At 50.6% G+C, this 220,108-nt stretch overlaps 1 protein-coding gene, 3 long non-coding RNA genes, 1 other non-coding gene and 1 pseudogene across 14 annotated transcripts; 2 read left to right on the plus strand and 4 right to left on the minus strand.

The window, feature by feature from the left end:
- Positions 1 to 10,115: 10,115 nt before the first annotated feature.
- Positions 10,116 to 20,125, minus strand: LOC122239318. Its single transcript, XR_006218286.1, has 5 exons — positions 19,992 to 20,125; positions 18,389 to 18,432; positions 17,761 to 17,816; positions 11,999 to 12,048; positions 10,116 to 10,329 (listed from the first exon to the last, which is right to left on the minus strand). It is a non-coding gene; the product is annotated as an uncharacterized LOC122239318 (long non-coding RNA).
- Positions 20,126 to 59,820: 39,695 nt separating this feature from the next.
- LOC122239711 lies at positions 59,821 to 62,754 on the minus strand. Of its 2 annotated transcripts, none has more exons than XR_006219096.1 (2): positions 61,698 to 62,754; positions 59,821 to 60,736 (listed from the first exon to the last, which is right to left on the minus strand). It is a non-coding gene; the product is annotated as an uncharacterized LOC122239711 (long non-coding RNA). The 2 variants fall into 2 exon arrangements; XR_006219095.1 differs by having other exon boundaries at positions 59,821 to 60,774.
- Positions 62,755 to 62,983: 229 nt separating this feature from the next.
- Positions 62,984 to 190,216, plus strand: PPP2R5C (protein phosphatase 2 regulatory subunit B'gamma). Of its 8 annotated transcripts, none has more exons than XM_042990563.1 (15): positions 62,984 to 63,215; positions 64,099 to 64,164; positions 77,542 to 77,704; positions 142,215 to 142,414; positions 158,065 to 158,175; positions 159,236 to 159,328; positions 159,414 to 159,544; positions 164,009 to 164,068; positions 166,046 to 166,154; positions 167,603 to 167,656; positions 172,111 to 172,281; positions 173,433 to 173,560; positions 176,011 to 176,112; positions 177,554 to 177,626; positions 187,637 to 190,216. In XM_042990563.1, the coding sequence occupies exons 1-15, from the start codon at positions 63,189 to 63,191 to the stop codon at positions 187,766 to 187,768; spliced, it is 1,620 nt and encodes a 539-aa protein (XP_042846497.1). In that variant the 5' UTR covers positions 62,984 to 63,188; the 3' UTR covers positions 187,769 to 190,216. The 8 variants fall into 8 exon arrangements, with proteins under 8 accessions (XP_042846497.1, XP_042846501.1, XP_042846503.1 ...); XM_042990569.1 differs by lacking the exon at positions 62,984 to 63,215 and adding an exon at positions 63,519 to 63,605; XM_042990564.1 differs by lacking the exon at positions 62,984 to 63,215 and adding an exon at positions 63,574 to 63,661.
- LOC122239712 lies at positions 87,556 to 89,395 on the plus strand (annotated as a pseudogene).
- LOC122239713 lies at positions 158,695 to 160,641 on the minus strand. Of its 2 annotated transcripts, none has more exons than XR_006219097.1 (3): positions 160,127 to 160,641; positions 159,761 to 159,842; positions 158,695 to 159,284 (listed from the first exon to the last, which is right to left on the minus strand). It is a non-coding gene; the product is annotated as an uncharacterized LOC122239713 (long non-coding RNA). The 2 variants fall into 2 exon arrangements; XR_006219098.1 differs by having other exon boundaries at positions 159,761 to 160,030.
- Positions 190,217 to 199,956: 9,740 nt separating the features above from the next.
- On the minus strand, positions 199,957 to 200,016 carry LOC122239846. The gene has a single exon (XR_006219224.1). It is a non-coding gene; the product is annotated as a U7 small nuclear RNA (small nuclear RNA).
- Between the last annotated feature and the right edge of the window lie 20,092 nt (positions 200,017 to 220,108).

Here is a 220,108-nt window from a genome sequence, read left to right on the forward strand (position 1 = left end):
TCTTCAGGTCTCCTAATATTTTCTTCCACAGTGTCCGGAAGTCTGCTGACTCTGTTCATCTCGCAGATTGCTGTTTCATCTATGGAAGTTTGACTTGGGCCATCGACATCTTCCATGACTCTGCTTGACTTTTTGGACATATGAAATAACAGCTGTAATAATTGCTTTAATGTCCCTGTCTGCCAATCCTAAAATTGGTGTCAGATCTGGGCTGGTTTCAAGGGATTGACGGCTCCCATCACTATGGGCTACATTTTTCGGGCTTTCTGCATGCCCGGTAACTTTTGCTCTGGTGAAAGATGTTGTAAATTTTACCTTATTGGGCGTTGGCTAATTTTGTCTTCCTGTGAATATTCTTGAGTTTTGTTCTGAGGTGCTGTTAATGTCCTCAGAAATAGTGTGATCCTTTGGAATCTTCCTGTGGAGATGTGTTAGGTTGACCAGAGCAGTGCTTGGTCTAGGTAGGAGTAATTATTTCCCACTACTGAAGGCAAACCCTTCTGTGCAGTCTACCTAATGTCCCATGCATCAGTGGAGTTTTCCAGCATGGGTGGTTGGAGGAGGCTCTATTCACAGTCTTGTGTGAGCCCTGAGGACTATTGTCTCTAACCTTTGGGTGGTCCTTTCCCCAGCCCAAGTCACTGCTTCACAGGCATGCACTGATCACTACTAGGCTGGATCCTCCGTGCTGGGGATGGGGGCTACCCACGTAGATCTCCAGGGTTCTGTCCCTGTGCAGCTCCCTCCCGTCAGACCCTCTGTCCTGTCGTGTGCCCTGTCCTCCTCAGGCTCTTAGCTCCGTCGTCTTAACCTCAGGAGCCCACCCAGCTCCATCCCAGAAGCTGTCAAGGCAGGACCCTGGGGCAATGACAGGGCGTGCCCCACATACTTCTCATCTCTCAGGAATCACCACTTTTTGTTGCCTGGTGCCCTGGGTCTTGAAAGCCACTGCTTCATATATTTTATTCATTCTGTCACTGATGCAGGCGGTAGGACGTATCTGATCCCTGTTATTCCATGTTGGCGAGCAGCAGAACGGTGACCAGCCATTCGTATGTAATATAACTATCAACATATTTAGGCTCAAATATACTAGTAATTACTGGCATGTTTATTAAAAGTAATAAGCGCCTTACGCTCTCCCATTCGATCTGCATTCCTTTCGCTCTCTTGACAATCGGCTTTTGAATGAATTACTTTTTATTATTCCATTTTTTTTCTCTATGAGCTGAGAAGTTATACAGGCTTTTATTATTCTTTTAGTAGTTACTCCTGAGATTACAACACGCTTCCTGAACTCATCAACGTCTAATATCAAATGATGCCTTTATGAAGGATGCAAAAATCTCGGAACGTTTCGACTCTACCCACCCCCCAAATTACAGACTGATGCCACCGCACATTTCCATCCTATCGTGCATTTAACCCAACATGATGCCATTGCTGCCACCCACTATCAGCATCCGTTAAGATGCACTGATATATCTACTGTTTGGCTGTTCTTTATGCCTTCCTGCATCTCTCTTCTTCCCGAGACCATCCCTTTGCCTGAAGAACACCTCTTAGTATTTTCTTTCGTGTTGTTCTTCTTACGCCAAAGTCTCTCTGCTTTTCTGTCTGAAAATGTCTTTATGTACCCTTCGGTCTTGAAGGGTATTTTCTTTGCATACAAAATCTGACTTCAACAGCTATCTGACTTGTGGCCCTTTAAAGATACCATTCGGATGCCCCGGGTTCCTTTATTTTTTTTTTTTGAAAATCAGATTCTCGGGGTGCCTGGGTGGCTCAGTGGGTTGCACATCCAGCTTCGACTCAGGTCACGATCTCACGGCTTGTGAGTTCGAGCCCGGCGTCGGGCCCTGTGCTGACAGCTCGGAGCCTGGAGCCTGCTTCCGATTCTGTCTCCCTCTCTCTGGCCCTCCCCGCTCATGCTCTGTCTCACTCTCCCTCTCAAAAATAAAAAAATAAGTTGAAAATCAGCTGTCGGCCTAAGGGAAAGAGATGAGACCACCCCCCTTTGCTTTGGATGGAGACCACCGGCTTGGTGGGAGGTGAGGGGTGGGCAGAAGCATTCCAGCCTTTGGGGGGTGGGGAAGTAGAATTCACCCTTGAATCATCTCTCGGCTCTAAAACTGGATGAAGGCAACCGTAGGGTTTTGGTGCCCCCTGGTGCCTGGCGGAAGCAAGCCTCAACCACAGGCAGGAAGACCCTCCAGCGTCTCGAAGTGTTTCTCTAATGTGACAAATACACGTTCCGTCCCACAGCGACCCTACAAGGGGACAAGACAAGGTGGAGAAGTACAAGGGAAAACGGTAACAAGCCCACGGGCATCCAGATATTGACATTCTCATCGACTGTCAGACACATCTCAAAATAAGTACGTGTTGATTGTTTAAGTAGATAAAAGGCAAGGCTGAGAATTTTGGCAGATGGACTCGTATCACGTGCCTCTTAAGGTCCGTGCAGGCTCTCTCGGCCGCACCTGTCCCAGAGCACTTGGCCGTTTGTTCTGCGTCAGCTGTCACGGTGGTAACTGGTTCTAGGTGGGCCCCCCCCCCACCCCGACTCCAGGCAGGTGCACCTCAGCAGCCTTGCACGTCAGGCCCGCCCTGGGTGCCACTGGGGACCAACGCAGGTTGTCCTGGTTTCCACGGCAGCATGAAAAGCTCCAGGGGCGCCTGGGTGGCGCAGTCGGTTAAGCGTCCGACTTCAGCCAGGTCACGATCTCGCGGTCCGTGAGTTCGAGCCCCGCGTCAGGCTCTGGGCTGATGGCTCGGAGCCTGGAGCCTGTTTCCGATTCTGTGTCTCCCTCTCTCTCTGCCCCTCCCCCGTTCATGCTCTGTCTCTCTCTGTCCCAAAAATAAATAAAAAAAAAAAAAAAAAAAAAAGAAAAGCTCCAGGACTCGCCCAGCACTCACGTCTGTGCGAAAGTAGGGGAGTCAATACTCCGTGGCATGAACCATTGACGAACGGGGCTTGGGCACTGGCTTGTAAGTAAACTATTCCCCACTCCTCCTCCTGGACGGAACGTGCTGATACTCAGCCTCTTGGAAGATGAGGCTGAGATAGAATAAGCAGCCGACTCTTCTCCGAGCCTGTACCCACCATGCCCTGTGTCACTCCTGACTGCCTGATCTCTCTCTCTCTCTCTCTCTCTCTCTCTCTCTCTCTCTCTCTCTAAGACGATGGTAGCCCAGAACCTTTGCCTCACCTCTCTTCCTTCCCAGGTGCGTGAGTGTCCCGTGGCTGCCATAACAACGTACTACAAACTGGGTGACTGAAAATGACAGCACTGTCTTGTCTCAGGCTTCCGGAGCCGGGAGTCCAAAGTCAAGGAGTCAGCCGGGCTGTGCTGTCTTCAAAGGCTCCAGGGGAGAAACTTTCCTTGCCTCTTCCAGCTTCTGGTGACCCCAGGCATTCCAGGCTTGTGACAGCCATCCTCCGACCTCTGACCCCTCCCCACATGGTGGTATCTGCTGGGCCTCCTCTCGTTGTGTCCCTGTAGCTGTCAGTCTCTGGGTCCAAATTCCCTTTTTATAAGGGCCCAGTCATACTGGATTAGAACTCACCATAATGACCTCATTTCAACTTCATTACACCTGTAAAGACCCTATTTCGAAATAGGGTCTCATTCTGAGGTACCGGGAGGTAGGACTTCAACATGGCACTTGGGGAGACATGATTCAATTCATATAAACAGGGAACCCAGGCTATGACCCAAATAAATAGATAAAAATTTCATTAACTGAATAATAATAAAATAACTGAAATTGTAAACATATTTGGTGGGTGCACTAGCAAATTTTATGATCTGGAAGAGACAATCCAGAATAAAGCGCTAAGGGGGCACTTGGGTGGCTCAGTCGGTTAAGCATGCGACTCTTGACTTCAGCTCAGGTCATGATCTCACGGCTCATGAGATCAAGCCCCACGTCTGGATCTGAGCTGACAGCACGGAGCCTTCTTGGGATCCTCTCTCTCCCCCCTCTCTCTGCCTCTCCCCTGCTTGAGCTCCCTGTCTCAAAATAAATAAATAAACATTCTAAAAAAAAAAAAACAGAATAAAGCACAAGGAAAGAAAAGAGTGGAGGGAAAAAACAAACAGAAGAGGTTCTAAGATCTCACCAGTCCTATTGAACACAGTACTGGAAGTCCTCGCCAGAGCAACTGGGCAAGAAAAAGACATAAAAGCATGCAAATCAGAAAGGAAAAATTCAGATTATCTGTTTGCAGTTGACATGATGTTATGTGTAAAAAAACACTAATGACCCACCACACACACACAGAGTGTTGGGAGAACTAATCTACAAATTCAGTAAAGTTGAAGAATAAAAAAATTCACACACAAAAATCAGATGTGTTTCTATAGACTAACAATGAACCATCCAAAAAGTAAATTAAGGAAATAATCCCATTTAAAATAACATCAAAAAGAATAAAGGATTTAGGAAAAGATTTAGTCAAGGAGGTGAGGGACTATAGAAAACTTATAAGAAACCTTATAGAAAACCATAAGATACTGACAAAAGAAATTAAAGGAAGCAGAAATAATGTTCATGGATTGGACGAATTGCTATGGCTAGAATGTTCATATTACCCAAAGCAGATTCGATGCAGTCTTTATCAAAATCCCAAAGGCCATTTTTCCTGAAATAAAAAAAAAAATCCTAAAATTCATGTGAAACCACAAAGAAGCCTGAATGGCCAAAGTGACCTCCAGAGAGACCAAAGGTGAAGGCGACACATTTCCTGATTTCAAAAGATGCGACCACCAGACAGTAATGAAAACAGTAGTGGCATGAAAACAGACGTACAGGCCAAAGGATCAGAACAGAGAGGCCAGAAGTAACCCCACATGTGTGCTGGTCAACTGACCTTCAGCGGAGTGCCAACAACACACAATGGGGAGAGGACAGTCTCTTCCACAAATGGTGCTGGGAAAAGTGATATCCGCATGCAAAAGAATGACATTGGGCCTCATCGGGCACCACGCACGAAAATCAACTCAAAATGAATTAAAGATTTAAATTTAAGACCTGAAACTGTAAACCTCCTGGAAGAAAATATAAGGAAAAGCTTAACGACCCGGGTCTTGGCAATGGTTTCTTGGATATGACACCAAGAGCACAGACAACAAAAGCAAAAATCAACAAGTGGGACTGCATCAGACTAAAAAGCTTGTGACCATACAAGGGAACGATCAACAGAGTGAAAAGGTAACCCATGGGATGGGAGAAGATATTTGCAAACTGTATCTCTGAAAAGGAGCTAATATTCAAAATGTATAGAGAACTCCTACAACTCAGTAGCAAAAAAATCAAACAACCTGATTAAAAAGTGGGCAAAGGACTTGAATAGATATTTTTCCAAAGAAAATATACAGATGGCCAACAGGTACATGAAAAGATGCTCCACATCAATAATCATCAGGGAAACACAAATCAAAACTATAATATCACTTCACACCTTTTAGGATGGTTATTATGAAGAAGGAGGAGGAGGAGGAGGAGGGAAGAGGAGGGAGAGGAGGGGAAGGGAAGAAGGAAAAGTGTTGGCAAGGATGTGGAAAAACTGGAACCCTTGTACACTGTTGAGAATGTAAAATGGTGTAGCTACTATGGGAAATGGCAGAGCGTGGCCTCAAAAAATTGAAAATCGACCTGCCATATGATCCAGCAATCCCATTTCCAGGCATCTATCTAGAAGAATGGAAATCAGAGGTATCTACACTCCCACGTTCATCGCAACATGATCCACAACAGCCAAGAAATGGCAAAACCTGAAATGTTCATGGACAAATGAATGGATAAAGAAAACGTGTGATATACCTACTTTGGAATATTATGTAGCCTTAAAAAAGAAAATCTTCTCATTTGTGACAACATGGGTGAGCCTGGAAGACATTAGGCTCGGTGAAATAAGCCAGACACGGTACAAACACTCATGACTCCACTTAGATGAGGATCTAAAGTAGTCGAACTCAAGGAAACAGCTTAGAACGGTGGTTGCCAGGGACTGGGGGGAGGGAGACAGAAATAGGGAGGTGCTGTTCAACAGGTGAAGTTTTAGTTATACAAGAAGGAGAAGTCCTAGAGATCTGCTGTCCCACGTTGTTCCTGCAGCTGACAATATTGTACTGTGCGTTTACAATTTTGTTGTAAGGGGCGCTTAGGTGACTCAGTCAGTTGAGCATCCGACTTTTAATTTCAACTCAGGTCATGATTCCAGGTTTGAGTTGGGCTCCTCGCTGAGCGCTGACCGTGGAATGTGCTTAAGATTCCCTCCCTCCCCCGTCTCCTCAAATAAAAAATAAGTAGGGACACTTGGGTGGCTCAGTCGGTTAAGTGCCTGACTTTGGCTCGGGTCATGAGCTCTCGGTTCATGAGTTTGAGCCCCGACTCAGGCTCTGCACGGACAGCACGGAGCCTGCTTCAGACCCTCTGTCTCCCTCTCTCTCTGCCCGTCCCCAGTTTGCTCTCTCTCTCTCTTGCTCTCTCTGAAAAATAAACATATAGAAAATATTTTTAAAAATAAATTAAAAACTTAAAAAGTAAATTTGTGGCAAGGGTAGATAGAACTCATGTTAAGTGCTCTTACCACGTATTTCTCTTATTTTTAAAAACAGAGCTCTTCCCACCCCGCTGTTGATGAGCCACGGACCCAGAAGCCGGGAAGGATGGATGGAGCCCACACGTGGAGGCGGTGAGGGCAATCACAGGGAAGATCTGGGGGCCGTGACCAGGGAAATGGGGGCCCCAGGAGCCCCACCTAGGGTCGCCCCGTCCACCTTTGCCGCTCCCCCGGCACAGCTCCAGCCCTGCTCCCCTGGGAACAGCCTCTCCCCCCAGCCCTCCTTCCCCCATGCAGACCCACCGTGTACATCCACACCAGCCTCCAGAGTTGGCTCCTGGCTTGAAATCTCGTGGACCTCGCTCTCTTGCTAACGAGTCTCCCCTGTGGCCTGGGAAATAAAGCCTCAGCTCCTCCAGAGGGTGGACCCCACCCTCTGGAGGAGCGTTGTCAGTCCTGGTTGCCCCGCAACCCCGGCACCTACGTGGGAGGAGCATAGAGGAGGCGGAGGTGAGAGAGGCCCGCGGCCAGGAACAGGTGAGGGACAGCTGAGGGACAGGCCGGGGGGAGGCAGCCCGAGCCACGAGCTGCCAGGCGTGGCCCCGCCTGGGCCGCCAGGCAGCCCTGATGTACCCCGAGACCTGGCCCATCTCCAGCCCCCCAGACACACCTCCCGGTTCCCGGGCACCGGCCTGATAACGGGGCCTTCCAGACACTTCGCCACAGTGGAGCTCAAGTCGGAATCCGCATTTGATGGCGATGCCTCGGGACATCTGCCTGAGCGGTCCGAGACGTTCCGCCACGATTTTACCACGCGCGGCGTTCTTTGCCCGAACGGGCAGCTGGGGGAGCAGCCGAGCCTCCCTCCCGCCCCCGCTCAGCTCCTCGGCCTCTGCTGGGGTGTCGGGCACCACACTCATCTGGCCCGGGGCTCCGCCACTGGCCCAGGTCGGGCAGCTCCCGTCCCTGACCTACTGCGCTGAGCTGAGGGGGCCCCAACACTTCAGGCTGAGACAGCCGGAGGCCTGTCCCGACCTGCCTGGGGATGCGGGGCCGGGGACCCACTGGGGTGGAGGACTGTGCCTGGCCCGGCCCTGCTCGCTCCCTTCTCCCCTAGGCTGCCCCTGCCCAATTCGGGCCCCAAGAGTCCTGCCTCCTGGTGGGTCCTTAGCCCCTGCCCTCTTCCCATTCCCGGTTGTTGTGCTCCGGGCTGCTGGGGGAAGCGCCCTCCTGACCCCCCCCCCCCTGCTCTGAAACCTTCAGTGGCTCCCACTGCCCCCGGGATAGGGGCACCGGCTTGTCAGCCTGCAATCTGCAGCCCACAGCCCTGCCCTGGGCCACAGTCCATCCCACCTCCTGTCCGGTCCCTCTGGGGAACCAGCATGACCCCTTGGGGCGGTGGTGAGCTCACAGCTTCCTGGGCAGCGCAGAGACTGTGGGGCCCTCTGAGGGCCACAAGCTCACAGTGTGGCCTCTGCCACGTGCCCCCGGCCGCCCACAGTTCAAGGGGGACCATCCACGAGTGACCTGGGTGGCTGCAGCTCGTGCAGGAGAACTCAGCCCCACAAGGACACCCCCCACCCCCCCCACCCCCACACACACACGAGCACAAACACAGCACTGGAGTCTGCAATTTCTCCCCTGACACAGTCAGTCCTTTGTTTACATTTTCAGACCCTTTTTAAAAAAATTTTTTTGAATGTTTATTTTTGAGAGAGAGAGAGGGAGAGAGCATGGCTGGGGGAGGGGCACAAAGAGAGGGAGACACAGAATCCGAGGCAGGCTCCAGGCTCCGAGCTGTCGGCACAGAGCCCGACGCGGGGCTCGAACCCATGGACTGCGAGATCATGACCTGAGCCGAAGTCGGACACTTAACGGACCGAGCCACCCAGGCCCTGACATGCATTTCTTAAGTAACAAGACCTGAAAGTCAAAGCGTCTCCTCGATCCACGGGCTGCGGGACGGATGCTGTGCTATCATCGATGGACGCAACGTTGCTCTCTTTGTCCGTCTCCATCAGAGCTCTCGGGCGCCCGGGTGCTTTGTCCACGGGCAGTAACGTGTTGGAAGAAATCTTTCTTTTTCTGAGCAGCAGGTCTCCACAGCGGGCTTCAGATATTCAGTAAACTGTGTTGTGAACAGACACGCTGCCGTCCGGGCTTCGTGCTCCTTCGAAAGAACGGCCAGTGCGAGGAGCCGTCGGAGCGCACGCGACGTTTATCAAGGCCACCGTCTCACCCAGGTGGGGTTCGCGGGGGCCCGAACCAATCACAACGGTAACCTCGAAGAGCGCCGGCCGCAGGTCACCGCAACGGATAAAACGATCGTGAGAACGTTTGAAATATTGGGGGAATCGGCCCAACGCGACACAGAGACACGAAGTGAGCCAATGGGGTTGGGAAAACGGTGCCGATTGACTTGCTCGGTGTGGGGTCATCACGGCCCTTCGAGCGGCAAAAGCCACAGCACCTGCAAAGCCCCACGAGGGGCGGCTGCGTTGCTCCATAGGGTGGTTGCCTACCACACGCCAGGCCAACGCTTCCTCCGTGATGCCGCAGACAGCCCCCTGACGACGCTTTGGGGACAACATGGCGTGCAGGCGGAGGCGAGCGACGGCGCAAGAGGGAACCGCGCTCAGCCTCCAGCCCCAGAGGGATGGCGGCTTCCAGAACAGTCCAGCCCCTCCCCCGGCTAGCGGCGCAGGGCGTGGGGTCTCGAGAGAGCCTCGCACGGTAACAAAAGTGGCCACACTGCAAGTAGCCCCGATAAGACACTCCTCCTGCCACCCGCCCCGGGGGCACGAAAGCGTCAGGTTAGAAGCGAGAGGCAGGGTTTGGTTCTCTCTGCCCTCAGTTACCTTCCACTTGACAGATCTCCGTGCTGTCACGGCAGAAACTGCCCCTCGGGGACAGGCGGTGCCCTAACGCGGTTCTCGGGGCTTCGCAGCACAGGAGGCGGCCGCGGCCTCCCCAGCGCGGACTGCTGGCCCCGCGGTCAGAGCCCGACCCCCGGCCCGTGCACTTGACCTCTCTGGCCACCTCCTCCTCTGCAGGATGGAGGCTGCTTGCCTCGGACACTAAGTTGTGAAGGAGACACCTGCCGGAAAGCACTGGGCAGGGCTGGGAAATACGGGCCGTTGATCCACAGGCACACGCGGCCGCCGGGAATGTGGCCAGGATAGCACAGGCCTCGTCACAGGTCTGGTGGGCGCGGAAACGCCGCAGAAGGGCTCGGGATCTCCGCACGTCCCCACCTGGGGCCCCCACGGAAGGCCCAGCGCTCAGCAGAGACCCAGAGATGTCCCTGTGCAGCCGGACGCCCTAGGTCAGCGCTCGGCAGGTGCCCACGGCACCGCCCGTCTCCCCCACCAGAACCTAAGCCCCTGCTCTCTTCCCGGCACCCAGAGCACCGCCTGGCTCTCAGGAGGACTGGTGCCCAGGACAGGGACACTGTGTAGGGAACCGCAGAGAGAGTCAGAGCCCGTCAGTCACCCAGAGGCATGAGGGCTGGGCTTGCCCCCCCCCCCCCACACACACACGGGACGCGTGCAGGACCCTCACAGCAGGCCCTTTACCCACCTGCTGTCCCAGCCCAGCTGCTGCAAAGACCAGCTTTGTTCATCAGCCCCGTGAGGATCCCAAGGCATCAGGTGCAGGAGCTGGTTCTGAAAAGTCCAGGACTCGGTGGGAGGGAAGACGCCGTTCCAGCCAAACCCTCTTCTTTCATGAGGAGGCTGCCGCTTCCAGGGGTCAAGGGGCTGAAATGGGGCAAGAGGGGCACGTGGGCAACAGAGGCACCAAGGCCGCGGGCGCAAAATTACCCACCTGCGCGCAATCTCGGGTGTAATTCCAGACCTTTACCACCAGATGGCGGGCAACGACCATTTTTGCTTTTCGCTCGCGGAACAATGTGCGTTATCTACGCTGCTGCGCGGGAGAGGACGCACAGACTTACACTGTCTTTCCGCGTGTGCCGGACACTAGTACGAGTGTGTTTCTTTATCGGCTCAGGCCTCGCAAACGCCCTACGAAGTGTTAGTTGTGGCCATTTTACAGATGAAGCAAGCATCCAAGGCTGAGAGAGCCTGAGAAAGCTGCCTGAGGTCACCGGGCAGGGACTCATGGGAGCGGGACCAAACCCAGGCCTTGCGTCCCCAGTCTGCACTCTGCACCCGCTGCTGCTTACCATTTGCCCTCTATGATTTCTCGAGCGTTCAAGTTCATGCTCTAGCAAATTCTGTCCCTAGGATGCCAAGCTGTCGCTTGAAATGCTAGGGGGCGAGCTTCGTGCACCAAAGGTAGGACCCCTGTGCTCCCCTGGCTCCCTCTCCCCTCCGGCCTCTTGCCTCCTCCCTCCATCCTCCTCCCTCCTCCTGGCTAGTGCTTATGGGCTCCTGGACTGGGAAGGGGGGGGGGGGGGCAGGCCGTCTCAGACACCGGGCAGCAGCAGCGAAGGTCATTTTGGCGACCTGTGCATGGTTCTGGGGAGCTGGCGTGGGGCATGGTCAGTGCCCAGGAGGGTGAGCCCCCCGGGAAGGAGGAGGAGTCCGGGAGTGCCCTGCGGTCGTGTGCTGCCCCCGTCGCAAGAGCTCTTACGTTTCCAGGAATTTCACAGGCTAGTTGGTAACACAGCCGTTATGAAAACTTAACAGTTACGCAAACTTAAACTATATTAAAAAGAGAGCTAATAAATACTCAACATTTATCACCTCCTTCATATTTCACTGCCACTCCCTACGGTCTCTCCTCATCTGTAGGGCGGAAATACTAAGCAACGGTGTCCTGCCATGTGCCTTCCCCGCCCCACCCTCAGGGACCTCAGGTCCGTCCCCTGAAACGGGCCACACTGGCAGATTTACGACAGGGAGACGGGTGGACGCGGCAAGTCGGGCTTTTTACCCGGAGTTCATCATTTTCCCGTTAGCACACGCTGCCTGGAGGCTCAGGCGGTGAGATGTGCCCTTCGAAAAGGTCTTGAGACCAGAGGGGTCAGGAGGAGACAGCCAAGGAGGCTGGGTGGGCTTAGCCAGGGCGCCGGGGGCAGGCTCTTCAGGAAATCGCCGGTTGACGCCCACACCTGGGGCCTCAGCCACCTCAGATCGGGTCCTCTCCCGCCACCAAGGCAGGCTGACAGCTGCTTCGCTGTCACACACCACACACGGGTCCCCGTCTGCTCTGGTATCTGCTGCTTCAGCACCCCGGCCGGCAGCCTGGGAAGGGGGCCCTGGGCCGCCGTCCCCCCACCCCGGGCGCCAGCACCCACATTTGGGGGCAAAGTCACGGAGAGGTCAGCGAACGCTTCCTCTTGTTACCCAGATGCTGGTGGGCAGCTCAGTGTGGGAGGCTAGGTCTCCGTCCCCCCCTCAGGACACCAGTCAGGGGCCACACAGGTCGGGCACCCCACCCCGCCCGCAACCCGAGTCCTACCTTCTACCTCTTGACCCCGCTGTGACTCCCCTCTCAGCCTCAGATTCCTCCTGTAAAATGAGAGGAGTGTGGTTTTTACATTTGTATTTGCTAATTTTGTGTTTTGGGGTTTTTTGTTTGTTTGTTTTGGCCGGACAATGTTATCAGGAGTTCGAGACACATGGGGTGGCATTTGATGCTCTGTGGCCGGGGGACCCCACAGTGCCTGGGTCCTGCCCCCTCGACCATGCTGGGCCTTCCCGGGAGGATGTCCTTGGGCCAAGGGCGAACAGGACACGGAGAGCTATCGGTCCCTGGTGGCCAGTGTCTGCAGGGCCTTCCGGGGAGGCTGAGCAGAAGGGCGCTGCTCAGGCCAAGCACGTGCTGGCCTAGGATCTGGGGGCGGCCACCGCGTGGAACTGAGGGAACAAGGACACTTAGGGGCAGTCGCTGGGTTCCCTTGTCCACCTGCCTCATGGAGGCCAGACGTGACCCCTTCAAGAGAGAGCCGAGATGGGGGAGGGGTTGGCATCTTCCCGACTTTTGTCAGGTTGATTTTTGGACTTTTTTTTTTTTTTTTTAAGAGAGAGAGAGAGAGCGTGAGCCGGGGCAGGTGGGAGGGGCAGAGAGAGAGTGGGAGAGAGAGGATCCCAGGCAGGTTCCACACTCAGCACAGAACCCAACACGCGGGGCTTGAGCCACGACCCTGGGATCGTGAGCAAGCGGAAATCAAGAGTCAGACGCTTAACCGACTGAGCCACCCAGGCGCCCCAATTTTTAGACTGTTTTTTACAGCAGTTTTAGATTCACAGCAAAATTGAGCAAAAGTTACAGAAATTTTCCACATAGCCCCGGTCTCCCCACGTGCACAGCCTCCCCTATTATCAACATTCCCACCAGAGTGGGACGTTTGTTACCATTGATGAATCTACACTGACATCACCCAGAGCCCACAGTTTGCTCTTGCTTTTGTGCGGTCTATGGGTTGGGACACACGTACAATGACATGTATCCATCAGTATAGTATCACACAGAGTAGTGGCACCGCCTTAAAAACCCCCTGTCCCCTGCCAATTCACCCCTTTCCTCCCCCACCATCCCACGACAACTACTGATCTTTTTACTGTCTTCATAGTCTTTTCCCCTTTTCCAGAATGCCACACAGTCGGAACAACGCAGGATACAGCCTTTTCAGATTTTTTTTTCACTTGGAAATATGCATTTAAGGTTCCTTTACGTCTGTTCGTGGTTTGATAGCTCACTTCCTTTTAGCACTGAGTAACATTCCCTTGTGTAGTTGGACCACAGTTTATTTATCCAGTCACTTACGGAAGGAGATCTCGGTTGCTTCTAAGTTTGAGCAATTATGAATAAAGCTATTATAAAAATCTGGTGCAGATTTTGTGCGGATGTAAGTTTTCAACTCCTTTGGGTAAACGCCCAGGAGTGCAATGGCTGTATCATACGTGAGAGTATGTTTAGTTTTGTAAGAAGCCACCCAAGTGCCTTCCAGAGTGACTGCATGGTTCCTCATTCCCACCAGAGATGGATGGGAGTCCCTGCAGCGCCACAGCCTCACCAGCACTCAGTGTTGTCAGCGTTCCGGATTTCAGCCATTCTAATGGGCGTGTGGTGGTATCTCCCTGTTTTTGTAATCTGCATTTCCGTGCTGACATTGGGTATGGAGCAGCTTCTCATATGTTTATTTGCCGTCTGTATATCTTCTCTGATAGGGTGTCTGTTAAGATCCTTGGGCCAATTTTTAAACTGGATTGTTTGTTTTTTTATTGTTGAGTTTTAAGAGTCCTTTTATATTTCGGATAATCCTTTATCAGATGTGTCTTTTGCAAATATATTCCCCCAGATTGTGGCTTGTCTTTTCATTCTCTTGACAGTGTCTTTCACAGAGCAGAAATTTTTAGTTTTAATGAATCCAGCTCGTCAGTGATTTCTTTCATGGATCAAGCCTTTGATGTTATATCCAAAGTGCGATCAAACCCGAGATCATCTAGATTTTCTCCTATGCTATCTTCTAGTTTTATAGTTTTGCATTTTACATTTTGGTTCATGATCCATTTTGAGTTACATTTTATGAAGAGTGTAAGGTCTGTGTTTAGATTCATGTGTATGTCAATTGGTCTAGCACCATTTGTTGAAGATACTGTCTTTGCTCCATTGTATCTACTTTGCTGCTTTGTCAAAGATCAGTAGACTATATTCGTGAGGGTCTATTTCTGGGCTCTCTATTCTGTTCCACTGACCTATTTGTCCATTCTTTTGCCAATACCACATTGTCTTGATTACTGTAGCTTTACAGAAAGTCTTGAAGTCAGATGGTGTCAGTCCTCCAACTCTGTTCTCTTTTGATATTGTCTTGACTATTCTGAGTCTTTTGCCTCTCCATAGAAACTTTAGAATCAGCTTTTCAATACCCACACAATAACCTGCATTGAATCTATATATCAAGTTAGGAAGAATTGACATCTTAAAAATATTGAATCTTCCTATCTATGAACATGGACTATCTCTCCATTTATTTAGTTCTTTTTTTTTTTAATTTCTTTCATCAGAGTTCTGTAGTTTTCCTCATATAGGTCTTGTACATATTTTGTTACTTATAAACTTAAGTATTTCATTTTGGGGGAGGTGCTAATGTAAATAGCATTATGGTTTTATCTTCAAATGCCACTTATTCACTGCTGGTATATAGGAAAGCAATTGACTTTTGTATACTAATCTTACGTCCTACAATATTGCTATAATTGTTTATTAGTTCCAGTTTTTGTCAATTTTTTTATAGATTCTGTATAGACAACCATGTCATCAGTGAACAAAGACAGCTTTATTTCTTCCTTCCCAATCTATATACCTTTTATTTCCTTTTCTTGTCTTATTGCATCATCCAGGACTTCCAGTACTATACTGAGAGAGTGCAAGTGGGGTAGGGGCAGAGAGAGAGGGAGACACAGAATCCGAAGCTGTCCGCACAGAGCCCGACGCAGGGCTTGAACTCACGAACCGCGAGATCATGATCCAGTACTATATTGAAAAGGAGTGGTGAGAAGAGGCATCCTTGCCTTGTTTCTGATCTTAGTGGGAAAGCTCCTAGCTTTTCACCTTTAAATATGATGTTGGCTCTAGGTTTTTTGTAGACATTCTTTATCAAGTTGAGGAAGTTCTTTCTCTATTCCTTGTTTACTGAGAGTTTTTATAAAGAATGAGTTTTGGATTTTATCCAATAATATTTCTGCAAACTTTGAAATGATCATGTGATTTTTCTTCTTTAGCCTGTTGGTGTGATGGATTGCATTAATTGATTTTCAAATGTTGAAACAGCCTTGCATACCTATGACAAATCCCACTTAGTTAGGGTCTGTAATTCTTTTTATACATTGTTGGATTTGATTTGCTAATATTTTTTGGAGGATTTTTATATCTATGTTCATGTGAGATATTGGTCTGTAATTTCCTTATAACATCTTTGTCTGGTTTTGGCCTTCATGTCATGCTAGTCTCATAGAATGAGTTAGGAAATAGTCCTTCTGTTTCCATATTCTGAAAGATAATCTGGAGAATTGCTATATTTTTTTCCTTAAATGTCTGGTAGAATTCATCAGTGAATTTATCTGGACTTGGGTTTTTGAAGGCTATTAATTATTGATTCAATCACTTTAATAGATACAGGCTAATTCAGATTGTCTATTTCTTCTTGTGTGAGTTTTGGCAGATTGTGTCTTTTGAGAAATAGGTCCATGTTTATAAAGGTTATCAAAGTTGTGAGCACAGAGCTAATACCATTCCTTTGTCATTCTTTTAATGTCAATGGGATCTGTAGTGATGTCCCCTTTTTCATTTCTGATATCAGTAACTTGTCTTCTCTCTTTTTTTCTTGGTTAGTCTGAGTACTAGTTAGTGATCAATTTTATTAGTAGTTTTTTTTTTTCTCAAACTCTAAATATTTCACTCCTCTCTGTTCTCACTTGCATGATTTCTGAAGAGAAGCTGGATATCTTTTTTAATTAAAGAATAATTGACATACAATATTGTATTAGTTTCAGGTATACAACATAGTGATTCAATATTCATATACATTACAAAACGATTCACCACAATAAGTCTAGTTACCATCTTTCACCATACAGGGTTGTTACAAAATTATTGACTGTGTTCCCTATGCTGTACATTACAACCCCATGTTTTGTTCAACTTGAGGATGTAAATCTCATCTTTGTTCCTCTATACATAATGTATTTTTTTCTTTGGCTTCTTTCAGGATTATTTTCTTTATCTTTGATTTTCTGTATTTTGAAAATAAAATGCCTAAGTGCAGTTTTGTGGGCAATTACCCTGTTTAGTACTCTCTCAGCTTCCTGGATCTGTGATTTGGGGTCTGACATTGACTGGGGGGAAATTCTCAGTCACTATGGTTTCAAATGTTCCTTCTGTTCCCGCCTGTCTTTCTCCTCTCCTTCCGGCCTGCCCATTATGCTATGTCACACCTTTGTAGTTGTCCCACAGTCCTGGGATATTCTGTTCTATGTTTTTCGGTCCTTGTTCTCTTTGCTCTTCAGGTTTGCAGGTCTCTACTGAGATGTCCTGAAGCTCCGAGATTCTTTCTTCAGTCGTGTCCAGTCTACAAATGAGCCCATCAAAGGCATCCTTCATTTCTCTTGCAGTGTGTTTGATCTCTCGCATTTCTTTCTGGTTCTTTCTCAGGGTTTCCATCTCTGCTTCCACGGCACACCTGTATCTGCACACTGTCTGCTTTATCCATGAAAGCCTGTAGCATATTCATCATTGTTTTAAATTTCCTGCCTGAGAATTCCAACATCCCTGCCATACCCGAGTCTGGTTCTGATCTTTGCTCTATCTCTTCAAACTGTGTGTGTGGTTTTGTTTGGCTTTGTTTTCTTTGGCCTTTAGTATGTCTTGCCACTTTTTCTTGCTGGCAGGACATAATGCACTGGGTAAAAGGAACCTCTGTACACAGACTCTAGCGATGTGGTGTGGTGTGGGCAGGAGAGAAGAGTTCTGTAGTCCCGCGAGTAGGTCCTGGGTTTTTAGCGAGCCTGTGCCTCTGGACTGGGAGCTCCCTTAGGTGGGCCGGGCTGGCCAGAGTGGGCTGGAGCTGGGTATTTCCCTGCCCCCAGGTCATTCAGGCTCTGCTAAAACCCCAGGGGTTTAGGCTCTGGGGAACTGGTTCCCCCTGAGGGCAGACACTGTTGAGAAGAACAGAGTCATCTGGGGTACTTCACGATGCTTCCAGAAATGGGAGAGGAATTTTCTCTGCTATTCCCTGTGAGAACCTACAGGTGAAAACCCACAAAAGGGTGAGGGCCCTCTGGGACGGGTCCCCCTGGAGTTTTGACTCAGACCCGTCCACACTGAGCCTCCAGCAATGCCCAAGCTCCAGTTTTCCTACCTCAGCACTGGCTCCCCCAGAGGTTTCTGCTGGTGGGTTCCTGTCCAGTAAGGGGTGGTTCTCTGTATCAGCTGTCAGCCTCCCCGACACCAGGGGCAGCAGTCTGTCCCATGACCTCACTTCTCTCACAGATCTAAGAGCGGCTGCTTCTCAGTTTATTCAACTGTTTGGTTGTTAGGACAGAGTGGCAACTTCAAGCTCCTTATATGCTGGGCCAGAAACCAGGACTATTCACCCACTTCCAAAGCATTCTGACTGCTCTTTGTCATGGAGTCAACTAGAGGTGTGGCCTCTCTGAAAGATCCTCTCTTGAAAGAATCCATTCCCACCATCTTATCCACACCCCCTGCCCCGTATTTACCTTGGTATTCTTCTGGAACCACCGAAAGGTCCAATTCTGATGTCCCCAGAAAGCCTCTGAAATGGATCAAAATAGGACACCCCTTATCTTAACTCCAAACCACACCAAAACCAAACAACCCCAATCTTCTCTCCTGCTTTTCTTACTTCTCATTTCAATGATGCCCAGTGTTGGAGCCAGGCAAGCTCACAGAGCAGTCAGGGGACAGCCCAGCCAAAATTGTCCCAATGCCAAAACCATGCAGGACAAACCCCTGTGAAGCCCGTCCCGCTCGTCAGTTACCATAAAGAAGTTAAAATTCAAAAATTCCCCACGGAAATTAAGTTCCCGTGGAATGAAGGCCTCCCCCACAATCTGGCACAGAGACAAATCTGTCAGGATCCACATGTGGTTCACTGAAGCCCCGCGGGGGCTGGGGCTGAGTCATCGTTCGCTAACCAGGTCATTTCAGGAGCAATTCTACAGGAGGAATTAATCCAACCTGAGTGCCCCAACGTGGTCAAGACAATAAGGATGGGCTCCCCCCCCCACACCCCAGACTCAGCCCAAGGGAAGGCAGGGTCTCCCCTCTGCCCTTCACAGAGCAGGGGAGGAACCAAGAGCCACCTGGGTGGAAACAGGAAGTCACCTGCGTGGAAACAGGAAGCCATCTGGGTGGAAACAGGAAGTCACCTGCGTGGAAACAAGAAGTCAGGAGAAGGGAACCCCTGGCTCTTTGGCGCCAAAATGCTAGTTGTTCTTAGTTCACACTTTGCAAGCTTAAAACGCGGGGGGGGGGGGGGGGAGGGAGGATCTCCTACCAGGAAGCAAACTGTGGACATCTCTCTACTTGATGCATTCTCACAGAGGACCCTCCTTCATGTGGCTGCTCCTTCCAGTAAACAGGATCCAAAACATCCCTTCTTCCTTCAGAGTTGGGGATTTTGTCCTTGTGGGGGGTACCTCATGACCGATTTCACCTCAAGTCCTCTGAGGTGGGGGTGTCTGCTGCTTTGATGCCTGACGTCTGTCCTCACAGCAACTAGACCCCACTGTCCCCTAAAGAATCCCGCTGTCTCACAGCCATGCCTGTGGTGAAGCCACTGGACTAAAAAGGAGGTGATAACCCACACACAATCTAGAACATTCCGTCAGGTCAGGAAGGGACACAGGACCCTGGACTTCAATTTACAGGAGCCTGAAACCATAGAGCCACACTCAAGTGGCCTAAAGAAGCCCAGCTGAGATCCCTGCTAACCTCCCTGGAGCCCCAGTCAAGCTGCACCTGAAGCTGGATCTAGACTTTTCCAGCTTTTGTGAACAAATAGATTCCCTTTTCACTTAAGCAAGGCTGAGTCAGATTTTCTGTGGCTCAAACAACTAAAGAAGCCTTTCTCCTCTTAGAGTCCTCGGTGTTTAAACTCTTTTTATTTCCCCTTCAAAACCCCACCCCCACCCCCACACAGTGCCCCACATACAGACATACCCACGACAAGAAAGTCCCCAAGGAAAGTTCTAGACCTCATGGTCCCTGAGCCAAAGGCCTGCTGTGCCCCTGTTCTGCCCTGGGCCTGGCGTTGCTGCCCCCTCCTCTTCTAGAATATTCCTTCATAGATGAGGCAGCCCCGAGGCAGAGTTCTCTTGCAGCCCAAACTCATCCTCGTTGGAAAGTGACCCCCTGTGTATTGGCTGCTCCTGCAAACTGGCTCATTCTGAGCTCCTGAATTCCCCTTGAATTTCTGGGGCCAACGGAAGTGTCCTCCGTCCCCGTCCTCTTCCTGCAGACCTGGGCTTCCCTACAGTTTCCCTTCACCCGCCGCTCAGGGTGTCTCCTTCTGCTCCTGTGCCTGCCACGTGGATGACAGGTTGGAGGGAACAGCCTTGCCCCTCTGTTCCCCATCTGTGTTTTGCCTGCAGGACCCATTGCTGCTTTTAACTCAGACCAAGTGCCCCCAGAGACACTGGTGTCCTGCACCCCGTGGCCGGATGACAGTTTGTGCGTGATCTGCTTTCCCACTTTCGCTTGGCCGTCTCCCCCTGGCCTCTCTTGGTGCACCTGATCTGAAGCTGACAGCTCCAGCTTTAAGCCTTTTTAATTCCCTCCCTCTGCCTTGGGTTCGCTAAGTGTTCCTCTGCCTCACCCCAACAAGCGGACGAGGGGTCAATGCTGTCCTTTCCCTTTACCTGGTCACTAGTCAAACACCGACCACCCCACTAGGGCTGCGCCCACAGCCGGCATCCCTGAAACTTACCCGAGACTAGTGACTCTTCCGTCAACAGATATTTATTGAGGGCCTACTGTGTGCGAGGCACCGTGGTGGGCACCAGAACTGCATCTGTGAACGAGGCAGATAAGAAACCCCCACCTGCATGGAACCATAGACAATAGACAGTAACCATAATTAACCCGTTACCTATCCGATGTGTTAGGTGCCGTGACAAAAAGGAGGGAGGCAGGACTCAAGAGGGGACACGGGCCAGCAGCAGGTCTGGTTGGACAGCTGAGGTGGGGGCACGATTTTCAGGAGGTGGTATTTGCAGGAACAGAAGACCCTGCCTTGGGAGCCCTCGGACTATGGGGTGAGGGGCTGGAGGCCAGCGTGGCTGGAGCCCAGGGGGACAGAGGTCTTCAGGGGGGTTAAAGGATTTAGGGAGGTGCCTGGGTGGGTTAGTCGGTTAAGCATTCAATTCCAACTCAGGTTATAATCTCATGGTTTGTGAGTTCAAGCCCCATGTTGGGCTCTATGCTGACAGCTCAGGGCCTGGAGCCCGCTTCGAGTTCTGTGTCTCCCTCTCTCTGCCCCTCCTCGACTCCCACTCTCTCTCTTTCTCTCTCTCTCTCAAAAATAAACATTAAAAAAAATTTTTTTTAAGGATTTTGGCTTTTACTTGGAGTGAAGAGGGGAGCCATTGAAGGGTTTTGAGTACAAAAAGTATGTGATCTGACTTTCGATTTAACAGAACCACCCCAACTGACAAGAAATGAGTACAGAGAGGCCAATGCGGGAGGGATCCAGAGCAGAGACCACAGAGGCAGGACCTCGCGGCAGCCGAGGACATGGTGAGACGTGGTCAGATTTGGGTCGAGTTTGAAAGAGGATCCGGGGATTTCCTGGTGGCTTTCACAAGGGATTTGAGGAGGGAGAGGAGGCAAGGATGGGTGGGGGTTGGGGCCTGAGCACTGGAGGAGTGGAGTCGCCATCCATTGTCCTTCATTGTCAAAGAGGCAGGCTGCAGGAGAAATGGGGGGGGGGGGCAGAAGACAGGGCTGAGTCTGGGGTGTGAAGTTTGGAACACCATCAGCCACAGCTGGAAGTGGACGCGAGCTGCAAATGTGGGCGTGGCTGCCTATAGACGAGGCCTCCAAGGGGTGAGTGTAGATAAGGAAAGTCAGCGACCAAGGATTGAGGACGAGGAGAAGGAGCTCGAGGCGGGGGCGGGGGGGGAGGGGCATTGATGGGAGCCGAGGACCCTCCTCAGAACGGCTCCATCCCCGGCTGGGGACGTGCACGAGGAGAAGGGGGGACTTAAATGAGAGGCACGTCCTGCGTGTTCGTGGGGGCCATAGACCGCAGCCCCGGGTGGGACGGGGTGTGGGGATAAAAAGACAAGCCTCTGTGACAGTCAAGTTCACGTACCTGAGCTCCGCCCTTATTGAATTGAGGTCTCCCTGCCCCCACAGTCTGACCTGAGCCGACCGACCGCTCCCAGCCGCCACGCCCCACCGTCCCCGCTGTCCCCGCTGCCCTTGCCCAGCAGCGAGGCTGCCGCGAAGGGGTGACAGCGGGAGGACGACCCGCCCGGTGCGGAGCGCTGAACCGGCCGGGCCCCCTGGGGTCACGACACGGGGGGAGAGGCCAGCCCGGCGGCCCGGGACCTGTCCCTCCTCCCGGGACCTGCGGCGCCGGCCTCCTGCAGGTGGGAGCCAGAGGCGGACTTTCCTGGCCACGCCCACCGGCCACGCCCACTCCCTGCCTCCCGTCCAATCAGCGTTGGTCCCCCCCAGGGCTCAGGAGGAGCGGGCGTCCAGACCTGTTTCCCCACGAACAGCGCAGGCCAGGCGGCCCCAAACACGCTAGGCGGGGGGGGGGGGGGGGGGGGGGGGGGGGGGGGGGGGGGGAGGCCCGGGCCCTTGCGCCTCTCTGGGAACATCGAGCCTGCTCAGCCCATGAACCCACGCTGTGAGGTGGTGCTATCACTGCACAGAGAGGAGGAGACCAAGGTTCAGAGAGGTCGACTGTCGCAGGGCCCTTGAGTAGCAGTCGTAGCGGTCTCCGAGGCCGGGCTTGGTCTTTTCTCGGCTTTTCTGGGTGCCCCGCTCCCGGCACAGGCGGTCTTCTGGGAAGCTCACGCTTGGTTTCGTCTAATTATTCGTTGTTTTATTTTATTTTTACTGTTTCTATTGTGTTGTGTTATTTTTAGCACCAAGAGCTTGCAGCCGCTTCCTGTGCCTACCTGAAGTTACTGCCTAGCCTGGGGACACCAGGGTGGGCCTGGGATAGGAGCCCCAGTGGGTCCGCTCTACTTGCCTCTTAATGGCTCACCAGTTGTTGGATTTCTGCCATCGGGACCTGTCCCTGAGCCCCCACATTGGGTATAAAATACAACAGATAACAAGTGTAGGTACCCAATCAAAATGATGCCAGCAGCTCACGGGAAGGGGGGCTCTCACACCTGCAGGGAAGCTGCGGGGAGCCCCTCGGCCTGGTTCTCGGGACTTCCATGAACAAAGGGAGGGAGAGCAGACCCCAGGGCCCCAGGAAATGTCCACTAGCTCTCGTTAGCATCTTCATTAGCCGTCTCAGAGGGGGATCCGAGGCCCTAACCTCCCCAGCATCCTTCCTCCAGATTGACGGGCCTGGAATCTCAAAGACCATGTCCCTCTGGGGCTGCACACCCCTCCCTGGCCCTCAACGCACCCCTCAGAGGAGGAAATGTCCTGGCCCCCGCCTGCCCTCAGAGCCCAGTCTGGTCATCTGTGATCAGGAGCAAGGGAAGGGTCTTCGATGGCAGTCTCCTACCCATGAAACTCACCTGGCCCTGCCCTTGAGCACACCCGTCCTCCCCCTCCCAGGCCTCAACCCGCTGCCCCTTACTGTCCTCAGCCCCAGGAAACCACACGTCTCCTCTCTCATTGCCTCTGTCCCCCTCCAGGCCCTTTTGAGCCCTTTTGAGCATTTTCTGCACTACTGTGTCCCCCCCATAATTGGGCCCTCACTTAATATTTCCAGAAGAAAGAGGGAGGGGAGGAAGAGAGAAGGGGGGGCAAATGGATGAAGGAACCGAGGAGAACGAAAGCTAATCTGAGCGAGGTGTCCGGGGCCACAGGTGGGAGAAACTCCTCTGTTTGGGGAGCTGTGGCAGCCAGGACCTCTCACAGGGGAGCAGAAGCTGGGACCAAAAGCTTCCATTGTGTCTGGGACGGCCCCTCCCGCCCTGGCCCCCAGGGGCGCAGCGAGGGGGAGGGGCAGAGGGAGCAGGGGGGCTCAGCCAGGTGGCCCCACAGGTAGTCTCACAAGCCACCACGTTTCCTTCCCGCCTCTTTGAACAAGTCTGTGAGAAGATGCCGGGGATCCCCGGGCACCACTTCTGGGGCTGAGGAGCTTGGTTCTGATTTCAGGTCGGCCGCCCACCGCCTCCTGGGTGGTGTTTGTGAGCCGCTTCCTCTCCCAGGACGGCCCAGGGCCACGCTGTCCTCAAGCTGCCACCGAACCCCTTTGAGCTGAGCTGCCTTGTAAACGCACAGGAGTGGGGGAAGGGAACGTGAAAGCTTAGCAGGAATCAGGGTACGTGTCTCGTGGATCGCGTGTGAAATAGCGTCTGGGATTTTTGGGTTAAATCAAAGATATATTACAATTAATGTCACCTGTTTCTCTTTTTCCGGGTGACTGCTAGAACATTTTCAATTACCTATGTGGCTCTCATTCTGTTTCTGCCGGATGGTGCTGGTCTGGAGAGTTCCAAGGCCTTCTGATGTGAGAGCTGTATGAGCTACGATACCACCCCCCCCACCCCACCCCCCCCACACACACACACAGAGTGAGGAGAAACTTGATCTCGTTGGCTAGTTGTCTGATGAGTGAGGAAAGGTGATATTAAGGTGGGAAGGGCCAGGCAGCCTGGGTGAGGCAGGGCTGTGAAGGAAGCTTCTGGAGGTTCTTGCTTGGACAGGTTAGGGGAGAGGCTACCTGCTTTCCTCTCTTCCGGGTCCTCCAGAGCTCTCTGGAAAGCAAGGGGAGGGGCTGGGAATACCAGAAAGGGCTAGACCAGAGAGAAGCATCCACTTCTGGGCAGGTCGTGGCCCTCAGTTCTTCTCATGGGGGGTCAAATGGTGTAACCTTCCAGAGAAGTTTCCCAAGAAAGTCACTTCCTTCCGTAAGTTCTAGAGCAGGGCCCTGTCTACCCACAGCCTGGCCAGTGCCAGCCTAACAGGGGCTGGAGGTCATGGCCTCTCAGCCCCAAGGTTCATTCATCCCAAAGGAGGCTGGTGGCCCAGTTTGACGGATGCAGGTCCCCAGGTCACCGTAACACGAGAGTGGTCTTTCCCTGGGGAAAAGCACAGTGCGGGGATTCAGGGGTCAGGGGCCAGGTACCTGGGTGCGTGGGGGGATGTTAGCAAAACAGGACTGGCTGGGGACAGGGTCCAGGGAGAGAGCAGGGGCAGAGGGCCTCCCTAGCAGGAAGCTAATCAAGCCCTTCCCAGGGTCAGAGCAGGTGCCCTCCTGCCAAGCCAGCCCTGCAGACGCACCTTCCCACACACGCTGGCCACGATGTGTCCTCTCCACGCAAGTGTCGTGTGAGATTTTGGTCCTCCCCATCTGCCGCCCGGTGGCCGCTGCTGGGGAGCCTCCGGAGTGCCCGCCCCACCCCCTCCTCAGCTGGCCCCCAGGAGGCACCGTGCCAAGTAGGGGGAGGCGCGTGGAGGGTTGCCGGGCTCCGACGCGGAGGGAGCGGGGCTGGGTGTCAAGCCACCGGTGCGCGGCGCGCCACACTGTCCGCGGTCTGACTTCCCTGTCAGACCGTGGCGTCTGCCACCGCAGAGACGGGTCTGCCGTACTCACCGCCGGCCCCGCGGGGGCTCGGCAAGCTCCTTTCATCACAGAAGCAGCCGGGGCCCGGGGTTGGTGGACAGGAACGGGCCCGCGGAGTCCCGCACCCCCCCCTCCCCCCCCCCCCCCCCCCCCCCCCCCCCCCCCGAGCGGGCCAGCCTGGGAGATGCTGCCGGGTGGCCGGGTGCAGAGAGAAGCTGGGAGGAACCGAGGGGCTGGCTGCCATGTGGGGACAGGCTGCACGGCCCCCCGGAGCCCCTGATAGAAGGCACGACCAGGGCAATATTGCTGGGACTGTGCAGAGCTGGGACAAGCAGCCGCGTAGAAAGAAGTGCGTCAGAAGGGCCCCTGGGCGGCTCAGCCGGGCGAATGCTGGTCTCTTGCTTCTGGCTCAGGTCATGATCCCAAGGTCAAGGGATCAAGCCTCCAGTCGGGCTCTGCACTGAGCATGGGGTCTGCTCAAGATTCTCTCTCTCTCCCTCTGCCCTCTCTCCAGCTCGTGCTCGCCCTCTCTCTCTCTCTCTCTAAAATAAAAAATAAAGACATCAGTCATATTGGAGAAGGGCCCACCATAATGGCCTCATCTTAATTACATCTGCAAAGACCGTATTTCCAATAAGATCACATGCTGGGGTGCTGGGGGTTAGGACTTTAGCACATAATTTGGCGGGGGGGGGGACACACTCAGCCCGTTATGGACTGACTCGTGCCTCCCCAAGTTCATATGTTGGATCCCCAGCCCCCAAGGTGGCTATATTTGGAGTTAAGGCCTTGAAGGAGGCCTTTAAGGATAAATGAGGTCATGAGAGTGAGGCCCTGATCCTCTAGGGCCCATGTCCTACTAAAAAAATAAAAGAGACACCAGAGATCTCTTTTTCCACTCACACAGGGAGGAGGTGAGGTCACAGCAAGAGGGCGGTGTCTGCGAGCCGCGAAGAGAGTTCTCTCTGACAGCACCTTCCGCTCGGACTCCTGGCCTCCAGGGCCCTGAGAAAATCGCTCCGTTGTTGATGTCGCCCAGGCTGTGGCGTTCTGCTCTGCCTCCCGAGCAGGTTAACACAGAAACCGTAACGGAGGCTTGTCTATTAAATCGTCTGTTTCCAGCGACAGAATCTCAGCTTAAATCCCCTTAAGCAAAAAGAAAAACTGAACAGGCCGAGATCCGGTAACACAAGACCCAGGATTTCCTTTGGCTCTCTCTCTCTCTCTCTTCTGCGCGTGCCCCTCCTGGCTCCTGTCTCCTCCTGGTGGTTCTGTCCCGGGATAAGTCTCCTCACCGGCGCCTTCCATAGGAGGTCAGGCCCGAGGCATAAGTCTCCTCACCGGCGCCTTCCATAGGAGGTCAGGCCCGAGGCACCGAGGGACTCAGGCTTCACGGCAACACCCTGGGGGAGGGCAGGGTTGTCCCCCTGGAACACAGGGACTGGCGGTGAAGTGCAGAGCTCAAAAAACAAAAGACTGCAACAATGATGACAAAGGGACCCCGGAGTGACAGAAAGAGCTCCCAATGCCAGGGGTGGATCAATCCAAAAAACAAAGTAAATAGCCTCATATTGGATTATAACCCAAAGTGAAAAAAAAAAAGAAAGATTCACAAGTTCACATCGACATAGATGATGGAATAAATAAACGAATGTGGGAAAAGAGACAGATGTCCGGTGCAGAAGAGTTCCAGGTACTGGCTGCAGATGTTCCACATTGAAGGGGACGACTCCCCACACAAGTATGGGCTGCAAGTGACTCCCTTCTGGAGGTGACCGTGTGGATGCAGCGAGGTAAGAGGTAATGCGGTTTTGTTTCTGTTTTTGTTGTTTTTGGTCAGGAGAAACCTGACACACGTTATCTCAGCCACGTGCTCAAGGTCAGCGTCCACAGTGATGCATCACGTTGATAGGACATCCCCTGAAAGATGTGATGGAAATAAAACTTGACTTCTGTGCTCTCCTCCCCAGATCCTGTAACCCCAGAATAATCGCGAGAAAGACACACGAGAAAGACACCCAGGAAAAACGCAGTGGGGGGACGTCTTACACAACATTCAACCGGTCTTCGTCAAAACGTCACGGTCAGAACAACAAGGAAAGTCTAAGAAACTGTCACCACCAAGAGAAGCCTAAAGAGACAAGATGACTGAATGGAATGTGGGTCCTGGAAGGTGTCCTGGAACAGGAAAAGGACAATAGGGAAAAACTAACGGAATCTGAATGAAGTACGGAATTTGGTCCATAATAATATATCAACACAGGCTCGATAAATGTGACAAATGTACCATATCATTAATAGCAAGGGACACCGCGTGGAGTATATAGGAACTCTCTGTACTATCTTCATAATAATTGAGTAGCTGTAAAAGTGTCCTCAAATAAAAGGTTTATTGAAAACTAAATAAAATTAGGAGGCGCCTGGGTGGTTCAGTCAGTTAAGCATCCAACTCTTGACTTCAGCTCAGGTCATGGTCTCATGATCTCACGCGTTGGGCTCCACGCTGAGCGTGGAGCCTGCTTAAGATTCTCTCTCTGTCTCCCTCTTTCTCAAAATAAATAAGTAAACATTAATCCCGAATAAAATTGGAACCAGGTCCCGTAATGAACGGTTAATTCCATGGCAACTTGACTGGCCACGTTAGACATCATTTCGTAGGGCGTCTGTGAGGGTGTTTCGGGATGAGATCAGCACTTGACTCAGTGGAGTCAGTTCAGCAGATTGCTACCTGCCCCCAGTGTGGATGGGCACTGACGAAGCTGGACACATCGAGCCCCTACATTCTGATGAGTCTTTTGTACCAGTAGAAGGGGTCTCCCCACCGGTCAGCAGTATTGGCCTCTCCACCTATAGAGGTATCGGACTTTCCACCCGCATCTGAGGGGATGAACCAAATATTTTGATAGGTGCTCACGAAGCGGAAGTTCTGTACTGAATGTTGCAGCTTGAGATGTTAGCAAGGGCCATCACGGTTTGGACGGTTAATGGGCTGAAACATGGGCCAAAACGTGGCCAAAAACACGAAGTTATTTGTGTCTCCTGTGAATGCTCACCGAAAGTGACCTCGGCACTGGAGAATTTTAATAAGCAAGTACCTAGCTTTTGATAATGAAGGGGTGGTTGTTTTCCCCAGCCACCTCTGTCATCACCAATGGGCTTGTGAACAGAGCGGCCATGGTGGCAGGGACGGAGATGATGCATGGTCTGACCAGCATGGACTTCCACTCACCAAAGCTGATCTGGCTACAGTCTGGCAGGGTGCCCAATCTGCCAGCAACAGAGACCAACGCTGAGCCCCCAATATGGCACCATTTCCTGGGATGTTCAGCTAGCTGCTACCTGTTGGCAGGTTCATTAATTGGACCGCTTTCACTGTGGAAGAGGCAGAGTTTCATTCTTACTGGAAAAGACGTTTACCCTGGGTATGGATTTTCCTTCTTGGCACACATTGCTTGAGCCAAAACCACCATCTGTGGACTTACAAAATGCCTTCTCCAATGTCATGGTACTCCACGCATCATTGCTTCTGGTCAAGGAATTCCCTTCATAGCAAAAGACTGCTGCAATGGGCCCATGTTCATGGAATCCATTGGTCTTTCCATGTTCCCCACCATCCTGAGGCAGCCGGCTTGAGAGTGGGGTAGAAAGGCCCTGGGAAGACCTAGTTACAAGACAACTAGGTGGTCGTACCTCACGGGGTTGGAACAAGGCTCTCCAGAAGGTTGTCTGTGCTCTGAAGAGCACCCACTATACGGTGCCGGTTCTCCCACAGCCAGGATCCGCAGATCCGGGAATCACGGTGTAGAAGTGGGAATGAGACCACTCGCTATTACCCCTAGTGACCCACAAACAAAAGTTTTACTTCCTGTTGCCTCAACTTGATGTTCTGCTGGCCTAGAGGTCTTACTTCCAGAGGAAAGAATCCTTCCACCGACAGACACAACAATGATCCTGTTGAACCGGAAGTGAAGTCTGCTATCCAGGCACTTTGGGCTCCTCATGCCTCTGAAACAGCAGGCAAGGAAGGGAGATACGGTGTTGGCTGGGGTGACTGATCCTGACCTCAAGGGGAAATGAGGCTACTCCTCCACAGCGGAGGGAGGGAAGAGTATGTTTGGAAAACAGGAGACCCCTAATGGCGTCTCCTAGTATCACATGCCCCGTGGTTAGTGTTCGCGAGACTGCCACCACCCAATCCAGGCAAGACTACGAGTGGCCCAGACCCTTCGGGAATGAAGGTTTGGGTCACCCCACCATATAACAGACCATGACCAGCTAAGGTGCTTGCTAAGGCAAAGGGAATGAGAACGGGTAGTAGGAAGGAAGTTGTTATAAATACCAGCCATGACCACATGGCCAGTTACAGAGACAAGGACTGTGATTGGCATGAGTACTTCCTCCTTATTTTTCTATGAATGTGTATGTGTGCGTACATGTGTTCTTTCTTATTTCCTTATCATATGACATAAGACATGTTGACTTTATATCATAGTATTTAAGTATTGTTAATTTTACATCATGGTATTTATGTCACAGAAGATCAAGGAGAAGTGTAAACATCACTCAAGGACTTTACCTCGTCTTCTGGGGAGGGAGTGGGAGTGTTTTCTGTTGGACGCAGAATAGCTGTATTGCGTGGGCAGAATCACGACCTTGTTCATGTTTATTTGGAGATAAGTACGGTTTAGGAGATAGGTGCCAATTCGACAAAGGACAGACTTGTGAAGGTTAGTTTTATGTGTCAGCTTGCCTGACCATGGGGTGCCCAGATGAAACATTATTTCTGAGTGTCCTAAGAGGGTGTTTTGGGGGGAGATTAGCATCTGAATCAGTGGACCCAGTAAATTGCCCTCCATAATGTGGGTGCCCACCACCCGATCCATTGATGGCCTGAATAGAACAAAAGGAGGGAAAGGGAGGAATTTCTCCCTTTTCTCCTGCTTCTTTGAGCCGAGACGTCTCCCCTCAGCTCCTCTTGCCCTCAGACTGGGATTTATACCACTGGCTCGCCAGGTTTTCAGGCCTTCAGACTCTGAACCACACCACCAGCTTTTCGGGGTCTCCAGCTTGCAGACAGCAAACCGTGGGATTTCTCAGCCTCCAAAACTGTGTCAACCAATTCTTCATAATAAATCTCCCTTTATATCCATAAATATCCTCTCGCTTCCATGTTGCTGGAGAACGCTGAGTGATTCAGCTCCTTAAAGTAATGTTGGGCATTCGAGAAACGTGTCCCTACTAAACAAGCCTAAACTGCACACTGAAATAAATTCTGGATTCTGGATAGGTGGGGGATTCAAATATATACGTATATTAAATGAAACCATAAAAGTACTAAATGAAAAATGGTGGTGAATGTTTATATAATCTTGAAATCAAGAAGTTTTTCCTGAAGGTAACTCCAAAGGCAAAACCCATGACAGATAGCTTTTTTTTTTTTTTTTAAGTAGGCTTCACATCCAGCGTGGAGCCCCATCACACCCAGCGTGGAGCCCAACATGGGGCTTGAACTCACGGCGCTGAGATCAGGACCTGAGCCGAGACCAGGAGTCAAATGCTCAACCGACAGAGCCACCCAGAAGCCCCGAAAAGATAGCTTTGAATACATGAGATGTAATCTCTGTATGGCTGAGAAGAAAAAATAATACAGATGCTAATAAAAAAAAGCAAATAATTATCTCATATTCACTCTATTGAATAGAGTTGTTGTAAACAACTATTGTTGTAAACCTTTTATTAAATCATTCAGTCCCCATAACGAGCCTACAAAGTGTTAATACTAATCCTAGCTATAGATGAAAACACCAAGACTCTGGTAGGTGAAGGAACGTACCCAAAGTCACACAGCTAGGAAGTGATAGGGCATTGTGACCACGCGTGTGCTCTTAACCACAACAGAGGCCTACACCGGAAAACCTGAGAACATTTCTTGAACCAGATACAAAAAGCAAAGATTAATATCTTTATGACGGTAATACACATATGTGCCCTTACCGACGAGAAAAAGACAAACACCTCAATAGAAAAACAGGCAAAGGAAGTAATGAAAAAAGGCAATCCACACAGGAAGTGATTCAGTCAATGCCTGTTAAAAAAAAAAAATCAACCCCACCAGTTATCAAAGCGAGGCAAATTGAAACAAGGCACCTTTCTGCTCTATCCAACTGGCTCAGCTCCTAAAGAATTCACCTCCACCGGCAGTAAGCCTTGCAAAAGTCGGGTTCTTCTAGAAGCAGGGTCTGAAATGGAGTTAGTGAGCGACGGGGTGTTTATCAGGGACTGACCTTAGAGTCAATACCTGTGGAAGGAAGGAGAGGGAAGGGCAGGTCAGAAGCGGAAGGAAAGTTTGAAACAGACCCAGCAGTAGCTCCCACAGGGAGACCTGGAGCGGGGGTGCTGTCCTGAGTTGGGCAGAGTTGGATGACTTTTACGCCCCCACATCGATATGTCACTGGAGGAGCCTGGCCCGGAGAAGGGAAACTGGCCATGACTTTGGGCGAGGGGGCTCTGCAGGGGCTCACGGCTGAAGGCACTCCCGGCAGCGGGGGTGACAGGTCTTGCCTGGAAGACGAATCCGGGCAACTCATCACAGAGATACAGAAAAATACACATTAAGACCATTTAAATATGCAACCCGTTTCTCTTTGCTCCATGACAGAAGTCAAAGGGGGGTCAGAGTTCTCATTCTAGGAAGAGCTACATGCCTAACCCCCGCCCCCACCTCCGCCCCTCCTCTCACATCCCACCGGGTCTGCCTTGGAGACCATCAGGGCCTCTCCCAAGATGCCCTGTACCCATTGCTCTGCCCTTGGGAACAGCTTGTACTGTTGTGAGAGCCGATTGTTCAATTTCCAGGCATTCCGTAAGCTGGTTGTAAAACCGCTGGTAGCTTGAAATGAGCCATCGTGGGAGGATTTATACCATGGAAATGGCCAAATGCTACAAGTCAGGCCAAAAGAGCGCCATTAACTGTATATCCTTGTTCTCTTCATCCATCAAGGATGCCCAGGCTCCCAGGCCATCCCTTGGGACCGTAATCCCCAGGAGGTTCTGCCCCATCTTCCAGCCCTTCTCACTCCCAAAGGCCTTCTCTGTGCCCTTGGAACTTAAGCACCATGAGCGAGAGCACCTCTCTCCTGCCAGTTCTCTCCACGGTCTTGCTCTGTCTGCAACCCAGATCTCTGTGGCTCCCTCTTGCTCCTTATGTTTACTTCCAGATTACCATTCCTCCCACCTGCTCAAACCCTTCAGCTCCCAGTTATGGCTGTCTACTAATCCCTAGTCCCCCTTGCTTGTTCCTAGAAGACTTCCACTCCTGGCTCGCTGTCACTCCCCTTAAAACACTCCTGTCCTAATTCTTGGTGATTTGAATATCCACAGAGATGACCTTTCTATTCTTTGACCTCCACTCCCCCAATGACCTTGTCTTTCACACTTCCTCAGCCACCCCTCCCCATGATCATTCTCTAGTTGTGCACTGTCCAGACCGTGGCCACAAGCCCCTTGAAATGTTCCTGGCCCAAAATGAGATGTGCTGTCAGGCGAAATCGAGATTTCAAAGACTTAGCATAGAAAAACAATTTTAACTATCTCATTAATAATTTGGGAGGGGGATTCAGTTAGTCTTAAGAGCTTTTTAACTTTTTTTCCAGCTTTATGGAGGTCGAATCGACAAATAAGAATTATATATATTCACAGGGTACAATGTGATGTTTTCATGTATGAGTACATTGTGAAATAATTACTACAATCAAGCTAATGAACATATCCATCACCTCACATAGCTCTGCGTGTGTGTGTGTGTGTGTGTGTGTGTGTGATGAATGAGAACGTTTAAGATCTACTCTTAGCAAATTTCAAGTACACGGTGCAGTATTATTAACCATAATCAAGTCACCATGCTGTACATCAGAACTCTAGGACTTATTCATCCTGCGTAACTGAAACTTTGTACCCTTTGACAAACATCCCTATTTCCCCCACCCTCCAGCCCCTGGTACCTACCTGTCTACTCTCTGTTTCTGTGACTTCCACTTTCTCGGATTCCACAGGTAGGTGAGGTCACGCAGTAAGGCCTTTGGGTGCCTGGTTTATTTCACTCAGCATAATGTCCTCCAGGTTCATCCATGTTGTCGCGAATGAGAGAATTTCTTTCTTTTATATGGTTGAGTAATATTCCATTATATTTATATCCTATTTTCTCTACCCATTAATCCTTTGATGGGCACTTTATGTTGCAGCGAGCATGGGGGTGCGGATGTCTCTCTGAGATACGGAGCTCATTAACTTTAGACACACACCCGGAGGGCGATTGGCGGATCTTAAGGTGGTCCTATTTTTTAGTTTTCTGAGGAACCTCCATACTGTTTCCCACAGGGGCTGCACCAGTTTACATTCCCGCCAACGGTGTACGGGGTTCCCTTTCCTCCACATCCTCGCCAACCCTTGTAATCTTTTGTCTTTTTGGCAATTCTAACTAGTGTCAGGTGGTATCTCATTATGGCTTTAATTTGCATTCCCCTGATGATTAGTGTTGTTGACCATCATATACCTGTCCGCCATTTGCGTGTCTTCTTTGGGGAAATGTCTGTTCATGTCCCTTGCCCGTTTTTCCGACAGGTTATCTGGTTTGTTTGTTACATTGGATTGCTTGAGTTCCTTACCCATTTTGGATCGGAACCCTCATCAGATGAATGGCTTGCAAATATTTCCTCCTGTGCTGTCGATTGTCCCTTTACTCTGTTGATGGTTTCCTTGGCTGGGCAGGAGATTTCAGCTCGATGCAGCCCCCATTTATCTATTTTTGCTTTTGTTGTCTGTGCTTTTGGGGGTCAAAAAAAGTATTGCCCAAACCAATGTCAAGAAGCTTCCCCCCTATGTCTTCTTCATTAATAATTCATAAAATTTAATTGCATGTGGGAATGATTATCTCTGGGATGCATCGACTCAAATAAAATATATTGTTTAAATTATTTTTGCCCGCTTCTTTTTACTTTTTTTTAATTTTTTTTTAATGTTTATTTACTTTTGAGAGAGACAGAGACAGAATGTGAGTGGGTTAGGGCCAGAGAGAGAGGGAGACACAGAATCCGAAGCAGGCTCCAGGCTCCGAGCTGTCAGCACAGAGCCCGACGCGGGGCTAGAACCCAAAAGCGGTGAGATCATGACCTGAGCCGAAGTTGGCCGCTCAACCGACCGAGCCCCCCAGGCACCCCTCTTTTTACTTGTTTAACGTGGCTTCTAGAGAATGTTCAGCTGGCTGCGTGGCTCCCATGTGCACCTCCCACGGGATCTCTGTCAGACCACACTGCTCTAGACCTTGCCTTCTACCCACCCTGTATTCCTCCCATAACCTCGGTTGCAAGCATGCCACCCCCGGACCGCCACCTCTCCTCTTCCCAACTCAGGCCAACTAGTGCCCTCACACCAACAACTTTCAAGCCCACCGAGATCTACAAGTCACCAACTAGCCTCTCCAATTGTTCCTTCCCCTTCCACCTTCTGTCCTCGCTCCCCTTCTTCCCCAGCTGGAGTTCCACGGTCCTTCATCGCAGCCCTGTCCCATGCGCATCTTCGGGGTACTCGTCTCTCTCTCGCTCCACGGTGCGCACTTGGGAAAACCTCCGACCTGGTTAGTGATAATGCCATGCCCGCACCTGTTCGGTTGAACGAGGCTGAAGGAACACTGGCAACCATGGTGACTGGTCTCGTTTTAGATCTCACGTGCAGAACTCGATTGCTCCCTCAGTGCAGATTGGCCACCCTACTACCTTTCCGCTCCTTTCTCCCCCAGAGCCCGGCATCTCTTTCCCTGTTTCAAGACATGGCGCTCAGCCAATGACTTATTTCCTCTTTCACCAAGACGGGGAAGTGTGCCAAGGAGAATGAGGGCAGCCTCCCACCACCTCCGCCCAGCCACCCGCCCCGTCATACCCTGGCTGTGCCCCAACGCCGACCCCCCACTTACGAGTCAGCTCTCCCCACTTCAGCAACTTTCGCCCACCCCCCATTCCCCCTCTCTATTGGATAATTCCCATTATTTCCCATCTAAAAAACTCTTGATTTCTCCTTCCATTTCCCTGCTCTTTTCAGGAGTCTGAAAGTGTCAATCCTTGCTCTCTGCAATTCCTCTCTTCCTATTTTCCCTTGAACCCACTTCAGGCAGGCTTCTGCCTCTCACCAGTGCAATGAAACTCTTCAATGGCTCCTCTGTTTCACTGGGGACAAAAGCTAAAGTCCTTACGATGCCCCCCAACCCTATATGATCCCTGCATGATCTGGTCCCCTGTCACCATCGTCCACTAGCGGCCGCCATGCTATGGTAACAGTCAGGCCAACTATTTTACAGCCAAATTCAGAGGGCACCATCAGAATATGTGTGGACCAGATGACCCCTTCTTGCTGGCTGCCAAAAAGGATCCAGAAATCCTACAGCCCACCCCCTACACTCCCACAATCTCCAGCAGAGGGTAGAGAACAGGGCCTGTAACAAATCTGATTGACCATGCATTTCATCCTAAGAACCATGAGTTTGTCAAAGGACTGTTGGGATTCTTGTATTACATTAAGGCTACGACACTGCACTCTTTTTCTGCCCTTCTTATCACCCAGCAGATGGTACCTCTCAAGAAATATCAGATCAAGTAGGAAGATAAAGAGGCTCTGTTTTCTTTGCACATCTGATGTATTTTGAGTGACTTTGTGACCCTGCTACATGCACACATATGCACAGAAAATAAAGATGACAAAATACAGACCAAATGTTAACAGTGGTTATAAATGAGTACTTTTTATTTTCTTCTTTATATTTTTGTTATCTTATGATTTTTTTAACATTTATTTATTATTGAGAGACAGAGCATGAGCACGGGAGGGGCAGAGAAGAGGAGACACAGAATCCGAAGCAGGCTCCAGGCTCCGAGCTGTCAGCACAGAGCCTGACGCGGGGCTCGAACTCACAAACCGTGAGATTGTGACCTGAGCCGAAGTCGATGCTTAACCGACTGAGTCAACTAGGTGCCCCTGTTATTTTATGATATTTTTTTACAGCGAACATAAGCCAATTTTACAATTGGAAGAGTATTTTCCATTTTAAAAGCAGATGGAGGGGCGCTTGGGTGGCTCAGTCGGTTGAGCGTCCGACTTCGGCTCAGGTCATGATCTCACGGTCCGTGAGTTCGAGCCCCGCGTCGGGCTCTGTGCTGACAGCTCAGAGCCTGGAGCCTGCTTCCGATTCTGTGTCTCCCTCTCTCTCTGACCCTCCCCCATTCATGCTCTGTCTCTCTCTGTCTCAAAAATAAATAAAAAACGTTGAAAAAAAATTTTTTAATAAATAAATAACATTAAAAAAATTTTTTAAAGAAAATTGAAACTTTCACTCCCAAACCAAATAAATAGACTAGATTCACCCTCCTTCCTGATGCAACCAAAATAAGCTGGACCAAATATATGAAATAAAAGTTCTCAACTCATTGGGTATCAAGCAACAAAACATAATAATCTTTGAGAATGGGGAAATAAATGACATGAACCCCACAATTACCTAATATTACATCCTTGAGAGGATTTCTGAGCACAGCACAGAAAGGGGTACCCAGGTGAAATTTGGCAGACTTCTTGAGTTGAGGAGAGAGAGTGGAGAGTCCAGGGAGAACAAGATAGCTAGAACTCTTAGGGTAGACGATCAGAGGAAGGAGAACTGCACAGAGACAGAACCCAGAGATCTGCAGAGCTCTCCTAAAATATTCTGCAGAGAACTGATCAGCCCATGCCCCTGAGAAAATGGAGGAGTGATGGCAAAAACCATCTGAAAGGATTAGAGGTGACAGTGCCTGGTATTCACATAGGGTTGAGGATAGTGTGTGTTCCAACTAACCAGACTAGAAAACTCATAATTCATAAGGCATTGGGTAAAGTACTCAGAAAGGCCTTGCCTCAGTAGTGGGAAATAGTCCTAGAATAAAAGCTATTATGTGCCCACTTAACATATCATAAAGCAAGCCCAGAGAGGATCAAACTGTGTCTAAGCAACTTAATTGTATTCTAAAACCGAGTTCAAGAATATATAGAGCAATACAAAATGTCCAACACCCAACAAGATAAAATGGACAACACCTGACATCCAATCAAAAATTTCCACACATAAGGGGTACCTGGGTGGCTCAGTCAGTTGGGTGTCCGACTTTGGCTCGGGTCATGATCTCACGATTCATGGGTTTGAGCCCCACATCAGGCTCTGTGCTGACAGCTCAGAGCCTGGAGCCTGCTTTGGATTCTGTGTCTCCCTCTCTCTGCCTTTCCCCCACTCATGCTTTGTGTCCCTCTGTCTCAAAAATAAATAAACATAAAAAATTAAAGAAAGAGCACTATGTTGTGTGAAATGAAAAGAGCACTGGATGAAATTAATGGCAAATTGACATTGAAGAAAAAAGATTAGTTAATTCAAAGACAGCACTAGAAACTCCCAAATAAGACACAAAGAGAAAAACAACACCAACAGCAACAACAAAATTAATGAGAAGAACGTCAGAAAGCTGTGAGACAACTTCAGGTGATCTAACTTACATATAATTAGAATCCCCAAGTAAAAGGAGAGAACGGTTCAGAAAAATTCAAAGAAATAGTGGCCCAAGTCTGCCAACTGGTTGATAACTACAAACCTACAGATCCAGGGGTCTCAACAAATCCAAAATCCAAAGAACAGGATAAAAACTCCATCGAGGCACATCATATTCAAATTGCTCAAAACCAGTAATAGAGAAATCTGAAAAGGAAGCAGAGGAAAACCAACACATCACATACAGAGGGACAGAGAGAAGAAGGAAACAGAACAAATGCACGCACTGAAGGCAACAGAGCAACATCTTTCAAATACTGCAAGAAAAAAACTGCCAACCTAGTCGATGCCCAGCAAAAATAATTTGTTCATGAAAGCAAAATAAAGATAATCTCAGACATACACAAGCTTAAAGAATTTACTAATAGATGTGCACCATGGGGAATGTTAAAGGATGTTATTTACATAAAGGAAAATAAGGATCTCCACAAAGCAATGAAGAGCACTGGAAATGTTCACTGCATGAATTAATAGCTAAGTGCTTTTCTGATTATTTACGAGTCTTTATTTTTTTTTATGTTTTTTTATTCCTGAGACAGAGAGAGACAGAGCATGAGCAGGGGAGGGGGAGGGGCAGAGAGAGAGGGAGACGCTGTCAGCACAGAGCCCAATGCGGGGCTCGAACTTGTCACCGCGAGACCATGGCCTGAGCCGAAGTCGGCTGCTCGACTGACTGAGCCACCCAGACGCCCCTATTTACGATTCTTTAAAATATAATTTATTATCTAAACAAAACAAAAATGAGGGTTGTGGGATTTATAGCATATATATAAATAGAATGTATGACAACAACAACATCAAGGCCATGAGGAGGGCTATGGAAGTATATTATTATACAGTTTTTATACCTTAAGTGAATATACGTGACATAGTATCACATGGAGATAAACTGTGATAAATTAAATATGTATACTGTAAGCCCTAAAGCAGCCATAAAATAACAAAACAAAGGCTCATAGCTAAAAAACCAACAAAGAATTAAAATAGAAACATAAAAACTACTCAGTTAAGGGACACCTGGGTGGCTCAGTCAGTTAAGTGTCTGACTCTTGATTTCAGCTCAGGTCATGAACTCATCGTTCATGGGGTCAAGCCCTGCATTGGGCTCTGCACTGGCGGTGCAGAGACTGCTTGGAATTCTCTCTCTCCCTTTCTCTCTGCCCCTCCCCTGCTCACGCACATGCTCACTCTCTCTTGCTCTCTCTCTCTCTCTCTTTCTCAAAAACAAATAAATAAGCATTTTAAAAAATTACTCAGTTAATAGAAGGCAGAGAAAGAGGAGAAACAAACAAAGAATAGTTGGAAAAACAGAAAAAAAATAGCAAGATTGTAGATGTAAACCGAACCACACCAATAATCACACTATATGTAAATGGTCTAGACACCCTAATTTAAAGGCAGAGATGGATGGAGTGAATTAAAAAGCAACACCCAACTATTTGTTGCCTGTAAGAAATTCAGTTTAAATACAAAAAAATTATGGGGAGCCTGGGTGGCTCAGTCGGTTAAGCGTCCGACTTCGGCTCAGGTCATGATCTCACGGTCCGTGAGTTCGAGCCCCGCGTCGGGCTCTGTGCTGACAGCTCAGAGCCTGGAGCCTGCTTCTGATTCTGTGTCTCCCTCTCTCTCTGACCCTCCCCCATTCATGCTCTGTCTCTCTCTGTCTCAAAAATAAATAAACATTAAAAAAATACAAAGAAATTAATAGGCTAAAGATAAAAGGAAGAAAATACAGACACCATGCTAACACTGGTCAAAAGAAAACTGAAGTGGCTCTCTTAATATCAAAGCAAATTTCAGAGAAAAAGTATTTCCAGTGATAAAAGAGCTCATGTTCTAATGATAAAGGTGCGAGCTCATCAAAAGGACATTGATGCACTTAATAGCAGAGGTTCAAAATACAAGAAGAAAAACTGTTAGAATGGCAAGGAGAAATAGACAAATACACAATTATAACTGGAGATTCCAATTCTTTTCCAATAATTGATAGAATAAGTGAACAGAAAATCAGCAAGAATACATCAGCCTTGAGCAACATTATCAACCAACTTGACCTAACTGACATTCATTGAGCATTTCACCCAACAGCCGGAAAAGTACACATTCTTTGCAAGAGTGCACAGAACATTTATCAGGATAACTCATATTCTTGGCCAGAAAACAAGTCTCGATAAGTTTTAAAAGGATTCATGTAATTCAGAGTATGCTCTCTGGCTACAACAGAATTAAATGACAAGTCAATAACAGAAAGATATCTGGAAAATCTCCAGTTATTTGGAAACTACATATACTTCTAAATAACCATGGATCAAAGAAGAAGTCAAGGGGGAAATTAGAATGTTTTCTGAACTGAAGGAAAATGAAGACAGAATGTATGAGAATTTGGGGGAGATGTCATTCATTATGGACTGATTGTGTTTCTCCAAAATTCATAGGCCGAAGCCCTGACTCCCCAAAGTGACCTATTTGGACATAGGGCCTTTAGGGAGGTGATTAAGGATAAACGAGGTCATAAGTGTGGAGCCCTAACCTGATAGGGCTGGTGTCCTTATAAGAAGAGGGAGAAACATCACAGATCTCTCTCTCCTTCCCTCCACGCATACAGAGAAAAGGCCACGTGAGAACCCAGCACGTAGCTTGTTGCCTACAAGCCAGTAACAGAGATCTCCTCAGAAACCAATGCTGAAGTCACCTCGATCTGGGTTGTCTAGCCTCAGGACTGTGAGAAAATTAATTTCTGTTTTTAATCCACCCGGTCTGTGGTATCTTGTTATGACAGTGAGCTGACAAATATACTATTAAAACCGTGCACATATGTACAAATGTACATATGTACACATATTACAAATATGTACAATATATACAAATTACAAATGTACAAATGTACCTAGGTACAAATGTAACCCAGAAGAAAGGAAATAATGATGATTGAAGTGGAAATCATCGAAATAGAAAACAGAGAAAAACAATAGATTAAACTCAATGAAACCAAAAGCTGATTATTTGAGAAGATCAGCGGAATGAATAAACCTCTCACAGGACTGATGAGAAGGGGGAAAAAAAAGACACAAATTACCAAACTCAGGAACAAGAGGGGCGATATCACCAAAGACTCTGAAAATATTTTAAAAAATAGTAAAAGAATATGACGAACAAGTTTATGTCCACAAAATAGACAATTCGGATTAAATACACAAATGCCTTGCTTGACACAGACCACTAAAGTTGTCCAAAAAAGAAATCGATAACCTGAATAGATTCATTTATTATCTATTTAGCTATCTATTCTCCACTCTTCACCTAGCATTGATAGAAAAAAAAAAAAAAAAAAACCTTCCCTCAGAGACAACCAGTGAATTCCACCAAGGAGGAGATAATACTCGTTCTACAAAAATTCTTCCAGAAAAATGAAAAAGAGCGACTATTTCCCAACTTATATGAAATGAGTGTGACCTTGATACTAAAATCAAAGGTATTGCCAGAAAGAAAGAAAGAAAGAAAGAAAGAAGCAGAGGAAGGAAGGAAGGTCATGATCTCACGGTCCATGAGTTCAAGCCCCACGTCGGGCTCTGTGCTGACAGCTCAGAGCCTGGAGCCCGTTTCTGATTCTGTGTCTCCTTCTCTCTCTCTGCCCCTCCCCCACTCATGCTCTGTCTGTCTCTCAAAAATAAATAAATGTTTAAAAAAAACTGTTTGTTAACTGTAACAAATGGAATTCAACCACCTGCTGAAGAGGACGGTAGGTCCTGGCTAGGTGCGGCTCATCCCAGAATACAAGATGAACCTCACTATCGCGATGCCAAGGGGAAGGAAGCAGGCAATGAGTACACACTGTGTGCTTCCATTTATGTGAAATTCTAGGAAATTCTATGTAAAATATAAAACAGGGAGCACATCGCTGGTTGCCTGGGGTAGGAGGAACGGAAGGACAAGGGAGGACTCCAAACATGAGGAAGCTCTGGGTAGCCCGATCTGTTTACCTTGACAATGGTAAAGGCTTCACGGGTGCGTGTTGATGTCAAAACTTAGCGAACTGGGAGCACCTGGCTGGCTCAGCCGGGAGAGCATGCCACTTTGGATCTTGGGGTCATGAGTGGAAGCCCCAGGCTGGGTGCAGGGATTACTTAGTGAATTGTACACTTTATTTTTTTAATGTTTATTTATTTTGAGAGAGAGAGAGAGAGAGAGAGCGTGAGCAGGGGAGGGGCAGAGAGCGGGGCGGGGTGGGGGGACAGAGAATCTTAAGCAAGCTCTGTGCTATCAGCACAGAGCCCAATGCGGGGCTCGAACTCACAAACCATGAGATCATGACCTGGGCCAAAGCCAGACGCTTAACCGACTGAGCCACCCAGGCCCCCCTGTGAATTGTACACTTTAAATATGTGGAGTTGTTTTGTGGATGAAATCGCAGTAAAGCTGTTTGTAAACATAAGATGAAGAAACCCACAAGGGAACGTTTTCTCTTGTCCCAAACCTGCCTTCCCAACTACCTGCTCTTGAACGTTGAATCACCAGCAGGCTGACGCTAAGACCCCCCAAGGATGCCTGCCCTCCACCAGAGTTCCCAGGGCTCTGGGGATGGGGCAGGAGGCACTTGGGGCCCAGCTACAATTTGGTTGAAAAAGCCAAAGTCACTTATTTCTAAGAGGCCCTGAGGCTGACACCGCCCACAGCTGGGGCCAAACTCTTTTCTCCTTATACTTTGTGCATTTTTCTTCAGGAACTCCTGGTGGCTTTGCACCTCCTCCCAGGGACACTGATTTTGGTGTCACTCCAAAAGACCCCCACACCTGGGGTGCCTGGGTGGCTCAGTAGGTTAAGCATCCGGCTCTTGACTTCGGCTCAGGTCATGATCTCACGGTCTGTGGGTTCGAACCCTACGTCGGGCTCTGTGCTGAGGGTGCGGAGCCTGCCTGGGATTCTCTGTCTCCGTCTCTCTCTGCCCCTTCCCTGCTCCTGTGCTCTCTCTCTCCTTCAAAATAAATAAATAAACTTAAAAAAACAAGGAGCCCACGCCTGGTTTTTGATGCTCTGGTGACGGGCCCGGGGCCTGTCAAAACTTGGTGCCCATTGGCATCAGAGGCAGGGGGCCTGTTGAATAAAAGCTCTGCACTAGGCTCAGAAATCTGTGTTTTCATAAGGTCCCCCCAAGAGATTCTGTTTGCACAGCTCGGTCCCTGAGTACAATGTGGAAATAGACTCCGTTTCCCAGAATTTTTCCCCGACTGGAGACCTAGAGGGGGAGCCAGAGGAGGCCCCCGTCCAACAATAAAAGGAGGAACTCCTTCAATGGAAGCATCTCGGGCATGAGCCACGGACCAGGGGTGTGGAGGGTGCGGGAGGAAGACAGACGGGCTTCCCGGAAGCGCCTCAGCGCACAGCAGGGACCGGACGGCCAGTTTTTACCTTTCAGATGGGAGACGAGGCCACCTGGCGATAGCAGAACCACCGTTCTCCCCACCTTCCTCGTCTACATGCTTTTGACACATGGTGGGAGGGAGCTACGGGCTGGAGCACACCCTTTGCCCACCTGTGACACGAAAGGCGAGCAGCCTGGCAGAGACAAGAAGGCAGCGGATGGAGCAGTCCCCGGGCGGCAGCGACCCGCCAGTGGGTTCTCACCGCGGGGCCCGTGCCCCAGCCACCCTGCAGCGGGCTCCCTGACAGCGCAGGATGCCCCCACCGCCCGGCCCGCGGACCGGCCTCCCCGGAAGGTCATGCATCGGCCACGTGGACTCGGCCGCCCGCTGCCACCCATCACACGGGAAGGCGGTGGTGTCGCAGAAGGACCTTGGACTCCGCCTCCGACAGTCTCGGCCTCAAATTCCGGTGTCATCATTTACAGGCGCAAGGTGCATTCACTGAGAAGTCAAACAGGTTCACTTGTGGGGCCCCTGCCCTACACCGCCCTCCCCCGGGCCCTGGACCTCACCTTGTAATAGGCATGCTCTCCCTTCGAGGACCTTCCCCAACTTAAAAGCTCTAGGACTCACAAAACCGGATCCACTCCTAAGAGGCGCCTGGGTCTACAGCATGGGGATAGTAATTACCAGCTTGCCATCTAGGAGGACTGTTCTAGGGAGAAACCAGAAGGGCCCCGAGCGCTGGTGCCCAGTGGCATCACCGTGACCACAGGGACCCGCGTCCTCTGGGCTTCTCTGGGGAACCGGGGCTCTGGAGAGCGCGTCACCTTGTCCGGGGACCTGTGCCAGCACCTCTTAGCAGCTTTGGGAGGCAAAGCGTTTCAATATTTGGGTGCTGTGGTTCTCCGATTGGTGCCAGGATCCAAACAACAAGAATTCGGTTTGCAAAGGGAGAAGAAGAGAAATCAGCAGATGTCATTTCACAGATTGTTCCTCTCAGGTAGGCATGCCTGAGAATACCTGCTTAGCTAACGAACACCACATCCACATTGTCTCCGGGGCCTGGGCTCCGCGATGCCCCTCGTGTCCGTGCCACCCCACAGCCACCCATCGCAGAGCGCCGCTGCTAATGCCGTGGGGCAGGTGCGATTACGCATCTAATACGTGACATCACGCATGAGCGCTAAGGCGCGTCCTGTGGAAACAACTGGACAAAATCGGCACGTTCGTGTGGTCGGCCTGCATCCCGCTGGCCCCGTTTCCACCTATTCCAGTGACTTATGGCAGCCTCACGAATCACCCCAAAGCTGAGCAGCCGAAGACAGCAGTAAGCACCTCACAGTGGTGTTGGGTCATCTCCCCGGCGCGGGGCAGGGGACGGGGAGGGAGACTGGGATCGGCTAGGCGGTTCTCGCTCGGGCTCCTCAGCGAGGCTGGGTCTGGGGCCTGGGTTAGAGCCACCGGGAGCCTCCCTCCCTCGCACAGCTGGTCTCGCTGCAGCTGCTGCAAATGGGCTGAGGTCTCAGCTGGGGGTGCTCCTCGTTGGGGAAGGCACGGCCTCGTGGCACAGGCAGGAACTCGGGGAGCTCCGGGGGGGAAACTGCCCGTGGTCTCCTTAAGGGGCTGGACAGGGGTGTGGAGCGGGGTGGGGGTAAGAGAGGAGGCTGAAAAAGCCAGCGGGAGCCAGCTGCCCAGGGGCCTCAGAAGCCCAGACGGGGGGGGGGGTTAGCTTCGTCCTGAAGGCAGAGGCAGTTACTGAAGGGGTCTCGGTCGAGCACTGACGCGAGCAGATTCGGGCTTTTGACGGGTGGTTCTGGCTGCAGGTGCGGTGGGACCGCAGGAGAAAGTGGCGGGTTTGGGGGAGGGCGCCGTGGGTACCCGGAAGCCGCAGGGGTCCTGGTGTGGGACCATCGGATCCGACGTGTTGGAACACGCCCACAAGCTCCACCTGAAATGTAATTCTGCCGTGCCATAAAACGGATCTGAAAGGTCGTTTATTTTATTATTTGCTTTTGAGATTCTTTGCGGGTAACACACTTCATGGAGTCTTGGCTGTAACTTGCTGACGGATTCCTGTGCCCCGTGTCTGTGAGGTTGGGGCAAGAGCGTGGGTGGAGACAGATTCATCTGTCAGGTCCTCATGCCCACACCCCCTCCACCAGCCTGCCCCTTAAACGGCTCTCCCTTGACCCTCTGACCGAGGCTTGTGTACCCAGTAGTGTGATAGCCTTTGGGGGACGGGGGCCTGGAAGGAGACTGTGGGCTTGAGGGCAAGGAATTGTAGGCTCCCAGATACCCAAAGTGTGGTCTAGAAGGATGCGGGGTATGGGCTCCAGGCGGGCTTGTGTCCCTGGCCCTCCCAGCCAGGTAGGTCTGCTGGAGGTGCTGGGCCAGTGTGGAGCCCTCAAAAGCACAGGGCCCCGGGCGTGGGCCTCCAAATGCCCCCAATGCCCTCAGGTTTCAGGGTGGTAATGTTTCCCAGAGGATCCTTGGAAAGTAGGGAAATCTAACCGAGCAACCGTTTTCAAGATAGCTTTGTGTTACCTTGCAACGTAATCAACTCATGAAACTGACATCATACCAACAGAGCCTATAGGTATTGCCTGGTCCCAGACTGCTGTGGAGGCCCCCGAAATACTCAGGCCCTGTGCCTAATGTTGCGGTGGCCTGGCTGGGACACCAGCTGGGAGACGGGTGCAGTGAGCCCGGAGACGGGTGAGCCAGCCACGCTAGGGATTCACCAATTGGTGCCCAGGACACTGCCTGCCTCTAAACCCCGTCGGCTTTCCTAATGGGTCACAAGCACTTTGCAGAGAAGATGCGATCCAGCATCCCCTTCTGCTTGCGGTCCCTGCCTGCTGGTGGGTGGAGACAGGGAGGTAGGGCCACTTGGGTTCCCACCTGGGGCAGTGGAGGACAGGAGGCCTCTCCTGTCTGGATGCTACTCTGGACGCCGCTGGGCACATCCGGCTCTGTCTGAGCTTAGAATGCCCTTCCTGGAGGGACAGCTCCTGATTCCTTCCTCCCCAGTGCTCATCACACAGAAGTCCTCCTGTCCCTTATTCATCACCTCCAGAAAAAATCCCTCTCAGCCCTATTTGTGACTTTGAACTCTTCCTAGACTTGCCCTGCTTGGGATTCAGGGCGTGATCTTCTCATAAACTAACCCTCACCTCCACCTTTGGACGCCAAGTCAATCCCTCCCTACCTTTCCCCCACTTACCGTCACTGCCTGGGTTTCCTCCCCCACCCTCCACCCCAGCATTTAGAACCTGATTGCACAGGAGTTGGTACCTGAAAGAAACCATTCCCACAGTCTCAGTTTCAACAGGAGCTCACCTCGAAGAAATCCTGGGGGTGTCATGTGGACCCCACTGCTGGAGCTTCCTCTCCACAAGGGCTCATGTGTCCTCGGGGCACAGCCTTCTTTCTGCTCTGCATTTCCACAACACTTACTGTCCCTCTGCCTCACGGACGGTGGGAAAGTGTGGGATCCTGAAGCAACTGACTCTGATGTGCGCTCATCCCAGTCATGTGGCCTGGACAAGCTGTTAACTCTCTCTGATGCCACAGCCACCAGGTCACCTCTCCTGCTGTTACCATCGAATTGTGTCCCCCTCCCCAAAAGAGACATGCTGGAGTCTTAACATCCAGTACCTCAGAATGTGACCTTATTTGGAGATAGGGTATTTACTGACAGAGATGATCAAGTTAAAATGAGGTCATTAGGGTGGGTCCTAATCCGATAGGACTGGTGTCCTCATAAGAAGGAGAAGCTGGGACCCAGGTACCATGGACAGCGGGCAGCGGGAAGACACAGGGAGAAGACGGCCGCCCATAAACCAAGGAGAGAGGCCTGGGACCACCCTTCCCTCCTAGCCCTCCCACGGAGGTAGTCCTCTCTCTTTCTGCCCCTCCCCTGCTCACTTGCTCTCTTTCTCTTTCAAAATAAATAAATAAATACACTTTAAAAGGGGGGGGGGCTCCTGGGTGGCTCACTCGCTTAACCATCCGACTCTTGACTTCAGCTCAGGTCATGATCTCACAGTTCATGAGTTTGAGCCTCACATTGACAGTGAGGAACCTGCTTGGGATTCTCTTTCTCCCTCTCTCTCTGCCCCTTCCCTGCTCGCTCTCTCTTTCTCTCTCTCTCTCTCTCTCTCAAATAAATAAATAAATAAATAAATAAATAAATAATTTTTTTAAAAAATAAAGAAGAAGGAAGCAGTCCTGCTGATATCTTGATTTCAGACCCCAGGCTCTGGAACTGTGAGCCGATACATTCCTGTCGTGTGAGACCCCCACTTTGTGGTACTTTGTTATGGCAGCATCGGAACACTAATACCCCTGCCCCGATGACCTCCCAGAATAGATAACCATGCACAGGTGCTGTGTAAAGGGCGAGTCCTGCCAACTCATTCATGTCCTGAGCCACCATGGAGCGCCTACTGTGTGCCAGGGATGGAGTCTGGGTGCCTGGGTCTGCAGGACCAACTCTGATGTCTGCGCGTTGCTTCCGCCACATGAGTCCCTCTCCCAGCCACCTGTGGGGTCCATCTCAGTCCTCGCAGCTCCCGGTTCGCCATTAAGCACAGAGTGGGTACTTAATAAACACCGACGGAATTGACTTAGCGTGGATTTGTAAGCGCTGCCGGTTATTGAACACGCAAGCCTGTGTGTGGCTGTGCTGAGTATGGATAGTCTTCAACAACAGCCAGAAGGATGAATCATGGTTTAGGTCCAAAATAGCCTCATTTACTTCACACCGCAAAAGGCCCGCCTTGTTTTGTGGGGCGTAGGATACTGAGCCCCAAGTGACTGTATCTCGTTTGCTCTCACGGCCTCACCCCACCTTGCAAGGGTGCAGACCATGGCTTCGGAGAGTGTTCTGAAGCGCGCTTATGTTTTCTTGGTGTAGCCAACTGCAGACCAAAGGCATTTCATGCGATGCTTCATGCAGAATCTTTGGAAGTCATTTTACACTGGCCTATTGAGAGCTCTGCTTTATTTTTCAAAAAGAAGAAAGCAAAGGAAAGGAAAGGAAAGGAAAGGAAAGGAAAGGAAAGGAAAGGAAGGGAAGGGAGGGGAGGGGAGGGAAAGGGAAGGGAAGGGAAGGGAAGGGAAGGGAAGGGAAGGGAAGGGAAGGGAAGGGAGAGGAGAGGAGAGGAGAGGAGAGGAGAGGAGAGGAGAGGAGAGGAGGGGAGAAGAAAGAAAGGGCAACACATTTGGGGACAAAACAGTCCTGCGTTTGTGTGCACGTTGGGTGATGCTGGGCAGAAGGGCTTTGGGCACGACAGGAACGAGAATGCCAAGTGCATAAATTAGAATGCCGTCTTTTTCTGCAAACAGTGAATAATTATAGATGCCAAGTGTCGCGGGGAAGATCTGCTGGGCACATGGCCCCTCTTTCCCTTCATGCCACTTTTCTTGGCTCATCCAGGAAACCAGTGTGAATCAGCAGTTGGTCACAGCATGCTGACCCATAAGGAATAAACGAGGACGTGTTTTCAAGCACCAGGAGAAGGCACTCCCATATTCAATCCAAAACACATTTACTGGGGCGCCTGGGTGGCTCAGTCGGTTAAGCGGCCGACTTCGGCTCAGGTCATGATCTCGCGGTCCGTGAGTTCGAGCCCTGCGTCGGGCTCTGTGCTGACAGCTCAGAGCCTGGAGCCTGTTTCAGGTTCTGTGTCTCCCTCTCTCTGACCCTCCCCCGTTCATGCTCTGTCTCTCTCTGTCTCAAAAATAAATAAACGTTAAAAAAATTAAAAAAAAAAACAACAAAACACATTTACTGAGCGGCTAAAATACGCCAGGTCCCATGGGAATACTAGAAGGGTCCTTCATGCAAGGAGCGCACAACCTTGCCTGACAGCCCAGTTCCACAACCGTATATTGAATGACTTCTGCATACCAAGCACGGTCCTCAATTGGGGGGTAGGGGGTGGGGAGGCCAAGACAAATCTCCCATGATTCCTGCCCCCACGGGAGTTATATAGATTCACGAGGGAGAGAGATCCGTTGAAGAGTCACATTTTTCTTTTTCATTCTCTAAAGGATTCTCTTTGGTCTCTGAAGGAGGCACAATTATTATGCCCATTTTACAGATGTGGCAACTGTGGCATAGAGGTTCAGCTGCTTCCCTGAGGTGGGGGCTAGGAAATAGAGGGGTGGAGTGTGGCTCTGCAAACCGGGCTGGAGTGGCGACCCCAGCCTAGGAGAGCCGAGAGATCCCAGGTAAGAGATGAGGGGTAGACAGGTAAACAGCCCAGGAGAATGCAGGAGAGGGCTTAGAAAATGCTTCCCCAGAGGCACTGAGAGGGTGTCCTTGAAACCCAGAGAAGGGAGTGACTCCCAGAGGAGCCTGGGGGAGGAGGCAGGGGTGGGGTGGACTTTGGGCTGAGTTTGAAAACCAGGGAGGATTTCAACAGGTGAGGAGGCCGTAGAAGCACAGGGCAGGTGGAGGCAGGGGCAGACCCTGCGGGGTGGGGGCATGCTGTGAGATAGATTTATTTCGAGAGAGACAGAGACAGCATGAGGAGGGTAGGGGCACAGGGAGGGTGGGGGGGGGGGAGAGAGAGAGAGAGAGAGAGAGAGAGAGAGAGAATCCCAAGCAGGCTTCATGCTCAGTAGAGCCCAATGCAGGGCTCGATCCCACGACCTCGAGATCATGACATGAGACCAGATCAAGAGTCAGACACTTCACCTCCTGAGCCACCCAGGCGCCCCAGAACTACAGGTTTAGTGTGATCCCATTTGTGTTAGTGAAAAAAAAAAAAAAAACATGTATACACACAGGAAAAAACTGGAAACGTACACAAAACATGGACAGCGGTCCTCAGAAGATGGGTTTGCAAATTTTTTGAACTTTTCTTTCTCTTGTTTACCTGAGCTTGCCCAAATCTGTGCGTTTAATATTTTTCTTTCGGAGTGAGTTGGATTTTGAGGAAAAAGGCACACCGCTGTAACCAGGCCTTCCCCACCACGTCAAAGCCGATCTGAGCAGCCGTCTGTGAAACCCTCACTGTATTACCATGCTGGTCATTGTCACCTCAGCCGCGAGTGAGCCCCAAAATAATGAGGACATGAAATTATCTTTTCAATACCAGCAGCAATTTGTGATGGAAAAAATGGCCCACGTCAACTTTACCTCCAGCCACGTTCTCTGTGAAAGCTGCCAATTAGCATTCCAGATTCTTCCACCCACGCTTGTACCCACCCACCCTTATTCTTCAGCCAGAGTGACCCTTTTATGGTCTAAGTCAGACTGCACTGCCCATGTCAATCTATGCCTCAGGGCCTTTGCACCAGTTGGTCTTTAGGCTGCAATGCTCTTTCCTGATAACTGACATGGCTGACTCCCTCGTTAGATCCCAATTCAAACTCTACCTTCTCAGAGAATCTCCCCCGCTCATTGCAGGCCAAGTAGCCACCGTCCCCCACCAGGAACCCTGTAGAGTCTAACCTTGCACTGTCCAGAGAACTCTCTGTGATCATGGGGATGTTCTGTATCTAACACTGCCCAATGCAGAAGCCACTGGAAACTGGCTACTGACTTCTTGAAATATGGCTAGGGTGACCGAATAATCGACTTAAATTTTATTTCATTTTCATTAACTTAAATGTAAATGTCCATGTGGCAGGTGAGTGGCCCCTGTATCGGGCAGCACAGGCCAGCTCGTTACCCACCTTGTTTTGTTTTTGCTTTTTTTGTAGTTGTCAACATCCAAAATGATCTCACTCATGTGTTTGCTTACAAATGCATTGCCTGCTTTCCCCCACCAGAATGTCAGTTCTAGACAGGAAAGGGCTTGTCTGTCTTCTCCACCACTGTAATCCAACTCCAGATATGCACAGCAGTGCAGTAAATGATGAGAAAACATAAACTTTCTAAGTTATTGCCTTTATTCTGATGGTTTGGCTCTATCTTGTGCCAAACAACTATTGCCAAATGTGCTGTGTAGCAAAAACATCCCAAATTCAACGACCTAAATAAACATCCTTTCATCTTGCAGATCCGTGGGTTATGGAATGGTCAGCAGGTCCAGACCAGGCTTGGAGCGTGCTCCCACGTCTACGGCTGCCTAGGGGTGGCTCACGTATGTTCAGCTGGGATGGCGCTGCTCCAAGAGCCATCTTCCTCCAAGGACCAGCGGCTGGCCTGAGTAACTTCTTTCCCATGACAATGGCGGATGCACCAGGAGCAAAGGGAAACACTCAAGGCCTGTTGAGGCTCAGGCCTGGAACTGAAATGCCTTCACTCCTGCCTCATCCTACTGGCCAACGCAGATCCGGGGGAGACCCAAAGTCATAAGGCAGGGAAGCATGCTCTGCCCACAGTGGGAGAAGGGTGTGTGTACGGGAGGAGGAAAGAACTGGGGCCATTAAAGCAATCTACTATTAGTATTAGTATTACTATTCTAGCGGTCTGGGCTGCTATAAGAGAATACCATTGACTGAGAAGCTTAAACAACAAACATGTACTTTCATGGGTCTGGAAAGCTGGGAAACCCAAGATCAAGGCACCGGCAGGTCTGGTGTCTGGCCAGAGTCCTCTTCATGGTTTTCTGTGTCCTCACAGGCAGGGAAGGGAAGAGAAAACAACAGAGACAGAGACAGAGACAGAGACAGAGAGGAAGCAAGCTTTCCAGGGTCTCTGATAAAGGCACTAAGGCCATCACGAGGGCCCCATCACCCTCATGGCCTAATCACCTCTCAAAGCCTCCACCTCCAGATGCCATTATGTTGGGGATTAGAGTCTGAACATATGAATTTGGGAGGGGCCATACACCTCCTGCCCACAGCACTACCGTTAGGCACTGCAGTTGTAAGGACAGACAGACGAGCCCAAGGAACGAGAGGACACCGTGAAGATCCACAGAGGAGGGACTCACAGGGAAAGCCAAGGACAGAGGCTGTGGCAGGCCTGGCCTCAGGGAACCAGGCGCTAGGGGACAGGTGCCACTCTACACCAGCTCTGGGGCCTCTGCAGCTGCGATAAGTAAGAGGGATGACTCATTTTCAGAAATACCAAATAAAAGCCGTGCTAGTTAACAGTAGGCTTACAACCTGTTGGAAATACCTACGAACCCCGCCCCCCACAATGGAGTCCCAAACCCTTAGACACTTCACTTCCTGGTTCTTCTCCCCACCCCCGCCCCCCCTGAACCCCCCCACCCCACCCCCCACCCCACCCCCGCTCTGTTTCGTGGGCTTATTGTTGGGAGCTTATTTTCATGGGCTTTGCAATGAGCACATGCCAAAGAACAAATGGAGGAGGGGCAGAAAGTCTCTGCGACACCTCAGGGAATGTACGTTTGTTCCAATCAGACTACTTCCTGTTTTACGTGGGCATAGGCGACTTCCGGGTAGGGCTGTGACCTCTGTAGTGCTCAGCCAATGAGGAACCAGGGGAGGGACTTACCTCTGTAGTGCTCAGCCAGTGAGGAACCAGGGGAGGGCTTCACTCTAGGAGATAAATTGTCTGCTGTAACTGCCCTAGTGAGCCTGTCTACCAGACACTGGCTCTTGTGAGAACGTTGTTTAAAGCCTTGATCCACTGTGTTCCTAGTGCTCCCAGTCTGAGCATCCCTCCTTTGATTGGGTCTGTGGGCTCATTTCTCACACAGCCATGACTGTTTACAACATGTATGGAGGTTTCCAGTACCTGTTCCATCTGGCTTTCTTGCCCCCTAATCTCCGTATCTTCCCTCTTACCTTGGGACCCTGCCCACAAATCTCCAGTTTTTATTTAAGTTAGCTTAGAGAGGTCCCTGTTCCTGCACTGAGGAAACCTGAGCACTATTGTGTGCCTGCCTGGGACAGAGCTCGTGCAGACGGGAAGACATAAAGCATGGAAAGGCAGTCTAAACAGTCATATTTCTATCCTAATATGAATGAGTTATATGAATGAGTTATATTAATGAGTTACATACCCTTCTCATAGATCAGGTTTGCATTAGGGCTACATAGGCAGGAAAGAGAGGCACAAAAAGACATCAGGGTCACCTAAAGAAAACTTACTCTTGCTTGAAAATTTTGACTCAGGCCAGCATGTGGAGTCATCATTTAAAAGCCGAGGTCATTGCTGGCTCCAGAAGCATTACCTCAAGAAAGACACAATCACCTCAAGCAAATCAAAGGAAACATCAGACAACAAAAATTAGGAATGTTCAATTTTAAAATGGGAGAAGGAACTACACTCTTTAAGAATGCCAATATCGGGGCCTGAGTGGCTCAGTTGGTTGAGTGCCTAACTTTGGCCCAGGTCTTGATCTCATGGCTTGTGAGTTCAAGCCCCACATCGGGCTCTGTGCTGACAGCTTGGGGCCTGGAGCCTGCTTTGGATTCTGTGTCTCCCTCTCTCTGTGCTCCTCCCCTGCTCATGCTCTGTCTCTCTCTTCTCAAAAATAAATAAACATTTTAAAAAAATTTTTAAATAAACATTAAAAAATATATTAATAATTTCAAGATGATAATGTCTGACAATTAAAGCATGGGGCCTTCTGAGCGTGGCCCAGGGTGGCCACACAGGTCACAGACCACACCCTGTGCTGGGAACTTTACATAAGTTATTTCTCATCTTACAAAGATCTTCGAGGGGGCATTTTTTTGTTTTCATTTTAATTCCAGTTAGTTAACATACAGTGTTATATTAGTTTCAGGGGTACGATATAGTGATTCAACACTTCTGTACATCACCGGGTGCTCATAAGGACAAGTGACCTCCTTCATCCCTGTCACCTATTTAGCCCACCTCCCTCCCACCCTTCAAAGGGGCATTTTTACTCTCCACTGAGTTGATGAGGAAGCTGAGCCCCGAGGTGTGTAAGTAAACAAGACATAGCTAGGAGGGCTCAGTAAAGAATGAGTGGCTAAATATATGAATGGATGGGTGAATGAATGAATGAATGAAAGTGGTTAGTGGCGAATGGCTCTGACTTCAAGGCCAGTGTGGTTTCAGTACACTATAAGTTCACTGAAGAACACTCCTGAGGATTCTAGAAGCCAGTTGGGCTGAGTTAGCAGAATCCTGGGTCTGACTGTTTTTCTGACCTGGCTTTACATGCAGGTTATCACAGCTCTGAGAAACCACAGAAACTCAGCTCTGCAAACTTGCACAAGATGTGACAACACCAAGTGGCAGCACTTGGGACCCTCCGTACCAATTCTCTCAGTCTCCCATGAAGTCACAGCTGCCAGGGCCTGTAGACTTCCTTACCTAGGAGCTTACCATATGAAAGATCCCTCTGTCATTAGTCCCAAACCAGTCTACTGTGAGTCAGAACTCATGGTGTTATAAGCCTCCAGCACCTTCTATATCCTATTACACACTTTATACGGTGGCAACTTTTTAAATTTCTTTTTAATGTTTATATTTGAGAGAAATAGAGCACAAGCTGGGGAGGGGCAGAGAGGTGAAAACAGAATGTGAAGCAGCTCCAGGCTCCGAGCTGCGAGCTGTCAGCACAGAGCCCGATGCGGGGCTCGAACTCACAGACCGCGAGATCATGACCTGAGCCGAAGTTGGACTCAACCGACTGAGCCACCCAGGCACCCCCTGGTGGCAACTCTTCTCTACCTTCTGAGTGTAGGTTTGGTATCTGGAAAAGCCAAAAGTCCTTGTATGCCAAGCTGAGTAAAGTTGAGAATGTTGTCTAGATGTGCTTGTTTTTTCCTACATAAGAAGAAAATGTATATGGTAATAAAGTAATGGCTTCAGAGTTTATCCTTCCAAAAACATGTTCTAACACTCTTCTGAGGAAAGTGCATGGTTATAAAAGGTGCATAATCTTTGGATGTGAAGGACTAGTCCTCTGGGGGCAGGGAGGCAGGAATTCATTTAGATGTAAAAGTCAAAACATTCATTCTAAAAAGACAGTCTCATTGAATCAGTAATCCAAAACCTCTCAACAAAGAAAAGCCCAGGACCAGATGTTTTCACTGGTGAATTCTACCAAACATTTGAAGAAGAATTAACACCGGTTAATTCTTCCAAACTCTTCCAAAACATTGCAGAGGAAAGAACACTTTCAAACTCATTCTATGAAATGAGCATGATACCAAAGCCAGATAAACACTCTATAATAAAAGAAGATTATAGGCCAATATCCCTGACAAATATCAATGCAACAATCCTCCACAAAATACTAGCAAAAAGATTTCAACAGCACATTACAAAGATTATACACCATGACCAATTGGAATTTATTTCTGGAATGCAAAGATAGTTCAATGTATGAAAATCAATCAACATAATACATCACTTAACAGAATGTAAAGAAAAAAAAACACATGGTCATCTCAATTGATGCAGAAAAAGCATTTGACAAAATTTAACACTCCTTCTTGGTAAAAACAACAAACTAAGAATAGAAGGAAACTGCTTGACTATCATAATGGGTGTGTGTGTGTGTGTGTGTGTGTGTGTGTGTACGCGCGCGCACACCTAGGCAGCTCAGTCAGTTAAGTGTCTGCCCCTTGATTTTGGCTCAGGTCATGATCTCACGATACATGAGATCGAGCCCCGCATTGGGCTCTGCACTGTCAGCATCTTTCTTTCCCCCTCTCTCTGCCCCAACCCCACTCATGTTCTCTCTCTGTGTGTCTCAAAATAAATAAACATTTTCTAAAATGGCTGTTTATACAAAGCCAACGGTTCACTTTATACTCAATGGTGAACAACTGAAAGATTTTCCTTTAAGATCAGGAACAAGACCCGTATGACTGCTTTTACCACTTCTGTTCAACACAGCACTTCTTCCAGGGGGTCTGGGTGGTTCAGTCAGTTGAGTGTCCAAGTCTTGATTTCAGCTTAGGTCATGATCAAGCTGCCCCTCTCCCCTGCTTGTGCTCTCTCTCTCCAAAATAAAAAAAAAAAATTTAATTAAAAAAAAAATCGGTGAACTCACTCGAGTTCCAGAATATGAAAATCAACACATAAAAAATAAGTTGTTTATATGGACTAAAACTGAACGTTCCAAAAAGGAAGTTAAGAAAACAATTCCATTTACAATGGCATCAAGAAAAATAAAATACTTAAAATAAACTTAACCAAAGACGTAAAAGATTTGTACACTAGAGACTGCAAAACATTGCTGAAAGAAATTAAAAGCAACACAAATCAATTGGGAAACATCCTGTGTTTGTGGGTTGGGAGGCTTAATGTTATTAAGATATCAAAACTGCCCAAAGCAATCTACAGACTTAATGCAATCCCTATCAGAATCCCAATGGAATTTTTTGAAGAAATAGAAAAATTCATCTTAAAATTCATGTGGAATCTCAAGGGATCTTGAATCGTCAAAGTGACCTTGAAAAAGAAGAACAAAGTTGAGGCCTCACGCTTCCTTCTTGTTTCAAAACATTATGCAAAGCTACAGTAATCAAAACAGGATGCTACTGTCATCAAGACGGGCTTAAAGGACGATGAACGGAACAAGGAGCCCCCAAATAACCCCTGGAATGGTTAAATGGCTTTCAACAAAGGTGCCAAGAACATTCATGGGGAAAGGACAGTCTCTTCAAGAAATGGTTTTGGGAAAACTGGACATCCACGTGCAAAATGAAGCTGGACCCTCATCTCACATCGCATATAAAAACTAACTCGAAATGGATCAAAGATCTAAACAGAAGAGTTAAAACCATAAAACTCTCAGAAAAAATACGAAGAAAAGCCTCTTGACTTGGAATTGTCAACGATTCCTTGGACACGGCAGCAAGGACATAGGAAACAAAAGAAAAGATGGGGGACATCAAAATTTAAAACTTCTGTGCAGCATGGGAAGGCAGGCTGGGGCAGCTGCTCTGGAAAACAGCACACAGGGTCCTCAAAACACTAAAAATAGAACCACCCTATGGTCCAGCAATTCCACTACTAGGCATTTATCCAAGGGATAGAGGTGTGCTGTTTCGAAGGGACACATGCACCCCCATGTTTATAGCAGCACTATCAACAATAGCCAAAGTACGGAAAGAGCCCAAATGTCCATCGATGGATGAATGGATAAAGAAGATGTGGTATATATATTCAATGGAGTATTACTCAGAAATCAAAAAGAATGAAATCTGGCCATTTGCAACTACGTGGATGGAACTGGAGGGTATTATGCTAAGCGAAATTAGTCAGAGAAAGACAAATATCATATGACTTCACTCATACGAGGACTTTAAGAGACAAAACTGATGAACATGAGGGAAGGGAAAAAAAATAATATAAAAACAGGGAGGGGGACAAAACATCAGAGACTCATAAATATGGAGAACAAACAGAGGGTTGTTGGAGGGGTTGTGGGAGGGGGGATGGGCTGAATGGGTAAGGGGCACTAAGGAATCTACTCCTGAAATCACTGTTGCACCATATGCTAACTAATTTGGATGTAAATTTTTAAAAATAAAATTTAAATAAATAAATAAAGTGCTACTCCAGAAAAATAAGTAAATAAAAATAAAAATAGCCAACAAGCATATGAAAAGATGCTCAATATCACTGAGAATTAGGGAAATGCAAATCAAAACCATACTGAGATATCACCTCCTACTAGTTAAGTTGGCTACCATCAAAAAAGAAAAAAACAGGGGCGCCTGGGCAACTCAGTCGGTTAAGCATCCGACTCTTGATTTCAGCTCAGGTCATGATCTTGTGGTTCATGGAATCAAGCCTCACACTGACAGCATAGAGCCTGCTTGGGATTCTCTCTCTCTTCCTTTCTCTCTCTGCCCCTTCCCCACTCACGGGTACACAAGCACTCTCTCACACTCTCTCAAAATAAATAAATAAACTTTAAAAAAGGAAAGAAAGAACAGGAAAAAAAAACAAGTGTTGATGAGGATTTGGAGAAACTGGAACCCTTGTGCACTGTTGGTGGGAGTGCAAAATGGTGTAGCCTCTCTGGTAACCAGTATGTTTACTCAAATAATTAAAAGCAAAATTGCCATGTGACCCAGCAACTCCACTTCTGGATACACACCAATGAATTGAAAGCAGGGTCTCAAAGAGATATTTACACACCCAAGTTCATAGCAACACCGTTCACAATAGCCAAGTAGAAGCCACCCAAGTGTTCATCAAACCATGGCGGATAAACAAAACGTGGTCTATCCATGCAGTGGAATGTTATTCAGCTTTAAAAAGGAAGAAATCTTGTCACAGGCTGTAGCATGGATGAACCTTGAGGACTTTATGCTGAGTGAAACAAGCCAGACCCAGAAGGACAAGTTCTGTGTGATTCCACTTAACACTAAGGTACTTAGAGTCATCAGAGCCACAGAGACAGAAGGTAGAGTGCTGGGTTCCAGGGCCGGCCGAAGAGGGGAATGGGGAGTGGTTTTCGTTTTGCAAGATGAACAAAGTCTGGATGTGCATGTGTGAATATACTTAACAGCACTAAACTGTACGTTTCAATGGTTAACGTAGCAAATTTCAAGTTCTGTGTCCTTTGTAACAACTCTGAATTGTTTCTGGAAAGGTGGTGACATCACCTTTCAGCTCTAACGGGGACAGTGGTTTGCGCCGGTCTCCCAGGATGGGGTCGCTGCCTGGAAGGGAATTCTGTTCACTACATCAGCATGGTGTTCTCATCTTTCTAAGGCACAGTTGAGCTGTTCTCTCTCTGGGTTTTCTGTGGCAGAAAGAGGATGACGTGTGGTGTGTGTGTGTGTGCGTGTGTGCGCGTGTGTGCGTGTGGTGCATTCAGCAAACTGTAGAGTTCCACCCAGACGGACAATTTCTTCTTAAATGAAGTTCTGGCTTTCGCACCCATCACCTTCTGCGGCGCTCACAGTAACCACGAAGGGGAAAGGGTGGGTTGTGTCATATCCGTTTTACGTGGGTTTAGACCGGGGTTTCTCCACCTCGGCGCTGTTGACATTTGGGATGGGAGCGTGCTTTCTTGTGGAAGCTGCCCTGTGCGCTGGAGGGTGTTCAAGAGCCTCCCTGGCCTCTAATCACTAGGTGCTAGTCACACCCTCCACCCAGCTGTGACAAACAAAACTGTCTAGATATTGCCAGGTGTCCCCTGGGGAACAAAATCACCCCTGTTTTAAGAACCATCTGTTTAGAGGGCTTGAGTGAGGTGTGGGAATAGGGACAGCTCCCAGAATATCAGCCCCAGCGTGCTTTGCTCGCTCCCTCTCGCTTGCTTGACCACCGCATGCCTCTCTACACACATCTCTCATTAGTTTATTTCCAGCTAGAACTTCGTGACGGGGCCATGTTTCCTGCCTGTTAAAACCAATAACCCACAACTTAGGACAAGAACTCAAACTCAACACTTGAGCGGCCTGCAGCTACTTATCAACACCTTGCCTTCCAGCAAGCTCTCTGCTCCCTGGCAGCCGCTGAACGTTCCCTCCTCTCTCCCAAACCTCCTAACCCGGGGTCTCTAATGCTCTTATGGTATCCTTGTCTTCATCTCGGGTTATTTCCATCCAGCCTTATCTCTTTCGCTGGACTTGGGGATTTAAGAGGGAAAAAGAAAGGGACTATATTTCACCCTAGTCACATGAAAATGAAATCATATTTTGTGTTGTTTCCCTTTTTAATACCTTGGATGTGAAAGTCATTAAAATATTTAGAACACTTTTTTTAGAACTTTCATAGATGGTTTTAGAACCACCCGTGAAACTTGATGGTTTCCAAACCTTCCTAGATGGTTCACCTTTTCGTGTCCCGGGGGGAGGACCCCAGACATGCGCTGCAGGATTGGGTGGCTGGTGGGACCAGCTAGGGGGACAGACTGGCTCGTGGCACTTTTCAAAGCTCTTCAAGAGCCAAGCAAAAGGCTTTACTTCATTTAACAGAGCTCTCTGGGTGCCCTTGAGCCTAGAGGTGGTGTTTTGGGGGGTGTCGTTGGGTCCTTGAAACTGAATAGCGCCTCGCATCAAACTGTTGCCCATTCGGTGGCACCTACACTTACCAAGCGCCTGCCATGCACCCGGCACCGTGGTCGGCACTCCACATGGGCACATACGTGGGTATTTCATTTCAATGCAAGCCAACTTATATTTACTCCCTATGGCTCCACGCCAACTCTGCAGGCAAATGTGTAGTGAGTGAATAAATAGGTCCAACTTCAATAAGAAGTGAGTTCTTTAATGACGTGTCAGTGGAAATCAAGTCAGGAAAAGGGGTGGGGGTGAGTAAATGAGTTGAACTTCTACAGTGGGGAAGTGTCAGGGGTGGCCCTGAAGAAGTTACTATCCAGCCCAGGCCCTAGGCACCTCCCCCCACTACCCCGCCAGCAGAAGGGGGGGGGGGAAGGGCTGGTGACATGGACACATTGGAGGGGGTTGCCAGCACGTCCCAAGCTCTGGGGGAGGACGGCCAATGAGAGCAGCAGGAGGAAAGAGAACAGTCTGAGAGGCGGGGCTAGACCACAGCAGCAGTGGGATCTGTGAACAAACGGTAGGCCCCGGGAAGCACAGGGTGCCTAGGACGTGATTGCTGCCTCGGGAGGCTCAGCCGAAAATCCAAGCGTACAAGACCGCCTCGGTGCTCAGAGAGCCCAGCGGGGCAGGACCGAAGCCGCCGGGGCTGGCGTCCAGCGAGCCAAGAGAAGGGGCTTTCTGGGTCGAGGAGATCAAAACGGCAGCGTGGCAGACACGGCCGGGTTGGGACCGGCGTCAGAGGAGAACGTGAGGGCAGGGCCACTGTGTCATAGGCATCCTTGAAGATAAGAGCTTCTAAAAGTGGAGGTATGAAGGGGCAGCTCTGATTCTGAACCAAGGGCCTTCTCTCTGCCCTGCTTTTACGCACCCCTTCTGCTCTCCAGAGTGAAGCAGAAGACCCAGCAGGCCTCTCTGTGGGTCGATGGCTGGTGGAGGCAGGGCAGCAGGAAAACTAGATCCTCTGGGGCCCTCTCTGCTCCTCCAGAGAGACCTCAGGGGCCTAACTGAAGCAATCCATCCTCCGGGGAAGGCAGACGTGGGAAAAGCATTTCTAGGTTACCAAAGGCCATCGCAGAAACGTGTTCCAGAAGAGTCAGGGTCTGAAGAAGAGAGGTTTTTCTGTGATATGGGCAGCACCCTGATGAACATAGAAGATGGGGGCACTCAGAAGAGGTGACCCCAGGCACACGTGCACACACACACCCGGGGACCCCAAATCCCATTCAAAAAGAAGTCCAGCTCCTTGGCAAGGCTTACGAGAGTCTGAATCGGGAGACTCTTTCCTTCATTCTCATCTCTCGCCATGACAAAATACTCGTGAAGGGCTCTTGGGTGCTTCTGAGCCAGACTCTTGCACCCCAGTCCCCGCAGACTTGCTGAGCGCCACATCCTTCTGACTGCTGGCTTTCTTCCATTTCTGCCTCAAGGACATGGAGTGGGGGACAAGGGTAGTGCCTTGTTCACAGCGCAATCCCTTGCCCTGTGCTTTGCACACAGTGGGCGTCAAACATCCCTTGAGTGAATGATGTGCAACACTGCACCAGGGGCTATGATACAAGGATATCAGCAGCACAGACTTGTCTTGGAAAAGTCCCTCAGCTCCCTTAGAGCTCCATGGTCATAAACTAATAGTTTTAGAACTACTCCTGTTAGACATGGGTATATACTGGGTTTGTTAAATTGACAGCATGTTTATTTTTAAAAATGAAACGTTGGGGCGCCTGGATGGCTCAGTTGGTTAAGCGCCCGACTTGGGCTCAGGTCATGAACTCACTGTTTGTGGGTTCCAGCCCCACATCCGGCCCCGTGCTGACAGCCTAGAGCCTGGAGCCTGCTGCGGATTCTGTGTCTCCCTCTCTCTCTGCCCTTCCCCCGCTCATGCTCCCTCTCTTTCAAAAATAAAATAAACATAAAATTTGTTTAATGAAACGTTATTAAATTAACGAGGGGCATTGTTCTGCCCCCTCCCCCATGTTCTTTAAGTATTTGTTTGGATAAACTATTGTCCCACTCAGAACCGTTTCTTCTGCACCACCAGCCGTTTGAGGCTGTGCCGTTTACCTGCAGCTATATTCGTCTGAAGGCGAAGGCGTACATTCAGACACCTGCAGGCAGAACTTAACTTTCAGGACCTCCCACGACACTCCTCACTTTAGATCTTTTTTTTTCCTTCCTCTTCTTTTAGCTTTCTCATCGCAGAGCAGAACAGAATAACCGAAAACGCTTTGCCTAGCAACTTTCAAGAGCGAAAACCGGGGCGTAAGACAACGCAATGTGTCTAAGCGCCGGGTTAAGATCCAGCCCCTCCGTCATGACGAGTGAGGCAACGCTTCTCACGCGTGGATCCGTTCACTCCCGGAGGCTTATTACCTAACGCTTTTCTGCAGGCTCCGTGCCTGTCATTAGTGCTCTCCATTGGTTTTTGCCACCAGACAGGCTGCGGAAGTAGTATATTAACAAGCTAACCTTCTTCCTTCGCAAAACTCATCTCCCCAGAGCGGTTAGCGAGCTGAGACAAATCACGTGACCGCCTGGTCACAATGCAGAGGTTTCCTCACGTGGTTTAAGATCGGGCCAAATCGAAGAATAAAATAAAATCCCATTGGCGCAGCTGAAGCCTGACCAGTGGGGCGGGGCCGACACGGGAGGAGGAGGGAGGGCCTCGGGGGCGGGGCCTGGGACCTGGGGCGGGGCCCAGTGGGGCCCAGCGAAACTGCCGTTCGCGCGGCCCCGGGCCTCCTCGGCCGGCCCTGCGCTCCCGCGCGCTGGCGCCTTAGAGCCTGGGGGGCGCCGCGGGGGCGGCGAGGGGGCGAGGCCGAGAGGTTGCCGTTCACGCCAGGCCACGTCCCGCCGGCTGCAGAAGTTGTTGCCATCCGTTTCAAACGTGGCTTTTCCACGCCGGACTTGTCCCCTGCTCTCTCCGTCCTGCACCTGCGCCGCGTGTGCCGGCCAGTCGCCGCCGATGCAGCCCCACGCCCCCTCCCAGACTGAGCTCGGCTCACCCGACCGGCCCTTCGCCGCCGCCGCCGCCGAGGAGATCCCCGGGAGCCGGAGCGCTTCAGGGGAAGAGGGGGTGGGACCGGTGCCGCGTGCAGGGGCGGGACTGCGGGGAAGAGCGTTAGAGGGCACGTGAGGGCGCCTCGGCCAATGGCAGGACGCCTGGGGGCCAGCGGGGCGGGGACGTCGCGGGGGCGGGGCGGGGCGGGAGCGGCGGGCCGGGCCGGGCCAGGCCGGCGGTGGGGGGGGACTGAGGGGGTGGCTGGGGGAGGGGTGGGGCGGGGCGGGGCGGGCCGGGGGAGGGGCGGAGAGACGCCGCCGCCGCTGCCGCCGCCGCCGCCGCCGCCGCCGCCGCCGCCGCGGCTGCCGCAGCCTGTGGGAGCCTGGAAAAGGGGAAGTGCGAACGAGCGAGCGACTCAGTCCCCGAGCGGCGGCGGCGGCGGCGGCAGCGGCGGCGGCGGCGGGGGTCGCGACGGCCGGGGCGGGGACGCTGCTGCTGCTGCTGCTGCTGCTGCTGCTGCGGGGGGCAGGCGGCGGCGGCGGCCCGCACCAGCCATGCCGAATAAAAACAAGAAGGAGAAAGTGAGTCCGGGCTCGGGCCGCCGGACCGGCCGGGGCGGGGAGGGCAAGGGGCAGCGCGGAAGGCGGGAGGGAGCTGGCCGGGAGCGGGGTGCGGCGGGCTCCGGGATCCGGCGGGCGCAGAAGCGCCGCTCCGGGGTGGGGGCGGGGGCGCCGGGGCCGCGGGGCCCAGGACGGGCGGGGGTCCCGAGGAGCCAGGGCGGGCGGGCGGGCTTGCGGGGGCGCGACCGCCGTGCGGGCGGCGTGGGCGTCGGGCCCCAGGCGGCGCGCGCGGTGGGCGTGAGGGGGCAGGTGCGGCCGCGGAGGTGGTTGACCCAGCCTCGCAGACGCGCAGGAGGGACCCCCGGGCCGGGGAAGGGGAGCGAATGGCTCCGGCTGGCTGTTGGTGAAGAGGGACGCTCTGGGGCTCTGAAATACTATTATTATCCTGGGTGGCGGCGGGGATGGCCGTGAGTGTGCTGCGTTGCATTTGGGAGTCGGGGGTGGGGGGGGGGGTACGCTTCTGCTCCAGGTGGAGCTTGGGAGCGTCTCAGAGTCACCCCAGAAATCCCCGCTCAGGTGGGAGGCAAGAAAGGGATGCAGTGTGGCTCTGTCGAAACACGGAGAGCACCTTACATTTGGTTTATCTATTTCTGCCTGAAGTTTTCAACGCCAAATACACATCGGGAAAACGAGGAGAGTCTGAGCTGGGGGGTGGGGGTGTCGCATCGCAATATTCTATGGTAACTAAGTGACGAGAGGCAGAATTTCTTGGTGGTATTGATTAAAATTAGCGGAAGTTCTGGTTAAATGGTATAAATCGGGTTTTAAACTGCATTTGGGGTTGTCTGATGTTTGGCAGTCTAAAAATTGAGAAGTCTAATTGACTCTGCTTGATATTTCCCAGGAATCACCAAAAGCAGGGAAAAGTGGAAAAAGTTCCAAAGAAGGACAAGACATAATAGAATCAGAGGTAACTGCTCTCAAATATTTCCTTTCTGTTTTGTCGTGAACACCTTTTAACTAAGGGCAGAAAAACAGCGTGGGCGAGAAAACACCAGGGTCTTCTAGAGTGTTTTCCTGCATGAGATTTTCTCGTAGTCTCCTTCGTAACCTGAAATTTTGGTTCTGTAGGTTTTACTGTTTCCGTCTGGGAAAATGTGGATGTGTTTCTGAAAGCTGTATCTGCAGCTGGTAGTTTTAAGTTCATAACCCCCACCCCAAATCTAGCAGCTCTCACTGTTGTTCGGGCTCCATTTAGCTCTCAGATTCTCCCCTCCGGTCCTTCCCCAGCAACCTGGTCCCTCTCAGCGTCTCCTCCTCTTCCTTCCATCACCTTTCCTTTCTCTGGCCAGGCCTGTGCCGCCCGTGTCCCACACGACCTCTCCCGTTGATGTCTGATTCCTTTAGCCTCTTTCTCCCAGAGCGTCAGTACCATTCAGTTTATCTAGTTCGGGTATTTTTATACAACCTTCTCTCTTCTACTTGTGTTCTCTGTCTACGTGGGCCAGTTGTGACGACTTCTGCTTCTCACCTGCGGGCTCATTGAGGAACAACCCAAATGCTCACGGAGGCCTGTGTCTACCTGGCGGGGTTGGGGTCATTCCTTTGACACCATTGGGAGCGTGTGCAGAGCCAGCACTCTGCCTGGTCTTGTCTTGCCTGTGACGAGTGCTTGGACTGGAGCACCCCGGGCTAAGGACCCAGGAGCTGACTCTACCCAGGCAGAGCTAACTGGCCCTTGTGGACCATTGGTGGCCGAGAAACTGCTTGATTCAGTGTCACAGTCTCTAGAGCTGGGTCATCAAGGTCCCTGGTCTTATCACAGATGACATTAGTTTGTAAGTGTCAGCCCCCTTCCTGTAAGCCAAGTTAGAATGAGTTCAGTTCTGTCTGGAAAACAGTTAACTGGCAATTATCAGCAGTGGGCTTTTTTTTTTTTTTTTTAAGTCCCAGCGTTCTCTTTCCCTTACAATTTGGTGCATCCTAAGCCTCCCTCCTCTTCAGCAGGTGGTTTATTCCAGCAAATCTGTCGCCTTCCCCAAAGCAAAAAGGAGAAACCCCAAAAAGTTTCTTAAATAGTTAGGGATTATTTATGCCAGCCTTTCCCTGTCCTTTGTTTATAGCCGACAATCAAGTTTTACTGTGGCATTCTTGCTTTTGACCTGCCTATTTCCGTGTCACTCTTTGGACTAAATTGATTTAAGTGCAGTGCAATCACTCTGCAAGGTGGATGCTTTTTCTATCATTTACGGAGCTTTTGTTGCAGCCGCAAAGGCTTCCGGTGCTCCCTAAACCTTTCTTGCTCCCATACCTGTCTCTCTCACTGTTAGTGTGTCAGAGGACATCAGTGTGTATCACTCGTTTATTCCTGTTCGAGCAGAAAGAACCTGGCTAGAAGGGCGGATAATGTTAAGTTTGAACCTGAACCATCCCTCAGCAGCTCAAAGACAACCAGAACCACTAGTAAGTCAAATGCGTGTTTTTAAGGTGGACTGAGTTCCTAGACTGTCAGTTGCTTAAGACTCTTGAGGTGTGGCCTGCAGTGCCCGAGTGTGATGCCCCACTTGTCTTTTTGTATTTTTTCTAGTGCTACTAAGAGCTGGAGCCACAGAGCTTGAATTACCACCGACAAATACTGAAATGGTGGGCCCTTCACTCCTCATAAGGACACCAGAGGCAACATGGCACACTAATCACGACACTTGGGAGACCCCTCTGTCCGTTATTTTGCAGGAATGCAGATTGGGGCACTGCAGTGCACCTGAACTTTGCGTTGAGCCTGACTTTTTTTTTTTTTTTTAATCGTTGCTTTCCCTCCTCCGTCTTCGTGTCGCGCCTTCACCTCTGGTTCCGCCCACTTACCAAACATGATTGACTCAGGCGCATTAAACCCTCATTCTTTTCCTCTCCTGTCAACGCTGCTCCGAACTTGAATGTTTTAACCTGAACGATTCAGATAGGACTGCCGTGCCGTGCCGCTTTTCAGACCTGTTCAGTGTCACGCCGCCTTCACGGCCAGGCCAGCCTGTGAACTCACCTGTGTTAGGGCACCTACCGCAGTCAAGGCTTCACAGCCTGAGAGGCGGGCAGAACAGGCCGCCCGTCCAGAGCAGGGTAGCCAGGCTTGGGAAGTAATCCCGGCAGAGAAAACCTAAAAGAACTTGGCCTACTGTTGATTGACTTAATACACCACTGCAAGACTGGAAAGGGTCCTCATACTAAAATCCTGGCTGCCTGTAACCCAGCCTCATAGAAGACAGAGAAGCAAGTGACAGACACTGCAGAACGCTTTTGGGTTAAACAAAGGAACATTTGATGGCGTGGGGTCTTTAGGAAGGAAGATGAAGTCCCGCCTTAACGGATCGTAAGGGATAGAGCTGTGTAGGGGAAAGTATTTTAGCCTGGGGGTTATTAGATAGTAAAACTGCTGACTCCTGGTTGCCATAAATGATGTCACCTGACTTCTGTGGCCCTGTTTCCTCACCCCTGAAAACACTTGGTGAGTTTCCAGCGTGGCCATTTTTAACTCTGTGGGACAGATTAGGCATGACCCACAACTTCTCGAAAGAACTTTTCCCTGCGAGATGTATGGCAGAATATATCTTCCAATGTAACAAGATACCGTTAAAGGTTCTAACGGATGCTGTGCACATTTTGCTTTTTCTAGAAACTACTCCTTGAGTGGTGTGTGTTGGTCCTTTTGTTTTACTCGCTTTCAAATACGATGTTTAAGTTTGACTTCTCCACATGTGCCCTGGGAACCAGAGCTTCTGCCCAGTCCTTACGGGTTTATTTCATGGCACACTTTGAAGGAGTGAGGCCGCAGATGGGCTCCCGGGGAACTGGAAGTTGGAGAACTCAGGAGATGGGCCGAGGGAACTCAGCTTGGAGCAGCCGTTCCCAGTGTGACCTTCAGAGCTGTGGAAACCTCACGAGGCACACTTGATGAATATCCAGAGTCTTAATAAATCGCTCAGAGATTCTTAAAGTCCGTTTTAGAAGACTGAGACCATGTGGTAGTAGTTGTTGATAGTAGTTGCCTTAATTTGTACACTGCGTCCAAAGTTCTGTTTTTGAAAGTGTCTGTGCTCTTTGTAAAGTGACTTGTTTTAAGCACATTAAAGGTTGTTTCCGTGTTGTTCTCTGGCCGTGTATTTCGCATGTCCTGCTTCGGCTCAGTTTTGTTTGAAAGTCTCTACAGCATCGCTTACATAATATGTGTTGCTGAAAAGAAAGCGCAACAGTCCTCTCTCCAACCTGTTAGCTTATTCTGACACCTTCTGCCTTTAGTAACAAGTGTTCTCTCTCTCTCATCTGTCCCTTTACATCCTCTCCCGCCCCCCTTGGTGTTGCAGAGACAGGGAGCCAGATACGCTGGGGCCCCGTAGGTGTAGCTGGGGGAGTCCCGTCTTAGCAATTAAAACTGAAATTTCAAAAATATTGATTCATCTAATAGTAACAATACCCATTACACGGTAACATAAATTCACATTTTTATGAAAAGTATCTTTTCAAGAAAATTTGACTTTCTAGTCCCTGGGCTGTGTTTTAACCCGAGTGCTGGAGGACAGTGAAAGTAGTTTGTTGGTAGGTGTGCTTTCCGGGGAAGGCGGCTGTGATGTCACCCTTGCGAGGAGAGTCCCCAGCTCCTCCCCCGGAACATCAGAGCCACTGTCTGGGGGCCGAATTCTGAGCTTGGGCTGCAGCTGGGAGCCTCTGTGCCACATTCCCCATTGTTCTCCTCCCACTTTTTTTCCACACAACCCTAAACGGGACTCCGGTGACACTCAGGACCCAAAAGACTAGTACTTTATTTTTATTTTTATTTTTTTGGAAATGCACATGCAACTATTAGTTCAGAGTGGGGTTCCCTACTTTTAATCGCCACCTCTCGGCCCACTTCCCCAGCCACTCTGCAGCCCGTTTGCTTAGAGCCTGGTGTTCAGGAAAGACAGAGGATCTGCAAAGCGGGTGATCAGCTGTGGGCTGGAGGGCATGTGAGTTAGGGGGAGGTGCCATGAGCTTCCCATCGCAGTGCCCACCTCTTCTCTGGAACCGAGTGACAAGCTGGACGCTCGGCAGACCCTGGGTGCCTCCACCCCATGCTCACCAGTGTTGACGGGTGGACCAGATGCTTCCCCGCGGGCCTGCCCTGTGCACCGTGGGATGTCCCCCAGCACCCTTGGCTTTCCCCACCAGGTGCTGCTAGCCCCGCACCCCCTCCGCTTTTGACGACCAAAAGTTCCTCCAGACGTGGCCAGATGTCTCCTGGAGGGCGGAATGGCCCCCGGTGAGACCACTGCTCTAGAAAGACCCTCCCCAAAGGGTGAAGTATGTATGTTTGCTCGTAAATCATGCCAAACACATAGGCTTCCTTTAGAATAGCAATGCTCAAACCAAAGGAGCATCAGCACCCCTTTACAGTCCTAAAAATTACAATCCCCAAGAGCTTTTATTTAGGTCAGTTCTGGCCGATACTTTTATGAGAAATTAAAAGTGAAATGTTTATTCATTAATTCATCTAACAGTAACACACCCGATACGTGTTAACGTAAGTAGCAGGTTTTTATGGGAAATAACTATCCACAAAAATTCACTGAGAAAAATGGCATCGCATCCTGCTCTTACAAATTTCTTTAATGTCTGGCTTAACAAGCTCGCTGGCTCCTGGAGTCTGTTCCTGCATTCCGTGTGTTTTGATGTCACGTGTCTTGTGGCCTGTGAAAAAGTGACATAATGGTAGTTACAAAGGCAAATCATGTCTTCGTGTTCTCATAAAAGCACAGACCCCGGGAAGTGTCTACGGGACCTTCAGGGGTCCCCAGGCCTCGCTTTGCGTGGTACCCTTCCTGTGCCCCTCACTGTCCGTCTGAGTCTCTTGGTCTTGTAAGTTCCCAGTCAGGCTCATTGATTCTGAACTTGAAGGGAAGCTTTCCTCACCCTCTTGGCCCGCATTTTTCCCACCTTTGACATTCGAGTAGCAATTGTTTATCATTGACACTGACTTGTACGACTATTATGTACCCTGGTTTGCCTCCCTAACTAGATTAAGTACTCGAGGACAGCAATTTAACTTGATTCTCCCTTGTACTTGCCACATATGTGAGAACCTGGAGGCAAGAAACATTTGTTTGTGGATTTTACAAGTGCTCAGGAAGAAGGGGAGCTTCAACTCAATCAGCTTGCTGGGTTTTCCAGTTCGGTGAATTCGAGGGAGAAAATTGCTTCTCAAGAGGCTTGTTTCTTTATCATCTTTTGTTCCTCTAAGGAAATTTTAACGCAGAGAAATGTTCTCACGGCATCGTTTGTTTTAAATAAATAGCAGCGTCCTAAAGCAGAAGATTATGGTACTTAGGTCTTTTTCTAACGTCTTATGAAAGTTTTAAGAAGAGTTTTTTGTTTTGGGTTTTAGTTTTCTTTTATATAGCACCAGAGGCCAGGGGTAAGATGTATAGTCTCATGAGACCTTATTTTAATTAAAACCGTTCAGGGTAGGATTTCCTTTTAAGTAAGCTTTCCAATATGGTCTTCGGTGCTTTGTATGTTTTATTTTGAGTTTATTTTGGTAATTTTTCTCAGTAGAACGTACCTGTGTAGTTGACCCTTAAACAACATGGGGATTAGGGGTGCCAATACCCTCCCCCCTGAGACACACACACACACTGAAAAATCTGTTGCATAACCATTGACTCCCCCAGAATTTAACTACTCATAGCCTACTGTTGACTGGAAGCCTTGCTGATCACATAAGCAGTCAATCAACACACATTTGGTATGTTACAGTTATTATGTTCTAGATTCTTTTTTTTTTTTTAATGTTTATTTTTGAGAGCGAGGGGGCAGGTAAAGCAGCAGGTAGGAGCGGTCAGCACCCCTCTCCCTCTCCAGCAGAAACTCCATTACACGATAAGTAAGTAATTCTAGAAAGAGTTCGGCTGAATTACACAAAGCAATTGATAAAGTTTGCCGGGTCACGGCAGAAGCAGGGTGTCCGTGTTAAAGCAGTTGCGGGTGAGTGCAGGCCCGTAGCCCCGCGTGGAAGGGCGGAGAGCCTTCCGCCTGCATCTGCTGCGTGAGCCCGTCTGCCACCAGCGGGAATCACGTGATACGTCCCCAAGTCACAGGGAAAACTTCATGTGAAAGATTTCAGCTGTAAAAAGTCTCCCACGTCTCCCTAAAACATCGGCTGCCCGCTGAGGGGGGTCGGGGCTCGATGGCACCTGGCCCGGCGCCATCCGTACATCATGGGCAGCCAAGATCTCCCGGGGCCCTGATCCCGGTCGGGTTTCAGAAGGGCCCCTGCGGGGAAGTGCTGCTGCCCACGCCCAGGCGGGGCGCTGTCATCCCGGTGTTCTCCACGTGGGGGAGTGAAGGACAAGCCCAGAAATGGGGGGGGGGGGGGTAATTAGTTTGAAGACCTTGGATTTTCCTTCGTCTTAAATATTTTATTAAGGTGAGACTTAGCCTGGCTCTAAAGGGATGGGAGCTGTGACCTCATGCTGTTTCTGCCCAGTGGCGACGTCACAGTACCCGGAGGGTGCTAGGCATTAGCCACATGTGGCTCTCTAAATTGCTGAAAATCAAATTAATTTAAAAATTCAGTTCCTCCGTCACCCTAGCTGCACTTCGAGTGTGCGGGACCCGCATGTGGCTGGTAGCTACTCCATTGGACGGCAGATAAAGGACGTTTCCTGCTTCACGGCAAGTTCTGATGGATAGAGTAGCCTTAGAGCCTGCCAGTGTTTTCCAAAATAATTCCATTTGAGTGTGTGTATCTTACTTGACATTTGTCAGCTATTATCCTTTTTTTTTTTTTTTTTTTTTTACATTTTTATTCATTTTTGAGAGAGTGCTGCGGGAGAGGGAGGGACAGAGAGAGAGGGAGACACAGAACCCGAAGCAGGCTCCAGGCTCCCTGCCGTCAGCACAGAGCCCGACGCAGGGCTGGAACCCACGAGCCGCGAGATCATGACCTGAGCCGAAGTCGGACGCTTAACCGACCGAGCCCCCCAGGGGCCCCATGTCAGCTATCACTCTTGATATAAAATGTCAAATGAGAAGGAAGTGGATGAAGGTAGGGAAAAGAGGATGGTGGAAGAGAAGGGGATTGAGGGACGAGCAGAGGAGGCCTTGCCACCACTGGTCCGCGGCTGCCTGTGTTCTCGACCTGCGCCTGATACCCCCACGAGGCCGCGCGCTCCCCCATAGGCTGGGCCTAGGGGAAACAGCGTCCTTCTCATCTTCCTTTTCAGATCGTCTGTCTTTATTTGTTTTGGAGGTCAAAGCACACACGGTTAGCAAATAAAATACTACAGAAACTACTCTCTCATTCCATCTGATCCGCTTTCAGGAGCAGAGCTCTCTCCCCCGCTCTGCTGATTCGCCCCACGGTCCAGATCTTACAGGAACAAGTATTGCATGGCAGAGGGCGGGGTCTGGAGGAGGGCGCCCTGGCCGTGACGGGGGTGACCTTTCTCTCTCCCCAAGTCGTTTTCCTCCCTTCAGGCCATGCTCCTCCACCTCGTAGACCTCCCTCCGGGTGGCTCGTTGATCCACAGTCACCCGGCAGGCGCAGCCTGAGACGCTCCTGAGTGCTGAGCGCCATCCTGGGTGCTGGGGGCGGGGGCAGCATGAGACACAGCAGGACACATGCTCGGGCAGTTTGCTTTCAGTGAGTGCCAGGTGCGCTGGTGTTTGTAAGGGCACTGGCGGCGTTTGGTTCGAGTGCATCTCACACTTTGCGGAGTGGTGGTCCTGGGGCTCTCAACATCAGTAGCACCTTCTGGTCACTGCGCTATCAAAACTGCACTTACGTGTTTCCAGAGGCTGCTTCACGTGGTCGGCAACGGTCTCACCAAGGAGATATTGTTAAAGGTGACACCCGAATGTGAAGAAGGAGCCAATAGTACAGAGATCCGGGAAGGGGCGTTCCAGCCAGAGGAAGTAGCTAGTGCAAAGGCCCTGAGGCAGCAGCGAGCTTGTGTGTCCACTGGAAAGAAGGCCAGTGTCTCTTCGGAAGGCTGAAGAGAAATGAGGGTGACTTGAGCAGGAGGGATAAAGTCAAAGAGATAGGCAAAGGCAAAGATCTTGTCGGCAGCCCGTGGCAGGATTTGATGGGAAGCCATTGAGGTGGTTTGAGCCAGGGAAGGGGGATGATCTAACTTAAGTTTGTTTTTTTTTTTTAAGTTTATTTGTTTTGAGAGAGAACGCACGCATGCCGGGCAGGGGCAGAGAGAGAGGGACGGGAGAATCCCCGGCAGGCTCCTCACTGTCAGCACAGAGTCCGACACCAGGGTTGAACTCACGAACCATGAGGTCATGAGTTGAGGCGAAATCAAGGGTCAGATGCTTAACTGACTGAGCCACCCGGGCGCCCCTGACTTAAGTATTTAAAAAGCTCCCTGCTGTTGCTCTGCCATTGCTGGGTAGGAAACAGAAAGGCAAGAATTGGAACCAGGGACCCCTGGAAACATGCCCATCAGATGCCCGGTTTACACACAGGCAGAGGTGAGGCCCCAGCACAGCTGGCCATGGGCGCTGGACTCGGGTGGGCTTGTCAGCTGACCGCTCCCTGGACAGGCCCAAGCTGAGAGCGTGCTTTTGTGGCTTCCAGCCCCGAAAGGCCGGAACGTAGAGAGCTTTGCTCTGAGCGGCCGGCTCCTACACTAGCAGCCTGAGTTTTCTCTACACAGTCTGGTTTCTCTGGAGACCACCTTTCTTGCCGCCATAAAAGCTAGAGGCTGACTGTCACAAACAGCAGGGTTGTCCCAGGACCACCTGTTGAAGAGACTGTTCTCCTGTTGAGAGGCCTTGGCTCCCAGTTCTGTCCCACTGATCTAAGTGGCTGTCCTTATGCTAGTACCATGCCCTTTAGATGAATATTCTTTTTTTTTTTTTTTTTAATTTTTGAGAGAGAAAGAGTACAAGCAGCAGAGGGGCAGAGAGAGAGAGTGAGGGAGACAGAGAATCCAAAGCAGGCACCAGGCTCTGAGCTGTCAGCAGAGAGCCCGGTGCGGGGCTCGAACTCACCACAACATCATGACCTGAGCTGAAATCAGACGCTTAACCGACTGAGCCACCCAGGACCCCATAGATGAATATTCTTTTAAAAGATCTTAAAAGGCATGCAAATATGGGTTTCTTAGGCTGTGTATCACATGGTGTCTGACACATAGTGGTGGTAGTTTGTCATAACATTGCAGAAGGGGAGAATTTGGGAAGATGCTGGAGAGTGGAATTGCTTGGCTGTGGGACACAAGGGAGGTGACGTCTGAAGTCCAGGGAGCGAGCAAGGTGCAAGTCTGGTTCCGCTGCTCCCTGCCCGATCCCAGGAGGTCGCCCTGCACCCTGGCTGGGGAAGGGCCCTGGTTCCGGCCCAGAACCGTATCTGGCTGTGATTAGCTTGGGGAGGGGGTTCCACACACTGTCGGGGACGCCAGGAGAATCCTGTGGAGGGCGGTGCCCTCCCCCCCAGGCGCTGACCATTACATGTCCCTGTGGCTGCTGACGTTTGGAGCTGAGGAGAACGATGTGCTCCGAGCATCTCTGTTTCTCCAGGCCCCGCCTTTCTCTGTGGCTCAGGGATCCCTTCAGGCCACCCTCACCTCCTCAGGCCTCGCCTCCCTTCAGAATGCTTCTCACAGGGGACCTCGTACGTCTGTGCATGGGGGGAGGCCATCAGATCTCTCCCTTCCAGCCGTCCTGTCCTGTGCATCCTCTGTTCTGTTGTCACTGCACGTCAGGGCCCAGATCCTGCTCTTGGCTCAGCCGTCCCTCAGCCCGGCCTCCCCTCGGTGCTCTGCCCCCCCGCGGGCACGGGGCACGGTCAGGCCCCCCACCCCCGACAGCCCGATGCCTCTCCTGTGGCGCTTTTCCTCCCGGCCACCTCTCCAAAGCTGTCACGGACACTCCGGGCCTCCCCACCTGCCCTTACCGCCCTCAGCAGCCGCCACCAGCCCCGAGGTGCTGAGGCCGCCTCGTCGGATGGGTTGACCCCCTCCTTCCTGAGAGGCTTTCTTCCCCCAGCCCCATCCCGCCTCCCCCACCTCTTCCCACTCCGTGCTCCTCTGCTGGGCATTCTGGCTCATTCAGTGGCTTCAGTGACCACGCAGATGGCGGCTTCCAAGTTCACATCCCAGCTCACGTGACGTGTCCGAGGGCCGGCCGAGCAGCTGCACCGCTGGGCAGAGAGGGCGGCCAAGGGCGGGCAGGTGGCGGCCAGGACACCGAGGACAGGACTCAGACGTCGTCCTCGGCAGAAAGAGAGCGTCTTGGGGGCGTGAGGACGGGTGTCACCGTGTCCTTTCAGACCCAGCATGCTCACGACCGGGCTTCCCCGCCCATTTCTCCTTCTCATCCCAGTGACCGGTGCCCCCAGCTACTGGTCAGCGTCCTGGGGTGGCTGACACCCCCGTGCACGGCCCGGATGACTAGCCTAGTCTGCCTTCTCCCCTCCTGCCCGGTCCACGCTGCAGCCTGCAGAGCCTTTCCAACAGGAAGATGGGTTCGCGCTGTCGGCCCTTCCCCATCCCCTGCATGGCTTCGGGGTGCCCTGCCAGGTGAAGGTCAGACTCTGGGCTAGTCGGCTCTGTGGGCGCCCGCGGCCCCCAGCTGTCCACCCTGAGCCCTGCCCGAAGGCGGTCCCCTCATGACACGGCCTCAGGGGGCCTCCCTACCTGGTTGGTACGGGACATTGCAGTGTCCATGCCCTCCTGGAGCAGACATCCCGTGGGGGAGAAGACGAGACGGCCACCTTGTAATGGAGCCCGGCCAGGCGGGCAGCAGCCCACGTTGCCGACTGCACCGCACGAAGGCCTCAGGGAGCCAACTCAGGGTGGGGCGGTGGGAGGTGCGGGGCCGGCCGGAGCGGGAGCTGGTGACCCGAGCATGGGGCTCTTAGGCCACGTTAAGCCCACGGGCTGAGAGTCCTGGGAAGTGACTGCGGCAAGTTGGCCTGGGTGGCAGAACCAGGGCCTCCTTCTAGAAGCTCACTCTGCCTGCCCCGAGGACAGTGCTCTGGGGCAGGGAGACCAGCAGGGCCCACAGCCAGGAGCCACGGCTCGGAGTCAGCAGGTCCGAGGGGGCCCTTCCTGCTCTCTCAGAGAAGCCTCACGGGGCGTGTGTCCTGCACACAATGTCCGTGTGCGTGGAGTTCGTTCCGTTTTATGAGTTCACCCGGCGCCCGTGTGCCCGGCTCGTTGCAGGAGGTGCCAGCCCACTCCTGGCCCGGCGGGGGCAGCCACGTGCCCAGTTGTCCCCAGGGTCACCGTGTGTGCAGCACGGGATTCGGCCCAGTAAACAGGAGGTGTCACCTTTAACCTACCGGACATGTGTGTATAACTTAACGTTTAAAACAAGTACGTGGCTGAGGAGGAGCTGTTGGTGACAGTAGCGGGGCTGGGGGGTGGGGGGGTGGGGGCAGCTGCGGAAGCCGAGCCGAACCGTTTTAACCTGGGGAATCCCGGGGAGGAAGAGGGGTCTGGACGGGGTTTAAGGAAGACCCGGCTTTTGTGATCAGGTGGAAAGAGTGACACGTCGAGGACAATGTCCAGAGAAGCCCACTGTCAGGAAGAAGCTGCTGACTGGGAGGGCGGGGCGCCCAGGCCCTCGCCCCCCGGTCTGAGTCCTATGTGCACGGGCATCCCGCATCCCGGAAAACTCTCCCCAGGGATTCTTCCGCGCCTTGTCTAAAAATACAGCTTCTCATGGGGTTGTGGGAGGGGGGATGGGCTAAATGGGTCAGGGGCATTAAGGAATCTACCCCTGAAATCGTTGTTTCACTATATGCTAATTTGGATGTAAATTTTTAAAAATAAAATTAAAAAAATAGAATAAAAAAAATACAGCGTCTTGGGGCGCCTGCGTGGCTCAGTCGGTTAAGCGTCCAACATCGGCCTGGGTCATGATCTCCCCGTTCTTGAGTTGAGCCCCACTTTGGGCTCTGTGCTGACAGCTCAGAGCCCGGAGCCTGCTTCGGATTCTGTGTCTCCCTCTCTCTCTCTGCCCCTCCCCTGCTCGCGCTCTGTCTCTCTCTCTCTCTCAAAAAGAAACATTAAAAAAAATTTCTAATGAAAAATAAATAAAAATAAAGCTGCTCTTAACTTCTTAGTAAAAATTCCACTCAAGAACGAGAGCCGATCGTTGGGCGCCTAAGTTGGCGTGAGCTCTCCCAGCCCAGTGTGACTGGAAGACCCTTAGTGGGCTCCTGCTTCCAGGGCGAGTTGGGTCGGCTTTTTACAGCCGCACACGGGCACCTCCGAGCTCCGTCCCTTTCGGGCAGACCGGAGGCTCGGGAGGGGTGAGCAGGCTGCACAGAGAATCGTGACGGTCGACGCCCGGTGCGCCCCGGCATCGCTGCGGGGGGCCATGCACGTGCGTGCACCTCTGAGCTCCCCCCCCCCCCACCGTGGGCCTGCGCAGGCGTAGGGACCCCCGGCTGTGCCGCACGCGCCCCCGTCACCCTCCCGCCTCCCCTCGGGTGTTTGCACAGCCGCTCCTGTCATTGCACGCGTCCTGGGACGTCCCAGGTTGCCGCAGTGCAGTGTGGAGCTGCACGGAGGGGGTGGCGAGAGGGAGGAGCACTTCCTGAGGCTCCAGGGACTGGTGCTTTCACGTGGCTCTCGCACATCGCCGAGGGCGGAGTGGTGCGCAGGCAGAGGGGCGAGGTGCCTGCTCCGTGAGTTTCCTGTGGCTGCTGTGCCCATGACCACACACTCCTTATCTTACACTTCTGGAGGTCAGAAGTCTACAGTGGGGCCCAAGTGAAGATGTCGGCGTGGCGGGTGCTTCCGGGAAGCCGAGAGGAGAATCTGCCTCCTGGCCTTTTCCAGCTTCTAGAGGCCTCGGGCGCTACTTGGCTCGTGGCGCCTTCCTCTGACTTCTTCCAGTGCCTCTGACGCTCTCACCTCTGCTTTGTCATCTGCTTCTGTTTTGCCTTGTCTTGTCTGGTAAAGCCCTGTGATGACTTGGGCCCCCACCCTGATAATCCAGGATCCTTACCTCATCGCATCTCCAAAGTCCCTTTTGCCAAGTAGGGAGACCTCCTGGGTTCCAGGGATCAGGACGTGAACATCTTTGGAAGGTCATTGTCATCAGCCTGTATGTATCCATCAGCCTGGATGGCAAATGCATAAGAGAAAAGTTTGAAACAGGAGAATCTCTAGAAACCCAGCATTACTAGGGGCGGGATAGGGCACGGACTCCAGCCGCTGTAAGGAGGGACGTTTAGGGCAGAGTGGAGTAAAAACTGCCCCAGAGTAAAAACTTGTGTATATTTTCCAGATTCGAATTGGGCTACAAGATACAACCGTTTGACATATGCGTCTGTCTGTTTTTGTTTTGGAAACAGATTTCCGGCAGGAAAAACAACCTTCCTGCTACCCCGTCTACCGTATCCAGCAAAATAAAAGTGCCCGCCGCTCAGCCCATAGTGAGGAGGGACAAGCGGCAAAACTCTTCGAGGTTCAGCGCCAGCAACAACAGAGAGCTTCAGAAACTACCGTCTCTGAAAGGTAATTTTTATCATTTGCCTTTTAAAAGTTCGAGCGTGCCCATTCAGGGGAGGAGTAACGTTCTCGTGGTTTGCCAGCTGCTGCTTCCTCTGCTGCCTTGATAGTCCACTAGGGTCGTCTTCCCTGTTACGTTTTGTTTTGTTTTGTTTCCGTTTAATGCAACTAACTGGTCTACCCAAGTGGTACTTCAAACCCCAGAGCTGTGGAAGGTGAACGTCTCACGTGTAGTCCAGGTGGAATACACTAAATGTCTTCGTGTGAGTCGTAAGCAGGCCGGCTGGCGTTCCCTGCGAGGACTTCTCTCCTGCATTTGTCGCCTTTGAACTCTAGCGATTCAGAAAGGAGGTGCTGCAAAGAGAGCACTCGTAAAAACTGCAGCGGGGCCTCCTCGTTTTCCTGGTCTCAGAGAAGCGAGAATTTAGCCATAATCCTTTGTGGGCTGTCTTCGTATGAATCGTTTGGGGATTACTCTGCCCAGGGGGTGCTGCCAGGGAATGGTGCCCTTTGCTTTGAATTTCCCCCAAGATGGCATAGTCCCCCCTTTCCACCTGAAGGTGTTTGGCCCCTAAAAGTGCTCCTCTAGGAGATGTTGAGGTCGAAGTAAAGAAAACCAAGGAAAATAGGGTAAGGCCCCCAGAAGTCAAGTGCAAACCTCTGAACACCTTTATATTTGCTAAAATAGAAGACTGGTGTAGTAAACCATCAGACATTTTTCATGCCATACATTCACAACAATGGGTCTTTTTACAAGACGAATGAACCCAGAGCACCCTTACAGGCATATTCCAGTGCCTTCCACGCTGCGGGGCGGATAGCAAGGGCTCACTGCACATGCGCCAGATACATCGGGCAGGGGCAGGGATGGAGGGAGGGAGGGAGGAATGTAAGGATTCATCGATGCCTTTCCTGCCCCTCGCCTGCTGGGAATCTGGGCTGTCCACTCACTGCAGCCTGCAGAGCGCGAATCTGGCTTAGATAACGTCTAGCTTCATCTTAGATAGTACGCATGCTAAGTCATTTTTGGGAGGGATGAATCCACAGGGCACAGGAGATTTTCAGGACAGTGGGACTACTCTGTATGATACATGGCACTTTGCATTTGTCCAAACCCACAGAATACACAGCCCAAGGAGTGAGCCCGGACGTGAACCGTGGTATTTAGTGAGCGATACTGTATCAGTATTGGCTCATCAGTTGTAACCAACGCACCCGCACTAATGCACAATGTTCATAATAGGGGAAACAGGTGGGGGACAGTGTGAAACCTCTGCATTCAATGTTTCTGTAAGTCTCAAAGTCTAGTAATTAAAAAAAAAAGAAAAAAAAGTGCTTCTGTTGCCATCTTCTGAGAACCCCCGGCTGTTGGATCTTTGAACTTTTAAGCCAGCCCTTTAACATCCTTCACGACAGCATTGCTGTCTTCTTCGGTTGGTGATCATTTGGATTTATCCACTAATTTATCGCTTTATTCTTCATTCTTGTTTGTATCTCAGACTTCTCTCCTGGGATCATCTTCCTTCTATTTGAATATGTCGTGTAGAATTTTCTTTCATGAGAGTCTACTGGTGGCAAAGTCTTTATTTATGTAGAAAATATCTTTATTCTGCCCTCATTCTTGAAAGGTGTTCACTGAGTATTGAATTTCAGGTTATTTTCCTTCAGTACAATGAGGATCAGCATTTCACTGCCTTTGACTTCCATTAGGATTGAGAAACCAAAAAGGAATTGTGATTCTTGGCCACTTTTCTGTTTTTTGTCTTTAACATTTGAGTTTTCAATAGTTCCACTGCCGGGTGTCCAAACGTGGGTTTCTTTGTTCGTCAGTCCTTTTGGGGATTCATCCGGCACCCCTGTGTTGTTGGACTTCCTCAGTGGTGGAAAGTTCTCATCCGTTGTTTCTCCTACATTTATCTCTCTTTTTTCTGTGGCTTTAATCAAGACGTATTAGACTTTTTCATTTACTGTCTTTCTTTTGATCTTCATCTGTATTTTTCAAACGTTTTGTGACTTACCATGCCCTATTCACGATGAGAGAGTCTCACGTTATCTACGGCGAAGGACCGGTTTTCTTGTTCTTAATTCTCAACCGATCGTGGACTAATGCTTTCATAAAACACAGTAAGAGTAAATAACTATAAAAGCGACATATCAAATGCAGCCTTTTTTGTTATGATAGCCAGTGGACCCAAAGTTGCCTCGCTAAAGTGCCACCAGAATCTTTAAACACCATGCCTCATTTCTGTTGCTCAGAATCTTCAGGTCTGTCTAGTATGTGCTGAACTCGCTTTGTTCGGCTTTTAACCTGAGATATACTTCTTCGTTTATGGGAGTTATGTTTCTAGCCTGCAGCATGACTTTCTCATACTTTCCGTTCTATCTCGGGTCACCCTCGTCGTTTCCGTGGGTGCGGTAAGCATAGCTCCTTTGTGGTCCGTGTCAGGTAATAACGTCATCTGAAGTCCTTGTCACATGTTGTTCGTGATGCCTTACTTTCTTGAGTACCTGACTATTTTCCACTGTGTGCTGGTCATCGTACTCAAATATTTAAGATAAATTAAAACCTAAGACAAAAGTGCCTTCTTCCATAGGGATTTGGTTTTTCTGGTCTTTGCTGCTTTTGCCACACACCTGGGTCACCACCGGTGTGGGAGTGTTGTAAATCACAGCACTCACTTATTATGACTTGTTAAATCCGTCAGGCTGGTCGTCCGGTAAAATATTCCACTTACTCCCTGTCGTTCTTGTACATAGCGCCTTTTATTGGATGGAATGCCGCGTAACGCAGGAGATACTGGAATCGGTGCCAGATACGCATTCGATCTGGTGACTGTCCTAAGTGATGCCAGATTTTACAGTGTGTTAGGGTGCTGACAGGTTGACCTCTCCGTCAGACGATGACACTTCCCTCTGCATCTGCACTGTCCAGAAGTACTGATGGTGATTTGCAAGGTATATTTTGGCATCCTGCCAGCGTCTGTTTGCCACCAACCGTATGCTAATGCTGTATACACCATGCGACCGTGCTTCCTTGGGACAGCAGTGGCTCTGGAGACTTAACACGTGATCTGGCATTCTTCCTCAAGCAGAGCCGTCTCCTACCAACTGGAGATACTTGGTTACCTTGACGCATAGTTCCTACTGGAAGTCAGGACGGGCTTGATGTTCTGCCTTTTAGTTACCAGTTTCCCTCAAACGGTGAAAACCTAAAGATTTTTTTCTGGTTTTCTCTTTTTTGAATATCGTTATGAACTTAGAGATCCCATTGATTTCAGTGTGCTTCAACCTACTAAAATTGTTATCTTTTCTGATGTGCAGATACATAATTTTAAGCATTGGGTATCCTTCGGGCTAACTCCCGTGTGTGTTTTTTGACATGGATGCATTTATTTTTGATTCCTTGATTTCTGAGACAGTAAGATGTCCCCCAGCCTCATTTTGAACCTTCCTTGTCCCAGACCTGGAATCGGCCATTTTCAGAGAGTCCTGATTTCTTTCAGTGGGGATTGGTTTTAGAGACCAAAATCTGGGTGCCGGGGGTGATTGTTGCTATTGGACTGATGTTTCTTTTAAGTGCTGTCAGCGGAGGGAGTTGGTATATAAATACATGTATATTTTAGTCGTGCTTTCTTACTGACATTTTCAGTTCAACTCTAATAGTACGGTATTTTCACACGTTTCTTGAATTTTCAGTTTTATCTCTTTTACACTGAAAGTCTTGGTTTCTAACATCGTTGACGTAATTATTGCTCTATCCTATTAAAATCATTCACAACAACAATACTGATAGTATTACAAATGCTAGGCACTTTGAATTGGCTCATTTCGTTGCAGAAAAAGCAGTTGTGTTTTTATTGGGATCTCATCACCTTTTTAAATGTCCGGGAAGGATGGCCTCTTTAGGAAGTTTGCATCCTCTTACGTAAGAGTGTGCTCTGTGAAGGCCACTTTCATTTCCTTTTAGGTTTTTTAAAGTTCCCCTTTCTTATTAGGTTTGTACCTAGATATTCTGTTATTGTTGCTATTGTGAGTGCCTTCTAAGTAGTTGTTAATTATTTACGCGAAGGCTGTTGATTTCTGTGTCTTGCTTTCACATCCTGCTTTCTTGCTGAATTGTCTTACTGTTTGCAGTAGTTTTTCAGCTGATTCTTTTGGATGTTCCAGGTACCTGGTTAGATCTGCATGTGAAGATAACCTCACCTCTGGGGCGGGGCACCTGGCTGGCTCAGTCAGCATGCAGCTCTTGATCTCAGGGTCGTGAGTTCAAGCCCTACGTTGGGCATAGAGACTACTAAAAGGAAAAAAAAAAAGATAACCTCACCTTTTTGTTCCTAATTCTTATACCTCTGGTGTCTTCCTCTTGAGTTGGCTGAAAATTCCCGTAAGACGTTACATGTGGCGGTGCAAGTGGGCACGTTTGTCTTGTTCCTGACTTTAATGGAAATAGAAGCAGGATTTTTTTTCAATGTTTATTTAGAGAGAGAGGACGCACACAGGGGAGGGGCAGAGAGAAAGAGAGAGAGAGAATCCTAAGCAGGCTCACACTGTCAGCACAGAGCCCGACATGGGGCTCAGTCACACGAACTGCGAGATCGTGACCTGAGCTGACATCAAGAGTCCGACGCTCAGCCAACTGAGGCGCCCAGGCATACCAAGGAAGCGGGATTTTTTAAAAACCGTTTACTATTCTGTGGTGATCCTAGGTTTTCAGCCATTACAGGTTTTGCGCTGTAATATAAATTTTTCATTGTTCGCGTCTTTGAAGCTTTTCTGAAGCTGGACGCAGAGAAAGGAGGTATTGGATCGAAGCCTATGTGATACCGCCCAGATGCTGTGGCCCCAGACACGCTCTACCCAGAGCGGATGAGACGTCTGTCCCATTGCACCTTTTCAATCCTGGGGTCGTTTAAAATCTTGAGTCATTTGTTACGTGGAGAGTAGTATTTCCTGTTTTTATTCATTTAACAGTGAGGCTGAATGTAGACTTCGGGCCTTTCCATTCAGAGATTTCCCTGAGTTAGTCCCTTCCTTGACCATTTTTGGTCTGGAAGGTAAAGTGTTCAGATGCCAAGTGAAGGGAGATGTTTTGACTGCCGTGTGGGAGGAGTAAATCGATCAAGCAGCTTGTAAGAGCCTGGGAGAAGTAGTCAAGTCCTAGAGAAGCAACTGGGACTTCACCGCAATTGTGACCTTGGGGCAGAAATTTTGAGTTGCTAAGCGCGTGGCCTTTTGTGAAAGAAGTTGTTACAGTATTGTTGGGAGAATTTACGTTAATTCCTAAAACTTGGCTTTTGAACTGCAGTGAAAATCTTCTATTTCTTGCCTTCCTTGTGTGAAAATTCAATACTTCAGCCGTATTCAAAGCAGTTCAGTTTCTGATACAACTGAAAACTTTGCCATACAAGCGGGTCACTTTTACTGCCTAGAGATGAACTGTGCCTGTATTTAGAGGGAGCTTGCCTCGTGGCCATTAGTCGAAGAACACGACCATGGAGAGTGAGAAGGTGCCAGAGTGCCTGCCCTAATTCTGGTGGGCTGAGAAACTGCCCCCATCAGTCCTGTCTCCTGCCACGTGCTTGGATTTCTGCGTCTGCTCCTGGTGGCCCACAGTAACAGAGGAGATGGCCCAGGCGCGGCGAGGCAGATGCCAGTTCACAGCAAATATTTCCTGACCGTCTGGGTTGTCCAGAGCACGGGGAGGTGCTCAGGGAAATGACAACGACCAACGGCGGCCCTGGCCCTCAGGGAGCCAGCCGACCCACAATCCACCACGCTTTTCGCACTCAGGCCCCGCATGGCCACATTCCGTCAGCGGTTGGGCCGCAGACACGCCACCACGGCCACCCTCGCGCGTGACCGAGAGCTGGCGCCACGTCAGCCGGCCCGGCCCTTCTCAGACACCCCGCTGTCCGCCCTCCTCGGGCCACGGGCCTGGCTGTCGCCGCCGGGGTCAGTCTGGCCTCTGCCCCCTGTGCTCTGGCCACCCCCTCGGAGAAGAGCCTGGCAGTCTTCTTCCAGCTGTCACCTCCCACTTAGTCTGGCTCAGGCCTTCCCCGCCGGGGTTTCCCACAGCACCTCACACTCCGCTCACGACCAACGCGCACACACACACGCCATTCCCTGGGTGTTCCCATCCTCCGTCCGGTCCCTCGCGGCCCTAGACGCTGGCTCTGCTCCTTCTCTGCCTTCCCCAGAGGCAGCCACCGCGCCCCGCCGTGTCTTCCTGCTCCGTTGTGTCCTGAACCACCCTGGCCCAGGCCTCTGCCTTCTCTCTTTTTTTATTAATTGTGGCAAAATAGTCATAGCATGGTGTTTGTCGTTTTAACCACTCACAAGTGACCCTTTCAGTGGCATTAAATATACCCGTGGTGCTGTGCGCCCACACCTCCCTCTCCTCATCCCCGTCTGGACCTGCCCCTGCTCACCCGTGCCTCCCACCGCCCTCCCCCAGCCCCGCAACTGCCTTCTACTTCTGGCCCTAGGATTTCAACCCTTCCAGGAAGTGAATCATACAGAATTGGTCCTGCTGGGTCTGGCTTCTCTCTCTCAGCCTAGTGTCCTCAGGGGTCATCCACGTTGTAGCCTGTGACAGGGTTCTCCTTCTGTTTCTTGGGTTTTTTTTTTTTTAACGTTTATTTATTTTTGAGACAGAGAGAGACAGAGCATGAATGGGGGAGGGTCAGAGAGAGGGAGACAGAATCTGAAACAGGCTCCAGGCTCCGAGCTGTCAGCACAGAGCCCGACGCGGGGCTCGAACTCACGGACCGCGAGATCATGACCTGAGCCGAAGTCGGACGCTTAACCGACTGAGCCACCCAGGCGCCCCTCTTGGGGTTTTTTTCTAAAGTTTATTTATTTTGAGGGAGAGAGAGAGAATCCCAAGCAGGCTCCATGCCATCAGCGCAGAGCCCGACGCGGGGCTCGATCTCACGCGTCGTGAGATCATGACCTGAGCTGAAATCGTCGGACCCTTACCCGACCGAGCCACCCAGGCTCAGTCTTCCTTTTCAAGGCTGAACATGCTCCATCGAACGGCTACACCACAGTTCGTGTGTCCATCTGTCTGCTGGTGGACACTCGGGTTGCAGAACACGCTGCACGTGTTAACTTCACTGTCCACCCGTGTTCCTCTCGTGCAGCGTGTCACCAAGGGCAGAGCTGTGCTGCTGCCCAGGCCAGCATCTGCCAAGGATGCAGGAGACACACTTTACGGAAGGAACGGAAGGGCCTTCGAGCCCTCTGCCTGCTCCTTCCTCGCTTCTTCAGTTTCCAGAGAGCTGCGGTGACGTCCCCTCTCATGAGGAGACCAGTCCAGGCTCACACACACACCCCCTAACTCCCCGCCGGCTCTTCCGTGTACAAGGAGGTTTGCTCTTAAGAGCTGACGTGAGAGCACCTTAATCTATTGTGCATGCTGGAGGCACCCAGGGTGGGTGCCCTGCCTTCTGTGAGCACCTGTTCTGGCTCTAAAGGTTCCCGGCCCAGCTGTGGGGACAGTGACAGCAAGTGCTCGGGGTGAGCTTTCCCTGGGCTCCTCCACGTCCCCCTGCTGGCCGTGCCCGGGGACCAGCCCGTCCACGCTGTCCACTCACAGGACTCGCTCCCATGGACAGGGCGACCAGCGCCTGCCCCTTTGTCCTTGCTGTTGGCAAGCAGAAGTTCCCTGGCAACCTTTGAACACAGCTGAATGCTAGGTATCTTTGATCTGCCTAAGGAAAAAGTCTATTTTAAACTCTAAGTGAAGCCAACTGTTTTAGGTTAGCTCTCTTGCCCAACGAAACGTACATCATCCGCGGTCCTACAGCTTCCAGTTTAAAAAAAAAAAAAGATAGTGCCGGCCAGCACAACGGCCACGCCGTGCGACACTGCCATTCTCGAGGTTCAAAAACAACTTGCTTTTCAATGAAAGAAAGCTGTAAAACTTCTTGACTAAAATATGAGCATATTTAATTTGCCTGCAAAATTGCCTGGGAGATGAAAAATAAAACCTTAAGCTAAATTTAGAAATGAAAACTGGAAAGTTTTATTCAGAATTGCTAAAGCAGAAATAAAATCAGTGGGATGTATTTACAGGCAGTTTGTTTTTAAATAAAGACCAAAACAAAACGACAGAGGGACCAGAGAATAAAAAGAGTAATTCGGGTTGTGGTTGTTGTTTTTAACCTTCACTTCTGTACCGCACAAAGATGTTTGCACTGGCATCTCTGATGGGAGGCCGCACGGAGGAGGGCTGTGTGCACCCAGAAAGGTGCCCTTCCTCCGTGGGCATTAGCTCAGGCCCTTCCCCCCCCCCCCCCCCCCCCCGGGGCTGTAGCAGCAGGGAGGGCGGGGTTGGGTGGTCGAGGGAGAGTTAGAGACCAGTAGGGAGGCCATCGTGGGGGGCATGGAGGGCAGGTCGACTGCTCACAGGTGCTGCAGGAGGGGGCAGCGGGAGACCCGGATTGTGCATCCGGGGGACTAGATGGCGTGCCCCTCCTAGTTATGTACTACAGGGAAGAGGTTCAAAGAGCAGGAAAGGGGTTTATAGGATCAGAACAGAATTGGTGTTACTGCTTGAGTCGTCCGTCATTTGGGGCGTTCGCTGATGCACCTGCCGTTTGCCAGGCACCGTCCAGGGACTGGCGGGGGGAGGGAGCCTGTGGCCCAGGGAGGGGGTGGGAAGGCTTCTGGAGCGGGGGTGGGCAGTGTCGCAGAGATCCCCTATCGGCTCTGCTGCGCTGTCCTCCTGCAGCCCAGGGATCTTTCCGAAGCATTGTTGGTAAAGGCCATGATCTTGGAGTGCTGCGGTGTGCACGGCTTTCAGCCGGAATGGCTGGAGCCAGTCCCTCCCGAGCCCAGCACGTAGTCTACTCCGTCTGTGACATTGGCACCTCCTGACACCCGAGGAGGTAGAGGATCACGTACGCCCCCTTTTCCAGGTGAGATGAGAACCATCCTGGGGTAGTCAGGGTGGCGACAACTTGGTCGCGGTGCCAGGGGCGTGGCTGCATTCGGAGCCTCTCCTGGGCTGGTCTCCGCAGCGAAGACGGTGCTCCAGAGACAGGTTGGACCCTGGTAGTTGTAGTGAGCGTATAGATTCGGTGCAGAAGTGGCAGACATGGCGGCAAAAGTAACTAGTCCGTGACTCATTCTTTGAGGCCGGGAGGGAGTCCACAGCCTCTAGTTCATCGGTTCAGTTTGTCTTGCCTGATTTAGGCCAATTTTTGTTTGTGTGTTTTACGTACAGGAGCTCCTTTACACAGCACAAGGAAGAAACCTTCGGGATCGTAGTTCCTGGGTGCTCATCACAGCCCATTCTCTGTTCTTAGCCTACAAGCCAACGGGCGGCATTCATTAAGGGTTTCCCCCATGCTAGCTTAACCTATGCGTCTTTTTAAAAACCATCATGTTTAACTTTTATCATAGTAGTATGTGCTTATTTGATCAATGCTGAGAGAGATACAGACACTTCAGAAAGAAAAGCCACCCGCTGTCGTAACACTCAACAGTGACTGTGGTTCATATTTTGGGAGTGTTTCATCTTATGATCATACTATTTCTGAAAAGTTATACACTCCCCTATTCACTTATTTTCATTTTACATATTTATAACTATTTTTGATGGATGTCTAATGTTTCATTGTGTGGGAAAATCCCTTTGACGTTAAGGTAGTTTCTAGTATTTTGGAATCACAAAAACGTGATGCTCTCAAAAAAAGTTATTAGGAATTAACCAAGGAGATAAAAAACTAGTACACTGAAAACAACAAAACGTTGCCAAAAGGCACTGATGACAACACGAGTAGACGGAAAGACCCCTGTGTTCATAGGTTGGAAGGCAGCATTGTTAGGACGTCAGTACTGACCAAGGAGACCTACAGATTCAGTGCAATCCTTATCAAAATCCTAATCGTATTTTTCTCCAGAAATAGGAACATCCATTCTAAAATTTGCATGGAATCTGCAGGGACCCCCAATGGCCAAAGCAGTCTTGAGAAAGAAGAACACACTTGGAGGTCTTAAATTTCCTGATTTCAAAAATTTCTGCAAAGTAACCAGAACAGTGTGGTGCCAGCATAAAGACAGGTATATTCACCAATATGGAGGAGACTAGAGAGCCTGGAAATCAACCCTCCCATAGATGGTTGAATGGTTTTCCCTACTGAGTGGGGAAAGGACAGTCTTTCCAATAAATGGCCCTAGATAAACTGGATATCCAAATGCAAAGAATGAAGTTAGACCCTTACCTCACACCATGCACAAAAGGTAACTCAAAGTGGATCAGAGACCTAAATAGAAGAGCTAAGACCATAAACCATTAGAGGAAAACATAGAGGAAAAGCTTCATGCCCTTGAACTTGCTACTGATTTCTTCTAAATGACGCCAGAAGCACAGGCAACAAAAATAAAAGTTAAGTTGGACTACATCAGAATTTAGTGGGGAATCTTTTGTGGACGGTTCCACGCTGCCAAGTGCATCTTGAGCGTCGCACCCGGGAGGCTGGGCCCACGGGACACGATGGAGTTCTCGTGGGTCCTGAAACACAGGCTACAGCAGGTCAGCGGCCACGGCAGCCTCCACGGCCATCTAGAATTTTCTTCAGGGCCAACGATGTGAGGGTTGGTACATTAGTGGGGGGAGACAAATATGGAAACAAATACTATGAGGACAGCAATCCGTTTTTTGGCCGTCACCAGTGGGTTACGTATACTACTGAAATGAACGGCCAGAATGCATCTCGGGATGTGGACGGGTGTCTCCTGAATGGCATTGTTGGCCTCGCCCTGTGACCGATGATCCTCCAACAACAGAACCACCTACTGCTCGTAAATTCATTTGGACAAACCATAAGTTGAATGTGAGCGGCGCTCCAGACAATGTACCTTATTCTACCACTAGAAAGAAGATTCGAGAGTGGGTCCCACGTCCAACACCTGACAAGTAAAGACCATGGAAAATAATTTAAACATGTAGAATATGGGCTCTTCATGCAATTGCACTTTTACAGCTTACCATTAACTTGATTAAAATTGTTTGATGAAGCAAAAAATAAAATTTCTGTGCCTCAAAAAACAGTCAACAAAGTGAAAAGGCAACCCACAGGATGGGGAAAAAATTGGAAATCGTTCATCTGATAACAGATTAATATCCAGAATTTACAAAGAATTCCTCCAACTCAAGAAAACCCGATCTAAAAACGGAAAAAGGACTCGAATAGACAGATCTCCGAAAAAGATAGACAAATGGTCAGTAAACACGTGAAAACATGATCAGCATCACTAATCGTTAGGAAAACGCTAATCAGAATCACAGTGAGATACTACTCCACATCTGTTAGTGTGGCTGCTGTCAAAGGATCAAAAAAAAACCACAGAAAATAACAAGTGCTGGTGAGGATGTGGAGAAACTGGAGCCCTCGTGCACTTTTGGTGGGAATGCAACAGGCTTGGTGCCGCTGCTGTGAGCAAAAGCATGGAGGTTCCTCAGAAAGGTAAACGCAGAAACACCGTAAGTTCCAGCAATCCCACTTCTGGGCGTGCACCCCAAGGAACTGAAAGCAGGGACTTAAGATAGATCCTCGCACACCCGCGTTGCAGCGGTCCGGTCACGCAGCGGAACATCATCCAGCCGTACAAAGGGGGGAGGCGCTGACACCCGCCGCCACGTGGATGGACCTCGAGGACGTCACAGAGCGAAGTACGCCCGTCACAGAAGGACACACGTGCATGATCCCGCTTGGAGGAGGTGCCCGGGGTAGTCAGAGTCACAGAGACTAGGACGGGGGGTGCCGGGGGTGGGGGTGGGAGTTAGTGTTTACTGCAGACAGTACCAGTTTTGCAGGATGAAGCTCTGTGGATGGACGGTGGCGACGGCTGCAAAACGGTGTAAATGTGCTTAAAACCACACGAGCTGAACACCGGGAGTGAAAATGGTTAAGACGGTAAATTTCACCTCATGTGCGTTTTAGCAGTTTTTTAAAAATTTTAACGTGTGATGCGCACCCCGCTACGACATGTCTGGAATAGACACATCTCTAGAATAGATTCCCAGGGGCAAAATTACCTGAAGACTCTTGATCCATATTGCCAGGTTATTTTCCAAAAGGATCAAAACAGTTTATAGATTTGTTGGCAGGGTCACAACATGCCTCTACCAGTATTGAGTAGTTATCATTTTTTAAAATGATTCCTGATTTAATAGGCAAGGAAATACTTTTTCATACAATTATTGATCAGTTGTGGTTCTTTACAGCATCGAGGCCCTGGTTTTTTGTTGTTTTTTTTTTATAATTAACTGTAGTTGATTATTAACTCCCCGTGTTTATGGCATTTATATTTCCTCTGGTTTTTTGAGGGGAACATACAGAAATTTGTAAATTTTTTAATGTGAACAGTATCCATTCAGGGTTTGCCCATTGTTTTTAAATGTCCTTTTTAAAATGTATTTTCTTTCTTTATTTTGAGGGAGAGAGTGGGCGTGTGCGGGGGAGGGGCAGAGAGAGACTCTTAAGCAGGCTTCTCATTCAGCATGGAGCCTGACATGGGGCTCGATCCCACGACCCTGGGATCATGACCTAAGCTGAAATCAAGAGTCAGATGCTCAACCAACTGAGCCACCCAGGTGCCCCTAAATGTCCTTTTCTTTTCATATTCACTTCCTTTCTGAAAGCTGTGGGGGTTGGGGAGAGGGAAGGATTTGGGTTTGTTTCTTATTGAACTGACCTCAGATTTTATTTTATTTATGGGAAGACTTAAACGGACTGATCCCCACATAGCCAACCCGTCATGCAGCCAATCTTCCCCTTCCCGCTGACTCGAGATTCATCTTTGTCACAGGATACACTGGGGTGTCTGTGCTTACTGCCTTGGGGGCTGTTGCCTCCGCCTCGCTGACCTCTTAGGCCCCCATCACACAAGCATTAATTCCCAAGCTTTACAGTGGGTAAGACTAGCCGTCCTCAGAAGTAATCTCATCCTCTTGCTTCTTATGTTTCAACTGTAGAATCGCTTTGTCAAGAAAAAATGTGTCAGAAAAATAGAGACCCAACCAAATGCTGACTGGAATTGCTTTAAACCTATAAATCCGTCTGGGGAAAAATTAACACCAGCATGTGTATAGTATTTATGCTTCCGGCCCAGGACATGCCCTCTGGATACTTCCTCAGGTGTTTTTTCCTCTCCCCGTATTACTTATTTGTTTGCTTGTTTGTATTTAGGGTGTGTTTCCTTGGTGATTTCCAGATCACAGTCCTGGCGTTCTTTAAGGAATTACTTCATGTGTACAAGGCTTCAAAAGAGCATGGGGGGAAATCACTAATAGAGCTGAGATCCTTTGATCTGAGATCATTAAGAAAACTACATCAAGGAAATGTCTTCCCTTTTTCATTGACTTCTCATCTGTATACTTTATGTAAAGATTCTAGGAGTCTTTCCCCCTTATTTCTTCACTTTAGGCTCATCAGCACAGTCTTGGGACGGGCACATTTCCCCTTCTCGTCTCATATTAAAGAGATTATTTGAGGGCAGCTCTCTTTTTTTAATTTTTTAAATTTATTTTGAGGGTCTGTGCGTGTGCAGGGGAGGGGCAGGGAGAGAGAATCCCAAGCAGATTCCGTGCCGTCAGCGCAGAACCCCACGCGGGGCTCAGACCCACGAACCATGAGATCACGACCTGAGCCAAGATCAAGTCGGATGCTTAACTGACCGAGCCCCCCAGGCGCCCCTGTCTGGTTTTAAAGTGCAGATCCGCAGGAAGCATCTGCTTCTGGACCCCTTTACCAAGCACACCTCGTTCCTAATTGCACACGTGTCTGAGTTCATCCGGCATCGCTCCCTGGGTGAGAAGGTGGTGGTGATCCTGGGAGAGCCATCCCTCCGGTGATCTGACAACCCAGAGGGTCTGCAGTCAGAATTTAAATTCCACATTAACCTGACTCAAAGCACAGGCAGCTTTTGCTAAAGCGTGTCTGCTGTTCAGCAGCAGAGGAACCAGGCAGGTGTGCGGCTGTCTGCACAGGGGGTGAAGGCCTGGACCCGTCGCTTGTTATAAATAATCGCACGGCCAGCTCTGGAGGCTAGCAGCATCCTTCAGCTCTGGGAAGAGGGAGGCAGGGGTGGGATCTGATTTGCCTTTACTTACTTATTTTTGTGATCGATATCGACGCACATTGTAAAGACTGCATTCTTGCTGGTGAGGGGGCCTTACTAAACACTCCTGGAGGATCATAGCTGTTCACTCACTCCTTGAAATGGATCGAGGGCCAGCCCACAGATGTAACTGCTAACCCCACCTGTGTCTCGGAGGTTTCTTACCATTGTGAATTATGCTTAGGAACCAAAGGGCTTTTGCGTTCTTGTTTACAAGTGGGGCAGGTGGGCGGAGGGAGTTGTGTGAGAGGACATGGGTGTGGTTTGGACAGACTTAGTTGTGTGTGAAGAAGTGAGGAGGTTTTTTTTCAGTTGTACCTGCCAGATTTTTTTTTAAGTTTATTTTTATTTATTTTGAGAGATAGAGAGAGAGAGAGAGAGAGTATGAGCAGGGGAGGGAGGCAGAGAGACAGAGAGAGAGAGAACCCCAAGCAGGCTCCGTGCCACCAGTGCACGGGCTTAAATTCACGAACCGTGAGATCATGACCTGAGTTGAAATCAAGAGCCGGACACTCTTGGTTGAGCCACTGAGGCACCCCTGCCAGATATTTCTCTTATAGCTTGTTTTTACTTGGAGCTGGTAGTAATATTTCTTGTTGTTAGGGAGTCATGTCTTCAATCGCCTCATACTCCAGAGACGATGTCTTTCTCCTTGGAACAGCTTTTTACATTAACTCTTTTTGAAGCCAAGAAACTAAGATCTAAATAATAGCCTCTGAAATTAGTCCCATAAAAATAAGTGAAATATCCTTTTTAGTCTAAAATGTTTAAACTTGAATCTCTAAAAATATAAGGGGTGCCTGGGTGGCTCAGTCGGTTGAGCATCCAACTTTGGCTTAGGTCATGATTTCCAGGTTTGTGAGTTCGAGCCCCACGTGTGGAGGCTGCTCAGGAGTCTCTCTCTCTCTGTCTCTGTCTCTGTCTGTCTCTCTCTCTCTCTCTCTCTGCCCCTCTCCCACTTATCTTCCTGCACGCGCTCTCTCTCTCAAAATAATAAATTAACTTTAAAAAATTAAATAAAAACTTAAAAGTACCTACTGTGTTGACCTCTTCGGCATACATAAATGGAGAGTGCATTTCATTTTCTGGCTTTCTCTTTTTAACCCCCTTAATTTGTAGCACTTCTGGTTGTTCAGTTTAAGGAGGCTTTCCTTGTCCATATGATTTTTTTCACTGAATTTTCCCAGTAAGAGACCTCGATCTGGAGAGAAGCGGGCGTTCGGGGATCGGCTGGGCTGGTAACTTGGTAGGACAGGCTGAGCGCCAGCCCACACTGGCGACGGGGGGGTTGCATAATGTTGGCCCAGCCCCTGGCTGGAACATCACGGAGCCGGGTGCCGGCGCGGGAACCGTGGGCCGGAGCCGGGAGCGCCGGGAGCGCAGGGAGCCGGGAGCAGAGGCGGCCGCGCACCTCTGACCCCCGGGGGCGACGGGCACCGGGGCTCCCGCGCCCCCCTCCCCCGCCCCGCCCCGCCCGCCCGCCCGCCCGCTCGCCCTCCCGGCTCGCAGAACGTCGGCCCCCCGGGCCGGTGGGGCTGGCGGCCTCGGAGCCCGGCCCCGGGGGCCGAAGGTCTGCGCGGAGCGAGGCCGCGGGAGCCCGGAGCCGCGCCGGGTCCGCGCACCCTGACAGCCGAGCAGGGCGCTCTCTCCAATTGCAGTTTTTTTAGTGTCATTTTAAGTTGCAGCTTCCGGCCAATCAGCGCGCGCCGAGCCCGCTGACATCACGGGGCGGCCAGTTCCCTCCAGCTGCAGAGCTTCAGTTTGTCTTTTTTTTTAAACTAAAATGGAGGCTGCTTTCTTGCCTTAAGGAGTACACTGCCTCTCCCGCTGGAGTCTAGATGTGGACATGTAATAAAGCGGGCAGCAGGATGGTGGTGGACGCGGCGAACTCCAACGGGCCCTTCCAGCCCGTGGCCCTGCTCCACATTCGGGGTAAGTTATTGTGTGTCTCGCCGAATCGGAACCTTCCGGGGCTAGTTAATAAATGGCTATTGTGCCTCGGATCAGAGGAGCAGGAAGTCCCCGCCGGCGGAGCCGCTGCGTCCGGCCGCCGACCCCGCGGGGAGCGGGGTGGGGGTGGGGGGGCTCGGCTGTGTCACCGCGGCTCCGTTCGGCGTCGGACCAACTACTCCCGGAATCCCAGTCTCGACCGAGGCCTGGCACGCAGAGTTCGAAGCTGGTTTTTCTGCCGTCTGCTGGCCCTCCCCTCCCCCTCCCCGAGCCGTGCTGATGTCAAAGGATGTGAAGTCACTGCCCGGGGAAGGTATTGGGTGGAGGTGGGAAGGAGAGGCGGGCGGCAGCGCGGGGCCAACTTGCCCGGCCGCGGAGTTGCCGCTGCCTCGGTGTTGCCGGGCGCTGCGAGGGGTTCTGGGGGTTCGGCGGGTGGGGAGGGGGGTGCGGGGGGGGGGGGGCTCGGCTAAAATCAACACGAGCTGAAAATATGCAGCAGCGATCGCAGGAAGAACTTCCTTTCAAAGGGCTGTGTTCATTCTTGCGGTGCAGTGCAAGCCTCAGCCAGAAACCCGCTCGCTCGTGCTTTGAGATGCCGACATCTATTGTGGGGTCATAATTCCTGAGATGTTAGCGGGTCCGTGGGACAGTAGGAAATATTTTGCATTTCAACAGGCTCTGTGTTGACATTTGGCTTTAAGATTTAAAATGGCAACAAGTTTTCCGTGTGTACTGAGGTCTGACTTTTAATAATTACAGTGTGCTATTTGTGGTTTACACAAAACTGGGGGGGCCGAATTTAGCTGAAAAACACCATTACCATGGTAATTAATAATAATTTCATTAAAATAGAAGCATCAGGGTAGCAGTATACTTACTCTTAGTTGGCATTTTAAAACATTTGTTATATAAGTTTTTTTGTTCATAATTGAGAGAACAGAAAATGGATGTTAAGCTTTACCAGAACACTTTAAATTAAAATGTATATTGTCACAGCTACGCCCTAACAAATCAGTTGTAACTGTCACAGTCTCCTCCAGGGACCCGTGTCAAGAAAGGGTGGGGGCAATATTTCTAGGTGACTAATAGTCCGTATGACTAAAATGCCAGACAAGATTTTTCAGATCCTAGGGTGTATCCAGGGCAGATAAACCGCACGAGCACTCAATCGGTTGGAATAAAATGGGTGTTGCTTTTCTCTCCAAACCCTCTTTAATAAAGCCGGTGAAAATTCGTACCCACGGTGACCAACCTGTAGGTTGGGCTACACATTCATTGTTTTACAGCGCGTGCCCAGAAAAGAGCCGGTGTTGACCACAGACAGCATTTAGACACTTTTATACAGGAACCAAACGGGTAAAAACAAAATGTAATTGTGTTTAGATTTAAGTTAGTCCTTTAAATTCTGACTCATTAGCAGTAAGATAATTTTATTGCATCTAAAAGACGTTTTTTATAGTTTTTTAAGATACAAATAACAGATTTTTTTGGTTTGTGAGCTTTTCCTGATTTTATTAGACACTTAATACTTAATATCCTAGTCATTTTCTGTACTGAGATAACTCTGAAATGGAATCATTTGATTTTATGTATTATACCACACTGATTTCTTTTTATTATTATTATTATTATTATTCCTAGACTTTATTATAGTCAGGTTGGATTTTTTGCTGTTGGTCAAATAGCTGGTTGGTTATTTTCTGATTGTGGGAGGAAAAGGTAGTGAAGTGTATTAAGAGACCTGAGTTTTTCAGAAGGGATAACCTTTAGGGACCTAAAACTAACTTTTAATTCAAACAGTGGAATGATTTCTAATTTCAAAACTTGAAGAACACTTTGTTGACTCATAGTTTTTAGGGCAAGCATGTATGTTCGTGTGCTGCTTAGCAAGATTTGTTTTACTTCTGCTGGTTTTCAGATTCTCCACCCCTTAAACATCCGATCAGCCGCTCTCTTGTGTGTAACCCGTGCTGAGGGTCAGGAAACGAGACAGAAAGGCACGGCCCCACCCCAGAGCCACCAGTTTTGTGGGAGACCCACGCAGGGGCCCTGGTGCAGGACGGATGCTGGGGCAGGGGCTGGCGGGGGCTGGCGGGAGGATGGTGGGGAGAGGTAGCCACCAGGAGGGGGTGGTGCCGAGGGCTACCTCCCCTCTGTGGGTGCCCCTCTCCCCCTCCCCCCCATTCCCATTTAGGGAAGAGGGGTCTTCCACACAGAAGGGAAAATGACCTTCCAAGGTCACAAGACCCACATGTGGTCGGGCCAGAATCCAAATTCAGGCAGCTGTTTTGTTTTGTTAGTCATCGTTTTTTAAAAAACAAACTTATTTTAAAATAGAAATTTTGGGGGCGCCTGGGTAGCTCAGTCGGTGAAGCGTCCGACTTTGGCTCAGGTCATGATCTCACAGTTTGTGGGTTCGAGCCCCGCTTCGGGCTCTGTGCTGACAGCTCAGAGCCTGGAGCCTGCGTCGGGTTCTGTGTCTCCCTCTCTCTCTGCTCCTCCCCCTCTGATGCTCTGTCGCTCTCTCAAAATTAAAAAATAAACGTTAAAAAAAATTTCTTTAAATACAAATCTCGGCAGTTTGCGAACCTTTTGCCACAGGATTATGCGTGTGCTTTTTCCCAGTGCCTTATCGACATTCATCTGTCTCTGTGGCCTCTTGTATATGGCAGCTTTGTGCCCAGGGTTCATTTCTTCATTTATCTTACAAATATTTATCAGTTCCCCACCACCACATGCCAAGCAGGTCCCTAACTCAGAACCTGAAGCCAGCACTGTTCCAGCTTTCCGAGTTTACAGTCCCCTGCGGGGTGGGGCAGTCAAGTAAACAAATAAATCAACAGGATCCCAAACTGATTAGTAGTCCCAGTGGGTGTGATCGTTACCTTCTGTTAAGTAACCTGGAGTTTGCAATTAATACGGTGAATTCGCATACCCTAAAAAGTTCAAGTGGGCGAGGAACATATTATTGGAACTTATATAAACTTGTCTGTCTGTAGAAGGAGAGAGCGTCGCCTGAACTTGATGGCTGTAAATTTAGCTCGATGACTTAAATCCTGTGCTTCCAGCGCCGTCCAAGAGGACTGCCTGCCATCGATGCCCTCCATGGTGGCCGCTGCCGTGGCCCCTGCCATGTGTTGGCTGTGGGGCACTTCGGATGTGGCTCGTGCAGCTCAGAAACTGGATTTTTGATGTCATTTCATTATCGTTCCCTCAGATTTAAATAGACTCTTGTGTCCAGCGTATTGAAAGCTCAGCTGTAGCCTGGGATCGGCACTTTCTCAGCGAAGGGCCGGACAGCACAGGTGCACCTCAGCGTCACTGCGGTTCCCTCCCAGACCGCTGCTGCCGTAAAGCTCTTGTGGCGTTCGGTCAAGTCAGATGAATTGTTTGGTTTTCCAGTGCACGTAAAAGTTACGTTGCTTTCGGGGCGCCTGGGTGGCTCAGTCGGTGAAGCGTCCGACTTCGGCTCAGGTCATGATCTCACGGTCCGTGGGTTCGAGCCCCGCGTCGGGCTCTGTGCTGACAGCTCAGAGCCTGGAGCCTGCTTCGGATTCTGTGTCTCGCTCTCTCTCTGACCCTCCCCCGTTCATGCTCTGTCTCTCTCTGTCTCAAAAATAAATAAACATTAAAAAAAATTTTTTAAAAATAAAGTTACGTTGCTTTTATGTTCTGTTACTGTCAGAAAAAACAACAGTGCGTGCTTGTGCGTTTGTTTAAAAATACTTAGTTGCTTACACAAAACACTGCTTCCAGGGATCCACCCCAAGCCCAAATCCCCTTTTTGGGATCTTTTCTTGGAATGGGGAATCTATAGCCCTAGAGTGTCTTTGGGCATATTTCCTCCAAAGGCTCATTTTCTTTCCTTCCAAAAGAACAGTAATACGAATACTGGAAAATGACAATTAAGGATGGAGCTACCAAAAAAAAAAAACAACTTTATTTCTGAAAAGCGCTGACCATCACCTGAGGTTTCTGCAGATGATAATCACTGAGCACAATCACCAGAACAATTATAGTGATGAGAAGTTTGATAGACTGCACAAATCACCAGTGACAGAGTCAGCCGCGTGCTGAAATGGCACCCAGAGACCCGCCTAACACGGGGTTGCCACAAACCCTCAATTTGTAAAAAACACAGGATCTGTGAGGCGCAGTAAAACGAGGCGTGCCTGTAAATATTTCTGGCCGCGAAAGCAGCCATAGGCAGTAAGTAAGTGAATAGGCGTGTCTGTGCTCCAGTAAAGCTTTATTCGCAAACACAGGTGGCGAGCCACGTCTGGCCCACGGAACCTAGTTTGCCAACCCCTGTTGCAGACCATCCCTTGAGTTTCTCAATGGCCTGTTAGTGTGGTAAAATACGTGTCACTCCCAGAGCCAGGTTTGAGGCAGGAATAGCCAAACCAAGAAGATGTTCATGGCCAGAGAGTCCGTCTTTGAAGGACTGAGAAGTAGCCGCGGCCTGGGGGGAGCTCAGGAGCAAATTATTCCTTCACGTAAACCCATTTTTCCCGGCAAGTTGAGGTCTGCCTGCGGAAAAGTTTGTATTCTCACGAGTAAAATGTGCAGGGGCAGCATGGGAGTCTCCTTTCCTGCCCCACTCTGTCCGGTGACTTAGCACAGCCAGAGACACCCGCGGCCGATGCAGGTGGCTGGCCAGGCGTCCAACACTCCTGTGTCATGTGACGATACCCGGCAGTATCCACATTCCCCATGGTGAGGCAGGAAAACGCTCCAGTGGTGACCAAAAATGGAAGACCCCTCAAAAGATCAGACCGTGCACCTGTCTCCGGATGGTGTATCTGGCCAGCTCAGGGTTTTTGCTTCACAGACATCGTGTGCCCTGTGCCTGTCGTTTTCTCTGAAGTGGCTTTTTAGAGCTACGCCTTTAGAGCTTGCCTGCAGTGACCTGAGTGTGGGGTTGTTTCGTATTTGTGAGACTGTGTGGAAGGTAAGCGCAGAGACAGCTCTCTTGGGGTGGGGGGGGGAGGGAGGGGGATTTGCATCAAGGCTGCACACCTTTTGTTAATGAGTCTTCCCTTGAACTCGGGTGTGGCAAGAGCTTTCTGGTCACGACTCCTGCCTTGCAGCAGAAGCTAAACTCCCAGAAGGTTTTTCCCTAAAATATGTCAACGGCGAGAAAACAACGAAACATAAAGACAGGAGGTGGACAGTCAGGAAGAGTGTGCGTGTTTTTAAACCTCAGAAAGGGACAGACTCCTCGCGGGCAGAGTGGTCTGGGTACCTCGTCCTTCTCGCCTGACTTCTGGTCGCACACGTCAGATCCGGCTGCCCAGTGGCTGTCTTCTGACCGTGCAGCACCTTCACGGCACTTTCGTGAACACCCGACTGACCGGTTCCCGCCTGGGAGGTGAGCCGGACACGGGCTGGTGTCTCCCCTCCCCAAGGTCACCAGCCAGTAAGGCCGAGTCCAAGGCCCCTGTCCCTGGCACCAGCTGCACAGTCCCCAAGCTGTCGCCGGTGGCTGTCCCAGGAGCGGCAGTGTTTATGGAGCGTGTGGGGTCAGGGCCACATCCTCACGGAATCCGCCCAGCATCGTGCGTTCTAGAAGAGGGGACCCTCTCGCCCCAGGCCACGGAGAATGAAGGAGCCAGAGTCTGAGCTCAGGCTCGCTCCTCTGCCCCACGTCAGGGTGTCAAGAGACGAGTGTAAAGCTTGCACATCACGCGTACCTTCTGATTGTCCCTGTTTTCTGTAGTGTGATGTATTCGTGCGTCCGTCCCCTGACCTGCCGTCCCATTTCACCACCTCGTCTGCCAGCTGTTGATCGGGGGCCTCGTTTTCTTACCTCCTCCGAGAAACCTCAGCACCCTGAGGAAGGTCACGGTCAATTGGGTATTTCTCATGACGTCTGGCGTCATCCCTAGAGTGTGAGCACTCAGCCAGTGTAGGTGGATTGGAAGTAAAAAGTTGTCTCTCTGAAGGACCGTTCAGATGATACGTATTTGGTGCTCCATCGGTCAGATAGTACCTGTCAGGCTCATGAGAAGCTGTACGAGGTAACTGCCTAAAAGGGTGGACACAGGGAGCCACTCTGCTGGGCCCGGCTTCAGACTGAATCTCTTCCCCATCAGATGGGAATAGCACCCCTAAGGATATGGAGATACGGAGAACTCCAAAACAGGGGGCGTGGGGCGCCTAGGGGGCTCAGGTCACGATCCCACGGTCCGTGGGTTCGAGCCCCGCATCGGGCTCTGTGCTGACAGCTTGGGGCCTGGAGCTGCCTCAGATTGTGTGTCTCCCCTTCTCTCTCTGCCCCTCCCTCCCCTGCTTATGTTCTCTCTTCATCTCTCAAAAATGAATAAACATTAAAAACAATTAAGTTAAATTAATAAAAAAAAAAAGGGGGCGATCAGTTTCTCTCATGAATGTACTTAAAGGAAAGTCATTTCTTTTTGATCCTGGAAAGACACTGGCCAGAGTCCATAAGGGCAGAGTATTATAGCAGGTAAAGTCTGGTTTGGGCCCTAGAATTGTTCATAAATCAAAAGCCCTTGTATTTAAAAAACAAAAAAACCAAAGGCACATAACAAATACAGTGAGTGAATCTCTATATCAGGTCTTCGTTCTAAAACGAAACCAAATCAAATCTATACCAGACGTTCTTGGGGCGGTTGGAGAAAGTTGAGTGTGCAGTGATATGGGCTGCTGTGGAATTAACTGTTTTCTGGGTGCAGTGAGGGTGTGGTGATGTTGGAAGGACTGTCCTTCCTCTTAGGGACCAGCGGTGGAATTATTTAGGTGTGCAGAGTGATGAGCTCTGCTGCCTTCTTGAGACAATAAAGGGAAAAATTACCGTAAAGCGAATACACTAAGATGGGAGCAGCTGGTGAATCTGGTTCCCTGCAGGTGTTTATTGACCTGCGTAGGTTTAAACTTTTCCGTAGTGCTGGAGAGAAGTATCTTAAAGATGTCCTGCTTTAGGGGGCGCCTGGGTGGCTCTGTCGGCTGAACGTCTGACTTCAGCTCAGGTCATGATCTCACCGTTCGTGAGCTGGAGCCCCGCGTCGGGCTCTGTGCGGACAGCTCGGAGCCTGGAGCCGGCTTCGGGTTCTGTGTCTCCCTCTCTCTCTCTCTCTCTGCCTCTCCCCAGCTTACACTCTGTCTCTCCGTCTCTCAAAAATAAATAAACATTAAAAAAAAAAAAAAAAAAAAAGATGTTCTGCTTTAGAAAAAAATGCACCAAGGAAATGTAATTATTCAGAAACTGTTTCCAAAATAGCGAGCTTCGGTCTTTTACGTTCAGGTCGGCCGTTCCCCTTTGTGCCGCTGCGGGCAGAGCGGTGTCTCTGGCGAAGTCATCAGGCGAGGGCCGGGCCGTCCCGGGCAGGGCAGCATTGAGGCGCTGCGGCCAGCGCCCGGTGCCAGCGGGCACAGACGGTAACACCGCCTTCCCAAATGGTGTTTTTGGGGTTTACACCCTTTTTTGACGTTTATGGGCATCTTTATTGGTCTCTTAAAGTGTCGTAACAGCCTTTAAGGCACGCTCTAAGATGAAACCAAGGTTCCTCTGAATGAGAGAGGTGGGGAGCTCGGTGCTCAAGGGTGGGGGATCCCTGCGTCCCACCCCCACCCCAGCACTGGCTGGGCAGAGCCGTCTCGGGCAAGCTGACTCACCCTGGGCCCGGAAATGGGAGCAAGATGCCCTGCCAGCCTGCGTTTCATGAGGGTAAAAGGAGCGAGTGCACATAAGTGCTGATCGCGGTGCCTGCACACCGGAAGGCCCCCCGCATGTGGTCCGCCTTGCCCACGGGGCGCTTCGGAGCCCAGCCTCTCAACCACGGCGTGGTTTTTTTTCTTTTCTTCCACGGTAACCCCTGTCGGTTCATCTGGAAGCACATCTGTCTGTCTCCCTCGCCCACTTACCAAGCCTCTTCTCCTCTTGCAGTTTGCAGGCCGTTTCACCGCCCCGAAGAAAGTAGCGTCGTACTGTGTCCTGCTTATATAGACCGCGTGTCATAAAGTGCCTAGTGAGACGATCACAGGCACCATCTCGGTGGCTCTCTGGTCCCTGTGCCCAGCCCTGCAGCTCTCTTGGGTCCAGACTGCTCGGTGAAACGGGAGATCAGCGTTCGCTTCCGCCCCTCCCCTCCCCTCTCTCCTCGCTGTTCTTAAGGCTTTGGAAGGTCTTCCCAATTATGTTCAGGAAGAATGCTCTTTTCAGAGTTAGAGATACGTTATCTGTGATCGGTCCCAAGTAGGGTGACCCGGCTTCTCGTTCCCCTGCAGTTGTGTTCCAGTGCAGGTGCGGCTTGTGACACTCCAGAAATTGCCTTCTTGTCAAATCCCGTTACGTTAAATCCCTCTGCGTTCCTGTTTGTGCTGGGAGTTTTTCATTGCGACAGCGTGTGGACTCGGTGGGATCTCCACGATCTCCTTAGATCTTCTTGCTTTAAGTGTTGATGCTGAGGTGTTTGCCATAGAGCTTGAACCGTTTAACACCGGCCCAGCGGGTTCTGTGGACGCTCGCTTGTCTCGGAGGCACGTGAACTTCCGTGCTCCTTTAGGATTTTTGTCTGCTGCTTGCGTCGTTCACGAGCAGTGTGTTCTGATTTCAGCATTTTGACTCACGAAGTTGTAAGAACAGTAATGTTTCACTGTAGGGAATAAGCCCAATCCTTCCTCATGCGGGTCCCTGATCCTCGGTGGGCATCAGGGACAACGAGGTGGGGAGGATGTGTGCGTGCTCGTGTGTTTGCGTTTGCAGACGATGTGGGTACATACACAGCTAGGAGTTGGTCTTTTCACCTTTAAGTGGTAGACCCACCTGATCCAGGGTTAGCTTTGGGGACCACGTTTTCTGAACTCTGAAACCGTGAAGGTGTCGTCCCTGCGCAGGGCAGCTGGCGTTCACAGACGTGGTCCGGGGGCTCCTGGAGTCCCAGTGATGCTTTCGAGGGACCTGCAAGGCCGGAACCGGCTTCCCAAGAGCACCAAGGACCCGTGTGTCTCCATCGTGGTGTGGCGGTCTACCCTAATGGTGCAGCGGCAGTGGCGGGTAAGACCGCCCCTTCCACGCAGCAGGCCACGGCGTGTGTTCCGGCACGTGCACGCCAGCCTGACCTAGAATTGTCCTTGAGGAAGCCTGACATGGTTAGTTTTACTACCTCAACCTTGCCCCCCGCCTCGTAATGTTTTGGGCGATGGAGTGTGGAGCTCTCAGAAAGCCTTCTGGCAGGCTCGCCTCAAACACTGAACGGTTGTGTGAGTTGCAAGCTGAACTAGCCACTTTTTTCAGGATCAGCATTTTTACTCGAAGGAACAGAAAGCAGACAAACTGCCTTGAAAAGTGACGAAGCAAGCCCGTCGATTCAAGGGAAACAACGGTGACGCTATTTGTTCATGATAAAAATCAGAGTTGCGAGCAAAAATCTGAATTTTGGGAAACTTGCATCTGCCAGCGTGAGCTCGGCAACTCCCGGTGCTGAAGAGCCTGGTGCCGTTAACTAGCAGAGCTTCGTGGACGCGTCTGTGGAAGGTCTTCGGAGCCCCGCACACCGGCACGTTCCAAGCGAGCGAGAAATGATGCTGCCAGCACGTGTGGGCAGAAGGGACCGTCAAAGTGCAGGAAATACCGCGGGGTTTTGACGTAAAATGTTCATCAGCATAGTTTCGATCTGTGTTGCAACTAATTTTTAAGAAACTACCTCTTGTTGAATGTTAGTGTAGAATCAAAGAAGAATATTTTGAAACATTTTTGAAAAAGCCATTGAATTGCCTCCTTTCTTCAAATAAACATGCCTGTGTGAGGCTTGGCCTTTTTTTTGTTTTGTTTTCGTGTACTTCAACCAAAACAACATATCGAACAAACTGAGTACAGAAGCAGAAACGTGAATCTTCCTATCCTTTGCTAAGTCAGACATTAAAGAGATCTGTGGAAATGTAAAACAGTTACATTTTTGCTAATTTTGAGGGGGGTAGGCGGGTGGTAAAGTTATTTTCATAATATTTAAGTTCACACAAAATGAACCTTTAATTGTTTTAAACGAATGAATGAATAAATATGTGAACCCTTCTCTTACCTGCTGGGTGTCAGTAGGTGTAACCCATGCAACGCAAGCTCTCCAGGGCCTTGCAGACCTTTTAGAGTGTCCATGAGTCCTGACCACAAAAATTGGAGGCCACTGTCCTAGGAAGCCTCTCTAGCTTGGGCTGGACGTGACCCTGACCCTATTTTTACCACGCCTCTGTATTTTTTTTCTCTTCCCCTCCCCCTCAAAAAATAAACGAAAATCCCAAATTACGGTCGGCCAATAATGTGACGAGGTCTCTGAGGCCACAGTGACGGGTGATACCTGTGCCCAGCCGCTGCACTGCTGGTGGTAAGGTCACCCTAGGACCCAGAACCTCCCTTTCCGCCTTAGTCCCCTTCCTTCTGTCTTTTATTAATCTTTTTAAGAAATCCATATGTGAATATAGCCACTTAATTTTTTTTTCCTTACAAATCTGAAATTCTCGCTGGCCTTATCCCCCTGAATCAGTCTCTTACCTTTCCTGTCATTTCTGAGTGAATTGCTTGGGTTTACTGTGTATCATCCCAGACTGTGTGTGCGTGTGCGCGTGTGTGTGTGTGTGTGTGTGTGTGTGTGTGTGTGTGTGTTTTCACATAATATATATACTTATTTATTCACAGAAAGTATATAGTATTTAAAAAAATTTTTTTTTAATGTTTATTTTTGAGAAAGAGAGCCTGAGCAGGGGAGGGGCAGAGAGAGGCACAGAATCGGAAGCAGGCTGCAGGCTCCGAGCTGTCAGCACAGAGCCCGATGCGGGGCTCGAACCCATGAACCGGGAGATCATGACCTGAGCTGAAGTCGGACACTTACCCGACTGAGCCACCCAGGCACCTCTCGTTTCTTTATTTCTTAAGAAAAAGACTGACATGAGAGCAGTTTTAGAAATGTAAACGTTTTACAGGTTTTTACCATCTGGTTACTCTCTAAAATGACCTGATGCCCCGAGGTAACGTTACGTTATCTTGTGTCCTGTATTATACTGTATACGCATATGTTGTGTGAACCCAGATGTGCTCCCCTGCATCTTTCTGCTAATTGGGCTCCAACTCTTGGACCAGGTGGGCCTCTGGGAGGAGCACCCAAGGAGCACCTGCCACATGCTGGGACCGGCCTGGGGGCCTTCACAGACACTTAACGCCCACAGCCTGGCGGAACAGAAGCTCTGTGCTCATTTTACAGGCGTCAGAAACGATCCCGCCAGCGCACCTAACCAAACAGTGAGCGACAAGGCCACTAGAACTTAGGCCCCTTGTACGACACTGGGCTGCCAGAAACATGGATTTTTGTGTCTCCACACTTGAGACCTGGTCCTGAGGAGACATTTTACTTCAGAAAGCATCGCTGGGGCTCCTGGCTGGCTCGGTCAGTTAAGCGTCCAACTCTTGGTTTCAGCCTGGGTTGTGATTTCGCAGTTTGTGGGATCGAGCCCCAAGTCGGGCTCTGCGCTGACAGCACGGAGCCTGCTTGGGATTCTCATTCTCTCCCTCTCTCTCTCTCTCTCTCTCTCTCTCCCCCCCCCCCTCTCTCCCTCTCCCTCTCTCTCCCTCCCTCCCACCCTCCCTCCTTCTCTGCCCCTACCCCACTCGTGCTGTCTCTGTGTCTCTCAAAATAAGTAAATAAAAATTCAGAGAGCATCACTGACCCCTCTGTGCCTGCTCTGAAAATGTTTCACTAGATGTTGGAAACACTGAGGTCTTGTGAATTCACTGACTGCCCTGTCCTCCCCATACACTTCTTCTAGAAGTCAGACCCAGTCCTTCCAGAGCCCCGAGCTCTGTGATCCAGGGTAAGGGCCTGACGGTCATGTCCTGGGGTCCTCGACTAAGTCTCCATACCTTCCTGAACCTGCAAATGCCTTAGTTTAAAGATGCACTAGAGGGGCACCTGGCTGGCTCTGTCGGAAGTGCGTGGGGCTCTTGATCTCGGGGTCCTGAGTTCAAGCCCCATGTTGAATATAGAGATTACTTAAAAATGCATAAATAGATACCTACGTAGGTAGGTAGGTAGGTAGGTAGATACGGATGCTTTTGATTAAATTATGTATTTTCGAGGCAATTAAAAGGAAGGTGCTTAGGTTCATGTTTGTCTGGTGTCCCTGGGGACAAAAGCACGTGATACGAATGAGCAAGTTCCCCCTTTAATTTTGTCCCTAAGAGAAATGCTTTGGACTAGGAAACTTGAGCGACTGCCCAATGAGTAAGGGTTCTTTCAAACTCTAATAAATCCAGAAACTTTTTCTCTTTGCAGTAAAGTCACAAATGATATTATATTGAAAAGGTATTAATCTTAAAGGTTAACTGAAATTGGTACTTGAAGCCAAATTGAAATGTCTTACCTCCTCTTTCCTTCCCCGCCCCCACACCCCTTCCTCCCAGAAAGCACTCCTTCGTGGATCGTGTCCTTTGTTTTCCAGATGAGGCCTTCACAGGTTGACCCTGACCTCTGTAAGGCCAGCTTCCTTTGGGTTGACTTGTCTCATTCAGATGATACAACATCAATAGCTAAGAATCCTGCACTTTTTACTTCTAAGTTTTGTGCATCAATGAAGTGCAAACGTGTATCAGAATCTTAATCTGGAAAATTTTTGCATTTAATTTTGATACGAGTTCTAATGACCTGTGTTCGAACCAAGACTGCCCTGCCTGCATAGGTTGGAAAAACACCTGGTGCCGGGTGTGTGTGTTTGAGCGCGTGTGTGCGTGCACGCATGCTTGTTTAAAGCCAAATATCCTCTTGTAAAAACCAGTTCAGTCTATAGTCTTGTCACGGTCAGCTAGTGTCCGGGCTCAGTCATTTGCCTATTTGAGCAAGGCGGAGAGCCTCCTTTTGCGTGAAATATAAGCTAAACTTGGAGGCCCTCTCCCCCCCCCCCCCCGCAGATAACTTTCTACACTGTAGTTCTCTTTTTGAAGTATTAAAAAAATAATAACAATGACAAAGGGAAGCTTAAGGAGCATGTTCAGGAACACACTGTCTGGCAGAAAACAGGGCCTTCTCAGCCAGTTCACAGCCTTAACCCTGGCGCCCGTAGAAACCGAAACACGCCGCCCACGTCAATATTTACACCAGTCGGGGGCTTGCGGACGCGCAGCGGGGCCGCCCAGGAGCTGGTGCAGGCCACGTGGCCGCGGTCTGCGTGTGCTTCTCGCCTGTCGTCTGGTGTCCCGGCGTCACCTTCACCCACTTGTTCCAGAGATTTTTCAGACTTGCGTAGCCGCAAGACCGAATGGTTTGGGGAGCCCGGTCTGCCGGGAGCGGCTCGGTACCCCCTCTGCAGCCGGCAGGCGCCCAGAGGGGAAGGCGTACCTGTTCTTGTTTGTCATTAGCACCCAGGAGACTTCCTGATCTTCAAAGGTCCTCACATGCATTCATTAGCCATCCTCTTTCCCGGGAGGCAGCAATCAGGTGGTGTCAGCCCCACCTTCCGCGGCCGCGGCCGTGGAAACAGGCGAGCGAGGTTCCCCCACTTGCCTGCGGTCCCACGAGGAGCTGGTCGGGGCTGGTGACAGACCGGATGAGCGCCTGGGTTTTCTGACTCACCGCTCTGGGCTCACACCCCTCGGAGTGTGCACCGGGGCTGCTCTCGCAGGTCCCTTTATCACCGAGATCCATCTCCGCGGTACTTTCTGCTCTCGGTTTCTCACAGTGGCGCGGGGTGCGGGGCCGCCGCGGGCCAGGCGAGCTGGGCCTTCGGCGTCTTCGAGAAAAGAGGTGCGGGCTCGGGCTCCCGAAAGTGAGGCTGTGCCTCGGAAGTGTGCGGTTCTGAATGAAATCTAACTCGGGGGGGCCTCAGATCTCCCCCACCTCCCCTTGCCCGCTTGTCCCCCAGCGCACATGGCCCGAAACTCCTGTGGGAGAATCGCCACCTGGTTTCCCTTTGGTTTCGGGACCCCGCCCCTCCTGAGAGACCTCCGGGTGACGTGGCATTTTCAACAAAGCCGACGAGAGTAGGCCAGTGCTAAACGTAGACTTACTACTGGTGTGCATTCCCCCCGAGTAATGCTTACGAGCGAGTGCGAAACCAGTGTTCTGGCGACAGTAGTTCGGCCGGAAGGCCTAGATGGGGAGAGGCCGGTTTTAGCTGAAAGCTTAGTATAGGCGTCTGTCCGAGGGGAAACAGTAGGAAAGACAACGATTTCTTGGCGATGTATACAATGGAGGGGATGTTTACGTTGGAGGAGAAGAACAGTCTGTGGGGCTCCTGTTCCTCGTTTTCATAAAGCCCCGCAAACGTTTCCTTCCTCGTTCTTGGCTTCCAGCTACCCCGTGTGTGTGCTCTCGTTGGCGGAAACATTGGCGGTCTGGCAAACCCGCCCTTTGTTGTGCCAAATAAGGTTAAAGTTAAGACTAGAAATGTTTGGTTAAACGAGCTCATTTCAGAGGGAAGGAGAGCTTTTGGGAAGATACCGAACACAGAAAGAAGAATAAAACTGAGTTTTGACCTTCTGCCTCGCGGCCACCCAAAGCTTTGTTTCATTCCTTGGGCAAATATTTAGAGATCACTCCCTCGCTTGGCGGTACCGAAGGGGCATGTCTGCACCCGCCTGGCCAGGCACACGGAGAGTCAAGAGGCCCTGTGGGCAGGGCCGGGCCTCCCGGGAGAAGTGACACCTGTAAGCCCACCGGTGGTCCCCACATAGTGTCGGGGGCCGAGAGAACGTGTTGGGCTGGGGTGTGGCCATGTATGTGGGGAGAGAAATCTGAGAAGGGGGTTTACATCAAGTAGGATCAGTTGCTGGACCATAAGGTGGAGAGTGGCAGAGCGATGGAGTAAAAAGGGAGGACGGTCGCAGTGGTGTGGCCGCCACTCTCGTCGTTACATGAGGGAGGGCAGGCTCAAGACGCGTTGCTGTGGTCCCATAGCGAAACTCAAAAGGTAGACAGACCAAAAGTGATACCTTGGGTGGGGTGTGTGTGTGTGTGTGTGTGTGTACATACGTGTACCATGTGAACGTCTTAAGTTCAAAAAGTCAAGAAGAGGTGTCACGTTAGACGTGGGGGCCGTGTGCTGATGACTGACCTTCACGCTCCGAATCAGGGCTGCTATTTTTCTGTGTCTTTGAAGTTGCTGTTGTGCTTCTAGTCAGTTCACTGCCTCAAGGCCGAGATCATGCATTTGTGTCGGGACTCGGCCAGGATGTAACTCTGCTGGCCCCTGTCCCGTTGCGCACGCGCCCCGCCCTCGCCCAGCCCGTCGGCGTGCGCGCCCTCGCTGGCGAGGACGGCAGAGCGCGAGGATGCGGGCGGCGCGGGCAGGTCAGTCACCTCTGGGCTTCCCGGCCAGGGCCTCACTCACATTGTGTCGCGGTGGTTGACCTGACTGTTCCTTACTGTGTTTCGTCGGGTGAGTGAACCAGTTTTGCCGTATTTCGGACCTTGTCCCTGTGTCGCCGGCCCTGCTCCTTTCTTCGGTGTGACGCGGTAGGGCTGTCAAAGCCAGCGGTGCTTCAGACCAGATGCCCGCTGTCCTCTTTCGCACACTGGGGTGGGGGCGGGGGGAGTTTGAGAAGGAAGTTGGGGAAGGTAGGGCCCGGCGGCTCCCGCTTTCCTGGTGGCACAAGACAGAAGGGGGAGGCCTCTGCAAAACGTCAAGGCGGAAGCAGCGAGGTGGGAGGTGCAAGGAGCGGAGAGGGACCCGAAGGGCACGGTGAAGGGTGGCAGCCATGACTTCGTCGCCGCAGAGCCTTTGTGTATCTGGACGGTGGTCCCTTGTCCCAGATGCACTCACAAGTACTTCCTCCTGGCCTGTCTGTTGTCCGTCCGCTTCCGCGAGGGCATCGTCGGGAGCACAGGAATCTCTCATTTGGGTGAAGTCCGGTTTATCTGATTTGTCTTGTGCCGCTTGTGGTTTTGGTGCTAAGATCTAAGAAGCCGCTGCCGAATCCAAAGATCTCCTATGTTTTCTTCTAAGAGTTTTGTCATCTTGGTTGGTCTTTGATCCATTTTGAGTTAGTTTTTGCAGATGGTGTCAGGTGAGGGTCCAAGTTCATTCTTTTTCAAGTAGACGTCCAATTTTCCCGGCATCGTTTGTTGAAAAGACTGTCCTTTCCCCCACTGAATGGACTTGGCACGCTCGTGAAAACTCACTGGGCCATAACGTGAGGGTTTATTTCTGGGCTCTCTTCCATTCCCCTGCTCTACATGTCTGCGGCACAGCCTTGATTGCTGTAGCTTTTTGGGGAGGTTTAAAAGCAGGAAGCGTGAGGGGCGCCTGGGGGACTCGGTCAGTTAAGTGTCCGACTTCGGCTCGGGTCATGATCTCACGGTTTGCGAGTTCGAGCCCCACGTCGGGCTCGGTGCTGACAGCCTGGAGCCTGCTTCAGATTCTGTGTCTCCCTCTCTCTCTGCCCCTTCCCTGCTCATACTCCGTTTCTCTCTGTCTCTCAAAAATAAATGTTAAAAAAAAATTTAAAGTCAGGAAGCGTGAGTCCTCCAGTTCTGTTCTTTTTCAGAACTGTTTTGTATTCAGGGTCGCCTGTGTTTCCATGTAAATCTCAGAACCAGTTTGTTCCCACTCCTGCCCTCTCCGCAGCCCTGTCTGGGCTAGAGTCAGTTAGATCAGGCTAGTGCAGCCCAGATTCTCCCTGGCAGTTCCTCTGAGCCTGAGCGGGGAGAGCCCACTCCTGTTGGGAGTCTGGGGCCTGGGCCCGACTCATGACTCGGTCCGCCGAGAGCCCCCAAAGTGTTTAAGTTTCCGAGGGCTCCGGTTTTGTTCTAAAAAGCTTGAATTTTGTATTCTATTTCATACTTATTATAGTCGACGTAAAAGCGGTGAGCGTGATTGAATTGTGTTGTAAAACTGATACTCCAGGACATGTGCCGTGTTTATCCTGTGGCTTTCTCCACCCCCCAGAACGCACACCCCAGTTTAGAAGGCCGAGCTGGGGAGAGCCTGCCCGTCAGAGCTCTCCTTTCATTTGTAAACGTTGTCGGTTCGGCTGCGTGCTGTGTAACCTCTCTGGACCCAAGGCTGGCCTCCGTCCACACTGAGTGCAGCCTCACTCCCTCCCTGATTTGCATTATGTCAGTGTCTCCTGCGAAGCCGGCATCCTTTTCTGTGGATTCTTGAGCTGGATTCAGATCTTGTCGGTCTTAGCCATCGAAAAGATTGCGTTCTTAAGAGGAGGAAATCCACTTCCCTTCTGGGGGTGGGGGGGACTCCCTTGGCCAGAGGGCTCACGTCCTTAGTTTACCTACGTTCAGTTGTACCGAGGATGGTGGTCCAGGATCAGCCACCTCCGAAGGCCTTTGCCGCCCTGTGCCACGCAAGGCGTTTACCCGTCCAAGGCAGAAATCGAGGTGAGGTCGAGTGGGTCTTTTATAAAGCTGGATTCATTAAGTTTACAGGACTGTCCTCCATTCCAAGATTGTCCTTTGTGCTCTGAAAGTGTCTTTTCTGGGATTCTTTTTGTAATGTTCTTATTTGTCAGGGCGGTAAGCCAGTGTTGTCCACTGGCAAGATTCTTAGTGAAACTTTACTGGTCTGTGAAACCCTAACTCCGGAACATCATTTGAAGCCACAAAGCTCAGATTTGTACCTTGTTTACATTTGGAATTGCCACATAATGTTAAGCAATTTGTGCAACTTAAATGCTCATTTTTTATATTTCTTTTATATGAAATGTCCAGACTGGGCAAATCCACAGGGGCGGAAAGCAGGTTAGAGGTTGCCGGGGCCGGGGGGAGGGGAATGAGGCAGGATTACTGGAATGAAAACGTGTGGAAAGTGGGGTGACTGCCCAACACTGAGAACTCTACAGGCCGGGTTGAGCTGTGTGCTTTAAAATGGTTAATTGGGGCGCGCCTGGGTGGCTCAGTTGGTTAGGCAACCATCTTCAGCTCAGGTCATGATCTCCTGGTTCGTGGGTTCAAGCCCCGTGTTGGGCTCTGTGCTGACAGCTCAGAGCCTGGAGCCTGCTTCAGATTCTGTATCTACCCCTCCCCTGCTCACACTCTGTGTCCATCTCTCAATAATAAATAAATAAATGTTAAAAAAATAAATAAAAATAAAATGGTTAATCGGTCTGTCGCTTACACAGAACACCCAGTGCTCACGTGATGAATCACTAAATTCTACTCCTGAAACCATTGTTACACTGTATGTTCGCTAACTTGGATTTAAATTAAAAAATCAATCAATCAATCAATCAATCAGCAAAAAAATAAAACGGTTAATTGGATGCCATGTGATTTCACCCCCAGCCTTTAAAAGCCCATCTTCCTCGAAATGGGAACCCTCATGCACCATTGGTGGGGATGGAAACTGGTGCAGCCGCTCTGGAAAACAGTGTGGAGGTTCCTCAAAAAATTAAAAATAGAACTACATATGATCCAGCAATCGCACTGCTAGGAATTTATTCAAAGGGTGCAGGAGTGCTGATGCATAGGGGCACTGGTACCCCAATGTTTATAGCAGCACTATCAACTATAGCCTAATTATGGAAAGAGCCTAAATGTCCACCAACTGAGGAATGGATAAAGAAGATGTGGTTTATATATACAATGGAATACTGCTTGGCAATGAGAAAGAATGAAATCTGGACATTTGCAGCAACGTGGACGGAACTGGAAGGTATTCTGCTGAGTGAAATAAGTCATTCAGGGAAGGCAGATACCATATGTTTTCATTCATATGTGGATCTTGAGAAACTCAACAGAAGACCATGGGGGGAGGGAAGGGGGAAAAAATAGTTACAGAGGGAGGGAGACAAACCACAAGAGACTCTTGACTACTGAGAACAAACAGGGTTGATGGGGGGGCGGGGGAGAGGGGGAAATGGGTGATGGGCATTGAGGAGGGCACCTGTTGGGACAAGCACTGGGTGTTGTATGGAAGCCAAGTTGGCGATAAATTGTATTCATTAAAAAAATAAAGATCTGATACCTGAAAAAAAAAAAAAAGCCCATCCTCAATGGTGTCGATACATGGAAGGCCAGAGGGTGGGAGGGGTGTCTGTCCAGGTCCTGTGATTCCAGCTGAGCACGGGATCCGTGCATTAGTGCGTGCACACACGGTTTATTTGTGTCTCCGAGCATAATCATCAGAAGCTGACGAGGTAGACAGACCTGCTTTGGGACGGCAGAAAGGTTTGTTCTAACACTGCCCTGAGACTCCAAGGTCATCTTTATTGTCACCTCAGAAACAGTCTGCAAAAGCTGAAGTTTTGAAACCCCCTTCGGGAGAATCCAATTAAGTGTCTCGTGTTGCTCTGTTTAGTTGCTGTGCTCTCAGTGGTGACTGGGACGCCGGCCACCATGCTGACAGCAGGCAGTTGACTTGTGTCCCATAAAGCTTGAAAGGGGAGCATGAGACTTGGCCTCCCCTCCAAAAAAAGAAAGGAGGGGAGAAGGAAAGCCCTACATTATTTGTAAGTGAGGAAGAATCCTTGTTATGAATCTAAGTATGGTACTGATTTAAGACTTTCTCTGCTTGCTGCTTCCAGAAGGAAACGCACAGCCAGGAACTGCTGGGCTAGGGCCCCCCTGCCCTGGGGGATCTGGGGCAACCCCAACACTCACTGCTGTTCCGGTGTCTTCTTTCCCGAAAGAAAGCCTGTCGCCTGAACCTCTGTTAAAATACTGACTGTGCTTTACTTGGAACAGAACAGCTGATCTCATCTAATGTGCCAGAAAGTGGGATTTTTTTTCAGGGAAGATGATTTTTCCACTGAACTTTGACTTTGTGAACGTCTGTGCTTTGTTGGCATGTCAGTGGTTTTCCATTCATGGAGCCTGATGACAGAGGGACGATCCCGGGCACCTAAGTTCTGCGGGGGGGGGGGGGGGGGGGGGGGGGGGGGGGCGGCTCCGCATGGCGACAGCTCCTCCCCCGCAGCACCCTTGCAGGGACCTGCGGACAGCATTGTTGCGGGCATCGTGTCCTCGGTGCGGTGCTCCCAGAAGCCCAGCGCTAGCTTGACGTCCACGGTGACAGAAGCGGAGAGATGTCGGGGGCTGTTTGTGGTCTGCCCTCGAGGGGCGCTCCTGCCTCGGATGCTGGACCCCACTTGGCTGTGTCGGAGCCGCAAAGGCCGTGAGCACCCGCCTTAGGCCTATCATTGATGCAGAAGGTCTGGTCACTCAGCTCTCTGCCCCAGAGTGTAACCCCTCTGCGTGCCACGTGTTCTCTCCCGCTACTTTGGGGCTCCGTCCCCGCCGTCCACGGGACAGAGGGCTTCCAAATCCATTCATTCATTCGCATTTTACACCCCCTATAACGCTTCTCTCCACGAAACCTCCCATTGTCACTGGCGGAAGCACGTGGGACTCGGGAGCCACACGCCACTCTCTCAGCGCGAGGCTGGGGATGACACGGACGAGGGACGATCAAGCCCAGAACTGTAAACAGATCCTCAGTGTGGCTTTGAAAGTTCTGACCTGATTCGGTCCTGCTTTGAGGCCGACGAGAGCCGCGGGTTGGCCCAGATCCGAGTAACCCAGAGCTGCAGAAAATCCACCCGCGTCCTGGGTCAGGGCCGGGGTCCGAGAGGGAGGCGGGCAGTGGGCTCTGTGCCCCGAGCACATGTCCTGGCAGATACCCGGCAAAGGTGTGTAGTCGAAACGTAACCTAATCATGTTATTCTATTAAAACAAACCCGATTTCTTCTACGTTGGGTCAGGTTATAGCTGTCGTATCAGATGCTGTGTTCAGAGGTGTAATTGGAAAATTCAAGTCCGTAAAGCAGGTACATGAGGATAAGAAAGCCTGCCCTCGGGGGGTTTGCTGTAGAAGGAAGATGAGAAGAGACCGTGAACCTCTAGGCTGGCGGGTCAAATGAAAGCGTCACTAGAGACACGGGAGCCGTGGGGAGAGGGGAGCGAGCCGCTGACCAAGTGACAGGGATGGGGGTCGGGGGCGCGGGGGGCCTGGCGGAGCAGACCGCGTGGAGGGTGAAGGGAGGGCGGGGGGTGGCAGGTGGGTGTATGGCCGTCCCGCTCTTGACGTATTCACCCAGCACACGCTTCGGCCCATGCACACCAGTGAAGTACGTAAAGGCCAGCAGTCCACGTGCAGATAGCTGTGGTCCGCGTTTGTGCAGGAAGAACACCGCGCTCCACGTGGGGCAAGAGATGTGCGGTGGCCGTGGTTCTGTTCGTCTTGCCACAGACGAAATAGGGACCTTCTTGCTGGTACCTGTGATGTCTTAACGGGGAAGATGCGCTTGCAGATTTCTTAGGGTGCTATTTATGTTCTGGCTACCTCCAAAAAAAGAAGGTGATGTGGCCTAAAGTATTAGAAAATATGCAGCAGTCTGTTAAGGGAAAAAGGGACTAGAAGCCGCCGTGGAAGGCTAGTCCCCTTTCTGAGTGGAGCTGTTCAGCAGTTTCGGAAGAATTTTCTATGACTCTTTTTAAGCTTCCTTCTGGTTCGTGCTGCCAAAACCCTCGCAAGGCGCACGAGGGGAGGTGCTCACCTTCCTGTCCCGTGTGTAAGACAGGACGCGCCTCCCGATACGGAGAAGTAGCCGGCTGTGTACACGGGTTGAAGTGGAGTTTAATCTGTGCAAGGACAGTCTCATTGTCACAGCGGTATCGGGATGGGACTTTGAAGGCAGACCGCAAAAGAACTAACGACTCGGTAGCTGGGGCCGACGGGGAGGCCCTCACCCGGGTCCTCAGCAGTTTCCGGTCGTGGAACCAGAGCCCGGCAGGAGGTCCGTGCAGACCAGGAGGCATCGTCCCGCCGGCTGGTCTCCCAGTGACAGCAACAACAGCGAGGACAGAATGACCTCCTTGCCCCTCGTTCAGGACAGCGGGTAGAGGCCTCAAAGCCTGCCCTGTGCAGAGCAGTGATAGTCAACTCAGAAATCCATAAATAAGGTGAAATGAAATTTTGTCCTTTATGTTTTGCCCTTCATGCTGTGGGGCGGCCCCAGTCCCTCCGAGCGTGGCGGGTCCACGCCGCCGGTGGCACAAGAGATGATTTCAAGTGGTGCAGCATTGCCCGTCACTTCCACGTAGGTAGCGTGTCAAATCCGTGATTTCCTGGGTGCTTATCGCTCAGGACAGAGCCTAGTCAACAGCATGTCCACTTAAAGAAAAACTCCAAGTGGGAGCACGACCCTGCACGGATGTGGCCAAATCGAGAAGGCGGCCGTGAGGCCCAAGCCCGGGAGGCGTGCGGTGGGCCCCCAGCAAGCTCACCACAAGTCTGTAACATGGAGCCCTCCGGTCTCTCCCGTTTGGTTTCGAGCACAGTAACCCTGGTGGACTGGACCTTGGAGGCCGCAGGGTGGCCTCCGTCCTGGCCCAGGCCTTGTTGTGTGCCCCCACGCCCCAGGCCCTGCTGTCACGGCCCCCGGGGGCCCACACTCATGGGTAATTGCCCTGTGCATCCCAACTCCCGCTCGGTGGTAAAGCTCCGGCGAGTTACGTAACCTGATGAGTAACTGTTTCTTCACTTGCAAAGTGGGAATAATAAATCTCCCTTGCAAAAGCGCCACGGGCATTCGGTGACGGCAGGAATGAGTGCATTTGGCACCGAGTCCGGGGCAAAGTGACACCGGTTGTGTCCGAGTGATGGTGATTAGATCTGCCCCACTCTTCCCCATGTTTGCCAATCCAGATTCCACTTGGGGAAAGTGTTCAGGAGGAAGGCTTCATCCTGGCCAAAGCCTCATCCCTGGGTCGGAAGTGTTTACTCCTGGCCCGGGTACCACAAGAACCTTCAGCCTAGGTGGCCTCTGTGGCCGGGTGGGGGGGCCAGCAGGCACCGCGGATACTGGCCAGAGGTGGGGTGTTTATTTGCACGAGCAAGGACCCGAGCTCCCGTCTAAGAAGACTCGGCCCTCGTGGTGGTGAGGAGTCTTGGCCAGCTCTGTCTGACGGGAGCAGGTGTGTTTTGAGGAGATGGGGTCACGGCAGGTCAGCCGGGAGGTTTCTAGACCGCGTAGGGGTGACGGAGTTACCTAAAAGGAGTCATTGAATTACGTGGTTTGATGATTCTTCAGGAACTACTCCCTGGCTAGCCCACTGTCCTTCATTTCGCACCCATTCCTGGCTCTGATCACTGAGCCCGGAAGAGCCCAGAAGAGCCCTCCCTCGTGTTCCATTCAGATTCTTCTGGAAAGCCCACGGTGGGATGAAGTAAGAGGGCCTGGGTCTGGGTTCCGTCTCCCCGACCAATCGGCAAGTCTGTTAACTGTTCCAAGATGGAATTTTCTCACGGGGTTGTTCTAAGAAGCAGGCATCATAATGTTTGTAAATATGCGGTCTAAAACATCAAAGTACTATAAATATGGTTCTGTTTTAAGTTTCTCCCTCACGTGGCCGGAAGTGCTTTGGTTTCGACCTCCTGTCTTCATTGAATCCAAAGTTTAAAAACGGCCTCTTCCTCGCGTCCGACTCTCGATCTCGGCTCAGGTCTTGATCTCAGGGTCATGAGTTCAAGCCCAGCATTGGGATCCTCGTTGGACGTGGAGCCTGCTTTAAAAAGGGGCGGGGGGGGGGCTCTTCCTCTGATTGGCCAAACACGGTCCAGTCCAGGCAGTTACAGCACACGGGAAGGGTCACCTTGAGGGTCTGAGCAGCGGCGGGTGCCTGCCCACCTGCCCCCAGGGCCTGTCTGTGGAACGAGGGCCCTTGCCGGCCCAGGACTCCCGTGTGCGTGCTCCACCCACGGGGCTTGCAAGCGAGGGCGGAAGCAGTGACAAGCAGCGACACTGAGCCCAGTGTCCATCTAGACGAGAAGCAGTCTTCCCCAAAACAGGAGAGGAAGGGAGGTCGTGACAGTGTATGGTCCCCAGCTTAGGGCCACCCGTCATTGAGTCTTCCTGTCCAGCTCAGGCAGCTGTTCCGGGAAGAGAACTCTGTTCCCAGACTCAGTGTCCTGCACGTGCAACTTCAGAGGCCCCGTCCTGGCGTGCAAGGTCCTGTAGTGCAGGCTTGACTAAGCTCAAGGGCCGTCCAGGTGCTCGGGGGCATTTGTACAGAGAACTTATGCGTTCAGATGGCAGTTTGTTCTCATGGGGAATCTGGATGGAGTTAGAGTGACTCTGTGTCACACGCTGGGAAAACCAGAAATGAGCCCTCTAATTGACCATTATTACGACCCTTTCCTCTCGTAACATGACTGCGAAAAAGCTGCGAGAGAAAGTCCTCAAATCTTGGAGATTCACTTCCTTAACTTCCCCTCGCCTGTGAGCACATGACAAAGAAAACCTCAGAGAATGGTGGGTCTGGCAGGATCTGCTGTTTTGCTTTCCTTTCTCGCCAGACTCCTGGAGAAGCATTTTACTTTTAGGCGTGCATTCAAAGCACATGCACAGTAAGGAAAAAATGCAGCCCCCGTCTTTTGACTCCAGCCTGGCTGGTGGCCTTGGAAACTGCACCTTATAGTGCAGAGAGTGTGACGCCTTGGCCCGAGTCTTGTAAGGAAGAGTGTCTGGAAGTCGTGGCAGATGACCGTGTTCCGTAGCCAAGGAGGTGGGGGGCGGGGGCCTGCAGGGACAGCCTGAGGTCTGGGCACTGGCCAAGAGCTTGGAGGTGCATCACACCAAGGGACTGACACCGTCTGAACTCCTCAGCGGCTTACAACTTGGGGCACATTGTACGGTCTGCGAGTATCCAAGAGAATTGAGTAGGGGGGAAAATGTGATGACTTGGATATTTGGTGGGTAATAATATTACTAAGTCAGATCTGGAGTTAAGGCAAACCCCCAGACATTTAAGTTTATGTAGAAGGTTCCTTTGTGTGTCCTACCCTCTCATCTGTGCCACGGACTCCTGGGGAACTTGGCCCTCTGCGTCAGAGTTATGTGTACTAAGCACCGGTGATTTTAATCCACAGGGTTTTTTGGTTTGGTTTCGTTTGGTTTTGATTGAGGAGCGTAAGTCCTTAGGATATTTTCGTTAGGGTTCTGACATCTGCGGGGGCACAGACGCAGTCTTTATCTGGAGCAGGAGCCGTGAGACCCTGCTTCTTCCGGAATGGGAGGGTTGGAAGGGCCGCTGGCCAGCTGGACGGGCCCAGTGTGGAGGCCGGAGCTGTCCCCTCACCGGGGTGCTGCTTGCGTCCCAGAGGCCACCGAGGGGCTCTGAAACCACGCCGCCCTGGCTCAGACACCAGCCCTGTCCCTTTGACCTCTGTGCGGACACCCTCGCTTGTTGTTTGTGTCACGGGAAGAATACTAGGCCCTCTGTGTGGTGCTGCGAGGGCCCGGAGGCTTGGGAGAGTTCTAACGACACGTTGGTACGTGGCGAGAACTCAGTAGTGGTGAGCTCTTCTGTGTCCCTTAAAAGTGAACACAGCGTAGAAAGTTAGTAAGATAAAATCCAGTGGAGGAATTCGATTTTCAAAATTGTTTGAGGAAATTCTTCAATCCCCAAGCCAGGACAAGAGGCTGAGGCTTCCGGCAAAAAGCAACTAAAATGCCGTGTGCCTGCAAGGCCACAAAGCTGAGCTGCGAGCGGGGAGCCGTGCCCCACAGCTGTGGCAGAGAGAGCGGGCCCCCGGGCGCGACCACAGGCGCGGGCAGAGGCTTCCCTGCCGCACTCGCCCTTCTCCGCTCCAGGCCTGCCAACGTCCAGGCTGAGCCCCAGCACCTAGGAAGGCACACACACTAGGAAGGCTGGTGGTGTCAGGGACGCTGTTCAGTCATTAGTGCCCGTGGGTTCTTTTGTTATTTTGGAAGTTTATATCTCAAGTACCTGAAGACAGTTCTTTTTCAAAATGCTATTTAAACTGAACAAACTGCCTTAAACATAATATCTCAATGCTGAACATCTGGCTGGGGTATTGCATACATCTTTCTAGGCCAACAAAATTTAAAGATTTTTTTTTTTTTAACATTTATTTATTTTTTGAGAGACAAAGGGAGACACAGAATCCAAAGCAGGCTCCAGGCTCTGAGCTGTCAGCACAGAGCCCGACGCAGGGCTTGAACCCACAAACTGCTGAGGCATGACCTGAGCCAAAGTCAGATGCTCAACCGACTGAGCCACCCAGGTGCCCCAAAGATTTTTATCTTTAATTTTTTTTATTTTCATAATTTTAAAAGTTACGTTTATATGTACATTATAGGCACTATTATATATATATTATATGCATGTATATTATAGGCATTTAGATACACGCATATATGTAATACGCACTTACATACATCTATGCACATATAATGTGCATATATATATATATTACTAGATGTAATCAATGAAACAAACATGGGTCTTCTAACTTTGGCTTTAAATCCTAAAGTGAGATGGATAAAATATAAAAAGGTATTAAAAAGAAGTAGAGAGGAAGGGATATGTTAGGCAGACGCGAAAGCAGGGAGCGTGTCGCTGATAGTGGGTGAAGCCGAGTTCAAGGCAGAAAAGAGTCCTTGAGATGGGATTGCTTCACCAGGCCGGAACACGGGGTCTGCAGATGGCAGGAGCGGTGTGGGTGTCGGTGGCCCAGATGACGTAGCCTCCAGAGCCAGAGGGACTGTAAGACAGAATGGAGGAGGCGAGTGGTGGGGAGACCCGCCCAGACCCCCCCACCCTGGAGGACCAGGGGTGACCGCGTAGCGACGACGAGCCAGGAGAGGCTTTGGAGACAAGTGGTCACGAAGCTGAGATTAGCATTACCCTAGGTCACCCAGAAAGCCTCTGCTGCTTCCAGAAAGTTGAAGTAAGTAGAAACCATAGACTGTCATCACGATGCAATAAAAACGGGAATAAATGCAGAGGTAGAAACCAGGCCGCCCTCGGAGGCCCGCGGGGCAGAGGGGGCATTGCTCCTGGCCCGGCCCCAGCTGGCGCTTCCGTGTTGGTGCCGTCGGCTCCTCCGCCGCCCGGGGTTCCCTCCGCGGACGGGCCTCCCCGTCCAGCCCATCACTGGGGGTGGTTCTTTCCTAAAATTGTTTTGTCTGCCGGCTTTTTTGAGTTGGGGTTTGCTTGCTCGTCTCCGCCACTTGGGGGACGGTGCCACGAGAGCAGGGACCTTACCCGTCCCGTGGAAAGCATCCGCTCGGTGGCCGGGTCACTGTCCACGCTGGGACTTGGAGCGGTGCCGTCCCGCGAATGCCGCCTGGTGGTCGTGGTGACCGAGCTGTGGCAGCTGCCCTGCGACCTTCCATCTGCTGCCTCACTCAGTCCACGCCGTCACCCCAGAGGGAGGGACCGTCGTCGTCGTCGTCCCCAACGTGCCAGCCGGCCAGCAAACGTGGGCTCGGCAGACCGCCCCGGAGCTGGCGGAAGGCCGAGCTGAGGGTCCGTGGAGGCCGCCTGGCGGGGGCCTGAGCCCTCGTGGACGGAAGCACCCGGCCTCCTGTGGGTGTCGAGTCCGCGTGCAGCTGTGGTTGTTACCCAAGAACGAGGAGAGACGATGGACACGCCGAAAAGCCAGGAAAGGACCAAAGTGAATTCAGCAACTGCTGTGGTCCATAAAGACGAAAGCAGAAATGAACGAACCAGACGCCGGAAACAAGGAGGACACCCAGGGCAGGTGCTGGAGGAGAGGAAGGCAGGGGAGAGCCTGGTGAACAAGAGAAGAAGCAGGGTCTCCGCAGAAGTGGCTCCGAGGGACGTTCGCAGCCGCACCTCAGTGCATCCCAGGGCCGCCCCCGATAAAATTCAGCTTTCCTTGGCCGTTTGCTCAATGAAAGCTGTCAAAATAATCCCGAATGTACAGCAAGCTGAAGGCCAGGGTAAAGCATTTCCCTTCTCAGCGATCAGCACATCCGCTCTGTCCTGTCTGGCACTTGCATGCTTATGTTCAGGGCCCGGGGCTCCTTTCTGCCTCTTTCCCCCCAATGTTGGTCCCACCTTCTCTAAGGGAAGGGAGACCCCAGAGGCAGGACCCATCCCTTTGGGTTGCTGTCATCTTTTCTTCCTGGTCCTATAACCTCTCAGTATTTTTCTAGCTCGCTGTTGCCCGTTAAACAGTTTTTTTTACATTTTTTTTTTTCTCCAGCTTTCCTTGCTTCGGTGGGAGGTCGGCCGTTAACGCGCCTTGCAGTTCCCAGAAGCAAAGTCCCCGCTGGGACAAGAGCCAGCCCTGGGCTCTCCAGAGGAGAGACCTGTAGGGAGACCGACGGGCTTGTGGTCGCAGGCTAAGTACCTTCCCACCAGCCTCCCTGTTCGGGGCCCTTCACGCCCCTGCTTCGTGGTGCCTGTGACCATCCTTGCCCAGGCCTCGGGTTCGCCGGCACCTGCCAGATTGCTTCTCCACCGTCCCGTGGCCACGCCGCCGGCCTGCCGTCCCTCTCCTCCCAGGTGTCCGGCCAGCTTCTCTCCAGCTTAGCGGTCCTGTTGTCTTGAAGGTGTAAGGCTTGCAAAGAATTCACCATCTTTTTAGTGAGGTTTTAGGAGGAATAAAACTAGATCGGTGCGTTCCATCGTCCATCTATAATCATCATAAATTAGAGCATTATTTGTAATATTGTTTTAAAGGAAAACCATGAGCAGACTGGCTCAGTTTATGAAATTCTAGCACACGTGAATAAAAGTGCAAACAGAAGTGGTCTTGGTCCAGTTACTGATCTACAGCACACACTCAACACAGGGTCGAGCGAGGTAGAAACGGCAGCGTGTGAAGCGTGGTTCTCGGTCGTGCGTTCTACAGAATATGTGCACGAGGAGGCCCCCAGGCGGACGTGCCTCAGGATGCCAAAAGCACATATCTGAATTTTCCTTTCTTATGTTTGGACTTTTATGGTTAACATCTATCATTTTTCTGAAAACAGAATCCTTTAGAAATACGTAACACATCATATGCTAGCAATTGAATACTGAGCTCAAATTTCATTTAAAGACCAGTGGTCAGTTGTATGCAGAGAGAAAGACCTCACATATAGGTTCAAGCCCTTGGCTTGCTTTTTTTTTTTTTTAAAGTTTTTTGTAACGTTTATTTATTTTTGAGACAGAGAGAGACAGAGCATGAACGGGGGAGGGGCAGAGAGAGAGGGAGGCACAGAATCGGAAGCAGGCTCCAGGCTCTGAGCCATCAGCCCAGAGCCCGACGCGGGGCTCGAACTCACGGACCGCGAGATCGTGACCTGAGCTGAAGTCGGACGCTCAACCGACTGAGCCACCCAGGCACCCCGGCTTGCTTTTTTTTTTTATGTTTGTTTATTTTGAGAGAGAGAGAAAGAGTGGGCGAGAGGGGCAGAGAGCGAGAGGGAGAGAATCCCAGGCAGGTTCCGCACTGTCAGCACAGAGCCTGACGTGGGGCTCGATCCCACAAACCACGAGACCATGACCTGGTCCAAAATCACAAGCTGGACGCCCAAACGACTGAGCCACCCAGATACCTTGGATCCTTGGCTTTCTATAGGCTTCCCCTTACAGTACTCACTTGTAAGTTGCTCTCCTGGATTTAAAAAAAAAAAAAAATCACACCGTTCTGTGTAGACCCCGTTTCTGTCTAGAGACCCTGTGGTATTTCCCCTTTTCCTCCCTCTAGGAACTGCTGCTGACACTCTGGTCTTGGAGAGGAGAGTCCTTTCACAACCTCGTAGAGCCAGGAGGAACCCTGTTTCCCAGATGTGGAAACTGAGCCCCCAGAATCTCAGGCGGGTGCCACAACTGTCTCACAGCAGTTAGTCCACCGCCCGGGTCTTGCCGCCTCCCGTTTTTTTCTCTTCTCGCCCACGTGAGCCTACAGCACCCACCACCCAAAAACCGGGTCCACCATGGTCCTTTATAAACCTATCGCTCAAGGGATATTTTCCCATTCAAATCTAATTGTGCCACAAATTGCTAGTACTGAGATGTCCCTGAGCTCGTCTTGAGAGCGTGGCTCCTCTGTGACCTAGCCGCACATGTGTCATAATCGGATTTGAGGCTCACTCAGCCCCTCGCAGGCAGCATTTAAGTAGCTGCTCTGGGGCTGCGCTGTTCTAAGAGCCAGAACAGCAGAGCACAATCTCTGTGCCCAGTTTGCCAGGACACCGTGTAATTGAATTCTGCACAGCCAGACGCCATCGGATTCGGATTCCGCCTTTTGTCAGGTACAGATTTAGTTGCTGAGTGCAGTGCATTAGTGGTCTGCTTGGAAATGCCTGGAGAGGATGAAAAACGTTGCTTCCGTAACAGACATTTTTTAAGGATAGAGCATAAACAAGATTGAGTGACAGAAGCTGACTGCACCTCATTAGCAAAAACAAAAACCAGTGACACGGATCAAGGACAGACTCTATTTCAGGCCTCGCTCTGAGCACATGACGTGTGTTCGCAACAATCCAGGGCGTTGTTGGGCAGTTATCCCCATTTTCCAGTTGAGGAAAGTGAGGCCCTGAAGTCACTAAGGTAGTAACAGGTGGAGCTGAGATTCCAACCCAGGCATTGCCCGCTCGCTTTCTGCTAAGCGAAGGGCTCCAAGTTCGGAGCAAGGTGACGACCTCAGAGTGCCACGAGCATAAGTTGTTTCGATCTAACCGTAAAACAGGGAACATAAAGAAGTCGTCTTTGGAAGTACTTTGTACGGAAACGCCGGCTTTCAAGGACCGGGTCAGGAGGTTTGCCCCGCATGGCTCCCGCTCGGATCGCCAAGTCCCTCCACGGCTCCGGCTCGCTTGGGGTCGCATCCCACCTGCGTCCTGCACAAGCTCTGGGAGCACAAGCTCTGGGAGACAAGCATTTCCGAGGGCGGCTCCATCAACGTGGTGTTGGCTTTGTAATGGAATCTTGTAGTTGCAAACAGAGCGGTTGAGGGTAAAGGTCGCTGAGAGACAGGAGGGGGAAGTTCCTGCCAAGCAGGGACCCTTGGGGGCCGGCTGGGGACATCGCCCCACGCCCTGCAGGTGTTGCTGGCGTGCTGCTGTCCCCGCAGCCCGCCCAGGTCAGTCGTGGAGGAGCGCCTTCCACCTGTGCTGTCCCGTCACGCTCCGCCCGGCCTGCCTCAAAGACCGTGAGCTTGCAGCTCCCCTGCTGAATTTGCGTGTGCTTCTCGGCACAGAAGGTTCTTGGATCCTGGTTGGAAGGCTCTTCTTCCCAGGTCCCGGCACAGCCAAGCAGATCTTACCCAGCACATTTTGCCCCTTGGACGGAAGTACGTGCACGTGATTCGAAGCATCGTCTCCATTTCCCATGCAACGTGGGATCAAAGCTGTAGAACAGGAGCGGCTAGATGTCTTCAACCCATAGCAAACACTCGAGTGTTTCCTGTTTGAACTGGCAATAGAAACATCAAATATTCGGGCGGCACGTCCTTCTCCAAGGGACAAATGAGCCTTGTGGTCGACTCTTGGGACGACGCACTCCGTGTATTTAGAGTGTGTGCGGTTCGGGGAGCGTGATGCGATCGGGCCCTTTCATAAAGCAGCAGGCGGTGCACCTGGGCCGCTTGCCTCGCCTTAAAAAGGAGAACGGGGTCACCCGACTGGGTCAGGCAGAGGAGCGTGCGACTCTTGATTCCGGGGTCGTGAACTCAAGCCCATGTCGGGTGTAGAGATTACTAAAAAAACAATAAAATAAGTAAGCATTAAAAAAACCCAAAGGAGAGCGAGGGTGTGGAGCACTGCAGGTCGGTCGCCTCGCTTCGCAGTTGGCTTTGTGTGGCTGCTGAGCCGCCGCCGGAGCGTTTCCCGGAGAAACGGGAGAAGCTGGCTCTCGGCCCCGGCTGTGTGCTTTGTCCCGGGACCCATCTAGACCCGCGCTGGCCCAGCCGCGGCATCGCTTGTGCCCGGGGCGTGGGGGAGGGGTGTGCTGTGGAGCCGTGCGTCACCGCTAATTACCCCTGCCACCTCGCTATCTCGGGGCCCACGTCGGAGGAGGCGCGGGCGTGGGCGGGCCGTGGCGCTCCACGCCGGCCAGAGCAGCCTCCGGCGTCACGGACCTGGGAGCGGGCCCACAGCCGGTCACGCCTGGCGGGCACAGGTGGACAGACCTGGCACGGGCCTGCCTTCCCTCCTTAGCGGCCTTCCAGCTTCTCTGTCTCACTGTCTCCAGGCTCCGAGTTTAAAATCCTTCTCTTCACAGTTTGTGGATTACTTGAGACGGTAACACGACAGGCGTCAGCGGTGTAGAGGTTTCCGTCTAGTTGACGCCTCCGACTGCTCTCTCGCCCCCCGCGCTGGGGAGCCCGTCCAGCCCGGGCCGAGGGTCGCCCTGCACAGAAGCGTGCAAGTCCCAGGTTAACAACGTCTGGAGTTTGGTCCTGTCAGTGACCTTCGCTCGTGCGGCCCATTCGTGGGGCACCTGTTACCGGGGGGGGACGGCGGAGGCGGGGGTGGCTGTGCCCTCTCAGCCCCCGCGTTCCTCCCCAGGCAGCCGCCCGATTGCGGTGACGAGGCCGCGTCTGTGCCAGAGCCCATCAGAAAGCCCCCAGGGAAGTCCCCTCCGGTCCCCAGGAGGGCGTCAGCCGCTCCCCCCGCCACCGGGGTGCCACTGGCCCTCGGGGACAGGAAGAGCTGCCACCCACCTTTGTTGGCCGGTAGCCCTAATACTGCCGGCCTTTTGGCAGACGTCGGCTGATGGCCCGGCGAGGTGAGGACCGGAACCCAGAACAGGGAAGGACGAGCGCTAATTAGCACGTGCTGCTCCTAGAGGGGAGGAGTCATGGGCATGCGCAGAGATGAGGACGGCAGCTCCTGGCAATGGGACTTGAGGGGTCCGGCACCTCTTTCTATGCATCACCCCCTGGGGGTGGACATGCGCACACACACACGCACGCACACGCACGTGTCCCCAATTTCATGGTTTCCCGTATGTGAGTCCCAGGGCTTGCTCTCGGCACGTCCCGGCACACAGCCCTCCAGGCTTCTTTGTTATGTCCTCCGTTGCCCTTTCCTGCAGCAGCTCTGGGCCAGACATCATGTGCGCAGAGCCCAGAATTCATCAGGAGGGGGTGCTCGTGGTCAGAAAGAACCATTCCTATCTATTTGAGACACAGAGAAAGGAAGGAGAGAACATAAAATCAAAGCTGAAAACGAATCTGTACCTATTTTCAGTATGTCCTTCTCACGGCTCTACCCTGTTCTGTCTGCCGGCGAACACATTAGAAGTTCTAGAATCTTCCTTTGGCAGTCTGTGTGTCAAATGTAATAAAAGCAGTGACTGTTCCTGAAACGATGCCTGCCCGTGTGCTTTCGATAAACGCGCTACTGTGTTGCTGGAGCTCTTGGTCACTGGATGCGGTGATATTATTCAGTATTTCGTCAGGAGTTCTAGTCTGCAGGGAAGACGAAAGGACATAACCAGAGGTGCTGGACATTTACTAATCTGTACTAATGGTAACTGCCGAACTTCATTCCCCAACAGAGGACTTCAGAACTAAATTCTTAAGCAGGGAATATGGCCTTGTGTCAATAAAACGCGGCTTTGGATTGATCTCCATATCCCTAGGAGTTTGACTTGGCTTCATCTTGGCCAAAAAAAAGAAAGAAAAAAAAAAAAACAGGCTTCCAATTCAGCTTGTGTCTCTTAAATTCCTTGTATGTATTACCAGGAGGTGGGGACACATTCCTGAATACACATGTGTGTCCACAGGTGGCTTTAGAAGCTTCGGGAACACAAGGCTTGGAATGACGTCATGACTTCGCCTTGTTCTTACCATGGTAAAGTCTACACGAGAAGTCACTTTGTCTCCCATGTGACTTCCTTCACTGAAAAATGGACTTGCCTTAATTAGGAGTGTTCCTGAGGAAACAGGTCTCTCCTGGCCTCTGTCTTATCTCAGCCGGGCCTGCTGCTTTGGGCCGTCCTTACCTCACTGCCTTCCCCACTGCTCCGTGGAGGCTGCCAGCTCTGGGAGGCTAAGAGCATGAATGGACCACACCCTGGCTCCAGCCACTGCTTTCGAAAGGAGAGCTCTGCCTCGTTGAGTTATGCTCTGATTTCGTGAAAAGGGGTGGTGGATTGGGGGTCGCTGGTGGAACCCCTTCTCTGTGTGCAAAGGGGGAGAGAGGATTTCAGATGTCTGAGGAGGAGCTCGTCGGGTTAATGGGGGAGACCTGGCGATGGGCTTTAACCAGACCTGCGGTCCTGAGTGGACTTTCACCCCAGACTTGACCCCGAGGTCAGCACATCTGCTCCTTCGGGAGGGAGGGGCATAAACCTGGTGAATGTGTGTAACAAAGCTGAATAAACTGCAGAACTGGGTTTTGAAAGGGAACATTCATGATGGGTTTTGAGCTACAGATGGTCTCTTAGCAAAACTTGTTTAAAGCAAAAGTATGACTGTAGAAGCTGCTGGCCAGTATTGTGTCCCCAGATTCACCCGAATTGGTTTCACAGGCGGTGTTTTCATCTTGTCTGAGTCCCAGAATCCTGCCCAGAGAGACTGGGAAAAGGGTGGTCTCGGCATACTCAAAACAGGAAGGAGCGCTCAGTGCCTCTCGGTCGATTTTCGTGGAAGGACCACCCAGCACAAGACAGGGGCGGGCTGGCAGGCAGCACCCAGCGTTGTCGAACAAATGGACACTCTTAGCGTAGAGACGTGGTTCTTCAAAGCCCTGTCTGCTTCCGGTTACCGGTGGTGACTTCCACTCCTTTATGGGAGGTGGTGTGGACGGGGGTGGCGTGCACATTGGCTGTATTTGACCGAAGTAACACCCATTGAGAAGCCTGGCCACGGGCTCGGTGCGTAGGGTGAAACTAAGCCGCCATGGCTCATCCACACTAAGACACCGCTGATTATAGGTCAAGCGTGTTGTAAGGATTCCCAAGAAGGAAAGGAAAAACCATCAAGTGAAAGCCACAGCTTGATTTGGGGACGTCGGTACGGAAAACGTATACACTATAATAGATAGACCGTGATGCTGGCACTTTGACATCGGGAAAGATTTATTATAACTTTGAAAATAATCAAGGTAGGAGTGCATTGAGAGGATTAACTCAGTTTTGAAATGGGGCAGGTGCTAAGGGACAGGGTTCAGAGGCCCCCTCCGCGGCAGTGAACGTGTCATCCAGCTGCATCTGTCTGTCACCCTTGCGAGCTGTGAGAGTGGGGACTTCTAGAGTAGGAGATGCCCCGTTAGCGGAAACGGCCCTGAGGAGCCAGAGCGCGGCGTCAGGATCGCGTCACAAGAGACGCGCAGGTTCTAGACTGGACTCAGCCCTTGTCTTGTGACGTGGGTCTTCCCGCTTCTGGCATTTTCGTTTCAGTCCCTCTGTCACTCGTGAAGAGACTGTTCTCATTCCCAGATCGGACTCTGTCGCTCACCTGCGACAACCCTCTGTGATTGAAATCTGTCTGCTTACGGTCATTTTAAGGGTTTCCACCAAAGTACCTCTGAGAATCCAAAGTGCTGAAATGCCTGTTCTTGGCAGTTTCTCCGAAGACCTTGGTTTTGTCTTAAAAATTTATGTAGACTTTGCATTCTACTCGGATACATGTGGCATTATTTTACCACGAATATGCCTTAAATTAAGGCACCTCTCAGTTAAATGACCTGAGTGTGTTTCCCTCAATTGCTGTGTCCATTCACTGAACATTTGAGGTCCCCCATGTGCTTGTCCAGTTTTACATACTAAGGAGAACGTGCTGAACAAGACAGAGGCCTTCCTCTGTGAAACTTGTGATTAAGGATCCAGTGTGATTACTTTAGGGTTTATAAAACGTAAGCGTTCTGCTCACTTAAGATTCTTCTGGAGAGGGCGCCTGGGTGGCTCAGTTGGTTGAACGTCCGACCTCGGCTCGGGTCATGTCCCACGGTTCGCAGGTTCCAGCCTCACTTCAGGCTCTGTGCTGACAGCTCGGAGCCCGGAGCCTGCTTCGGATTCTGTGTCTCCCTCTCTCTCTGCCCCTCCCCTGTTCGTGCGCTGTCTCTCTCTCTCTCTCTCTCAAAAGTAAATATAAACATTAAAAAAAATTTTTTTAAGATTATTTTCAGGGAAAATGGATTTTCCAGGCAAGTGCACCCTGTTTAATTTGTCCTGTCCTTCAAGGCCCTCTGATCAGAGAAGTGGGCACACAGAGAGCCACTCCTCCCCACTGAGAGTGGCCTCAGTCCCTCCACAGTAGCCTCAGGTCCAGAGGCACCTCTCATGTGTTTTCCTCATTTTTCTTTTAGATCACATATCAGGTCTTAACTTATATTTGTGTCATTAAAGCCTAGTTCAGTGCCTGGCATGTATGATGTAATGATACAGGCCCCATAGTCAAGGTTGGGGCCTACTCTGAGACCTTAGTTTCTATGTCCTGATTGCCTCATATCAAATGTTTCAGATCTGATAAACAAGTCTTGCTACCATTTTTCTGTTACACATTTGGGATCATAATTGCTGATCATTGGGAGAAGGAAAGGAAGGAACGATATAAATAGAAAAAAATAGAGAGGTCACTTAGAACTTCATTTTGATTGGGAAGTTTTTTCAATTAAAAAGAAATCTATTCAGAGCTTAAGTTCTTCAACATAAATACTGGGTACATTAGAGAATGTGTTGGGATTGTGTTTGTGTGTGTGTGTGTGTGTGTGTGTGTGTGTGTTCCAGTCCCAGGAAGATCAACATTAATTTAGAGGTTGTCAGCGTTGGTTCATCTAAAGCCGTCGTGGAAGAGACTGCGATGTGTCTGTACCCCAGGAGTACTTGTGTGGGGCAGCTCTGTGGGGCCCACCCTGGTGACAGTGGCTGCCTTTGGGAGGAAGGATGGAGGCAGAGGATGGTTATGAAGGAAGGAGACTCATCTCCCTGTGTTCTTGGGTGTTTTTGAGGGTTGTTTCTGCTGTATGCGTTTAGTCTGTAGCCTTTTTAGTTTGAAATACAATTCCTATACAGAAGCACATAAAACAAGGAGCGCCTGGGTGGCTCAGTCAGTTAAGTGTCCGACTTCAACTCAGGCCATGATCTCACGGTCCGTGAGTTCGAGCCCCGCATCGGGCTCTGTGCTGATGGCTCGGAGCCTAGAGCCTGCTTCAGATTCTGTGTCTCCCTCTCTCTCTGCCCCTCCCCCGCTTGTGCTCTGTCTCTCAAAAGTAAATAAAAATGTAAAAAAAAAAATTTTTTTTTAAATAAGCACATAAAACCAAGTGCGATGAAGAAGTATAAAAGCAAATAACCACCACCCAGACCAAGGCGCCCACAGCCTCCTGTAGGTCCTGAATGGGTTGAGGGATGCCTGTTTCTATACCCTATAAACATGAAATCATACTGAATAAGTCCTTTTTATCTCAGCTCATTCACCCAACAGCGTTTTGTAAGATGTATTCAGATCGTATAGGGCTCATTCGTCTCTGTGGTTTCAGAATATTGTAGAATATCTGCTGCCGGTGAGCATTCAGGTTGTTTCCAGTTTGGGCTATTGGTGCTGATGGGAGCATTCTCTTACCCTGTTGTCCTGCACCTGCATGAGGTTCGTAGGGTAAGTGGCCAACAATGCAGGTCCCAGCTCCCGGGGCAAGAGTCCACTGGCTATATGTATTCAAATAGTTCCCTACTCTGTGGCCTGCCTTTTTTTATTCTTGGTGGAAAAATTTTGAATTTTACATGTTCAGTTTATCAATCTTTTAGTGATCGTTATTTTTTACGTCTTAAGTTTTCTTGGACCCAAGTAAGTAAAATCAGAAATGAAAGAGAAGTAACAACCAACAGCACAGAAATACAAAAGATTATAAGATAGAGACTACTACAAAAAATTGTATGCCGATAAATTAGACAACCTAGAAGAAATGAGTAAATTACTAAAAACATGCAGTCTTCCAGAGCTGAATATAGAATAAATAGAAAATCTGAATATATTAGTAATTATTAGTAATGAAAGTGATAAACAAACAAACAAAAATTACCCGCCCCCAAAAATACTACCAAAAAATAAAAGTCCAGGACCAGACGAATTCATGGATGGATTCTTCCAAATATTTAAAAAGCTAATGGCTTTTTCCCCAAATTATTCCAAAAAATAGAGTAAGAAAGCTTCTCATACATTCTACTAGGCCAGCATTATCCTGGTACCAAAACTAGACAAAGACACCAGTAAAGAAGAAAACTACAGGCCAATATCCCTGATGAACATAGATGCAAAAGTCTTTGGCAAAGTATTAGTAAACCACGTACAACACCGCCTTAAAAGGATCATTACTGTGATCAAGTGGGATTTATTCCAGGGATACAGGCATGGTTCAACATTTGCAAGTCAATGTGATAGACCACATCAACAAAACAAAGGATAAAAATCCTTTGATTATCTCGGGGCGCCTGGGTGGCTCAGTCAGTTGAGCATCCGACCTGGGCTCAAGTCATGATCTCACAGCTTGTGAGTTTGAGCCCCGCATCAGGGTCTGTGCTGACAGCTCGGAGCCTGGAGCCCGCTTCAGATTCTGTGTCTCCCTTTCTTTCTGCCCCTAACCCACTCACATTCTGTCTCTCTCTAAAATAAACATAAAAAAAAAGTTAAAAGAAAAATTCTATGATTATCTCAACAGATGCAGAAAAAGCCTTTGACAAAATTCAACATCTATTCACGATAAAAACTCTCAACAAAGTGGGTTTAGAGGCAACATACCTCAACATAATAAAAAAAAAAAAAACACAAAAATAAACCCCATTGTAACATCATACTCGATGAAAAACTGAGAGCTTTTCCTCCAAAAGACAGGATGTCCACCCTTGCCACTTTTATTCAACACAGCACTGAAAGTCTTAGCCATAGCAATCAGACGAGAAAAGGAAACAAGAGGCTTAACGCTGGAAGGAGCGTGTTAACTGTCACAGTTTGCAGATGACATGTTACTATACCTAGAAAACCTTAAAGACCCCACCAAAAAAACTATTACAAGTGATCACTGAATTCAGTGAAGTCCCAGCATTCAAAACTAATACCCAGAAGTTGGTTACATTTCTATACACTAATAGTGACACAACAGGAAGAGAAATTAAGAAAAATTCCATTCAAAAATACACCAAAAAGAGGGGTGCCTGGGTGGCTTAGTCAGTTGAGCATCTGACTCTTGTTTTCAGCTTGGGTCATGATCCTGGGGTCATGGGATCGAGCCCTGTATCGGGCTCCATGCTGGGTGTGGAGCCTGCCTGAGATTCATTCATTCATTCATTCTCTCTCTCTCTCACCCTCCCTTCCCTCCCCCTTTGCCCTCTGCCTCTCTGCTCTCTCCCTCTCCTGCTTCTGCACACTCCTGCTCTTAAAAAAAAAAAAAAAAGAAAAGAAAAGAAAAGAAAGAAAGAAACCACCAAAAAGAATAAAATGCCTAGAATAAATTTAAACTTAACCAAGGAAGTGAAAGACCTATACTCTGAAAACTGTAAAACACTGATGAAAGAAATTGAAGATGACCAAATGGAAAGATATACCATGCTTATGGATTGGAAAAATTAATATTGTTAAAATATTTATACTACCCAAAGCAATCTACGGATTCGGTGCAATCCCTAAGTACCAATAGCATTTTTCACAGAACTAGAATAAATAATACTAAAATTTGTATGGAACCACAAAAGACCCTGGATAGCCAAAGCAATCTTGAGAAAGAATAACAAAGCTGGAGGTATCACAATTCCAGATTTCAAGTTACACTACAAAACTGTAGTAATCAAAACAGTATGGTACTGGCACAAAAATAGACACATAGATCAATGGAACACAATAGAGATCCCAGAAATACACCCATGCTTTTCTGGTCAATCTATGATGAGGCAGGAATATATAATGGGGAAAAGACAATCTCTTCAATAAATGGTGTGGGTAAAACTGGACAGCTACGTGCAAAAACACAAAACTCAAATGGATTAAAGGCCTAAATGTGAGACCTGACATCATAAAACTGCTAGAAGAGAACACAGATAGTAATTTCTTTATTGGTCACAGCAACATTTTTCTAGATATGTCTCCTAAGGAAAGGGAAACAAAAGCAAAAAATAAACTGTTGGGACCGCACCAAAATAAAAAGCTTTCACACAGCAAAGGAAACAGTCAGCAAAACAAAAAGGCAACCTACTGAATGGACGAGGATATTTGCAAATTATATATCCTGTAAGGGGTTAATATACAAAGTATATAAAGAGAGTATATAAAGTTGAGTATGTACAACTCAACATCAAATAACAATCATCATCATCATCATCAATTACAAAATGGGCAGAGGTCCCGAACAGACATTTTTCCAAAGACGTACAGATGGCCAACAGGCACATGAAAAGATGCTCAGCATCGCTCATCAGGGAAATGCAAATCCAAAGCACAATGAGATACCACCTCACACCTGTCACAATGGCTAGAGTCAAAAAGAAATAACAAGCGTTGGCAAGGATGTGGAGAGAAAGGAACTCTTGTGTACTGCTGGTGGGAATATAAATTGGCATAGCCACTGTGGAAATCAGTACAGAGCTCCCTAAAAAAAAAAAGTATGATCTGTTATCCCACTAGTAAGTATTTACCCAAAGAAAATGAAAACGCTAATTCAAAACGATATGTGCACCTCTGCATTGATTGCAACATTATTTACAATGACCAAGATTTGGAAGCAACCCAAGTATGCACTGATAGATGAATGGATAAGGAAGGTGTGTGTATATATATACCTGTACATATATATACATGCACGCGTACAGACCGTGGAATACTACTCAACCATAAAAAGGGATGAGATCTTGCCCTCTGCAACAACATGGATGGAGCTAGAGAGTATAACGCTAAGTGAAATAAGTCGGACAGAAAAAGACAAATACCATATGTTTTCCCTTATATTTGGATTCTCGAAAACCAAATGAACAAACAGGTGGACGAACTTATGGTTGCTAGAGGGGAAGATGTGGGGGGTATGGACAAAACGGGTGGAGGGGAGGTGGACGTACAGGCTCCCAGTTGTGGAATGAATATGCCACGGGAATCAAAGATACGGCCCAGGGAATATCGTCAGTGGTATATGCTGCGTTGGCTGGTGACCGACGGTGGCTACACTCGTGGTGAGCACAGCGTCAGGTATAGAGTTGTTGAACCACTGGATCGTGCGCCTGAAGCTAACGTCACATTGTGTGTCAACCAAACTCAAATTTAAAAAAAAAAAAGTCCTTTTCCACTTCTTTCTTGACCTAAGATATTCTTCTGTATTGTTTTCTAAAAGCATTAGGGTTTTGTGTTTCAAATTTAATTCATAACCCACTAGGAGCTTTTATATATATACAATATATGTATTATATATATATATATATATATATATTATATATATATATAAAATGTGACCCAGTTTCTTCTTCCCTTCTTCCTTCCTTCCTCCCTCCCCTATTTCCTCTCCCTGGGTACCTAGTTGTCCCAGTGCCATGTATTTAAATTTTAAAGACTGACTTTTCTTCACTATTCTGCAGTACAGTTCTGTCATAAATCAAGAATCCGTATATGCCCACGCCTGTCCGTGGGCTCTGTTCTCTGTGGCTTGGCCGTTTTCATTAATGAAGCTTCACAGTAAGTCTGCATTTCCAGAACAGTGAGTTACCCCACCCTGTTAAAGACCTTCTCCAAGAGGGTCTTGGTTTGTGTTGACCCCTTACGTTTCCTATGCATTTTAGGATCCGCTTGCCCAGTTCCACGAGTCCCTGATGGGATGTGGATTGGGGCAGCACGGAATCTCTAAGTCAGCTTCTTCATCTGGGGAATGTTATCTACAGACTCCTGGTGGCTCCCTCAGGCCCAGCGGGATCTGGTGGGAGCTTCCCTCCAGGCTGGGAGAGGTGAAGGGAGCTGCTCTCGCCACATCCTGGCAGGTGGCTCAGGCAAGAAAAAGAACACCATCAGTCTTTGCGGAGAAAGGATGGCATACACAGAAAACCAAAGGGATTTACAGATAACTTTATTAGAATTAATGGAGTTAATTAGAAGAGTTAAGCCAAGTAGCTAGATACAGAAGTAATCCCCCAAAACATTTTTTGTGTGTCACAGCAGCAGTTAGAAAAATTAAATCTTTTTAAAGATACCATTTACAGGGGCATCAGAACCTAACAGATACCAAAGAGTAAATCTAAAAAATGTGCAGCACATTGTAAGAGAAAATTATAAAACTTTATTGAAAGACATTTAGGGAAAACTTGAGTGAGCGGAGAAATATTCCATGTCCGTGGATTGGAAGTCTCATTATCGCACAGGCTTCCATTTTTCCCAAATTGATAAAGGGAATTTAAAGGGTCATTAATAGGGCATCTGGAGGGCTCAGTCGGTTGAACATCCGACTTCAGCTCAGGTCGTGACCTCGCGGTTCGTGAGTTCAAGCCCCGCGTCCGGCTGTGCCGACAGCTCAGAGCTTGGAGCCTGCTTCAGATTCTGTGTCTCCCTCTCTCTCTGCCCCTTCCCTATCTGTTCTCGCTCTCTCTCTCTTTTTCCATCTCTCTCTCTCTCTCTCTCTCTCTCAAAAATATTTACAAAAACATAAAGGGCCATGAATAATCAGCATGGAACAGAACAAGGTGAAAGAACTTAGTTTAACAGATACCGAGCCTTATTTTAAGGCTGTAGGAGCTAGGACTCGGGTGTTGGTGCTGGGAGAGGCGTCAGCGCAGCAGAACGTTCCGGGCCTGCAGACGGGATCGAGGACAGAGGGGCCGCAGGCAGCAGTGGGAAGGATGGGTCATTTCAGAAATGGCACATAAACTTCCTTTTTCAAAAACAAAAGAGTAATGCTGAACTTTTGTTTTCTAGTGGGGGGACCCTGCCATCTGCCTCACTTTGTCATATAAGAAATAGAGCTCAGTGGAATTTAGCCCACGTTAATGAAGAAGCACACATTTACTCCATAGTGTTAGTAACTGAATCCAACTTTATTCCCGCTCACCTTGTACTAAGAATAGATACATCGGAAGGACGAGATGACATCGTAGCTCAAGGTTTGGCTGTCTGCTTTTAGCGAGATTGCTTGTTTGTTCCCATTGTGAATGAGCTATCTCTTGTCTGTGGGCTCACAACTTCGTATTTTCTTAGACCCTCTTGGGACCTGTGCACCGTGCCTTTGAGAAGGCGCCGTGGGAGCTCACGGAGGTGCTGTGGTTACACTGTGGTCTCTCTCCTTGGAAATCAAGCCGCTTCAGCTGCTTAGCACACATTCCGTGAGTGACCACAAAGTAGTTGACCGCCCGTGAGCATGAACCTTTGCGGGGAGGGAATCTCTCGAGGTGGCATTCTCCAGGCTCATAGTTTTAGCAGTCTCTTTATTTTCTCTTTATTTCGTTCGAGTCATGGTTATTTGGAAAAAGCCATTTCCTATGTACCAGAGGGCCTGGTTCTCCTGTCTTTTTGCACCTGTTGTGCTGCAAGTTGGTTCTTTATTGTATCTTGAAGTGTTTTCTTTTCACCGCCAGCACTTGTCACGTAGAAGTGGGCTTGGCTGTGTAATCATTTTTCTGTCCGCCAACAGCTCGCACGATGCCTCCTCGCATATAGCTACAACTCAGTGATGCAGCCTCACCATATCCCACGATTCGTGGTTCAAGCGTGTCATGTCCCCACTCTGCCCCTTCTGAGGGGTGCACACTGAGGCACACAGAGGCTTGCAGCACCTGTGAAGTTGGCTGTGATACAATTAGTGGCTTAGGAGTGACTTTTTAAAGCCTGCCGTGGCTCCTTGCTGCCCGGCGGTGGTCTGCAGACCTGACCACACGTGCCGGCGGCCAAGCGGCCTGAGGCACACGCCCCCACCGTGTGTCCGTTTGCAGGTTACGTGTTGGCTCGGCTTACATGTTATTCTCTGCAGAAGAAGGAAGTGTGAATGCCTACAAGTTCTGTGGATACCACCTTGGGCACTCCTGGGGCTCGGCCCCACTTTGAAGGTCAGGATCGGGGCGACGAGCCCATTCCCTATGGCTCCTCTGGTGTCGTGGATACAGGAACGCTGCCCTCCCTCCTGGTGGGGACCGAGAGCGTTAATGGGGTGCCCTCACCCTACTCTGATGGTATAACCTTCCTCGAGCATCCCTGTCAGTTATAAATTACAGGCTTCCTTTCAGTAAGTCTGTTTTTAAAAGAACGACACAGTCATACCTCCGCCTTGTTTGCACTGTTTCCCACGCCACGGATTAGTGTCTTCCCAGCTCCTAGTGTGTCCCTACATTTTGCTTCTAGGTATCATTCAGGATTTACCTTGAAATAATTGGGAAGGGTCCCAAGTTTACAATAATAGACTTATGAGGACCCTGGCGGGGTGGGGGGGGGGGGGGGAGCGGGGGGGCTGCTGAAAGGTTTATACAGACCCAGGGTACCTTGTGTGTGGTTTTATCTGTGTAGAAGAATGTAATAGCTCCTAACTTAAGAAATAATAAACCAAAAACCATAAAATACCTAGGAATAAATATAAGCAAAGAGGTGAAAAATCTATACACTGAGAACTATAGAAAGTTTATGAAAGAAATTGAAAAAGACACAAAAAAATGGAAAAAGATTCCATGCTCCTGGATAGGAAGAACAGACATTGTTAAAATGTCGATACTACCCAAAGCACTCTACATATTCAATGCAATCCCTATCAAAATAACACGAGCATTCTTCACAGAGCTAGAACAAATAATCCTAAAATTTGTATGGAACCGGAAAAGACCCCGAATAGCCAAAGCAATCTTGAAAAAGAAAACCAAAGCAGGAGGCATGACAATCCCAGACTTCAAGCTATACTACAAAGCTGTCATCATCAAGACAGTATGGTACTGGCACAAGAACAGACACTCAGATCAATGGAACAGAATAGAGAACCAGAAATGGACCCACAGATGTATGGCCAACTAAACTTTGACAAAAGCAGGAATATCCAATGGAATAAAGACAGTCTCCTCAGCAAGTGGTGCTGGGAAAACTGGACAGCGACATGCAGAAAAATGAACCTGGACCACTTTCTTACACCAGACACAAAAATAAACTCGAAATGGATGAAAGACCTAAACGTAAGACAGGAAGCCATCAAAATCAACACTTCATCGACACATTCTGAAACACTTGTGTGGGTGTTATTAGTCTGTATGCAATTTAAAATTAAAGTGAGCCACTGTCCCTCATGGGCAAAATTCAAAGTCCTTTTTTTTTTTTTTATTCTGCTTCATGGAGGTAACGTAAGGTTTGGGTCAAGTCCAGCGTCATGGTTTATTACTTAAGAGTCGGGCGGCCTTGAATACTGAATACAGAAGTGTAAGGTACCCACAGTGCCAGGCCTGGTTAGTTTGGTAACATTCGGTTCACATTACGGGGATGATCAGAAGAGTAGAGTCAAGTACAGGTTCAAGTCTGTCACACCTCTTTTCCTTCTTTCAAGATTAGCAATGCTAATTTAGAAGTTTGGTTTGGGGGGATTTTTTTTTTTTTTTTACTTTTTAAACCATGAAATTGTAAAAGCCAAATGAGATTTTAGGAAATAGAGTTCACGAGATTAAATTTTTTTTAATATTTATTTATTTTTGAGATTGAGACAGAGCATGAGTGGGGGAGGGACAGAGAGAGGGAGACACAGAATCCGAAGCAGGCTCCAGGCTCCGAGCTCTCAGCACAGAGCCTGACGCGGGGCTCGAACTCAAGAACGGTGAGCTCATGACCTGAGCCTAAGTCAGACGCTCAACTGACTGAGCCACCCGGACGCCCCAAGAGTTCATGAGATGATCATCATGACAGACTCTTTTATAAACTATAAATGAAAATAGTACAGTAACAACTTAACTGTCTGGAACCCTGGAAGAATTGACATAAATGCCAGAAGGCTGAGATTTTACTGTCTTTTAGAAGAATTTTAGATAGAAAACTTTAAATCTGTTTTACTCTGCTCTTCCTCCTTAATCAGAATAAATTTGTTTTAGTGGTTTTGGTGATAACCTTGTCTTTATTCTGAATGTCAGTTCTTATTACTGTGTTAAAGGAGCGAATGATGCTTTCAGATGCTTTTGAGGTATGTGAGACCTAATGACACCACCCTGGAGGACCCCGGGCGTGCCCTTGCTTTGGGGTATATTATGCTGCCCTATCTGGATCTGCCACTTAATGGCGTGGTGGCCTGAGGCTGTTGAAGCTCTCGGTGTCTGGGTCCTCATGTGTCTCTTGGGGTAAACACAGCCTTCTTCGTTTTCTCCAGCGTCAAGAGCATGAGAATCCCAGATAGGTTCCAAATATACAAGCCGTGACTGCAAAATGAACTCATTGAGGTGATCCTAGCAGACCGGAGGATGAACCAAGCTGTAGAATTAATTGGGTGAGGATTGAAGTCAAGCAAGGAGGTAATTCAGAAAAGGAAACCTTTTCATTGGGAGAGGTTGGGCCCAAACACCGTAGCGGTCGTCACTCGTTGAAAATGATTCAACAGACAGACACCTACTACTCAGAATGTTTATGAATCAAATTCTGGTTCTGCAAGCCTCGTTACTGGGCGTTAGGGGTGCACAGAGAACTAGAAAACGTAGTCACCTGACCCGTGCGTTCGGAGAGCAGGTGGGGGGAAGCATGAGATACTAGGCAGGATAGCTGAGATGCGGGAAGCAATAGCCAGTGCGCAGCGCCCGGCTCGGAGCGCGGCCCGCGGCTGACCAGGTAGTGGCAGAGCCCTGAGCAGGAAGCGGGCAGCTGGTGGCAGGAACGAGGAGGAGCCGGGAGGACACTTGGGGCGAAGAGGGTGAGGGCGTGAGCACTGAGGCAGGAAAGCCCGAGGGTCCGGAGGTGCGCCCTGGGCGCAGGTGGGTGTGGGGTCTCAGCTCTGGGCCCAGGACCCCTTCACACTCCTAAACGTTATGTAGGACCCCCAACGAGCTTTTGTGTATGTGGCTTTAGCTACCGATATTGACCATGTTCCAAATGAAAGCAGAAAAGATAAAGTGTATATTTATTAATTCATATAAAAATAACAAAACCGTGTGCTCGCTTTGGCAGCACGTATCCTAAAATTAAAAATAATAAACCTCGGGGCGCCAGAGTGGCTCAGTCGGTGAAGCGTCTAAGTTTGGCTCAGGTCACGATCTCGAGATCCTGGAGTTCGACCCGGCGTCGGGCTCTGTGCTGACAGCCCAGAGCCTGGAGCCTGCTTCCGATTTTGTGTCTCCCTCTCTGTCTGCCCCTCCTCTGCTCGTGCTCTGTGTCTCTCTATCTCTCAAAAATAAGTAAACATTAAAAAAATAATAATACAATAAGCCTAGCGCATGTTAACAGAAATAACGTCTTTATGAGCAAAGCCATATTTTATGAAAGAAAAACAAATTAAGTGAGAGAGTGGCATTGTTTTCTCTCTGTGCACATCTCCCTCCTGCCTGGCTTACTAGGAGATCGCCGGATTCTCCTGTCTGCTTCTGCATTCAGTGTGTCGCCGTGTGTCTTAGTTGAAATGTATGAAGACACATGTTTGGGGAAGCTGGGGACAAGTTCCTTAATATCCTTTGCACGTAGTTCCAGAATTTTCTTTGATATTACACCAAGACCTAAACAGGCAGTTTCTTGAAGGAATCTGTGATGGGGAATCTGAAACCATATAATGAGCCGAGCATACATTTTATTCCATTAAAATCCAGTGGAAGGACTTGCACTTTGAGTGCCCTGGAAGGACCTTGTAATGCCATTTATCGATCACTTTGAAGATACTGGTTCACTGAGTTTTGCAAACCTTCTGAGACACTTTGCAAATGTCGGACACATTTCAGTATGTATATCGAGAAATCTCACTCATTAGCGTCACCCCCAAAGCTCATCTTCACCCCAGGGAAGCCGTCAAGCTCACGCTGGCAGATAGCTTTCCAGACGTTCCAGAATCCTGGAAAATCGTCCAGAGCTCTGCCACTTCCCAGCCCTAAGGTGGCCCTCCAGACGGGTCTCTTCCCCCTGTTGTGTCACTGTACAGATAACCTGAAAAAACACGTGTCCGTACGGAGAAAGCTTGTAGGATGGTCCCTGCCCAGGCAGGCACCCACTGTGTAAAGGCGAGTGCTACGACTTAGGACTTTGCACTGTTTCTGTGCTGCCGTCACCACGAAGATCACCAGGCGTCATGTCTGGTGTGAGTTGCCCAGAGCCCAGAGTAAGGGACGAAAGGTGTTTTGTGGAGCGGTGACTCCGTGTGTTTGCAGCTGCTCGTTCTGACAAGCCTCAAACTGATGGCACTGGCCCCGTGTTTGCAGGAAGCCAGGGGACACCCGTGTGCCCTCCCCCCGTCACCCTCTTCACCTCGCCCTGCCTGCGTCCGCGGGTGTCGCTGGCGTGGGCGTCCATGCCCCTCGCCCCAGACTGGGGCCTGCGGTCCGGCTCTCGTTCCGTGGCGCAGCACGGTGCCAGCGTGTGGTGACAGCCAGCAGTCAGGCGGTCGTTGCCGAATGAGGGAACGCATCCAGAGGGCGTATTCTGAACAGTAACCTCGACGTGGTTTCGGAGAGTAAACGGTATAGAAACGTTCTCATAAGCACATGAGCTGAGCCGTTGACGGGCTGTCGTTTTTCTGTTTGGGGAATGTCTGACCTCTCTTCACCCCCACCCCGTCCCTTCCCTCGAGTCTCTATTAATTCAAAATAAAAATAGTAGAAGGCTTAGAAGCGTTTCACAGTGACTGTGGGTTAAGCATCTTTGCGATCAATATACTTTGCTTTCTGCTTTTCAGATGTTCCTCCTGCTGATCAAGAGAAGCTTTTTATCCAGAAGTTGCGTCAGTGTTGTGTCCTCTTTGACTTTGTTTCCGATCCACTGAGTGACCTAAAGTGGAAGGAAGTAAAACGAGCTGCTTTAAGTGAAATGGTAGAATATATCACCCATAACCGGAATGTGATCACAGAGCCTATTTACCCGGAAGTAGTCCATATGGTAAGTGGTTACAGTCTGACCAGCGCGTCCCGACCCTGAGTGACACACAGGGCTCTGGTGTCCTTAGCACAAGCCGAGACGTTTGAGCCTAACACACTCCCCACAAAGAAGTCCTCTTGTTGCGAAATTTGTACTTGAAGAATGGAAGTCTTCGTAATGTGTCCTGTGTTGTAACGATAACAGTTGAGGGAACTGGGTACCTTCCAGGGCCAGTCGAAGTGTCCTGTGTGTTAACTCCCACGAGTACCCTATGGGCCACATACATTAGAGCCCTCATTTGAGCGTACTATCTTACCCTCTTTGATGTAATAGTGCTCACTATAATTTAGAAGTAAACATGTTGTCCATACTTGTGCAGGAAAACTTTAATGATGGGGCAGAGTTAAAACAGTGATGGGACCGGGGCGCCTGGGTGGCTCAGTCGTTTGAGCGTCCAGCTTCGGCTCAGATCATGATCTCACGGTTCGTGGGTTTGAGCCCCATGTTGGGCTCCGTGCTGACCGCTCGGAGCCTGGAGCCTGCTTCGGATTCTGTGTCCCTCTCTCGCTCTGCCCCTCCCCGACTCGTGCTCTGTCTCTCTCTCTCTCTCTCTGTCAAGAATAAATAAACATTAAAAAAAAAAAATAGTGATGGGACCGAGCTGGTGTCGGGACAGTCTGCCCTGAGTGGCCGAGATGGCCTCTGTGGTCCTGCGGTTAGTTCATTGTTGGCTTCATTCAGGCCCAAATCTCCGTTCTCTGGTCACCTGCTTCACAGCCTGTTTCTAGGCCCTTTGCAGGATCCCGTTTCAAACTTGTGTTGTTTGACACTGAACTTGTTTTCTGTTGAGTGTTTTTTTGAATTGTTGGTGTCTCATCCACCTCTGAAATTAGTACTCCCTGGTTCTAAGGGAGTCCTTGTTGCTTAATATAAAATGTTATATCCTGATTTTCACTGAACTCCTCCTTAAGTTATTGATTTTTTCCCCCAAAGCTACATGTTTCAGAAGTGACTAATCTTAGGACCTAAACTATGTTTATTTCTCACTTTAGTGTGTTTACTTTGGAAAAGATATTTGAAAGCAATGTTCATTTTTGTGCTCTTCATAACCTGTTGTGTCAGAAGTCGCTATCAACTTATTTTAACTTGTTGTTGTTAACTCTTTTAAAGTTGAGAATTTACCAATGTGTGGTCAGCCCGAGGCTGTGGGGTTCCTTCCCCATCACTCATGATGAGTGCCCTGACCTTTTCCTGTTCAGACTAAAGAAAATGGGAGTGTCGTTTTTTCTCTCCTTACTTTCAAGCCTCATTTACTTTGGAAGGCCTCCCAAAATGCCAAAATCTCAAAGAAACAACCTAACATTTTCCCTAACACCTTCGTAATTTTGTCATTCACTTTATAATCCTCCTGGAACTTTGTTTTTTTATAGTGCAGGAGAGGGATATAACTTTATTTTCTTATAAAATGATAGAAAAATCATTTGCCTGTACATCATGTGTTGAATATTCCCTTTTCTCCATTGATTTTAAATGCTTCTTTATTGCATATCAAATTTATTTTATCTTTAAATTAAATTCGGGGTGCCTGGGTGGCTCGGTCAGTTAAGCACCTGACCTTGGCTCAGGTCATGATCTCGCGGTTCATGACTTCGAGCCCCGCATCGGGCTCTCTGTTGTCAGTGCAGAGCCTGCTTCGGGTCCTCTGTCTCCCTCTGTCTCTGCCCCTCCCCTGCTTGTACGCACGCACATGCTCTCTCTCGCTCACTCACTCACTCAATAATGAATAAACATTTTTAAATTATTTTTAAAAATAATAAATCCATTTGTTAATACATATTAAATTTATAAGCACATCAATTTGTTACATATTAAATCACATGGAAGGTTTTTCCATTTTTTTTTTTAATGTTTGTTTATTTTGAGAGAGAGTGGGAGCATGGGAGGGACAGAGAGAGAAGGAGAGAGATCCCAAGCAGGCTCCACACTGTCAGCACAGAGCCCGACCCGGGGCTCATTCTCAAGAACCATTCTCAAGAACCTGAGCTGAGATCAAGAGTCAGACACAAATTACTGAGCCCCCCCCCCCCCCGCCCGCCAGGCACCCCAGGTTTTTCCATTTTTAAGGAGGGAGGAGGAAGAATGCAGAACATGAGGCTTAGGTCAGCCTGGTTTGGGTCAGATGCCTGGCCCTGAACCGGGTCCCCTCCGCTGTTCAAATGAGGCTCCCTTGTGTTTACAGTGCACGTTACCTGGACGCCTGGGGGGCCCCGTTGGCTAAGCTCAGGTTATGATCCCATGGTTCATGGTGGGATCGAGTCCCTCGTTGGGCTCCACGCTGTTAGTGCAGAGCCTGCTTGGGATTCTCTCTCCCTTTCCTTCTGCCCCTTCCCTATTCCTGCTTGCGCTCGCTCTCTCTCTCTCTCTCTCTCTTTCTCAAAATAAATAAGGAAACGTTAAAAAATAAAAAGAAGTGCACATTACCACAACTGCTCAGGACGCTTAAAGCCCCGGAACTTTTGTTTAGATTAAATTATCGTTACTTCTCTCCCTGTTGATAATTGTGTCCTGACTGGGTTCTCTTCCCGCTCTCTTCACTTTGTCCCCCACCCCAAAAGTCGGGTCGGTCTTTGGAGTGTTGGACAGTCGACCCCCTAAAGTACTTGCAGATACTTACTGAGCATCCATTGTGGGCCAGGAACTTTTTTAGGTGAGGAAATAGACCGGTGAACAGTATTTCTGCCTTCTCAAAGCCTCCCTCTTCGTGGGACAGGCAGAAGGAAGAAAGCATGTAGCGAGGATGGTGGTTGATGGTGGTTTCTTGCCCTCTCAGAAGTGGAGACCGAGTGCCAAACTCACGCGGTCAACAGAAGGCCTCCACCCCCAGCAGTGCCTAGACCCAGCAGAGCAGGTGGAAGAAATGTGGGTCCCTTCCCGGTTCCCCCGGATGCCACGTGCTTTGCTGACCCCTGAAGCAGCACTTAGCCAGCCCCCTTGAGTATTGCCTGGTGTGTGTGTGCTCACAGTACTTTTAAAGATGTGAATTTCCACTTACTTTGAAGAATCCAAAGCTCTGTAGATGCTATACTCCTTATGCTACTGCTTTTTTTTTTAATGCTCATTTATTTATTTTGAGAGAGCACACTTGAGCAGGGGAGGGGCAGAGGGAGAAGGAGAGGGAGAGAGAGAATCTCAAGCAGACTGCATGTTCAGCGTGGAGCCCAGCGTAGGGCTTAATGCCACGACCCTGAACCCCTGACCTGAGCTGATACGAAGAGTCGGGTGCTCAACCAACTGAGCCACGCAGGCGGCCCCTTATGCTACTTCTTTTAAATGCGGTGCCTGTTAGGGACGCCCGGGGGGCTCAGTCGGTTGGGCGTCCAACTTCAGCTCAGGTCATGATCTCACAGTGTGAGTTCAAGCCCCACATTGGGCTCCTCGAAGACAGTGTGGAGCCTGCTTTAGATTCTCTCCCCCTCTCTCTCTCTCTCTCTGTCTGCCCCTCCCCCACTCACACGCACGCACTCTTTCTCTCTCTCAAAATAGATGAATAAACTTTAAAAATATGTATTTGCCCGTTAGATTGGACTGCTATATAGTTTCTGAACAGATGCATTGAGAAGTCATTCATATACGTGCAGTTCACTCATTTAAAATATACAATCCTGGGGCACCAGGGTGGCTCAGTCAGTTAAGCACCCAACTTTAGCTCAGGTCATGATCTCACTGCTCCCGAGTTTGAGCCCCGCGTCGGACTTTGTGCTTGACAGCTCGGAGCCTGGATGGAGCCTGCTTCAGGTTCTGTCCCTGTCACTCTGCCCCTCCCCTGCTCTCTCTCTCAAATATAAAAGAAAATATAAAAATAAATACATACATACATACTTAATAAAATATACAATCCATGGTTTTTAATATATTCACAGTACTGTGCAGCCTTTGTCACATCTAATTGTTTATAACATTTTCATCCCTCTAAAAATAAACCCCAAGCCCATTAATAGTCACTGCCAGTCCTCCCTGACCTATCACCCCCAACCTCTGGCAGCCCTCTATTGCCTTTCTGTCTCTCGAGAGTTGCCTACCCTGGGCATTTCCTGCCAACGGGGATTATATGATGCGTGGCCTTCCTTCACTGGCATAATGGCTTCGAGGTTCATCCGTGTGGTAGCCTGCATCACTTATTATTTGTGTTGCCAAATAATATTTCATGCTATGGACACGTACCACATTTTTATTTATCCATTCATCCGTGGTTGGGCATTTGGGTTGTTTTCTGCTACTTGGCGGTTACGAGCGACGCTGCCGTGAACACTCCCGTACGAGCTGCGGTGTGCGTGTGTGTGCTCATTTCCCTGGAGTATTCACCTGGGAGCGGAGCTGCTGGGTCCCATGTTAACTGGGTGTTTAACATTTGGAAGACCCGCCAGACTGTCTTCCAAAGCATCTGCCCCCGGATGCACCCCCACCAGCAGGGCACGAGGGCTCCGGCCCCCCCGTGTTGCCCACACTTGCTACTGTCTGTCTGCTGGATGCTAGTCATCGGGGTGGGGGTGTGGTGGGATCTCGCTGTGGCTTCGATTTGCATTTCCCCAGTGAGCATCTTTTCATGTGTGCTGTCTGCTTTTATACATCATGGACTTCAGTCCTAGCGTGAAACAGAGTGTTACGGGTCATCCAGCCCGTTTGTTTTCAGATTGAAAAAACTCCTGAGAATGAGGGTGAAAGGGAACCGGGCCCACAGGGGGGCTCCTGGCATCTAGAGTCTCAGACCTAAAGCTCATTATCTCTTCATTTCAGTCTTATTTTAAATCTAACCAGCCATCTGCTTGTTTGTTCTTTCGATTAAATTCTCTCGTTAATCTGTTTTTCAGGCATTGGCATTTTGTTCTTATAGTCGGTACACTGATAGAAAAACCACCGTTTTCACAGACACCCATTTTTACTTTAAGTGACTCAGAGACAAACTGGTGATTCGAATGAACATTAGCAAGCATTTCTCAAAAAATAAACAGAATGAGAATGTCGCTTAAAGGAAAATAAGTGAGAGTGTTTGTTGTCAATGCAAAGTTTGAGCTTTGGGGCAAAAGTTTGAATTTTGAAAAATTTGTCTCCACTCAGTGCGAGCATCAGCCACCCGGGGCCCCGGGCTCTCCTGCTTAGATCAGCGACGCCGTGAACAGATGGGATTTTTAGTACATGTGGCGAAACGAGTCCCCACTGGAAGATCTACATGACCCGCTGAACCAGTATTTTCCCCATGACCGATAAATGATGTTCCGTAATCGTTGGTGGGCCAGAGAGCCATTCAACGTGCAAGAGGCGCCCTTGGGTTTTAATGTAGAGACCACCTCACCGCTAAGAGAAACTACCATTTGTCAATTGGGTGTAGCTTCAAAGAAGTCCACGGTTCGGGGCGCCTGGGTGGCGCAGTCGGTTAAGCGTCCGACTTCAGCCAGGTCACGATCTCGCGGTCTGTGAGTTCGAGCCCCGCGTCAGGCTCTGGGCTGATGGCTCAGAGCCTGGAGCCTGTTTCCGATTCTGTGTCTCCCTCTCTCTCTGCCCCTCCCCCGTTCATGCTCTGTCTCTCTCTGTCCCAAAAATAAATAAAAAACGTTGAAAAAAAAAATTTAAAAAAAGAAGTCCACGGTTCTCTGAAAAGGACCTATTAATTATTCCTCCCTTTTCCAGCTGTACCACGTAAGAGACATTTACTTCCTGTATTTCAACCAAACCAACATTCAGAGCATAGAAGCAGACATGAGAACCCAGCCGTTTTCTATTAAGCCGGACAGTAAAGAGAGTAGCAAAAATGTAAAAAAATGCCACTCTTCTCGCTGCATTTGTGTTTGTTTTGCAAAATACAGTTTGACCCCCGAACAACACAGGTTTGAACTGGGAAGGTCCAGTTATACCCAGATTTTTTTTTTAATATAAATACAGTACAGTACCATAAGTGTATTTTCTCTTCCTTATGATTTTTTTTAGCATTTTCTTTTCTCTAGCTCACTGTATTGTAAGAATATATATGCTACGTATAAAACACAAAATGTGTGTTAATTGATGTTTATGTCATCAGTAGGGCTTCCAGTCAACAGTAAGCAATGAGTAGTTAAGTTCTGGGGGGAGTTGGAAGTTATACGCAGATTTTCGACTGCGCAGTGGATTGATCCCTCTAGCCCCTGCATTGTTCAAGGGTCACCTGTATTTTCTGTAACATGAGATTTAATGAAATAACTAACATTGTTATGGAAAATTATTTAAATATTCAAATAGCTTTTGTATTGACACGGTGGGCTTATTTTTTTTTCCTTTTTTTAAGTTTATTTATTTTGAGAGAAACAGAGACAGCTTGAGTGAGGGAGGGGCAAAGAGGGAGGGAGATAGAGAATCGCACGCAGGTTCCATACTGTCAGCATGGAGCCCGATGAAGGGTTTGAACCCACGAACCATGAGATCATGAGCCGAAACCAAGAGGCAGACGCTTAACCAACTGAGCCATCCACACACCCCTGGGCTTAGTATTTTTTAATGGATTCATGTTTTTTTTTAATTTTTCTGGTTTAATTTCTAACGCAGTTGACATCAGAAATGACTCATAAGCCAAAGCTCTTTGGGGTCCTCGGTAACGTTTAGGAATTTAAGGGGGTCTGAAAACCAGAGGGTGAGAACCACTCTTCCAGAAGCACACTGCTCCAAGGCAGCAGCAGCAGCACCACCTGGGTGCTTGTTAGAGATGTCGCTTCTGGGCCACCTGAGTGGCTCTGACTTCGGCTCAGGTCATGATCTCATGGTTCATGAGTTTGAGGCCCACGTGGGGCTCTGTGCTGTCAGCACAGAGACCACTTCAAATCCTCTTTCTCTCTCTCTCTCTCTCTCCCCCCCCCACCCCTCCCCCACTTGTTCTCTGTCTCTCTCAAATTTTTTTAAAAAATTTTTGACGTTCATTTTTTGAGAGACAGAGCTTGAGTGGGGGAGGGACAGAGAGAGAGGGAGACATAGAATCCAAAGCAGGCTCCAGGCTCTGAGCTGTCAGCACAGAGCCCGACGTGGGGCTCGAACTCAGACTGCAAGATCGTGACCTGAGCCGAAGTCGGACGCTTAACTGATGGAGCCACCCAGGCGCCCAAGATCCTTTTTTTTTTAATTAATTTATTTATTTAGAGAAAGAGAGAGACAGATCACAAGAGGGGGGTGGGCAGAGAGAGGAGACCCAGAATCTGAAGCAGGCTCCAGGCTCTGAGCCATCAGCACAGAGCCCAGTGCAGGGCTTGAACTCACAAACCATGAAATCGTGACCTGAGCCGAAGTCAGCGCTTAACTGACGGAGCCACCCAGGCATCCCAAAATAAATAAACTTAAAACAACAGTAAGAAACTTTGTATACGTGGTGTGATGGTGATGCTCTTCTTACCAGGACATTGGCTAGGTTTCCAGGGAAAATGAGCCCATCACGTCATTGTCCTCTCTACTGCTTGTAAATGACCAGATGGTGCTTTACAAGTCATTTCTTTGATGCTTAGGGTTCAAGTCAGCATTTTCCATTAAGGGCAAAGCAATTCTTCTTGGGTCCCTATGAGGGGTTTACTGCCCACAGACCCGGGGTGATTGTCCTGTACTCACATGAGAGTTGACGTTCTTCTCTATTTTCACATCTGATACTTACAGTGTGTTCTGGAAAGTACTACGTGTTGTGAGGGTGAAGATGCTTTGGAAATGGGAGAGGAATGCACGTTTTGGTTAAAGAAGATAGTATATTAAGCAGGAAAGCTTCAAATAGTCTACAGATTTCTTTGAAGTGAGGATTTAAATCATGCATTCCCCTTTCGGCTTCGTTGTTTTTGTTTAGCCGGTCACAGGAGCATGGGTTAGGGAAGCAAACATCAGCAGGGAACTTTAAACATATTAAAACGTGTGGTGCTTTCTGAAATCCAGAGGGGGACTTTTGTACTTTCAGTGTCAGTAATATCAATATCTGCTTTGAGATTTGTTCTTACTCTTTTTGGAGAATCCTCCTTGGCTTAATGTTTTCAAACCATCAAAGAAATGCACGTTTGTTTTCTAATCGAAATACGTACCAGTTAATATTTCCTCTTACTCCACACCTCCCCAGTTCTACCCATACCCATACCCATTTCTAGCCAACCGGTGTATATTTATTATTTCTTCAGAAGGCTTCTGAGAACTCTGGGGGATGACAGATGTGTTTATTATCCTGATTGCATGATGGTTTCCCAGATGTATGCATATGATAAACATGTCAGATTATAGGGGCACCTGGGTGGTTCAGTCAGTTAAGTGTCCAACTTCACCTCAGGTCTTGATCTCACGGTTCGTGGGTTCAAGCCCCGCATCAGGCTCTTGGCTGTCAGCGTGGAGCTCGCTTCAGATTCTCTGCTCCCCCCCACCCCACCCCCAAAAATAAAAACATTTTTTAAAATATCAGATTGTACACTTTAAACACATACCATTAATTGTATCTCAATTATACCTCAGTAAAGCTGGGCGTTTTTAAAGCTCCTAAGTGGAAGAGTATTTCTTTTGATCTAGGGGCACAGTGGAGAAACTCCTGAGACGCTAAGGACGTTGTGAACCGAGGTTTAGGAACTTACGGGCAAGAAGTATCCTTTCATAGCATGTTTTAAAATTAATTCTTAATTTACATACAGCAAAGTTCAGTCTTTTTAGTGAACAGACACATGCATATAACCATGTAATCACCACCACGGTCAAAATCGAGAGCAGTTTCATTACCCTCCCAAAAAATTATTTTGCTACTCCATTGTATTGTCAAGACTTCTCCTCCCCTGTTGTCCCTAGCCACCACTGATCAGTCCGCAGCTCTCCCCTGTCGTCTTTTCCAGAATGTCACGTAGGTGGGCTCATACGGTCTGTAGCCTTTTGAATCCAGCTTCCTTCATTCTGCCTAATGTGTTCGAGGTCCACCCCAGCGGTTTGTTCCCGTGAGCTGCTCAGTGGTATCTCACTACATAGACGTACCACAGTTTATCCATTCCCCAGTTGAGGGGCATGTGGGGCAATAGAAATGCTGTAATATTCATGTGCAAGTTTTGGACATAGGTTTTCACTTAACTCGGGTAAACAGGCAGGACTCCTGGGTCATGTCACACGTTTAACTTCCTAAATCACTTTCCGTGCCAGCAGGGTGTAAGGATTGAGGTTGCTCTGAGTCCTTGTCAACACTGGGGTCCTCAGTCCTTTTACCTCATTTTGGCTTTTTTTTTTTTTTTTTTTTTTTTTTAATTTTCAAGTAATCTCTCCACCCCACGTGGGGCTTGAACCCACAATGCTGAGATCAAGAGTCACCTGTTTGACTGACTGAGCCAGCCAGGTGCCCCTCTCATTTTGGCTTTGATTTGCATTTACCTAGTGACTAATGATGCTGAACATTTTTTCCTGGGCTTGTTCATCATTTGTAGATCTTCCTTGGTGAAGTGTCTATTCAGATCATTTGCCCATGTTTTAATTGGGTTGTTTGTTTTCTTATTATTGAGCTGGAGGCTTCTTTACATATTCTACATACAAACCTTTGCCAGTCTACCTTCTTTCAGTCTATGGCTTATGTTTTTATTTTAACCCAGTGTCTTTTACAGAGTTTTAATTTAGATGAAGTCTGACTTATGATTTGTTTCTTTTAGTATCATATCTGAGAAGTCTCTGCCTAACCCAAGCTCACAAAGATATTTCTCTTAAAATGTTTATGGTTTTATAGGGTTTTTTTAATGTTTGTTTACTTTCGGAGGGGAGGGGTAGAGAGAAGGAGAGAGAGAATCCCAAGCAGGCTCCGGGCTGTCAGCGTGTGAGATCATGACCTGAGCCGAAATCAAGAGTCGGATGCTTAACCGACCGAGCCACCCAGGCACCCCTGTGGTTTCATAGCTGTATATTTTATATTTAGGTCTGTGATTCATTTTGGCTGAGGTTCATTTTGTAGCATATGGCTGTCCAACTATTCCACTTACTGAAAGGACTAACCATTCTTGGAAATGGTTACTTTCTTTTGCACCCTTGTCATAAGTCAGCTGACCATATTTGTGAGTCTGTTTCTGGACTCTGTTCTGTTCCATTGATTAGGGATCTTCTCGCCAATACCACACTGTCTTCATTACCGTCATGTCACTTCCTAGTAAATTTTGACATCAGGTAGTGTGAATGCTTCGATCCTGTTTTTCTTTCTCAAAGCTGTTTGCCTATCTAGTTATTTTACTTTTCCATATAAATTTTAGAATCAGTTTGGTTTTATCTACAAACTATCCTTCAGGGGTTTCGATTGGAATCGCACTACTCTGTAGATTCGGGGAGAGCTGATACCTTACCCATAGTCCGTGAACACAGTACGTCTCCATTTTGGCATTGTTTTGTGGCTTTCAGCATACAGATCCTACATGTGTTTTTTTAGGCTCATAAATATTTCATCTTTTGGTGCTGTTGTAATCAGGACTGTTTATTTTCTGATTGCTTATTGTCTTTTTCTTACAGTTCTGTCAAGTTTTATATCGTGTCATTCAGTGCATAGATACTAGCATTACTTATTAGTTGACTCCTTTATCATTATGGAATGATCCTCTTTATCCCTGGTCATCTTAATTGCTCCGAAAACCACTTTGATGTTAATATAGCCGCTTCTGCTCTCTCTCTCGACTCATGTGAACCTGGAATGTCTTTTTCCTTACTTTTACTTGTGACCAATTTGTGTTTTTATATTTAAAGCAGGCTTGTTGCTGGCAGTAAGGAGTGGAGGGTTACTTTATTTAGTCAGAGGTCTGCGCCTTTTGATTGATGAGGGTATGCAAGCGACTTGCTTTCAGTGTATTGATGTTGTTGGGTTTCAGTCTCCTGCGGAATGTGCACATTCCTGGGGTAACACCTGGACCCTACCACGAGAGCAGGCTTGAGCTAACCTCCCAAATGAGGAAATGCACAGGTTTTCTCTTAAGATTGCCACTAGGATTTTTATCATTCACCTAACCTTATTTGAGCTCATCAAAAATCCAGTTAGAATTATGTTTAAGATTGCATTCAGTGTGCAGGTTGCCTTGTGGAGAAGTTACCTTTGTAGTAGGACGTCACCCCTCACCAGGGAAGGGAAGATTCCTTCATTTGTTTGCATATTCTTCTGTGCCTTTTATTAGGGTTTATGCTCTCTCCACTGGGGCCTTGTGACTGGGCAGTGAGTTCCTAGTGACCAAGGGGTCACTTCCGGGACTGTGTTCCTGGGCTCCTCTTGTTAATTACATTCCCTAGTTATGTCACTGTTAGTGGAGAAGGTGTTCGTGTTAGTTTCCCATTTGTATTTTTGGTTTTTGTATCATACCCAGCTGCAGTGGTCTATTCTGTTGCCTGTTGGCTTTTTCAGATTTGATGTAACATTTCCAAACACAATGTTCCATTTTTGAAAAACGCTGGGGCGCCTGGGTGGCTCAGTCGGTTGGGCGGCTGACTTCGGCTCAGGTCATGATCTCTTGGTTTGTGAGTTCGAGCCCCGCATCAGACTCCGTGCTGACAGCTTGGAGCCTGGAGCCTGCTTCGAATTCTGTGACTCCTCTCTCTCTCTGCCCCTTCCCCATTTGCGCTCTGTCTCTGTCTTTCAAAAATGAATAAATGTTAAAAAAAAAAAAAAAAAGTGCTGACAGCTGCCTGGGTGGCTCAGTCAGTTGAACATCCAAGTTTGGCTCAGGTCATGATCTCACAGTTTATGGGTTCGAGCCCCACGTCGGGCTCCATGCTGACAGCTCGGAGCCTGGAGCCTCTTCAGATTCTGTGTCTCCCTCTCTGCCCTTCCCCTGTTTGTTCTCCCACCCTTCCTCCCTCTCTCTCTCTCTATCTTTCTCTCTCTCTCTCAGGAAATAAAATAAACATTGGGGAAAAAACTTCCCGCTTTTCCCCTCACCCCACCAGCCCCAGAATGCATCTGTTTCTGTTGTGGGAGGAAGAGCATCCAGACAAATGGAGATTTGGCCTTTGGTGGACTCAACCTTTATAAATCCCGTTCACGTGAATAGAACAATAAACAACTTAGTGGAACAGCCTTTGTGGTCGAGAAGGAAGGACTGAATAATCAACCTTTCTTTCCTCATTGTCTCTGAAATCAGACTCTCGGTGCTGTTCGTAGGAGTGTCCCTTCCTGTTGTCAGCCTTAGTATGTTCTGCTGTACCCCAGTTACGTCAGGGCGTGAACATTCTATTAGTTCACCCCTTGGTCGTGAGTACTACAGATCCAGAAAGGCGTCAGGATGCTGCGGAATCTCAGCAGTTTCCCATAAGGTTACTTCCCAAGCCAGTTCGGTTTGCATCTAATTCCATAAATGCAGCCCTCTGGAGGGGAGCACCCACAGGGGTGATTTTAAACACCGAAAGCGGGAGTGTCGAGAGAGCAGGTGCTTCCTCGTATTACAGGGTCAGTCCCACCCCGCCCGGTGTGCGTCCACGTGCGCGGAAACCGCACATGCGCGTTACTGTCCCATTTCACACGGGCCCGGTGCCGAGAGCAGATTCACTCACTTTCAACACGTGAGAAAACCGAGGCGTGGGCAGGTTTTTCCACGTGCAGGGCCTGCTTCTGAGTCAGAAGGCAGCCTTGCCAGCCTGTCTGCGTAGTCTGATCCTGGCTGGGTCCGCACCTCGGGGCGCACACTCACTCGGTGCGTGAGAATGCATCTGGTCCACATCTTCCCGTGGGTTTTTGTGGCACGAGGACGATGAAGACCGCCTCGCGTGGTGCTCAGACCGAACCCCGTCCAGACACGCAGACGTCAGCACACGGCGCTCCGCTCCCTTGACCCTGAAGCTTTTGTGCAAAGAAGTTTTGAAACCCAAGAATAATGTGAGGTGGCCTGCCGCTTGCCTTCTGCTCTTTTCCAGATGTTCGTTTTAGTACATTTAGCCTTTTCTAGAGACGAGCATTGAATTAATGGAGCGTCATGTGGTAGGAAAGGTGAGTAGAAGTTACGGCGTGAGATTTTTTTGTCTCGCGAAAGAAAGAACTTACGCCAATTAGAGTTGGCCGCTAATAAAACTTCCCGGATTGGGGATGCTTGTCCTTCAGGGATACTGAAATGAGGACTTCTGCGTTAAAAGCAAGTTGGTCCAGCAGCCCCGCAGACTCCTGACTCCACGTCTGGGATTTGGTGACACGGTGCACCTGGCTTCACCCGGGAACGCAGTCCATAGCTTCACTTCCGGTAGAACAGAGCCAGTTGACTAAGAATCATAACTGGCCAGGTGTGTCCGTCGGAGGTCGATCAGAGAAACTACCAGTAGGATAGAGAACCCGAGAGACGGATTTCCAGGACCTCCCTCGGGCAGGAGCTGATGCTGCCCCCCAGGGGGTTTCTTCTTCCCCAGGAAAAGCCAAAACTCCGCTCCTCAGACTTGTCGGCCGAGTGGATGAGGCCCCCCGCGTCCTCGAGGGTGATCTGTGCTCAGTCTGAGACTGTAGATGTTGGCCGCAGATACCTTCCCAGTGATGCCCAGATTAGTGTTCGATGATGGGGGGAGTGGGGGGGCTCCCACTCTGGCTGTGGTCCGTCAGGCCCTGCTCTCCTGGCCCTGGTTAGTCTCTCTGGGGGCTGGCCGCTGAGGAACGTGAGGGGGGCCTGGCTGGGCCCGAGCGGCTCCCCTGTACCCGCATGGCAGTCCCGTCCCGGGTGGGACTCAGGCTTCTCTGGCGAGTCTCCAAGGGAGGCAGGCACATCGCGTGTCCCCCGACTTCTTGGCCGCCCGGGGACACCACGTGGGCTCTGCCCTCCTGTGCTCAGCCCGCGGCTCTCCCCCACCTGGCTCTCTTCAAGCGTCCCCAGTCTCTGGGTGACTGTGGGAGCCCCCAGCCATTTGGCTTTGAGGGAGAGCGTAGAAAACCCAGCTCATGAATGCCACACTCTCTTACGGGCCCCAGATCCCAACTGACTCTACTCTCCACGCTTCCCTAGCCCGGGAAGGAAGGGGCAAAAGGCTGGGGGTCCCAGGGCCGGTCTGCTGTCCTCTGCAAGCCCCGGGGGAGCGGGACCCACCAGGGTGTGGCCTTCCCTTGGTGTGGGAGTCCCTCGAGTCTGCCTGCTCGCTTCTGTGGGCTTCGGGGTCAGCATGCTGGAGGAGTCCCTCACTGCCCCGTCCCCTGGGGGCCGGTGACAGGGGACATGCCCCGTCCACCTGGCAGCACCTGTCACAGCCTCTGTTCCTTAGTCCCCTGTTGTTTGGGAGGTCTCTTCAGGACCCTGTCCCCAGGTTCCCAGGTTTCCTTTCTACTTACATTTTAGGAGTATTTTCTCTTTTTTTACTGAGGGGTTTTTTTTACTTGTTTCCGGATTTCCAACCATTTTTTTGTTCCTTCCACTCCTGCACCGTCTCAGCCCCATTGCTCTGACTCTCTGCACCTACTCGTCGTCTCGGACAACAGAGACAACAGACGTTTCATGCTCGGGGCTTTTGTAGCTGATGGCTTGAAGAGGGGGTGTTTTCCTTCACGAAACATGATGATAAGGCTCAGAGTTCAGGCTCAGTACAGTAAAGACGGGAGGAAGCACAGCAGATGACCTGGGGTTTTAGCTCCGTCTCTCTGAGACTGGATGCCTGGACGGCAAGCTTGCCCTGGACTGTCCACAAGGGCGTCCTGCACGCCGTCATGGACCTGGGTCTTAACCTTGTGTGGCCGGTGTTTGGATTTTGTGCTTTGAGGGGTGGGGAGGGGCAGAGGTCTTGCTCTGCTCGTCTGAGAGAGCCAGTCACCGGAGCCCGGTTCTGTAACCAGCATATGGCGGGTTCAGAGATTCCATAAGGTAACTAATCGTATCTAAATTACTATAAAGAAAGAGTGGGTTATAAATCGATGATACAGAAAAACCAAACATTTTATATCACCGATTTGTCCGTGTACGTTGTGCTTAATTTAGAGATTAACCATGTGGGCATTAAAGTGTACCTGTGCTCCAGAGAATTCTAGACTTCATGTAGAAACGTCTGTCGTAAAACACTGACTTTTATGAAGCTGGAAATAAACGGAGTGGGGGTGGGAGTCCGTGGTAAAGGACAATATAAAGAAAAACAGGCAGCAAGTTGCATGAGGGGTTCATTCAAAGTCCAGAGAAATCTCTTCTCAAGTCATTTCTTGGTGAGTCCACGCAGAGTAAGATCATGACCGTGTAGCCCTGGGCCCTCTGCTGGCTGTCCTCTGTGGATCGCAGGGGCCCCCTGGGGCAGGCTCACACGAGGGGCTGGCGCTCCATTGCCGGTCGTTCAGTCCCGGTCGTTCAGTCTCCGCTGTTCCCTTCATAATCTCACCCTTCCTTCCCAGCACGATGCCTGCCTCCTCGCTTTGCACCCACAGTGGAGACCTTGACCTCCCCACTGCCCACCGGCACCGGTTGGTGGTAGCTGTCCGTGAGTTTGGCGGCTCAGAGTGAGGCAGGAGTCTCGGTGTGGCCACCTGTCCACGGCCACGTTTCCTGCTGCAGTTTTGACCCAAAATCTCATTGGGGATCCACACTGCTTCTCGATCTTGAGAATAAGGACGAGCCCAACCACCACCGGAAGCTGCAATTGTTAGAATTAAATATTTTTCTGTAAATGTTTTTTTAATGTTTTCTGTAAATGTTCTTTCAACTGTTATCTGTAAATATTTTTAATGCCCTGGTTATAATTCTAGAATATGTGGATTTCAGTTTGCAGTTAACATGTTTCGAACGTTACCACCTTCCTCCAATCCTACGGGAGCAGAATTTGACCCCGAGGAGGACGAGCCAACGTTAGAGGCGGCCTGGCCTCATCTACAGGTACTGAACTCTGGGAGCGCCCCCGAAACCGGGGCAGGAGTTGAATGTGTGTGTCTGTGAGGTTTTCCTCTAAAGCAAGTGCACTGGCCCTAAGGCTTCACCCCAGCTGGTGGCAGGTGCCCCTGTGATTTGTAAACCTGTGCATACAAGGAAGGCATTTCAGCAGAAGTGAGAACATCGAATGGCGTTTTTGTTTGTTTGAACACTTTACCCCAACTACAAAGATACGGAGTTGTCTGTATGTCTGCAGTGGAAATGACTGCTTGGTTGATAGCCATGGAATTGAAGCCCTTTGCAGATACTTCCTGTTTACGGTACCTAGATTCAGTGCACCCCAGAGCTCACCCGCTGACTGACACCTTTTTCTAACACATTTGTAAGGCAAAAAGTTGGTCGTTGATGAGGCTGGACGCCTGAGAAGGCACGGAGCCCAGCACGAGCAGAGTGTGTGCAGTCCGTGTGCCAGGTCAGGGTCTGGGTCGTCCGCAGGAAGGGAGATGGAAAGGTGGAAGCTGGGAACGAGCTAGATGGGGAACAGATCACAAAGGGGGGCTGTCTCGGTGGCAGAACATCCCGCCAAGGCAGGTGGGGTTGCGGTGTAACCACAACAGCAGGCAACCCTCTGATGCAGGGGAGGGACCTCCCAGCCGTGGGTGACTGCGTCTGGGACCCGCTTGCCAAGCCATCCCAGCTTCCAGTCCGTCCGGCTCTGCCCAGGACACGTGTAGGTGGCAGGATGTAGATCCCACCGGCTGTGGCTGCTATGCACTGTGGTCTCTGACCAGCGTCGGTTAAGCATTGGTGACATCGGCCATGGGTACCATTTTGCTTAAATGCCGCTTAAGGGTATAGTCTGTGGTTCTTAGCTAAATAAAATAATTACTATCGTCAGTTATAACTTGATTAAGCCATGTAATTTGGCATTAATTCTGTAGATAATGTGGCTTTATTTTTTAAGGCTAGTATTTTCAGGCAGATATTCAACTCATGGGTGTCTTTGATCTCCATCTCATAAAATACCATGTTATTTGATTCATTGTTGTTGTTTTTTTCCTTCTAGCTTGTTTATGAATTTTTCTTAAGATTTTTAGAGTCTCCAGATTTCCAACCTAATATAGCGAAGAAATATATTGATCAGAAATTTGTATTGCAGGTAGGTACAAATTAGCTGAAACTACAAAAGCCGTAATCTCCCGAGCGGGAATCCTGAGCCACTAAGTGTCTTTTTCTTCTTGAAGCTTTTAGAGCTCTTTGACAGTGAAGATCCTCGAGAGAGAGACTTTCTTAAAACTACCCTTCACAGAATCTATGGAAAATTCTTAGGCTTAAGAGCTTACATCAGAAAACAGATAAATAATATATTTTATAGGTAAGTCGACGTGTGGGTAACAGCTCTCTTTTTGCATGATGATGCTCGCATCCACACCTAATGCTCCCCTCACCCCATCCTTCCGTTTGGCAGGTGACTGGGGAGTGGGGGCGGCCACCCTTGCCCCCCCCACCCCTCCTTCTCTGCCTGCTCCCCTCCCTCACCCACCCCCAGCACCTCCCCACTCGGCCTTCCTGTGTTTCTGTTTCCACTTACCTGGGTGCGGGTCCGTCCGGAACCTGTCCAGAGCCAACGGTCCGTCCTTCTGCCTGTGTGTTACTCCACCCTCCCCGTGCATCTCGGAGAGGCAGGAGTGAGGAGTAAAGCAGGGATCCTTAGAAACTCATAAGATGGAGAATCGTACCAGAGGCCTGGGGACCCGCGTGTACCCGGGGCAGGAGGGGCGCCGCTGGCCACGGCAGGTGCAGGTGGGCCCGGCCGTCCCTAGGCCTGCACGACCACAGAGGCTGCCCTGCCTGGGTTTACCTGGGGGAGGGCACAGCCCCGCGGCTCTTGAAAGAATGTTCCATGACATTGCAAGTCCCACCCCCACCCTGGCCCCCGCCTCTTGTTGGTTCTTACCGTCTGAACACCCTTCCACCTGCCTGCCGACATCCCCGTGTTTCTGCTGCTGCCTGAGTCACACGGGCCACTGGTGATTGGGCATGAGCCCCGGGCGAGGCCCGTGTGCGCCTCCAGGCCGCCCTTCCATCCTCCTCATTTGTGTCTCTGCTCACCTCCGGCTCCTTCCACACTGGCGCCTCGGCGGCCTTTGTTGACCCTCCTGGAACATTCTTTCCACCTGCCCTTCTCCACAGCCTCCCAAGGCCTCCGGACACAGCCCCTCACCAGGACGCACCGCAGCCCCTGGGTTGGCCGACAGGCCTCCCCACAGGCAGGGGGTGTGTGGGCCGAACACCGCACGCTTTCAGGGCCAGCTTCACGCCCGGCCCGTGGTGGCATCAGATGAATGTTGATGGATGAGAGAGTTAATGTGGTTTCTTACCCATCCCTGGAAAGCTTACCGAATGAGTGGTGTATTCTAAGACTTTGGGCGTCCCTGACTCCAGGACGGGTCCCAGTGGTGACAAATCCTAGCAGTGACACACTCCGTGGGCAGGCCCCTCTGTGAGGTAAGAAAGCAGGCAGGTTTCACACAGTCTGGCCACAGTGCCAGAGTGAAGGTGACGTACAGGCCCTTGCCCGGAGCGCCACAGAGGACGGCGGGTCCCTTCTTAGACACCATGACCCAGCAAGGGAGAAGGAGAGGGGCCCTGAGACACATGGAGACACTGGATGTGGGAAGTGAGATCCCACCGTGGAGACCAGCAGCCTCTGGGGATTCCAGGGCCATCCCTGTCCCGTGCCCAGCCCGGCCCTGGTGTGCCCCCACCCCACCCTCCCGTGGTCACCAGGGTCTGCGGCTGTCTCTTCACACTTGATACGACAGTCCGGTGTCAGAGCTCCCGGTGTGCCTGGTCTTCCTTTGAGCTTCTTCCAAGGTCCCTACATCCCAGGACCGGCACCGACTGCGGTCAGAGAATGCCATTGCGATTCCTAAATGTCACGTTCCCAGCTCACGTTTCTTGGCATCATGCTTCCTCTTGAACAGGATCATTATGTGGCTGATGTACTTATCTATCAAGATGTTACGTACATCGTTTAAATAACAAAGAACAGGGACAGTTTAAATTCTGATCTTTTAGGCCTAAAATTAAAGGTCCACCTAAAGTGAGGTTTTTTCTTTAAAACATAGGTTTTGTTCAGATAGCAGAATCACAAATCAACACTTGTGTTAAAAGGTCTCATACCACAGGGCACCTGGGTGGCTCGGTCGGTTGGGCGTCCGACTTCGGCTCGGGTCACAATCTCACGGTTTGTGGGTTCAGGCCCCACGTCGCGGTCTGTGCTGACAGCTCGGAGCCTGGAGTGTGCTTCAGATTCTGCATCTCCTTCTCCCTCTGCCCCTCCCCCACTTGTGCTCTGTCTCTCTCTCTCTCTCTCTCTCTCTATCAAAAATAAATAAATGTAAAAAAAAAATTTTTTTTTAAAAAGGTCTCATACCTTAAAGAACCTCAATATAATAAATAAAATATTTAAATAGGTTACTATTCCAAAGTTATTGCACATAATTCAATTCTGAGTGCTCTGTGCTAGAGTGTAGCACTTTTGTGTTTCAGCTGTCTTCTCTGTAACTATCATATTTTTTTTTTAATTTATTTATTACTTCTCACAGTTCTGTAATCGGAACTGGGCCCCGTGGGCAGGTCTGGTGCTGCACATGGCCTGCGGTGGGCTGGCCGGTCCGGGTGGCTTGGGGCAGGGCTGCAGCCGGCCTCCAGGAGGGAAGAAGCCTCTGTGAGGCTCGGCCAGGAAGTGAAGCACATTCACCCTGCCTTCTGTGTCGATCTGACCAACTCACAGGACAACAGATGCACAGAGAGGGGGACAGGTCCCACCTGTTCATGTGCGGCTCAGAGCACGTCCTGCAGGGGGGAAGGTCCGTTTCGGAGACGGTCTCTGATAAGCAGGTTCTGGCTCAGCTTCTAGAGAGTCCTGATTCCTTTTTAGTTGGACAAGTGAGAAACACTGGCCTGTTCCGCGTGCGTCTTTATGGCTTTCTTCCCATCTGCAACTTCCTCTCTTTCCTGTCTGGAAGAATAAGAAGGAGAATTGTACTAATTTTCTCATTTTTATACCTCCTTCAGTTCAGGTTAAAATAATTAGCAACGAAGGCTTTATCAGTAAGAACATAGTAATGTTGACTCAGGAGAACAAAACGGATTGTAGCTGAAGGCCATCCTTGTTCATGCGTGTCGGCCAGTGTGGCTGGATCCCACGCGACTCTGAGGGTTCGGCCCCTCTTCCCAAGGCCCAGAGCTCAGCTCCGGGGTCTCTGGGCACCTGGTGCAGCCCACTGCTCCCCCAGCCCCCAGCTCGCCAACGAGGGCGCTCAGGTGTCGTGGCTGCACTTCCTACAAAGCTACGACGTGGCACCTGTAAACCCAGAAAACAAGCAAAACACAAGGGAGCGTCCGGTCGAGTTCTGTAAATTAAAGTGCTTGTCCGTGGACATGCACCACGGAGGGCAGGACTCCCTGGGGACATCCTCCAGTCTCTAGGCAGGTGGGGGGAGGGAGGGGACATGAGGGACGTGTCCAGCAGCGGCTCGAACGCGTCACCTGCAATATGACCGCAGTGCCCGTTTCCTGCCACCCAGGTCACCCCGGGCCGTCTGGGTAACTCCCCACCTCACCTCGGTGCTGTGGCCACACTCGTGTCCGTGGCACCATGGTTCTCTGCTCAGGTGCCGCCGCCAGCCTGCGTGAGGCGCTCACCCCCCCCCACCGCCACGTGAACCCCTTGCCCACCTGCGGCCCACCCAGCTCCAGTTCCCAGACCCCCGCGCTCGCCCTGCCTTCCCTTCCATGCCGTTTAACCTCCCGCAGGGCCCCGGTCAGGCCCCACAGCCTTGAAGAATCCTGGCCGTTCGAAAACGTAGAAATCTTCCACCCCCTGGAAATCTCTCACGTCTTGTGGGTATCTGACCTGTTCTTTACTTCGACAGCCCCGTTCCGCTTGTTTCCAACAAGGACGAGATTTCAGAGTCAGGTTTCTGTAATCATCACAAACTCTTATTTTAGGCCTGGAGCTGCCTCTAAACTTCATTGTCGAGTGAGAGGCAGAAACCTTTGTCAGACACCACTCCTACCACACAGGCGCACGGCGAGGCGTGGGCAGGAGTGAGCCCCTGGCTTCTGGGGAAATCCTCTGGCGGTGGGGACACGTTGCCCTCCTTAGTGTCCCCAGCCTTTTACCGCACGTGTTCCAGGCATGGGACAGATGCTCTAGCACCGGGGACATGGTGACAAAAAGTCCTCGCGTGTCCTCAGGCTGATGTGGGCACAGCAGGAGAGGCTTCTCAGAGGACGCAGATCAGCTGCCCACGTCGGGGTTCCAGAAGGTGGTGCTTGGAGCAGCGTGGGGGCCGAGCAGGGTGTCTGTGAGGACGTAGGTGAGACGGCCCAGTGGGAAGGAAGGAGCTTCTGCCCTTCACAGACTGGCCTAACTCTCAGAGGCTTTAAAATTGAGCAAGGCGTCAAGTCAGGCTGGCACGAAGCAAAGAGATCAGGCTAAGGGACGGAGAGGGATGTACGCATGGTCAGGAGGACGGCAGTGGCTCATTGTCACACACGGGTGGCTGGAAGGCGAGTGCTCACAGCACAGACCTTTCGACCTTTTTCTGTGATTGAAAACTCCCAAAATAAAATGTCGGGGGCGGAAATTGAGCAGTCGCGTCGGGAAGGGTGAGCCGCCCCCAGGACACTTTTCCAGGAGGCGTGCCTGGCACCAGGCATCTGTGTGACACTCCCCCCAAGTGCATCATTTCCTCGTTCAGAGGATTGTGGTCTTTCCAGCTATTGCCTCGGTGTCTCATTCTAAATGGCAAACTGCTTTTTCTAGGTTTATTTATGAAACAGAGCATCACAACGGCATAGCAGAGTTACTGGAAATCCTGGGGAGGTGAGTGCTGTGCTCCTGGCAGTGACGTGGAATTTATTCCAGAATGATCCAGTTCACGGAGTCGCGCAGCCCTCTCCAGAGCGAGGCAATTGAAACCGTTTCCAAAGGAACCGAGACCTCGCTTGATGGAAGGGGTGGGTGAGGTCTTGGGTTAGAGCCCCCAGACAAGAAGCCTTCTCGTGTACACGGCTCCGTGCACGGATTCTGTTCCACATACCTCCTTGAAGATGGCTAAGAGGGTTTACGTTTTGACATTTAGAACGGATCATTTATTATATACCTTGGGGGTGTTGAGTAAATGCTAATATTTCTAATTGCTTTCATTTTATAAATTTTTCATATGTATACTTGTAACATTAACGTTTCAGAAATTTCACCGTCTTCACCCAAGTAGAGTTCTTGCTTGCTACCATTTTTTTTTTCATCAGTGACCTATAGATTTTATATCAGACCTCCAACCCACTGTTTCCCAAAGAGAGTGCGCTGGGGTTCCACAGCCAAATAAACTTGGAAGTGCTCTCCCGGCACCTTCCCTGGGGACTCAGCTGCATTAGCAGCTGAAGGTCCCGTGGGGAGGGGTCCTCTGCGCTTGTGTTTAATCTGATGATCCCCAAAGGCTTCGGAACACAAGAAACCTGTCTCAGGGAACACTGTCGGCTTCCAGTCGATCTGTGCTCCAGTCGCACTGAGAAGACGGTGCTCGCTATTTTAGATCTAACTTGAAAAAAACCGTCAGTCCTCGTGGAGAATTCTGCTTTGACCTGCATCAGCACACTGGGCGGGTTTCTCTCGCTCAGGAGAGCGTAGCGAGCGGTCCAGGGGCCCTTCCTAGTTGTACGACCTCCCTTAACCACTCTCGGCTGCCGTTTCCTTAGCAAGGTGGGGGATGATCCCCTCACAGGGCTGTCGCGGGGACGGCGCGCTGTGTGAAGTGTCCAGCGCGGCCGGGCACAGCCTGCACCCAGGCCTCCACGCTCCCGGCAGCTGGGATCGCTGATTTTATCCCCCTGGAAGAGCTGTTTGGTCTTGTGGGCCTCCCCCATGTGAAGGAGCAGGTTGTCGCTAATGCCCTCTTTAGACAGACCCTGCCTCCTGGATGGCACGGAACAGTCTAGAACTCGCTTGACTGCTCTGTGGCCCTACCACGTGTCTGTGCTTCCCTAATAATAAAACCAGATAAATAGTAAATAACGAAGCCTGCTTGCCCAACTGGGCACCAGTAGATAAGCTACTTGACACCAGAGACCAAAATTTCAGTTTATTTTTTTTTTTAAGTTTATTTATTTTTGAGACAGAGAGAGACAGAGCATGAACAGGGGAGGGTCAGAGAGAGAGGGAGACACAGAATCTGAAACAGGCTCCAGGCTCTGAGCTGTCAGCACAGAGCCCGACGCGGGGCTTGAACTCACGAACTGCGAGATCAGGACCTGAGCTGAAGTCGGACGCTTAACCGACTGAGCCACCCAGGCGCCCCCAAAACTTCAGTTTAAAGACTAGGCACAAGACCCCCTTTCTCTGCAGGAGGGAGCAGCTTTCTGGCTGATTCTTAACCAGCTCCCGTTCTGCACACACAGACTCACTTCTGTCAGCATTAGGGTAATGAACCCGAATTTCTCGGGGGAAGCGTGACTTCCTAAAGGTGGGTGAAGGTCAAGGGAAGGTGCCAGCTGTGGAGCTGGAGTCCCACCTGAGCTGCCCGGCCTCCAGGCCTGTCGAAAGAAGCCAGTGTCGCCCCCAGGGACTCCTGTTCTGGGTAACGCCCCGCAAACCAGAATTTTAGAATTATCTCCTAGTTACTAACGAAGATAAAAATGACTATGCTTCTTGGAAGATATTTCATTTTCTTTTTAATTTCTGCTAATGTCCGCCTCTTTTGTGAAACCTACATTTCGCTTACTGATAGTTGTGCTGAAAGTCAAGGCTTTTTAACCTGGAATTTGTGAGTATTCAGACTTGGAATACATTCTGTTTTCGCAGCATAATTAATGGCTTTGCCTTACCACTAAAAGAAGAGCACAAGATTTTCTTATTGAAGGTGTTGCTACCTTTGCACAAAGTGAAATCTCTGAGCGTCTACCATCCACAGGTAAGGGGTGCTCCGCAGCATTATGTCGGTGGGGGCGTGCACTAGCTGGGTGTCTCCACGTGAGCGGCAGTGAGCTCGGACACAGAACCCCAGCCGTTCCCCGGGGGTGCGCTCACGTCGCCTTGCAGATGTCGTTTCTGGTGATAATTGAAAGGATACAGGGGGGCGCCTGGGTGGCTCAGTCGGTTGGGCGTCCGACTGCAGCTCAGGTCACGATCTCGCAGTTCATGCGTTCGAGTCCCGCATCGGGCTCGGTGCCGACAGCTCGGAGCCCGGAGCCTGCTTCAGGTTCTGTGTCTCAGTCTCTCTGTCCGTCCCCAGCTCATGCTCTGTCTCTCTCTCTCTCTCTCTCTCTCTCTCTGTCTCAAAAATAAACATTAAAAAATAAATCAATCAAATTTGGCTCCTTCAAGGAAAAATCTCTCTGCAGCCAGTGAAATGGCCTACGAAAATGTGAGTTTTTTAACTAAGCTGTGGGCTTTTTACAGTTTGCAGAAATCTACTTACAGTTTCACTGGAAATTCGGTCAGTAAGTGTTGATACCTGCTTAGCTGGCTGCACTTTGCCAGAAGAGGAGGTTTTTCCTTCACTTTTGCCCCCCGTGAATCCTGCGTAGACAAGTGCCGAGGTTCGGGGACAGGCCACGTGCCTGTTCACCGGCAGCTCTGAGTGGCTCTGGCAGCCAGTGGGCACCTCTGTCCCTCACGTTGGGAGCGGCTTGGGATGAATCACAGAAAGCCTATTCTTGACTTGATTCTAATGACGTCGGCTTCCTGGGAAGTATTTTACTTTGAGGCATTTTTTTTCTTCTCTTTGCTGTTAACTGATGATAGTATCTTTATATCCAACCAGATCGTGGTCCTGTTGATTGTTTTTTTAATTAAGTTTATTTATTTTTGAGAGAGAGCAAGGAACAGTGAAGGAGGGGCAGAGAGAAAGAGAGAGGGAGAATCCCCAGCAGGCCCCACACTGTCAGTGCAGAGCCGGACACGGGGCTCGAACTCACGAACCGTGAGATCGTGACGGGAGCCGAAACCAAGAATCAGACACTCAGCCCACTGAGCCTCCCGGGCGCCCCCTGTTAACTGTTCTATAGAAGAGGGATTAATAGTTCAGAGGTTGAAGATGGAAGCAGATTTTAATTTGGTTTTTCCCAGCTCTTAGGTCACTTGTTCATTACAGTCTCCAAGAAGACCACGAGAAAAATCCCCATCAACCCCGGGCTTACCTGTTGGTGTTAGTCCAGAAGGCTGTCTCCTGATTTTTTTAGCTTTCTGCTGCACCTGGTCCCCGACAGTCCCCGTCAGAGCCCCGGCAGGGCCTGTGGAGGGGAGCCCGTGCCCGCCCGGCGGGCGCCACCTGGAGGGACGGGGGCAGCACGTGGCAGCGGGAGACGCGGCATTGCCGGGTCACAGCACGGGGTTGACGCTTCCTCTCCTCCTTTCCAGCTGGCGTACTGCGTCGTGCAGTTCTTAGAGAAGGACAGCACCCTCACCGAACCGGTGAGTACCTTCCCCGGCCGGGCAGTGGCGTCACGTGCGGGCTTCCCTGAGTGTAGGTACCGCGGGCCACAGAGCCGTCCAGACCGCTTTTCACCTCAAGTCACACTGCCGACAGACGCACCGATTTCCTGCACGTGCCGTGTGCTCTCAGACTGCCGTCGTTTTACTTACAAGTTCCGTTACTGCGGTGATTATTGTACGCGATCAGATTGCCGTCCTCTCTGTGCGGGGCTTGACTCTTTCGAACGCGACACGCTTGAGTGGTCGTGGTCGCTGGGTCGGGTGCCGGCCTGTGTGAGCTCTTGGTCTGACCACGCTCGTAACCGGCTTCGGTCAGACCACCCGCAGTGAGTTCTCGAAACGCTTGTGCCAAAGGGCCTTACGGCCTGAGAAGTTCTTCCGCCTTCGAGGGTAGCGACTCGTGTTCGCTGAGTCGACTGTGACAGGTTGCTGCCACTGAGCGCTCAGATCTCCCAATTTCTTGGCGTGTGATCTTTCTTAGAAATGAAAAGCGGTTGTGGCCCAGATTAACAAAGTTGAGTGTGTTGGGTGCCAGGCTGAGCATTTGAATGTGCTTTTTTTAACAGCTTTATCGAGACATAATTCACATGCCATACAATTCACCCACTTAAAGTGTATCATTCAGTGGCTTTTTGGTATATTATGCTATCGATTATTGTAATCGTGGTGAAGCATATACAACATGAAATTTGCCATTTTCAGTGCACGAGGGGCATTAATTACATCCCAGGGCCACACAGCTGTCACCACTGTTCCCAGAACTTTGTCATCACATTGCCCCAGCCAGAAACTCTGTCCCCCCCCTCCCCTCCCCCCCCGGACACCGACTCCCGCTTCCCCCCTGCCCGCCCCCTGGTGACCTCTCACCTGCCTCTGTCTCTACAAGTTTGCCTCCTCGGGGCACCTCAGATGGGTGGCATCGCGTAGGACGTCCTCAGGGCTCGTGCAGGCCGTGCCTGTGTCGGAACTCCATCCCCAGGTGTGGCCGTGCACTCTCCCTTTCTCCCTTGTGTGGTGTTCGTCTGCTCCTCTGTCCGTGGACGCCAGGCTTGCTTCCATCCCTTGCGATAATGCGAGCCGTGTGGCTGTGAACGTGGCCGTGGGTTTCAGGGTCCCACTTTCTCCGTCGTCACTTGTTGTCCCTTCTTTTATTCTAGCACCTAATGAGTGCATGGTGGCGTCTCTCGGTGGCTTTTTGACTTGCATTCCCCTCTTGACTGGAGACGTTGGGCATCTCTTCAAGCGCCTGTTGGCCGCCCGTGGGTCTTGGACAAACGTCTTTAGATCCACCGCCCATTTTTTATTAACTGGTGGTTTTTTATCGTTGAGTAACAAAAGTAAGAAGTACTGAGTGCCAGTTTCAGTGTTTGAATATTCTTTTCAAAGTTACTGGTGGAATAAAAAAGGCAAATGTCATCATTCCGGCATCTTCTCTGTCCCCTTGGCCGTCTTTCACAGTGGTCCCATGAGGCTGTGTTTTATAGTGGAAATGCACGAGGAATCCTTAATGCTCTGTTTGCAAGTTACACGGGCTCCTGATCTCTGCTTTTTCTGAGCTTCTAAACTCCAAACGTGGACACCATGTGTCACCCACCAACTCAGGAAAAGCCCTTGACATCACCCCCCAACGCCTGCCCAACTCCCCTTCCCGGGGCCCCCGCACGCCTCCGCCCCAGCTCTGGGATTCTGGAAGCGCCCAAGGAAAGGCATCAAACTTACCAGACTTCAGTGTCAAACCAGGAGTGTTTTCCCCACTTAGACTAGGGTATCTGCCTTGAGAGAGAACTTGGGAAGCACCAGGGATAAAGCCTCTTTTCCGGTGGTGCCCTGTGCTCAGTTCCTCTGAGTTTGAAGGACGTCTCCAAACTAAAGGGTGAGAACCAGGGGTGCCTGGGTGGCTTAGTCAGTTGAGCGTCCGACTTCAGCTCAGATCATGGTCTCACAGTTGGTGAGTTCAAGCCCCGTGTCGGGCTCTGTGCTGACAGCATGGAGCCTGCTTCAGATCCGGTGTCTCCTCCTTTCTCTGCCCCTTCCCCTGTTTGTGCTCTCTTTCTCTGTCAAAAAAGAATAAACATTAAAAAAAATGAAGGGTGAGAACCGTTGCTGGAAAAAGTAATATGCACTAAGAAGGACACGGCACACACATGGGTCTCAGGGTCCTGGACCCAAGGCGCCCCTGAAGCTAGTGCGGCCAAGGTCAGGAATGTTTAAAGTATGATACGTTTAAAAGACCTGTGTTGCTCCCATTTAAGGTCTGTAATTAATCTTTCTACTTGTAAACTGTGTACGGTGCTGAAGAGCTTTCTGGGCACGTTGAACACGTACACTGTTGTAAGAACGGGAGCTCGGCAGATCGTGGACAGAAGTAAAATCGTTTTCACGCACCTGTTGCTTTAGGCTACTCGGCTTTTACTACAGGGTCTGGCGGGAACTCTTTTTCCCTGGTATTCAGGGGAGGGGGCTCCCCAGGCACCAGGCCAGAGCCACTAGCGTGCACGCCCGGGCTCGCCTGCCCTCCCCAGCCCTGTCCGGAGAGCGGCAGCCTGTTGAGTTTCCAAAGGAAAGTTCAGCGCGTGACGTGCAGAGAGCCGCTTTTGCCTAGATCAGCGTTCCCAGGCAGGCCCCTCTTCGCCAAAGCGCTGCCAGGCTCCAAAGCCATGGGTACCAGCCATAGGTTGTTCCCGGTAGTGTGAAAAGTAGGTCCAGCGTGGGGCTCTGATTCCAGAAACAGCACCTTTTCCAGAGACATTGAGTAGCTAAACCAGGTGTGTTCTGTGTCCCGCGTATCACTGTATTTTTCCTAATAAAGCTCCACTTGACAAATGTCAAGGAAGAGTGGCTTTGCGAAGTGATTGACACCTGCCGTGTTCTTAACAGTGGCTCCCCGACTGCTGGTAGATAGCAGGTGCTCAGTAAATGTTCACTGAGTGATTTTGAGCAAAAAGTAGGAGAAAAAAATCATTAAATCATCGATTTTTTTTTTTTTTTAAGGAATTATTTTTAGAGACCATCATGCTGTAAATGTTTAGATCAGACTTCAGAACTAGGAGGACTTTCTTATAAATTTGGGGGTTTTATAAAATGTAATACCATAAAAGATTATCCAGGAGCCTGAATGCCAAAAGCATTAACAGAGCTGTCCTAGCCGGACGTTGTTCGAAGGCCCGCCGTGTTTTTAGCCACGGTAGCGAGCAGCTGGCCTGCCGAGCTCTGCAGGGGTGTCTGCACAGCCAGTGGAAGCCACCAGCCGCCCCGGACGGGCTGACGTTCGCAGTGATTTTCACGGCCGTCCTGATGGTGGGGGCTGGGACAGCGGTTCCCGAAATGGCCGTGACCGGCAAAGGGCTGCTTGAGAGTGACCGGTTGCTGCCGTACATGGGCAAGCGTGCACGTGTACTTGTGTGCAAATGTTGTGGGTCCTTGTACTATTTTAGAATTAAGGTGGCTCGCCTCTAGAAATACGTATTCTTAATCCTCACCAAGCCAAATCTGATATTTTGGGTGGACGATCTTTACTGGTGTGGTTGCAGGAGGAAATTTGGAAACTAAAGGAGGGAGGTGAAGAAAGGTTGCCCCACAGAAACTCCTTCTACCCGTCTGACTTGGGCAAGGAACACAAGGTCCAGTCCCCGCAAACGAGGAAGCTGCCACCATCCGGCTCAACGTGCCTCGAGGGGGCGGGCCGCACAGATGCTCCCTGGCGGGGTCCCATCTGAGGCCGCGCTGCCGTGCTGTCCGCAGGCCAGCACTCAGATGCAAGGTCCTCGCGGCCTGGAGGCAGTTACCGGCCCGAGGTCACTGGTCACGCACACAGGGGACAGCAGGGCCCGACCCCAGGTCCCTCCGTAGCCCTGCATGGCGTGAGCTGGTAACAGCATCAACTTACTCCATGTCTCTCTCCTTTGATACATTTTAGCACAGTTTAGTTAGGACAGTCGAAACACCACGTGTACACACGTAGTACATACGTTTACATATAAATACGCGTGAAAGATCGATTGGAGATAAACGGATTGTGCATACACATGTGTGTCGCCAGCACTCTCAGAACTGGCCGCTTGTGCACCGAACGAATACACGAGCTCATATGCTCCCTGTTTCTCCATCGTTCTTTCTCTCTCAACCCTCCTAACTGCTTGTTTTTTAACCTTTTTATTCCTAAAAGGACCTACTCCCGTGGCGGTCCAAGAGAGAGGGTCACAGAAATTAAAGTTGCATTTCTTAAGCAAATAAGTTTGACCTGTTTCTCTAATTATTAAAAAAAAAAAAAAAGTGCTAATTTACTGAATTGCTGTTCCTTCTGGAAGGAACAGAGCAGCACCTTCTTGTGATGCTCTGCTTGCGGGGGGGGGGCACCCTCATGAAAAACAGAACTCTTAACTCACAGATGCCGGGCATCACGGACGTCACGCCGTGTGTTGTCTCTTCGGTAGGTGGTGATGGCCCTTCTCAAATACTGGCCAAAGACGCACAGTCCGAAAGAAGTCATGTTCTTAAATGAGTTAGAAGAGATCTTAGACGTAATCGAACCATCGGAATTTGTGAAGGTCATGGAACCCCTCTTCCGGCAGCTGGCCAAGTGTGTGTCCAGCCCACACTTCCAGGTACGCAGGGCGGGGGGAAGGGCCTCGTGTCCACGTCCGCGTCGGAGGTGACAGGCTTCGGGGTATCGCAGGTCATACTTGGCTTCTCGTGTAATTGGGAGGTAAACTGCCAGCCTAGCTGTACCTCAGAATAAGATGCTAGGACCTTAATTCTGTCAAACGCACCCCAGCATCTCGACCCCCTCCCTGAAAACATGTTTCTCGCCAGGAGTGATTAGTCCTGGCCCCTCTGTGAACCTGTCTTTATGTTCAGTGTGCCCCAAATGCTTAAAACCCTGCGTCCACAGCTGAGGGGTGGGCACTTGTAGGTGACATAAAACTCGGCCCCCACAAGCGCTTTGTTTCCAACACACACACGTTCTGACTTTTGTCCCCCACCCAATCCTGTTTGAGGGGCACCCCAGTCGCATCCTGCTTTCCTCGGCCCCTTGTGCAGCCTTCCGGGCCTCATTCCGAGGTCGTCCTCGGGGCCCGTGCTTAGCCTGTCTGCCTCCATTGGACGTACTGGCCTGTAACACCAGCTCACCGTGAGCAAGGCGGCCCCGCCCACGGGGGGCCACATGCCCGCCCTGTTCCCGTGCCCTTGCTCACTGGCTGTCCCTGCTGGGCTCCTCCTGGCCCTCCTCCAGCCACCGCACCCACCCCCCCGCCCACACCACGTGACACCTGCCTTCCTCCATCAGGGCCCTCCTGGGGATGCATTCTGCCCCACACATGTCCCCTTCCTAGCTGCTGCGTGCCCCCCGACGTACCCCTTCTAGTAAATTCATTCTCCCCTCATTGGCCTTCCCCCCGAGAACGGAAGCTCCACTCCCCCTGCTCACTGCTGGCACCTCAGAGCCCCGCGCTGGGTGGGGGTGGGCGGAAGGCATGAGGAAGGAAGGAGGTTGACCCGGGTCCTCAGCGGTAGCCCAGGGTCCGGCGTAAGTGTGTGTTGAGTGAGTGGAGGAAAGAGCGACCGTCTTCCTGCTGTACAAGAAGTCCTCTCCCTTTGGTTGAGGGCTCTTCAGGGTTACGGTCTGGAGCATTTGGGGTTTGTGGAGATGATTCTCTAACCCAGTGTAATTCGTTGCCTGTTCACAGAGTCGTGGGGAGGGCATTGCTGGATGTTTGTCGCCATGGTCACAACAGCTGTGCCCTCCGTCTTCCAGGTGGCGGAGCGAGCGCTGTATTACTGGAACAATGAGTACATCATGAGTCTAATCAGCGACAACGCGGCCAAGATCCTTCCCATCATGTTCCCGTCCTTGTACCGCAACTCCAAGACCCACTGGAACAAGTGAGCGAGCCGGCTGCCGCCCGCGGGGCCCTGGGAAACTCTGCAAATCTTGCTGATGCCTCAGCCCAATTGGGATCGAAATCTAAGTCTGAGATAGCAGTTAAAAACCAAAACGTAGATTTGTTTGTTTGTCTGTCTGTTGGGCTCACAGTGAAGTAGGAACGGGACTGTATCTGTGGCCTTGTCTTCGCCTCCTCGCCCCCGTTTCACGCCAACACGGAGGCAGGTTTGTCGGGGCAGCGCCTTCCTGGCCTCGCCGTAGGGACCCCTCCCAAGGAGCTGAAGGCGGCCGCGAAGCCTCACGGGGCGCAGTCCCCGCGGGAGCACGGGGGCCACCCCGAGCCTCGGCCACACTCTCTGGGGACCCCTCCAAGAGAGCACGAGCCCCCCGCCTGTGCAAGGGCCAAGCAGGGACTAGAAACACAACCTCGGGAGTCTCGGATTTGCTTCTCTCTCCCTTGTCCTGCCCCTTTAGCAAGGATAGAGACACTGGGCAGCGGTCTTCTGACACCTTGAAGGGAACAGTCAGTGCGGGTTCCCGACTGGTGCTCGTGTCACTTACCATTTACGTGACTACGGGCCCCAGGGCTTTGCTGTCACCTCCTTCTCTCCTTTCTGCCCTTTTTCTATACGATAGTCGTTCAATCAGATCCGAAAGCAGGGGGCAGAGCCTCCATACCCAGTGCCGCCCCCTTGTTTACAGGCGAGGAGAGCGGGACTCGGGGCGGTGGCCGGTGGCGGTCGGGCCACACTCGCGAGCTGGCGGTCCGGCTCGCAGGGTCTCGCGCACACCCTCCCACCGTCCCGGCTCACGTCCTCGCCCCCTCTCGCTCGGCCACAGTTTCCTCATCTGAGAAATAGAGAATGTTGGCATCCGCCTCGGTGGTTTGTGTTGATTCATCACGAAAATCAGTGCTCACGTGCAGAAAGCACTTGCAGCCACCGTCACCTCCTTGGAAGTTCGTGGAGGTGAGGCTGATAGATGTAGGGTCCCAGGCACCTAACAGGTATCCGGTGAGCGTTCGCCGTGGGCACGCGGCTGTAGGGGTCGCAGCCCCAGCCACCGGGTCCTGGGTGTGTGCGGCCCAGCAGACCCCGCCTCAGTATATCGACTTTCAGCAACCTTTTCTACGTAACGTGCATTTCTCATTGCGCTCAGCAGGTGACGGAGCGTAGCCCTCGTCCCTGTGTGTCATTTAGTGTGACAGGAGAGTCAGCAGTGACCGCTGACCGGCTGCAAAGCCCTGCCGGTTGCAAAGAAAGAAGGGTTATTTCAGGTGTTTCCAAATGCGAGTTGGGTATCATGAAGTGAGTTAAGAAGTAGCTGTGAATCGTGCAACAACCACAAAAGCAGCAGCAGCAGCAGCAGTCACGGTTTGAGGCTTAAGGTTTTCTGCCGTTGCTCACGACGCTGTGGGTTGACCAGGCTCTGCTGGGCAGTTCTTGGTTTGGGGAGGTTTTTTGGTCTTAATTTTTCTTTTTTTTAATTATTTTTGAGAGAGAGAGAGAAAGCACAAGCAGGGGAGGGGCAGAGAGAGAGGGAGACACAGACTCTGAAACAGGCTCCAGGCTCTGAGCTGCCAGCACAGGGCCCGATGTGGGGCTCGAACCCACAAACTGTGAGATCATGACCTGAGCCAAAGGAAGTCGGACGCTTAACTAACAGCCTCCCAGGTGTCCCAGGGCAGTTCTGCTGACCTCACCGCGGTGTGGCTGTCATCTGATGGCGAGGGGGACTGGCGTCCTCTTCGGACCCCACTGGGTCTCAGAGCAGCGGGGCCTCCCCCCTCTCGTGGGTGTCAGAGCCGGGAAGTTAAGTGCCATTAAGCTATCCTATGGTAATTTTATATCCTGTCTTCCAGAGCTCTGTTTTGGCATGATTAAAAACTTTTCTGTTCTTAATTAATAAGATTAAAAGGAAACTGATGTTTATAGGAAATAAAGGGTTTCCGTTATTGTCCCCGACACATCCCAGTGGGTTTTAATTACGTATACATTCCCAAATGTTTGTTTCTAAGAGAGAAAGGGCGTGAGTGGGGGAGGGACAGAGAGAGAAAATCCAAGCAGGCCCCTGCTGCCAGCACAGAGCCCGACACGGGGCTCAAACTCACACACGGTGAGATCAGGACCTGAGCCGAGCTGAAGAGTCGGACGCTTAACCGACGGAGCCACCTAGACGCTCCTGAACTGTATTTTTTCAAGTTTCAACATTTTTTTATTCTGTTTCCAAGGAAGGTGGTTTTTCGCCGCCGTCAGCCAGGACACCGCACCGAGAGGCCTCGGGGCCGGGTGCTCCGTGAGGGGCCGAGTGGCCGCCGCACGGGCTGGGAGGCCTGGGAGCCGTCGGGCCGAGCGGGGAGGAGGAGGGCTGTGGCCGCGCAGGGCGAGGCGGGGAGGGGTGGAGGGACGGGTGGTGTGTTCGGAGCCTGAACGGGAAGTTCTGCTTACAGGACAATACACGGCCTGATCTACAACGCACTGAAGCTCTTCATGGAGATGAACCAGAAACTGTTTGACGACTGTACCCAGCAGTTCAAGGCGGAGAAGCTGAAGTAAGTTGCCCCCTTCCAAAGCTGCTCCCTTGAGGGCTTTTTCCTCAGTCCTGCATAGACCTCTTCCGTTGTTTGTCCGGAAAAGCTCATCAGGTCTCTAAAGCAAAGTCAAGTCTCTCATACTTGGAAAACAAATGAAAATGTGTCGTGTTAGCTCATCTTCAGAGAACTCCTCTGTCCCCCGCTCCCCTCCCCCCGCCCCGTGCTGCCAGTTCAGTTGTCTCTGCAAAATGTGTGTGCGGACCTAACTTTCAGAATTTTTGCTTTTCTCGGGAACACGTAAAGGCTGTGAGGTATAGTGATTTTTTAGGTTCACAAGGCAGGAATTTGGATTCTGTCCCATCAGATTTCTGCGAGAGAGCAAGCGCCTGTGTCAACAGAGCTTTATCGGGCCCCTTCTGGAGCGTGGCCTGTGTCCTTCACAGAGCCACGGCCCCACTCTCACGCTTGAAGGGTGTCAGAGTCCGGCGTGGGCTCTGGGCAGACTTTATTCTTTGCTTCTCTGCCACTAGAAGCTGGCTAAGACAGAGAAACGTTGAACGAGTGTAGTTCAAATTACAGGATATTTACGAACAGCCGTCGCATTCATTCTGTAGACAGTATGTACATGTTTACCTGCACACCAGGCCCTGTTTTAGGCTCCGGCAACACAACAGGGCACGAAATAAAAGTCCGTGCCCTCGTGCGTAGTGTGGAGAGGGAAGACAGCAAAACACACAGGAGGACGGCGTGTGCAGGGTGTGAGGTGAGGGTCCGCAGAGCAGGGAAGGCGCACGGGCACACGTGCACAGGCCGTTTTCCGGGCCCCCTCCCGGCTGAGCGCGGTGTTCAGATGCGCCGCCGGCTCTTCAGAGGGCAAGTATCTTAGCTTTCTGAAAAGGATCTTGCAGCACGTTTTCCAGATTTAAAAAAAAAAAAAAAAAAGTTGGGTCCAGGTGGTTAAGTGATTCGCCAAAGGTCATGTGACTCACTGGTGGGGGAATCTGACAGGAACCAGGTCTGAAGACCGTTCCTTTTTAAAGCCGCCCTTGTTGGGACATCGGCTCTTAACCTCAGTGCCTTTACACTGTGGAACGGTCTCACCTTTCATGGCTCTGTGAGCTTTTCTTCAAAATTATATAGGTCTTCTGGAGAAGCAGCGAAACCAGGAAGGACAGAGACCTGAGATGTACTCGTATAAGTCTTCCTAAGAACCCACATGCCTCAACGTGTTAAAATTCTAGCACATCTAGTTGTTAAATCTTCTCCCCTAAGTCTGGCTTGTGTTTTGCATTTCGTTTTCCGTGTTAACCTATATTGTGATCACCACTGTGAAGAATGTGGAGTAGAAACCAGAAAGTGACAGAGGGAAGCAGGTGATTGTGTTGCTGGCCTTGTCATTGTTTCCTCTCTTGAATGTGATCCCTCTCTCTAATGCCAATGACATTTTACTATTTTTCAGAGAGAAGCTAAAAATGAAAGAACGAGAAGAAGCGTGGGTTAAAATAGAAAATCTAGCCAAAGCAAACCCCCAGGTACTAAAAAGAGTAACGTGAAAACGTCTAGGGTATCTCTTGAATGTTTTTATGAGCTAGGAATGTGGCTGCATCATGGGCAGGGAGGGGGTCGGCTTCACTAACCTTGTATGTGGAAATGTCTGCAATAAAAATACTTCTCAACTTTCGTACAAGTAACTTATTTTGCCCCACCAAATTTTTACCACAGAATTGACCTTTTTTTCCTCTGCTTTTTCAATAAGATCTAAATCTTAACCAATATACTGTGGTAAAAAGAAAGCCAGGATACAACGTCTATTTTGGGCCAAGATTATGATTTGCTTTCTCCTCACCAACGTCATAGATGCTGTAGCTAAAACGATATGTCCCTTTCTTTTTAATATCGAAGTCAGTCCAAAAGAAAGGAACATAGATTTGAAGTCGATGAAGTACGATGTCCGTGTCCTCTTTCCTAAAACTAGGTTCCTATACGCTGAGCCTTTTAATCGTTAAAAATTGCCTGACGTCTGCGTGTTAGCAACTAACCCTCTCTCCCGTCCTTGCTAGAAGGTTCCAGCGCGCTCTGGCAGGTGCGCGCACGCGGCGTGTCTCCCGGAGCAGGCGATGCGGTGGCCCGCACGGCACCCGCCCTGGGGCTCCGAGGGCGGCTGGGGGTTCTGGGTTGTGTGGTCTTTGGTGTTACGCACGCTGGTCTGGGTGACTGGAGCACTGCCTCACGGGCGGGCCCCCTGGTCACGGGGCCACTTTCCTGAAGATCGTCTGTGCGCCTCTCCACCACAGTAACAGCCCGCTGGCGGTCCTCAGGCTCCCAGAAAAGCTTGTACCTGACAAGAACCCCTCGGTACCCTCAAAATCCTAAAAGGCTCGTTGAGGTGAAGCTAGGTTCCAAGCCATCTGTTTCCTTGGGCCAGAGGCGGGCGTAAATCGTTTACTAAGTCGGTTGTGCGGGATTCGTGGCGCTCTGACATCTCATAAAAAACAGCACGTGATCACGAAGCTAAAAGTGTGTGTTGATGTAATGTATCAATCGTGTTCCCTTTGATAAAACCACATTCGAGAGACTTACGCCTCAGGAAAGCCGAATGACGTTAAGTGAGGCCTTCCTTCCGCCCTGGAGCTACCCCCACGGCCTTTCCCTGACACGACCGATTCTGTGCTCTGCCACAGAACTGCCCTGTCCACCTGCTGGAACAGAAGGGATGTTGAACGTGAGGCTGGAATACTGACGTTTGTTCCACAACACCGTGAAAGCCCAGATCCGGGGCCGGTGGAGGTGGAGGTGGAGGGGCCCTACCTGACGGCCCCGTGCGAAGGGCAGCCAGCCGGGCGTCCCGGTCAGGATCGCCAGACACCCCACCACACGCGCACCCCAAACCCACACCCGAAACCAATCAGAAAGGCTGATTTTTAGCTGTGTCGCCTGGAACATAGAAATAATCTCCTGGGAAACCGCATCAAGCTTTCACGTTACAAACGAAAAAGAGCGGGTTGGCTGTATGACAAACGTGGCCTCGTTTCGCTGCTGTGCTGTCACAGGTGTGCCTTCCGAAACAGAAATTGCTCTCGTTTCCCTTTTCCTGAGCTTCTCCTGAGTTTTCTTACGTGACGCGTTTCCTCCTCTGGGCCGCTCTCTGCTGTGTCCCAGGCAGGCGACGCCGTAAGCGCCCTGGGCTGCACCTGCGGGGAATGTGGCGTTCTGGGCGCTGTGTTGACCATCTCCCCGTTGAAACCATGTGTGACCCGAGCCCCGTGAGTCCTGTCTGCGTGCAGCAGTCCCCGATGCAGCGTCTCCAAAAGGAAAATGCTTCACGAGCTAATGTCTCAGAGCTGAAAAGCGGGGCCTCGGGACTTGATTCTCACTTGAGAGAGAGGGCGTCTTGTCTAAGTCCTAGTCTCTGCTCGCTGTCTGCAACAGCAACGACAAAAGGTAATAACCCAGTGGACGAAACATCCTGCTTCCCGTTTCCGCCATGAAAGCAGTCGGGTCTTTCAAGCTTTGGCTCTGTATCTCAAATCTGCCTTTTTGAGGAACCGATTCAATAGCTTCTTTTTTAGGGCGCATCCCCAGCAGGGCACTGTCTGCTCACCGACCTGTATCTGGAGGTCTCCCCATCTGTCCTGGGCTGGGGGGGTCTACGGCGGCTCCTTTGGGGGGGTCTTAATGTCCCGCATCATTTAGGTTTTTTTTAAGTCACGAAACACTGAGGATTTCTAACGTAAATGTGTTTTCCGACTCCGCCAAAGAGGCCAAGTCACAGGTGACTGCTTATTTCCGCCTGACTTTGGCGGGATTCGTGTGCAAGGAAGACAGGCACTCGTGTGAAATCGGGTGCCACCTGCTTCCCTCTGAGAGACGGGCCCCTCGGGGCGACGTGTGTGTTCCTTCACCCTGCCGTGACCCCAGCCTCAGCAGAGGTTTTTACTCCTCGTAAGAGTCCTCTCCTGCGGTGGCCGCTGTGTGGCCCTTTTGTTGCTGAGACCGGTCTGTAGCATTCTTGTTCCCAACTCTCCTTGCCCTGAGCTCCAGAGAGAACTAGGGGCCCCACACGGCTCTCCCACTCCCACATGGAGTGCGCCCCGCTTTTCCCTCGGAGCAGCCAGAAGCTGAAATCCTGGTTAAAAAGCAACCCCTGTGCCTCCTCGTGAGAGTCGTGGTTCCTCGTGCTGCTCTGAGCCCCTGAGGTGCTGTGCCCAGGCAGCCACTGCACTTGGCAGATGGGCACCAGCCGGGTGTCCTGAGTCACAGGACATTCCCCAGATACCAAGACGAGAACAGGACACAGCTTCAAGGAGCTTAGGATCCGTGAGGGGAGCCAGATGGAAGCAAAGAGAATTCATTTCAGATGGTCAGATTATAACCCAGGAGATGCTGGAGAGGAAGCCAGGAGGTCTGCTTCCTGCCTCTGACGGGGACGCGTAAAGACACCCTGTGGCGGTGGCACGGCCACGGCCGAGGTGTCCCCAGCAGGAGGGCTGAGCTCCTTGGAGGGGAAGTCTCAAAGGGGACCTCCCCAGTCTGAATTTGGGGGAAGGTCCTCGAGGCAGAGAGAGCAGAGTCAGGAATCCGAGTTGTTCGGCACAGGTGGACTGTTGGCTATGGAGGAGCGGCTGGGTTGGTCTGGACGAGGGACGAAGCTGGAGACGGAACAAATGTCGATTTTATCCCCAAAATGGATGCAGGTGTTAGTGTCTTAAGGAGAGAAGTGGTGTCGTCAGACTTGCATTCCAGAAAGTTCTTTGTGGCAGCCAGGAGGATGGGGTACTGGGAGGGGCCCGCCCTGGGGGCTCGTAGAAGTATGTGGCCGAGGCTGGGTTGACAGGAATGGAGGGGCGGAGGGCCGTGTCTGAGGGCCCAGCAGCGCTGTGAACAGAGGCCAGGCAGGGAGACCCCCGGGGAGCGGGGAGCCATCGGGAGGGGCAGGGAGGCAGGAGGGGAACCGGAGCAGTCTCGGGGCGGTTGTGTTCCGTCCGTTGGGCCCGTCGTGTCCAGAGAGGCCGGGAGGGTAAAACCCGATGACTGGCTTAGCAGCCAAGAGCTCCCCCAGCCCCAGCGTCTGTGGTACCATTGGAGGGGCCGTGGGGAGGGAGTGGGGGCGCGGGCAGCTCCCTCAGTCCCTCCCATCAGCCCAGCGACGTGTTTGTTGCCAAGCGAGAAGGGCTTTCGGGGCACCTGCTTGCGGCTCCCCCACCCCCGTGTCTTCCTCCCCTGCCCTCCCCCTCACAGACAAAGGGGACACGTAGCTCACTGTCACCATCACAGCAGCCCTCTGCCGTGACCTTACCCCGCGTCCTACTCAGAGACAGAGACGCCCGTGGCCAGAAACGCGTCTGCGGCTCCCAGAGCCCAAGGACGGTGGGTCCCAGGGCCGCCCGGACCCGAAGGCACACCAGCCCTTCCCTCCGTGCCTGGCCCCGGGGTCGCAGCGTGCGACCCGGCCCTCCCAGCCAGCTGGCGGAGTTCTGGCTAGAGAGCAGAGATGCCGAGGGTGTGGACATGGGGGTGGGGCTGATAAGGCGGTTCCAGTGAGTTAGAGCGTGGGGTGAAGGGGTGAGGCCGGCAGGTGCGTGCAGCCGGGGTGGTGAGCGGGGGCTGTCGGCACGGAGCGGTCCAGGTGGGCACGTGGACTCCGGCCCGGGACCGGGGAAGGCTCTGGAAGGGAGGCTGCAGCCTGCGTCGCGCTCCTTGCCCGGTGCCCCGCGGGCCGAGGAGAATGAAAGGGCTCTGGTTTGTGAGGCCCCGCAGGTCCGGGCCGGAGGGGGCCCCGGGGAGGGCGCCGGCGGGGAGACGTGCCCCCGCCAGGATGAGACCCTTGGCGTCCGCAGCCTGAGCGCGAACAGAGAGGGGCTCCCAGCTTTGCGTTGCAGCATGCGGTGTGTCGTGAAGCGAGCACCGTGAGCCTCCCGGTGGCAACGGGGATGGACGGGCCTCTGTCTGAAGATGTGCAGACGCTGAGAGAGACAGTGAGCGGACAGGCCCCGCCAGGTAACAGCGCGCAGAGCTGAGCTGGGGTGCGCCCGCGCCAGTTTGTCTGAGAAACACTTGTAGGAGGTGACGGGATCCAGGCCAGCGCCTTCGGTGTGAGCCCAGCGAGAGACTCCGTGTCGGGAAGCTCGGAGACAGTCGCAGCTCCATACATCCTAACGATCAAAGTACCGGGCGGAATCTTTGAGAGTTTTGATTATTTGCCTCGTTTATATTAACAGTAATGATCTCAGCCCTTAACTGTCCTTCAGATGTCAACCTGGGCGAAAATCGGACCTTTGGCAGTGGTGTCCCTCTGCACCGTCCCACGTGCTGTGGCGCCGGGGCGTCCCCTGTCACGCCCCCACGGCCCCAGGACACCGGGCAGAGAGCCTCATTCTCCTCCCCTTCGCACTGCCTCCCGGGGCCGCTCAGGAGCCAGGGACGCCTGCAGGCCGGGATCGTTGTCAGGACCACCTCACGCCACGCCTGTGCTCAGGTGGTTTGTTTCCACGGTGGTAGAAATACGTGTTCAGATCACCACCGATCCAGAGACGGACGTTTCTTACTAAACCGGGAAGATGTACCGTGTGGGCTCCGAAGAGGGTCATGTGCCAAGTCCCTGCCTGCGCGAGGAGCCTGTCACTTGCTGAGTTTCTCTGAACGTGCCTACCTGTCTTCAGTTCCTGGGACCCAGCACAGTCCTGCCTGGATAGGGGCGCGGGGGGCGCGGGGGGACGTGGGCGTCGCTGACTCTGCAACTTGAATCCCCGGGGGCCAGCTCCACAAGTCCTGGTGACACCCAGCGCTACGATGCCGAAGCCTGAAAGGTCACGCGGGCCAGACCGTGTTGTGCACCGGATGCAGGTGGACGCAGCGTCGTCAGTGCTTGGAACCCACTGAAGCAGAGAGGGTGCTAGTAAGATTCCACTCCCCACCTGCTCGGATGGGGTCAGGCGTTAGCAAGAGCACGGGACCTCCGCCGTCCAGGCCGCACGGGGCTGCCGAGCCCTCGAAGCGTGGCCACCTGCACCGAGCCGTTGTGCCGTCAGCCGACAGCACAGGAGCTCCCAGGCTCGGTATGAAGAAAAGGATGCAAAAACCTCTCATCCGTAATTTTCTGTTGTTGCGATGATAATAGCATTTGGGGTATATCGGGCCGAATAAAAAATACTTTTAAAATTAATTTCATCTATCGCCCTTTACTTTTTTAATGTGGCTACTAGAAAACTTGGAGTTCCATACTTGGAACACGTTATTTTTCCATTGGGCAGCACTGGTCCAGACTCCTTTTTTCATAGAGCTGCCCAAAGAGGGCGACCCCACTGGCCAAGTCCATGCCGCTTCCTGCCCAGCCAGCCCCTAGCCTTCGCTGAAGATCAAACCTTGAAAATACGGAGGAGAAACGCAGAACACTCCTAGTAAATGTAATCCAGGTAGATTCCGTAATTTCCTTACAAGTAATATTCTTAGCAATGAACAAAGTTAAGAAAAAATTATATTTTTCTCTGTACTGGCTCTGGGGGTGTTAATTTTCCTACTTCTTTTTTTTTTTTTTTTTTAACCGGGACAGGGTCATTTTTTAAACTACCGTTTTGGTTTTACGGCTCACAGTATGCTAAAGCCATGAGAGCTTGCCCATCACTTGCAGACTCAGAGAAAATCAGATCAGTGTCCCTCCTACCAGGACGTTGCCCAAGAATTTGTGACCACATTCGTTTTTAAGTCGCGTAGACCATGCAGAGTTGGAAAGGAAATTGGCCGAAAGGAAATTGTGCATTAAATAGTTTGGCTTTGGAGGCTTTTGGGTTTGTTCAGTTTTCTGTTTTGGAGGGGTTTTTTTGGGGGGGGTACAGCCTTTGGTCCAGTGCAGGGAGAGAATGACCTGTGTCCAGAATGTAATGGAAGTGTACATTATGGTCCTATTTATGATTTAAGGTGACTCTAAGGGATCAAGTATTTGTTCAAGAATGCAAACCAAAAGAGCATTCTAATGTTGAGTGAAAAACTGCCTCTTAGAGTTGACCCTAGTATTTGTGGCCCCGCCAGTCCCAAGAACACCTTCCACATGGTGGACGCACCCCCCTTTCCTTAGCACAGGGCACAGCTCCTTCCCAGGGGAGCACCTTCCACATGACGTGAAGGGATCGCTGTCAAATCACCTACCCACTTAGTGCTGAGTTTCCTAGAGAACTCTTGTATCATGACTCTTGAAATGAGATGAAATAAGTTTTTCTATGTATTCGACAGTTCTACAAAAATTATTTGCCCGCCCCTGCCTCTTAGATTTCTATGATCACGTTCCTGGGTCAGAAGACTGGATGCCATTAAAATACCACTTCTCCCCAAATTAACGTGATCTCAGTCAGACTCCCAGCACACTTTTTATTTTTTTTAATGACATGCGGATTCTAAAATTCATATGGAAACACAGAGGACCCAGAATAGCCAAAACAACTTTGAAAAAGAATAAAACTGGAAGATTAATACCACCCAATTTGAAGACTTCATATCGATTTCAACAGTTCAGTGGAATCCACCCCTCCCCCAATCTCAAACTATCTAGATGAATATATTTATAGTGCAGGCTCTTAGGTATAATATTTGATACAATAGACTCTTACGAATTTGAAAAATGTTGGAGTCATATTCCTGAAACTCTCAAAAACTCTGCTGTTCAAGCAAGGAGAAGATACCTAGATGCAGGAAAGTTATGTGCACAATTTGGAGAGCAAATAACAGCTAAAAATTAAAATTTGAATATTTTCAGTGCGCTTCTAATTTTGTTTTTGGCTAATTTTATTTTTTGCAAGATAAGTCCACACTTATTTAAAACGATTTGAACGTCAGCCAGAACGGGAGGCATAAGAGGTGGATGGCAGAACTGTACCAGGGGAGGGAAGGAAGTCCTCCGGGAGGGGGGGCGGTGGTTGGTTGGAATTTTCTAGAGAAATACAAATTATATGTTGACCTGTGAGAACCACGATTTGTTTTGTTTTTGAGAAACTTGTATAACCCTACATAGAACATCCGAAGAAAAATAGTAAATTGCGTGTTTATGACATTTCTACCAGAGATGTTTAAAATGTTTACAATTCTCATTGTTAACAGTCAGTTGGGAGAAAAGCAGTGTCAACCATGCAAATAAAGAAGGTGTAGACAGACAAAAGGTGGGAAGCGAAGGTACAACTTAACACGTAGAGTGTGTTTAAGGCTCGTGTCCTTGGGCGAAGCCCTGACAAACTAACGTTGGACATGAAGTATCTTCCCGCTTCCCCCTGTCGTTCCAGCTTGTGGTGGGAAGGACCGAGGGCTTCCCTCGAGAAGCCCTGACTGGTTGTGTCCTCAGTGGCATAGTAAAAACGCGCACCGTCATGTGTCCGCGAGGCCTGCCCTCCTGCTACCACTTAACTGTATGAACTTGGCCTTTCAGACCTGCGGACGCGCAGCCAACAGAGGCCTCGCCTCCAGCCCTTCCTTGCTCTATCCCCACCCCCACCCCGCCATCCCCTCTGCTCGTGCTCCCTCCTCCTTCCCTGCCTGCTGTGCTTCTGGTCTTTTCCCTCTCGTGGTTCGTGAAAATCACGCTCTGCCCTACCTGCCAGGCTAAGATGCCCGCGCAGAAAGGCCCAGACGTGCCCGGCACCCTTGCCGACCCTTCGGGTGATCGGGGCTCATGTTTGTTCTCTCCGCTTGCCTGCACTGGTTCCAGTTCCGAGGTTTTTACTGTTGGCTTTTTCTGTCTAGAAGTTGCTTCTCTGGAATGAAGGCCTGTGTCGGCAGTGGTTAAATATTTCCAGGACGTCAAAGTGTTGGTTTCGTTTGGCCTCGCTTAGGCTTTATTTTACAGCTGCACGTGGAAGGGACACAAAATCCAGGGTAGAATTTTCCCTCTTGAGTGTCTTGTGGGCCAAAAGCAAACGTGCGTCGGCACCGTGACTGACAGTCCTCGGGGCACGTGCCCTCACGGCCTCCTGACTCGGGCGGCTCTCCAGAAACCATCTCTGGCTAGTTTTCAGGGGGAGAACTCAAAATCCCCACCTTTACCATCACCGAGTGTTAATTTCCAAGTAACATTTCTAGAAATATTCCTGACATGTCGCACAACGTTCCTTCCGAACCCTGACATTGTTGCCGTTTCCGTAGATAAATTTGCAGAAAATCTCCCCAGGAAATGTTAGCTCTGCAAAAGATGGGAACTTTCCACGTATGACTTTTCCGCAGGCTCTGGAATTGTTCTTAAAAGCCAGGAAAAGTCTACTTTCTGTCTGCTGAGGGTAGACATCCAGGAACTGTGAGAGGCTGTGGTTATGTCCTTCCTGTCAGACGACTGACTTCCCTCGAATTTTCTCCGATAAGGCATTAGTTCTCTACCGCAAAGAGAATGTGTTCTCTTTAAACTCTGTCTTCTTTTTGATGGAGACGCTAAGCAGAAAGGCTTGGTTCTGGTTAAAGTGTGCAACTAATTGGCAGTCTTCTGGTGGATATATGGCGTTGAGATGACTTAGGTGGCTCGTTTCGTTTCAGAAGTACTGGCATTAATGCGGTAGCTCTGCATCAAAACTGAGTGATTTGTGGAATTGTTAATCATGGAGATGTGGGCGCTTTTGGTGCAAACTGCCCAGATCAGGCCCCCCACCCCGCTTTCTTTGCAGATTCACGATGCTCTAAAGCCTCGTGGAAAAATAGGAACCTTTTTTTTTTTAATGTTTAAGTGAAGGGGCACCTGGGGGGCTCAGTCAGTTAAGCCTCCGACTTTGGCTCAGGTCATAATCTCGTGGTTCATGGGTTCGAGCCCCGCTTAGGGCTCTGTGCTGACAGCTCTGAGCTGGGAGCCTGCTTCGGATTCTGTGTCTCCCTCTCTCTCTGCCCCTTCCCCACTCATGCTCTGTCTCTCTCTCAAAAATAAATAAGCGTTAAAAGAAATAAACAAATATGATTAAGTAAAACCTAAAAACTGAACTTGAGGAAGAGAATGAGGTGGAGAAAGGGGTCTTTTATTTCTTATTCTTAATATTGGGAAATTTTATGTGAATAATTAAAATACTGTTTTTCTAAGTCCTAGAGGGCTTGTCCCCACAAGCGACCCATTTAGCACCTCTTCCCTTGAAGACCTTTTTCCAAATTTGACAGAAGTTTGAGACCTTTGCTTGACTCCAAATCCAGCATTAATGTGTTTCTCTTCCATTCGTTTTATCCACCTCCAAAGGAAATTTCCACTTTCTGAACGGCTTCGGTAGCGGGCATCGGCATAAAAATGCCTTTCGTCCTCTTTGATGAAGTAGGAGGGTTTTGATAGCGATGAGGTTTGCTGAAACCAGTGGATTTGCAAGACAGAGGGGTGTGGAGTGCTGGGTGCAGAGCCACACTTTTTAGACCGGATTGCCAGCCCATCACCCTGGTGGTTAGGTCGTCTCCAACGGCCCAGGCCGTGGGGGGTGAGGCCCGCGCCACAGAGTTCTCAGGGCAGCCCTCGAGCGTGCGTGCTGGGCTCCCGGCCCACGGCTGCCCTCTGACCCCTGCGTGGCCTCGTTGGTCGCCAACGTCCCTGCATTTTTGATTCCAGGCCCAGAAAGATCTGAAGAAGGACCGGCCCCTCGTGCGCCGCAAGTCTGAGCTGCCTCAGGACCTCCACACCAAGAACGCCTTGGAGGCTCACTGCAGAGCTGACCAGCTGGTCTCCCAGGACGGGCGCTAGTCCCCCGGAGGACCGCGTCGGGCTGGGGACGCCTGCTCTCTCCTGGAGTCTGTAGAAAATACATCCCTTGTGTGCCATACAAATCAGTTACACTCAGAGTCCGAGCTTTTCTTCCACCCCGTTCTGTAGGCAGCGACACACTCTGCCTCAGCTCGAGATTAGGAGTTCAAACAATGGTGGCTTCCCCGATGTGTCCGTGGAGCCCGAGGGCCACCGGCCGCGTCCCCGGCGCGTCGTCTCGGCCCCGGCACGGCCCCCGTAAGACGGCTTCCCCAAATCAGAGCTAAGGAGAGCACCCTAGACATCTTCACGTTCGGCCCAGACGGAATTCGCGATCGTTTACCATAAGTGGTTCTGTGATCGTGTGGATGTGCTTCAGATCAGAGGAACACTTGAAACAGAGACGCATCGCGTATTCTTGAAGATTCTACAACCTCTTCGATTGTTTCCACGTGACTGTTGCGCCAGTAGTCAGTCGTTTTCTCTCCTTGCTCTCTCTCTTTTTTTTCCCTTTTCATCTCGTTGAAGTGGTCCTTTGCTGTCATCATTCTAACACAACTTACTGGGAAAAGTGACATGACAATCCTCGGCCACTGTGTTTTCCTGAGGTGTTTCTTTACTTTGCCTGATGACCCGTGTGCCGTGTTGCTCTCGTGTACAGCTAAAGCCATACTTCCAAGCCCGCGGCCCAGCACCAGGGACTCCACGAGTGAGCTCGTAGGAGAAACGTGTTTTTAGAAAACGGCTTTCTCCGTCCACCTTGACCGGAATTGGAATTTTAAAACGATGTGTCCCCTCTTTTTTTTTTCTTTGCATTTTTTTGTCTCTACTGACACACGGTTGCCCTTTAACGAGGCTCTTGAATGAATAAAATTCTCATCTCTAAGAATTGATTTGATACATTTTGTAGAAAGTTAGAACGAGACCCTCTTGAGCTCGGCCAGTCCGGCCCCCGCCTCTGGGCATAAAGTAACAAAAATGCCACCAAACGCCACCGTCCGTGCCGGGCGCCGCCCCGACATCCGCTGGGTGCCGGACGCGGGCCCGAGGGCTCGGACGGGCAGCCGCCAGGGCCGCGGTGAGTCCTTCCCCGCCGACCAGAGCACGCGGTATAAACACCTCATCAGGAAAAGACAGTGTCTGAGTTTCCATGGGTCTTCAAATGCTGCTATAGATCCACAGATTTCCCTGCATGTTCTGAGCTTTCTGTTTGAATGGAATCGCACGAGGAGAAAAACCCTTCGCCCGTGGTGCGTCCGCTCCGTATTTCTCTCAGGGTGGCCAGTATTTTGACTTCCTTATCCTGCTTGAAATCTATTTGAGATGTGTACTGCTATCCCGAGCAAGTGATTCAGTTTCCTTGGTCTGTGGCCTAAGATGCTATAAGTTCGTGTTAAATGTCGCTGATGCGCAGAAGATGAGATGTGGCTTCTCTCAGGCTGTCCGCTCTGACTCGAGGTCGCGGGTGTCCGCTGACACGTTGTGGGAAGCGGACCTGGGCCCCGGGCAGCTGTGACGCCCGCTGCTCCGGGGTCGCCTCCGTCCCTCTGTCCGCAACGTCTGTGTCCCCGCGTCCCGGAGGAAGGTTGCAGAGGGGGGTGGCGGGGTGGGCCCCGTGTTCGGAGCAAGGGCTCCCTGAAAAAAACCGCCCCAGCTGGAAGCAGGAAGGGCCACCTTGGGAGAAGAAATGCTTCCTGAGAAACTTGACAAGTACCTATCAATTGTACCATTATGAAATGTATCCTTTAAAAACAAAAAGTTTAGATGCCTTCTCCTTTTGAGGGAAAAAGGGTGCTTTTTATTGTATAAAGCAGCGTCTTATGTATTTTGATATACCATTGTTTGAACTTCCGTCTTTAGCTGATAGATCCTCAGATATCCTCGATTCTGGATGTTCAGTATGTGTGCGAGAGAGGGTCCTGGGAAGGCCCCCCCCTCTGCCCTCGGTAAAAAGCGAAATATCCTTGTCTGGGTGACTGTATGAAGCTCAGCCTGTAAAAACACCTTTTTTGTCGAGCTTTTATCTCTGCTCTTTATTGAAGACAAACATTCACCAAAAAGGGGGGAAAAAAAAGTTTTGAGAGAAACTAATTTTCTTTGACGAGAGTATTATTTCATATTTTGGCCTATTAAAGTTTTCCTAGTTAGTACTCAGATTCCCTGTGCTAATTGTTCGACTTCTATAAGATACACCATTTATTATATTATATAGATACGCCGTTTATCCTGCACCAAACTGATTTCAAAAGTACGACACTGAGAACAAACTGGTGACTGTTTTTCTTCGTAAAGTCCCGCATCCGGCATCTTCACTGTTTCCAGACTGTATCTGTACATCAGAAATGTCCGAGTGTCTTTTTAGTGTGGCTTTAGTATGGCTTCCTTTTAATATTGTACATACATTGTATCTTTGTTTTATGGTAATAAGTAATAAAAATGTAGACTTCATATTTTGTACAAAATGTCCTATGTACAGAATAAAAAAAAGTTCATAGAAACAGCAAAAATAGGTAAGTGGCACAATTATTTTTCTTTAGAAGATATCTGTAACTTTCCGCTTTAGTGAAATGTTAAGTACCTACATATTTTTTAACATTTTGTAATTCAGAACTTTTTGTTTCGACATTGTTTATGAAGAGAAAACTTCATACACTTGCCATTTAATATGCTCTTTTATCTAATTTTAAAAAACTCTAAAAATGGTGTATTATATGGACTAAATAAAGAACATGTGAATTTTACTGCTCATCATGAAGCTAAATTTAGCCACGGTGTCGGGCCAGCTGGTCCTGGTCACTATCGAGTTTCCCTCCGGGCTAGGCAGCCATGCCTGGGACACCGGCCGGGGGATGGGCAGTGTGGATGGAGTCCCTCGCTCCAGCCGGGCGTGTGCTGGGCCCTCCTGGGCTCGTCCCGTGGGCTCATCCTTCACTTCCCCAGGGGAGAGAGCAACGGTGCCTCTCTCCACCGGCTCTCCTCTCCTCTCCTGAGTAGGCACGTGTGAGTCAGAACACGGTTTCTAGAAATGGAATCATTTGAGCCCAAATCGTGATGTTTAAAAAGGATTCTTGAAAAAAGAAATGAATGTCTTGCAAACAGAATCGCTGAGAATCTGAATTTGGGGTCCCCCCCCTCTTCTTCACGGGGATCTTCACCGATCCCACCAATGCTGTTGATGAAAAGTCAACCAAAGACGCAGAGTCGAGTTGCTTCCTCAAGTCGTTGCCACGAGCCACCCATGCCCTTGGCTGTGCTTGGTGACCTTCCAGCGGCGGGTGGGGCTCACTAGTTCCCTCTCTCTGTCCCAAGTCTTGTGACCCCTCACGAGTAAAAGCACAGGAGGTGTCGCCCTGGGCCCGGGGGTGTATTGAAGGGGCCCAGCCCCCCGCGGCGCATGGTCCTTGCACATGGTAACTCCATGGGGAAGTTTGGGGAACCGCGCGTACCCCACTTCACCCCGGGCAGGTACGCTGGTCAGAGGACACCTTAAACGTGGCGCAGCAAGGAGCTCGCTGGGCCCTGGGACCGGGTGGTGGACCAGGGGAAGCCAAGGGTAGCACCCTGGGGCGCAGGAGCCCCTGGGAGAACCCAGTAAATGGACGCTTGCCCTGGTCTGAGTCCAGCTTCGTGCCGCCCTTCTTGCACGCCAGCAGGGGCCCCGGCTGTGTCTCCTTCCCCGAGAAGCGGGACCTTCGTGCTGTCGGGGGCTGCCCGACGCTGTGTTCCTTTACTTGCTTCTCGTGACCCGGCAAAGTATCTGCCCGTGTCCATCCTCGCTGACCGGTGAGGACACGGGCTCGCAGAGGTCAGGTCACCTGCCCAAGGTCACATGAGTACTCAATGGAGCTAGGTTCCGGCCCACGCAGTGTGGCCCCGGGGTCCATCGCCTCCCCTGAGGAACGCCTGAGTCCTACAGGTGAACACAAGAGGGCCACTGCCTGACTGTGACTTCACCTTCTGGAACTGGAGGGACCCGGAAGCCATCCAGCCCGGTGGCCCCTTCACATACACACTTCAGAGGCCACTGTTTTTACATAGATCTAAAGTTTGTAATATTTGAACTACTTAAAACTCAAACGTGTCATACCAACTGTCAGCCCTTCGGGGACCCCCCCCCAACTCATTAGCTTCTGTCCTCATCAACTTTATGATGTTACTATATGAACCCGTAAATCAATCAAAACATCAGCTCTTTAATATTTTGGTTTTACATAAGATTTCATGGGGGGGGTGGTGGAGAATGGATTCCACCATCAAAAAGTTTGAAATCCACTAAGATTAACTCTTTTAGGGAAGGAAATCGAAGGGGGAGAGTTGCTCTCCAGACTGTTCATGGCTGAGCGTTTCCCCACTCTGGCTCACTCTTGCGTCTTTCTGCTTTTTACAGAAGTTTTCTGTAAATTCCACAGCACTTTTCGGTAGTGGAGGAAAGAATCTCTTTTTTTTTTGGGGGGGAGGGGAGTGTGTGTGAGCAGGGGAGGGGCAGAGAGAGGAAGAGAAAGAGTCCTACGCTCAGCATGGAGCTCGACGCTGGGCTTGATTTCATGACCGTGAGTGAGATCACGATCTGAGCCGAAATCAGGGGTCGGACGCTTAACCAACTGAGCCACCCAGGCGCCCGTCTTCTGATCACCCCCAGTTCGGGGTACACGTGGCTTAGTTTACCCCTGTGGGGCTTTCAGAGACAGTCCCATAAATATAAGCTGGAGCCGAACTCAGCTTTGTGGTTTATTTTATAGGACGACGTATATCACTGATGACTAATCGATCACAACAGGTTTCTGACCCATCTGTCTTTCTCCAGTTTTATTGACATGGAATTGACATGCAGCCCAGTGTCAGTTCCACCAACGACCTGACTTGCATAAGGTGCTGCGAAACGAAGTTTCTCGTGAATGCCGGCCTCCTCGTTTAGCTACCCCAAAGAAAATCTGGATTCCTGAACTAAGAACAGCCAGTAAGAAACACTTTGTGAACACTCAGCGGTGCGGGAGGAGGAACAGCCGCGGGGTAGTGGGCGTCTCAGCTGCGGGAAGCCCCCCACCGGCCCCGGAATCAGACACGTACAGGGAATCGCTTTTCCCCAGCGGGTCTGTGCCCCAGCGGCGTCTAATAGAGGCACTCGGGCTCTGCCTGTCTCACGCACACGCACACCCCAGCGTGCTCCCGCCAGCTCTGTGCAGAATCAGGATATGAATTCGAGCGGGCACTGGGAATACATGGTAACACTGAGAGGTCAGCCTAAGGTCACCTGTCCGTCTCCGGCAGGTGCCGTCACCGTGGCACACTCTTCATCTCTGCCTCCAAAACGCATCTTCTAGAAACCTGCCTCAAACTCGTTGTAAATTTCAGGGCCCCTTGTAACCGGTGACGGCAAGGGGTTAGTCCCCTGCCCCTTTCCTTTGGGTTTCCTCCTGGAGCCCCAGGTTCCACTCCTAACACAAGGTAGATGAGCAGAGCATTGAGGAAGCTGTTCAGCACCCACGTAACGAGGCCGTGTTGGGACCTTGCTGAAAATGGGTTCCCTGATGGGTAAGTCAGCCCAGAGTGAGCGCACTGCCTGAGGCTGGAGGCCAGAGCGGGGCCATCTCCCGAAAAACCAGAGTGTGGGGCAGCGCTGAGCCCTCACGATCCAGGCCGACCCCCAAGGCCACGTTCGCTGGCTGCTCTTGAGCTCAAAAGGGAGCGATGTTGATAATAAGCCTTACTACTCGATGAGTCGTTTTCTTTCGATGTTGCCAAAATGCAGAGGACCCTGTGGTGGCAGTTTCCTCTAGGAACGCCGGAGGCTGCTGCTTCCGGGGCTGTATCCTGGTGAGTTTCAAGAAGACCAGGCCAAGAAGCCCCGCCACGTGGCCTGACGCCACGAGAAGAGCGTGGGAGCGGGTGGGTGTCGACCTGCCCGGCCGGCTGAGGAACTTTGGGGGGAAGGGCCGCTGTCACACTGGGGACAGTGGGGGACAAAGGTTAAAATCAGCAATAGGCAAAGCTGCGTAGGGCGGGGCCGTAGTGGGAGAGGCCAGGCTCAGAGCTCGGGTGTCCTTCCCCCGAGGTCGCTCCCCCCAGCGGCACTGCCTACGTGGTGCGAACCAGGGAGCCTTGATATCCAGACTGTTGGGTTGTTTTTTTTTTTTTCCTTAGGTCTACGCGTTTTGAGAGAAGGGAGAGAGCATGAGCGGGGGAGGGGCAGAGAGAGAGGGAGGCACAGAATCCGAAGCAGGCTCCGGGCTCCGAGCCGTCGGCCCAGAGCCCGACGCGGGGCTCGAACCCACGAACTGTGAGATCATGACCTGAGCTCACCTAGGGGCCCCGCTGTTGCATAGGGGTGACTCACATTGACGTGGCTGACCTTTGTGCCCAGCGCCCCCAGAGGTGCAGCCCGCAAGCCACGCCCCCATCACACTGTCAGCGTGGACCAGCCAGCATGGCCCAAGGCCCCCAGGGCGACAGACACTCCTCAGGCGGGGCTTAGGGAGCAGAAGCCAAACCTCTCCTTGGGCACCGTGAGCCCCTCACCGCACGGAGGTCCTTGCCCACGAGGGCAGGCGGGTTCATTCGCCGGCCGAGGCCACGGCGCGCAAGGGCACCGGCGGGAGCCCGACCCGCAGGGCCCCTGCCTCAGCCCTTCCCACGGCACAGCCGCGTGCAGACGACCACGGGAGGGGCCCGCTGGCTCCGATTCTGTGTCTCCCTCTCTCTCTGCCCCTCCCCTGCTTGCTCTCTCTCTCTCTCTCTCTCAATAATAAATAAACACTAAAAAGAAGAAAAGAATTCACTACAGGGGGCTGATAAGATCAGAGGTGGCATGTGATGCTTGAGTCCCCCAGGTGGGATGTGAGCTGGGGGCGGGGGTCACGCGCGGAACCCCCCACCGCCGCCGGGACACGCGCGCGGAGCGTTGCCAAGACCCGGCGAGGCCCCGAGCGCCATAAGCGCCGAGGGCGTAGGGGGCTGGGCCGCAGCAGCAACGGGAGAGACGCGGTGGCCAGGCAAGAACACCGAGGGTTCCCGGTCCTGAAGACGTGGCCTGCCGGGCACCGGGCGCGGCCCTGACGCGTGTTATCGCCTCCGTGGATCTTCGCACCGAGGCTGGGAGGCAGCCGGCGGCTGGAAACTCGGAGGCACAGGTGGCTCGCCGGGCTCTGCGTGCACCTGTCGTCAGCGAGTGGCAAAGCTACGGAAGCCTAACCCGGAGCTGCAGGAGTCCGAACACGGCTGTCGCCTGTCGCCCACCGCCCGCGACCTGGTTCTTCCTGGGACGTGGGTAAGAATCCAGGAAAGAGAAGCAATTTCTAATGTGGGCGGCAGGCAGCTAGAAGCCGGTGGTCCCAGTCAACATGATGCATCGGGCTCAGTCACTCGACAGACGTTTCTTTTCTCGAGCAAGGTAGGCCATCCTCCGCACCCGGCCACCTCGCAGAAGAGACCGGGGTTGAAGAGCTCACCGAATGCGGTACCGAGCACATGCGGGGGTGGGAGGCACCCAGCCAGCCCACCTGGAGCCAGGCGTTCCCAGAGGGATGCGTCTCCTGACCCGATCCAACAAGTAACACCAGGGCCAGGGGAGAGGCCCCTTCGAGGCTGGAAAGCGTGGGGGCAGAGGAAAGGGGGCACGGGACCCCTGAGCTGGCACGGCATCTGTGCCCAGGGGCCCGTCCACCACGCGTGCTGGGTGTGAAGTTCCGGGCAGGGCAGGGCAGAGCCAAGGGGCGGGGAGCGAGAGCAGGGCCGTCACCCTGTGGTCACCTGGCCGTAAGCACGGCCGAGGCACAGCCATCTACAGCAGACTGTTTACTGTGCACCTGCTATGTGCTCCTGGAACTTATTTCCTGGTGGGGAAAGGCAGACGAGAAGAGACTATCGGATAGCAGAAGAGTCGTACAGTCCCAGAGCGGGGCCACCCTCCTCTGATGGGGGTCGGGCGGCCTCCCTGGGGGTGGGCTGTCTAAGGGGGCACCGGAACAGCACGGATCTTGACAGCCTGGGGGCAGGGGTGGAGGGCGTCCCGGCAGTGGAGACAGGTGTAAGTCCAGGGCGTTTCGGTAACAGTGGAGACAACCGGACCCCGCGCCTGGCTGCCCAAAGAGAGTCCTGGGAAGGGGTGGGACGCTCTCTCGTGTGTTCGCTGAGCGGTCACAGACCTCGGCAGCAGCCCGCCCTGCTGGCCACGGGGTCAAGGCCGAAGACCACGGAAACGGGCCCAGCTGACTTCAGCGGACGTCTCGTGTTACGCACGACGGAGAGACACGTTCAAGATTCCCAAGAAAACGTGAGGCAAGAATGGTTGTTTGCTTTCTGTTTCTGTTTTTGTCTTTAGCCAGTGAAACTGCTCATCGGCTCTAAAGGGCACAGAAAAAGTTAATTTAATTATGGGTGCGCAACAGCTCCTTCCCATGAGCCCTTCCTGACGAGTGTCGTGCAGAACAAGCTTCAGAAAACCACAAAATCGTCAGAGGACTTTCCGCTTTGGTCAGTGAGGAGGGCCTCAGATGTACTCAGGTGTGGAACTTAGACCAAGGACAGAGCTCTGGGGGACCGAACACTAAGTCAGCGTCGCACTCTGGCATCCTGCACCTGGCAGAAAATGGAACAAAGGGAGAGTGAGTGGACGGGAGTGTGAGCTCAGCGGCTCCCTTGAGGGTGTCAGCTGGGATAAACGGTTAGGTTGGTGACAATGAGGGGGAGGGGAAAGTGGCTATTGGCTAGTTTCCGAGAATCCACAGACAGCGTCTAAGGAAGGAGGGGACAGGGTTAGCACGTGAATATATTGCTATAAAGACCACCGAAACAAGGACACGAGCCTTCCTAAATACCAAACAACGCATGGAAGCAGTTCACAGAGGGGAAGACGTCTCACACACGAAACAGCAAATAGAACATAAAGCATCATGACACCTGAAAACGTGTCACTGCTAACGAAAAAGTCTAAGGTTAACTCCTCTGTTGAAACGGAAAAATATGTATTGTTCAGATTGGCTAAAAAAAAAAAAAAAAAGGCCATTCTGTGCTATACTCTACATTTTGTGTTTATCTGAGGCTTGTTTGATAATCGAATTCTATTCTGGGCACAGCACCACCCCTAAAACGACGTGATCCAATGGAAGGATGGGCAAAGATATGTCAAGCTAAGACAAATTAAAAGAAAACAAAGGTCGCTGGGAATGCAAGCTGGTGCAGCCACTCTGGAAAACAGCACGGAGGTTCCTCAAAAAACTAAAAATAGAACTACCCTACGACCCAGCAATGGCACTACTAGGCATTTATCCACGGGATACAGGTGTGCTGTTTCGAAGGGACACATGCACCCCCATGTTTCAGCAGCACTATCAACAACAGCCAAAGTCTGGAAAGAGCCCAAATGTCCACCTATGGATGAATGGATAAAGAAGATGTGGGATATATATACACCACGGAGTATTACTCGGCAATCAAAAAGAATGAAATCTTGCCATCTGCAACTATGTGGATGGAACGGGAGGGTATTATGCTAAGTGAAATGAGTCAGAGAAAGACAAAAATCATAGGACTTCACTCATGAGGACTTTAAGAGACAAAACAGCTGAACATAAGGGAAGGGAAACAAAAATAATATAATAACAGGGAGGGGGACAAAACATCAGAGACTCATAAATATGGAGAACAAACTGAGGGTTACTGGAGGGGTTGTGGGAGGGGGGATGGGCTAAACGGGTCAGGGGCACTAAGGAATCTACTCCTGAAATCATTGTTGCACTAGATGCTAACTAATTTGGATGTAAATTTTTTAAAAATTAAATTAAAAATTTTAAAAATGTGAAAATAAAAAGAAAACAAAGGTCTCAATTTTGATATTAGGGTATACTTCGGGCCCAAAATATTATACAAGACACAAAAGGACATTTTATAATATTCCCGATGAATAAAGAGCACTGATCAATATCTGTGCCCCAACGTTTCATATGGAAACGAAAGCAGAAACTCATAGGTGCACACTGATAATAGGAGACTTCCATCTCTCTCTCAGATTCAAACATCAAATAAAAAGTTAAAAAATAAAATAAAGTTAGAAATAAAGTAGATCTAAATAAAATGAAAAGGTGGATCCCACAGATGGACATTAAATTCTAGTCTTTAAATCAGAGAACACCTCTTTTCAACTTCACCTGCAACATTTTTGAAAACTGATCACGACAAAAGAAAAGAAAACTGATCACATACTAAGCCACAAAAATCTGAAATTTCAAAACAGAGTAATACAACAGCACTCTGTGACAAAACTGGAAATTAAGAACAAAAACTCCCCCAAAGGTCTTTCCGCCTTGAAATTTTTTTTTAAATTTTTTTTAACATGTATTTATTGTTGCGACAGAGAGAGACAGAGCATGAACGGGGGAGGGTCAGAGAGAGGGAAACACAGAATCTGAAACAGGCTCCAGGCTCTGAGCTGTCAGCACAGAGCCCGACTCGGGGCTCGAACCCATGGACCGCGAGATCATGACCCGAGCCGAAGTCGGCCGCTTAACCAACTGAGCCACCCAGGCGCCCCCCGCCTTGAAATTTTTAAGCCACTAAACAACTCTAAGATCAAGAGAGAAATGCAGAATCAATGCAGCATTTAAAAAAAAAAAAAAAAGTAGTAGTAACAAAACCATGACTTGTCAGAATCCATGAGATACAGCCAATGTTGTACTCAGAGATAGATTCCTAGCACTCAAAACCCATATCAAAAGTGTTCAAGTAAGTTAAACGTCAACGTAAAAAGCTGCAAAAGAACAAGGTAGTATTTTTAAAAGCAGAAAGTAAAAGGATGTCCAACATCATTAGTTATCAGGGAAGTATCAGTTAAAATCATTATCATCTGTTGCTATACAGCAATAGCATGCACAGTGAATGACTATAATTAAAATCCTGACAATATCAAGTGTGGAACAACAGGAGGTCTCCTGAAGCCTTGCATCAGAATGTTTACAGCAGCTTTGCAATGGTCAAAAATTGAAACAAAATATCCATCAACTGTGAACGGATGAACAAGTTGGATACATCCATACAATGGAATACTCCTCAGCAATGAAAAAAAAAATGAATGAACCACTGATACAGTCAATGTGGATGAATCTCAAAAATGTTATTCTAAGTGAAAAGATACCGATACAAAAGGCTACATGATGTTTGATTCCTTTTTACGTGATGTTTAGGGGCAGGGGAGCTCTAGAAATCTGCGGTTGCCAGGAGCTGGGGTAAGAGAAAGCCACCACAGAAGGGCACAAGGCAGCTTTTTGGGGGCGATAGGGAAACTCAGCATCTGAATTGAAGTGGTCACTACACAACTGTATGCATTTGTCATAACTCATAGAACAGTAGATTTTAAAGAATAGAATCTTGCCATATTGAAACTATATCCCAATAAACCTGCCTTAAATAAATCAGCAAAAAAAATTTTTTTTAATAATAAAAAACTAATATTAGGTCCAAGGACCCGATGGTACACCAAGGGTTGGTCTGAAAAGAAAGCAGAGTGTAACAACAACAACAAAATTCGAATCATTCCAAAAGCAATACTTCATTAAGAAAAATTTTTGAATAGAATTTTTTCAAAAGTAGCAATTAGGAAAGAAAAAAGTAGAAATTTAGTGAATTAAGGTTGAAACCAGAAAAAAGAAAAATTGATAAATTATTTTCTTTTTTAAGTTTATTTCTTTATTTTGAGGGGGAGGGGCACAAGTGGGGGAGGGGCAGAGAGAAGGAGAGACAGAATCCCAAGCAGGCAAGAATCCCAATCACCAAGCACAGAGCTGAGGTGGGGCTTGAACCCACGAACTGTGAGATCATGCCCTGAGCTGAGATCAAGAGTCGGGTGCTTAGCCAACTGTGTCGCCCAGGTGCCGCCGATAAATTACCTTTTTAAAAAATCAAAAGGTGGGGCACCTGGGTGGCGCAGTCGGTTAAGCGTCCGACTTCAGCCAGGTCACGATCTCGCGGTCCGTGAGTTCGAGCCCCGCGTCAGGCTCTGGGCTGATGGCTCGGAGCCTGGAGCCTGTTTCCGATTCTGTGTCTCCCTCTCTCTCTGACCCTCCCCCATTCATGCTCTGTCTCTCTCTGTCCCAAAAATAAATTAAAAAAAAAAATCAAAAGGTAAATAAGTCACTAGCCAATTTGTTTTTTTTATTTTATTATTTTATTTTTTTATTATGGGGGGATGGGCAGGGAGCAGGGGTCTTCCAGTAAGGACTGAAAAATCTGCTAGACAAATTCTAAGAGATGTAACACTCAGTTTGGGTTTTTTTAATGGCATGGGTGAACCCCTAAACATCCAAAATAAAAAATGACAGAAGAAAAATAACCATCAATTCAGAAGACATTTTTTTAAACCATGAGACTAATCTGCATAACAATAGGAAAATAAATTTGAAATGGATAATTTTCTAGGAAAATATAACCCAAACTGACTCCAGACAAGATAGAAACTCTAAATCAGGAGTTAGTGAAAAAAAGTTTTTGAAGAACCTTTCCTTAATAAGAGAACCATGCTGTGTTAATCAGGGTTTTCCAGAAATACAGAACCAATAGGATGGATGGATAGATAGATAGATAGATAGAGGATAGATAGGTAGATAGATGATAGATAGATAGATAGATAGATGATATAGATAGATGATAGATAGATAGATAGATAGATATTAAGGAATTGGCTCATGTGATTACGGAGGCTGGCAAAGCCAAAATCTCCGGGTAGGCCGGCATGCTACAGATCCAGAGAAGAGCCGGTGTTGCAGTTCAAGTCTGAAGGCCATCTGCTGACAGAATTCCCTCTTGTTTGGGGGAGGTCAGACTTTTGACCTATTGTGGCCTTCGACTGATTGGATAAGGCCCACCCATATTTGGGAGGGCAATCTGCTTTTACTCAAAGTCTACCAATTTAAATGTAATCTCATCCAAAAACATCCTTACTGAAACATCCCAAATAAGTCTTGACCATATATCTGGGCACCATGGCCCAGACAAGTTGACATCACAAGTCTACCCCATGTCAACTTGGCACCCACATGCTTCTCCTTAATCCATTCTTAATCTCCATACGAGGAACAGAAACAAGGTCATAATTCCACCACATGATACAACTATCCTGCAGACACCCTACCAGAAACTAGGATGTGCTCAAAGAATGAATGTTAAAAAAGAATGTTAAAAGTACACAGGAGCCAATTTGTAGGAACCCTCACGATTCAAATCTAGAATAATTTGAGCATGAAATGTTGTCACGTAACAACTATCCAAGATACATGTTTGGGTGAAACAAGGAAGTTCCAAAACAGTATGCACAGTAGACTCCTATTATGTGCATCCACACATATACATATATATAGTATCCTAAAATCTAATATATACTACATATCATGTACTATATATAATGTTAGTATGTGAGAAAACTAGATAAGTATCCCAAGGACTTAGGTATGTCTGGAGAATTCTGGAACATTTGCACTGATTTTACAAATCCTTTACGTTTCCTTTTGTATTTTTTTAATGTTTATTTATTTTTGAGAGAGAGAGAGACAGAGCACGAGCAGGGGAGGGGCAGAGAGAGAGGGAGACACAGAATCGGAAGCAGGCTCCAGGCTCCGAGCTGTCAGCAGAGCCCGATGCGGGGCTCGACCTCACAAGCAGCAAGGTCATGACCTGAGCCGAAGTCGGAGGCTTAACGACTGAGCCACCCAGGCGCGCCATACATTCCCTTTTTTAAAAATTGTGTCTAACGCCTGAGTGCCGCATCTGAAATCAGCCAGGTCCAGCTTGCCTGCAGGCTGTGAGCTGACTTACAATCTCCCTTCTCACCACCAGAGCACAGGAGCCAGGCCACCTCACCACCATACGGAATGTCTGCTTTGAGCCTCCGCCTGCTCAGCCCTTTTTACGTTACCCCTTGTCTGATTGCCCTGTAAACTGAACACTCTGTGCTCCTTGACTTGCCCTCCCAGCATCACGCATTCTAAAGGACTTTTAATGAAATTAAACTCTGTGGGATGAGAGGAACAAACATTATGTAGTCGGTTACATTTCTCCAGCCTGACAGCCACGGGCTCCTCAAAGCTGGAAGAGGGGAAGCAACAGAAACGACACGTCCTGAGCGCCTACAACAAGCTGGGCTGTCCCTTGGCACACAGCGTCTGATCGAACTCTCACAGGCTGGTGTTGCGAGTCCCCATTTTTCAGATGAGAACACTGAGGTTCTGAGAGATGATGTGATTTACGCAAACTCACTAGCTAGTCAAAGGTAGAGTCAGAATCCAAATGCAGGTCAGTGGGGTCCTAAGATCTTGCTTTGCCCTCTATGACACCCTCACTTGTCCCCAGATTTATGGATGAAGCAACTAAAACCCCTGGGCATTGGTGGCGGACCCTCAGAACTCAGGTGAGCAGGTGTCCAGAACATGCCCTAGTTAATGCTCCCTCAGCCTTCAAGTCTGGTATGTGCCCAGCCACGACCAGTGCAGTGTCACCTAGCATCAATCTATGCCTGGTATCTCCATCGGAGAGGCAGAACCTGAGACCTAGGGAACTGGGTGAGCCGGCCAAGGTCACACAGCAGTACCATCGAGGGCCTGAATCTAGGGACGGCTCTCTGGCCTGGGCAGGCCTCTCGGTCCTGCTATCCCCTTGAAACCCTGCTCCTCCGTCCTCCGTGTCCCCTTGTGTTTCTCTCTCTCTCTCTCTCTCTCTCCTGCCTCCCTTCCTTCCCTTCATCTTTCTCTGTCCTCACTATAACCACTTACAAATTCTCATCCACCTGAAGTGTTGCTGAATTTGACACAGAGGTGGGAGGACCTTAAAGATGGGAATACAACCCCCACACTTTACAGATGGACAAACTGGAACCCAGAAAGTCTCCCCCACGTGTTCAGATTTCAACTCCAGCCTTTGCTCAGCTGTTTCCTTTCCTGCCTGCCCACCTCCCTCCTGCCCTTGCACACCTCCCATGAACAGCCATCTGGCTCTTGCCTGCAGCCAGAGGGGGCTTCCAAAATCACTCACTTGATCAGTCTACACTCTACCTAACAACCCTCCAAGGATCAAAACGCTGGCCTTGCTACCTTCTCTACTCTCCTCCTATGACAAGCTAAATCTTACCCACGATGAGCCTTCCAACTTGCTACTCCCTGCTCTCTCCCTGACTTGATTATTAGCTATTTATCATTCAATCTCAGATCTCCCTGGGGCCCAATCCTGAGGCACTCACAGAGTCTCCCTCGTCTCCAACTTCACTGTCTGCCTGAGTAGACCACGAGCCTGGACCTGTCCTGTTCACCACTGTGCCTCCAGTCTCTGGCGCTGTGCTGCACGCCTCCCCGAGCCAGTTCACGGCCCAAAGTTTAACGGCAAGGTGAAAAAAAAATGTCCCAGCAGAGGAAAGGAGATGATCCCGGCAGGGAGAAGTGCCATCAAAAGTTGTGTGCAGATCATGTACCCCAATGTTTATAGCAGTGCTCTCAACAATAGCCAAATCATGGAGAGCCTAAATGTCCATCCACTGATGAATAAAGAAGATGTGGTTTATATATACCATGGAATACTACTTGGCAATGAGAAAGAATGAAATCTGCCCATTTGCAGCAACACGGATGGAACTGGAGGGTATTATGCTGAGTGAAATCAGTCAGGCAGAGAAGACAGATGTCATATGTTTTCACTCATATGTGGATCTTGAGAAACTTAACAGAAGACCATGGGGTGGAGGAGGGAAACAGAGAGGGAGGGAGGCAAACCATAAGAGACTCTTAAATACAGAGAACAAACAGGGTTGATGGGGGAGGGTGGTCAGGAGCGAGGGGAAAATGGGTGATGGACATTGAGGAGGGCACTTGTTGGGATGAGCACTGGGTGTTGCAAGCGATGAACGATGGGAATCTACTCCTAAAGTCAAGAGCACGCCGTATACACCGTATGTTAGCCAACTTGACTATAAATTATATTTTTTAAAAAAGATGCGTGGAGGTATAGGAAGCAGGCCCGTGGGACTAGACTGAGGTGCGAGCAGAGGGTACTTGGGGGAAATGAGGTTAGGAGATTCTCTTCCATGTAATAAGCACCCCTGAACGCCATGGCAGGCCCTGTGCCCACAGAGCACACAGGCGGGCGCTGCTGGGCCCCGATGGTCCTGTGCAGAGCCACTCCTCTGGGGTTTCTCCACATCTGAGTCTCATGGACGTCCTCACCGCCACCCCCAACAACACGAGCACCGACACCGCCTAATGTGCATATAATTCGAAGGGGTCACGGCCCCCAGGAGCCCAGCCAAGGACCACGGCTGACGTATCCCTAGTCTGGCTGGAACGACAAAAATCAAACGAGTGCCGGGAGCACAAGTCAGGCCACGACGACCCTGAGGAAGGAACGGAAGCCGGAGGGACAAGATGTCAGAGGCAGGGAAGTGACAACGGTGGTTGGCCCCTGGGGCCACGTTAAGAAATCTGTCCCAGGCTCCCGAAACGGGACAGAGGTGCGGAGGCGAGCAAAGGTTTCAGGGCGAGGAGCGCCCTAATCTCACGGCCGGCTCGGGAAAATGACGCAAGCGCCACGCGAGGCCACCGTGAAACGCGACAGCTCCACTCCCGCCCGGTGCACTGTGGGCGTCAGGGGCCGCAGCCCGACGCCAGGTCTCGCGGGAGGGCGAGATTCACGCGGATCACAGAGATTGGGCGGGGAGGGGCGGCCAAGGCTTCCGTCCTCGAGCAAAGTCCCGCCCCCTGGCCGGGATGGACCAATCCCAAGGCCTCCCCGTTCTGGCCTCAGGGATTGGTCCTGGGGCTCACGTGACCGAGCGGCCTCTCGGACACGTGACCGCCGCGGCGGCCTTCTTGGTTTATCTGTGGCGGGAGAGAGCTGGGGACCTAGACCGGGGACCGGAATTGGGGACGGCGGAGCTCCGAGGCTTCCCGCCGGTGCCGGCCTCCGCCCTCGTCCTGTGCGGACGGGCCGGCCACCTGCCTGCTGGGCCTTCGGAGTGAGCTGGGCGGCCTCGGTGCCCTCGCCTGTGAGATGGTCCCAGGGTCGTCCAGGGAACAGCGTTGCCGGAGGCCTATGGGAGGCAGCGGGGACGTGCACGGCCGTATGAAGCAGGGCGATGGCCCGAAGGACCAACCGGGAGTCCCGAAAAGCTGACCGTGGGTGAGGTTGTTGAGCAGAGCAGAGCCCCTGCCCTCGGCTGACTTCCGCCAAGGGTTGTGTGACGGGCCCCTTGGCTTTCGTTGCAGACGATTGAGCAAGATACGGCTGGGTGAGTTTGCAGATCTAATTGGCCTTATTCGGCAATTCCCGAGCGGGACAGCGTCCCATCCCGCCACTGGCAAGGAGCTCTGAGGCGCTGTAGAAAACGGGAGGCTCTCGTAGACCGAAGTGGGCCAGAAAAAGGAAGTTTCTAGCAAAGGGTGGCTTCTTTTCAAGCGAGGTCACCTTCCTCTAGCGAGAGACAGGCGTCTGTCAGCCAGATAACCTCACTAGTGCTAACCAGGTAGTTCTAGATGACTAGTTAAATTAGGTCCCGTTCCCGGGAGGGGCTGAAACCGCAGTTAGGTTAGGTATGAAGCCTTGGATCGCTGACAAAGGTTTAGCACAAGTGACTCCCATTTGGGGCCTTTTGTTCCTTTTTTAACGTTGCTAAAACTTTACAACAGCAGTGTCCGTAGTGTACTTGAGGCCTGTAGTCGGGGACAGACTGCTGAGGCCTCACGGCCTGGAAGTGGAGGAGCCAAGGCTGAACCTAGACATCAGCGCGACCAACCTGCAGACCCTCAACCAGGTGGCTTTTGCACCCTGAGAAGTGAGCCAACGGGACCACCCTCTCTCCATGCCCTTGGGAGTCACCCAAACCTTGAGGACGCTCCCTTTTGTCACTGCTGTCCGCTCAAGATACTGGTGACCCTGGAGGGCGGGGCCGGGTGCTTCCCAGTCTCCCCTCCTGACTGGGGCAGAACTGGCTGGCGTCTCCAGCCTGTTAACGAGGGACAGGAGGGCCTCAGGCAGAGCCGGGAAGAAGAGAAGCAGTGGGAGGGAGGGGCCTGGAAGCCGGAACTGGAAGGAGGGCGGGAGAAATGTGCCAGGACCCCAGGAGAACCACCCGCAGCTTGATCCATTCGGTTCAACAAGAATCCGTCAAACACCCGCTCGCTCCAGGCGCTGAGGATCTAGAATTAAACAGAAGAGGTAGACATCCTCACCCTCCTCGAATTTCCCTTCCAGTGCAGGAGAGAGACCATAAACAGAGTAAACGTTCACACCGTGTTCGAAGTGATGCAGGCTCCTGGGAAAAACCAAAACTGAGAAAGGGTCTAAGAGGTGGGGACAGCTTTACACAAGGGGCAGGGTAGGCCTTGCTGAGAAGGTGACTTGGAAGGAAGTGAGGGAAGAGCATCCAGGCAGACGGCGCAGTGCGTGCAAGGGACCCGCGGTGGGAGGGAACCTGCAGCGGAGTGTGGCTTTGAGGAGTAGGCAGGCATCAGAGAGGTAACAGGTGGCCGCAAAAAGGGCTTGGAATTTTAACTGAGATAAGGCCGTGGAAGGGTTTGAAGACAGGCTCCGCTCCCCACATGAGCTGCTTTGCTGTTCTTGCCAGCTGGGCACCCTCCGGAGGCAGGAAGGCATTATGCCTTCTGTCCCCAAAACCACATTGGCCTCTCTGTCGTCTTTGCCCAGGACGGGCAGCAACCCTGTTCTTCCACTTGATTCTCCTGTCCCTGACCCCCACTCTAGGCTGTGGAATCTTCATGGGGAAAACCTGGCCCTGACCAGTCTGTCTCCCTCTGCATCGTTCGTTGCCCAGGGATCTGAGCTCCGAGGCTGCCACACAGGGTGTGCACATGCTAAGGTAGCCGGTGGGAGCGAAAGCTCCAGGCGGTGTGTCCTAGCAACACCCAGAGCTGGGCTCTCAGAGGGTCAACAGTGATGTGGGAGGCCTGTGCAGCACCTCCAGAAGGGGGTCGGCTTTCGGCCTGGGGACCCCACCTGTCACTTGTGTCCCCAGCCTTGAAGTGGGACTGTATTTCCATCGTTAGCCCCAGTGTCTAGAAAATCGGGCGTTCCCAGGTCTCAAAAAGCTTGTGGTCTGGGATGGAGCACCTGGGTGGCTCAGCCAGTGAAGCATCCCGACTCTCGGTTTCGGCTCAGGTCATGATCTCATGGTTTCATGAGTTCAAGTCCCACATCAGGCTCTGCACTGACAGCGCAGAGCGTGTTTGGAATCTCTCTCTCCCTCTCTTTCTTTCTGCCCCTTCCCCTGCTCATGCTGCCTCTGTCTCTCAGAATAAGTCAACGAACCTTAAAAAAGAAAACAAAGCTTGTGGTCTGGGAGCATAATTAAGGCGCTGGAACCATGGGCCCAGAGGTACAGTGTTCACAGCACAGCTGTGCAGACTGTGTGGCCGCTTCTCCGCAGCCTTTTCCCGACTCCCACAGCCACCCACCAGCAGCATCAGGATGTCTGGTCCCCAAGAGGAGGGGCTCACTGGCGGATTCGGTCATCACAGTATCCCTTGCCTGACTGTCTCTTTTATTTTCAAGTCAGGTGCTTTAACAAGAGTATCTGGGAAACACAGTGGGAGCATCTTTATTTTATTTATTTACTTTTTAAAGTAAGGCTCCACATCCAACATGGGGCTCGAGCTCATGACCCTGAGATCAAGAGTCGGATGCTGTACCGACCTAGCCAGCCAGGTGCCCCGATACGTTATTATTTACTAAAGCCCATAATTCGGATTTTCTTAGTTTTTCTTGGTGTCCTTTTTTGGTGCCAGGATCCCATCAAGGGCACCGCATCACATGAAGTTGTGCACCTCACTTTCTTCTGAAGGTGCAGTATTGAGAGGAGGCTAAAGCAGCACAGAACTGCCGACCTTTTCCTTGGCTTTAAGTCTGAGTAAACGCTAGGGCTGGGGCTGCATTTGGGTTTTGGTGTTCTGCCTGACAGGTGTCAGCTGAGTGGGGCTCTTGGGTCCTTTGCAAAAGGAAGGGCACTGAGGAGAAGCCCCACACCCCAGACTGTCCCCTCTCAGAACCGCCCCTCGGGCTGGGGGTGATGGGGAGTTATGGTTTAATAGGTTGCAGATTTCTGTTTGGGATGATGGAGACATTCTGGACATGGATGGTGGTGAGTGAGGGCTGCACAAATGTACAGATTTCCTTAATGCCCCTGATTGCACACTTAAAAATGGTTCAGATGGTAAGTTTTATGTATTTTCACCACAATTGGTTTTATGTCTTTTTAACGTTTATTTGAGAGAGTGTGTGTGCGTGCACAGGGGAGGGGCAGAGAAAGAGGAAGAGTGAGAATCCCAAGCGGGCTCTGGGTTGTCCGTGAAGAGCCCAGTGCGGGGCTTGATCCCACGACCTCAAGATCACGACCTGAGCCAGTATCAAGAGGCGGACGCTTAAGCCACCGAGCCACCCGGGCGCCCCCACGATTTGTTTTAAAGCTGAAGAAATGAAGATGCAATTTAAACAAGACTTCTGCTCCTTGCTTTTCGGTAAAGGAAACCTGTGTGTTTCACCACAAAGTGAAGCTGTCCCTTGAAGGCCTTCTGTTCCCCAAGTCGGCTTCCTCCGCAGACCTGGGACCTGCCATCAGTGCGGATGGGGCTCGGGCACCGTCACCTTTACTGTTACTGCTAATGGCGGCAGTAGGACAGCCTGTGATTGATCACTCCCTGTGCCGGCAGCCTTGCCACTTGACCTCACACAGCCCCAGGGGCGGTTCTGCTCACGGGCCTCATCTACGGAAGGCCACGGCAGCACAGAGATTAAGGGACCCACCCGCGGTCACACAGCTGGTGGCAGCAGTGGCAGGATGCTGCGTGAGCCAGGCCTTTCTCGCCACCCACTGCGGGGCCAGCGAGGCAGCCCAAACTGCAAAGCCATCCTCCTAGCCGACGTGTCCTTCGACAGGCCGGGGGCATGGGGGAGGGGGGCGGAGTGAGGCTGGTGTGTGGCCGCAGAATACTCCCTCTGGTCAAAACAAGGACTGGCAAGAGGGACTGGCCGCCTTCCGTAAAAGCAAAACAAACGACGGGGAGCCTGGGTGGCTCAGTCAATTGAGCTTCCGACGTCGGCTCAGGTCGTGATCTCAAGGTTTGGCCTGGAGCCTGCTTCGATTCTGTGACTCCCTCTCTCTGTCCCTCCCCCATTGCGCTGGCTCTCTCAAAAACAAACAAACATTTTTAAAAACCCTGCGATAACGGCCATGTTTATCAAACACGTGGCTCCGGGTTCTAGATAGTGCTCTCCAAGTATCCCCATACATCTCTAGCCCCATGGGGGCTGGATATTGATGTTCCACCAAAAGAGTCCCATACCCAAGTAGCTTGGGAAATGTTGCACCTGCCCCTGTCCCCAGAGATTCAAAGGACTTCTAGAGGCTCTGAAAAGTCCTGTTATGAAGAAACAGGTTAAGCTTTGTCTAGCCCAGCAATTCCTGAACTTAGTTGACCCCCACCACCCATTTCGATATGAGACCCATTGACAGGGGTGCCTGGCTGGCTCAGTCTGTAGAGCGTATAGCATGCAACTCTTGGTCTCAGGGTGGTGAGTTCAAGCCCCACATTGGGCGTGGCACCTACTTAAAAAACAAACATTGACAGCCTCCAAGTTGCTATGCACAGACAGCTCCCTGTATCTTGATGGGTGATGTGCCTCTCAGTACAGGGTCTTGCTTTTGTCTTCACTCTAGGTGAGGAATGGAAGTGCAGGGTCCTCTACGTACTCAATTTAGAGATAAATACTAGGGGTGTGCCTGGGTGGCTCAGTTGGCTAAGCGTCTGACTTCGGCTCAGGTCATGATCTCACGGTTCATGAGTTCAAGCCCCGCATCAGGCTCTGTGCTGACGGCTCAGAGCCTGGAGCCTGTTTCAGATTCTGTGTCTCCCCTCCCCACCCCTCCCACTCATACTCTGTCTCTCTCTCTAACATAAATAAACATTAAGAAAAAAAAAAGAAGATAAATACTAAGGACTCCTGGCTGGCTCAGTTGGGAGAGCATGTGACTCTTGGTCTCAGGGTTGTGAGTTTGAGCCTCACACTGGGTGTAGAGATTACTTAAAACCTTCATACATACATACATACATACATACATACATACATACATACTAGAGTGTTCAATATAGAGAAACAGCAATTGATGTCAAACTTAAAGCCTGACTGGCAATGCCAGGAAATGCCAGCATCTACTGTGATAAAATAACATTTTCTGATAAACCATTTTAGGTCCTGTCACTTTCAGGGTGCAGAAGGGTTTTGTCTTGTCCATGAAAATGTTGACGTGTTCCTCTCCACCCATGGCGAAAGTGAGCATTGCACTGAAGTTAAGCAAAGTCCTAACCTAACAGGACACTAGGTGTCCTGTGCTTTACATCTCACCAGACCCAGCGCATTCTGCTGGAAATTTTGGGTGATCTCTGTAAAATGTTTACATTTATTCTTTGGAGTAAAGTAGGAGGTTCTTTCTTAAAAGTGAACACTAGTGGGGCACCTGCGTGGCTCAGTCAGTTAAGCATCTGACTCTTGATTTCAGCTCAGGTCATGGTCTTGCTCTGATGGGATCGAGTCCCACATTGGGCTCTGTGCTGACAGCACGGAGCCTGCTTGGGATTCTCTGTCTCTCTCTCTCTCTGCCCCTCCCCCGTTCATGTGCACACTCTCTCAAAATAAATAAACTAAAAAAACCCAAAGCGAACACTTATATGCTTGACCTGAGCAGGTTTTTGGATGGACGTGTGTGGTTGTGTTCGACCAGGAATAGGCTTCTCTCAGCAGGAAGGAAGGAGATTCAGCCTCTGCCCATCCCGCAATCCTAGAATGAAAGATCTTATGGAAATAAATGAAACTGAATAAATAGGCACCTGAGCCTCTTCAGTTTCTGGCTTAGCACTGCCCTGCCTGGCAAGGAGGGAAAGTTGTCTAGGGCAGCAGGCAGCTGCTGAACCGGACATGGAGAGGATCAGGACCAGGAGCCCTCGAGTTTTGGGAGCATCTGGGGCTGGGACCTGCAATTATGCTGAGCAGCCGCTGGGTGTCAGGACGCCCCTGGTTTGTGCTCCCTCTGGCAGGCAGGCTGACTGTGTCCCCTGTTTCTGGGCGGTTGCTCAGAGATCCCTGAGCACCCTCTGAGATCGCCGTTTGCACCAAGATCACCATTTATAGATGGAAAATTGAAGCTCAGAGCAGGCACTGGTCAACAGCTCCCCCTTGCTTGGTGCTACACTGGGGACAGGAGAAATGACAGAACAGGACCCAACCCACGCACTTCTGGTGGTTATAAATCTCTAGGCACAGGAGCACCTGGGTGGCTCAGTCGGTTCAGCATCTGACTCTTGATTTCAGCTCAGGTCATGATCTCATGGTTCGGTTCGTGAGTTCAGGCCCCAAGTCGAGCCCCATGCTGGCTCTCTCTCAAAATAAATAATTTTTTTAAAAAGTCTCTAGGCACAAGCAGTATCCGAGTTTGAACCCCTGCTTCACATCTTGGTACCTATGAGATCTTAAGCAGGTTACCTCTGCCTCAGCCTGCTATCTTCACATCTTCAAACCAGTAGTAATAACCTATCCCATCAGTGCTGAGTGTGGCCATTACAACAGGCCAACTCGTCATGGTGGTGGCACAGCCCCAGTCATCACAGGCATGACTCTCCAGCCACAGACTCAAGTGTGTGGGCAGTGCCACTGCCTCCATTTTCTGTGACAGCCTGATTTCTGCCCCAAGCGCCCATTCCACGATTCCATGGGCACTATCACGGCCATCAGTTTCAGATCTTGCCCCCTTCCTACGTCAGGACTCCTGCAGGGTTAGGGCCCTGTGGGGGAGCCTGCTGCCACTGGTTATCTGCCCATACTGGCTATTGCAGCCCCCCGGTCCCATGCCTCGGCGCTGTCCCCAGCCTCACTGGGCATGTGGCCCTCTTGGGCCAGCCTGCCTGGCATCCTGTCACCTGGGTGCCAGACCCCTCCTGCATTGCTCTCAGGCGACTGGAGGCAGCAGGCCTGGGACCCCCTCACCTGCCTCTGCTCACCCCAGACCAGGGTGGTCTCCCTGTGGTCCAAGATGCTTCATCAACCCGGCTTCTCCAGGACACTGGCCCAGAAGGGACACATCAGTTCTGCCTTCCTCCTCCATCCCCCTTTGTTGTCCGAAGGGCTTGGGCTTTGGGGGGTGAGGGGGAAACAAAGTCCAAAAAACCCACAGGCACCTTCTGCTTCCATCCTGGGACTATAGGTCCGGGGCCAGCTCCTCCTTGAATGCAGAGAAGGAACGGCAAGGTGGGAAGGGGGGTTGGAAATGTCATTGTAGGCAGCCCCTGCTCCTCATGGTTCCAACATGCAGAAACTTTAGTTACCACGGTCTAGGAAAACTCCCATCAGTCCCTCAACAACACAGTTCAAGTGTCAGTGACCCTGTGTATTAACTGAGTCGCCGCACCAAGTAGAGAGCTTGTACAGCACCTGATGCCACAGAACCATGCACTTGGAAGTGCTCGCCAGCCTGCAAATCACTACATAAATAACAGCCGCGCCTCCTGATCAGTGACCATCTGGCGCTTCTTCCCAAGCCCGTGGGTGACCGGTCACCGCGTGTTACTCAGCGCCCGGACACCAGCCAGGTCGGGAGCCGTGCCACCTTCCGTGATGGACACACTGGCTACTCTGCGGAAGCGCGTCACCGAAGCCGGGAGTCGACCGACAGAGGTGAGAAAGTGGCAAGGACGGGAAGTGGGGACACTGGAGGCAAATCCAGGTGCAGCAGCGACGGGGCCAGAAGAAAGAGCTGCGGCCAGAGGGGCCTGGCGAGGCCGACTTGATGAGAAGGACGATGTCCCCCGGGGGGTGACGCCGGCCACGCCCCCACGCCGACACGTTTCGCGTCGCCCCGAGTGCCCGAGTGCGAAGGCCTCGCTGGAAGCTGATCGCGACGCGGAACAGACAGCGACGGCCGACAGAGGTCCAGAAAGGATGCTCGCAGCACGTCCTAAGTCACAGCGGAAGAGGCGAGCGCTGTTCATACTGTTCCTGGTAAGTTTCTCCTTTAAGTTGTGGTTAAATACACATAGTTTATTTATTTACTTTCTATTTTTTTAATGTTTTTTTTTTAAACGTTCATTCATGTTTGAGACAGAGACAGAGCATGAATGGGGGAAGGTCAGAGAGAGAGAGAGAGAGACACACAGAGACACAGAATCTGAAACAGGCTCCAGGCTCCAAGCTGTCAGCACAGAGCCCGACGCGGGGCTCGAACTCACGGACCGCAAGATCATGACCTGAGCCGAAGTTGGACGCCCAACCGACTGAGCCACCCAGGCGCCCCGTATTTTTTTAATGTTTTATTTTAATTTTTGAGAGGCAGAATGAGAGTGCGAGCAGGGGAGGGGCAGGGAGAGAAGGAGACACAGAATCCGAAGCAGGCTCCAGGCTCCCAGCCGTCAGCACAGAGCCTGACGCGGGGCTCGAAGCCCCAAACACAAGGTCATGACCTGAGCCGAAGTCAGAGCCACCCAGGCACCCCAAATACCCATAGTTTAAAATCTATGACCTTGACCACTTCCAAGTGCATGGTTCTGTGGCATCAGGTGCTGTACAAGCAGGGACGGCTCCGCGAACTTGTGTGTGGACACCGTTGCAGAGATGCTCATCTCCTCGAGGCCGTTCTGATTTGAGTATCTGTGCTGCTTTCGAACAAGGAAAGAAGCTCGATCATTCTCGATGCTTCTGAAAGTTAGAGTGTCCCCAGCAAAGATTAGCTTTACCGTTTCTATTTGCCTGCATAGTTCTAACCAATGGGAAAGTTTCTCATGTTTGGGAGATCATGGAAGTCACACTTTTCCCACTGATTTTTGTTTCTCTCCCCATGTCCACTTAAACAGTGTTATTGAGGGGTGCCTAAGGGGCTCGGTCGGTTAAGTGCCCAACTTCAGCTCAGGTCATGGTCTCACAGTTTGTGAGTTCGAGCCCCACGTCGGGCTCTGTGCTGACAGCCTAGAGCCTGGAGCCTGCTTCGGATATGTCTGTCTGTCTCTCTGCCCCTTTCCTGCTCACACTCTCTCTCTGTCTCTCAAAAATGAATAAACGTTAAAAAAATTTTTTTGAAAATGTTATTGGGATGCCTAGGTGGCTCAGTTGGTTCAGTGTCCGACTCTTGATTTCCACTCAGGTCATGATCTCACGGTTCATGAGATTGAGCCCTGGTCAGGCTCTGTGCTGACAGCACACAGCCTGCTTGGGATCCTCTCTCTCTCTCTGCACGCCCCCCCCCCCCAAATAAATAAATAAACTTTTAAAGAAATAAAAGCAGTTTTTATTGAGATAAAATTCACAAAACGTCAATTCACCAAAATTCGGTGGTTTCTAGTGGATTCACAATACCCTACAATTGTCAAGATTGCTTTGCAGGATTTCCGCTTGCAGAATCCCCTTTACTGCCCCATGCCTCCCTCCCGGCTCCTGGTGGCTGTTGGCAACCTTTTGCGTCCTTGCTTGTAGATCCATCACTCCCATCTCCACCTCCGTCCTCACATGGCGCTCTCCCTGTGTGGGTCTATGTGTCTGGGTCCACATTTCCCTCTTCTTGTAAGGACACCAGTCACGGGATTTAGGGCCCACTCTCATCCAGAATGACCTCATCTCAACTTGATGACACCCGCAAAGACCCAATATCCAAGCAAGGTCACATTCACAAGCACCAGGCATTAGGACTTCAACGCGTCTTTTGGGAAACACACTTCAACCCACAACAGGTGGCCTCCCAAATCCCCAGATAGCCCATCAAGTGACTCTTCGTGAGGATGCATCTAGAACTTTGCATTTGTGCCCCCTCTTCTCAAAGTCTTGAAACGAAGGGATGCATTACGGCTCCATTTCGATCATGAGACAAACTGCAAAGGCCTGAATTAGACTGGGGATTGACGTGTGGGTGTGACACGTGGGCACTTAGTGTACATTTGTAATATCACAGAAATCAGCTGTGACAGTTTCTTTACAGTTAGGCTTTGACGTGCATGTAACTTAGTTGCTGAGTGATACTTTTGTTGTTGTTGTTGTTGTTGTTGTTTTTAATTTCTGCCCTTTTAGAATCACCTGGTAATTCATCTGGAGTGAATAGAAGTACTCTGTTTACTTACTTATGCCCCAGATGTTTATTCCACACCCACAGCAAGCAAGACACAGTTCCAAGCACAGACACACTAAGATTTGCCATTACCAAGAGAAAACCCTTGACCTCATGGGTCATTCTAATTAGGGGCACAGACCATGAGTGAGGAGCACAGATAGTACTGTGCAGAGGAGCATGCCCTGAAGAAAATAAAGGGGCGAGTGGTGGGGAAGGTGGTCAAAGAGGGCCCTTCTGAAGGGTCATGCTTGAGCAGAAGGCTGATGAAGAGAAGGAGTGAGCCCTTTAAGACTCTGGAGGAAGAGCATTCTAGAACAAGGGAAAGACCCTCAGGCCGAGGCATGCCTGGTGTCATCAGGGACAACAGAAGGTCAGCACACCAAGGCGGCCAGAGATGGCAGATGAGTCTGGAGGGCAGGCCAAGGACCAGATCACTCAGAGCCCAAGTGGGCAAGCCAAGGACGGTTCTCCCTCTAAGCGGGATGTGAAGCCACAGAGAACTGGCCACTCTGACCTATGTTTATAAAGATGCTCCCCAAGGGCCTGTAGGCAGCTCTTCAGCCGCCCAGGGGAGGGCCAGAGGGGTTTGACCGAGAGCCCATAGCACCACAGTGCAGCAGGAAGGAAGAGGTCAGATTTGGGAGATAATTTGGGGAGAATGGCAGAGTTGGCTGTCGGGCCAGATGGAGATATGCGGGAATATGAGAGGTACCAAGGGACACTCTGGGCAGAGGGGTGAGGGAGCGGTGTTTGCTGAGATAAGGGGCTTTGGGGAAGGAAGAATTCCGTTCTGGACAAAAAACAGGTAGGAAAATAGAAATACATAGCAAGATAGTGACTTAATCCAGCCATGTCGATAATCACCCCAAAGGAAGAACAGAGATTAACCAACAGGGTTTTTAAAAAGCAAAAACCAGGGGCACCTGGGTGGCTCAGTCGGTTGGGTGTCTGACTTCGGCTCAGGTCATGATCTTGCAGTCTATGAGTTTGAGCCCTGCATGGGGCTCTGTGCTGACAGCTCAGAACCTGGAGCCTGCTTCAGATTCTGTCTCTCTCTCTCTCTGCCCCTCCCCTGCTCTTACTGTGTCTCTCTTAAAAGTAAAATAAAAACATAAAAAATTAAACAGCTATGTGCTTCCTATAAGAAACCCACTTTTTTTTTTTTTAATGTTTATTTTTGAGAGAGAGAGAGAGAGAGACAGCGTGAATGGGAGAGGGGCAGAGAGAGAGGGGGACAGAGAATCCGAAGTGGCTCTGTGGTGGCAGAGTGAGCCCGATATGGGGGCTTGAACCATGAGATCACTCAGGAGCCGCGAACTGTGAGATCATGACCTGAGCCCAAATCAGACGTTCAATGGATTGAGCCACCGAGGTGCCCCAAGAAACCCACTTTAAATGCAAAGGCCCCAATAGGGTAAAAGTAAGGGATGGGAAAAAACAGGTGATGTCAACACTGACCAAAGGAAAGCCAAAGTGGCTATGCTAAAGTCAAAGTAAATTACAGGGTAGGTAACACTTCTAGGATTAGAGGGACATTTCAGAATGATAAAGGGGTCCTTCATGAAAAGGACCCAACAATGCTAGATGTTCATGCATGTAATAACAGAGCTTCAAATTCATGAAGCAAAAAACAGATTGAGCGGCAAGAAGAAAGACAAAAGCACAATTGTAATCCGACATTTCAGCACCTCTCTTAGGAATGGGTAGAACAACTACATAGAAAATCAGTAAGGGAGCACCTGGGTGGCTCAGTTGGTTGAGCATCCGACTTTGGCTCAGGTCGTGATCTCACAGTTCGTGGGTTCAAGCCCCACGTCGGGCTCTGTGCTGACAGCTCGGAGCCTGGAGCCTGCTTCGGATTCTGTGTCTCCCCCTCTCTCTACCCTTCCCCACTCGCTCTCTCCCTCTCTCTATCAAAAATAAATAATCATTTAAAAATGTTAAAAAGAGGGGCACCTGGGTGGCTCAGTCGGTTGAACGTCCGACGTCAGCTCAGCTCATGATGTCACAGTTTGTGGGTTCGAGCCCCACATCAGGCTCTGTGCTGACCACTTGGTCAGAGCCTGGAGCCTGCTTCAGATTCTGTGTCTCTTTCTCTCTCTGCCCCTCCCCGACTCATGCTTTGTCTCCCTCTGTTTCTCAAAAATAAATAAATGTAAAAAAAAATTTTTTAATAAAAATTTAAAAAAGAAAAGAAAATCAGTAAAGATGTAGAAGACCCGAACGACACTTTCAACCAACCTGGCCTAATTGGTATTTCCTAGAACACTCCAACAGGAGCAAAATGGAGCTTCTGAGGTTGGGAGTTATCAGTGTATAGATGTGTTGAATGTCATGGGGTTAGGGGAGGTCACTTGGGGAGCTTTGTTAGGACACAAAAGCAGTCTGAAGACAGCATTGGGCCACTCCAACCTTTAGGGATGCGGAAGAGGAGAGGGGTCCAGCAAAGGAGACCGAGAAGGAGCCTAGTGTTGGAGGAGGGCCAGGTAAAGGAAACATTTAGAGGGGAGAGGGCTCTGCTGTATCAAAGCTGCCCAGCAGTCCAGCAAGATGAGAACTGAGGACTGATCACTGGATTTGGCCACGCGGAGGCCTTTGGTGACCTGGACAGCAGCACTTGCCCAGGGATGTCGGGGAGCTCTTGATCATTATGTCAAGGCAGGGTGAGCCGCGGCCCCACCCACGCTTATTTTCAAGGCATTTTGCTGGAGCCAAAAGATGGAGAGGTGCGGGCAGGAAACGTGGCAGGATTGTCTTTCTTTTTAAGGCAGGAATGCATTCGAGCAGGTTGGGCACCACTGGGAAGGATCAAGGTGGGAGAGGGTGAGCGTTTGGGAGCCAGAGAATTCAGAAGTGATATCCGTGAGAAGGGATGGGGTCCAGGGCGCGCAGGGAGCCACGGCCTTGGTCCGGGGACACAGGTCTTAGGTGAGGAAAGGGGTGGGGTGCCTCCGGAGAGGAGCACCCAGGGGAGCATCAGGGGTCTCAGACGACCTCTAGGCAGGAGTGACCCCTAATCTGCCCTTAGACACAAAGTTCTCTAACCTTCCCAATGGGCGGCGGGATGCAGGCCAGGCCACAGGCTGGCATTCTTCTCTGGTCACTGCCATTATTCATTCTGTAGCAAAGGGCAAGTGACCCGGGTGACCTTGGGAATGTGAACCCGTTGGCGCCCCCAGGACCCGGGCGCGGGGACTGGGGAGGGGCCTCCGTGCGCGCGCGCGTGTGTCCGCCTCCGCGCCACTAGGGGGCACCAAGAGACCGTTTGCTGGGTATGGGCGCTGCGCGCCCCCCCCCCGCCCCCGGACCGCGACTCCGCCGGCTCCCGGCCTCACCTTGAGGCCCCCTGGACCGAACCCGGGCGGAAAGAGGGTGGGTGCTGGGGCCAGCTCATCCAAAAGCGCCCTGTAGCCTCCCCCTCCCCGGTGAGCGAAGGGCGGTGCAGTCTGCGCTGGCCGCGGAACGGCGAGGCCCGCCTGGGTTAAAGCAGCTGGAAGGTCAAAATCCAAAATGTGCCCTGTGGACCGGCGGCTGCTGCCATCGCCAGCACCCGGTTCCCGGGGGGTAAGCGTTGGTCCCACAGCCATTAACCAAGCAGCCACGTTGGGCCGGGCCCTGCTGCATTCCGAGCACATGGAACGAACGAACGAATGAATGAATGGGCAAGCCCTATATGGTATTTAGGGAGAGGAGGGGCGATCCCAGGCGCAGGGCCTGCAGGTACTGAGCCAGCGGGGCTTCCGCTGAGGGGCTCGGTGCCACCCCAGGGTCGGGAGAAGGAGAGAGGAGAGAGGCAGGGTAGGGATGGTACTGAGCCCCCAGCTGGGACTCGAGGAGCCACCCAGTGCAGTACTTTAAAGAGAGGGATGGGGAATGGACGCGATCTCCTCCGTGTAGACAGTTCATCCCCGATTTCTGATAAAATACAAGTCGCCTAGCAGCCACAGTCATCCCCCATCAACTTGGAACGAATTCTCTTTCCAACAGCTCCCCCGCCCTTCTGTGCCCATTGCCAATTGAAAGCAGCTTCTGCTACAGTAGGACAGGGGGAAACTGAGCCGCCTAACGGAGCAAGCGGTGGGAGAAGCCAGGCTTGGGGGGAGGACCCCCGCCGCCAATCCAAGGGCAGCTTGGAATTTGGTGGGGGCGGTGGGGGTGGGGCAGAGTCCTGTGCCAGCAGGCCAAAAGGGCATGGTTACAAGAAATCTCCTCCCCTTGCAGCCCTGGGGGCGGCCCAGGGGATAAGGAATTTAGAGTGCTTAGCCCCCTGGGTACAGTAAGCACTCAATCAACACTGACCATTCTTATTACGTATTAAACACAGCAAACATCTTTATAAAACAGAAATGCCAGCACTTTGGGTCAATGTATGAATCTTTGTTCAGACTCTTTCAATTTCCATCCTCTTGGAAATAACAAACACTTTTAATTTTGAACCTATCTGCAAATCCGAAGCCCGCTGCTCCCGTTGCCCTGGCTCAGGGCCAGGTTGCAGATGTTTGAGTGTCTCGGATCCCCAAGTGGCTGAGTCTCCTGGGGTCTTTTGAATGGTGCTGACTCACCATGCACGCTGCAAGCAGCCTCGCTCCGTCTGCCAGGTCGCTGCTGGATTTCTGGGTCTCAGGTGGTGTGTGGTCAATTCAGAGTTCGCTAACCTGCACCTAATAGATTTCCCTCTTCATTCCTGTTCCTACCCCAAAGGACGTAGGGGTGGGGGTGCGGATGCTCAGCAGAGTGCTTAGCATTGAGCGAGCATTCAATGTTAGCTGTTGGTGACATTATTATTATTATTCGTTACCATTATGATCACAGAACAAACTCGTTGCAGTTAGTTGGTTTGTATTTTTCTTGGAAAGTTATCTATATCTGTGTGGGCATATCACACAAGGGTAGACTGATGGAGGGCAGGAGGATGGGGTACTGCTCTGTCCCCTCTTCCATGAGCTCCTTAGAGACAAGGATCATCTGATTAGTTTCCATGTTCCAGCAGCCTCTGGGGCTTCGCATTGGGTAATTGAGCAAGGATAAGCATATTGTATGTTTCCCAGTTTTCCAAAGATGATTTGGGGGAATCAAATCATCCTATCATCATCCTACCAATCAGGATTCAGCTCTGTGACTCTGCACTCGGATATAAAAATAACACCTTTGGCTTCCCTTCCTCCACCCAATTTAAGAAGCAAGTTATGAGTTTGAACTTTCAAAGGCCAATTAATGCTCCTTAA

Source organism: Panthera tigris, chromosome B3 (genome assembly GCF_018350195.1).
Source record: "Panthera tigris isolate Pti1 chromosome B3, P.tigris_Pti1_mat1.1, whole genome shotgun sequence".
Taxonomy (NCBI): Eukaryota; Metazoa; Chordata; class Mammalia; order Carnivora; family Felidae; genus Panthera; species Panthera tigris.

What these genes read in the sequence shown, in the direction of transcription:
- PPP2R5C (XM_042990563.1), top strand. Translation starts at nt 63,189, where the DNA reads ATGCCGAATAAAAACAAGAAGGAGAAA. An exon ending in CGGCCTGGCCTCATCTACAG is followed by an intron (nt 158,176 to 159,235) that starts GTACTGAACTCT and finishes TTTTCCTTCTAG; the next exon opens with CTTGTTTATGAATTTTTCTT. An exon ending in ATAAATAATATATTTTATAG is followed by an intron (nt 159,545 to 164,008) that starts GTAAGTCGACGT and finishes TGCTTTTTCTAG; the next exon opens with GTTTATTTATGAAACAGAGC.